This window comes from Crotalus tigris, unplaced genomic scaffold (assembly GCF_016545835.1).
Source record: "Crotalus tigris isolate CLP2741 ecotype Arizona unplaced genomic scaffold, ASM1654583v1 scf7180000017744.3724543626:3957646, whole genome shotgun sequence".
Lineage (NCBI taxonomy): Eukaryota > Metazoa > Chordata > Lepidosauria > Squamata > Viperidae > Crotalus > Crotalus tigris.
In genome coordinates, this window is record NW_024096611.1 from 856 (window position 1) to 289,213 (window position 288,358).

General features: G+C 36.9%; 4 protein-coding genes, 1 long non-coding RNA gene and 1 other non-coding gene across 12 annotated transcripts; 1 reads left to right on the forward strand and 5 right to left on the reverse strand.

Moving 5' to 3' along the window:
• Window positions 1–5,683: 5,683 nt before the first annotated feature.
• LOC120306674 (lymphatic vessel endothelial hyaluronic acid receptor 1-like) lies at window positions 5,684–15,334 on the reverse strand. The gene is made up of 4 exons (XM_039340291.1): window positions 14,917–15,334; window positions 11,709–11,877; window positions 10,507–10,646; window positions 5,684–6,367 (listed from the first exon to the last, which is right to left on the reverse strand). Exons 1-4 carry the CDS (start codon window positions 14,999–15,001, stop codon window positions 5,820–5,822), a joined length of 942 nt encoding a protein of 313 aa, XP_039196225.1. The 5' UTR covers window positions 15,002–15,334; the 3' UTR covers window positions 5,684–5,819.
• A 2,250-nt stretch (window positions 15,335–17,584) lies between these two features.
• On the reverse strand, window positions 17,585–97,494 carry IRAG1 (inositol 1,4,5-triphosphate receptor associated 1). 7 transcript variants are annotated; one of them, XM_039340298.1, is made up of 21 exons: window positions 97,362–97,494; window positions 87,512–87,665; window positions 54,638–54,738; window positions 54,120–54,245; window positions 50,214–50,284; window positions 49,372–49,545; window positions 48,352–48,429; window positions 47,365–47,411; window positions 44,623–45,219; window positions 41,039–41,117; window positions 40,236–40,356; window positions 39,478–39,508; window positions 36,667–36,807; window positions 35,172–35,303; window positions 34,176–34,317; window positions 33,489–33,538; window positions 32,395–32,493; window positions 31,985–32,049; window positions 27,381–27,500; window positions 23,826–23,951; window positions 17,585–21,451 (listed from the first exon to the last, which is right to left on the reverse strand). In XM_039340298.1, exons 4-21 carry the CDS (start codon window positions 54,200–54,202, stop codon window positions 21,211–21,213), a joined length of 2,397 nt encoding a protein of 798 aa, XP_039196232.1. In that variant the 5' UTR covers window positions 54,203–54,245; window positions 54,638–54,738; window positions 87,512–87,665; window positions 97,362–97,494; the 3' UTR covers window positions 17,585–21,210. The 7 variants fall into 7 exon arrangements, with proteins under 7 accessions (XP_039196232.1, XP_039196228.1, XP_039196229.1 ...); XM_039340294.1 differs by lacking the exon at window positions 54,120–54,245 and adding an exon at window positions 64,593–64,785; XM_039340295.1 differs by lacking the exon at window positions 54,120–54,245 and adding an exon at window positions 64,593–64,785 and having other exon boundaries at window positions 97,430–97,474.
• Window positions 97,495–118,783: 21,289 nt separating this feature from the next.
• CTR9 (CTR9 homolog, Paf1/RNA polymerase II complex component) lies at window positions 118,784–148,367 on the forward strand. The gene is made up of 25 exons (XM_039340301.1): window positions 118,784–118,951; window positions 120,433–120,531; window positions 121,222–121,461; window positions 122,519–122,636; window positions 123,375–123,464; window positions 124,807–124,955; window positions 126,360–126,467; window positions 127,144–127,251; window positions 127,351–127,587; window positions 128,011–128,100; window positions 128,189–128,317; window positions 128,472–128,655; window positions 130,420–130,508; window positions 130,928–131,113; window positions 132,664–132,751; window positions 132,842–132,990; window positions 134,138–134,254; window positions 134,946–135,091; window positions 137,804–137,875; window positions 138,814–138,949; window positions 139,386–139,529; window positions 142,838–142,992; window positions 143,719–143,815; window positions 145,238–145,350; window positions 147,129–148,367. Exons 1-25 carry the CDS (start codon window positions 118,907–118,909, stop codon window positions 147,580–147,582), a joined length of 3,543 nt encoding a protein of 1,180 aa, XP_039196235.1. The 5' UTR covers window positions 118,784–118,906; the 3' UTR covers window positions 147,583–148,367.
• A 6,134-nt stretch (window positions 148,368–154,501) lies between these two features.
• EIF4G2 (eukaryotic translation initiation factor 4 gamma 2) lies at window positions 154,502–172,873 on the reverse strand. Its single transcript, XM_039340289.1, has 22 exons — window positions 172,845–172,873; window positions 171,397–171,504; window positions 170,828–170,893; window positions 169,391–169,516; window positions 167,975–168,077; window positions 167,173–167,304; window positions 167,014–167,080; window positions 166,778–166,929; window positions 166,112–166,222; window positions 165,823–165,906; window positions 165,645–165,743; window positions 165,405–165,546; window positions 165,130–165,290; window positions 161,029–161,139; window positions 160,129–160,254; window positions 159,456–159,560; window positions 159,136–159,351; window positions 158,780–159,038; window positions 158,377–158,581; window positions 157,977–158,188; window positions 157,560–157,681; window positions 154,502–157,277 (listed from the first exon to the last, which is right to left on the reverse strand). The coding sequence occupies exons 1-22, from the start codon at window positions 172,871–172,873 to the stop codon at window positions 157,212–157,214; spliced, it is 2,802 nt and encodes a 933-aa protein (XP_039196223.1). The 3' UTR covers window positions 154,502–157,211.
• LOC120306728 lies at window positions 160,767–160,990 on the reverse strand. Its single transcript, XR_005556380.1, has one exon. It is a non-coding gene; the product is annotated as a small nucleolar RNA SNORD97 (small nucleolar RNA).
• An 895-nt stretch (window positions 172,874–173,768) lies between the features above and the next one.
• Window positions 173,769–202,395, reverse strand: LOC120306675. Its single transcript, XR_005556369.1, has 3 exons — window positions 202,319–202,395; window positions 176,146–176,236; window positions 173,769–173,850 (listed from the first exon to the last, which is right to left on the reverse strand). It is a non-coding gene; the product is annotated as an uncharacterized LOC120306675 (long non-coding RNA).
• Between the last annotated feature and the right edge of the window lie 85,963 nt (window positions 202,396–288,358).

Sequence of the window (288,358 nt, forward strand, 5' to 3'; positions counted from 1 at the left end):
TGATCTGTACCTGTTTCAGTGGTAACATCCCTGGCACTAAGAGGGAGCTCGGGCAAGGCTTGGATTGATAGAATGTTGACAGCTGGCGCGGGGTCAGCTTCTACTACTGGCAGAGGCAACCTACTGAGGCCATCAGCAGGGCCCATTTCTTTCCCAGGCTGGTGGAGTAATGAAAAATCATATGCAGACAAAAAAATAGACCACCTAAGCATCAGGAAATGATGTGGGGGAGTCGGCTTAACGTTGTGGTAAACAGTCCCAGCAGCGGCTTATGGTCCTTGAAGACCGTGAATGCCTGCCATATAGAAAAGTCATGGAATTTTTTAATTCCAGCAACAACAGCCAGAGCCTCCCTGTCTATCTGAGCGTAGTTGCGCTCAGCAGAAGACAATGTTCTGGAGTAATATGCAACAGGAACCTGAGTTCCATCAGACCTGAGGTGAATCAGGACAGCTCCAACCCCGTAAGGGGACGCATCACAAGCGATGCACACAGGAAGGGACTCGTTGAAATGTGCAAGTACACTGTTAGAAGTGAGCAAAGCCTTGACTTTGTTAAAACAACCCTCATGCGTTTGTGACCACTGCCACACTGCTTGCTTGTCTAGTAGCCTGTGAAGAGGCTCAGCTACACTAGCTTTTTGTGGAAGAATTGTAGAAATTCAGGAGGCCCAGGAAGGCCTGAAGTTCGGCCTTGGACTTTGGCCTAGGTGCTTCTAAAATAGCAGTCAGTTTGGATTCAGCAGGGTGAATCCCAGCAGCATCAATTTTGAACCCCAGAAATTCAGTAGAAGGCACCCCAATCATGCATTTGTCTTTTTTTGAGCTTGAGGCCTGATTTCCTGAATCTTAACAGAACAGCCCTTAGCCGTTCAGCTAGAATGTGTGTGGAGTCTCCTGCAATCAAAACATCATCAAAGTAGGGGCAAACCCCTGGTATACCTCGTAGTGTGTTTTCCATTACGCTTTGGAAGATCCCAGGAACGACATTCACTCCAAACTGTAGCCTTTTTACTTTAAAGGCCCCTCTGTGGGTCACAATAGTCTGAGCTATAGCAGCATCATCATCAACAGGCAGCTGTTGATATGCTGGAGCTAGGTCAAGCTTTGCAAAAACACGCCCCCCTTGAGGGAGGCCAGGATATGACTGACCACAGGAACAGGATAGGCATGTTGCTGCAATGCCTTATTAAGAGTGCATTTGTAATCAGCACAAATGCGAATGTCCCCATTTGCCTTTAGAGGTGTGACAATGGGGGTCTCCCAAGGACTGGAATCAACAGGTTCTAGAATTCCCTGTTGGATCAGTTTGTCTAACTCAGTGTCAATTTTACTCTTTAAAGCAAAAGGGACCCTTCTTGCTTTAATTCTAATGGGAGTGACAGTGGGGGTCTAGCTTTAATGACACAGGGGGTCCTTTGAATGTGCCCAGCTGGGGCTGAAAAAATCTGCAAAATTCTTTGCAGACTTTCCTGTTGGTCGATGTTGTAAAACGGGTGAGCCTGTGACGTGTATCCCAGGGCCTCAAAACCAATCGAGTCCTAATGAGGACTCGTTCGTTCCACACCATAGTACCTATTAGTCTAGTGGACCTTCAAAACTCTTGTATTGCACGTTAAGGGTGGCCTCCCCCTTAACACACACTCTTGAATTTTGAAAATCTGTTAACACAATGTCAGAAGGTCTTAACTTGGCCTGAGTTCCACTACCGGAACAAATCTTCCTAAATGTATGCAATGAGATGATTGAAAGGGCAGACCCTGTGTCCAGTTCCATAGACAATGGAACCCCTTGTAGCTTCACCTTGAGTGACAGCTTTTTCTTAAAGGGCTTGTGTGTGCCTGTCCTAAGGATGCTTCTTCGCGAAGCGCAAAACCCTACCCTATTCTGGCTGGGGAATCTGGTACCTTTCAGGCGCAGTTCTTCCTGAGGTTGTACCTTTCGTCGGCCCAGACACACAGCTGCAATGTGACCTTGTTTGCCGCATGCCCGGCAGGTAGCGGAGCGTAACTTGCAGTCGGTTCTCCTGTGGCGACCACCACAGCCGATGCACTTGAGCGGAGCTGAAGAGCTTCCCTTCTGTTTTTCTTCCTTCGTGGGGTGGAGACGGTCGACTTCCTTGTCCGGATCCTCCTCGGAGTTTCTTTGGACGTCTTCCTGGTGCACGGATGCAACCTCTGGACTGTTTCTGATCGGCCGCATGTTCTTGACAGCGCCGCCTGCTGCTTCTTCTGCGGTGACTTCCCTTAAGGCCTCTTGGTAGGACAACTCTTCTTTAGCGAAAAGTCTCTGTTGTAGATCTCGATGCCTTAACCCGCACACGAATCGGTCCCTCAGTCGTTCTTCGAGGTCTTTGAACTCGCAGTGCTTGGCGGCCTTCTGTAATGCGGTGATGAATTCTTTGGCCGACTCACCGGGCCGTTGATCCCTCTGCTCGAAGGTGTGGCGCCATGCGATGATGGACATCTTGGGGTGGAAGTGCTCCTTCAGTAGCTTCTTCAGATCTGCGTAGCTGACAGACTCTACTGGAACAGGTGCTGCAAGATTTTCTGCGATGTCGAAGGCGTCTTGACCGCAAACGCAAAGCAGGGTGGCAGCCTTCAAGCTCTCTTCCCTCACTTGGTTTGCCTTGAAGTAGTTCTCCACCCTGGCTACGTAGGACTCCCACCGCTCTGGATGTGAGACGTCGAACTCCGAAAGCCTTCCAATTTTTGCCATCTTCAGGAGACGGGTCTATCAGCCAGCCTACCCCCGAATGTGCACTGGATTGGCAGGTAGCTGCCGAGTCGACACCGTTCCGCCGCTCAGGACTCACTTGGGTAAGCTTACACTTCTTCCTTTCCAGGCAGTGTAAGGCAATCCCACCTTCGTCGCCAGTGTTGAGTCCTTGGCGAAAAGCAGACACGAGAAGCAGTTGGAGTTCTCAGTTTTCTTTATTCTGCGTTCAGCTTACAAGTAGATGGCTTTATGGCTTCCCAAACGCTCGCAGCCTCTTATATAGGCAACTCCCGGGTAATTGTGTTACTTTTCCCGCGCCAGCACCCGCGCATGCTCATGGCGCTGGCGACAGCCTGTCTGGTCCCGGGCAGCTTTGCACCTGCCCGGGACTGCCTGCAAACGCCCGAGCCGTTTGCAAGGCTCGGGACATAACACTTTCCAAGATACTTTTGAGGTTTTTCAGGTATACAAAGTCACTGAGTGTTAGTCACTCATTTCCATTTTCTGAATGTTTTCAAAGCATTCTTAGAAATGAAACTGGTACAGGAGGCTGACTAAGGAGTCACTTAACATATAACAACTGCTAATTTAATATTAATAGTAAGTAGTTGGAGTGACAGAAGTGACAATAACATGGCCCAAATCTTAGGGAAAACATAAATTTTCTCTTGGATTTCACCTTTTTTATGTAGGCCCTAGCTGAATTACAAAGAGTTTTCTAGTTGAGAGGATGAAAAAAGCCAATTAATAATACTTTCTTGTACTGCTTTGGTATATTTAAAGCTCTTAATGTACATTGTCTACTAATAATTCTTGCCAAATATATATCTTGTAAGTCAGGTAGCTAGAAAGTATGGAAGAGAAATGCTGAAGCTGAGGGAAAACAGCAACCTAATATATCCAGATTTAAGATTTGGATGAGAAACTCTTCAGCCACTGTGTTAGAGCAACTCTTAATTGCCTTATTTGGATTGTAGAATTGGTGGCTTGACACATGTCAAAAGGAAAAGACTACATAGGTTGAGAGCTTTTGCCAATGATTTGGTTGTGACATTATCTCAACCGATAGATTCGGTAAGGGATTTGGTGGAAATCATAACCCAGTATGGGAAAGTTTCTGGTTTTAAGGTAAATAATAATAAGACTAAAATACTTTCGAAAAATATGTCTATGAAGGAAAAAGATATGTTAGCTAAATTAACAGGTTTTGAAATAATGAAAAAGGTTAAATATTTGGGAGTTTACATCACAGCTTCTAATGTTAAGTTGTACAAAAATAATTATGAGACATTATGGGTAAAAGTGCAAAAGGATTTGAATGATTGGAAAAAATTACAGTTATCTTTGTTGGGGAGAATTTCAGTGGTTAAAATGAATGTTCTTCCAAAGTTTCTTTTTTTGTTTCAAATGATACCTATCTTGAAAAAAGATGCCAACTTGGAGGAATGGCAGAAGGGTATTAACAAGTCTATTTGGGCAGGGAAAAAACCAAGAGTTAAGTTTAAGATTATACAAGATACACGGGAAAGAGGAGGACTTAAGGCGCCTAATTTAAAATTGTATTAGGATGCGGTGGCTTTAACGCTGATTAGTGATTGGCTTAAATTAACAAATAAAGATATACTTTTTCTTGAGGGATGGGATTTATTATACGGATGGCATGCATATTTAATTTATAATAAAAAAGTAGATCAGGTTTTTAAATCTCATATTTTAAGGAACGCTTTATTACGTGTCTGGAAGAAGTATTATTATAGGTTAAATTATAAAATACCAATTTGGGGGATTCCCGGACACGTGATAAAGGGGGTATCTAGAGGAGTGAATTTGGATAGGATTTCTTATAAGGAATTACTTAGTTTGGTAGGGGAGGATTGGCAATTAAAATCTTTAGCTGAGTTGAAGCAAGAAAATATTGTACACTCTTGGTTTCAATATAATCAATTGTTAGTTAGGTGGAGTTTAGATCAAAAGGTTGGTATTATTTTAGAGGATGCGAATTTGGTAAAACAGATTAAAAATCAAACTCGAGCCCACATAAAGAGAATTTATAATGTCTTAATAGAATTGGATTCTGAAACGGAGTTAGTTAAAGATTATATGGTAAAATGGGCACAAAATTTTCAAGAGCCGATTCTATTGGACACATTGGGAGACAATTTGGGTTAGAAATGTAAAATTTACTCAAGCTCAAAATTTGAGAGAAAACTTTTATAAAATGTTTTATAGGTGGCATTTGGATCCCCAAAAGTTGTCTTGTATGTATCCCAACTTGGAGCCCAAATGTTGGAAATGTGGTAGTTTGGATGCAACTTACTTTCATATTTGGTGGACTTGTAGAAATAAAAAAGCTTTTTGGATTAAAATTTGGTGGAACATTCAAAATATTTTTAAAAGAAAGATAAAGTTTACTCCTCAACTATTTTTGTTGGGTAATATTGTAGATTTTGATGTTAAGGAAACTAATTTGATGTTGAATTTAATAACAGCAGCAAGGCTATTGGTAGGGCAATATTGGAAGAAGGATTGTTTGCCTACTATAGAAGAATGGACGCTTAAAGTGTCAAATTTAGCAGAAATGGCTAAGATTTCTGCTTATTTGAAGGATCATTCACAAGAAAGATACATTTCGGTTTGGAGAAGATGGATAGATTATACTCAGAATAAATATAGGACTAAAAAGTTCCATTTATTTTATGAATAAATTTTAGAATATTATTATTATTATTATTAATAATAATAGTTTAGTATAGTGGAATTTTTATTATATTGTATTGTTTAGGAATTAGGATTTTAATTTGTTTATATGATTAAGTTTATTTGCAAATTGTTTATTCTGTGTTAAAGGGCGTTAAAGCGCATTATATTTGTTTATCTACATAGTTGGTTAATGTTAGCTAGATTATGATTATTATATTTTTTACCCTGTATTCAGCTCTGGGAAGTGGGGGAGGGGGGAGGGGGGAAAGGGGAGTGGGTTTGGGCTATATTTTGTAATTTTTGTAAAACTTTTTAATAAAAAAAAAAGGAAAAGACTATATTTCTGGTTATAATGGTTTGATTCATCTTGCCACCCCAAAAGGACATCTTTTAAGTTCCTCTCTAAGCCAGCAAAAATTTTAAACCTGAGGTTTTCCTTTGTCTTCTGTTTAACACAGAGATGCCCAACCTTTTGGGTACCAGGGACCGGTTATGTGGAGAGAGGTTTTTCCACAGACCAAAGGGTGTCTGGTTTTGTATGTTGAGTGCATCCCGTGGATGGGGCTTTGCTTGTTTGTGCGGACCGGTTGATGGCATGCTGTGGCCCGGTCTACGGAAGGGGGTTGGGGACCCCTGCTCTAACATAAAACCATGACATTCACAGCACTGAGTATGTCTATTACCTCCAAATGGGACACCCTCATTTTTAAAGGCAGTTCGTTTTTCAGTGAAAAGCCGATTTTCCTTCTCGGGAGTTGGTTCGGATGGTAAAGTTTCTGTTACACATATGATGCGATACTTTGGGGACTTTGGAGTTTTTAGTAACGGAGTTGTGTCAAACCCTCTGGTGGTATCCTGAAATGAGGCTGTTACGGTGGATTTCATCTCAGTGGAACTGTCTGGTAATGCAACTGTGCTTTGTTCCGGGATGCATGAATTAATCCACGTATCTGAAAAGAGGACGAGAAAACAATGAAATGAGATTTGTTGATGCTATTGTATGCAATATTTTTTATAAAAAACAGAATGCAGGTGACATCTTACTAAGCGTTATTCTACATAGCTAAAAGGAAGTACTGTAGAGTAATAGAGCAGTCCTATTAGATTACTCAGAGAGATCTGATGTTGAAGTATCTGTCAGATCTAACTCTTTGCTAGGTTTATCCCAGTAAGATGAAGTTCTGGAAGAAGCTGCTGTCATAATTCTTCCTCCCTGTTCCACTAATTGTTTCTAAGTGGGAGAGGATTCATTTAGATTTGTATAAAGTAATCTCATTTAGTTTCTGCATTTGGGTATGATGGATATGCAGATGTTTGAATTCAGTGGGCCTGTCTGACAAAATGACATTTAGTGGCGAGAAAAATAAGGTTTACACTTAGGCAAGAAAAATCAAATGCATGGTTATAGAATAGGCTCAATAGTAGTAACTGCGAGAGGATTCTTGAAGTCCTAGTGGAATATGAACCAGCAGTATGCTGCCAACAAAGTGCTAGGCTGCATTAGTATAGAATCAAGATCATATGAAGTTTTAAATACCACTTTATAATGCCTTGGTAAGACCTTTATAATGCCTTGGTAAGAATATTGAATCCAGTTTTGGTCTCCATAATAATAAAAAAATATTGAGACTCTAGAAAGAGTGCAGAGAAGAACAACAAAGAAGATTAGGGGATTGGATGCTAAAACAGATGCTAGAATTGAGTATGTCTAGTTTAATGAAAAGAAGGACTAGAGGTGACATGATAGTGTTCCAATATCTAAGGGGTTGCCAGAGAGTTGTCACTCTATTCTCCAAAGCACCTGAAGACAAGAAGAAATGAATGCAACCTAGTGAAGGAAAAAAGCAAACTAAAACTAAGGAGAAATTTCCTCACAGTTAAAATAATTAATCAGTGGAATGACTTGCCTCCAGAAATTGTTTTTAAGAAGAGACTGGGCAAGCATTTGTCTGAAATGGTAGAGGGTTTCCTGCTTAAGCAGGGGGTTGGACTAGAAGACTTCAAGGTCCCTTCCAACTCTATTATTCTGTTATTCACTTAAATTTGCAATTTTTACTGTTGGGCATTTTTGATATTGGAAAGAATCAAATGTCAGACTGTAATTGAGTCACTGAGGGAAGAATGCTATGGTGCCATGGATAACGTCCTGGCCACTATAAGATTGTGTTCTAAATCTCTCTGTATATAATATCTCTCCCTCCCTCCCTCTCTCTCTCTCTGTCTCATCAGTGTTTCACTTTGTTGCTTTTCCAATACAAAATTCAGTAGGTCGATGTTGACAAGATTAGAAAACTGAGGGGGCTATCAGAAAAAATAGAGGCAGCAGCAAGTCCAAGAAAATAAAGATGATGGTCGCAATTATATGTTTGAAGCCCCCACCTCACCAGTGCACAATAAAAGAAAGAGGATTTTAATCACATGGTTTAGCCACTATATTGATTATTTTTTACTCTCTGGTTATTGGTTAAAAATAACACAGTAAACTAGTGACTCTGCTTCCTTCCTCAGAGGGGTAAATAAAAACTAAGTGTGCTTTCTCAAGACCATAGAAAGCTAAATGGCTTTGTGTGGCATATTTATCTTGATACCTTGTTTCCTTTCTTAAAATATGCAATTAACCAGACTAGTAGGAAATTGAAGTTGGAGACCAGAGTGATTTTCTATAGAAATAAGAGAAGAAAGTATATGTCCCAGTTTCTACCGTGAGTTCTTGATGACAAATATACTGTATGTACAGGAGAGTAGAATCATGCACATTAATTGCATCTGAACAATTAACAGTGCATTTAGTTTGATCCTCTGGCCAGAAAAAACAATGATTTTAAAAGTCACCAATAGCATTGGTAGAAAAATCTCGATTTAAATGATCTTGTGGTAAGGTGTATCCCAACGTATTATGTATAAAGGACTACTGAGATTAAATAATTAGAGACTAGTGATTATTGATCAACTAGTGAGACCAAAAAAGAATTAGATTGATTAAATAATTTAAAGATCAAATTTCAATTTTTTATATTGCTTGAAAACTATTATAATACCCAAATGACTATACTATCTTAATATTTGTAGTGATGGAAGGAAATGACCCTTGCACTGATCTTGATGTCAGACTCTGACAGGAAATCTGATGACACATTTTAATGAACTGAATAGGATGTAAATGAAAGCTGTATTGTGATATTGCTATGAGTCTTTGTTGAAAAGCCAAAAGGATCATTGGGTTCTGCATTATACTATAAACATGCCTGTTACCATGATCAGCCATGGCAAAAAATATAGTTGTTTATTTGCTTGTTATTAAAGCAGACTCCTTTAAAAGAATTATGTGTCTTTAAAACAGAGCTTGTAGTTTAAAAATTAGTATTAGGATCATGTCTAGATTGCCCTTTTGAAATAGATAGACCAAAACATTCAGTACCCTAATATTGAATCATTTTCTTCACATATTTCCCTATAAGAGTTCTTAGGAGAACTGTGTTCAATAAGGCTGGGCATATGTCCTATGAATTAAATTATGGCCTATCTTGCAATTTTCTAGTGGCATATCTTCCATGTTTCAAGCAAGTGTCATCCAGTAAAACTCTTTATGGTTTTTCTCTTTATTTGGAGTCAAACAGAGTTTTTTTTAAACACTTCCTGAGATCTCAGAAAGTACATTACCACCCTAGATTGTCCAAGTGACCAAATTCTAATTCTAGAGAGGTACTGAAAGCCCCATAATCATTTCTGATTAAAAGATGTACTTCTCCATCAATTGATGCCATTGAGATAAATATGGGTAGAATTCCAGATGACAACATAGGAATTCCAGGTTCCTTGCAAATATAAATCAGATTACAATATTCTTTATTCTGGTCCATTTGATTATTTTAGAGGGCAAAATGTTGTGCAGTTTTCTTTTTTTTTTAAATGTTCTTTCATGAGATTTATTTATTTCTCTGATTTAAAAGCCACCAATTCTACTCAAAGTGACAAATATTTGGAAAAAAATATTAAATTAAGACTACTACTGTAGTGAAACCAGTGCTTTTTTTGTCATAGAACACACCGGAAGGGAGTTCCGGCACCTTTTTTCAACTGATTTTCCAAGTTTTAAAAGTAACTTTTGAAAATTTGATGTTTGGTCCACATGGACTTGAATCGCCCTGTCGAGCATAGCAGATCGGCGGAAAAATCACTGAAACGGTGCATCTGGGCTGCTTGTGTGTCGATTCCGATGCATGCATACTTCGTCCATGCTGGTTGTGATGCTGCTGCTCGGCTTGTGGCACTGCTCAGCTTGTGATTGGTCGTGTGGTCGCGCACTGAGTGTTTACTGTGGGTGGCGACCGTTATGTTTCATTGCACAACTGACATGTGTGGGTGTGTGTACAGTGATTAACTATGTGCTAAAGGTAAATAATTTCTTTATTTTAAAAAATAAATTTTTAGTGTAAAATTTACTATGAACATTTGCTTTAAATACAATAAATATATATATTAAAAGATTAACAAGGTGTGAACTCCAGCACTTTTTTTCTTACAAAAAAAGCACTGAGTGAAGCTAATGATTAGCAAGCACTATGATAGAGATGCTATGTGTCTTTATAGATTTTGTATCTCTGAGAGAGTATGGCCAAGTGCAAATCCCCAAAAAGTGCATTCTCTAAGTTGGGAGCAAAGCAGGTGAAGGAACTGTCCTAAGAAGAGAAGTCAACTTCAGAAGAATTTCTTGCAAATATTAATGATGATCCATCCCTAACCTTAATACAATATAACTTTTTGAATTAGAGAACAATATATTTTGGGCACACCTAAAGCAATTTAAATTTCATAATGCTCTTTCATGCTACAAACTTTGACTAAGGGAAAAACAAGTAAACTTGTCAACTGTGGCTTAGCTGACTTGTTAATAGTTTAACTTACAATTTCTGAGTTTCTCAAGCTCTCCAGGACGCTGTTGTGCAGTGAATTGGTTTATATTGGAATCCAAGAAGTTGGCCACAATCTTCTAGCAGTATGGAAATCTTCACAAATATTATTACTTTAATTCTTTCATGAGGGATTTTGGTGAAAAATATTATTACAATCCATATCTCATCCCACTTACCTGAAGAATTATAACAATAAACACGAGCTTTCCTGTCTAGTTTCATTCTCCAGCTGGAAATCCCAGTTTTATTCTGACCGCATTTTTCATTTGGAGTTACACGAGAAATTACAGCATAGCCTTCTGCTACCCAGCCAAAACTAGAGTGAAAAGCATTAATTTCTATTAGCTATATGACCTTAGCAACAATGAAGTGTCACTATTCAAAGTTTATATATACAGTACTATACAGAACAGTGTTTCTTGGCCTTGGCAACTTGAATATGTGTGGACTTCAATTCCCAGAATTTCCCAGCCAGCATTCTTCCCCAATATTATTCTTCAGTTTTATGATTCCACCTTCCTTGTTCAGTTCTGAAGCTAATAGCATCATATATGAGCTTACTTTCTCAGCCTACTATTTTTTTACTCAGAGGGAAATGATTATTTTCAGGGTTAAAGTTTGAAGTCCACAGTAAGTGGTCTCCTCCCATAAACCTTTGGCTGTGGTTTTCAGAGTCTCTCCAAAAGTTATAGGTTTTAATGTTTCAAAAGGGGAAAGCTATGAAATACATGGTAAATCATAATTAGTGCTATTAATTTTAATTAAAATAAAGTCAATAGATATTTGTTTTTGTCTTGACAATTCATTTTCATTTGGGGGAGTTTGCACAGGTCACTTTTCTCAAGTGCCATGTGTAATCCACAGCCTGAATCATTTGTGCAAAAAGTAAAAAAGATTTAAAAATGTCCAGGTTAGGTGCAGTGAAAAGCAACCCTCAGTGACACAGGATGATTCATCCTTTGGAAAACTGAGGAGAATTTCGAGAAGTTTGTGATATTCACAAACAATTTCTGTTTCAAATTTCAAGGTGGCAAAAGTTGCACATTATTAGATATACATTTAAGTGCACCTCAAGTGCTTATCTGAAGCCACACTCCTTCATATTTATACACAAATAATATACATGATGGTTTTCAGTCTATCCATATGAATCTGGGAGAAAAAAGGAAATAAATTTATTTTGGGAATAAATAACCAACTTTTTCTGTTATAAAGAATAAGAGGGGCTAATTAATTTTTAATTGTTTGCATGCTTCCAATCTTAATTTATTTCTGAGTAATAATAATAACTTTATTTAAAAAATGGCATGAAAAAAGGTAATCCGTATGCACGTTAGCATAAAACAGTAAAAGTAAAGGTTGGAAAGATTTTCTGTACCTGCAAGTTTCAAAGCCATGCTTCCAAGCAGCTTCAATCTTGGATTTTTGTGCTAGTGTTAATCCCAGCTGCCTACAAACTGTTTTTGCTTCAGCAAAATTAAAATTGGTTCCATTCTTGGCTGCAACAAGCGCTACACCTGCAATTCTGCAGTTGGTCATGTAAATATCTGCAAATAAGCAGAAATATATCAAAGTGATTACTTATGGATATTTAATATTTACATGTTTATTTGCATTTCAAAATATGTACCTTTACTCAGTACTAATTCACTAATATTCAAAGGAGTGATAGAGATCCCCTGCTATTACAGATGGTGGTGCTGCATACATCCAAGATATTTTAGCTATAGGTTTTTACTTATAGGATCCAATTGGTATAATGCTTAGAATAGCATTATAAATTCAACTGGTGGAGAGATTGTGGTCCAATACATTCCATTGGTATCCAGTTGGGGGAGATGGATTTGAACGTCAGACAAGGACAGGGAAGAACTGCTTTCAAACATCAGATTAATTTCCTAGAGACCTTGGTGTGGCATTTCTCTCTCTACCAAAACTGCCAAACACTATGGGATCTGGGAAGTGGGGTTGAGCAAACACAATTTGGTGTGGGCCAAACCATGTATCCAGCCTTGAAAAATCCTGGACAATGCCCCTTTTGGGGATTTACAAAGTAAGCTGGTGAAACTTTTGAAGACCCCCTTTGATTACCAAAGATTGATGAAAGATCAAATCTGCAACAACATTGGAATGATTTAAAGGTTAAGACCATTTAAGAACAAAAAGAAGAAATATAAAGTGGGACTATTTGATCAGGGATAAAGTGTTTGATATCTTGGGAAGTTGTAATTTCTAACATCTAATGGACTTTTTGCTGAACCAGGACTGAAAAAGATAAAAAATTATGGATTACATATAAATAACAGTTAAGCTATGGGAAGAGGGTTTTTTTATTTGTAATTTTAAAAGAGGGTGAAAAGTTACTATATTAGCTTATGCTTGGTACTGTATGACAAAGGTTGAACGCCACATATCTTTATTATTGCTTTGTTTCTTTTTTCCTTTTTTGTTTTCCCTACACCTTTTGAACTTGTCTTTAACTTTTCTTTTTCCTTCTAGTTTATTTTATTTTAGTCTTTACTAAAAATGTCAATAACATTATTTTTTTTTAAAAAAAAGATTTGGAGTGGGTAATGAAAGGTCCAGACAGTCTGATGCATGAGAAACAAGGATAGTAAATTATTATTATTATTATTATTATTATTATTATTATTATTATTATTATTTGGGAGGGACCTTGGAGGTCATCTAGTCCAACCCCCTGCTCAGGCAGGAAACCCTATACCATTTCAGACAAATGGCTGTCCAGTCTCTTCTTAAAAACTTCCAGTGTTGGAGCATTCACAACTTCTGGAGGCAAGTCGTTCCACTGATTAATTGTTCTAACTGTCAGGAAATTTCTCCTTAGTTCTAGGTTGCTTCTCTCTTTATTAGTTTCCATCTGTTGCTTCTTGTTCTGCCTTCAGGTGTTTTGGAGAATAGCTTGACTCCCTCTTCTTTGTGGCAACCCCTGAGATATTGGAACACTGCTATCATGTCACCCCTAGTCCTTCTCTTCATTAAACTAGACATAGGGAAGAGGGTGCCAGAAAGAGAGAAAATTGGGTTTCCAAAGAAAGAGAATTAGGGGTTCTGTTTGTTTTGAACTCACATACACATTTCCCCCAACAAATCATCCTTAAAGAAATGCAACCTTCAGGGAAGAAAGCCCTTGACCAGTTTTGTCGTACAGCTTAGTCTAGTCCAGGGGTGGGCAACCTTGGCTCTTTTATGACTCGTGGACTTCAACTCCCAGAATCCCTGAGTCAGCCATGCTGAGGGGAAAGGGAGAGGTTTCCAAGCTGAGCCATGCTGGCTCAGGAATTCTGGGAGTTGAAGTCCACGAGTCATAAAAGAGAACAAGGTTGCCTACCCCTGGTCTAGTCTATGCATTCTAACTTCAGTAGGCTTAGCACTACTCTTAATTTCCTTCTATCCTTTCCAAATGAATCCTTCCTTTCCTCCAGTAATACTCAGTAATTTCTACAGCAAGTCTGTTGTCACTATCTCATAATGTCTTTCCAATATGATCAGTCAACAATGGCATCTCCACTGCTGACTGCCTGTTATAATAAAAATATAATTTTTCCAGTGAAGTTTTTATGACTAAATTGAATTTGTTGACAGCATGAAAATAATAATGAATTTAGACTTTCTAATACTTGCATATTTTAACACAAAGACATCCACAACAGTGGTGATACCTGAAAACTAAAACCATCCCTCAAAATACTATCACTAAATATATCCCAGAAGAATAGATCAAAAGGTTTGATGATTGAGACAAATTCTGAATGTAGGAAGAAGCAGACTTTTAGTATAAGAAACATTCTTTTTAAAAGTAAGTTGCTAATAGTTTTTATACAAAAGCAAAAAAGGTCCTTACTGTTCTCATCCTTAATGTTCTGTATATATATTTTCTCATCTCGCTATAAGATGAAACTACAGCATATTACCTAGCAGAACACGCATTCTGAATATCCAAGGTACTTGTTTTTGTAATATCAAATGTAATTATTTTTCATTTGGGAACTGTTTCTCTTTTCATTTGACATCTTATCCATGCCTCCTATCCCATCCATGCCTCCTAATTTGCTGCAGTCCTTCAACCACATGACAAAATTAGCTCTAGGCCATGAAAATTCCATCCTTATCTTAAACTGACATATTTTTGTTAGAAAGGAGACACTGAACCAACCAGTAAAGTATATTTGAATGAGCAAAAATAAATTCAATAAATAAAACTCATTCTGCACATTGCAACTAACTTTGCTAGTTTGCACAGCATCTTCTTCCTAATTGGTTTGCCAATTTGAGAAACAAAACTGGCTAGTGTTCTTCGTAATCTGAACAAATTGAGGCTCGATCATTTGCTACAACTATGCTAGAACCTTGGCCATTAAACTTTTCTTAGACTTTAAGGTGCCATAAACTTTTTTAAAATGTTTCTTGCTCTAAAATAAATTTTAAAAAGACCAATACTGTTGTTCCTGGAAATAACTGTGCTCCCTTCCCTACCTTACAATATTGCAATTTTTGTTCAAAAGATACCCTTCCTTGGTGCAATACAGAATATACTGAAAAACTAGCAGTTTATGGAAACTTACTTTTCAGAAGAATTACATCTTGTGTTATGAAGTTTGCCACACAGATTGAGAAGAAAAAAGAGACAGTTCTACCATGGAATGCCATTGTTGGTAACACCAAAGGGTTGAGAGATTCAGATTGTTGCTTTTCCTCTGATGTTGGGAATGCAGTGTGATGCTATATTACTCCTTGAACACGTCCAATATGTTCTTTTCTCATGAGTTGCTAAATAGCTTCTTCTTCTTTACTTCCTCTTTTATCACTTTGGTGTCAAGGATGCCAAACAGCCACTGACTATTTTACAAGCAAAGCTGAACTTATTGCTCTGCTCAAAAGCCATTCACTGACTAAGGTCACTATCTGAAAACACATGACAGCTCCCTCCCCTTCCCAACCTGTCATGGGCAGTCTGGAAAATACAATGAGTGCTGACTCAGAAAATATACATCTGAGGAAGAGAGATAACATAGTGTAATAGTCTTGTTCTTATAAACAGTGGGAAGATTTCCCAGTGTACCTCAGGTGGTTATCCTGTAATAGTTCCTGTTTAGTCACTTGCTGTTTGCTCATCCTTCATCCAACTCATGCAGCCGTTTACAAGAAAAAAGATATAACATGGGTTGGCTACTTGTGATGGAAGAATCTATCTATGCATTGAATCAGGATGTCTAAACTATTTTCAGAATGGATGTTGGATTAAAGCTGGAATGAATTTAATGACTTCAAGGAATATCTATTCCCATATTCTTGGACCTTAAGATGCCCCAGCAAAATGAGGCAAGAGGATTCCTACTCCAAAAAAGGTCTTTCCAAGTGTGGAAGGAAGGTTTGCCTAATATCCACATTATCCAGCTACTAGGACAGCGGTTCTCAAACTGTTTGATCCAATTAACCTGTTTTTTAGTTTTGAATGTCATTAAATGTACCATCAAACCAGACTGTTGTTTCACACAAGCATTTCAGTAGCATCAATCCAAAACTCAATCTTTGATTTACAAATAAAACGGTTCCCTTTACCCCCAGGATAAGCCCAAATTAACCTCTTAGTCTTAGAGGTAACTACTCCCAGTTTTAAGAACCACTAGCCTGAGGCCTACATGAAGATGTACATGGCGTTCTCTTGGCAAGAATATGGAAGTGATTTTTTATTGCCTGATGCTGGATGTCCTTTTGATTTTCTAGCTTGGCATACAGCTAGTCTTCCAACTTACTATTAACCAAGAAGAACCCTACTTACCTTTTCCTTGATCAGCCAAGGTCAACTAGGTGCACTGTCTACTGAGATGGAAAACATAAATAAGAAACTTTAAAACAGGTGGGAAAATTATAGTTGTGTACTGTAGATGATACTTGCTACAGTTTCCAACAATCAGACCCTACAAAGCCAATGAGGAAGATTACTAGCAGCAGTATGGGTGGGGAAATGTCAGGGTACTCTAAACCAATATCATCTGTCCTAGTGAGCACCAGATATGCATGCTACATTTCTTGCTCTTTCCCACCATAGAAATTGGTCTTCAGATTTAACAAAAAAATAGGCTTGTCAATTGTGCAAATGCAGAAAAGGGAAAATATATGCTTAGGAAACTACAATGACTCAATTCATTGAGTCATTCGTTCATTCATTCATTCAATCGATCAATCAATTAATCAATCAATTTATCAATTTCTATAGCTACCCATCTCTGTCAATGACTTACAATTAAATTAAAAATACTAAAAACATTTTAAAACAATAAAAACTCTAAAAACCTCCAGATTAAATATACATACTTGGCCGGTTGTACTTATAGGACATAAGACAGATCTTTCTTGGTGGCTCCTCCCAGACTTAAGAAGTTATCAAAGAAGAGGTCATCAATTTCTTGTGAAGCCCAAAATCTTCTTTATTTAGGGTGAGCTTTTAATTTCCCCGAGTCCCATCTGTTTTAATGTCCTATTTGTTATCAATAGAATTTTATATTTTAGATATATTTTAGTTAATTAACATTTTTGTTATTTTTTTGGTAGATTAAAAAATCCATTTTATATGTCTATGGCCAGACAATCTATTCTCCACACTACACCACTTAACCACATTGTAAAATTTGGGAGTCCTATAAACTTTGATTTGACACCATGTAGCTTAAGACTAGGGAAATGATGGTTCCAGGTGTTGTTTAACCACAAATCCCAACTTCTCTCACCATTGTAGTTGAGGCTACTGGGAGTTGAAATTAAGCAACATTTAAGCACAGATTTTCCATCTTTCATGTAGCCAAATATGTTAAATGAAAGTAATTTTGAATATAGTAGGGATCAAAAGTGGTGTTTGCTCAGTTTTCTGACCTCTGTTCCAAAATTGCCTTAAGTACTGTGCATCCTGTGGGCGGAGGCACCACTTGCTTTGCCTCAGACAACAAAATGTTCTCAGGCAGGCCTGTATAGAAATTATACAAAATGCCTTTAAAGTACAAAGGAAGTGTAAAAATGAATAATCATCATTTTTTGCTTCCTTATTGGTTTACGGGCAAGACTCCTATCTATGAAGACAGAACAGTTGTGAACTTCAGTGTTTATTCTGTGCTATAAAGCAACATCTGGCAGAATAAAAATCTTAGTATGTTCATACTAAAATGTGTTCTCTAGAGGAATTGCTGTTATATGCACAAACACAAAATGTATAAATCACATGAGTAACACAAAAGATTCTGAAACAATGTTTTTATTTTCAAAACTCAAGTATGTGATGCTATACAGTACAATACTAGCACACCTGTGCAAAATCTTACAAGATTTAAACAAAAATTAGTGATTCTTGAATTCCTCCTACTTTAAATACCAGTGCTGTGCACAAGAAACAAATGTGTCTTATTAAAGCCAAATAAATAAATATTGCACTTCAGGAAAAAAAACAAAATCAACCAACCAGACCCTTTAATAGCACTTATTTGGTGCAAATGGAATAAGATGATCTAGTCAATTAAGTGTATAAATCCTGTACATTTGAAAATATAAAAATGTCTATGTTCTGATGTTGTAATGAAACAAAGGCCCTGGTTTTTAAAAATTATTTTTCACAAAAGAGAGTCATTGATTTGTTTCTCAACCTGCCAATAACCCCCAATGAACTAATTTTATGCATTATAATTATAGGCGGCTTCAAATCCTATTAATGAAAAAGTAATGGTCTGGAGACAGCTGAAGAAAAACTGTTTATCTCAGTACTTTGCTTTGTAAAGACAGTCATTCACCTTTCATATAATAGTCTACTCTCAAGGATGGATCAGTTGTTCTAACATTGAGTTTTTTATTTGTCCATTAATTCTTAATCTGAGTAAACATGCTTAACCTTTTGTGTGTAAAGCATTTCATGACCTTTTTTCTTACACTAGAATGAAAACTGTATTGTGGGTATGTCTTATTAATGAAGTTACTTAATTCAAAAGACAGCAGTTTGTTTGATTCCTTAGCCTCTTTCACTCACTCTTCCAGGTTGACAGCAAATAATACACATTCTCACCAGCCTTACTGAACATGCTTAATACTATTATTTTATTTACCTATGGCCATCTAGAGATTGATCCATGCTAAAATTTTACACCAAGTTGTGTTGAACATCAGTGGTAGCACTTCATTTATTGACCTCTAGGTATTCAAAACACTTAACATAAAACGTGCAAATTATGTTTGGGAGAAGCTTCTACTTCAAACAATTTCATACCTATTTCCTGCTTATTATATTGAAAGACAGCTTACCAGTAATCTAGAGCAAAATTTCACCCTGGGCTCTGCCTTTTAGTACTTCTCAAGGTGAAGAACAGAGTGGCAGATTTTGTTTTTACCATGCTTTACTTTATGAGATACTTCAGCCTGAATGCTGCAGGAATACTCTGACAACATTATGAGTGACAGGACCAAACATTTTATGCTCAATCGTTTGTTTGTTTGTTTTTTAAATTTGGGAAACGTGAAGATCCAAATAAGTACTTTTAAGCCTTAAAGAGGTTTGTCATACCCATGTAGCAGCTATAGGGACAAAACAAAGCCCTCCCCCCCCTCAAATGCTGTTAGAACTTGTCTGTTTTTTCATTCTGGATTGGTGGCACTTTCTAGGGCATTCTGGGAACTGCAAGCTGCTTACTAGCCTTGGAACACAAGCCACTCAGGCTGAGGTAAGACAGAACCTGGTCACCCACATACACACTTCAGGGAAACTTTCATATCCTGAATATTTTTGTCAAATAGCCCCCTTTAAACACCAAATAATGCAAGTAAATTTTGGAGAAGGGTTAAGGCAGTGTGATCTCAGCATGCATCATGCTTTTGCCAAGAAATAATTTTACAAATTAGTAAAAAAATATTTGCAGGGGCTGTTTGCATTACAGTGGCTGAAATGAACCAGACAGGAATGCTTGAACTGCACCATTCTTTCTTTCTGATCTTAAGCATTTCTATTTGGAAGCAAGTCCTGTTACTCAGTTGACTTATTTATGCGAGCTTATGCTTGCAGTTTGATTGTTCCTAACTTTGAATTGTGTCAGGAAATCTATTTATACTGCAGGAACAAAAATCCTCTCTTTTGATTCCAAGGAGCATCTCCTGCCAACCTACCAAAAAGCTGTCTTTTGTTCCAGACATTTAGATTTAATTGTATATGTTAATGTTCACTACAGCAGAGATCCCCAACCTTTTGGACACCAGGGACCAGCGCTGTGGAGAAAGGTTTTTCCGCGGACCGCAGGGAGTGTGGTTTTGCATACTGCCTGCATCCTGCGGATGGAAATTTCCTTGTTTGTGCGTCCTCGTTGCTGGCATGCTGCGAACCAGTGCTGGTCCACAGAATATGAAAAAGTGTTGCTGTTGAGGTGTTAACAGCATTTTCACACATGACTTTTTAAAAAATGACAAACAAACCTCAGCCTGATGTGTATATAAGGATAACCCATGAGGGTTAATTGATAATACTTAGCCAATGTCAAATCAAATCATGACTTATTTTTTTGTGGGAAAAAGACCTTCTAGTTCACCAGAATAAAGTGAACAGAGATTAGGCAAATGTTCACATTCTTCCTGAAAACACTATCTGTTAAACTATCTTTACTTTGGATTTAACATATTAGCTGCTATTGTTCTAAAAAAGCAAAAATAAGGGGGGGAAACCTTAAGTATTTTATTCAATTGATTAGTACTTCATAAGAATGCCCCCATTTGTCATTTAAAACCACACATCCTTGCCTTGCCCACCCTCACACTTCATGTGAAATACAATTCTGTACTTATGAGGCAATGGTTCTGCAAACTGTAATACATATAACACATTGACTGAATTTACACACTAAGCAAAATTTGGTTTGTTTTCATCTTAGCATATTTTTGGGCAGAGCTGTGCAAATCCAACTGACTATGGTTTATTCCAGTGGTTCTCAACCTGTGGTCTGCAGACCTCTGGAGAGCCATGATGTTATCACAGGGGATCTGAGAAGGCTTGAAGAAATGTTATGATTTAAATCTTGAGTTAAGTCTTGGAGGTCCATGGCCATGGTCTGAGGCCATAAAAGATATTTTTAAAGGGAGTCCATGTTGAAGAACAGGTTGTGAACCACTGGTTTTTCAATAAAATACAATAAAATAAACATGGTTTAGTATGATCTGTGAACCTAACTATTACTATAATACTATTATATCTTACTGGAACATGGTAGAACTTTATGGATGTAGTTCTTGTAAAGTTTCACCTTAAAAAAAGGTAATTAACAAAAAAATGTCCCTACTATTTTTGTGGTGAGGGTAGCAAGAAACTTGTCTCATAAGTATAGAATCTGCTTATAACAAAACATTTCGGTGTTTTGCAGTTTTACCATTAGCTCATCCCTATGATTGTGAAATCAAATGCAGACCTCTAAGATGTTCGTAAACAGCAGCCAAACTGAAATTTATAGGAAGAATTAATGCTAGCAGTTATGTAACAGGAAATCCGTTGTGACATTTTGTAGGACTGGACTTTACATTCCACTGATGAACTTCTCTATCCCAGTTTTTGATCGGCTGCTATCTTTGTCTTTCCCATACAATCCTTCTAATATTCAGACATATCAATCAAATAACAATTACCGTAACAGAGAAAACGAGATTTATTGGCTGGGGTGGCTGGTTAATTAAAAACCACAATGCATTCACAAAACTGATGACATAAAAGAAACGAAGCAGTGGTTTGTTGATTACATATAACCATCACAGGAGTGGCAGTGCTTTGCATTGTTCATCTCAAGTTTCGAAAAGGGTTATTCCTGATGTCTCTTCAATGGTTTTTTTTCCCCTCAGGTGTGATTTTGTTACTGGTCATGTTGCAGTCCTGAATTTCCCCAAGAATACCGATGGGCAGCAGAACAGGCAGGTTTCACTTGCGCTCCATCTGATCCCTCCGTATAGGAGAAGAAGTAATTGTATAAACTGGAGGTCCCCAACACTACAGCAAAAACTGTAATAATGGCTGCTACAATCCAGAGCACATTCCCATGTTTATGCAGTTTGGGATACAGTATCTGTACATAATGGATAACAACTTCAAGTTTGCTGTAAAATGGGGGGGGGGAAGGAATAAATAAAAACAATAAAATGAGTTTTTTGGAAGCATTCCAAATCATAGGTTTCTACTACCTACAATGCTACCATCTCCTTTAAGGCTCCGACTTAATACTTGATTTATTGAGTCTTGTGCTGAATCTAACAGCTAGGGTGGCCCACATTATGGCAGAAGTTATTCTTCTTTATCTATTTGGATTCTCTTGTTTGCTCAAATCTAAGGATTTATATAATATAAAAGTCTCTCTTTAAATTTTATATTAAAGGCATTAGAAAGAGGAAAAAAGCAATATAAACAGCAAGTAGAGCATCAGTGCTACAGTCAAAAGTTGTTATTACATTCTCAAAGCAACCCAAGTTCTCAATGGCTGTAGTCACTTTATAATTTTTTTAAAAAAAACAGAGTAACAGAATGTTAGAAAGGTCTTTGGGGATTTTCTCGTCCAACCCCCTGCTCAAGCAGGATACCCAAATCCAACATTCATTTTATTTTATTCAGCTAATTTATATAACTACCCATCTCACAAAGACACGTATAAAAATCAACAGCCAACTAACACAATATCACAAATATTACAGGTATCTACAACCATCCGATTCCCAAGGCTTGGGAGAACAATTTTCAGAAAGTCACTGAAATGGGAGCAAAAAGTATCACTGAGGGGATATTATTCCAAAGAGCAGGCACTGCCACCAAGAAGGCATAATTCCTGTACCTCACAAGATGACGTATTTTGAACCTGAAATTTGCCTAATCTGCCTGACTTCACCAATTGGATGGAAAAGTTGGAGACAAGCTGTCCATCAAGAAACTAAGCCCTATGGCAACCAGTGTAGGGCACTCTCACACTGACTGAATCCAAACACGGAGAAAGAAGAACCACCACAAAATGATGTCTCCCACTTCTGGTGCAAAAGGACACCAAGATTAATTGTTGTGGAAGCCACTGAGAGATCAAGGAGCATTCGGATGAATGTACCACCCTCATCCTGACTCCACCACAGGCTATCGTAAAGTGTGACCAATATTGTCCCCATACTAAACCCTGACCTAAAACTTGACAAAGTAGATAATCTATTTCTTCCAGGGTCCTCTGGAACTGAAGCCTGACCATCCCCTCCATCACAGAAAAGGGAGGTTGGAGATTTGATGGAAATTAATCTGGATGGTTGGGTCCAGCAATGGCCTCTTAAGGAGAGGGTACTTGACAGCCTTTCGAGGCTGAGGAAACCATCCCCCAACTCTGAGTGGATCTGGATAACTTCAGTTGCCAGAAAGTGAGAATATTCCTCATAGTAGTTCTGTAGATGGTTCTGTGACTTATCCCTCCCCAGCAGAGAGTGGGTCACTTTCAGTAGGCCTACTGATTGATGCAATAAGTGTAGACTAATAATTTTGCTTTGTTGCATGTTGTCACCATGATGTAAGCCTTAACATGAGTTCTTGCTTATGTTTGGTTGGTTCTGATTTTTGCCTTTCCCAAATGTCAGTCTACGCTTTCCTTATTGTGCTTCAACTCCTGGAGCACCTCAGAAAAACAAGACACACCCTAGGTTAAAACTAGAAGAGAACCACCCTATGTTCTATAAAATAATCCAATATTTTCATTAAATTTGGTTTTTCTTCACAATTATACTGGCTCAAATGTACAATAAGAAAATTAGAAGTACAATTCTGGTTTACTCACTATTGCATTCACATATAATTTTCAAGGTCTTTTAATTCTAAATTAATTTGTAATGAAAAGGCAAGATTACAAAAGCCAGAATGACCTGTTCCCCTTGCTTTTCACCTACATAACATAAATAAAATAAGTCAGGTTCAAAGGCATTACATCTCAAATATGGAATAGCCTTTTTATCTATGGCTTTATAACATTTTTTCTCTGATTTATACTGAACAAATGGAATGTCAATCTAAAATCATATAAAAGAATTATGACAACACAGGGACTAAGTTCATAAACATACTCCCCTTCTCCCAATAATTATATAACTGAAAGTTTTCTCAGAATTTTAAAATTATTTCGCCCAGAATCATGCATTTCTCCTTCAACCAAATCTTTTTCTAAGCACCTTGGGATTAAAAAACAACGGATGAATGATCTGCAAAAGGGATTAGCCTGTACGGAATTATTTCTGTACAAGATTCTGCAACTTTTATACCAATTCTCCGGTTTTATAAATGAATAAGGGGTTGGCATATTTTGTTTTAACGTTGTATTTTAAAAGAGAGATGATTGAAAACAAACTTCTTTGATCGTGATCCTGATCTATTCAATTGTTGGCCATTCCACACAGAAACAGCCATTTAATCAGAAAAAACAATAGTCTCCTTTACATTATGAATAAACAATGTTCTTACCTCTGTGGCTTGCTAATCTTATCATTTTCAACGGGCAAAAAATCCTTGAGTTTTTCATGAATTTTCTCTTCATTGTCTTCTTTCAGCTCTTCACTTTCCTTGTTTTTCTTTAGGCCTTCTTGATAGCTGTAAAAGTATAGATTCATGGTAAGATTAGAGCTGAAATCAATGGTTGACTGATTGGGGAGGGGCAGTTCAGATCATTCCTAAAAGGAGACAGTTTGGAAATGTTCAGAGTCAAGGAAACATTTTGATGAACATTTTAGACCTCTAATTTTATAAAAATTATATAGCAATAGCTAGTATATTACTAGTGAGATGAATTTGAACACAGCTTGGGAAACCACAATTCAGTTCAGCTCTATTCTTTTGTGCTACCAAATCCATTGGCAAACTCAGAATTGTATTTACAGTACTTAAAGAAAAAAGAAGATTAGGGAGGAGTAGAACCAATTTCTCAATTATATTATGTGTCACTTCTCTTTTAGGACCGCCAGTCCATAAATTGCATTCATGATGACTTCCAGAACATTGAAATTCTTGGTCTATGGAAGTCTAGAGAACCATTTCCCCTGCCATATTTATTAATTGACCCATGGGGTCACGAAGAGTTGGACTTAGCCACTGAACAATAACAACAAATTTATTCATTCCTGATGTAGGGATTCATGGATCAGAATAAGGAACTGTACACATTCAGGACAAAACCAGCAGTAAGGCTTCAGTTCATTTTTATCATGTCTGTAGCCAGAATATTGTTGAAGTTTTCTAAAGTCTAATCTGATTTCAGGTCTGGGGTTGAAAAGTTTTAAAATATATTGCCCCTGCCTAAATTTGATTTTTTTCTCAATTATCTGAATAATATATAGCAAGGGCCCCAACCCCCCCCCCCCCGGTCCATGACATGCCTGAAACCGGTTCGTGCAAACAAGCAAAGCCCCACCCACAGGATGCAAGCAGTACATGAAACCACATCGCCTCCGGTCTGCAGAAAAACTCTCTCCATGGAATCGGTCGGTGGTGCTCAAAAGGTTGGGGACCTCTGATACATAGCACTAGCATTAAAAAGTATGCTCTGAAATTTGTTTCCTGAATACATGAAACTAGACACCCCTCAAAGCCATCTGCCCCACATCATCATTTGGTTTGCAGCCACATTAAATATGGAACCCAGACTCTTGGTCTTAGTTAAGATCCTCCACTGAAAAACCCACTTGAAAGTACATGCAGAGTTAAATGAATCTCTAGCGCAGAGCATACATGCCTATAAAGATATTAGACAGGGATGTATTCTAATGGTTTTTAATCTCTATGTCAATGATCTTCCAGGATTCCAGTATATCAGTGTATCAGACACTCATATCCCAAAGATTTATTTATTAATATTCTTCTATTATGTTGACTTCTGGCTGATAGCAATACTTACTACATTTTTAATTATACATACACATCAATAAACTCAAATCTAAAGTGATGGTATTTAGCAAAAAAAAAAGTCTGAAAAATAATTGGCAGTTGGATGGCGAGAGTATTAAATAAGTGAATTCTTTCACTTATTTAGGAATGATTTTTACCAACACAGGATTGTGGGCAAATAATTTCAAAAGAAATTTGATGAGGGCAGAGACAAGCACCCAAATAATTGTATATATTACTTAATTACAATTACCTAGATAACTTGACATAGAACTGTGGGATTTTACAAAGGCTACCTCCTGTGAGTAAGCTCAGATCTGTTTCTTAAGAAGCATATTAGGAACTCATAAGAACACGTCAGCTTCCATGGTCAGAGCAGAAGTAGGTCTCCACTCTATACACAGCCACTCATCAATAAAACTATTAGCAGAGGATCCATTCAAAGGACCCTGATAGGTTACCCAAATATGTTTAGCTGAACAAATAACTGTGGCTTCCTATGTAAATGAATTTACCAATTTTATTTTAAAACATAGGGTAGGTTTTTGCACTCAATATTTATTCTCAACTGATTACAGCAAAGAAAATTTTGAAACAGACAACCTTAGATATCAGTGCCCAAATAGTGTTGTTGTTGGCAAATAATAATAATAATAATAATAATAATAATAATAATAATAATAATAATAATAATAAATAAAATGATAAAATTAAACTGCTCTGGGACTTCAGAATTCAAACAGACAAGCACCTGCAACATAACACCCCAGACTTAACAATTGTCGATAAGAAAGACAAAAAAGTCTGGATAGTGGACGTGGCAGTGCCTGGAGATAGCAGAATAGAAGAGAACGAACTGGAGAAGATAACAAAATACAAAGACCTACAAATAGAAATAGAAAGACTGTGGCAAAAGCAAGCAAGGGTAGTCCCAATAGTCATAGGCTCCTTGGGCGCAATCCCAAAACAACTGGAGCACCACTTGAACACCATTGGCATTGACAAATTTGCTATTAGTCAATTGCAAAAGGCGGCCTTATTAGGAACTGCTTCCATCCTGCGACGATACCTGTAATACCATCAAACATCCACATTGCCTATCCCAGGTCCTGGGTAAGGACTCAATAGGTAGACAAAATGCCAAATCCAGTCTGAACATCTGGCTGACTGTGCGATGATCGATAATAATAATAATAATTTAAAAAAATCTTTAAATTGGTTGGCTAAGAACAAAACCATTTTCCAAACAAAAAAATACTTATCAATGAGTTTGACACAATTCCTCAGAAAGATCTATTCTAGAACAAGATCTGAGTTGCTGGATTACATGGCCAAATATGAGTTCTTCCATCGTTTGCCAACTTGAGAAGACATGTACATGCAGTGTTGCAGCCATTGAAGATATTGCTCATGTTTTATTTGATTGTCAATTGTATGCTCCATTTAGGCTTACATATTTAAAATTTCTATTTGACAAACCAGCCCACTAAGACCTGAATTGCAGATTGTCCTATTTCCTCCTAGGCATAACATATACTGTACACTAACAGAAATGTTAAATTTATAGACAAGACAATTCAGCCAATAACCCATTATATTAAACAGATTGGGAATTATATACAGGTCATGTATTTATCTGAGCACTGATTTTTTTTGTACTTAGCATAAATGTATTTTATTTTCCCCATTTTACCTTGGAAATAGCCCTGGTATTTTACTTTTATTTTCTTTAATATGTTCATAAGACTAATCAATCAATAAATTATCTAATAATCATTTGGTTTGCCTTGGTAAATACGAAATAACAACAGAGGATAAACCAAATGAAACAGAGATGTACTCAATTATTTATGCATCATGAGAAATGGGCATATAAGAAAGCAAAAGCATAAACTTTGATTCCCATGCAATAATGGCTAAATGAAAGGAAAGTTTTTGAAACCATGCTTACTAGGCCCTCTCATTTGTTCAGTCTTCCATGGGATGCATAATAAATTATATTGGCAATTGACAATGGAGGTGTTTCTGCAAAACCTTATTTTGTACAATGTAATGAAATCCATTTACATTTGCAGCAGGCAGTTAACAAAAAGGGTCCAAAATGCGCAGTCCTACTTCAGAAAGCACTCAAGTTCTCACCCTTTGTTATAAGCTTCCTCTTCTATTTTGGCTTTGGCCTCTGGGCTGATCTCTTTCGAGTCACTTTCTGTTGAGGCTGAAGGAGGATGTTCACAATCCGGGTCACTGTTTTGTTTTCCACTAAAAGATTTAAAAGGAAAGTGATGCATCATTATTTAGGTTGCATATTAAGAGCATGAGGTATCTCTCTCCTTTTCCTTCCTTCCTTCCTCCTTCCTTCCTTCTTCCTTCCTTCCTTCCTTCCTTCCTTCTTACTTACTTACTTATAGTTACTTGCTGCCATTCAGCTGTGATAAAGGTTAGGAAAGGCCAGTTTCTTAAGTTATTCCCATAACATTACAAACACACCACCTAAACCAATCAAAATTGGAGAAAATGATGTATTTTACAGTTTTGATTAGAGACAGCACGATTCGGCAAATGTAACATGCTTTGTACTCTTCAAGCAAAATTAGAGAAGATGCCCCCATATAGATCAGGACTGCAACTGGGTAGGTGGGGAGAATTCAGTTTAACCCATTTCTGCAAATTGTCCAAATTGTCCTAAAATGATGTATAATGTATGCTTTTCTCCCAGGACAAGTAACTCATGCAGTTCTTATTTAAAAATATGTTTTTTTAAAAAGCCCACAGGAATACAATCTAGCTGTTTCTCATCTTGTCTGATTTATTTACCGAATAAATGAACCGAATATCTCATACCACAGCTTCATGGGCCCCCTATCTCCTGGAAGCATCTATGAGAAAGCAAAAATTCACGGAAAACACTACAAAAGTCATACTGCCTTTCCTGGGAAAGTCTGCTGTTTACATTTAGGAGTTTAAACATTATTTAGGCAACAATTTCCTTCTTTAATCCTCTCTCAGTTCCTCCTCCTCCTCCTCCATCAGATGCCAACCAGGTGAGAAGGTGCATATTTTATATTACTCATCTCACCTGGCCTGTGGTATTTTGTATCAACATACAAAAATAGCTGAACCCCCTTCATACAGTATACAGTAAATTGGGGTGTGTTTCATTTGAGGCATGTCAAATAATAACTAACACTATTGACATGCCTCACACGAAACACACCCCAAATTACTGTATACCAAGCTGATTGTTGCTTGAAGAAAAGGGAAAGGAAGACTGGGTTTCTTTAGGATATTCTGCCACCATAAAGCAAACAGAGAATTTTAAAATGTCTTGCTGTTATCCTCTGTCTCTTTCACTGCCTGAAGACAGTTGAGTCACACCATTGCTGGAATGCATACAGTATGATACGAGGACTGCGGATTGCAAAAGATGGCCACTGAGACCCATTCATTTTTCCCCCGGCCCCCAGCACGTCATCCATTTTTGGAATAAACCACTCTTGATATGCCAAATAAAGCCTGATTGCCCATTCCTGTTCTATTGCAGGGAAGAGTGGTGAATTGCCAGGACTGTTAGAATAGAGACTTTTTAACAGAATACAAGTTGTAAATCAGTCTATTAAACTTCAAATCACACAGAGGTCTGACAAATAGTCCTAGTATCTGTACAAAGACATTTGAAGCTACAGTATTTTATACCCAATTGACTCAAACCTGACTTCTTATTGTTTCCTTAAAGATAAAGATAAAGGTTTCCCCTCCAACTCTAGAGGGTGGTGCTTATCTCCATTTCTTAACTAAGGGAGCCAGCACTGTGCAAAGACATTCCATGGTCATGAGCATATAACTCAGTGTATGACTATACGCCGAGGCACACAGAACTCTGTTACCTTCCCACGATAGTGGCACCTATTTATCTACTTTCATTTGCATGCTTTTGAACTGCTAGGTGGGCAGGAGCTGGGGCAAGACTGGGAGCTCACCCTGTTGCCCAGTTTGGGTCTCAGAGTCTTTAACTACTGAGCCATCATGCCCCCTTATTGTTTCCTTAAAATTCTCAAATTTGCCCTTTCTAATCATCTTTCTTTGATAGATAGTTGCTTGTAGTTTGTTCAGATTTAAATCACTTCTTGCCGTCCTTATTTTTGGACCTATTTATGATCTTAGAAGCTCCCACTAAGAACATGAAGTTTTGCCTTAATTTGCACATTCTTCGTTAGTTCCACTATAATTTGTGAACGGTAGAGTTTCTTCACACAAGGCCCAGTATACAAGCATTTACAGTTCATTAATGGGCCACTCCATTAACATGAAGGAATTTCTTAGGAGTCTTTGGTAAGCAGCTACACAAAGAATCATCCCCATAGAACATTATTGACTATACCAATGATGGCGAACCTTTTACAGACCAAGTGCCCAAACCGCAACCCAAAACTCATTTATTTGTCACAAAGTGCCAGGGCCGCATCAGCATTGGTGTGCCCTTGGGGGGGGCAGGGAGGCACCTCTAAGTGCTGCCTCTGGCACGCAAAACCCGGGAACGGAAAAATGGGCCATGCTGCAAGGTGCAAAAATGGCCACCACCATGTCGCAGAGTGCAGATACAAGGTGCTGCACCACGTGAGAACGGGGCATGGCTAGTACGTACCACGCAGGCACTAGCCCCGCCCCATTTGCAGCATGTGCATGTTTGCGGCCCCCTGCACACATGCACACATGTAAAATGCTTCCACCTCCCTTTTCTTCCAGTCCACCAATCAACAATGGTTGGTGACCTCTGCTCTACCACCTCTATTCGAACTTGCTAGTCGACCACTTCGCCACCTTTGTGCTGGGTGGGGCTCCTGCTCCAGGTGGCAGTGGCGACCTAATGGACTTGCTGCTGGTGGCGGAGGCATGCGTGCCAACAGAAAAGGCTCTGAGTGCCGCCTCTGGCATGCATGCCATAGGTTCGCTACCACTGGACTATACTATTGCTTTGTTTGCTGAAAACAATTACTACTCATAAGTAACTCATAGGCTTTGCCAAGGCCCAATTGTTTTTTCTTATTTAGTGATACAATTTATAGGTTCCCCAAATATGGGTGGCTTATATATAAAAGTAGGGAAAAAAATAAAAACAAGAAATTATAAGTGACCCAAGGGAAAATGTATAAACACTTACACACAGACACACACCATCAGTGCTTGTAGTTCATTTATTTATTTGGGGGAAAATGTTTTTTTTTCCCCAGTTTCCAGTATTTCTTTTCTCTCTAACTGAAACTTGTCTTTAAAAAGAAACCCCATAACTTGTCATGGAGGTAAAGAATTATAATAGACACAAAGCACATAAATAGGATCCTTTTAAGCATTGTACTTATATTGTATATTGTACTAGTTTACAAATCATTAGTCATTATTCCAAAACGTCAGCAGAATACTCTTTTCAAATGTGCTGTATTTCCTGAAGATGACAAATTCTTTGTCCAGGGAAAATAGCTGCCAGTATAATACAGACTTTCTAGGAAATGCATTCATGCACTGTTCCAAAACACAGAACATCCTGTATTTCTAACAGTATTCTTTTGACAAAACATGACACTCTTGGCATGGCTATGTTTTGGAAATGAAGGAAATAAAAATATTTAAGCATCGTTGTTCAGGAATACATTAAACTACTGTATCATTCATAATATCTTGAAATGATTACAAATGAGACTTAATGTTATACTATATCGCTGACACTATCAGTGATGTAATTTTTTTTTATTTAAAGGTCCCACCTTTAAGTAAGTGCTCATAGTCCATCTAGCAAATATCTAATCACATACTAAGATGAAAAGATGCTTAGCCTCAAGGATATTATTTTTTATGTCAGATTTGCCCCTATGTGTATTTTTGCACAGAAGATAGTCAGTTTGTGTAATACAGAGTCTAGTTAACACCAGAAAATGAGCAGCCAATATAGACTGCTTTGTAAAACTATGGTTAACACAATTGATGGGAAAGATGAGATATGGCAATTGAATCTAGATAGGATTTAATTAATTAGTCTGTATTTCTACTACTGTTGCTAGTTAATAGGGGATCTAAATGATGACTACCTGTGGATGTGATCTATTAAATTCTAACAATCAATTAAAAGCTGGATCTGGAGATTTTTAAACTTTGATTTCTGCTCTGAGCAAAATATGACGTGATTGAATAATGAGCCATTTTAATTCTATGTGTGGGACACAGCAAGTAAGAAACGGATACAATCAATGCTGACTTGAGCTAGGCACAGAATACCGTGAGACCGTGGGTCTCATCACAGCTTAAAGCTATAATCTTATATAAATTTATTGAATGGTTAATTTCCAGTGAACTCAATTTCTCTCTAAAACACAAGGTTTTGATGCATATGACATTACTTTAATCATTTTAAAGGATGCAGTCTTATATACCCCGTTTTTGGGGGGCAGAGTTGGTCTTACTGAAACAGGTATGTAAGCCCAGTGCACTAGAATCCTAGTGCAAAAACAAATACTCCACCAAAAAGATAATTATATTTGTTCTTCAAAATGTATATTTAAGAACAGTAATACAGTTGACCCTTTGCTGTATTACTATTTACTATATTACAGTATGTATTACTGTATTACTATATATATTACCGAGTTGTATTATATTGCCTTGCTTTTTTTAAAAAAAAGAAGAAGATATTTAATGCCAGCTAAAATTGTTTACTGTATCACTCTTAATGAAATAAATATTTATGTACTCACTTCTCTATAACTGCAGGTAAGACTGGAGTTGATGTCAAATTGCTTCTTCCATTTGATGATTCAGGCTGTAAATAAGGATATTCATTCAATGCCATTCAAATTCCAAGAGCATAAATTGCATTTAGTATATGAGAATACCCTAATCACATTAAAAATATAATCTGTATGTTTTCCAAATAATTAATTTATCCAGTGGACAATGATTTCACTATGATCTGGAAGATCGATGAATGTTTCAAGATACTGTTTCACTTCCAACTGCATACTAATGGCTTATTTGGAGTGTAAATGTAATCATTAATTTCTATGTATATGAACCTGAATGTGCCAGATTTAGAATATATGGCATTTTAATTAATTGAAATTAAAGTTTTATTCTTTATATACAATTTTCCAAGTTTAAATTTTACCAAGGAAGATGACACCAAAAGTATGGGTGACTGGCTAGGTGACTGCCCTGGGAGCTCAAACTTTGAAACAACAGCAACACTGACTCTCCTTCGTGGCATCTAAACAAAAAAGCATGTTATATTTCAATTTAGACATTTGTGATAGTTTCAAGAGAAATACAACTAACAGATCAGAGCAAAACATGAGATTTCAGGATACAGTTGCTATACAATTCTATAAAATTCACAAAGTAATTTTACTGTAACTTTCAAGCAATGGTAATAGTTTCTGTGGCTCCATAACACTTCTAGAAAAGAATCTCACAGAGTGTAAAGGTGCAGGATAATTGTATACATGTTTATTTAGAAGCAAACTTAACTGTCTCTAGTGGAGCTGATTCCCTATTTCATGCCTCAGTTCTGCTGTCTCCGATAGCTAAGTTCTTAATGTAGTGGCTTCCTAAGGGCCAAATTATATATTATGTTAAATTTAAGTTTTCTTCGAAACACTTCACTATCACTATTTCTGTTTTTCAATCATAGTCCCACCTCACACTGTTGCAATAGTACAAGTCTCATGTAGCCACCCAACACAGAAAAAAAAAAAAAAAAACAAACCAGCAAGCCAAACCAAAAATCCAAGCAGCCTGGTGCTTTGCACGTGGCTCATCCCCTGCCTAAGACACAGGGGAAAGTGCTAGTGTATTAGCAGTTTTACTTCAATCACTTGTGGGCTAGTGGGGGGGGGAGGATAAAATTATTACGCCTTCAGGCTAATATTCCAAAACTGGGAGGAAAGATAAGACAACAATTCTCTCAAAGGGGGAAACTGTTTTGCCACATTTTGCAGATCTTCTGCATTTTCAGATAAAAATCAGTTTCATGGAACTTTCCTTCTGCATTGCAGCTAAGCTGGAAAAAAGATCATAAACTGGCTTGGGTGTGTTGTAAACCCTTGGGATGAAATATCCTATCTAGGACACCATGAATAATAGCCTTCTCTTAAGTAGTTGCCTGATTCATCTCATTGGACAAGGAGATTTACAGAAGAACATACTATAGTTAACAATTTTTAATAGTGTATTAAACAGTTTATTAAAATTTGAAAAAAATACCTTTCCAATAGAAAGAGACATGGATCTTGATGTACGAGGCACACCGTCATCTGTTGCAAAGTATGAAAACAAAATCAAATGAAAAAAACGATAGTAGAAAACACAAATAAAGATTATTTTGTATTGATATTCATATCAAGCAACATTAAACATTATTATAAACTATGATAAAATATTGTTATAATGATCAATATGTATCATCATTTTGGCTGAACATGTTACAATCTCACAGTATTTTTTAAAATCAATTTTTTTAAAAAAAGTACAGTATTATTTAAGTGGAATTATTTGATTCCAGGTGACTTCATAGCCATGGCCACAATTTGATAACAGCTTTGCCACTGTCTACTTTCCAGGATGTTTTTCACTTCTCATTTTAGCTCTGAGCTCTGGAATTCTTTAGTAAAACATGTACTAACCAAGCCTGTTTGTTCTTAGTTTTTATGCCTTGGGCTGCCTCCTGCTAAGACTAAATCAAGATACACAATTTTATTTAATAAATAAATATTCAATTTATCAGGTATTTTATATAGACAAGATGTCCTTAAAGGTTTAGGGCAATTTTAAGCTTTCTTAAAATTATAGTAAGAGTTTTGGGACACCCTGTATTATATGTAACTGTGTGGAAGAGCAAATAAAGGTTTTACAGCAATGTAAATGTGTCTTTAAAATTTCAGGATGCTTTACCTGGTGAACCATAGCTTCTGCTAGAATTTTGATTAGCAAGTTTCTTATACTCCATGAGCTCAGCATGATCCTTTTCATATGTTCTTTTCAAATTCTCTACATACTGCATCATAACTTCTGTGGCCTTTGACATTCGTTTCTCCTTGAAGAAATAAATAAGAACAATGCACATAAAGCTCTATTTTTGATATCAAGGAAGCAGCAGTATATAACAGTTTTTAGCTATATGATTTTACTCAAAAGTAGACCCTGCCAATTGCAGAAAAGTCTTCAGTTTGGTTCATATTGTTATGGAAATGCCATTGTATAGAATGTCATTTTTCTTTTTTTTGTTATTAATATTCAAATGAATGTTCTCAGTATCTAAATTCTGTCTTTCAATCTATGACCCATTAAGGGCAGAAGCTATCATACTATTCAAGGTGGTTGCCTGGATGCAATCTGATCCAAAGAACTCCTAAAGTACTGGATATTCTGAGATCCTCCATTCCGAAGAGAAGATCCTCAGGATCAACAGTTGTTTATGATAACCAAGCCACAATTTTGTTAATCTTGTTATTATGTACATTTTTCTTCCAATCTATTGATTAATTTATCTTATCTCAACAATTTATTCTGTGTGAACTGATAGGACCTTCAGTAAATGGAATGCCTTCAGTCTGAACTTGCTATAAGCAATAAAGTTATTTTGGATTATAAGAAATCGTTAAATCTGTCTTCTCACAAAGCCAGAATGGTGTTTGAATGTTTGAATGGGATGAAAATTTTTTTTGCTTGGAACCATAGAGGTTGCTGATGGTATTGTGGGTGGGTGGGAAGAGAGACTACCAGTGTAGTTGGACCAAAAATCCAGCTTAGTGGGTTCAGACTTTTGGATATTGTTTTAAGACCTTGCCTGTTATCTTGGTTTCAGCCTCTTTTTCAGCTAGAGTTCAGTCATAGATTGATCAATAATCAATTCAGACTGAGAATATATAGTTCATCCTCAATTTTTACCTGACGAACAGCGCCAACCATTTCAGCCCGACTGGACAGTCTTGAAGCCAAACGATGAAGCACAGCAATGTCTTCCAATAATTTCTGGTACATATCTCTGTGTTCAGAGTGATGCCACAAGGAAGCTGAAGACTGAAACAGAGTATTCCATAATATATTAACTATATTATAAATTAAAAATATTATTAATTATTATTTGAATCTCAAAAGTCAAAGTGCAATAAAGCTATAGAATGATAATTTGCAATAAACATAATAAAATAAAAGTTTTCATCTGTTTCTAAAAATCTAAAAACTTGAAAATACAATATAGATATGAAAGGAATTTATTTTATTCTAAACATACTGTTGACAGTCAATGTCTAAATAATTACTTGGCCAAGAGCAGGCGTTCATCATCCATTTGTCCTCCTCTCACTCAGAAAAACATAAAGCATAATAATGATCTTCTAACTATCACCTACTTGTACACTTGTTCCATCAATCCACCAAGAAAATATAAAACACCTGAACAATATACTGTATTTTTAGTGTAATGTTAGAAAACATGTAAACTTGAAGAGATAGATTCATGAAAATTCATGATTGGAATTTAAAATGTTCTTATATTTCACCAAAAGAAAAGTCAGAAAATATGAAGCCTGGCTGACTCCAGTCATGCTTTGCTGAATTAATTATTTAGCAATACTTTTCCTTATTAGTAGTTGTTATTAACTCCAAATATTTGAATTCTTAGGCTCTTTTTTACACCTAAAAAATGAACATAGTTGAAGTTTGGATCTAAAATTTTGTAAATAGCTTTACCCTGTCAAATGGGAACTTTTAATCAGAAACCATGGCAACTTTTAATATGTAAGTCAATTAGTATTACTACCAGTACAAACATCTTTCTTAAAAATGGATACTACTTCAAAATGATGGTAGTTGGATTTCAAAAAATCATGATCCAGAGCAATGGATGGATGGATGCATACATGGATGAAAGCATGGATGGATAGATGGATGGATGCATGGATGGACAGATGGATAGTTGGGGGGGGTGGATGGACAGATGGATGAATAGACAGACAAACATATAGATAGACAGAAAATAAGCTGTCCATTCTGCCCATGTACCTTTTTTCACTGAAGGCCATTTCTGATCTTACACAAATTCTAAGTTCATGATGGAAGTAAAGGTGTTCAGAATTTTAAATATTCAAGTTTCCTATTGTTCTGAATTTGAAATGGGCTGTCCTGATTATTCCCAAACTGTTTGGATTTTGGAGTTTGAGTCCATCATGGAAGCCCCTTGCATGACAATCACTCAATTAGACCACTCTCTTACAACTCACAGTTTTGTAACTGTGGGAAATCATAGAAGAAGAAATTCTATGTACCCTGCCTTGAGCTTCTATATAAAAAATGACAAGACAGAAATCTAACAAGTAACCTATTGAAAATTTAAAGATACATAACAGACCACAATAAAGGTACCCAGCATGTTTTGTCTTACCGTAACTGCTCCCCTGAAGTTGTCTAATTCCTTCTCTGTATTTTCTTCAGCAAGATTTCTCTCCCTTTCAGCTTGATTAATTCTTGATTCCAATGTATAGCTATCATTTCTGAATGCCAGTGAAAGTTGTATAAATACATTCTGTTGCAGGGAAATAAAAATCAATTGAATCCTTTCATCAATCCTAAAGAAGATGAATGTAGGGATTAATTTCTACCAACAAACTCTTACATATTGGCTTTTTAGGGAATCATATTCTCTACTCTAAAAAAAATTATACCTGCCTAATTAGAAATGGGCTTAAGGTACCTACAACAACAACATGCACATCACACTTGCTTTATATCATGTAGGGTGGTATTATAAAGAAGCTGCTGGTGGCAAGCTGAAATATATGAAATGTTATTAATCTGCAAACTCAATGCCTTTTCAAGAGAGCACCAATATAATTTCTGTAGCTATCTTCCATTTTTTACACGCTATATATAATGGACAGATAAAAAATAATGTAAAGAAGGCAGCACTATTCTGACAATAAAATGAACCTTTTAAAATACTCAATAGCTTTTAAGCATTGAATTTTTATATAGACTAGACTAGACTAGACTAGACTAGACTAGACTAGACTAGAATTCTTTATTGACCAATGTGATTGGACACACAAGAATTTGTCTCCGATTAACAAGCTCACAGTGGACATATAAACAGCAAGTAATGGGTCATAGGTCATAACCATAGTTACAATCATTAACCATAAGTTACAAACAGCAATTGATAAATCATAAGAAACTAATAGGAGAAGATAGTAGGAAAGATGAGAAGATGAGAAAAGATGAGAAATGAGACAGTTCTGTAGGAATGAAGTGTTCAACAGAGTGAGGGCACAGGGAAAAAAAATCTTTATGTCTGGTTGTTTTGGCATCCTGAGGGGAGAAGTTGAAACCATTTATGTCCAGGATGTGAGGGGTCTGTAGATATTTTTCTCAGTCTTCTTTCTGACCCATGCAATATACAGGTCCTCAATGGAAAGCAGGCTGGTTGCAATTGTTTTTTCTGTAGTCTTAACTATCCATTGAAGTCTGTACCTGTCCTGTTTGGTTGCTGTGCCAAACCAGACAGTTATTGAGGTACAAATGACAGACTCAATAATTCCTATAATCTATAATAATCTATACCTATAATAATATATTAGGAAGAACATAATTTGTCCAAAACATTTGGTTTTCAAAAACTAGGCTTAAGGTGAACATTTTTCTCATTTGGAAATAAATCATTCCAAGCCTATAGTCAGTCTGCTTGGTTCTAACAGTCTTTCTGAGTTATATCTTCCATAAAATTCTCATGCTTCAGCTGTAGTACTAAGTGGTGATTTTTAGAATTTTGAACCAGAAGTTCCTAAACTACGGTTAGTTTTTGGCTTTAAGTCAAAATCAGTTCTGCTTATAAAACAGTGTTTACTAACTGAAAATTGGCATGCTGTTGGCTACTTTTTCTATAACATTCTGCCAAATCAAGAGCCTCTATAACGAAATGAAAATGAATGGTCTTTCTGAACCAGCAACATTTTTAGCTAAGTAGCTAAATAAATATAAATAGAATTTGTGTGACAACACTAATATTTGGATAAAGTTTCTCTATGTGCAATCAACAATTTAATCATGTGATACAGCCTATAACCGAACATCTTCCAACTGTGTTGAAATTACAACTTTCAGAATTCAGGAGCTCCAATCTCAACACAGCTGGAAATTCCAGATTGGGAAAACAGATTAGATAAAGCCTCTTCCAATTGAGTTAAACTCTTGATAGTTTCATGGACAAGCCTGTGTAGTTCCCTTAATTACATTATGAAGTGATTGGCTATTTTCGTATTCTGGCATGTTTTTCTCCCTGGTTCTCAAGTCTAATTTGTATTAAGATTTCTTAATGGTCTTCCATTCAAATATTAAAACTTATTTGCTGAAGCTGAAGTCAATTTTTAATTGCCAATTCTTTCTTTACAGAAATGAATAGAAAATCTGAGTAAGAAATTGTCCTGAGAGAGATATTCTTTAAAAGGCTTTTTTAAAACAACAACAACAACAACCACCATTTGTTTGAAATGGTATAGGGTTTCTTGCCTGAGGAGGGGGTTGGACTAGAAGACCTTCAAGGTCCCTTCCAACTGTGTTATTCTATTATTTTCTATTCTAACCCCCCCCCCCGCTTTGTGCTTTTTGCTATAATAATTCTTAGGGGCCAGTCTCTTGTGGACTATAGTTTTAAAAGCTTCTTGTAAAAGGAAAGATGAACAAACTTCAGTACTTTGTTCAAGTAGACTCTGCACCACTTCATAACTAGGAATTTTTACATTGTGGCCATCAGATAGAGTGAGTGTTTCTAAGTTAATGCTAGATATAGAAACAGATAGTTAAAATAACTTTGTGTTGGCTTTTCTTAGCAAAAGTATACAAAGCTTTGATTCTATCATGGTTTCTTGATTTTTGTTTCTTGAAAATCTTAACCACAGATCTATAAGTTTAATTTATATTCCATAACTCAGTGCTGGCAGCTAAATAGAATTCTTCTGTTACCTTTTGACCTAATCTGGTATGTTCGCATATATTATTATAAGGCACATTTTATATTCTATTTATTGTAAATGAAATTTTGAGAACATTCTTCAGATATATTTTTATCAAGTCTTTAACTGAAAAACATAGCATTCCCTGAAAGCAAGTAAAGCTTCTCAACAAAACATCAATCAGCATCCGCATTATTTGATACACAAAACTTGATTGCTTTTGTGTTGTTTAGATTAAAAACGCTTACCTCAACCTCTCTTTCAGTAAGTGGTGGAGAACTGCAATAAGAACAGGAATAACTTATATGTTACATTTAAAAGCCATTTACAGTATTCTGCATATTTAATCAGCATCTAAGGCCTTTTTCTTAATTGGCTAATAATCAGCTAACTGTATATATACTGTAATTAGAGAATGAAAAAATGTACTATGACATATCTTACTCAAACTCAAGCCCATTTTAATTCATATTTTATGATTTGTAAATTTCATTATTACATTGCAAGATACAGAACCTTGGTTCCTTAAAAAGTAAAGATTTTTCCACACAGAACCAGCATCATTATTGTAGCGGTAAGTTGAGCATTTCAAGAAGGTTATAGAATGTGAATCGTGCATCTCTAGAGTTGAGTGACAAGCATACTAAAATATAAAAAATAAACCATATTATTTGTAATAATTGACTGTATGTCATTGATATTACAGGATTGTGAAATGACAAAGCTCAAGGTGACATATAATATTTTATTTTGGAATAACCCTGGAAAATCTGAGAGTGATAATTGGCTCAGGGTCTCTCACAGTCGACTGGGAAATAAACCCTGTCCCCATAGTCTTAGTTCGGTAAAACTGTATTACTTTACATTCCTTTTGTTACGTTATGGCAATATAGACAAAGGTGGAATTCAGAGAATCTCCACCCCTTCCCAACTCACTTTAATGAGGTTAAGTATGTCTTTCATTACATATGTTCAGACGTAAAATACCACTCACAGATGGATTTACCTTCCTGGAAATGGTGTTTGTACATGAAGTTTTCGTAAAAGAGTGTCAGGAATGTTGGGCATAACATCACATCTATTCTTTGACTCCTCTTCTTCCACTGAGAAAGCGATTGGTGAAGACCCTAAAGAAAAAAAAGTTTCATTGCTAAAACAGAAACAACTAAACAACTGAAGAATGTTAAGTATCACACTCTGATGGTTCAAATGTTTTGGGAAGTTGGGTGGGGGGGAAAGGGCATTCTGCTCTAAGCAACCAATTTCAGAATAAATTTAATCCAAAAATATTCAATTTCTGGATTACTGATTAAACTCAAATACTCCAAAGGGATGATCAAAGAATATTCCATTGTACAAAAATTAAGCAGACATTTATTTTTCAGCAAATGCATAATAAATCCTTATATTCTGCTTGATAGGTTGTCCGGTAATAGTTTTAATCTCAAATACAAATCATAAGATACAAATATTATTGTAATCAACTGAATATAACTATATTTAAGACCATGGGTCCACTGTTGAGTCATTTGCCAATTTTCTACATGGCACATGTACAATATACACTTGTATAGTTTCCATAATAATGTACTATTCCCCTTTCATTCCAGTAGTAGTGAACTTTCAGTTCTCCAACTGTTATCCACTCATGTCCTACACTCATTCAGAAAGAGATTACACATTAAGTCATCCTTACTAAAGATTTTTAGCAAAAGGCTCAGCTTTAAAAAAGTGTTGTGGCTACGAAAGTCATGTCTCCTCCCATTTAATCAAATATATATGCATATATGCAATTTAGTTGTATTTCACCTCTTTCCTGTTCAGCAGCTTCACTAAGATCAGGAAGTTTAAGTCCAGCTAAATTTTGATTTCTCATCAATATATGTTCCTGGTGAAGGGAAAAAAACTTGAATTATTTCTTAATATTTTATTTTAAAAATAACTTTTCAATAACAAAGTCTACTAAATAGAGTGTTATAAATACATAAAAAGCTGACAGTAATCTAGGAATTGCTTGATTTAGTAACAAGAATATTGAGTCTAAATTCTATCCTTCACTATATAACATTCCCAACATGATTCACAACTATAAAAATGATACCAATAAAGGAGAATATTTGTAGCTCAGGGTTGAAACCAGGGGTCCTTGGTGCTCTCTGAGCTTGCTTGTTTTCTTGCAGATGTTTCATTACCCAAACTAGGTCATATTATTAGTCATGATGTTACCTAGTTTGGGTAATGAAACATCTGCAAGAAAACAACCAACTTCAGAGAGCACCAAGAACCCCTTATAAAAATGATACTTGCAAAATATTAAAAGGATAAAATATTGTTAAAACAAGACTGGTGGGAATAACTAAAGAGTTAGGAAAAGAAGAAGGTGCTAGGACAGCCAATTTCATTATATGACACTATCAAGTAGTCTCTAATTGTCAACAGTCTACAAAAAAAAGTCTGTTTTCATCTCAATTCATAAATAGGACAGAACTTTTAAAAATTCAGACAGATTCTGAATTGTACCCACAAATGAGAAACAGTAAAACAAAATATTCTAAATCTATCTACTAAAAAGCACACTAGACCTTTCTTAAAGTAGCTCTAGTAGTAAAAACTTAAAATTATCAACATCGCTTCTTTTGCTGTTTTAGTTACTATATTTATTTGGTTGCCAACAACATGCAGTATTATCTGAGCAGCTTATTTATAGTAAATGATTTGTTAACGTACAATAAAATAGTAAAATGCAATTTAAATTCATGTCTCTCAGGATAACAAGTTTAAAAAAACAAAAAAAATCACTAATCCCCCAAATACCCTCAGTAATAGTCTGATGCCCTGAGGATTTTTTCTTAAAATTAACTAATGAAGCTGAAGTTCACACAAGTTTTCTAATGGTGCATGTGGTATTACAAGTAGGGTTTCCCCCCTAATATAACAGCAGGTTGTAGATATTTGTTACATGGGGAGGCAGGCAGGAAATTCCATTTAGCTTTTCCTCCTAGCATTTATACTATAATAATGAAAAATTTGCCACATGGCTGTTATTAGCTAGACAGAAAGGGGACTAGAAAGAAATGTTCTTTTAAGATCATGGCCAAAAAGGCTGCAAATTCAGTTAAATCAATCTCCCATGTGTACAATTAAACTTTTAAACCTAATATTATTTCTGCTGATGCACTGAACTGCAATATTGCAGAGGCATTTTCTTGTCATATGTATTTCATTTTGGGTCAATAAAGCTCTTAATGTTTCCATTAAGTTATAAAAGCTGAAACATTCCTAAAACCATACTAGCACTATAGTAAGTGATTTGGTGGTGTATATTTTACATTACACATTACATTTACATTATAAGCTATGCTTAAAATACCCATTCGTTTGTTCTGTGCTCCTATCCTTCTGAAACTGATTTAAAATAATATTAAATATTATTTAAACATTTAAAGATTAAAGGATAAGTGATTGTTAATAATATATTGTCATCTAAGACTTAAGAGTATATTTACTGACATAAGAGGGGATACCGTTGACTTCCTCAAATTGTACTGGTTTTGAGCTACCAATTTTTGCACTGTTACCTAGTGCAGGGTTGTTGATTTTGCCTGTTTGTTGCTCCATTTTAGACAGACTATTTCTGCTGTACAAAAGTGGTTCCCTTGAAATCAGTTTAGTGAAAAACAAGATATAAAAGCAAAGGAAGCACATTTATAGCAGAAACTCTTCAAGGAACATTGCAGATTTGTATGCAGAAGGAAAGAGAGATGGGGGTGGGGTTTTTTGGCTGTGAAGAAATAAAATGGTTTATTTCATGCACAAATATTACCTTCTAAAATGACAGGACAGTTTGTCAGCTTCTTCCTGCCTACCGTATATGTCTTGCATAACTATGTCCAAAGCTAAAATGCTTTTACCATCATTTATGTTCATTTTTCCTAATGGAAGCTAGGGACGTTTTCTAAATTTAATAATATTTTTTTAAAGGAATTGATTCTTCATATGAGAAATGAAACTGAATCTCCACCTTATGAGCCCGAAGTTAGAAGGTTGGCCCCTATCGTCTAGCCACCTCCAACTATCCTTCCTTGATCCCAGTGGTTATGTGAGGAAGGAAAACAGCCCATTCTTCCAGGCAGAAGTAAAAAGGAAATGACTGCTTCCAGCCTTCACCGATGAGCAAGCTGCTTCTCTCTGAATATGAAGGAAAAGACCCTGCCTTTTGCTCAGGCAGAAAATAGCAAAGAGACATTGCTTCCTGTCTTTATCTGCACTAAAGAAAGTGTTAACATCTGCTATACTGCTTCTAGCCCATCTTTATTTCCGAGAAACAGAATAATTATGAATGTCTAAACATGTTGCAGATATTAAGACTATAAAAACAGCCTCCCAGATCAGACCAAATCCTTATCTAGCCCAGCTTTCTGTTCTTGCAGCAACCAATCAAAAAGCCTGCAGGAAGCCACTGTCAGGATAAGGCTTGGAGCATCCTTCCACTTAGGTTCCCCAGAAATAAGAGTCATACTGCCAGTGATACTGGAGGTAATAAATATAACCATTGTGACTAACAGCTGTTAAGGCACAGGAAAATAAGCTGCTCCCACAGGAAACGTAACGTCTTAGATATTTCATTTCAGTTGACATTTTGCTATAATTTTGGGAACGCAAATATTAAAATATTTTTTTGAAAAGTAAAAAAGTAACTGCATGAAAGGACAAGGTGGTAATCATAACCCAAAATTGCACAAATACAATTGAACAGACTTTGGGAGAGGCTACAAAAATGATGTGGACTTACAGCCACAATCTTCAGAGTCTTAGCCCTACACAAATAAAATCAAGGGATGTCATTCTGGCTACCAGCATGGCTGGCTTCAAAAAACACTGGATCAATTCATGGAAATCATAGGGATAAATGGCTATTAGAACTGATGGCAATGTGGCTGCCTATGAAAGTAATATGTGGGGAAAATATTAGGCTTCCTTGTGCAGTTAGCTGACAACTGTGAGAACAGATTGCTGGACCATGTGGTTCAGGGGTGTGATCCAGCAGGCACTGATTACATTCTATGTTATAACTAAACATAATAGGTAGAAGGGGTGTCTATTACATCAAGGTAGAGGCGTTTATTTTGTGCAACTCATTTGAATGAATTCCCAGAGGTCTGGCTGGGTTTGTTTGTTCCCTCCCTACAGACTACTAATTTTATCCATCTTCCACTGTACATTTCAAATAATAAACTGTACATTTCTGGTATAATAAACTATGGAAGAGAAATATATTTTTGCAGGTTTAAAATATAATTTACTACATTATAATCCCATTCTATTACATAAGACTGAAACAAATACTGAATAGTTTGCCCAGAACTTCCTCCTATCAACTTATCAAAACTCACTTCTCTGAGCTTCGTCAGTTTCTGCATTCGAATTGGCTGAACTTGTATCTGAAGGTCTTTGAATGGTGGAAGCTTAGTTGCTATATTATCAGCTGCTATATTACCAGCGCAGTTATTAATATCTTCAGATGGTCTGAAAGGTACTTTTTCTACATTACATGGTTCAGGCTGATCCCATGACATAGCTCGTAGTAGAGGAGAGCGATTACTAGATGCATTAAATTCAGTTTTACTAGAAACTATGGAATCCTTCAGTAGTGGCACTGAGCCCTTTAACTTCGTGCCCAGTGCAATCATTCCTGGTCCAGGTAAATGACCTTTCAAAGGAAAGTCATTTCCTTTCATTTTTTTAGGGAATTCTTTCCCTAATTCAGTTTCGCAGAAGTTCTTGCTGCTACTTAGAGATATTTTGCCAGTGTTGGAATCTGAAGTGCAGAATTGAGGCAGATTATCCATATGTTTATATGGATCAAAGTTCTCCTTTTGTTCAGACACCTCCTTTGGACTTTCCAAACCAGTTGCGTGAGGAACCAATCTTCCCTGAGAAGCTTTTCTCTGATCATCCTCCTTTTGATTAGGTACTCCTTTTGTGGGATTCTGAAATTAAACAAGCATACTTAAAATCATTCAATAATCAGTTTAGAAGTTTTATTTTGTAAACTCCTGGTTTGTTTTTTTTTTTTTTTGAAGGGACCAACAATATTTCAGTGGTAGAAACAATCTCTGTTATATTTTTTACTTCAGAAAAAAAAACTTGTTTTTGATGTCAGAAATCTAGAAAACAAATGTTTCTCTCAAGAAGCATTTATATGGAACCAGAACACAGCACCGCTATCTATCCAGTTTCTTTCTAGATATGGTACTATACTGAATCTCCATAGAGATTTACCAAGATGTTTTGATCTTATATGTATGTTGACGACAGCAAGACTATTGTAGGCCCAAAAATGGAAGGACATTTCGATTCCCACTATGGATGAATGGCTACAGAAGATGATGGAGTTGGCAGAGATGGCTAAACTGACCGTTTTGATTAAAGAAAAGAAAATAAGTACTTTTGTTTCTACTTGGATTTTGTCCTTGAGATGGAAAAAAAATGAAGCTTTGATTTGGAATTTTACTGATTAGATTGATTTGTTTTTATAGAAATGGCTAATTTATACTATTATGGAAAAGTAAAAAATCAAGGTTCGATGTTAATGCTTTATTCTATTGCCTTTTCTTTTCTTTTTCCCTTCTCCCCCTCACTTATCTTTCCCTTTTCCATCCCTACTGTGTCCTACTATTTGCTTTTGTATTTTTGTATTTTATTTTATGATCTAATAAAATGTTACAAATTGCAGGGGGAAAAAGACTTACCAAGATTATTTTTGAAATACAAAATTTCATAAATAAATAATATGAATGGACTGCTTCTATGCAGAGAACCTGGATCCACCCCATGTAAGGCTTTATAGGTTAAAACTAGCACTTTGAATTGCATCCAGAAACACCTGGGCAACTCGTAGAGTACAGTACCTTCAGTTTAAATGTTCTACGATTAGAGATCTTAATAGAATAATAGAGTTGGAAGGAACCTTGAAGATCTTCTAGTCCAACCCCTGCTCATGCAGGAATCCTTATACCATTTCAGACAACTGGTTGTCCAATCTCTTTTTAAATCTCTTCAGTGTTGGAGCACTCACAACTTCTGGAATCAAGCAGTTCCACTGATTAATTGCTCTATCAGGAAATTTCTCTTTAGTTCTAGGCTGGTTCTGTCCTTGATTAGTTTCCATCCATTGCTTCTTGTCCTGCCTTCAGATGCTTTGGAGAATAGATTGACCTCAAATATTGGAACACTGCTATCAGGTCACTCTTAGTCCTTCTTTACATTAAACTAGACATACCCAATTCCTGCAACTATTCTTCATATGTTTTAGCCTCCAGTTGCCTAATCATTTTTGTTGCTCTTCTCTGCACTCTTTCTAGAGTCTCAACATATTTTTTATATCACGGCGACCAAAACTGGATGCAATATTCCAAGTGTGGACTTACCAAGGCATCATAAAGTGGTATTGATTCTATCCCTCTATTAATGCAGCCTAGGACTGCGTTGGCTTTTTTGGCAGCTGCTGCACCCTGCTGACTCATATTTAAGTGATTGTCCACTAGGACTCCAAGATTCCTCTCACAGTTACTACTATTGAGTCAGGTCCTACTTATTCTATACCTGTGCTTTTGATTTTTCTTGCTTAAGGGTAGAAGCTTACTTTTCTCATCATGGGATTTCATTTTGTAAGATAGGGCCTTCCTTCACCAATTTGTGGGTTGCTACAATATGAACTAAGTTGCTCATATGCAACTTCAAGTAATGGCTGGGTTACTGACTGAAGCATCAATTACCATTGTCAGCCCCCCTGCTCCAGGAGGATAAATTTATATACTGCAAACCAGACATTTCACTTAACAATACAAACTGGATAAAGAGACAGTTAAAAGCATCAGATCCTTTCAATAGAAAAAAAAGTTTAACTTTTCACTCATCCATCAAGGGTTCCTTCCAAGTGACCTTTCATAGTGTTTTTGACTCTGTTCTCTCACATTGGACTCTGACAACATGCCCAGATTTGGTGAAGCAATCTCTCAGTGCAGCATAGCTAAGCTAGTTACTTGCCCATATCATTTCCATTTCTCAAAATAACATTTAATTTATCTTGACAGATTATGTTAAATGAATAATGACTATTAAAGCATATTTACCTGCAATGGAAATACTGACTCAGGAACTGATGTGCATATATCAGAATCTGCAATATGAAAAATATGCAGTAAAAGTATTCAGTTTGTTTCCAACATACGATACATCAAAGAGAGGTATGGCAATCTGAAGAAAATCACTGCATACCTTAGGACTTCTCTTATGAGCCAATCCATTTCAGCACATATAACCTGCTGAGAATGTGCTACTCTGGATCTCGTTGTATAAGAAGCCTTTCTCTGAAGTCATGAACTATCCTCCCAAAGGAGAGTTATTAATTTCCCTGTCATTTTTACCTAATTCATATTGTCTCTGAAAATTAAAATCAGCTGCTATATGACTTGTTTCAGACCTGCCTGCATTACTTGTTATTTTGTTTGTTGAGAGGATGGATGCTTATTTTATTATAAAATTGCAAATATATTCAGTGCATGCTAAGAACAGCTAATTATAAAATATTTTGAAAGAATCACTTTCACTACCACAAGAATGGATTCACTACCATCAGATTGAAACAACTACTGACATTAACTTGGTATCACATGCCTTCCCCAATCTAGTGCCAGGATAGTTGCCGGTTCTAAGAACATTTGACAACTGGAAGGCACCAGTTTGGTAAAAAAAAAGAGTTTTAAAAGTAATTAAAATAGACAGATTTGTATATGTATCACCTAATTATGAACAGATGATAGATCCAATTGAACCTTCAGGATCAAAACCAACATGCCAGTAAGTACTAGCTTGAAGAGAATAGCATTAAGTCGTCTATTCAGTTGTGCTTCTTCAGTTGGTGATCTGATTGGCCATGATAGGAAACAGAATGATTCTTATTTTAACCCACTGTTGCAAAATAATTCCTATTAAATTTCTGAGGGAGACTTCTATGTAAATATATTTATAACATCTCTTAACAGTCAACTTTCTAGAACACAAGACTAACTAACATAAAAGCATCATTCTATATTAGAGTGTTGCACCACTGATTTTACCTGTTGGATCTGGAAGTGTCAACGAGTTGCTCCGAGATGAAGCAGGTGAAACACTTGGGCTTAGTGATGGGGATAAAGCTGCATTAAATAAAGATGTCACTTGTGAGGCATTTGATAAATTTTCTATAATGGTAAAGTTAAACTCAAAGCATGTATTAAAATAATACTATAATATCAGTGTTATAGACAACAAAACAGAGAAGGGGTAAAAGAGCTTAGTTCAACATAGTACAGTGGTACCTCGGTACTCATCATTAATTGGTTCTGGGATGTGCGATGAGTACCAAAAATGATGAGTACCAAACAAATTTTTCCCATACGGTATAATGTACTGAGTCACAAGGCAGCTGACACTGACAAGTTCTAGCTTGTGTGTTGAGTACTAAGCAAACAATGAGTACTAGGACAACCTTTTTGTGTCAAAATGTGTTGAGTAGCAAATCTGATGAGTTTCAAAGCAGTTGAGTACCAAGGTACCATTATACTTCCTAAACATCCTTCTGTATGGGATAGAACAGTCAGTAAGGATCACCCCAAAATGGCATTTTATAAAATCACTGAACTTTTCTCAGACCCATTATGATAATAGAGTTTAGGATATAGGGAGATCCAGGTTCTAGTCTATCTCCAGCTATGGGAAGTCATTGAGTGATTTTGACCTAATTACTACCTCTTAGCTCAATCTACCTCACAATAGGGTTGTGTAATAGATCTGAACACAGAAATCCCAGAACAAAACAGTTTTAAGTTTTATTTCTGTCAAACTGTGGCCAGTCTGGGATGATTGGGTAGAACCTCTATGGTAAACTACCTGGAATTGGGGAAGCTGGACAATTCAAGTAAATAAATAAACTGCTGGAATGCAGAGCATTTGTATCAGTGTTGAAGTAAAACACATTCTCATTTTAGTGGACTCCTTTACACACGATTCTTGGAATAAAAGATCATAGTTGTTGTATGTCAGCTAACCATGAGTTCCATTTGCACAGAGTCTCAAAGATGGTATTTTGGAATACATACCTGTGGGTGATTCTGAAAGGCTGCTTCTTGATTTTCTTCCTCTACGTGTGAGGAACCTCTCACTCACCTTCTTTGCTTCTTCTAATAGTTCAAAGTTCTTCTTTTTATCTTCATCAGATATTTGTATATCTGGCAGTTGGTCATGAAGGAGATCAATTACATGACCTTCATTATCTAAGTAGGAAAGTACTGAATTAACTTAATGCATGCATAACACAACTGCACATTTGAACTGTTTCTTCTTGACTGCTGTAATGAGTGTATTATATACAAACTATTGGTAAATGTCTACTACAACTGACCAGCTAAATGAGGGCAATTTGCTCTCTATTCTGTAAAGTATTTTTACTATCTGTAAATATATCTATTATAATTGAGTCTGTAGATATCCTCATATTAGTGTTGGTTTTGTGTGAGGCAATGTTGGTTACAATAGCACATAAAACTGTCAGAGGTTAAGGTGATATTTGGCATCTACAAGGTTAGGCAGTGATATATTTCTTTGTTCTTTGATATTTACAGGTCTTGAATCTTCTGTTATAGACAACATTCAGGATTACATCAATGCATTCTGTGTTTGTAAGGATGTCTTATGAAGCCCTGATATATTGCCTTCTATTTTCTCCACTGTCTTACACGTTCTCTAACTATACCATATACAAAGTAAGATTAAAAAAAACCTTTTATACTGCATACAATATAAGGAGCCATAAAATATTTTTACAACAGATTCAATCTTATAGAAGCAAATGAACTAATACCAGTACTTGAAATTCTGCCAATTTGTGTGTATAAGTAATTTGAAAGAAAAAATAAGGCAGGCAACAGTATATGGTTCTTACCTACAGAAGTCAAAGAGTTTGCTGATTTTCTAGCATTTCTGTTAGAATGTCGCAGATGAGGGCTAACAGGCCTAGGGGAAAAGACCCAGCAATATTGAAAACTGTTAAAATTAATATATGTGTGCAGGTATGTACATCTATGTGTATATGCATCTAAGGGCATGAGAATGTTTCTATGAATCTATTCATCTTTATTTTGTACTGTGAAAAAAATACTGATTTTTCTGTATTTATAATTAAAATAGTAAATTGTGATGTATAAATGCAGGCTAAAATTGAGATGCCACTCAAACGCTGATGCTATGAATTCACTCATTCCTTTATATCACTGAGCTACTGGGAATTAAGTCTTTATATCTAGAATAGAATAGAATAGAATAGAATAGAATAGAATAGAATAGAATAGAATAGAATAGAATAGAATAGAATCATTATTGGCCAAGTGTGATTGGATACACAAAGAATTTGTGTCCAGTGCATAAGTGTACGTAAATCATAATCATAAAATACATTCATCATAAACTCTAAGATACAATGCTTAGTGATAGTTATAGATACTAAATAAGCAATCAACATAAATCATACTAGGATACTAAGTAAAACAATTAATATAAATTGTAAGATACAAGCAACAAAGTTACAGTCATAAGAAGATAAGAAAATTGGTAATGGGAAAGATGAGAAGGATAATAGTAATACAGTTCTACTAGATAGTTTGACAGTGTTGTGGGAATTAGTTGTTTAGCATAGTGATGGCATGGGGGGGGGAACATGTCCTTGTGTCTAATTATTTTGGCGTGCAATGCCCTATAGTATCATCTTGAGGAAAGAAGTTGAAAAAGTTTATGTCCAGGGTGTGAGGGGTTGCAACCCTCTTTCTGGCTTATGCAGTATACAGGCCCTCAACAGAAGGCAGGCTGGTAGCTTTTTTTTTTTTTTTTTTGCAGTTCTAATTATCCATTGAAGTCTGTGTCTGTCTTGTTTGGTTGCAGTACCAAACCAGACAGTTATAGAAGTGCAAATGACAGACTCAATAATTCTTTTGTAGAACTGTTTCGGCAGTTCTTTGGACAGTCTGAATTTTCTGAGTTTGTGCAGGAAGAACATTCTTTGTTGTGCTTTTCCGATGACATTTTTGATGTTAGGTATCCATTTTAGGTCTTGAGATATTATTGAATCTAGAAACTTGAAGCTCTCTACTGTTGATACTATGTTGTCTAGTATTGTAAGAGGTGGTAGAATAGGAAGGCTTCTCCTAAAATCTACTATCATTTCTGCAGTTTTGAGTGTGTTCAGTTCAAGATTGTTCCGGCTGCACCACAAGGCTAGTTGTTCAACTTCCCATCTGTATGCGGATTTGTCATTGTCTCGAATGAGGCCAATCACATATCACATTTTTAAATCTTACTTTTATTACTTTCATAAGTAACTTAAGACAGTGAATATACATAATACTCCTTCCTCTTCCTATTGAGTTGAACTTTGCCACATGTGCAACCCAGGAAAATGGTTTTTGAAATATGTTTCCAAGTTGTTAAACCTATCTGAATTCAACAGGATTCCGAATTATTACAAAATATCATAATGGTTCTTATGGAAGCAAACTGAAATGATCCAAACAATAATAAAGAATATGTTCCATGTTCAGTGTATGTAGGAATAGGTTTGGGGTTATAACAGAGGAGTCTAGAAAAATAAGCAATTCAATTAAAATGTCCTGTCTCCATTAAAAGTAAGATTAATAATGTACTTTTTTAAAAAACAACAAAGTGAACAATAAGTGGAACAAAAATTGAAAATTGTAGCATACTGGGTATCAGCAACTATTAGTTTGAAAACTGGCTGACAGTCCTATTTTCTGGTTCCTCTACCCATGGACGCAAAAATAGATAAAGCAAGCAGTAAAAAGATTTTAAAAATGGAACATGGAAAAGCAGTAGGGAAGGGGAAGAAGTAGAGAGGAAGATAGGGGATGGGATGATGGGCAAGGAACCAGATAGTGAGCAGATTAGAAGAGAAGGAAGGTAACTGTTCCACTGTGGAAAGTACAATTCTCCAAAGGTGCTGATGTTTATCTTTATTCAAAAGATGAGGCTATACTTCCTTTGAACAAACCTTAAAGAATTTAACTGACTTTGGAGAGAATCCATTTATCCTCAATTTAAGTCAATGAGTTCTGAAATTATGTTATTCTTGAAAAAAATAAAATGCATATTTTGCTTCATACAGCCTTCATTTGTATGAAAGATATTTTCTTTATATTTAGCATAACAAATCTGGCTTGAGTCATGCAGGTTTCATTACAAATAAATAAACTGCACCTGTATCCATATAAAATTGACTCTTCCAATAACACAGTCACCTTATAGGGGAGATGGGTGGCATAAAACTTTAATAAATAAATAAAATAAACATTTTCTAGAATTAAGGAACTTAGAAAATGGTATAGAAGTTAGTCTCTCTCTACATATGTGTGTGTGTGTGTGTGTGTGTGTGTGTTTTCAAACTACTGTAAAATGTAAGAGATGACATCAGACACCCAAATTTTCATCCAGTGTCTTTAAAACATAAAGCATCGTACAATAAATGAAAACAACTATGTAGTATTAAAATCTCAATACAGTTAGTCCTTATTACCAACTGCTCATTCAGGAATTATTCAAAGTTACAACAGTACTTTAAAATAAAAGGGTCCTCGAAATTGGGGCCCTTTCAGCACCCCCACAGTCACAATTTGCCTTTTACAACCTTTACATAAAGCTTCCAAGAAGCAAAGTGAAAGGGGAAGTCAGCAGAAAGTTGCAAGTCGCGATCACATGATGTCGTGCTTAATGATTATAGGTGATTTACTTAATGACCACAACCGGAACTGATGTCATAAGTCAATGAAATCATGTTTCATTTAATGTACTGCTTAGTGGTAGAGTTGCTAGTCCCAATTCACTCAGGAAATAAGGACTACCTATATACCGCCAGCAATGACATTCATTGTTCCAATTTTGTAGCTGAGGGATCTCTGAGGGACTATACAGTGAGGGGAGGGTGCTGGGGCCTACAAAGTGCGTCACTTTGTAGGCTCCAGAAAACATGCCTTCTCTGTTGCAGTGCCCACCTTTTGGAATGATAATGTCCCATAGATTTGTATAGCTCCCACCTTAATGGCATTCAGAAAATCATTCAAAATCAAATTGTTCTTTCAGGACTTGAGATAAGGTAGTTGCAAAATCCCATGGCAATTGGGTTTTATTGGTCTTTTGTCAATTGTGATTTTTTTCTAAATGGTGTTTTACTTTTTTAATTGTAAGCCACCCAGAGTCATTAAGAACTCAGACAGCCTGAAAATTGAATTAAATCAATCAAGCAAGCAAGCTATCTTTTGGTTCCAATTAGACATTACAGAGGATAGGTGAACCCGTCTCACCTTTAATTTTCTTAAATGGAAAGCTTAAATGTAATAGGGATGCATTTATGTGTATTTGTGGGAATACTTAAATTTACTCCACAGCCTTCAGAGGCAAGAAAACAAGTGGGCAATGTAAGTATAGGTGTCCTCCTGGTCAGAAAAATATGGATGTCTCCATAGATATGAAAACAGCTAATTGATTAAATTACGGCTCTCTTAAACTTTATCATCTTTTAAGAATACTCTTGGTCCCCCAGCACAAGTCCCTTGACTACAGAAGCCATCTCTCCAGAGATAGTCAAGAACTAGCACTCCCTTTTAACAATTCACTTCCAAGCTTTTGGAATACAAGTAGCCCTTAATTAATGACCATTCATTCAGTGACCATTCAAAGTTATGATGGTGCTGAATGAGACTTGTAGTCTTCTAAGCAAACAGAAGTGATTCCTTGAGATACATTTAAGAATTTACTGCAAAATATGGTTTTGCAGGCAAGAGTCTACCTCATTAGTTGCAGCCATTGCAGCATTCCCGCAGTCATGTGATTGTAGTGTGGATGCTTGGCAATCAACTCGCAATTATACATCCTTCAGTCATGATTGCCATTTGTGTCCTTCCTTAATGGCTTTCTGCAAGCAAAGTCAATGAGAAAGCTGGCAGGAGGTGGCAAATGATGATCACATAATGTTATGCCTAACATCTGTGTGGGATTTGTGTAACAACTACAGATCAGATTGCTGCAACTGTCATTATAAATTGGTGTGATCGTGTGATTTTGTGCTTTACTCCTGTATAGCTTAGCAACAGAATTCCTGGTCCCAATTATCATCATTAACTAAGGACTACTTAGTTAGCCATTTTTTTTCTTTACACATAAGTATAGATTAAAACATTTTTGTCAAACAAAAGCTGTCTTTTTTATGTGAGTCTGTACATTTATTTATTTAGATTTATATACCTGCCAATATCATCAAAAGTGACAATCATCATGGAAATAAAATGGCATGCATGCATTAATTACCTGAGTGCTACATTTGTGTCTCTTTCTGTAACAGGGCTAACGGCATACTCTGGAAGAATTATTGAAGGTATGTTGCATGTAGCTGTTTCAGCAGAGGACTCCTGAACAAGAGAAGCTTATTTCATTCAAACAGAATAAAATATCTCATTATTCTTACATGAAAACTTAAACTTTACTTCCCTCAAGTTCTGCATAAGTACACTATTTAGAACAGGTAAATTGCCCTGAAGCTAAGATAGTTCCCTCCAAAAGAAAAGATGTGGTAAAATTCATTTGCCTTCATTATCATATTCCAGCAAAAATATGAAATGACTCTTCTATCTTAAAATTACATTTTTTTGAGAGCTTCCGGTGGTGAGCGACGGTGATGGCGGCTACCTTGTAGCCGTCCTCCTGAGACGGTGTCAGATCTGCGGAGCACAGCGTACATCAGCTGGCCCGCGGTTCGAAATCCCCTTCCCGGGTGAAGGGAAGGGGTAGAGACTGCATGAATAGAGGTAGAACCTCTTAACCTTCCCTGGATTTTTTTTTTAGGGGGGTAGAAAGAGTGTTCCTCGGAGTTCGTGCCTTCTCCGCCTCTCAGCTGTCTTTGTTTCTTCGGAAACAAAGTGAAACGCCGCTACCATCTCCGCACTTAAAGTTTTCTGGTGAGTGACTTTTAAAGCGGACAGAACTGTTTAAAGGATTTTTTTTAGAGTTAGAGATTTATTTCTTTTTTAATTTCTTTCTTAGCTTATGCTGATTCTTTTTTTGTGATTTTTTTTTTCGATCGGAAAGTGAGAGTGAAAGTAAAATGGCGTTTTGAAAATGTTGCTTTTTTTTTATCTCCGGAAAGAAAAGACAGACTGATTGAAATGTATACCTAGCATTGCTTTTCTTCTTTTTTAAGTTTCTTTTTCCTTTTTCTTTTTTCTTTTAAAGGGCTTTGGAAGTTTGTATTTTTATTGTATTTTTTTGGTTTTTTTTATTTGTAAAGATTTAAGCATTTTTTTTAAGAAGAAAGAAAGAGAGATTAACTCTAAAATGGCTTCAAAGAGACAACCAGCTTCTATAGTTTCTAAGGTGATTTCTTCTCCTGTTATTGCAACTGTTCAACAACAACTTAAAGTAACACCACCGGTGCAGCAACCCAAGGCTACATCTCCACCTTCTCCTCCCCCATCAGGCTCGTCTGCACAAGATATTAAAGATATAATGGGAAATGCTGTGTCTCAATTTAGGGAGGAAGTGAAGCAACTTCTGGAACAGAGCAAGTCTGAAAGTAAGGAGGAAATGAAGAAAGAAATGAAGCAGCTTTTTGAACAGAATAATACTATTTTAAGGCAAGATATAGTCACAGCTTTATCTGGATTGGCTTCTGTGGTCGTGAAGCTGGACTCCAGAGTGGAAGAAGTTGCTGAAAAAGTAGATTTTCTTGAGTATAAATTTCAAGATATGGAAAAAAGGTGGAAACTTCACAAGATGATATTCTTATGTTTCAGTATAGACAGATGGAATATGCCCTGAGAATTAGGGGTCTTAAAGAAGATATGAATCAAGATTTGATGGAGATGGTAATCAATGACTTAGCTGCTGTTTTGAATATAGATAAAGATGAATTACGTGGAGAAGTGGAAAAAATCTACAGAGTTAATTCTTGGATTGTGAAACAGAAGAATTTGCCAAGAGATGTGGTGATTTATTTTGCTAAGAAGACTCTGGGTAATCAGATCTTACAAGCATTTTATAATAAGAGATTCCAGATTGCTGCCCAAGATATCATTATTTTAAAGGAAATCCCATCCAAAATTTTAAGAAGTAGAAAAGATTTTGCTTTTTTAGCAAATGAACTTAAAACAAGATTGATGCCATTTAGATGGGAGATCCCGATGGGTATTGTTTTGAGCCATGTGGGAACACGTTATAGACTTAACACGGTTGCTAAAGCTAAAGAATTTTACAATACGGTCCTGGGAGCAGGCTCATCTTCATCCATGACTGAGAGAGTTTTGAGTGATAAAGAGATGGAACAGCAGTCTGAAAGAGGTTTGATGGCTGCTGGGCAGGTGGAATGGATGCGTCAAGCAGAAGTTAAGGAACAGAGAATGACTCGTGCAGCACATAAACGTAAGGAAAAGGAACAACAGAAGAAAGAAGCTAAAGAATCTTCTCATCAGATTGTTTCAATGCCAGTGGGAGGAGCAAGACCCAAAAGCTCTGCAATACATTCTTCAGTAGCAGACCTAGAGGGAATCTTCTCCAGGCTCCTGGTTGAGGGAGATGGCAAAGTTCCTGACCTGGAATGTTAACGGTTTAAATTTTCTTCAGAAGAGAAAGAAAATATTTCAGTATTTAAAGCAACATAATAATGACATTATTTGTCTGCAGGAAACTCATATCTTACTTAAAGATCAAAAATATTTAGCTAATGCTCGCTTGGGATCTCATTTTGTATCTCCTGCCCCGGGAAAAAAGGGGGTGTGGTAATTTATGTCAAGCAAAATCTACCAGCTTGTCTGGTAGAATCAGATCCTCAAGGAAGATATGTTATGATTGAACTTGGCTTATATGGTAAAAAAAATACTTATAGTGGGACTGTATGCACCAAACCAGCAACAGGAACAATTTTATAGATTGCTACATTAGAAAATAACTTTGTTGGATTATAGGTCTGTGATACTAATGGGAGACTGGAATGGTGTTTTAGATACACAAAAGGATAAAAAAGGTTTTTCTACCTTTTTCAAACAGGCTAAATTACCTAAAGCTTTTTTTGATTTGAAAGAAGATTGGGAATTGAGAGACTATTGGCGTGAACGTAATCAAGAGGAAAGAGACTTCACCTTTTTCTCAGATAGACACCAATCTTTCTCAAGGATTGATTTTTTTTTTTTGGATCACAACAGATTTATATAACAGGGTGAAAAATGTAAAAAATTTTCTTAGGTCATTGACAGATCATAGTCCAGTTTGGATGGAACTGATTGCTGAGAAAGAGGAGAGGAGATCCTGGAGGTTGAATGAGAATTTATTTAAACAAGAAAAAAATGTTCAGAAATTAAAGGAATGCTTAAGGGACTATTTTGTTTTAAATATGTATAAGGGAACATCAATGTCAATGGTATGGGATGCAAGTAAAGCCTTTATGCGTGGGATCTTGATAAAAATGAATAATTTTTATAGACAAAAGCAGATTCAGAAACGTAAAGAATTGGAAGATGAGATTAAATTAAAAGAGAAGCTTTTAATCTCAAATCCTTTAGATGAAAAGGTGAAAGGAGCTATAAAATTGTTAAAAACACAATTCAATATGTTGATGGCTGATCAAGCTGCAACTAATTTAATGTTTATGAAACAAAACACATTTTGTAATGCTAACAAGCCAGGGAGATGGTTGGCTTATCAGTTAAGAAAGAAACAGAGACATAGACTTATAGATAAAATAAACTATAATGGTAAACTGGTTTATCAGAAAGAGTTGATTAAGAAATCTTTTTTAGAATATTATCAGAAATTATATAAGAGTACTAATGTACAAACTACAGATATAAATAATTATTTAAGTAAAGTTAATCTTCCTAAATTAACAGAAGATCAGAAAAAAGAGATTAATGGTTTAATTACTAAAGAGGAAATTGTGACAGCTATCAAGCAGTTAAAATTAGGTAAAGCGCTGGGTACGGATGGTCTGACATCTATTTATTACAAAACTTTAGTAGAAGAGATGACCCAACCTCTACGTGAGCTTTTTAATAATATACTACAAGGTTTAGAGATTCCTCCATCATGGCGCAATGCTTTTATATCTCTGATTCCAAAAGAGGATCAAGATCTTACTTTGCCTAAGAATTACAGGCCTATATCTCTTTTAAATGTGGATTACAAAATTTTTGCAAAAATTTTAGCTAATAGGCTTATGGGGGTCTTGCAACAGCTTATACATAAGGACCAATCGGGTTTTATAACTGGAAGGTATATGAAAAATAATGTTAGACAAATTATTAACTTATTAGAATATTTAGATAAAAACAACCAAGTCTCTGCAGGGCTGATATTTTTGGATGCTGAAAAAGCCTTTGACCAATTGAACTGGCAGTTTATGTTAAGTTTAATTAAGGAGATGAATTTTGGTCAAAATATATTACAAGCTTTATCTAATATATATCAAAAACAGACTGCTCAACTTATTGTTAATGGGGGTTTGTCAGAGGTTTTCACAATAGAAAAAGGTACAAGACAGGGTTGTCCATTATCTCCGTTATTGTTTGTTTTAACATTGGAAATTTTGTTGATTAAAATTCGGGAATCGCAAGAAATAAAAGGAATAGAAATTAACAAAAAAGAATATAAGTTAAGAGCTTTTGCAGATGACTTGGTTGTTACTTTGTCTCAACCTACTTACTCGGTAGTAAAATTATTACAATTGATTCATCAATATGGGTGTGTTTTGGGTTTTAAAATTAATAATAATAAGACTAAAATATTACCTAAAAATATGACTAATTGTGACAAACAGACCTTGGTTAAATTAACAGATTTTGAAGTTGTTGATAAGGTAAAATATTTGGGGGTTATATTATCTGTTTCTAATGTAAAATTGTATAAAAATAACTATGAAAAGTTGTGGATTGGGGTACAGAAGGATTTAAAGAACTGGGATAACTTATAGTTATCTCTCATGGGTAGAATTGCAGTTATTAAAATGAATGTTCTACCTAAATTTCTTTTTTTGTTTCAAATGTTACCTATTTTAAAGAATGAACTTAATTTAAATGAATGGCAGAAAGGTATCAACAAATTTATTTGGGCAGGGAAAAAACCAAGGGTAAAACTTAAAATTATGCAAGATTTCCGTGAGAGAGGTGGACTCAAGGTATCAAACTTGAAATTATATTATGATGCTGTGGTTTTAACACTGATTAGTGATTGGGTGAACTTAACAAATATAGAAATACTCCACTTGGAGGGTTGGGATTTACTTTTTGGATGGCATGCCTATTTAATTTTTAATAAAAAAGTGGATCGGGTTTTTAAATCCCATATTATAAGGACTTCTTTGCTTAGGGTATGGAGGAAATATTATAAAAGTGATTTTAAAATACCATTATGGGCTATACCTTGGCATGCGATAGAGGGGATAAAGAGAGGAGTTAAGATGGATATGGTTTCTTATATACAACTACTTAGATGGGATGGACAAAATTGGCAGCTAAAATCTTTGGAAGATCTAATAAGATTGTATGATTAAATGGGCACAAAATATTGGTGAACCAATCCCATTGGATACTTGGGAACTTATATGGGTGAGGAATGTTAAATTCACACAAGCGCAGAATTTAAGAGAGAATTTTTATAAAATGTTTTATAGATGGCACCTTGACCCACAAAAATTGTCTATTATGTACCCTGATCTACAGCCTAAATGTTGGAGATGTGGTTGTTTGGATGCTACCTATTATCATATTTGGTGGTCGTGTAAAAATATAAAAGCTTTTTGGATTAAGATATGGTGGAATATTCAAAGAATCCTTAGAAGGAGGGTAAAATTTACTCCGCAATTATTTTTATTAGGTATTGTTACGGATTGTGATGCCAAGGAAGTTATATTGATGTTAAATTTGATCACAGCTGCAAGGCTGTTAGTAGGACAATATTGGAAGAAGGAATCTTTGCCTACCTTACAAGAGTGGTTTTATAAAGTTTCTTATTTGGCGGAAATGGCAAAGATTTCGGCTTTCTTAAAGGAGCAATCTCAAGAGAAATTTTTTGTTGTATGGGAAAAATGGATAAATTTTATACAATATAATTTGGATATGGAAAAATATCATTTAGCTTTTTTATAAATTGTATAAAAAATTTTTTTGGATATTTTACAGATTGTTTTTTTCTTTTCTTTTTCCGTCCTTTGCTTTCTTCCTTCTTTTTTTTATCTTTTTTATTCTTTTTTCTTTTTCTTTCTCACTCGCTTTCCTCTCTTTTTCTTTCTTTTTTTAAGTATTTTTCTTTTTAAAATTTGTTTAGGTTTTTTAAAATTATAGATAAGCCTGTATTCAGCTCTGGGAAGCTCGGGGAGGGGGGAGGGGGGGCTTGGGAGGGATGGGTGAGGGTTGGTTGTTTATTTGTAAAACTTTTAAAAAACTTTTCAATAAAAAAAAATTACATTTTTTGAGGAAAAAAATGCTTTCCCTTTCCTTAACATATGTAAAGCACTACATATCACAGGGGAATTATCTAATTCTTGATTTGTAAGTGTGTACAGTTTTACAAGTTCTTTCAACCTGTTCTGAAACTAACCGAAGACTTGTTGACACATTGGACAAGTAAAATGAATCATACAATTATTTCCATTAATAACAAGGCAAATTAAGCTGTAACAAGACCAAATAAAAAAATTGGTGGAATCTACAAATTTCAGCCTACAATTACCATCCTAATGGTAAAGGCTTGAACAAAGAAATGTTATGTTCAATGTTAGTATATCAAGCACATAGCTTGTATAACAGTAAAAACAGAATAGAATGAGATGTGATGGGCATATACAAATACAGGACAGTAAAAAATTGAACATATGTAAATAAACTTGCATATTTGTTTTTGCTCTGTCTTACGCTTGTCAATTGTATATCTTAACGAGAATGCAGACTATCCTCTCTGAATTTTTATGTGATTACTCTTATTAACAACAACCTTTGGGGAACAAGAACTTGATCACGATTACTGTCTTTAGTGAAACATCTTAGTTATAAATCAATTCTAAATATTTATACAGCCTTGGAAAAGCAGCCTATTTTTAAAACATTCTCCCTGACGGATGTTTACTGAACAAACAGAAGACAGATCTTGTGATACCTAGAAATATATTTATACACTTACTGTAAAATATTACTTTGTAGGCCAGAGTCTATGTCATTAGATTTGTAAGACAACTTATTCTCTAGGTGTATTAATCACATATCCGAATTCAGCCACAGTTTTGTTCCATACAGTATAAATCTTGTGAACTGTCAAGCTTCCTCCTTCCATTATATATTCAAGATGGACAGTGTTTAATATTCATATGTTATGTATATGTAGGGGTCTAGGTCTATACATATGTTGTACATAGTATATATATGTTGTATATAGTATATTTAGGTATGTGTCATATATGTGTTCACTTGGAGAGCGGGCAACTAAATTTGATATGTCGTTGTGCCCACAGTAAAAAATGACAATAAAGGTTATCTTATCTTACCTTACCTTACCTTATATCTTATCTTATTTTGAGAGTTAAGAGAAAATACTGGATGATATTTTGATAGATGATGCACGTTATTTAAAAGCTTAGAATGTAGAAATGACTATACTTCTACGTTTCTCAAAGTTGCTCCATTTCATGTGTCTGTCATGTGTCGTATGTCTTCCTTTGAAGCTAATATCTCAAAGCAGAAGCCTACATTTATGAAATTATGACTTAACTTATTATTTTGAGCTATTGTTTTCTTCTAACTGTATAATGTAGGGGTTGAAAGGATACCTTGACTGTGAACCCTTCCCCACGAGGCGGGGTTACTCATATTTGTGTATCGCAAGAGACATGGTACTCAGAATGAATACATCATGGAAGAATTTTCCAGAGGTTTTTGATGTAAGAGTTTCTAGAGATCTTTCTCATTTTCAAAGTATGTGCAACAATTTCACCACGTGTACTTTAGTGTTACAGGATCCAAAGTAGCCAAAATATCATTTAATAATTTATCTGGGATTAATGGAACTCAAGAGATGGTTTCTTCCCAAAATTTAGAAGACTGACAAGCCGAGCTTCCACTTATAACACCACCAGGCAATCATTCTGGAGGTTTTTTTTTTTATTGCACTTTAAATATACCTAACATTATGAGAAACAGAAGAGTCATAGATGTAACAGAATAAATGCAATTCAGAAGCAGTTAGGGACTAGAAGTTGGACAATTTTTCACAATTGTTTTCGGCACATAACCACATGGAAGAAAAGGCATGAAAATCTCTTTTTGACGTATGCTGTATGCTTTCCATCTGACTGCTTACTAAATTCACATATAACTGACTTGTTTATCTTCAACCAGGAAACTAGCTGTTAGCACAAAGGTGTAATTGTGTCAGAAAGCATGACAAATCACTTAAGGGTTCAACTTTTTCCTATGAAACTAAAGGAAAAGTAGCGGATGTTTTCATCCAGATGTAGAATACCATGTCCTAGGTTTGGAAGACAATGATAAAAGCAAAACTGAATGTGCCAGATATGCATTGGTCTTAAAAGTTTTCAACACATCTCAGAGAACATAATGATAATTTTTAAAAGGTCAGTTAACTAAGTAAATCCTGAAATCACAGATATTTAGTCTTGTAAGTCATTGAATTCATCATTGTACATTAACGAAAGTTTCTTGTTTTAAACATTCCACATACATCACTTAGTTTGTGTACTTTATATTCCCAAAAATATTTTTCAGGGGAAATTAGAAGGCAATGATAGTGTACATCAATACATTATCAAACACACACACACACACACACACACACACACACACACACACATGATTTTGACAGGACAATGCAGCGTACTATACTTGTTAATATTTTAAAAAATCACAGACTGGTAGGAAGAAAGGAACAGTGATAGTTAAAAAGGAAATCTGTATGTTGTATTTCAATTTTGGAGGTAACTACTTCTGGTTGTCCAGTTTCTCCTTTAATACATCTCGTGAAGAGGAGCCTATTATTTCTCTGGATAACTGGTTCCATTATCAAACCGATCTTAGCAATAGGAAGTTTTATGTAGCACTCGAATGTTAGAATTCTTTTCATACATTGAACCTGCAGGCTGTCAGTTTAGATAAATGTGAGGGTGAAAAATTATAGTACAAACTACAGCTAGTCCTCAACCATTCATTTAGTGACCATTCAAAATTACAACAGCACTGGAAAAAGTGACTTAAAACTGTCTTTCACATTTACAACCATTGCAGCATCCCCATGGTCACGTGATCAAAATTCAAACACTTGGCAACTGGCATGTATGTGTGACTGTTGCAGTGTCCCAGAGTTATGGGATCGCCTTTTGCAAACTTTTGACAAGCAAAGTCAATGGAGAAGCCAAATTCACATGTATTATTAATTTAACAACTGCTGTGAAAACACACTTAACAATTGTGTTGCTTAGCAATGTACATTTTAGGCACAATTGTAGTCATAAATCGAAAACTACTTGTAATCCATCTGTACAACAGAAATCTCTCAATGTAGGTATTTCCCAATCCCCAAGTATAATTATTGCAAAATATTCGAATTCTATCCAGTACTGCTAGAAAAGTGACAGAAGCTTCAAATATAATGTAAACAGTGGAAGACATCATTGCTAAACCCCATGCCTAGCAATATTTAAGCATATTAAAGATAGTGGGACTTAGCCCAGATCAATTACAATTCTTTTTTTTTCCCCAAAAAAATTGATACAATATGGTATTAGCATAAGGTGCACTGTTGTGAAATTTGAGTATAACTACATTCAACAATGCAATTATACATTCAATAATACATCAGGCTGTAGTGAAAAATGCTTCACCTAGAGACAAACTAGAAAAAAATATTTTTAAAAGTTATCAAAACAAATTGTGGTGAAGCATAGGTGTTTCTATGTCTCTTCTTTCTCTATCATCAAACTTATGTTAATTGATTATTCTTTTATTAAGTTTATGTTATGTTAATTTGAAGTTTATGCCAATATTTTATCTGCCCACCCAGCAAAATCATGATGTGGACATAAAGAATAATATCACTGAGACCTGAATTAGAAAAACAGCAGCCGTAAACATCTTAGCATGGTTCAGGTATATGACATCCACATATATATTCATGCCCCCCTGTAAAAGGATTAATACCTCTTATAAAAGGATTAATATCTCTTGTAAAAGAATTAATACCTCTTGTAAAAGATTCATGAATAAAGATAACTTACTTTGACCAGAGAGGGCAAATTTGAATGCTGTGTCTCAGTTGGCTGTCTGACATCTTCAGGTAGGTTTGGCATGATGGGGAGGTGGAGGACACGTTGAAATGCAATGCAGATTAAAGAGACCAAGCACTGATGGGAAAGTCTGTTTCAAGTTAACCTCTGAAGATATGTACTGTGGGTATTTATGATCCCAGGGCTAGAGTAAGTGCCAAAAATAAAATAAAATCCATTTAAAGTCCAGACTGTTAACACTGGGATCAGTTTATAATAACAAGCAGCAATAAGGTTTAATGTAACAACTTATGCTTCTCCCTGAGTTTTATTAAGTATGGCTTTCAAGATCTAATGTAACATAATAGCATCATTAAGAGAAATTTGCTCAACATTCCATGAATAATTGCACGAAAGGGTTTACTGGCGAGTTCGAGAATGCACTCTCTTTTCCAACTACAGTAAACTAGAACGATCCCTTACTTGTTCATAAAACCTTAGGAAGAATTTTGGCTATTGTATTGCAATCGTATCAACGGCATAACTTCATAAATGATATAAACTCAGTGTTGGTATCATCTCTTGTACACAAAAAACTTCATATAAATATATTTCAGCAGTGAAATATATTCTAAATGAGTACTTGTTCCATTTCCCTAAATATATTATCTTTTTCTGGTTGGAACTACTACTTGGTTGGAACTACTACTTTCAATTTAGAGGGAAATCAAGCTTCCTTGGCAGTTACTGGCAGATTCTGACCAGTCATTAATAATGTCATTGGCCAGAGAAGTCCATTATGCAAGAGTGATGGTCTGTTTTCCTTGGGAATTTGCAAAACTTCTTAGCCCTTTTTTGACTCTTGAATGGGTTGAGAGTTGCTCCAAGTTTGATATCCTTTAAACTAAATTCCAATTCATAATTAAGAGAGGACTCTTGCTTCCTTTCATCATAAGGATAGCTTTCAGTATTCTAACACAAGAAAAGATCTTAGGATCTTTTGCCTATAACAGTGACTTCCTCTGGAAATTTGTATGAATGTAATCTTTTCAAACGGAAAGAACTGACCATAGAAGCAGAAAACATTTAACACCATATATCATCAAATCCATTTATGTGATTTATTTCCTTACTACATGCAAGTCAAGTCAATGTTTATTACAGCCAAAGACCAGAGCAAGTTAAAAACACTCAAGGAATATCCTGTTAAAATTCAAGAATAAAATAATAAATAACAAATAAAATCTATATTAAAATCACAATTTGGCATCTAATCTGTCAGTTGCACACAAACAAAACACAGCATGGCCTAACTATAATGTAATATCAATCCTTAAACTGTGAGGCCCATAGTCATTTGATACTAAAATGCAAGAGAGAGATAATCCAAAAGGATTTGCTGCATTAATTGTGTAAAATAGCTATGATGGATTAATTACCTGGTTCTACATGCATGATTATTATTCATCTAAAGCTTTGTTTACTTTCAATGAGAAATGAATGATTATTTTTTAATCACATGGGCTGATTATATTGGCTGATGGATTAAATGTTTTTTTAAATGTACTTCTATTTAATATTGCTCAATCTTTTTATTTAATGTAACAAAAATCAGTCTGGATTAATGATAAAATGATAAAATGATTTTTTATTGAAATGATAAAAAAATAAGAGAAAGAAAGGAAAAAGGAGAGGGGGGGGGAGAGAGAATAATAAAAAAGGAAAGTAATAACATCCCACACGGATGTAAAGAACTATATGTTTTAGGATTGTACTGATTACAACTTCAAAAATGCTTCAGAAGTACTTTGTATCTTGCATGTGTGGGAGTGCAGCACTTCTCAGCTAATCTTTAGTCTGATTTTCAAGTTGTCTTTTTTTAAGAGTTACATGACTGTAAGAGTCACATGCTTTCTTCCACACAAACAGAGAGTAGTTATGCTCTTGTAAGCCTGCAGCATTTCTTCTGAAGCATTTTTGAAGCATTGATCTTACAGACTATACTAGGTGGTATGTTTATTTTTGGCTGATTCCAATCTTTTAAGAGGCAACAGAGATGCTTAGGCCTTGGATAGGAGACCATATAAATCCCAGGGCTGCAGACTGAGTAGGATGCTGAAGGACAGCAATGGAAATATTTTCCATGTTGATGCCAAAGAGTCAAGAGTCTTTATTATTCCAAAATGCATATGCCAATTGAGGAGGTGGCATAGAAAGTTGAATAATGGTCTTTAACAGCCTAAAAATCACTACTGAAAATTTCACTACCTACATTGTATAATTGGCCAAACTGAAATCCTTCTCCTATTCTTATCATGCCCCCATGCTGCAATTCAGTTCTAGAAATGGTGACCCTGCCTACCCCAGAATTACCAATGAATGCATTAGCTTTTTACTTCTTTTGCCTTTCCTTAATTAAAACATGTATCATTGTGAGGAACAGCCTACCGGCTATATTCAACAGTTGGGGCCAAAAGAAATTATGCTGCAGAAATTCAGAGGCAAGCCACTGAATAAGCCAATAGTGACAGCAAACAGGAATCTGGCAAGAGAATTGAAAGAGGCAGGAGAGAGAGAGAAAGAACCAAGCAGGGAAATGTCTGCTAACTATTTGCTGCTGAAAACTTAACTGCTAGTGCCAATTTCCTGAGTTTTATTGCTTGGTTGTTGTGTCTGATTTGAGCTTTGCCCTTCCTGATTTAGCTGAAGCAACTCAAGGGGCATATTAGGAATCTAACTTTCAGAGAGAGGAACTCAAAAGATACTTTTTCATTTCCTCCTTCTCCCTCCAACCAATTCATCAAGAAGTGCAACTTTTGAGAATTCAAGATCAGATTATCAGTTTGGGGATTTGAATAGGACAGGGGTGTCAAACTCAATTTCACTGAGGGCCACATCAGCATTGCAGTTGCCCTTGGGAGGCTGGGTGGGTGTGGCCAGAGTGGGTGCAGCCTACTAGGTGGGCATGGATGGAGTGGGTGTGGCCTACTGGGTGGGCATGGCCAGTTCTACATCATTCGCATCAAGGGTGCCTGTGGGGGCCTGGGCAGGAATGGGACAGATCTGAGGGTCTCTGGCAGAAGGAGGTGAGACCGTAGCAAGTGCCAAGGCATGGTCCACCGGGGCAAGTGTCAAGATGGCCACCACAAAATTGTACATTGGCTTCCGTCTGGCCTGGGGACTGTTCCCTCACTGTTTCCAGGATTGCTTCGCGGGCCATGTGAAACCACATCCGGCCCCCGGGCCTTGGGTTTGACATGTCTGGAGTAGGACAATAGGTGAGGGAATCTCCAAGCAAGCATAAACAAGTGAAGAAAGCACTATTATGATCTCCATGGTGAGGATGCAATGTTTGTCTTCTTGCCTGAAGGGGACCAAAATGATACTTTCTGTTATTGATGTTGGAGACAGGGGAAAGGGGGAATGGAGAAATGAAGAAGTACTAGACAATAGGAAAAAATCTCTTTAGCAAAAGCAAATGTTTGGAAGCATATGGCCCAAAGAAGTAAGAAGATCAGAAGGATACTGAGCTGTCAGTGGAGCTGCCAGACTGGCATCAGGCTCTACTAGAGGATAATCCACAGTCAGTTGAATAAACCTTGCTCTAGATCACTATGGAAGACAGTATTAACTGCCATGGATTAAAAAAAAAAATCCAGGAGCTATCTCGAGAAAGAATAGGTATATCTTGGTGGTAGGTGATTCCTGCTGAGAGGAAGTGAAGTAGATCAGTGTAATCCCATGACAATAATGTGGCTGCCTGTAACAAGAGCATGGTGGAGATTTTATCAAGACAATTCATATTGCCTAACAAGTATTCCTTTTGATACACAGGGAGACAAATGATATAATCACAAGAGATCTTGAAAGAATCTAGAATATAAGAGGTAATTGTTCCATTTTATTCTCCCTGGCCAGACTTTATTTGGAACAATGTGTCTAGTTACGGGCACTATAGTTCAAAAAAGAACAGTGACATATTGGAGTACATTCAAAGGAAGGCCACCAAGATAGTGAGGGTTCAAAAATAAAGCCTCATTAAGGATGATTAGAATAACTGAGTATATTTTAACTACAGAAATGTAGTTAAACTAAATATAGTTCTGTAGTTTTAACTATGGAAATGAAATATAATAGCGGTCTTCAGATATCTGTAAAAGTAGGTTGGAATAGATGACGCTCAATATTCTTTCCAACTCCAGGATTCTAAGAAATACCATTTTTATTATTTTAAAATGTTTTACTGTTTTAATGAGGTATGTTATTTTGAATTCTAAGCCGCTCAGAGTCATTGATTGAGATAGGTGACTATACAAATTGAATAAATAAATAAACATCTGACTGACTGGGTGACCAATCCTAATGATAAGACCAAATCTTAAGAACAAATGCATACCAACCCAGAATTGAGAAGACAGCAAATGCTGCCTCTGCAAATAAATTGAAGAAACAGTGGACCACCACCTAGTTAGCTGCTGCAAGAAGATTGCACAGACCGATTACAAACAATAGCACGACAAAGTAGCAACAATACTGCACTGGAATATCTACAAGAAATATCATTTACCTGCAAGCAAGAACTAGTGTGACCACAAAGTAGACTAAGGAATAGAAAAAGAAGAAGCTAAAGTGCTCTGGGACTTTAGAATTCAAATAGACAAGCACCTGCCTCATAACAGCCAGACTTAACAGCTGTCAATATGAAAGACAAAAAAAATCTTGATAGTGGACGTGGCAGTACCTGGAAATGGCAGAAGAGAAAGAATTGTAAAAAAATCATAAAATATAAAGATCTGCAAATATAAGCAAATGACTGACAAAAGAAAGCAAAGATAGTACCAATAGTAATTGGTACCTTGGGTACAAACACAAAACATCTGGAGCACCACTGGCATTGAAAAAAATCACCATCAGTCAATTGCAAAAGGCAGCTTTATTTGGAACAGCTTATATCCTACCAGTTTACCTTTACCAAAAAAAAATAACATCTGCCTATCCCAGGTCCTTGGGAAGGACTTGACAGGCAGATAAAAATGCCAAATCCAATCTAAACATCTGACCATGTTCAGCGACCAAGGAAATCAACCATGTTCACCTGAAGTTTCCCCACTCCTTATGTAGCATAAATGATCCGGAACACAGGAGACACAAACTTTGCTTTCTGAAGTGTACCAGCCAAACCCAAATTAGGAGCCTAGGGTCATACAGTATATGCAAAACTGAAAAGTGAATCATTTATTCTCAAATAACCTACACTTTGCTCTTAAAGAGAGATAAAGTATAAAGTTTTGATATGCATAAAACGAAGAGAAATACTATGGGGCAAGGACTGGCTTCTAGTCCAGATGACACTCGGATGGGGTCTTCGACAACTCACCACAGCCAACTCGCCACAGTCAACTCATCATGAGACAATTCACCTTGGCCAATTCGTCACAGGCCAACTCGCCACAGGACAAGAATTACATTAATATCGAAAAAATAGTGGAACAGAATCATTAAAGAAAGGAGGGACAAAATGCCAATGGAGGAATAAAATGAAGTGTGAATCACAAAAATTAAAATAAGTTTAAATAAGTTTAAAATAATGTTTTAAACAATTAAATTGAATTGTTGAATTGTCCTGGAGTGAGTTGTCCTATGGTGAGTTGGCCATGGCAAGTTGTCCTGCAGTGATCTAGCCATGGTGAATTGGCTATGGTGAGTTGACCATGATGAATTGACGAGTTGGCTGCAGTGAGTTGTCCCATTCCATTCAGATGGCAGAAGGCAGAGATGAATTCTAGATTCAGGAGTTTCAATGATACACTGGATTAAAGCTTTTAATATATTTGACACAACAAGGCAACGCAGGGCAAAAAAAATATTGTCTACTAATGTTTTCAACAAAATAAGAAAATAGAGCACAGAGGAATGAACTGAATCACATTCAGTTCTAGATTACATTCCTTCTAGATCAGCGGTCCCCAACCTGTGGGCTGCAGCCCACTACCGGGCTGCAGCTGCTTGGCCACCGGGCCACATGAAGGGATGGCCAGTGCACGGGTACATGCACGCATGCACTCACCCCCCCATACTCATGCTAGCAGTGAGCATCCTGCCGGTGCTACCGCTGCCCCACACCCATGCATCCCGCCGGTGCTAGCGCCACCCCGGCACGTCCTATCAGCGCTACCACCGCCCCCGAACATCCCACCGGTGCTAGTGCCGCCCCGTGCATCCCACCAGTGCTAGTGTCACCCCGCCCCTAAGCGTCCTGCCGGTGCTAGCGTCGCCTCACTCCTGAGCAGGGCAGTACATGAAACCACACCCCCTCTGGTCTGCAGAAAAAACGCTCTCCATGGAACCGGTCCCTAGTGCTCAAAAGATTGGGGACCTCTGTTCTAGATAACATACAATATATAATGGAAGTTCGTCATTTGGCAATGTCTAAATGTTTAGGAAAGCCAGGTACACAAACTGTAATGCTCAATGGAATAGACTTTTTAAATTCAGATACTTTTCCACTGCTATTAGTTCTCTTTAAAACAAGTTTATGATATAGGTTCCACATTGAATAGATAATTGGTGCTTTTAAAAAGATTATTTTAATATAGACTAGAAATTAGATTCTTTCTCCCATAGTAGATTCTCATTCTGGGATTTCATTGTTAGAATGAAATTTAGAAATTACAGTAAATCTGTATGCATATACAAGGAACTTGCAAGTTGTTCCACTTACATCAATGTATCATTAATATCTGTTCTCCAAGCTACAAATATTCTCTTTTTTATTCTCCAAGATATCTTTTCAATGGTGTCTGAATCACCATTTCTATTCTAAAAACTCTCTAGGATTCCTGACATACGAATTATTTATGCTATGAAATACTGAATTAAATAAAATTCCATGTAAATATTTATTTTCAGTATTTATTTCTGAAATTAAAACATTAATGGAATAAATACTTATTAATTGTGACTGTTTTATAATTTGGTTCTAGCATCCTTTATACCCAAATTCCAGTTTCTATGGCATCCGTTTGCCTATTGGGATTTAAGATATTTTTAGTTGTCTTCCTGGAAAAAAAAACAGTTTCAGGAAACTTTTAAAATATAATAATTAAAAACATTCGTTCCTGGGAGACATGCATTGTAATTTTATGCTTGGGAAATTTCTCTCATTGGCAGTGCCATTAAGTTGACTCTTTAAATATAAATGTTTACAAAAACACACTAAATGTAGACTGAACAAAAAGTAATAATTTAAACATAAGCAGAATTACAGAAAAGAAAGAAGTATGTTTGTGGTACAGTGGTATCTGATAAAAGTCATGTGAGGATAAAGTGGATGGCTTTGTGTTTCTCGGTGAAAAGGCAGAATATAAATTAAATAGGTAACAGCCTTGAATTAAGATTAAGTTCCTCATCTCATGTTGCAAATCTTGTAGAAATGGACAAAAGTGAAGCGAGAATTAAAGAGCTGGTTATAGTTTCATGAAATTGTGTAATAAGCTCACAGGGAGAGTTAATAGAAATTTCTCAGGTGATTTCAGGAGAAAGAGAAGGGAATGACCAGAGAGGTAGTGATATGAGGGGAATGCAATGAGCCCTTGTTCCGAAGAAACGCTTGGGCTCCTAATGCGGCTGAGGGTAATTGAGATGATCAGCTGGGCAGCGGTGCTGAAATAACCGGCAGCCTGCCATTTGCAAATCCCCCCTTTCTGGTAATGTCTGCTGTGGCCGAGGGACCTTAAAATGATCCCTCCAGGCCTGTCGACATGCGTCGCCGCTTGCGGATCCCCCCTGACGATTGGCAAGGCTTACCCTCGTCTCCGGAGTCCCGGGAAGTCAGCGAGGCTTGTCTCCGTGAAACGGATCTTCCGACGAACAGCTGACTGTGAGGGAGATCGTCTGGGCGGCAGTTTAAATTTCAGAGGCCCCCGACGAAGAGCTGGCTGGTGGGGATCGTGAAAACGGCTGTTTAAAGCTGTTTAATTCACAAAGTGAAAGTTCTCTGAAATGAGCTGAAAGGGAAGGGCACGCAGAAAGGTGCCGAGCCTGTCAGCCCAGCCGGGCAGCCAGGCTTGAGGAGGAGTGATCTCCAGATAATGGGAAAAAAAGGTTAAATATATAAAATAATCAATAATGAAATAATTAGTCTAAATCAAAGTGAATGAGAAATTACTGCAGTCTTCTGCTCCAGGAGCGAAGAAAAAATGCGTCTTTAGAGCAAAGAGACTAAGTCTAAAACTGGGGTGCAATTGGCACAGCGGGGGCGGTACTAAGATTCAGACTTAGTCTAATTGGAGCAGATAGATTAAGACAACCCATCCGTGGGTTCTCCATCCAATCATGCTGGAGAAGGGAATGACCACAGAGGCAGTGATATGAGGGGAATTGGAGAGTGGAAGAAATGTCACAAGAGCAAAGATGACAGCTGTGGCATTGCAATGAAACCCCTCCTCTTTCCATATACATCACACATTTGTACAAAGAGAGTGTAGATTGCATATGGTGTGAGAACCACCGTCTTGCTTTTTTTGACCACATCTCCATGAATGCTGCTACTGCTGCAGCAGCAGATAAGCTGTGTTTTGCAAGACTGTATGCTCAGGTTAGAGCACTGTTTCTCACTCTTGGCAACTTGAAAATGTCTGCAAGCTGGCTGAGGAATCCTGGGAGTTGAAGTCCATATATCTTTAAGCTGCCAAAACTGAGAAACACTGGATTAGAGGAATGAAAACATCTCTTAAATATCTTCTGACTGTATGGATTAGGTTCTAAGAGCTGCTTATTGTCTACTGTGGCATTAACTGTTTTCAAGCTGATTTACAAGAGGTCTGTAAAACAGTAGGTTTCATGGAATAAGCCAGTGAACAGGGGAAAGCTAACCGGAGTTTTACAGAGGAGATTATGGGAGAGTCTTTAACTTTTTTTTTTTTTTTAAAGAACTCTTCTTAGTTAAAATGAAGATTTGGCCAGAAGAAATAGAAGGTTCTCTATTAGTGGTAGAAGCAAAGTGAAACTGAATCAACAGGAATCTGCAAGTGTGACCTGCAAGGCTTGTGGAATGTTTGTCTTTAGGTTGCTTCCTAAAAGTAACCTAAAATATATTTTTCAGCAATGCATGCTTATAGCAGTCAAAATGATGGTGATGATGATGATGAGGGTGATGATACAAGATTAGCAAACCAGATGAATCAGATTTGGAAACACCAGAAGGTGAAAAATGGCTAACTGGAAGAACGTTTTTGATGCAGAAAAGGGAAATAAACCTGAAAATTACAGGCTAATCACTTGCCTGCCAACAACATATAACATACAAATTGCTTACAAGCATTATTGCAAACCGAATTTATGGATACCTAGAAAACAAGGATTTATTACCTGTAGAACAGAAAGTGTGCTACAAAAATTGATGATAAATTGATGATAAACAGGTTTTGAAGAATTTAAAGAAAAGACAAACTAATTTGTTCATGACCTGGATTGATTATAAGAAAGCATTTGATTCTCTTCCACACAGCTGGATTGAAAAATGCTTAGACACTTTTGGAATTAGCAGCAACATCCAGAAATTCCTGAAGACTTCCAACTAAATTGATGGCCTGTGGAGAAGAGAATAGAGCTGGAGGGGACCTTGGAGGTCTTCTAGTCCAGCCCCCTGATCAAGCAGGAGAACCTATATCATTTCAGACAAGTGACTGTCTAGTCTCTTCTTAAAAACCTCCAGTGATGACTGGAGGCAAGCTGTTCCATTGGTTAATTGTCCTCACTGTTAGGAATGTTCTCCTTAATTCCAGGTTGCTTATCTCTTTGGTTATTTTCCAACCACTGTTTCTTGTCCTGCCCTCTGGTGCTTTGGAGAATAGTTTGATGCCTTCTTCTTTGTGGCAGTCCCACATGGAGAGAAGTAAGCAGTGGGGTACCACAAGGTTCCATCTTGGGCTTAGTACTCTTCAATATCTTCATCAATGACTTAGATGAGGGAATTGAAGGGGAACTCATCAGATTTGCAGATGATACCAAACTGGCAACACCCCAGAAGACAAACTCAGATCCACTGAGTTTGCTCTATATGGATGATGTAAAACTGTTTGGAAAAACAATAACTGAATTGAGCTCACTGCTGAAAAGCACCAAGGAGTTTAGCAGAGACATTGAGATGCAATTTGGCATTGACAATTGTGCAACAATTGCTGTTAAGGCAGGAAAAATAGTTGAAGATGATGAATTCTAAGTTGATAATGAAGAATTGATACAAGTAGTAACACCAGAAGAAGGGTACAAGTACTTAGGAGTTTTGGAAGCCTCTGACCTGTTGCACAACCAATTCAAGGAAGCTACTTCAACAAAATAAATAAAGCGAATCTGGAAAATCTTGAGATCAAAGCTAAGTGGAGGAAATATCATAAAGGCAATTAACACCTGTGTAGTGCCTATAATATGATATTCAGCTGGAATAGTTGATTGGATTCAGCTAAAACTTGATAACTTGGATTAAAAACCAAGAAAACTAATGACAATGCACCATTCTCTGCACCCAGAAAGTGATATTGATTGATTGTACTTGCCTAGATCTCAGGGTGGCAGAGGATTCTTACAGGTGAAAGAAACTGTGGAAGAGAAAAAACACAGCTTAAATGACTACATAAACAAAGCAAAAGAGTTTCTGCTGAAGGAGGTGAACAAGGGAAACCTCTTGAAAACAACAAGATTGAAAGCAGAATATCAAAAGGAAATAATTGAGCATTGAGTTTCTAACTGGAAAAAGAAGCCTATGAACAGTCAATACCTGAAAGACATTGAAGGAAAGGTAGATACAAAGCTAGCATGGAGATGGTTGAGATCAGGGGTGCTGAAGAAAGAAAAAAACCCACCTTACTCGGAACTGCCTTAATAGCTCTTAAGTTCTTGGTTAGGACTTGTACTATTAAGTTTTACCAATCCCAGACTATGAATCGAATTGAAGATTAAATCAATAATAATAATAATCCCCCAGTGAGGCACTATCTTGATGTGATTGTGGGGCTTGTGTACTCTGAGGAAGATGAGAGCTATGCCAGAGATTCAACCATACTGGATAGATCTCATCAGAGGAGTCAGACAGAGTGTCTCTCCCATAAAAAATATGGTGAGACATAAATTTCAGAAAGACATAGTGGCTCGGATGTCACCCAGGTTAACAAAGTCCATGCTAGATGTTGGAGTTTCTGGATATCTGGTGAAAAGTGGGCTACAAGACTCTGGACTATTGGCTGAGCAACCAGGGCCAGCGGTTGCACACTTACTGGAAGAAAACTGCCAGTAGTTCAACAATATACTACAAGGAGGTGAAATTGAAGAGTGGCTAACAACTGGAAAAACCTACCTGATAATGAAAGATCCAGCAAAAGAGGCAGTACCAGGCAACTACAATTACCTGCTTACCAACAACTTTCAGGTTGCTAACTAATGTGGTAGCTGATGCAGTCCAACAGCATCTAGTTGAAAACAATCTCTTTTCACCTGAGCAGAAAGGAAACTGCCCCAATAGCAGAAGAACTAAAGATCAACTCCTAATTGACAAAATAATCTTGGAAAAATGCAAAAGAAGGAAGACCAACCTGAATGTAACATGGATTGATTACAAAAAGGCATCTGACTCTCTGCCACATGACTGGATAATCTAGTGCCTAGAAATAACAGGAGTCAGTAGAAATATCAGAAAGTTTGTGCAAAGATTGATGGCACAATAGAAGACACAGTTGCAAGTCAATGGTGAGAGGCTGGGAGAGGTTAATATCAAGAGAAGAATATTTCAAGAACATTCACTATCACCACTATTATTTGTCATTGCAGGAATGTGACAGAGCAATGTTCAAGATTTAACAAGTCCATTGACAATTATCCCTTCCTGCTAATAACACTGCATAGAAAAGCATCAGCAATTCACCACAGATTTTTAAAAGCAGATTCTGACTGACTATTAGAAAAAGTTTCTTAACAATAAAGAACAACAGAACATTCCTCAATGGAACCAAATTCTTCATTGGATATGTTCACATTGCAGCTAGATATTCATCTATTTAGGATGCTTTAATTTGAATTCCTGCACTAAGCAGGGAATGGAACTTAGTGCTATAAATGGTCCCTTTAATCTTTATGATTCATTGGATTGGAGTACAAGGCGCATCAAGACCTCATTAACTGGATAATACAACTATTGTACAAAGTACTTGCCAGAAATTAAAAAATCAAATTCCTCAAACTGAATTCGGAGCAATATTTTAGCTATACAGCCATTTGGTTGACACTCATCATGAGGGCTAATTCTCACACATCAGAGAAAATCAACCTGATATTAAAACTGTTACTAAAACAAGACCCAGAAAGAAACTGCACCTCTGTCCAAAAAGAAAGAGCTGTCTAGACTATTCTGTAGCTATCTGGGAGGAAGAGGCACAAAAATTTGAACAATGATTTTACTATATGTAGGAACCGCATTTGCCACACACCAGTCATTGGAATTATTTTGCAATGGATAATTAGCTTTTCTATAACAAATCTCATTAGAAATGTACATCTCTTATTAATTCCAGTCCAATCTATCAGAAGAATCCTAGTATCTGTACTAAACAAACTCATACCCTTCACAATAGCCTGCACCAAGAAAATACTACAAGATGTCAGATAGTAAAATACCCAACTTGGAATAATAAAAGGAGGCTTTAAACGCTTGGCAGAATAATTTTAACTAACTCTTTAAACTTGTGCCAAATGGACAAAAGCATGGATGTGGCTGAAATCATTTGGGAAGAACATGCTGTAATTGGGCAAAAGGGCACCCAACAAGAACAATCTCTTCCTTAAAGCCACTCTGAGAGGATAGACTTAAGGTCCAGTTAAGAACACTGACTGAACTGAGTTCCACTTACACTTTATAGAACAAAACAGACATTTTATAGCTAGCTCCAAATGTAATGAAAAACCAATGAAAAGCAAAAAGAAGGACTAATGTGCTCCTATTTTGTTCAGATAGAATTCTTGTTGCTATGTTCTGCAATAGCTTATTGATGATATCTAGCATTCTATATGGAGTCCATATGGAAGTTATGAAGCCAGGTTATCTGTACCTCAGGGGCCCAGTGGCAAAGATGAATCTAGGTGCACCCCCATTACCTGGTTCTTCTGGGGAAAAGGTAACCACAGAGTTTATTTCCATTGATCTGAACTAAGAAATTACCCATTAACAAAACTTCAATCTTGTTTGAATGGTACTTCTGTTGGTTAGCTTTTATCCACTTATTAGCATAGCAGTGTACTAGACTAACAACTCACAAAGATGCTTTTCCAAAAGGCAACTGGACTTTGTTGGCTTTTTCCTTGAAAACATTTCGCTTCCCATCCAAGAAACTTCTTCAGTTCTCTTCTTAATTTTCAAGGAAAAAGCCAACAAAATCCAGTTGCCTTTGGGACAGCCATGACCTGGATGATTGAGAATCTCCATAGACATCTAGCAAGTTATAATTATAGCAGATTTCAAAGAGAAGGAGAAATAAAATAGTGGCCATCAACATATCATGATGTTGCACACTAAAAACCCAAATGGTGCCAATACGTAGTTTCGATAAATGTTAAATTGCATTAAGGATGAAGATGAAACCCTGTGGAATCTGTAGGGAAGATCGCCTAGCACCACATATTACATCAGTGTGAGGTAGATCCATCCCAACCTAGCTTAGAGTCAGTGTGTTATGGGGTTTAAGATGTTAGATGTACACTGGAAAGTCACAAGTTCTATTTCATTCTTTCATTCATGGAAGTTCACTGGGTAACACTCTCTCTCTCTCTCTCTCTCTCTCTCTCTCTCTCTCTCTCTCTCTCTCTCTCTCAGCTCAAATTATTTTTGTTACATGAAGTTTATTACTGTAGTAAAGAAAAGAGAAGATGGAAGATATTCATGATGGATATAAATCTAACAAGTAAAACTCAAGGGCTACTTAAAAGATAAATAATTGGTGATGTTGAAAATTGCTCTAAATAGATGAGGCAGGACAATGCAAATATTATTCTACAAGGTAATTAAGACTATTTCAGTAGAAAACTAGACCTAGTCCCTAATGGAAATACAGCCAAAAATGTGGTCTCTTTTGAAAATAAATAGCTTTCTATGGTTGCTTTCACCCTTTAAAATTAAGAATAATTTTCGATGGCATCTAAAGGACTCCTTCTCTACTAAATAAATATGAAATCATATTGAATATTACATAATAACTGTTTGTAAATTCCAACATTGCTATTTTAAAATGTGAGAAAAAAGTAAAGCTGGAGAAAGTAAATGTAATTTGCTAAATATTACTCATCAAGAATTTTAAGAAAAAAGTACATAGATTTAAAATAAAATTCAAAAGCTGACACAGAGGTAGACTATGCTAATTTGCATAACTGTAATGAGCTAGCATTGCACTGGGGTAAAACCTAAGAAAACCCTGCTATTAGTTCATAAAATCCAAGGAATAAAACATTCAGTCTTTAGAGCAGAATGGCTTGTATAATTAAGAATTTTATAAAATATATAAAATTGGTGCAGAACCATGAATATTGTAGATTAATTCAAAATTTAAAAACCCACAGCTCACTATATTCTGTAGTTCCAATCCTATCCAATAGAATATAAATAGGTTTTGTTTAGATGATTCATGTTTTGGAATTTTACTGCTTAAAATAGAGAGGCAGAATATTAATCTTTACCCTAAAGCTCAAATCTCAGAGTTGGATGCAAAGAACTTTCTTGAATCGCTGAACAGTTTAGAGAATATAATATCCAGGAAGTGATGTTCTAGGAGTTCTATTCCATAAAAGGAAAAAGTATTTAGAGACGCTTGGCTTTCAAATCCGTTGTGTCCTTGCAGCTCATTTAACCACACTAGGAAAGTTGAATACAAATAATCAGTAAACTTACCCACTGACTCATGCCTAAATATCTTGGCAGATGAAGGTGATTTACTCCATTTTCATGGCTAATTTGAGTGCTGACCTTAAAGAATCCACTTTACCATGGCAAATAAAAAGAGGAAAATATAAGAATGCAAAGAATTTTAAAATGATTGCAAAGATATATTGACAGCTTAATACTGTCTTTGGGCATGGCATATAAATCTCATTGTTTTATCTAATTACCTTCGTACTGTGGTATAACCAGTTTTACATATAAACTCTAAATTGTCAAGGATGTATTGCCTGATCTATTCTTAATCTATTTGGAGGGGACAAAGAAGTCCTGTGCCTTTTATTTTTTAGGTTGGTTCCCTTAATAAGGATTGTGACAGTCATGATTTGGCTAAAAAACTGGAAAAATGGCACTGGAAAGTAGGGCTTATGGATTTTGTTGAATGTTTCCTTCATACTTGCTCTGATGCAAGCACTCTAGTAAAATAGAAAGCAGAAGTAATTGTGTTTTGTACACAAAAGAAAATGCAGGTGCATTGCTGGTTCAGAGTTTGGAAAGAATTCTAGAAGCCCCGTTGGATATGCTTCCTCTACTTCATTGTTAAACAGATATTGAGGGGAAAATGAAGATTCACAAAAAACCTGATGACAAATTACATTAAGTTCAATTGGTACTTTTCTTGCTGATCGATAATTGTAAGCTGCTCAAGTAATGAACAGTTTGCTAAAACAATTTATGCATTTGGATAAATACAACTGCAGCAAAGCTGAATTGCATTTCAGCTTTCATGATATAAGGCTTGCTATCTTTAAAATATCATAAAGAAATATTAATCTTTTGAGCAGAACTCTCTAGGTGAAACTATTGCAAGGCCAGAATTATTTTCAAAAGATTATCTTCTAAAACAGATTGCATTCAAATTATCATGCTAAACATGTTTTGTGGTTTACTGGGCAATTTATTTACTTTAGCTATTTTTTAAAAAAGGATAAATCCTACTGCACCAATGTGACCTGATCAGAGATTTGAAAAAACAAATGATCCAAATCCAAAATTTGATCATGTGCTTCTATAGCTGCAATATGCAGTAAATCTAAAAATCTAAAATTATTACCTTAGATAAACTTTAGTTTATTCATTGACAGTTTGCAAAATATGGCAAGTCACAAACCAAATTATGTGTAAAATTCAGCCACAATGCCCAATATTCTGAAATATTGTGTTACAATTTCACGACAAGTTCGTACAACTACTGGAAGCATAGAATATAATCCAGAAATATGGAGATGCAGAATCTACTAATCCTTGAGCAATCTAAGCTCCTTGGAGTAGAGCTTTAGTACTATTATTCTAAAAGTATTGCACAATTTTCCTCACTTTTCTTCCTTGAGGGATTTATTTTCTGGAAGGAAAGCCATCAATTGAAGTAGAATAAGAAGACTACAGATTGAAGACAATAAAAATCTAGCTCCCCTGTTCCTCACTTTACATTATTTTGTATGATTTCTCATTCAAAGTATCATCTATCAGAACCTGTCCTAGATTACTTTAAATTACCCTAAATTTTAAGTTCTAGCTCCACCAGCACTCCTAGCTTTAGAGCTATTTCTCTTACAATGGAAATTATTAACAAGAAGCCGTCTCAAATCCAGTAATGCTACTGGGATTAAGATAGGAGAAATTATGTTGTGAGAATCATATTCAAGCTTTATAGGCTTTAGCTTCCCTTGTTATTTTGTGTATTTTTACAAAATCTTTAGAAAGAATAGTCTCAATTTCATTATTACATATAACAGAGTTTACTGGACAACCTATATTAATAAATTAATCATAGCAATTAATCAAGCAGACAACGTTTCTTCTATAAAGATTTCCACCCAATCTTGAGATTATTACAAATTTATAATAAACTTTATAACAGAGATACCAGTTAAACTATTACTATGTGCGCAAAATACTTGGTTAAAAATCCAGGTTCTTATGCTGATATTTCTATAAGGCACAATAAGGCATGGATCTATCAAGAATCAGACTATTTTTCTTTTAATAAAAATGTGGAATTGTAAATGTGAAATAATTATAATTGTTGATTTGTTAATGGGACATGAAATAGTTAAAATAATATACTATGAAAATAAGGATTCAGATTGTCAAATCAAATGTTTTCTTGTTTGTCCACATTGTTAGGAGTTGAACTTGATTTGAAGGAAACTTTATTTTAAACTCCTAATAACAGTCATTTTTCTTTCTTTTCACCAAACTGTTTCCAAACTATTTGAACACGGAATGGCTTAGTGAGCAAGATTATATATAATAATTAGAAAGGCTTAAGGCTAAGTACAGTTAGGGGAATAATGAAATTAAGAAAATATCAATATGGAGATGATCAGACTAATAATAGATTAACTGTAAATTAACATTCTGCAACATAAAGTTTCTTCCTTCCACTTCTCATTTAAAAACCACTATATCAACCTCAAAGGCTACTGGCAACAATAGGGCTGATATCCGTTATATATTCCCATGATCTCTTCCCTAAATTCCAAGATATTAGGCTCCTCAAACACAGTGCATTACAAGGTTCAAGAACTGTCTACGGCAAGATGCCTATAGTTATTAAAACAAAAGGGCAAGAATACAAATATCTATATTCATATTGGTTTTCTAATAAATGCATACATTATTATTGCTTTTTTTATTTATTCAACATTCTGTCTTGTGAGCAATCAAGCGGTTTACAAAGGGTGTGTGTGTGTTTGTGCATGTCTGTTTTAAAGCAGAATAAAACAAGTTCAAAATAACAATGAAAACACTAAAGTCCTCTAACCCAGGGGTAGGTAACCTTGGCTCTTTTATGACTCGTGGACTTCAACTCCCAGAATTCCTGTTGCCTATCCCTACACTAGCCATTAAGAGCTTGGCAAAGAGATACATTTTTATATATTTTCTGAACATTGAGAAAGGAGGTCAGTTCTGTTTTTCAGGAAGTCCATTTGCTAGGGAACAATGCTGGAGAAAACCCTCTCTTGCACCCCTAAAATACAAACCTCTGATAGAAAGGAGGGGCTGGCTTTAGGGTGGGGGCCAATGTTCAGAGGATGTCAATGCTGTCCTCCTTCTGAACTATTCTAAACATGTAAATCTTTGCATCGATGGGACTGGTGCCATCAGTAAGTGTGGCTTACTTAGGGATACCATATAAAGGAAGTCCTCGATTTACGACAGCAACTGAGCCTAAAATTTATGTTGCCAAGCAAGGCATTTATTAAGCGAATTTTGCTCCATTTTATGACCTTTCTTACCACAGTTGTTAAGCGAATCACTGCAGTGGTTAAGTTAGTAACATGGTTGTTAAGCGAATTTGGCTTCCCCATTGACTTTGCCTGTCAGAAGGTTGCAAAAGGTGATCATATGACATTGCTACCATCATAAATACAAGCCAGTTGCCAAGCGGGCGTATTTTGATCACGTGACAACGTGGGGATGCTGCAATAGTGGTAAGCATGAAAAAATAGTCATAAATCACTTGTTTTCAGTACCACTGTAACTTCCAATAGTCACTAAATGAACTGTTTTACGTCAAGGATTACTTGTACCTTAAGCCTGCATTGTAGCTCAAAAATATATAAATAAAAAGTCCTAGAGTTACAGTTGCCCTAGCAAATTGTGTACAAATATCAGCTGCCAATTTAATTTGATTAGTTACAATTAGGGTTAATTGTCTGTGTCATTTCAGGATTCAATTTCAAAGCAGACTCCCTGCCTGGGTTCATTTCTTCACCTGCTTCGTGACTGCTGTGCCTCGGCTACCCCAGTTTGCCTCTCATTTATCTCAATCCAGGAAGAAACCTTGAAATGCTGCCATAACTCTGAGTTTTAGTTAATACATATTATAGGATCAGATCAAATCAAATCACATTTTCATTACTATCACAGAGCAGCATATTGCAAACTGCTAAATAAACATAAAGCACCTCTGGCCAAATACCTGAAGTGCACATTTCTCTATTTTTAAGGGAGCGGTAATGCTAGAAACGTGTTTACTACAATTTTACATGGGGGAAAGAGGCTATTTGGTATTATACCAAATGTGTTCCAAATGGACACAACAAAACCATCCTTGCCCTTTTTCAGTTTCGTCTAGCAATGTCATTTTAGCTCCTTTATTTCAGCTTATTAACCTCAATTATGATTTTATTCTTTGGTTCAGTAAACAGTCATTTGAAATATATAATATATTTGGGTACCCCTAAGTCTACTGAATTTATTACACTTACCTAATCATTCAACTACTTATATTTATCTTTATTTTACAAATTCCCTGAACAGTTTTCAGAAATCTTTAGGATATTCATAATCCTGCAATTAATGTAACCATTCTAATATTGCATTACAATACTATAATTCAAAATTATATTAGCTTCACAATGCAGTTCTGCCTACTCACTTTACCAAAACCAAAAAACAACAGAGAACATCATGTACCTCTAAATGGACATCAAGCCATCTAATACTCTATCAGTCCCACAGAATATTCTCATTAGACCTGCTATTTGTTGTTTGGAGAAGGCTGCTTATATTCTAGGTGTTGTGTCCTGAGCCTGAAAAAGCAGGCTTGGGACATTGCATTGGTCCCGGGCATTCCAAAAGCTGCCCGGGACCAGACAGAGCAGTGCCGGCCTTGTGTGCATGCGCAAGGTGCAAAAACGCTCTGTTCCTATTGGTTGACACTGTCCTGGTTTCTGGCCATATAAAAAGGTCTGCGTGCCTTTTGCTTTTGCTTGGTTGTTGTAGAAGGAGAATAAAGTGTTTGTCCAGCATCGGCATGTGTCTTCATCATTCACACGCGAATGAAGTACACAACACTAGGTATATTCACAATTGCTGCTTCTGTCACAGAGTCAGCTGTAAATTAAATTCAGAATTTTTAATATATTTATGGAAGTTTTGCCAATGTTTCTGATTCTGTACTGTATCAACAGCAAAATGAATTAACTTGGGAGTACCGAAATAGTTAGATATGTCTGAAGGAGCTCTGAGGTCAATTCAGTTCTGGATGAGTATCCCAATGAATAATTCTTCTGTTTAATCTGTTCTTCATGTTGTCTTTATCACTACCCTTAGCTCTTAAATTTTTTTGCACATTCTTTTAAAACAATGTCATGAGAACCACGCTGTGATCTTGAGCAAAGTTGAGAACCCCCCTCCCCCCAAAATATTATTGAAATTTCAAGAGATCACCAAATTCCACAAGATTACAGCATTCTTATTGAGATCTCACTGGATTTGTCCTTTTCATGAGACTGTGGTAAATTTTATTATTACATGGTTGTTTTAAATTGAAAACTGGAATCCTAGGGCTTGAAAATTCAGAACTTTTCTTTATTTGCTCTGATGAGTACACTATATTTATTGTTGTTTAATAATTTCTTGAGTGACAATTCCTACTTAAGCTCTTTGATTTAAACTTCAAGTCCTGAACTGTATAATTAAACTTACCAGTGTATCACTTGCTTTTTTTAAAAGACAAAAACTCCAGTAGTTGAGCAATGTTTTTCTAGGTATGTTTATAATTTAATTTTTTTTGTTAGGATGGCTGGGTGCAAGCAAGAACTGGATGATTTTTAAAATAAAGATTTTAAAAATATTTTCCCAAGTATGTTGTGCTAAGTATATTAAGAAAACATCAGAAAATCTGGATTCAACATCCATTTACAATCATTCATCAATTTTATATTTTGACAGATTTACTAGAATTGCAATGAAAAATCCAAGATTGTGTACACTTTTCATAAAAAAAGTAAAGCTATTTCTAAAATCAAACTGCTTGAAAATATTCTGTTTCCATTCTCTTATTTATGGTCTCTCTAATCTGTCATACATTTAAAAAAAATCACCATATTTTTTCACTGTTTTTTTAATATACCGGTACTGGATATCTTTCTTAAATAAAGGCTGTGGGACAATATGCAGATCTTCTCAAGTGAGTCTCAGTTGGATCTTCACCATGTCAAAATTTCCAGGGGTGATACTATGCAACCCAAACAAATGGCAAAAAAAACATATCCAAATTATATAGGCAAGAACTCTGGCTTCATCTTGCTTCCCTGGTTCTCTTTGCTTAGTGGTTGACATCAGAGTGCAGGAAAACCTTGCTATCACTTCAGCATGGGGCGGCTTTGCAAATCCCAGTTTCCTATCATTTGTTTCCTTGCTTCAGAAACAAATGACGTGGGGCAACACTGAGGGGGAGGAAATTGCCTGGATGCTGATGGTTGTGTTCTCTTTTAATTAGCTGAGAGGGAGTGCTGATTAGCTTGTGGGAGTGCTGAGCGTAGTTAAGATGACATTGTGGGTGCAGGGTATGAGATTCTTTTTTCCGGCTTTTGGGTGAAGATAATAACTAGGAGCAAATGCCCTGATCAAACACTGTGTTATCTCCTCACTCTAAAACAGACAGACACAAAGTTCCTATAGAATGTTGGTGCTGTCTTCAGAAGGCAGCACAATACTCTTTTTCAATAGCATCCTTTTTACTGGAGCATTTAGTTTATAGAAGGTGGACATATTTGTTCTTAATTTGATTTCTACTATTATTTTACTATTTCTCAGTTGAAATGAACCCTAGTGATTTAAACAGGAAAAAGTAAGTGAGTGCATTTGAGGACACTGTTAGGGAGTTGGTTAAATCTGTTCCCTGCCCTTAGTGACCTATAAGAATAATTCAGAAAGTTGAAAGGTTTACTATTCATTTGGCAATGGAACAGAAAGCTGCCTAATGTTTTTTTTCTGTACTGTTCTCTAAACTTTACTGAAAAGGTTTAGAAAAAGTCTTCCCTCAACTGGTGCTCTATGTGTTAGGTCTACCACCTCCAGAGATCCCAGCAATAATAACCAACATGAATTTTAGAAGTTTTATAACTGGAAGGCATTAAGATGTTAAGTCTGACCAGCTCTACAAATTTCTTGTACTGACATTCTAAAATTTTGATCACTTGTAAAATTTCATTTCTCTATATCCTGTTGTTAATTGTTCAGTCAGGAACAGGTCTACATTTAAAGCTGATAAAGAAAAATGAATATAAACTAAACAAGAAAGATTTTCTGAACAAGAATCCATTGGAATAAGATGGCTATAATAAATAAAAAGTAAACAAGATGTGGAAAGTATAAAGGTTTTGAATTTAGAAAAACAAATGGAAGTGTATGTCCTTATGTCTAATTGTATGAGCCTTTTCAGGTAGACCAGACAAGAAACACCAGATGAGCTAATTCTACTTTACTACAAGTCTGAAATTACAAATCTCCCACCATCTCTTTTTGTAGCCTAACAAATTAGGAAGGTTCCTTTCTGAGCTTCATCTCTGCCCATTATGCACCCTCTTCTATTTAACTGTTCCCTAGGTAGCATCTCTCCCCCTCCCCCGCCCAAAGTTATTCCCATATACCATCACAAATTGACAATACCAATATTCAAACAGCTTTTAACTGTACGTTTGCATTGCTAATTAAATTAGAAAAGAGCACAGGTGTAAAAACCTTCCTTAGAAAAGGTAAGCTCCACTGATTTTTTTAAAAAAAGCATGACCAATTTACTATGGCAATAGAATCTAAATATACATATTTTTATCTAACAGTCAACATTTGGTTGCATAATTAGTTACCATAGGAACTTTGTTAGGGTTACATTCAATGTTCCAAATTCACAACATACTTTCAGAGGAAACAGAAAGATAGGAAAATATGATGCCTCTTTACATTTGTCATACTAGCTTACTTTGTTTTTCAAAAGTTCACCGGCTTACTTGGCCACATCAACTGCTCATTTCATCCTTGCTTCTTTTCCTTTCCATTTCTTTTAAAGCATTAATCATTGAGAAATTCTAGTAAGTTTAATAACTCTTTTAAATTAAACAACTTTTAAGGGCATTAACAGCACCATCTAATAAAGTGTTTATTGAAAAAGTACAAATTTTACAAAACATTTTATAAATGCAAAAAAATAGGTTCACTTTACCTTGTATTGTTTTGCCCATACTCAGTTTTAGAGGCATGTCTTTTGTCGTTTAAGAGATTTTCTTTGAATTCCCATCTTTGACCCAAGGAGAGCCGATTAGGAAACGTCCAACAACATCTTTTCTGAGTGGAAATGTATTCTAAATTCAGTGCATCTATGATGAACACATAATATCTGAAGATCAGAAACCAGGAGGCAACACTGTGTATTATGTAATTTGCAAATGCTTTTGCTGTAAAGCTTAAAGTTGCACTCACAAAAAAATTCCATTACAGCTTATTTTAAAAGTACATGTTAAATCCAATGTAATGCAACCTGACATATTGGATAAACAGCAAGCTGAAGCTTATTTAGAGAGGGAGAGAGAAGGAAGATTATTTTAGGGAATAACAAATTCTGAAAATAAGTTTAGACCTTATTTTAAAAGTTGGCAAAATTAGCTGGTACTTTTGATCTATGGATGGAAGGAGTTCCAACTGTGGTCATAAGTCCAGGACCACCAGTAAAAAATAAGCGTCAGGGAACAAATTATACCCGTTAATAATATATATTCTTCTAGCTATTATGCCATTTTTAACTTAATATAAATTATGTACTTTTCTAACTGATTAAAACTGCAGGTGAGCCAGACAAATTATCTTGCCAGCTAACCCAAAGTTACCTGACTATTAATCAATTCAGAGCTTTGATTGGGTAAATAGCTCATTGGTGAAGCATTCCCTTCTCCAAACTAGTTACCCACTCAATTGATTTACCTGGATATTCTTTAGTACAGCATCATTATTATCACATCTATTCCCAGTACTATCTATTAGTCTTCATAGAACTATCTAATTTCTCTTAATCCTTCAATTAGCTATAATTCAAGTATCAAGATTCTTTTATACAATATTATTCTGAATACAGATTAAAAAATAGATGTCTCCATTCTCTACTTGCTTTACCATCACCGACCATACAGTTCTCAATAGATTCTTCTTGAGATACTGTATTCCTCAACAGAAACAAGGTACTTATCCTTGTGATAAGGGCAGGATATGTTAATAAAGCCATTTAATTATGTAACTCCAGATCTGAATGACTGAAATTATTCCCTACATTAGAAATAGTTCTTTTTCTCTCTCTCTTTTTTTTTTTAGAATACCATGCTTAAATCTTCTGTTTACATGTGAAATCTCAAGAAAAAATGGCTCCCAATTCAATCTCCATTTATAGCACTTTTATATGTGAGGGTGTACATTAAAGTTCACCACACTAGAAATCAGTCACCACTATCATCCAAAGACAGGTGCTGAATTTACAGTCAAAAGGATTGGACACCAGAACAGAATACAACAAGCACTGGTCAAAATAGACATCTGACGAGGGTATTCGTTATATCTTGCCTTTCTTTTCAAGGCGTACCAAAGTTCAACAATTTGTATCACAACAATTGTTTGAAGGATAAAAAGAAGAGATCTGAGCCCATCATATGATCTGGTATCACAGGGAATCTTTTATCTACATACAGATAATCTTTGACTTACAACCATGCATTTAGTGACTGTTTGAAGTTACAACAGTGCTGGAAAAGTGGCATGATAGTTTTTCACACTTACAACCAATTCAACATCCCCATGGTCATGTGATCAAAATTTGGCAATTGGTTCATATTTACGATGATTGCAGTTTCCCAAGGTCATGTGATCACCTTCTGCCACCTTCTGCCAAGCAAAATCAACAAGAAAGCCAGATTCACTTAACAACTGTGTTACTAATTTAACAACTGCAGTGATGCACTTAACAACTGTTCAAAAAAGGTCATAAAATGGGCAAAACTCACTTAACAACTGCCTCTCTTAGCAACAGAAATTTTGGGATCAATTATGGCAGTAAGTCAAAGACTACTTGTACAAGAGAGAAAGTGTGCATACACAAATACAAAAACAATATACGTAATTGAGAAAGGGAAAGACTATTATTTTGAATTACAGCTTTACAATAGGATTAATTAATCCTTTTATTTTGCAAAAAAATTGGTATATAAACAAAAAGCACCAAGGAAAGAAAATTAATTAAAAGTCACATTTACATTTATAGAAATAATTTTTCACTTGGATATTAATTTAAATACTAACATTAATTCCAGAAAAGAAAATGCATTTTACAGTGCAATTAAATGATGAGTAAACACAATAAACATGACAAAGTCTCAGACACTGTAAAATTGACATTCAGTTCAGTCTTCCCAAATATGTTCAGTTCAATCCCAAAATCAGCATAGCTATTGCTGAGAATTCTGGTTGCTGAAGTCCACACAGTAGAGACACCAAGACTCAGGAAAGATTGAAATCATCACAGATATTTTTGGTACAAAGCCATTGTGCTAAGATATAGTTTATGAAGTTTTAATAAAAAATGGAAAACAAAGAAACCAAGAATTTATAAAAAGCCAGGTACGGGTACAGGTACTCAACCATGAACAGCAGGCAAAGTATGAAGGCTTAATAATAATGATGATGATGATAAAGGGACCTTGGAGGTCATCTAGTCCAACCCCCTGCTCAGGCAGGAAACACTATACCATTTTGGACAAATAGCTGTCCAATTTCTTCTTAAAAACTTCCAGAGCTGCACTTTTCTCAGGCCTAACTAGCCGCAGGAAGAAACACTGTGATTTCAAAAGATAGGCAAAAGGAGACACAGGGACAGGCCAAAGGAGACATAGAGTGGTGTTTTGGAAGAGCGTTCCAATAGACCAGTGGTGGGATTCAGCCAGTTCGCACCACTTCAGCAGAACTGGTAGCTAATGTTTTGTTGTCCAGGCCCAGAATGGACCCCCGGAAGCGGCATCCACACAGAGAACTGGTTGTTCACATATTTGAATCCCATCACTGCAATAGACTTGTGACATTGTTAATACAATAGAATTAGTAGAGTAATTTATTTGGCCAAGAGTGATTAGACACACAAGGAATTTGTCTCTGGTGCAGAAGCTCTCAGTGTACATGCAAAGCAACAGAGTAATAATAATCAGGATACCAATAAAAGGGGGTAGTAGAGAACATGAGAAGGATATTGCTCATTTTAAAAAATGTGCCAGAAAGAACCCCATCTTTCATTGTTACTAAAAAAATTCTTAGGTTCAGTTCTAAGTACTAGATAAAGAACAGCTGAAAATGAACACAATGAACTACATTTTGAAACTTGGAAAATCAAATTACTACTGAGGCTGCAGTAACATATTTAGGAAACACAACATATAAAAATATAGGGACATAGAAAGACTTAAATGCTCCAACTCCTAATTATGTCAGTGAGTTTCCCCTCTCTTCTATGAATCTCACTTGTATTTAAGAGCAATAGCAATAACTGGTTAGAAATTCTGATACTAAAAACAAAGAATCAAATTCAGGATGGAGAACTGTTCATAATATTCCAACAAGGCACTTTTTAGGAAAAAAGACATAAACTCTATGACTATTGATTTATGATGGAGCAAAGCAATGCCATATCTTACATTTTTTAAAATATTTTTTACTTGAAAATTATGACTTTGCCAAAACATACATTAATTTAAGCGGAAAGAAGCACACACAAAACCTGAAATGATAATTTGAGAGATCTGGCCATATAAGAATATGCAATTTGGCTAGCTGCCCATGGGTTCGGACACTCGAGAATACCATTGGGATTATAATGAAAATGCTAAAATAGTTATCCCACATTGCTTATTTATTTTTAGTACCATTAATTCTAGTTCACCCAAAGGTACTTTAATCACAGGCTTGTTTACAAAAAGTTTGGACAGTTTGCATGACAAATTGCTTGATTCATTTTGTACCAACACAAAAGATTCACAAAGTATTCTAGTCACGATTTTTCTCTCTATTTGCTCTAAAAAAACCTCCTAACTTTCCATGTATATTGGAAGAAAGAAACTGCATTCTGTTCCTTCCCTTTAGTTTTTATAAAAAGTTAAGCATGTGTTTGACAGATAAGAAAAGTTCCTAATGGGGAAAGAACCCCAAAGTACATAAAGAAAATAGAAAAATATATTTTCTTGTGCACTGGATCCTAGTACAGGTAGTCTTTGACTTATGGCTACAATTGAGCCCAAAATTTATGTTGCTAAGTGAGACATTCGTCAAGTGAGTTTTGCCCCATTTTACAGCCTTTCTTGACATAGTTGTTAAGTGAATGACTACAATTGTTAAGTTAGTAACCCAGTTATTAACTGAATCTGACTTCCCCATTGACTTTGCTTGCCAGAAGGTTGCAAAGGGTAATTACGTGACCTTGGGTAGCTGCAATCGTCATAAATATGAGTCAGTTGCCAAGCCTCTGAATTTTGATTATGTGACCATAGAAATGCTGCAAAAGTCATAAGTGTAAAAAATGGTCATAGGTCACTTTTTCAGTACCATTGAACGGTCACTAAACAGCCTGTACTTTGAAGAAAATGAAAGCATAGGCAATAAAGCCATTTAGCAACTCATCTTTCAAATTTCTCATATTTCAGTTTTACTATTTAAAGAAAGCTCCAACATTTAGCTATTGGGCCTAACTGCACTCTTAAATCAACCATGATTCAGCAATTATTTTGGGGGGGGGGGAACCTATGTGGGAACGAGATGCCACAGAAGCACAGTGCTCCACAAAAAATGCCTCCCTGCCTCACCATCACATGAATCTATCTAACAGTTAAATATTCCTCAAGCACACAAAGTTTGGTCAGTTTCTATTTCAGCTGGACAACATATTGCTTCACAGAAAAAGCCATGATTAATATGACACTGCAATGACAGCCTTATCCCAAACACCAGTGGTTATCAGCACCATGTACAGCTTGTTGTGCTTAGTCCATTTTTCACCATTCCAGAAAGCTCTTCCGATTTGATGGGGTAGCTTTTATATGTGTGGAAAATCTAATGAAGCCTGACTAAATGATGCTCTTTCTAAGGTGCCAAGTACCTTCATAAAAAGATGCCCTTGAGTTAAACTTGACTTTGGGTAGCTCCCCAGACACAACTGTATAATTTTCTTGGCAATAACATGGATGACTTGCCAATGACTTCTTCCATGATGGCTTTTACTCTAGGCTATAGCTTGGGTGTTCCTGGAGATCTCCCGAGCAAATATGAGCCAAGCCTGATCTTAACCAAGCAGAGACAAAATTCACTGGGTGTTTTCACCTGCAGTTATCTTGATTTATTTTCATATAGCTGGAGACCTAATCATAGGTACCTTACAAAACCTATATTCCTTGTTGTTCAGGGCATTGGAGATGGTTTCTTGCTCTAGAAAAATAAGAATATTTTCTTGGCAGACTGAAGGCAAGTGAATACAAATAAACCCAGACAGGTATTCAGGGACAAAATACTATGTATTTGGCCCAATGCATTTCAAATATGTAATAATTTGCTCTTCAAATGATATTTGTATATTACTGAGGGCACTCTTCCTCAATCTACTGAATGCACAAGTAGCAAACAATGGAGCAAGAACATGTGAGAGCAGTTTTCATTCCCAAACTACCTTTTGGAAACCTCCAGGGGAATTAATGTACAAGAAAGGTTAGCAACTCTCTCTTCCAGCAAACTATCACAAAGAGACAGAAAGGAAGATGCTTGGCTTATGCTACCGGAGCCCCCTACTTTGAAATCTATGGTTACTTATACTGCTAGGTAACTACACAAATCTGTCACCAGTTCCAATTTTGTCATAGGCTTAATATAAATAATTAATATAAATACTTAAGATGCAAATTGTATAACCATTTATGATTGTGGTCTTAGTCTATTTTATGTTCTTGTTGTCTTGAAAATATCTGGATATCATATATTTTCGCTATTTCTTTACTTGGAACTGGAAGACTCCAATACATATTCCACTCCTAGACATGATTAATAATAATTAAGACCTAATAAGGTAAATGTGTTTTACACATATTCACATTTTGAACCTAAATGGAATCTATGATATTTCAGGCAACATGTTTTGGAGAATACAGTCCTAATATGCTGGATGGGGCTAGTCTCCTTGAAGTAATCAGAGGGATGGCAGTGAACTGTTGTCAATTCTCACATCAGTTAAAGAATGTAATTGCCATAGTAACGGTGGAGGCATTTAAACAGAGCAACAGACTTTTTATAGCATCTTTTTGCTTGTTAAACTGGCATGTGCTTTTATATTCAGAGCAGATAAAAGATGGCTTTTAAGGCAAACATGAATGGAAGAAATTAAAAAAAGGCCTTCATTTTGCCATAGATAGGGTATATGATTTGCGAACTTTTGGGAGCATTAAGATGTATTAAAATAAAAAATGTATTAAAATATGTATTAAAATAAAAAAATGACTAGTATTCAGTTCCAAAGTGAATCTGCTCTCAAATTCAGATCTCCCAATCTCTTTTTGAGAAAACATTATGTATTTTTATAGTGTCCTTACTAAGTCATGTCTGCAATGGAGGCCTATAGGAATAGTGAAAGAAGTGTACTTTGCATTTGTTGAGACGTGTTTATACGATTGTTGCTTCATAGTTTACAGAGCTGAGCATTGGTTCTGAGTTAGCAACAGATGATAAAAGAAAATCTTAGCTCTTATTCAGCTTACAAGGTTTATCAAGACCTATGTAGAAAAAATCTTTTAAAAGCTTCCACAGAAATAAACACGATGGGATCCCATTTGTTCAGTTCAAAATGGAAATGAATTAGGATGTAGAGTCAGGTATGAACAGGAATGTTCCTAAGGGAATAGTTTCTGATTTAAATATACCTGACATTTTAATGAGCTGTTCAAAGTTTAATCGGCAATATGGGTTTCATGCAATTGAAGTGCTTCCCATGGTTGATTTTTGAGTCAATTTATTGTATATGAATTAAAGCGCTCAATAGGGATGTGCAAATGCTATTATTTTTATTCTATACTGTAGCATTGCAGCATATAATGTATTACAGATTTATGAAGAAATACGTTGTTATTGTTATTGTCAAAGGAATTTACAAGGCACATATAACAAGACTCAAATTATCATATTTTGGATGCATTATGTAATAATCTAGATCTCTGGAGAAGGTTCTAGTGCTGGGAAAAATGGAAGAAAAGAAAAGACAACCCACAGCAAGATGGCTGGGCTCAGTTATAGTGGTGATGGGTGCACCCTTGGAAGACCTAAAGGACTAAGATTGTCACAAAGAATATCTGTGTGACTGCTAAGAGTTGACACCAAAAATAACAACACATAATCAGTAGGAATTTTCAGTGTGAAAACAGTGAAGATAGAAGAAACAATGTTAACATTATATACAATTGTTATTCCTGCAGTAATAGGCTTTATTATAGCATATCTCATGTTTCTGCAATTTTTGCTTTACTGTGTCTTCTACTGTGCTTTACTGTGAAAATACTATGCTATTTTTTATTATATACTTATTTGAAAGCTTTCTCTCACAACAAAGTACATGATCAAGATGATTAAATAGTTATGAATTCTTTAAAACATGTTATTTATCAATTTGATCCAAATTTTAGTTTCTTCTCACCATACAAGGTAATGGTGTGAGCTGATAGTATCAATAATTTGTAGCCCATAAATCGGTTTATTTCATTTCTTTCTTTTAAGCACAGACTTTCCTGAAATTTCAGTTAGGGCTTTGTTTTGTTTTGAAAGTTCTGTGTGTAATAGTTTCCTGGACAGAACAAGACAGTGTTGTTCTGTCAACAATCTGGACGATTTCACTTCATTCCCCCCCCCTCAAAAAAAGTTTTTTTTGAGAGATTAGTATGAAACAAAGTCCTTGGAAGATGTAAAAACAGGTGATCTTTTGCATCCCAGCTTCTCTCTTTCTTTTTATTTTATTGCCTGCATGTGGCTCATCCTACCATTGTGTCATGGATCAGATCTCATTCATTGTAATTCCATTGTAAATCCATTGTAATTGTAAATGGCTACTAAAAATTTTATATTGGGAGGAAGATTTGAGCAAAAGCATAAGCACTTTTTAAATGGTCACATCTTTGAAAAGAATCCTTTTAAAATAAGGATGGACTGGAAAACTCCCCATTCATATTGTTAATATAGCTCTCTCTCTCTCTCTCTCTCTCTCTCTCTCTCTCTCTCTCTCTCTCTCTCTCTCTCTCTCTCTTTCTCTCTCTAGATATATAGATATAGAAAGATAAAAAGCATTAAGGTACCTTTCTAAAGTCTTGTTAAAACTCACAAATTAATATAGTGTTCCTACATAAAAATAAGTGCAATTTGAAAGTTTTCTTATTCATCATTCTAGAACATCGCATCTCAACTGCTACACTTAAATATAAGCATTAAAAGCTATATAGTGTAGTTGATTATAGTATTTGCTATAAATGCTAAGAACATCATCTGTTTTCCTGAATAATTTAAAACTTGTTTCAAATTATATATCATCCAGCCCTTAAGACATGAAAGCAAAATGATACCCTGGTGGTCTTCAAGGAATAATATACAATGAAGGCAACCAAGTTCTTTTAAAAAAATCTTTACAGTCCTAATCATATTGTACTCCGAATTCTATCTCACTCATTCACCTATATAACAGCAGAGGATGTTGAAATGTGAGCATTAAAGTGTGAAATTTCCTGCTTTCATTTTTTTGGTTTTAAAAATGGTGTCAAACATATCAAAAGTATTCATGAACAGTATGGCCCTGAATCTCAAAGACCAGATGCAGAGTACTGGATATTCTTTATGAAAGCTATTTTCTGATCTTTAGAAATTACATCTAACTCAAACTCTTGAATATACAAGAATAAACAAAGAAAGGAAAGAAAGGAAAGGAAAACAAATATAGCATGCACTCCAACAGAGCAGTGAATTAAAGGAAAAATGTACATAAGAAATTAAGAACATCAGAAAGCCCAGGTATGGGACTGTAACATGTTCTTAAAGGAGATCAGTCAGAAAGAACAGAAATAATGTACTTCCATTGGAAATAGCACATTGCTGTTCAACCTATTTGCTGTAAAATGCTGTAATGCCATACAAAATACATAATTTTTCTTATCAAGCTATAGTTATTGAAAAGCGCTAGATTATCAACCATATTACAAACATGCAATAAATATTTCCACAAGTTAGAATTCTTGACAAATTTTAATAAAAAATTACAATGAAATATTTTTAAACCAGCTCAGGTTTGTTTGCATAAATATATTATCCACATAATCTTTCAGTTCATGGCAGCCAACAAACTTGAACAGAGGGATCAGAATACCTACCATGTATACTTTAAAACAGTTGTTTATAAACAAATGTTAATTACCTGCAAACCAATTACAATCCAACCTTACAGTAAGATTTTTTTAAAGTTCATTTACATTTAGAAATCCTTAAAGAAATCTCCAGAGTTTGTTTATAAGTTTTTTTAAAACAAAAACCAAAAACAAATAGGGACCACCATTCCAAAGTCACAGTTTTGGGGACATCTTCTGAAAAGACAAGCTCCAAAGTCAATCAGATACTCCATCAAAGCAGACAATCTGACTATATACTCTATTTAGTGGGCATGTAGCATAGAAGCCCATACAATTGTACATTAGTGCTATAATACTTATTTTACACTCATTTATAAATGGATAGTGGTTTATCATCTCAGATTTTGAACAAAGAAGAGCTGTGCTTAACAATTAAGCTAAAAGCACAATTTACTGATACAATTAATTGGTTCAAACATCAGCTGACATTTCACAAGCATGGTTTTATATGTACTTTCAAAATAGCACAAGATAAGGAAGTGAGCTAACTACTTTACCAAGATACTCCTGCTTAGGAAACTGAAATCCAAGACAATCAATAAGACTTCACCAAAGCATAACAATGTAGTACTGTACCTTTAAGGTAGAAAAAGGTTCCTTGGCTGAAGAAAGTGGTTTACTCTTGGTTCGCAGTGACCACTTACCTAAAACTGAGCTATTCCTAGTTTTCCCCATTCAGCAAAGCTTCTCTCTCTCTCTCTCTCTTTTTCTCACTCTCTCTCCTATTCACTCTGGGAGCTTTTACCATTTAAGGTCAATGTGTAACATCTGGCTCCCTCAACAAAGCTAAAGCACTTGCTGGACTTAGCCAAGCTTCTAACATTAAAAACGCATTTTAAGAAACTATTCAGAAAGCTAAGTGAATGGTTTCCTCTATTTTAGCAAAAATGCTGGGGAAAAAAGAAGCAGATCCCTATTAGCATTCTCTTACAGTTTATAACACAAGGGCATTACTCATTTCTGAATAACTAAATTTAAAATGGGCACATAGGAAACAGATGAAATCTCAAGATTGTGTTAACTCTTAACGCAGGTGTACGTATTAGCAAAAGCATTTTTCTGGGATCTTCTTTTCACACTACTTGTGAACAAAGCTTTCAGCAATGTATTAAGTACACCTACACATTTAGGAAAACCTCTGACCCAGTTCCAGATTAAGAGTGTATTCTCCTTACAATAAGGGAACAATCTACTTGCTGCTACACATCTTGACTGCAGTTAGGCTTGCATTTGCGGAAAAATGGAAGAGCAAAGAAATCCCCACAGAGGAAGAGTTACAATATAAGATATTAGCATGTGCGGAAATGGACAGGCTCACAATAGTATTGAAAGACAAATGTGGATCAGTTTATTTCGAAACCTGGGATAAATTTTACCGCTGGAGGGATTCGAGGAGGACGGTTGGGATTAAAGACTAGTGTTAAGATAGAAATATATGTTATTTTAGAATAAGTACTGTATATAAAACTTAGATGTATATCTAGAAATGAAGAATCGATTGTAAAATGTGGAATGATTTGATAAAATGTATATACTGGATGAATGTCACATTATATCCAATGTTTTTTAATTGTATTATAAATAAAATTTTGGGGAAAAAAAGACTTTATTCTCCTATAAAAAATATAAACTAAAAATTCATATCCAAGAGGATGCAGTTTATATCTATTTGCATCTTACATGATAAGAGGAGGGAGAAACAGTAGTTTATACCATGAACCTCACCTAGCACAAATCAAATTTTAAAATCTGGACTCTCGAAATTACTTGTAGCCATAAATTTCTAGTTTTTATGGCCTTAGACAGAATGGTGAAATCTTCCATTATTTATCATATCACAGAATCAAAAATGGAATTAGTATATCAGTCTTGTTAATATGACTGTTTTTTTTTACTTTTAAGCAAATTGGATAAATACCAAATTGATCTATTTAATGAAAAAATAAAAAGAACATTATGACATTTATGCTGGGACTATACTGTCTGGAGATGCATATCTCCCCACTATTCACGCTACCTAATTTGCCTACATGGTCTTTTTTTCATGACTGTCTATGGAGATTTTCAGTCTTCCAGGTTATGATTGTCCCAAAAGACAACTGGACTTCATTTTTCCTTGAAAACGTTTCACTTCTCATCCAAGAAGCTTCTTCAGTTTCTTTCATGACCTATTCTGCAGACATTAGTTAAAACACTTAACCTATTTTTTCCCTCCCCCTTTTTTTCTGGTGAACTTAACCATTATATCATTAAAAGGTTCTGGGGAATGTGAAAAATTTTGCACTATTTTGTAAACAATCTGTTGATTTGATAAAGATAGTGCCTTAATACAAATTCTGGATTCCTGGAATCCTAGAGCAAGAATCAGTTTGCTATAACGGTTAAGGCATCAGGCTGGAAACCTGTGAGTTCTAGTCTTGTCTGAGGTAAAAATTCAGCTGGGTGACCCTGGAGCAGTCATCCCCTCTCAGCCTTAGAAAGCAGGTAATGTTAAACAATTTCCAAAAAGCTTTGGAAAACTGCAGTAACTGGTTCAGGAACCAACACAGGACTGTAGGATAGACTTGGAAGGTGAAAAAGCATTCTGGAGGTAGGCATTGGCAAACCATATCTGTATTGTTGCAATATCATAATGTCCATAGAGTGTTTGTGATATGTGGTGGTCAAAAAAAGCAAGGTCAGATACAGTATTACAATACAAGATCCGCTGCATCCAACAAAAAACCTGGAACTTGCATTGCAATGACCCATCTATCATTTTGCCTGTTTTGATGCCCCCTGCAGACACCACACAGTTGCCAAGAAAACTGAGTGATCATGACTATGAAATCACCAGGAATCAAAATGAACTAGAGAGAAACTTCTGAGATGAATATTGTTGCCTTTGCTTTCTACATCATTAATATTAATACACTTGCTAATTGTTTCTTTTTAATTCAAGTTTCTTAGAGAGTTTTATTCAATAGACAAAGTGATAATAAGAATGATAGCATGAGTGTAATTGGCTTCTCCCTCTCCATAAAATATTAATCACACGGGATAAGATACTTAGTCACCACAGTCCTAACATGGATGCTCTTTGACCATTTTCTGGAAGATGTTGAAGACTGAGCATTTGCACTGTGATGCCTCTTTGTTTTGTATCTGTCTGACCAACATAGTCACAATTAACAAGAAGCTTCTGAATAATAGCAGGGGGGATATTAGCATCTTGCTTACACTTTATATAAACATAAAACTTAAATGCAGTGATGCATCAAGAAGTATGAGTGATAATTAAATATGAGAAGGGTTAAGAATGTGTTGGATTACTGCTGAGTGAATGACAAAAGTGATTGATTTGTATGATTTAGCCATACTGTATAATAAAATCATTAGGATCAAATTGCAAAATAAACACATAAAGGAGGAATGAATGAATTAAGAGGAAAGTGAAAATCAAGGCTGTGGTTACATGGTTTTTATGAGATCCTAAACAAGAGAGAGGAATAAAGAACAAAAAACAATGTATGAAGTGGTACATGCATGTGATGGAAGCTTGAGCACGATGCAAACTTTTGGAGAAATATAATGAAGAGTATTGGTTTAGATTAGTCTTAGCATTGTTTTCTTTTCTTTTTCTAATACCATGCCATTAATTTCACTACCATACTATTTCTTACTTCATTTCAGTGCTAGCATAATGCTGCTTATGCGAAAAGGACTATTTGGTGGATATGTATGCAAAGCTAATATATCAAGACTACTGAGGCAGAGGATGGCAGTCCACTACTAAAAGCAATTCTTCATCATATCTGGTATAGAGAGCTGAAATTGAGAGATTGATGTCAGCTACTCCCCAACTGATATATTAGGATTGCACAAATACTGTGTCCATTTGGGTGAAAAGAGTACAGCAGAGCATAAAGCAAACACTGCTTTTTTGATGTGCAAAAGATTCTGGGTAATCTCGTCTATCTATACTATGGATACAAGATGAAAGAAAGGCCTTTCTTGGGACTCATACAAATTTGTCCCAATAAAAGTAAACATTTGGGAATGGTAGTTCACTGTAAACCAGAAATCCTCAAAGAGTGACAAATTGAAGATAGTGCTTCAAACTCAATATTGGCAAAAAAAAAAAAAAAAAGCAAAAACCCCATAGGCTTATTGTCTGCTATAAATGGAGATAGGCTGCCAGTGGTGTATTGCATTTCAAAAGGAAATCAGGGCACTGGCCAATCCAGCAGCCTTGAATGCAATCACTAGGACTAATATTTCAGGAATTATTTACAGAGTGAGAAAACATATCTCCTTGAAAACTTAGAAGAAATAAACCAACTACCTCAGGGAGAAAAATTTACTACAAAGGAGAAGAATCAAATCTGACACATTTTCAGAGAATTCAAAACATGGAAAGATGCCTAGAACAACAAATCCTTAAAAAGTTATGGCACTATAAAATACATACAGTAGTGGACAGAAAGAATGTAAGGTCATTTTAAGATATTACATTGCAAAACATTGATATTAAAATACCTGAATCATGTGCTTAATTCTATTCAACTCTGTTAAAAGTTCTTTCTACTCAATCTTATATTAATGTTACTATTTCAATTTAAAATATTTCACACATATTACATCAACAATTAGCCCGTCTTCCTTAATATTTAACTGGTCCCAACTTTATGTTAAAAATTGCTATATTGCAGCAGTCCTTGACTCACAATTGAGACTAGAATTTCCATTGCTAAGCAAAGTGGTTATTAAGTGACTCATGCCCAATTTTATGATGTTTTTGCCACTGTGGTTGTTAAATGAATCATGTATTCGTTAAGCAAATCTGACTTCCCCTATTGACTTTGCTTGTTGGAAGCTGGTTGAGAAGGTTGCAAATGGGGATCATATAACCCTGGGACATTGCAACCATTGTAAACACATACTGAAGCTCCTGAATATTGGTTTTGTGACCAAGAGATGCTGTGATGGTTGTAAGTGCAAGGACTGGCTGTAAGTCACTTTTTTCCAGTTCCATTTCAATTTCAAGCAATCACTAAACTAATGGTTGTATGTTCAGGACTATTTGTAATGCAATTTGTAATTTAAGACTGCCAACAGAGTAATTCCTCTGCCTTTTTATTGCCATATCTTCCACTCAAGCCAATTCTGTATATTACTGTGGTAATTTCAAGCTATTCTTAACAATGAAGACTGTTTTGATTTTGTTCTTTTCTAGGGTGTTCATTTAGCTCTCCATCTAAGCCACTTATACAACTATTGCAGAGTACAAGGCTTAGCTATGAAGCTCATTCAATTCAATTCACTTCAATTTGTTGCCATACTATCGACAAACACTCTGAGGATGATTTCAAGCTGTTCAGTTGTCTTTCATTCTGGCTTTGCCACCTGTACTAGCTTCCCCTGTTCAAATATTGTTAACATTATAGAATTTGTTGAACAGGAAAAATTCAGTCGAAAATCTTCCATACGTGCCTAGAAAGTACATTCACTAAAGTGAGCTCTGCAGTGAAATCCTATTTTAAAAGCACAAGCATAAACAAATCTGGTTCTCAATCTGCCCTGAGAAATTCTAATTTTACACAGAGTTTCTTGAAAATGTTATTCTTAGTATAACTCATGGAGGCCAAGACCACTCTTCACCGTTCATTAGCAAGAACATTTATTCCCAGGGAAAAGTCATGCCAGTTGAATTACAAATGTCACTTCAAAGCTAGAACGCCAGTTAAATAAAGCTAAAACCAGCTAACTTTAAAAAAAAAAAAACTTGATATGAGGAATCTTGGATGATTTTACTATTCATTGATAAAGTGTGGACAATCAGTTATCAGATGATCAGGCTACTAATTTTGTAGTTACGTTTTAGATGAAAAAGATTATATACCTTATACTGAGATTGCATTTTGGTTTTAAAATAAGCCAGAGGCAGTCTTTGTCAGTGCTAAAAAGATGGGGGTGGGAGTTGGCGAAGTGGGATAAAAATTTCAATAGGTCTCAAAGTTACATACATTCTCTGAAGTTACCTAATTCGGAACTATACTAATAAACTCTAGATATGAACTACAGCAGGGGTAGGCAACCTTGGCTCTTTTATGACTCATGGACTTCAACTCCCAGAATTCCTAAGCCAGCCTGAACTACAGGATACTAACAGAGTTTTCTAGGTGCAGTATACAGGTTCAAACACTGCAGACTAGGTAGTAATAATTGAATTAACTTGCAGGGCTATTATTAGGATTACTTTCATACTCAGGCTCTTTTTTACCTCCAACAATCTGACTCTATTTTTGCTAAATTCTCAGTACCGCACACCACAATCCCTTTCTGATATTCTTTGTTTGGTTTTGTTGATCACTTATAAATTAATCTACTGTATAGAAATTATAGCTAAATAGCTTACTTTTAAATATACTAAAATAAGGTTATGTGATAGCAGAACCAGATGCAAGATGGGGAATAGACCTAAAAATTTGATGTGATTGAATCGAGATTATTTTTCCCTTCCTTTCCTTTTTATCTGTCAAATGATTCTGTGAAACACCCTGGGAATTCTAGGTGATCTGACCAGTTTCATATATAAATAAACTACAAGTTTGTTTTTCTTAGAGTATGGCAACCTGTATTTTGAATTCTCATGATATCTTATTCTACGCAGTTCTTAAGGATGACTAGACAAAACTCATCCCTACCTTGCATAAATTTGCTACTAAAGTTTTGTTTTTATGTCTGATTATTGCTTATTCACATTTTGTTAATCACCAATTCTGGTGATTTCTGATTTGACCTCCCAAATTGGCCTTTGATCCAGGCATCTCCTGGATCTTGGTTTCTGGCTTTTTCTCTGTCTCCTGGTTCAACTCCTAACACCAGCGGCCTGAATGATTGTATATTTAATTATTTCTAATCATCATCATCACAAAAAGTTTGTTGGTTCCCCACAAGAGTGATTTCTATTGCTCTGTCTATTGTCAATATCTCTAGGGCAGTGGTTCTTAACCTGTGGGTCGGGACCCCATTTGGGGTCGAATGACCATTTCACGGGGGTCACCAAACAACGCAGTCTGCCATTTTTTCCCCTTTTCCTTAGCTGTGCTACTCCCTTTTATTCTATTGGCTTTTGAAAGCCAATAGAATAGACTCTCTTGAATAGAGTCTAATTCTATTGGCTTTCAAAAGCCAATAGAAATTGTCCAGGCTGTCTCTGCTCTGCTGAGCCCACCAAAAGTCCCATTCTGCAAACGGTGCAGCAAAGGCGAGCTGTCTGGAAGTTTCCACCCCTCCCTGCTGAGCAACTACTAAAAATGTAAGTAAAAGAGGGCCAGGGGTGGGAGGTGGGAGGCCGGCGGGCACAGGGAGGGTTGCTGGCGCGCGTGGGGCCCGGCAGGTGCCTTACCTCCCTTGGACTGTGCCAGGTGGTGGCCCAGCCGGTGGTCAGCCTGCGCCATCTCTGCCGCTTGCCAGCTACGCCTTGGCCGGTGCAGAGGGTGGCACCACGCATGTGTGGCGCTCCCGGGCAGGGAAAGTCCTCAACTTACGACCGGTTGGGTAGTCCTCGACTTACGACCGGTTGGGGTCGCGGCATTAAAAAGGTTGAGAACCACTGCTCTAGGGGGAAAAGTAGCATTGCACAATTCCTGGGAACTGTAGTATTACAAATGAAATCTATGCCTTTCCAGTAAAAATTTCTGCAAACCGCTGAAGATTCTTATTGATAATAACACTTGTATAATCAGCCACTTTATAAAATGTGTATCCAAACATTTCCCATTACAGCAAGTATTAGAGTATAAGCTTCTGGGAGATCATCATCCCTGAGAGGAGTGTAGCCCCAACCTTTATGGTTTTTGCAAAACCCTCAAAATATGTTATTTTTTCCATCAGGTCTGGGGATCCCCTGGCAGAAAAGAGCCTGCACATGTGTGGTGCACTGCCCAGAATCACCTTGTATGAGATGGGCAGCCAATATAAATTTGAAAATTAAATAAATAAACAAATAACACAGCTATTATCTTTAAGTAGTTTATTATTGGATACTGCCAACTCTGTAGTGTCATCCTCCTTGCTAACCTTATTTGCCTTTAAGGCTGTGCTATGGATTTCATAAAATGCTGTTAATTTTTTTTTTAAAAAAAATCCTTACATGCATTACTGTCAACATCAAGAAATCATTTCAGATATATTACAAATCATTATATAAGAATAATTTGGTAGCCAAGATGTAATTTTTTAAACAATTCTGATTCCCCTAGAAATGCAGATAATCCCACTGTAGAAAAATTTAGACTGCCTTACAGCAAAATTAATATAAATACATTCTAATATATAATGCCATCAGATTATTTTAGCCTTACTTTCTTACCTTATTGAATATTTTGGTTTTCACAGGCAATAGGACTTCTTTTTTTAAAGAATATCTGTCATCTGCTCATATCAAGGTAATTCAAAAACGTAAGAGAAAAATTATTAAAACAATAAATGCAAGAAACCAAATGACATAATAGAAATAGTGCCAGTATCATCTTTACAACAATACTGATTTGGCATTTGTCTTCTTCAAACAATAGCCTGGCAACCAAAGCCCTTCAGAAGAATTCCAACAATCCAGTCTGATTATACCTAGCAACAGTTTCACTCATCTTCCTACTCAGATAATCGAAACTGATTATAAAAGTACTGGGTTACAACTCAGTAAAATTTAGAGGGCCAGAGATTTCTTGTTCGTGCAGTGGAAATCGATTATTCTATATTACTACATTATGGAATCATGTCATATTCATTTCTACAGGTTGTCTTCAACTTATGATCATTTGTTCAGCAACCATTCGAAGTTACGATGGCGCTGAACGAAGGGACTTATAACTTGTGCCCAAAGTTAAGGCTGTTGCAAGAGCCCTGCAAGTGTCACATTATCAAAATTTGGGCACTTGGCAGCCTGAACCCAAAAACCTAATACAGAAATACATTAAAAAAGAGAAAAATATATACACACACAGGGTGCAGGAAAAGAAAAGAAAGATCCAAAGCAAAACAATATATAAAAATTCTCTTCTCACCCTTATGGGTTTTATGTATCTTCCTCAACCTCAGATTTTCTACCAGAGGCCTGGGAATTTCAGGGTTCTGGGCAGAGAACTTCAATGTTGTTCCTGGGACCTATTGGAGCCACTCTCCCACCTTAAGAGTCACAGCCCCGAGTGCTTCTACCACCAAGGCTGGACCACTTCAGCCTTTACTTTCCATATTCTCTCTAGTTCCTCCTTTAGGCCCTGGTATTTCTTCAGCTTCTCATATTCCTTCTTCCCGATGTTGCTGTCACTTGGCACCCCTACATCTATTACCACTGCTGTCTTCTGATCCTTGCCTATTAGCACGATGTCTGGTTGATTGGCTGGTTTGTGTTTGTCTGCTGGACCTAGAAGTCACATAGGAACACACACACACCCAGGATCCACAGGCCACATTTTGAGAACCACTGCTCTATAACTTTCTATGGGATCTCCCATCTGGACTTCATAGAATCTAGTCCATACACTGTACAGTCATTCTTATATACAATGCCATAGCGGTACTTGGTTGTGCTATTTGATTTATACAGTCCTCGAGTCATCTTACACCTTGCCACTATGTGTTGGACTGTCTTTGAGGCCGCTGCATAGTCTGCACCTTGGGTCCTGTTCTAGTATGGTAGATCCCTGTTTCTATGGTTCTGGTGCTTAGTGCCTGCTCTTGTGCTGCTATGACAGTACCTTAGTGCTCTCTTTTAATCCAGCCTTTCCAGCCATTGATAAGATTTTCCAATGTCTGCCACCTCAGCTGTCAGTTGTATATCCCATGCACGGTCTTGATGTGGCACTTCCTCTGTTTGCTGCTGTTTCAGACATTCTCTCAGCAGCTCATACAGTATTTGGGTACCGCTTACTCAGAGTTTCATCCAGGATAGTAGCTTTGAAATACCCCAGAGTTTGCCCACTTCTTTCCAGCTGGTATACAGTCTCTGGCTGTTGGACTTGGGGTGGGAATCTCCATACATGGTGAGGAGCTTCCAGGTCTTCACATCAATAACTTCCATGTCCTTCTTTGGCCAGCTCACTAAAGTAGCAGGATATCTAATGACTGACAGAGCATATACTATAAGTTGATGGCATGGACCTTCTTCCCATTGAGCTGGATCTTCAGGATCTATTTTATCCTTTAATGATATTTGGATTTTGCTCTCTTCCTTGCCTCATTGTGGTTCTCTTGTGATTGTGGGATACCAAGATACTTGCAAATGATCTGATGCCTGCTATGTGACCCCCAGGGAGTTCCACCCCATCAGTGTTAACTATTTTTCCTCTCTCCATTACCATGCGGCCACATTTTTCCAGTCCCAATGACATCGTAAAATCCTCAATGTCAGGCAGATCAAAAATTCAATGCCTTGTTCACTCATAGTATACAACTTTATGACACCCATGAAGAGGAGCGAGTGTGAGTATGTAAGTATTCATGTGTGTAGGAGAGAGAAAAAGTGTGTGTGTGTGTGTGTGTGTGTGTGTGTGTGTGTGTATGTAACAAGAGGAAAAACAAACCAAACTAAACCAAAGCATGCACATGCATACACATGTACACACACAAATAAAAAAGTCTTGGAATGCAGCTTGGCAAGGGCAACTATAGCTGTAGCAAAATCCAACCATCATCATAACAACAACAACAATAATAATAATAATAATGTTGGAAGGGACCTTGGAGGTCATCTAGTCCAACCTCCTGCTCAGGCAGGAAACCCTATACCATTTCAGAGAAATGGCTGTCCAGTGTTGGAGCATTCACAGCTTCTGGAGGCAGATTGTTCCACTGGTTAATTGTTTTAACATTAAAACAAGCTAAAGCTAATATGGAAAGACAGATATTGCCATATTAAATCTTTTCTTGGAAAAACATTTTCAAATACCTGTCCTGTGTTTTTGTCATGATCTTCAGGTAGTGAACACCCTTAAGCCACTGAAAACCAATGGAATAGATTATTTTCATATTAACAAGATTTTTGATTCTACTATAATCACACTTTATACTTATCTATACTCATTGACAACCAGTTTGGTGTAGTGGATAAGGTTCTGATTTAGAAACCAGCAGACTGTGAATTCTAGTCCAGGCTGAGGCATGAAACCCGGCTGGGTGACTTTGGGCCAGCCACTCTCTCTCTCAGCCTAACTTTGCCTCACAGGGTGGTTGCTGTGGAGGAAACAGGAGGAAGGAGGAGTATTATATCGGTTTGCCACCTTGAATTATTTATTAAAAACACAATAAATGTGGGAGAAAAGGGTAATAAATAAATAATTGAATTGTTTTAATGTTTCAGTTCTGGAGACTAAACAAATACGTACAGTTTTAATCATGAATATTAGAATACAGGGAAATGTAAACATAAAAAGAAAAGCTCAGATAAAAAATGGAGAAAAAAAAGACTCATCCCTATCGATATGCTTATTAACTATGTACAGTCAATTATATATATATATATATATATATATATATATATATATATATATATATTAAAAATTACATTAAAAATTGAAGAATAGCGATTCCTGGGTACACACATTTCAGTAAAAAAGGAAGCGATCACCAGGAAATAAAACACCAAGGTTTTAATAAATAAAATCAAGCTTTCGATGGCTATATATATATATATAGAATAGAGCTGGAAGGGACCTTGGAGGTCTTCTAGTCCAGCCCCCCCCTGCTCAAGCAGGAGAACCAATACCATCTCAGACAAGTGACTGTCTAGTCTCTTCTTAAAAAACTCCAGGGAAGGAGCGATCTCTAGGGGTAAGCTGTTCCATTGGTTGATTGTTTTCACTGTCAGGAAGTTTCTCCTTAATTCCAGGTTGCTTCTCTCTTTGGTTAGCTTCCAACCATTGTTTCTTGTCCTTCCCTCTGGTGCTTTGGTGAATAATGTGATCCCCTCTTCTTTGGGGCAGCCCCTCAAATACTGCAATACTGCTATCATGTCTCCCCTATTTCTCCTTTTCTTTAGACTAGCCAAATCCAAGTCCTGCAGCCGTTCTTCATATGTTTTAGTCTCCAGGCCTTTGATCATCTTAGTTGCTCTTCTCTGAATTTTTTTCAAACTCTCAACATCTTTTTTGTGGTATGGTGACCTAAACTGGCTGCAGTATTCCAGGTGTGGTCTTATAAAGGTGTGGTTTTATAAAGCGGTACTAATACTTTGCATGATCTTAATTCTATGCCAGTAAACATGAAGTTGGTTTTTTCTCAATAAATATAGAATAAGCTACATTTCATATGCCTTGTTTCCCTACAGGGCTATTATTGTAAGATCATCCTGCCTTACTCACTGGGGAGAGGTCTGGACATTGTCACCTTACATGCACAATCTTCCCATGCTTGGATTCAAGTGGAGAAAATAGGAAGTGCTCTGTTTTCTGCAGCATCACTGGCTTTTTTTTTCTTTTTTAGTTCAGAAACATAAAGGGACTGATTATTAATTAAACTTTCAGACACTGTGGGTGTAACTTGTAAAACCAGAGCATTCCCAAATAATCCTGGATATAAAAGCCAGAAAGGAAGAGGAGAACGCCTGCTCTCTCTGTACTAACATACCTAGCATTTTTGATCACTGTCTATGCAAGCTGAGTTGGTAGAGAGATTTTCATCTTCATCTGAAGGCTCTATCTCTATAGTTGTTTTTTCAATGAGAAGGGGAAGATAGTTGGACAATACTTTTCCCATGAAAAAGTGAAATCTATCTAGCAGGCAAGAAAACATGAGAGACCTGTCCCACGCTCCCAGAATCTGGCATCACTCTGAAAAGGATTAAGATTTAAATAGGTCACCGACAACCTAAGCCTCCTCTTCTAACCTTAGAAACATCCCATCCTAGCATCAACCTCCAACTTCATAGATGACCCCCTCAATCCTTCAGTTGTTGCTATTGCTGTGTCATAAAACAGCCACAAGCCCTTTAAGAATTACCAACAGCATCTCTCAAGGGTGAAACCATTGGAATACCATATTTTGCTAATCTTTAAAAGACCTCAGTTGACTGCACAGCCAGCTCTCTATAAGCCTAATTGCTACTTGCTGCAATTCACTGGAAAGTGAATTCACTTGTTTTGTCCAATATTATCTAACTAGAGTTTCACCAGTGCCAACCTTAGTAGCCTGGAGCTTAATTCGGAACTGTTTGGTTTAAATTAAGAAGGAAGAGATGGGAGTCCCAGTTTAATGCTTGAATGCGTAGATGCTACAGGTGTGTGTGGGGAGGTGTTCGGGGCAGCAGCTACAGAGTTCAGGCAGATGCACAGCTGCCATGGGAGAGAAGAGCCACAGGTAGACACTATGAAGAGTGGATAGATGGGTGAAAAAGCAGCAGGAAAAGAAGTTACTTCTGATTTCCTGCCAACTTTGAAGCAATAATCTGAAAAAAATAATTGCATGACATTGTGTCTTTTCTTTTGAAATAGGATTTAATATTGTCTTAAAACAGAAACTATCCTTTTACCTTTAGAAAACTGAAGTGTTTTCATAAACTCTTGAATATTTCTTTATTTCCAATTGTCTCACGGAAGTATTTCATAATTACATGAGCCGATTCTTTCAAATTTTATAGCAGCAACCAGATTTTCCTTTTATAGCTCAGATTTATTTTTATATTTAATTAATATAACAGTTCTGTCTCATGCCAGATTCTTAACAATTTCTGATATGACTTAATGTCTTTCCCCCTTTTTATTAACAGTTTTCTCAGATGTATCAGATGTTTCCAGATTTGGTCTTTTTCTTAGGATGAATTAACATTTGCATTGTTTACAAAGCTGTTTTGCTTAAATAAGATTCAAGATGGTATTTGGGAACACCCACGTTGCCCTCTCAAGCAGCAAGGATAACAATTTACCATATAGTTGGAGAAAGTTTTCATCTTTTCTTCAAGTGAATTTTGTTCCCATGTGTTTTATTGTTTCATCCACTTGTTCTGCCCTCCTGGTGTTCAATATTAAGGCTAAAAAAAATGAAGTGATATCAAGATTAGTGTTAATGATTTTACTTCATGTGCATTTATTACAAGTGTTGAATGAGCTTCACATTGTTTCTCACATTGTTAAAGCATTTTGTGGTAAAGTCAAATGTCCTAATAATATGGACAATTCCTTACATGTAAAATTGCAACTAAAAACACTACCTTGTTTCATTAACATATTGTTCTATGGTATGCAGCCATTAATATCAGAACAAATTAGCTCAAGAGACTAGCTTTAAGAAGTGGCCTTTCAAATTAAAAGTGTACTCTCATTCAGGCACATTTTTTTTTGTATTTTAAAAATAGATACTTTTTTTAATGAATTATGCTCAATGCTAGGCAAAGATGCAACTCAAAAACACTACCCATAATACAGATAACACAAACCTTGGACAGATGAAAAATATATTGATTAAATGTTCCCGGATGGAAGGGTTTATCTTTGCGCTATTGTTTTTGTTCTTTCCCCTTCCTATTTTACTTAATCATTGAAAGATGAAAAATTTACTTTAAAAAAAAAAGTAAATATTCTAAAAATATGCTACGTAACCTTTAAATTGTTTTAAAAGGAATATTTTTTCTTATAAATAGCTGCCCTTAATTCAAAACTCAGAGAAACAGGAGTGGTTTAAATACTATTTTGGCTCAATCTGAAATATAACAGTTGCTCTTTAAAAATCTCTGGCGTCTACTCAAGTTTATTTAAGTTCAGCCTGCACATTTATTTCTAGTCTGGTATATAAACAGTTCATTTTCAATCAATCTGTTTAAGTTTCCTGATGTTTCTGGTCATGTGCAGAGTGCTTTTCCCCAAAGCTGGATGGGTGATAGATGAATCCATAGCAATCAATAGGTTAATACATACGATAGATGAATCAACAGCGATCTGGAATTATTAGTCCAAATAGAAATTACCAACTCCAAATTAAAGGAGCAGATAGTCATTCAACCATTACCTTTCTGATTATTGCTATCTGATTAGTGTTACTTCAAAACACTCTGACTGGCAGTAGTTTTTCCTCCCCAAAATTTAATTGAAACTTCCTTTCCAGTAACTTTAACCATTATTTTTTGGTTTGTCATCTGGGATAACAAAAAATAAGTCTGAACCTACTTCTCTGCACCATCTTTTTAAATGTTTAAAATAACTGCCATTATATCCCACTCCAAACATATCTACCTTTTTTTCTATCATTCATTCATGATTTTAAAACCTACTTTTTCTGTAGGCTCAGGCTGATTTTGCCACCTACAACCTTGTAATTATCAGCCTGGACATTGTATAGAACCAAAAATACAAAGTACCCATGCAATACAACAAAGCAATTTAATTGTGATCATCAAAAGTTAAACTTAGAAATTCCAGTTGGTGTTTCTAAACAACCAGCTAGATTATCTGGTTGTCTTCTACTAGATACTTGTGGATATCAGAAGTTAAGCAAAAAAATGGAGATAATACCATAAGAGTAAGTTTGACGTAGTGATTAAGGCACCAGGGTAGAAAGCGAGAGATCATGAGTTCAAGTCCCACCTTAGGCATAAAAGCCTTCTCAATGACTTTGAACCAATCTCTCTCTCTCTCTCTCTCTCTCTCTCTCTCCCTCCCTCCCTCCCTCCCTCCCTCCCTCCCTCTCTCAGCCCAACCCACCTCACAGGGTTGTTATTGTGCGGAAAATAGGATGAGGAAGGTGTGTTGGATATGTTTGCTGCCTTGAGTTACTTGTAAAAATAATAAAGGTAGGATGCAAATAAATAAATATAGTAAACAAAATAAAGCTGTTTTCTATACTATACATTTTGCTTCAGGTAGATATAAATCATGACTTCTTAAACAAGCATTAGATCATTGGAAATGAATGGCTTATGCATTCAAATAAATGATAGAATAATCATCATAATAAACCTTATTTCCTTTGCTTATCCACACCATAAACATAATTAAGCTATGGATTATGAGTCTCGGTGACTGGATTCGTGATCATGCTAATCCCAAAACACCCAACACAATAATTTAATTATGACTTGGCACAATACTTAAACATTGACAATAAGGTTCTCCATGTCAAAGTTGCTGTTTCCAGTCATTTATATAAAATTGCTTATATCTACAACATAAAACATAAAACAAAGCATGCCAAGATAATTTTGTCAAATGCTGTGAAATTTCCAAAAATATTTCTAATCTCTGTAAAACTTTTTTCCAGATCTTGATGAATGGCCATTAGTTGAACAGTATCTGTAATACAAATGCAAGCAAGTGTTCTGTAAAAGAAAATGTTATAAAAATATAGAATAACAGAATATCAGAGTTGGAAGGGAACTTGGAGGTCTTCTATCTAGTCCAATCCCCTGCTCAAGCAGGAGACCTTATACTATTTCAGACAAATGGTTGTCCATTTTCTTCTTAAAAACCTCCAGTGTTGGAGCACCCACAACTTCTGGAAACAAGTCATTCCGTTGATTAACTGTTCTGTCAGGAAATTTTTCCTTAGTTCTAGGTTGATTCTCTCCCTGATTAGTTTCCATCCATTGCTTCTTGTCTTGCCTTCTGCTGCTTTGTAGAGAAAAAAAACCCTGTACTATGTAAAAAAAAAAAATACTTTGGAGAAAAAATACTGTAGTTCTTTTCAGGTTTATTTGTATTGATTTATGTGGCCACACATCTCACAAATGTGACTCTGGGCAATTGACAAAGATTAAAAAATATAAACATTTACAATATAAAAACACATTCCACAACCAGCTGCAACACAAAGGGACTACCAAAGACATCATACACCAATAGTGTGGGCTCTATTATTCTTCCAACCTCCATGCTTGGGAAAACAACAAATCTTCAGTCTCCTAAAAAGTGAGCAGAGTTAGGCCAATTTAATCTTAGGCACTATGGTATGTTCCAGAGAACAGGTGCAGCCCAATGATTAACCATGTCTTTGAATGGAATCGTGAAGCCGGGACTTCTTTGTTGATTTTGTACCCTCTGGAATATCATCCCTCCAGAGCACGGGTGTCAAACTCGCCACGTCACGTGACGTGTTGTGACATATGGCGACTTTTTTCGCATTGCCGGAGCTGGGGTAGGCGCGGCCTCCGCATGATGCAACCGGCCCATGGGCCAGCAGTTTGACACCCCTGCTCCAGAGGCTTGTCTGGCCCCAACTCTGCTCTCTTTCAGAAAAGCAATAAAAACCTGCCTTTTCAAACAAGTCAGAGGAGAAAAGGATTTGTGATCTTGATCTTGTGGATGATGTATAATTGATATTTGTGCCTACTTTTCTTCCTAATTCACTGCAAGTAGTTTTATATTGCATGTTTTAAGTTTAATTTTATATCAGTAGTGGTTTTTGATTTGATTGCCTATAAATCTATATAAAGCTCTTTCCCTTTATATGCAGCTGACTCCATAATAGGATTCTACGGTTAGTGTTAATTGCATTCATAGGTTATTAGACTAAATATTACTTTTCTGCTAAATTTAATCTATTTTGGGTTAAAGCTTAAATGGCCAGACAAAGGACACTTAAAAAATAAACTGTTTTTTATTTTGACAGTATAACTGCTGCCCTCTTCTGACACAACTTGCATGATTTGTTTTTTGCACAAATACAGTTTTAAACTGTATTTCAATTATTTTGCCATATCTCAATGACATGCACTTATACCTTATTATTCCAGCCCAACCTCAAGGTAAAAGTCTTAAATGAAACATGAAATATTTCCGTTTAGGTCTATTTAGGCAGAGTTTTAAAAGGACAGAGCGGAGAAAGGAGATGAATGTTAAATGCTTAATATTCCCCACATTATGAAATGCCAAGAAAGATATTTGGTATTGCTAAAATTGCTCTACAGTTGGCTCTAAAGGTATGCTTACTATTTCTTCCATAAGCACTTGAAATAAGTTCCTTTTCTGAGATTTTATTTTGTCTATTTCTTTAAAGTTATTCTTGAAAAATTCCCACATAGACCGAAATAACAAAGCTTCAAATATAGAAGCATATTTTTTCCTCAGGAACCTTTATATTCTAACTGAAGAGACAAATTAATTCTAATTACCAAAAGGAAATATTAACGTATTTAAAGTACAATGTGTATAATTATGTATGTAGATGCATATACTGTATATATAGTGTTCACCATAAGCAGATTTACTATAATTTCCCAGAAAATGATAGATATTATATAATAGTCCAAAATAATGTCCAATTCTAATTTAAATATAACATCAACTGTTAACAAGCATCTTTCATTATGAGAGTGAATCTTCAACTTATATATGTCACCAGATTGTTCTTACGTTTTGCTCTTGTTGTGTCAGCTTTGATGGTGTCCAGCCACCATGTTCTTTGGTGGCCTGGTTTCCTTCTAAAGCAGTTACATTAGGATTTGGTCTATGTACCACTACAGATCAATTTTCTGAAAATCCGTTAATGTTGTTACTTGTTCATTCATCAACTGTGGAAGTGGCATTCCCTAAAGCAAAGATGGCAAAAAATATACATAATTTATCTTTAAGAATTATCTGTTTTTCACCAAACAATTAGGATTATTAGAAATTGTGTGCCTAAAGACAATGCCTACCAGCTCACTCCTTGAAAAAAGGATTGAAGGTACAATGCTATCCAAGCCAAGAGATGTATAATCTGTTAACCACAGAAAGAAAATTCAAAATGCAATAGTCTTTAATTCCTTTTTGTGTAACTTTATAGGATTTAGAATTTACAATAGCTGTTCGTGAAAAGAGAAGCTATGAAGGTGGGAAATGGAAAACAGTCAGCTTGTAGATACTTTTGAGAAAACAAGGAAGAATAGGTTTGTTTCTAACCTTGATTTAAGAAAACATAGTTGAGAGTGCTTAAATATGTTGAAAGTTGAGAGTGCTTAAATATGTTACCAAGTTGAGAGTGCTTAAATATGTTACCAAGCCTGTATTTGTAAAATGACTCTCCATGGTTCTTAACCCAATCGCCAAGCTTTCCTCTATGACCAAAACAAGGCCACCAAGAGAAAAAAAAAATTGACTTGCAGGAATTATGTGTGAATGTAGGAGATATTAAACAGTTTTCTCTCTGCTTATCCATCAGCCCTTCCACAATCTTGGAATCTTGAAAACATGTAATCACATAATACAGCATTATCCTGAGATTTTATAGTTTTTTTATTACCTATTCCAGTTCACACATTTGTAGGACACTGATCACATGCTCTCTATAGAAAGTAGACTTCCTGGATGCTTATATAATTAACATAGCATAGCTCAAAGACTCCATTGTAAGGCTGATAATAAATATTCAGTGATGTATTAATTTCTATTTTACTTTTCTTCTAAGTTAAAGTTTTACTTTTAACCTAAAAGTCTTAATGTCTAAATATATTCAAATACTTGCTTACCTAAAATATAATTCTGAATTTCTTTGTAGAACTAAGGTTATGGAATCTCAGTGGCTACTACTGTATACAGATGATTCCCAATGGAAAACTTTAAATATTTCCAGTTTCTTTGGTTGGTCTGTTTACTGTTAGCTTGTTTGGCAGTTCCTTGAATGGGATTTTTTTTTTAATTTTTTGATTGTTTGTCTGATGTTAATCTTGGAGTTAATCTATACTTGCTGGTGTAGAGGTGTTTTGGTCCTTTTGTCCTTTGAATCTTCACATCTGATTAATTCACTTAATTATTTAATTACTCATTTTTTTGAACATGGGAAAACCACTTTAATCACATTGTATTATTCACTAGGGCTACTTACTAACTAGAATGAAAAAAATCCAAATAGCCACTAGATCAGGGGTCTTCAAATTTGGCCCTTTTATGACTTGAGGACTTCAACTCCCAGAATTCCTCAGCCAGGCACACCTCAGGCATGCCTGGCTGAGGAATTCTGGGAGTTGAAGTCCACAAGACATAAAAAGGCCAAGTTGAAGACCTCTGCACTAGATGCTTGCAAAGCATTAAGATTTTTTTATATATTTGTGCAGCTCACATATTCTATTATCTACAAGTCTTTTTGCAGCAGCTAATTAGACAACAATCCAATTTTCCAACATATGAATTGAAATGAACTGAATACTTTATTTGGCCGAGTGTGGCTAGATACGCAAGGAATTTGTCTCCTGTATAAAAGCACTTAATGTATACGCAAAGCAACAGAATAATAATACTAGTAAAATGGGAAGCAAAGATGATAATCAGGAGGATAAATAATAATTTAATACTACCAATTAATAATAATAAATACTACAGCCACACAACATGGATTAATAATTTCAAGATACAAATAGGGATATGATATACTACATAATTCCTATTTTTAATCAGAGATTAGTTTTTGAGCAACTACCACTCTTTTCAAGTATTAGCGAGGGCCCCAAGGTGCTTTTTCACAAGGCAACTGGACTTTTTTTCTCTTTGAAAAAATCCTTCCATTCCTCACCATCCAGTCAGAGCTGAAAAAGCTTCTTGGATGAGAAGCAAAACATCTTCAAAGAGAAAAAAGAAAGTCCAGTTGCCTCATGAAAAAGCACCTTTGGGACATCCATGACCTGGATGACTGAGAATCTCCATAGATATTACGGTACTGAGGGCTTTAATCTTGCAACTGCAATAAGCAATCCTATACAGCTTTGGAAGCAATATGTGAAGCACATTGATCAGAAGGATTTTTATGATCAACTGCTCCACCAACAAAGTCTGCTATTTTAATTCCCAACAAATGCAGAATTTACAAAGAATAAAAAGTGTTGTTTGATTCATTCAATGTTTTTTGAACCGTTGTGTAGATTTTTCTTATAAACAACTTTGTGGAAGAGCGCACCATCTATACACATGAACATATTGTTATTTACACTAAGATGATTAGTCCAAAGTTTACAAGTTATTCTAAAACACAGCTTTTGTTTTTAAATTAATTTTAGGGTCCCTTTTGTGAGAAGTAAGTCTTCATCCTGGTTCATCCAAGCCGGGAATAAATAGGCAACATGGAGACTGTTTTGGGAAGAAGGTTACAGTTTATTGAAGAAGCAGAAAGATGGTCCTTGCAGGAAGGAGCAAAGGAGAGGAAAAAGAGAGAGAGAGCACATGGGCAGGTTTTTTTATACCCTCTCTAGCCTTGTTTGGAATAGTTTCTTGTTCCTGTGGCATGAACCTTGAGGCTGTTTCTGAGTGTTTGTTTAGGCCTTGATATCTGTGGTTTAATCCTATTATCATATCCTGCTTCCCAGGTGATGGGGCTAATGACTCCTAGAGTTTGGGTGGGGTATGCAGATCTTCTCTTTTGTCTTCTTGATTGCTCTGGCTTCAATTCTCTGATGGTTTTACATCTGCATTTGTGTGAGGCTAAAGTCTTGCTTGGGGCAGAGAGATAGATTTGGGGCCAGGTTTGGTTTTAAAAAGTCCTTTTGAGGAAAAATATATTTTTCTGCTCTTTTTAATATTTCTTTCTCTGGGCTAACTTCCCTCACTTTCATTTACTCAATCAGCAAATTACAAGACACAGTACTGTGGGGAAAATAATACCTTCATAAGGGGATTAGCAATGTCTAATTTCTAGTAATTACGTTTTTTTTATTCTTTTTTTTAGTTATTCTCAAAGCTTCGTCGTATTCTCAGCTAGCGCTGTAGAGATTGAGCTATACCGACTCTTCCTTTTAAAACAGCTAATTAAACATATTCAGGCGAAATACTCCATCTCTCTCTCTCTCTCTTTGACGAGGGGGGTGTAAATATTTACAGATAAACCCCACCTCTTCTGCATAATATGCGAATCGTTTTCTAAAAGGTTGCTACTACTGAGAAGGAGAAGAGCCATTCCCTCAAGGACCCCGCTCGTCGACCGCTGCCCAGCGAAGCCGGAGGAGATCGAAGAGGTAAAAGAACCTGCCCATCGCTTCTTCCCCTTCCTCCCCCTGCGCGTCGCCCTCTTTCGCGTCGCCTTCCGCGCATGCTTCCGAGGTTAAGGCTCGACAGCGCCTGCGCGGAGGGCGACGGCGGTGGGGGCTGTTGGTCAGACGGCAGCTCGGGCGGGAGGCTGGCGGCGTGAGGTGTTAAGGGGCTGAAGCGATTTCCCCCGTAGCTGGAGCGGCGGCACCGCCATTCGCCACCATGTCTCGGGGCTCGATTGAGATCCCCCTCCGGGATACCGACGAGGTGAGTTGGTGCGGGGCGTCCCTTGGCTCGCTGTCGGTGGGGTCCGTGTTTGTCTTACGTCGCTTTGGGGAAAGGCAGGGTAATTGGAGATTCCACCCGCTTCCCTTGGAGGAGCTTGAAGCAGTTCTCAGTGGGCTGCTGGAGAGGGGATGCCAAGTAAATCTGCTACCACTAATATTTTGTATGTGTGCTTCCATATGGATGCACAGAGCCTGTTTGATCTCGTGGTTAAAAGTCCTGAACTAGGAGTCGGGAGACTTGAGTTCTACTGTTTTAGGCGTCACTTTGAGCCTCTTAACCCAGAGATAAAAGCAATGGTCAGCCACTTCCAAAAATATTGTCTAGAAAACTGTATAGATTTGGCCATACAGTGACCAGAAGCCGAGGCAAAACAAACAAACGAACAAAGTGTATACATATTGCCAGCAATACTTTGCAATTGCTTCTTTTAATAGCTGATAAAGTTTTTTGGGGGGGGGGAATGGAGGCATAAATATTTTTATAAGGCACTAAGCCATATGGATCTTGAGTCTGCTTTTATTAGTGTTAACTTTCTTTGGGTACACAAAGGTCACTGCTGTTACTGTCATTTATCCTAGCTCAGGGGTAGGCAACCTTGGCTCTTTTATGACTCGTGGACTTCAACTCCCAAAATTCCTGAGCTGGCTCAGGAATTCTGGGAGTTGAAGTCCACGAATCATAAAAGAGCCAAGGTTGCCTACCCCTATCCTAGCTATATGTGCAGGTGTGCATATTTGGAGAGATTACAAGATTATTTAGGAACTGTCCTGCCTCTAGTAGTACCTAACCAATATTGTTGCGAGCTCAGCAAAGTTACACCTGTTCATTTCTTGAACAGGAAACTTGCAGACAAGACTGAGATGTTAAAAAAAAAAACGAATAAGACTACCAGATCTAGCTATAAAAATCTAGATGATCACTACATGGTAGCAAAAAGTAGGCTTTTAGTGTCTCTTCATTGCCATTGTCTTACTGATCACCTGGCTTTTTGCAGGCTACATATAATAGCCTTGTTAATAGAATTGTTCAAACCCAATTTCGTATTGTAGAAAAACTACCACGATCTTACCAGGAGTTCCACTGAATTTGGTCACACTTTTAGTTTAGAATTACTGTTATTGTGCAGATGTACTTTAACGTATATTTCTACTTGGTGTCCATAGAAGGAATTATTTCTGCATTGGAAAGTACTCAAATTCTGTGAATGAGCCCTTATGTAGGATGAATGCATGGAAGTCTTACTTTTCTGTGTGCTTTGGAGTAGAAAAGTTGTTCTGAATGAGATGCTACTGATCTGTAGAACTCCAGAAATCTAATTTTAGTCAAGGAGGGAGCTTAACATATTTTTAGGAAATATATGTAGTGGAAATTACTTTTTAAAAATTGCTTTGTGATCTTATTATATGTGCCCTAATAACTAATAAAATATTGAATTTTGAATTTTGTCATTTGATTTTTAGGTCATTGAGCTTGACTTCGATCAGTTACCGGAGGGGGATGAAGTTATAAGCATTTTGAAACAGGAACATACTCAGCTGCACATATGGATTGCCCTAGCGGTCAGTTGTTTATCAGTTTGCTCTATTATATTTATACTGTAAGCTCATTCACATTGCAAAGAATTGATTTTTTTGAATTCATTGATAACTTTTTTGACTTAAGGTAATGTAGAAACGAATAGGTATGTATTACTGTTCTTTCATCAAAGTAATCATTTGTGAAAGATTTGAATGGAATATCTGTATTCTTTATTTTAGTAGCAACATTTTTGCAGTGAAGGCCTGCACTTTTTTAAAAAAATGAATGAGGTGAGGTGTTTGGTCTATTTTGCAGTGGAAATTCAAGAAATAAACTAGATATATTAAGCAGTAAACTTAGTGTATTTACAGTATTCCTTATTTTACCTCCACCTCTCATATGAACAATTGTGCCACTACAACTGGTGCTTTTCCTGTTGAAATTAGCGGCATGATTCGAGGAGGCTCTTGCACTCACAGAAATCGAATTGGGTCTGTATGCATCCCATGGATTGTCCACTCCTGTAAGCGTGAGAGATTATTCAGATATACACATACATACATACAATGGTTTCCATCAACAGTGAAAAGGATGACATGTTACAAATATAGCCCAGAATTCCGATTTCTTGTCATAATTTATATGTATTTGCTTAACTTTATGTGCCGTGCATATTTTATGGATGCAGTTTAAATAGTGGATTGCTAAATGTATTTTCATTTACTTTTTAGCTGGAATATTACAAACAAGGCAAAACGGAAGACTTTGTGAAACTATTAGAGGCTGCTCGCATAGATGGAAACCTGGATTATAGGGACCATGAAAAAGATCAGATGACTTGCTTAGATACTTTAGCAGCCTACTATGTACAGCAGGCTCGGAAAGAAAAGAACAAAGATAACAAGAAAGAGCTTATTACCCAAGCTACACTGTTGTACACTATGGCTGATAAAATTATCATGTATGATCAGGTAAGGTCAGTCAACTAATTACGAAGATACTGGTATGTTTGTCTTAGGATATAGCACACTGAAATAATCTCTCTTGAAGATGAGAGTTTTTCTACTATGTTTCAATTTTCTTTACAAAGATTATTAATGCAGGATATGATTACATTCAAATAACAAGCTAGGTCACATTGTTCGGTTTATTGTGGTGTCCAAAACTGGAGCTTTCACAGGCTTGATAAAATTTAGATAGAGATGGAAGGCCATTTTCATGCTGGGAATGAAAGAAGGAGCCTAGAAATAACAATTTTCTATTTAGTGACAAGAACTTCTTGCTGAAGTGAAGGCACCTAGTTCTGGCAATCTCGTTTCCCACTGTTATGCAAAAAGTTCAATGTCTCTCCATTGGACCATGGGTCAATACATAGAATTAGCGAGTTCCAACTTCAATTGTACCTTCAGCTGTGGAAGTCTCTGGGTGATTTTGAGCCAATTACTTTCTCTCAGTCTATTAATGTTATAGGGTTGTGTCAACAAAATATTGAAGGAGAGAGCCAACATTAACTTGTGGAGGAAACCTAGGGTATAAATCAAAGATGAACAAAAATAAGTCAGAGATGTATATTCATACACTATATTGGAGAAATAGTAATAGAGCAAATGGATAACATTTATTCTCTGAGTTCCTCAAACATTTTTTCAGTAACAAAAAAAGGTATGAGTGATGTAAAAATACAAAGCATCAGAAAAAAAAATTAGATCAAGAATTTATTGCCATTACAAACAAGAGCTTTTAAAATCTCTACTAGCTGAAAAAATTACGTTTAGCATGCTGCTGAAAAAGTAGAAGAGGCTCTGGGTATTATATAAAGGATTTTTGCCTGTTGGACACTGTATTGTCTATCATTTGCTATAGAAAAGAAGTGGATGTAAAAGGAGGAGGATAAGGAAACATTTGAAGCAATTTGGTAACACTTCAAAATAATGAATGTAGGGGCAAAGTGATTTTGAAACTCCATCAGCATGGTTTGTAGTCATTTCTCCTAGAAATAAAAAATAAGATAATTTCCTGCTTTTGTAGAATCACTTATTAGGAAGAGCCTGTTTCTGCCTTCTGGAGGGTGATAAGATGGATCAAGCAGATGCACAGTTTCATTTTGTACTCAATCAGTCTCCCAATAATATTCCAGCCCTTCTTGGTGAGTCAGTTGTATTTTGTCTTCTGAGAAATAAATGCAGTTTAACAATGTTGAGCCCAGCAGTCCTAAGAGATTGTGATCTGTGGGATATACAAGGGAAATCTGTTTCATCTTGGCATATGGCTTTTCCTGCTGCAGAATCCTGAAGTCCAAAATAAGTCCTCTTTTTTTTGTTAGAAATTATAGTTTATTACTCATTTTGGACCTTGAAAGTAAAGTAGTAAATAAAAGACCCAGGTACCCAGGTAATGACTTATCTAGCTTAGATTTTTAATTGAAATGGGTGGTTTTCCTACAATTAAAAAATAAAAAAGCAACACTACCTCCCTCTCCAGTACTTAGAGCTTGGCATCACCACATGCAGAATGGGGTCACGACATGCTGCAAACTCTGATTCAGCCTTCTTGTTGAAAGAAATTGTGAGACTCAGAGACTCGTTTAAGATGGTAAAAGTAGGGGAGAGTTCAACAACCAGTTACGGTTTTTTTCTGGCCTTGTGCTATTAATAAATCTAGCGATTTTGAAATGCATCTGCTGCACAACTAATACAAGCAGGATGTTGCCAGTTGGATTAGAGGGAAATGGGGACATGCTTGTCAGTTGTGTTTTTTACACCAACTTTTCAGGGAATGACTGTATTATTCTTTTAATATACTTGCTGCTAGTAAATTGTGAACTCCTGATGTCTATCACAAACTTTAGAGATATTTATCACCTTTTATTGCATCTTTCTAATAGGTAAAGCATGCATTTCGTTCAACAAGAAGGATTACCGGGGTGCTCTTGCCTATTATAAAAAAGCCCTGCGAACTAATCCTGGCTGCCCAGGTAAGAAGCAAAGCATGCACAGTAAAAAGGTAATGGTTAAGGCAGGGGTCTTCAAACTTGGCCCTTTTATGACTTGTGGACTTCAACTCCAGGCACGCTGGCTGAAGAATTCTGGGAGTTGAAGTCCACAAGTCATAAAAGGGCCAAGTTTGAAGACCCCTGGGTTAAGGTTTCACTTGCTCAGTTAGTTGTGTCTTACTCTTAGGGGGCAGTGCTCATCTCCATTTCCTAGCCAAGGGACCCAGTGTTGTCCAAAGACACTTCTGTGGTCCTGTGGCTGTTAGACTGAATACAGAGGTACACAGAATGGTGTTACCTTCCTACCAAAGTGGTACCTATTTATCTACTTGCATTTGCATGCTTTTGAACTGCAACTCTTATTGAAAACTCAGCATTTTATATAACAGTGATTTGGGATTGAGACAGTGACTGCCCCAAGGTCATTCAGCTGGTGTCCTTGACTTAAGAAAAGAATAGAATCTGTGTTTCTCTGCTTCCTGCCCAGCAACCACTACGTATTGGCTACTTGGGGAATTTTTATCTTTTTTAGAAAATATTTCTGAATCTGCAGCCTTCCTAAAATAGCAGCTTTTGGTGAATCCAACAGAGATTATTACCAGAACCGGGAGCTGCTCTGTGGTTCAGATTTTAGTCATCACTCATGAAAATTACAGAGCTGAAATTAAAAAAAAAATGTGGATTTTTGTTAGGGCTATACAGTGCTTTAAATTTGATCTACCCAAAATGCCTCTGAATGTATGGGGGTATAAATGTCTTCAACAGCTTAAAGCACATGTGCCCTTTCCTAAATTCATGCACTATCCAGAGGAAGATAATTGTGGGTATTTTAGACCTGTGTTTTTGAAACGTGTGTTGGAAACTGAACCAGAAGTACCGCACCACTAATCTTTACAGTTTAAATGAGGATTTTGGAGTAGCTCATCTAATTAAGAGTTTTGTATTCTCTGGAGTTCACTTGATAGGACTTCACATGCATAAATGCTATTTATGCAAATGAACATAAGAACTCTTGAGGAAATATGCCTACTATTGTGTGCAAAGTACTTCAGAGTCATAAGTAAGTCAATCTTTAAGAAGGGAATATAAATGACAATGCCAGCACAATGTAATGATCGAGTTGTTGGGCTGACTTTGGGAAGACTCAGTTTCAAACCCTCCCCCCAACCCATCAAAGCCCATTGAGTGACTTTGGACCTTTTGTTCTTTCATCCCTACCTATCTCACAGAGATGAGGGACTGCTACGTAGGTCACCATGTTTCATGAAAGAAATATAATTCATATAAATAAACATTGGAAGTGTGTAATGTTTTTATCTCCTAGCTGAGGTTCGACTGGGCATGGGCCATTGCTTTGTAAAGCTGAGTAAGCTAGAGAAAGCTCGCCTGGCATTCAGCAGGGCGCTGGAACTCAATTCCAAATGCGTGGGGGCTTTAGTTGGATTGGCTGTTCTGGAACTAAATAACAAAGAGGTGAGTAAGTTCAATGTAAAATGGTAGTATCCCAAGACCCTGTGATGCTATAGTCCAGTGGTTCTCAATCTGTGGGTCGGGACCCCATTTGGGGTCGAACGACCATTTCACGGGGGTCACCAAACAACGCAGTCCGCCATTTTTTTCCCCTTTTCCTTAGCTGTGCTACTCCCTTTTATTCTATTGGCTTTTGAAAGCCAATAGAATAGACTCTCTTGAATAGAGTCTAATTCTATTGGCTTTCAAAAGCCAATAGGAATTGTCCAGGCTGTCTCTGCCCTGCTGAGCCTGCCAAAAGTCCCATTCTGCAAACGGTGCTGCTGCACCAGATGAGTAGTCCTCGACTTACGGCCGGTTTGGGGGTTGCAGCATTAAAAAGGTTGAGAACCACTGCTATAGTCAGTTTTTTGGGTGGCAACCATAGACATTTCACAATTTGAAATAAAAATCTGATTCTTTCTTTCCTTAACAAATGTTTAGCTCCTTTAATTTTGAAAAAAAAAACACAATTACTGAATAAGTCATTTAAAATAGAAGTAATGGAACCAGAAAAGGCCTGATGGTTTTATACAGATTGCTAGTATATGTTTAAACATCTGCATATTTGTGATGTTGCAGCAGTTTATCTTAGACTGGCTTTTCTATCAGCATCACAGGAACACAGAGGAATGAATGTAGTCACACAGATTTTGTTCCATAGGCTTGAAATAGAGTACCAACTAAAGTTAAGTCTGTTAACCTATAAATTTTGATGGTTATAAAATAATCAGGTCAGGCTTGCTAACATTTACTAATAAAAGCACAGCTCAAGCTCAGAAAATGGCTCCCAAGTTCATGTTAGCTTGTTTATTTTTAAAACAATACCAGCAAAAGCCATTACCTAGCAACATGGTTTAATATGACAAAGATTACCGTATATTCCGGCGTATAAGACGACTCGGCGTATAAGACGACCCCCGACTTCAGCGCCGATTTTAATGCTTGCAAAAGTCGTCTTATACGCCGGAAAATACGGTAATTGCATTGCACTTAATCCTGGACTTGTGCACTCCTCTGTCCACTATCACAGCCGTAAAAAATCAACTTTTTCCATTTAAATCACATACTGCTGTTCTTGGCTCTGAAGGCATATTTCTCATATGGCAGAGTTTTCTTATTTTTTTTAGCTGTTATTCTTCTAATTGATATACCATTATCAGTCTAACCTCATTCATCTTCATAGCATATTTGTGAAACAAGCTGTTTTTTCTGCTGGGAATGGCACCCATCCACATGGGCGGTCAAGCTTGTAGCCAGGATTCTGAAACCAATTTTAAAAATCACAGACCTTGAATTTTTAAAGACAATGGCTAGGAAGTTAACATGCATTTCAATATGAATAACAACTATCAATATTCCTTTCAGGCGGATTCCATCAAAAATGGTGTCCAGTTACTCTCTAGAGCTTACACAATTGATCCTAGTAACCCTATGGTATTAAATCACTTGGCAAATCACTTCTTCTTTAAAAAGGTAAGACAACAAGGGTGTGTTTTGAGTTATGCTGCTAGCTGAATTTTTTCCGGCTGTTTCATAACATCAAACTAATTGGCAATATAAAGTAAGTCTCATGGTAAAGATTCTGATTTTTTCAAATAAGAATAGATAAGAATAATTATGTTTCAGTGTTGCATTTTAACTTTTATAAAGTAAGCCATTCAGAATTGCCTAAAGTCAATCTTATTTTTCATTATTCCAGTTGTGGAATGGAATTGCAGAGAAAGAGGGAGGGGAGGGAGGAGAGAAAGAGAGAGGAGACTTTAAGGGTTAGGGATGTAAAGGCAGCATTATCTTCAGCAAATTATAAATTAATGCACTTGTAACAAATGGGCAATCTAAGATTTTTAAGAGTTTGAATTTCAGTCTATACCGTAAACCATGAGTGTCCAACCTTTTGGCTTGCCTGGGCCACATTGAGTGAAGAGGAGTTTTTCTTAAGACTACATATAAAATATATAATTAATGTATATATCAAACTTCCTTTATATTTTATATTTTTATTATATCTTGTGTGGCATTACTAACTGTCCAGGGCCACATGTGACCCATGGGCTGTGAGTTGGACACATCTGTGTTACACTACTGTACTATATTATACTGTACAATACGATAAGAACATTATTATGATAGTCTTATTTTCTTTATACAGGATTATGGTAAGGTCCAACATTTGGCACTTCATGCTTTTCACAATACAGAAGTAGAAGCAATGCAGGCAGAGAGTTGCTACCAGCTGGCCAGATCTTTTCACGTTCAGGTATATTATGCCTTACCTACCTTTCTTTCTGCTTTGCAATCTTATTTTCCTAAGAGTTTTCCAAGTTTTAATGCCTTTTCTTCCTTATCCTTTTATTAGGAAGATTATGATCAAGCTTTCCAATATTACTACCAAGCCACACAGTTTGCCTCTTCATCTTTTGTACTGCCATTTTTTGGGCTGGGTCAAATGTACATTTACCGAGGAGACAAAGAAAATGCCTCACAATGCTTTGAAAAAGTTTTGAAAGCCTACCCTAACAATTATGAGACCATGAAAATCCTTGGATCTCTCTATGCTGCTTCAGAAGATCAAGACAAACGAGATATTGCAAAGGTACAGTAAGCCTCAAGAGATAAGAGTAAAATTATAATCCATCACTCTTTTGCTTTAGGGTGAAACCATCAAGCGCAGTGACAGTTATTTTTGAGAAATGCATGTACAATTGATATTTAATTAGTATTGCCTGTAGACTTGGTACATATTAGGAGGGATTTTCCTGTCATGGTTAAATTCGGGGGTATTTGGAATTTGTTTTTAAAAAGGAAACATTTGCTTAGAAGCCGCAAATGCTACATTACTTGCAAAAGTGATTATAGAATGCTAGATTTTAGAGACGGCATACAATTCTTAACGTAGGACTATTCATTTAACAACTGTTCAAAATTACAACAGCCTCAGAAGAGTATTTACTATGTGGCACTTTTCAGGGAAATTTTAAATCAATTATATAAAGTAACGAGTTGCCTTTTTTTATAGGGTCATTTAAAAAAGGTGACAGAACAGTATCCAGATGATGTGGAAGCTTGGATTGAGCTAGCCCAAATCCTTGAGCAGACAGATATACAGGTATATAAAAGGTGGGTTAAAGTACACTTGTTTCATGCTGAACAATTACACATTGCACTAAATCCGTCCACTGTCTCTAAATGTATAGGGTGCGCTTTCAGCCTATGGCACGGCAACACGAATACTTCAGGAAAAAGTACAAGCTGATGTTCCCCCAGAAATTTTAAATAATGTGGGCGCTCTCCACTTCAGACTTGGAAACTTGGGAGAAGCAAAGGTATGAATCTCAACTTTCCAACCACTATTACTGTTTGTATGCAATATGTTTATAACTTGGCTGTGTGTGTAAATATGTGTGTGCCTATGTGTATGTATAATGTATGTACACATGTGTATAAATGCACACATTTTTTTCTTATACTTGCATTTAGAAATATTTTTTGGCATCTCTGGATAGAGCTAAAGCAGAAGCTGAACACGATGAACATTACTACAATGCAATTTCAGTGACAACATCATACAACTTAGCCAGATTATATGAAGCAATGTGTGAATTTCATGAAGCAGAGAAACTCTACAAAAACATCCTAAGGGAACATCCAAATTATGTTGATTGTAAGAAACCTTGTTGCAATCTTTAAATTGAAAATAGCTGCATGTGTTTATCTTCAAACTGTTATAAACTATATTATCTCACGGATCTGTGCATTGAGTTATCCAAAATAATTTATCCACTAGTTTTCCTTTAGTTCCTATATCATAGGGTAGGGTAGGATCCCACTGCCTTGAAGCAAATAGTGGGATGTTACAAAGCCACTGCTTGACCGAACAGCCTTGGATAATTTCTGGCCAATCTCATGTGTCTCTTTTAAGAAAGGTTGTAGAGAAGGTGGTTGGGGTGTAGTGCCAGAGGTTCCTGGAATAAGCATTTTCAGGCTGGCTTTTGTTCTGAGTATAGTGCTAAGATGGCAGTGAGTGCACTTTTGAATGACCTCTGGAATGGGAATGGTACAGCTGTGATGGCCCTGCATGATCTGTGCATTTCAATACCACCAATCACAGTGCCCTTTTATAATGGCTCCAAGAGGTAGAGAATGAGGGGTGTGGTGGTTCTCCTTTCTCCATGGTCAGTTCCAATCAGTGTTAATAAGAGGTAAAGTATCAAGCCAAAAATTCCTGCTTGCAGGAGCTTTATAGTCTCACTATTTATCAGCTACGTGAAACCGTTGGATAAGCTTACTCAGTGGCATAGTATCTTGTATCATCAATATGTTGATAATATCCAACAGCTCGGACAATATTGGAAGAAGGAATCTTTGCCTACACTGCAGGAATGGTTTTTTAAAGTGTCTAATTTGGCGGAAATGGCAAAGATTTCGGCTTTTTTAAAGCAACAAACGCAAGAGAAATTTCTTGCTGTTTGGGATAAATGGATAAAATTTATACAGTTTAAAATGGATATTAAAAAATATTATATAGCTTTTTCTTAATTTTTATTCTTATATATATATATATATATATATTTTAAAATATAATTTTTCTAATTGTTTTTTTAATTAAGCCTATATTCTGCTCTGGGAAGCTCGGGGGGGGAAGGGTGGGTGCTTGGGGGAGGTTGGGGAAGGGAGGGTTTCTTGTGTAATGTTTAGTTTTTTCTTTGTATATGTTTTTTGTCTTTGTATGGTTTTGTTTTTTTCCTTTTTTGTAAAATTTATAAAACTTTTAATAAAAAAAAAAAATATCCAACAGCTCAACATTTGGCTGACCACATGATGCTGAAAAGTTCTGCTGTAGGGCCTGGAGGCTTTAGGATCTGGATGGAAAGGAACTGGCTTAGACTTGATGCTAGCAAGATTTTTAAAAAATAGATTAATAAAATTTAGAAAGTCAGGAAAATGATCACATATGCTGCCATAGCCAGTAAAACACTGCCATTATAAGCCAAAGTCCCACAATTTCCCCCTCTTTAAATCCAAATATGCAAAGCATGTGCAGTTGTTTTAAAAGATAAATCTAATAGAAAACTGCAAAGATCGCATTGTTGTTTGATATCTTTATAGTCTCACTTATGTGAGCTTCTGAAGCTTCCTGTGTTTGACTTGAGTAGCATTAGGAAGACTTGCTGCTATAACAGATGGGCGTTCTATTGTTCCTTTTAATTTGACATCTAAGTGACTAGCATCATTGTGTGATCCTTTCTAACCTCTAATATAGCTGATGGATGGCACTATAATTAATCTGTTCTTATTTTGTCCCAATGTAGTGCAGTAGTAATATCGCAAAAGTCTTGATAGAGCAAATATGCATCATTCAGAGCGCTTATTGAACAAGGTAGTGAGTTCTGGAAATGATAATTAAAATTTGTCCCTCTTTATTTAGGCTATCTGCGCTTAGGAGCTATGGCTAGAGATAAAGGAAACTTTTATGAAGCTTCTGACTGGTTTAAAGAAGCACTTCAAATCAATCAGGTTAGTAAGAATTTGCCATCATCTAGAAAGCAATTTTATAGCTGAGGCCATGCATTCTAAAGGTTTTCTATGGCCAGTTAACAAATCATTGTTAACTATTTTTTTAAACAAAGATCATATAACCTAATAAAAATACATTACTTCATTGCTGGCTTTGAAATGTATTTTTGTATGAGTACTGGTAGTTGGGAATGTCTCTCAGAATACTATCAGCATCTATTGTGGAATTTTCTCTCCTTAAACTTTCCCAAAGTTTGAATTTTAGCTTTTTCAAAGTTTGAATTTTAGCAAAGTTCGCTAAAATTCTTAAAGCTTTTATGGGGTGCCCCTTGGAGTTAGGAGAGGTGGATCTTTTTGAACTATTACTATTTCTTATTATATGTTAAGTTGAGTTTTAGTATATTGGAATATTATTTCAGGACCATCCTGATGCTTGGTCCCTGATTGGCAACCTTCACCTGGCCAAGCAAGAATGGGGTCCAGGACAGAAGAAATTTGAACGAATATTGAAACAACCATCAACACAGAATGACACTTACTCTATGTTGGCCTTGGGCAATGTCTGGTTGCAGACTCTACACCAACCCACCAGAGACCGAGAGAAGGTAAACACTCTGCATGTTTACATTGTCTTTTTTGCAGCACTGCATTTTGTCTAATCCTGATTTTCAAATCTACAAACTTCTGGAAGAATGGATTTCCTTCCTCCAGCCTTCCTAAATAGGAGAGAGGAAGTCTCCATGCTAAAATGGAATTTTTCTTACATAATATACAATTACAGGTTGATCTTATCAATCACCCCTTACTCTTTATGTAGTATGAATTTTTATGGTACTCTTGAACAACAATAGGGAGTTAAGACTTTTAATGAAACTGGCCTAAAATGGAAATCTTAAAAGAAATGAGAGCATAGAGCAGTGGTTCTCAACCTTTTTAATGCCGCAACCCCTAACTGGTCTTAAGTCGAGGACTACCCAACCGGTTGTAAGTCGAGGACTATCCAACCGGTCGTAAGTCGAGGACTTTCCCTGCCCGGGAGCGCCACGCATGCGTGGTGCCGCTTCCTGCGCCAGCCAAGGTGTAGCTGGCAAGCGGCAGAGACGGAGCAGGCCAACCACTGGCTGGGCCACCAGCTGGGCCAGCCCAAGGGAGGTAAGGCACCCGCCGGGCCCCACGCGCGCCGGCAACCCTCCCTGCGCCCGCCGGCCTCCCACCCCTGGCCCTCTTTTACTTACATTTTTAGTAGTTGCTCAGCAGGGAGAGGTGGAAACTTCCAGACAGCTCGCCTTCGCTGCAGACAACTTGCAGCACCGTTTGCAGAATGGAACTTTTGGCGGGCTCAGCAGGGCAGAGACAGCCTGGACAATTCCTATTGGCTTTTGAAAGCCAATAGAATTAACTGTATTCAAAAGAGTCTATTCTATTGGCTTTCAAAAGCCAATAGAATAAAAGGGAGTAGCATAGCTAAGGAAAAGGGGAAAAAATGGCAGACTGCATTGTTTGGCGACCCCCGTGAAATGGTCGTTCGATCCCAAATGGGGTCGCGACCCACAGGTTGAGAACCGCTGGCATAGAGAGTTCTTCTCCCTCTTTTACATTAGCTTTATATTGATTGTGGGATCCATGAATTTGTTTTAATATATTTTAACATTTCTTAAGGGTACAGAAAAGTTATTAAAACATTTTAATAAATATTGTGAATACATCTAGTCCTCAACTTATAACTAGCACAGGGACCAGAATTTCCATTGCTGAGCAAGGCAGTTAAAGCGAGTGAGTTCTGCATGATTTTACCACCTTTTCTGCCATAGTTGTTAAGCAAATCGGTGGGGTTGTTAAGTGAGTCACACGGTCATTGAGCAAGTCCGACTTCCCCTATTGACTTACCTTGTCAGAAGCCGGCTGGGAAGGTCACAAATGATGATCACATGACCCTGGGATGCTGCAATTTGTTGTAAATACATGCTAATTGGCCAGGCGGCCAAATTTTGATCACGTGGCTGTGGGGATGCTGCGACAGTCGTTAAGGGCAGGGACCACTTGTAAATCATTCTCTTCAATGCCGCTGTAGCTTGGAAAGGTCACTAAACAAATGGTTATAAGTTGAGGACTACCTGAGTTCATTTTCTTGAGAGTTCACATCTCCCTTTTGTAGGAGAAACGTCACCAAGATCGTGCCCTTGCCATCTACAAACAGGTCCTCCGGAATGACCCCAAGAATTTGTATGCTGCTAATGGCATAGGTAGTAAGATTTCTTGTCTCAAGTTTTCTTTCTGCGTTGGCATTTTGCAATGACTTTGCACAGATCGGGAAATTGGATTTTCCTTTTTAGGAGCTGTGCTGGCACACAAAGGATATTTCCGTGAGGCCCGTGACGTTTTTGCCCAAGTGAGAGAGGCAACCGCAGATATCAGTGATGTGTGGCTTAATCTTGCACACATTTATGTGGAGCAGAAGCAGTACATCAGTGCTGTGCAGATGGTAATCCTTAACAAATACCTTGACTTAGGACATGTTTCTTGTAAACTCTGAAGTAAGAATTTCAAGCTGAGTCTTTTCTGGAAGGAGGATTTTTACAGCTTTGTTGGCATGATCATGTAATGTTGGGCTAAGTTGGATCATTCCATGAATGTTTTCAGTACCTTTTGCTTTTCTTTAAAAAAAAAAAATTACATTTGAATTGTGCTGGGTAATGGATATATTCACAGGACTGAATCAGTGGTGCTGGTTTTCTCTTTATAGGCAATCCTAGCATGGGATCTTTTCACCAGTGGTTATTGCATATATTAAATAGCCTAGGTTCCCATTGTAATAAAGAATTGGAGAAGGATTGCTATAATTGAGATACATAATTGGCAGACTGAGTGGTCTGCTAATCAATAGTTAATGCCCAGAAGAAAGCCATAACTATTAAATAGCCAGATCTTATTTTTAAGATTGCACGCTGAAAGAGAGAATTAAAAAGGACAAAGCTTCCCCATGGATCTGAAAATGGATGAAAAATAAACCATGAGGTTACAGATAACATGCTGGCAAACTTTTGATATGCCATACGTGATAGAGTTTGTATAATCATGTATCATAGAAATTTATATACTGTACTTTCCGGCGTATAAGACGACTTTCGCAAGTGTTAAAATCGGCACCCAAGTCGGGGGTCGTCTTACACGCCGAGTTGTCTTATACGCCAGAAATTACAGTAGTTTCCGGCGTATAAGACGATTTTCTAGGCATGCGACTCGGCGCCAAAGATGGGGGTCTTATATGCTGGGTCACCTTATACGCCAGAATATACGGTACATGTGTTGGGCTTCCAAGCTGACTGCATGGAAAAGGAAACTCATGTTTTCTTTCCAGCCATCTTAGTGGAATGTATTGCTAAGACATTGGATTTTTTGTGCTGCCGTGTTGGCTATAAAGAGGGAGCTTTGCTCTCTTCTGCAACCTATGTAGAAATGCAGCCTGTTGTAGAAGGTTCTTGGAAGTTACTAGGAGACCTTTGCAAACTCATTTACAAAGCTGTGTTCACCGTTGCCTTCGGACTGCGATGGAATTTTGTCTGAAACACTGTAAAAGTTGGCAATTTAAACAGTAATTCTTTAAATGTTTATTCTTTTCCCCACCATAGTATGAAAATTGTCTCAGAAAATTCTATAAACACCAGAACACAGAAGTACTGCTGTATTTGGCCCGCGCTCTCTTCAAATGTGGTAAATTACAAGAATGCAAACAAACATTGCTAAAGGTAGGAAACGTTTCTAATATTTACCAAAATGATTTATCAATAATAATTGTTCTTATTGATGAAGGTTATATATCCTAGGATCATATACAGTCACAGTTATTACAATAGCATAAAATACAATAAAACAGCCCATGTTGGAAAAAAGTAAGCTAAGTAGAATAAAACTTCTATAGTAAGAAAAAAATAATTAGTCCCAAATATCACCCTGACGCAATATAGAGCAAGGGTTCCAAAACTATGAGGTGTGCCTCCCTGAGGGAGGTGCAGAGACCAGGGAGGTGTGAAGAACCTTTTAGTTGCTTTTTAAAAATAAATCTACCTTTTTCAAACTTTCATTGTATTGTTTCAACTGTTCGTTTATGTTCATTTTGTATTTGGATATTTTTAGGGAAGGCGTGTACATTAAGATAGGGCTAAAGGGAGGTGTGATGGCAAAAAGTTTAGGAACCCCTGCTATATAGAGAATCATCATCACAAATCAAAATCACAAATTATAGGTACTGTAGAAGATAAAAAGGCATAAAATGCCGCTGATGAATAAGCATACTTCATAGGCTCTCGAGGCTCCTCTGACTTGTGGAAGGCCATTACTGAGAGAGCCAGACTGGCTTCGTAGGTATGTTGTAACAACAGCTTCTGCTTTCTGGTTGGTTCACATTGGTTTAATTTTAAATTAAATTTGAATTCTCAGGCAAGACATGTAGCACCCAGCGATACAGTCCTTATGTTCAATGTTGCTCTTGTGCTGCAAAGGCTAGCTACTTCTGTCCTGAAAGATGAAAAAAGTAACCTGAAGGAAGTACTAAATGCCGTGAAAGAACTGGAGCTAGCTCACAGGTAAAGAGATACAATCTTTATTAAAACGGGATGCCGCCGTGCCTCAGGATGTGAAAACGGGTTGCCACTGTGGCGCAGGATGTGAAAACAACACCGCGCCTCGGGGCGTGGAAACGATGCTGCCGCGCCTCAGGGCGCGAAAACAGGAGGCCACCGCAACGCAGGATGTGAAAAGGTGCTGCGCCACGCAAGAATGGGGCAGGGATAGTGTGTATCATGTGGGCGCTAGTTGCAGCCCATTTGAATTGCGCATGTGCTCGCGGCCCGGTGCGCGCGCATGTAAAATGCTTCCCGCTCCCTTTCCCTCCGGTCCGCCAACCGAGAAAAGTTGGTGACCTCTGATCTAGAGGCAAGATTAAAGCTGTTAAGTTTATTACAGAATAATAATATATTTCATAAGCTTTGTCTCATAGCTTTTAGACTTTGTTTCTGGGAATGGATGTGTAAAATCCTTAGCATTACCCCACCTAGAAAGCTAATGGGCTAAATAAATCCTACAGGAATGGAAAGGGAAGGTAGCTACCCATGCTGCTTGAGTTACTTTGTTCTACAAGCAATCAATCGGAACCACTTACAATCTATTCTTATTCTTATATGCTTGAGTCAATCCTTGACTGATGACCATCATTGGAACTGGAATTTCTATTGTTAGGCCAGTGTGGTTGTAAATTGAATCATCGCACGATTGGACCCAGTTTTATTGTCATTTTCACCCTGGTCATTAAGATGATCAGCATTGTAATTAAGTGGATCGTGTGGTTATTAAACGAATCCATCTTCCCGAATTGACTTTGCTTGTCAGAAGCAAAAGAAGTTTCCATCTTATGATTGCGTAATCATAAGATGCTGTAACTGTCGTAAATGCGAGCCAGTTGCCAAGCATCCAAATTGTGATCATGTGACTGGAAGACAGGTGTCAAACTTGCCGCATCACGTGATGTTTCACGACGTATCGTGACTTTTTTTTTTGCATTGCCAGCGCTGGGGTGGGTGCAGCCTCTGTATGATGCAACCGGCCCATGGACCGCCAGTTTGACACCCCTGGGTTAGCATATAAGAATAAGAATAGATTGTAAGTCACTTTTTCGAAGACTGTTGTAACTTCAAACTGTTGTTAAATGAACAATTGTTAAACAAATTGTTAAACTGTTGTTAAACGAACAGTTGTAAGTTGAGGACTAACTCTATTGCTGTGGTCCTCAAAAGCTAGTTGGTGGATAGAAATAAAGGTTCAGGGACATATGAGTAGTACATGTGAAAATTTTCAGCAGAGTCTAAAAATCCAGAAAGTCAGAAGATGAGAGCTTCAGAATTGGATGCTCTATCCCAGTGATGGCGAACCTTTTAGAGATTGAGTGCCCAAACTGCAACGCAAAACCCACTTATTTATCGCCGGGTGCCAGGTGGGCGTGGTCCACTGGGTGGGCAAGGCTGTGGTGGTCATGGCAGACTGGGTGGGTGTGGCCAAGGTGGGCATGGTCACCTCGATGTTGCTCGTAGGGAGGGATGCCTGTGGAGGCCGGGCAGGGTTGGGGGAGATCCAGGGGGTCTCTGGCAGATGGGGCAGTGGGCAGGTGGCTCGTCCTGCAGGGTGAGGCGAGGCAGGGTGGGGGTGCCCTTGTCGCAGGACAAGGTGAGGCAGGGGCCGAGGCGGCTGCTGCCTGACATCAGCAGCCCCCTCACACAGAGACCAGCAAGTGCATGGGGGCCGACAATGTCCGTCAGCAGCCATAGCCTGCCGGCCCCTCGACCAGCGCACTCTGGGGCTCTGCAGCCCACCGTCAGCAGTTCAGAGAAGCTGCCTCTGAGCTGGATGGCCAGCCGACAGCAGAGGAGGCGATGCAGTGGGTCATGCCCAGGAAAAGGAGACCATGTGAGGCCAGGAGGGATGGGATGGGGGGAGGGAAACCAGCCATGCTGGGATGCATCTGGCCACATGGGACCTTGGCAAGTTAGCAGGTGGCTGGTTGAAGAGGGGCAGTTGCCATCTCGGGGGCATGGCACATGTGTCCACAGAGAGGGCTCTGAGTGCTGCCTCTGGGATGCGTGCCATAGGTTCGCCACCACTGCTGTAGCCTGCAAGCATTACTACCTGTTGTAATATACAAAATGGGGCCAGGGGAGAGGGGGAATATTCAAGCAGAAGCAGAATGTGACCCTTTCAAAAGGGTGTTTTTTAAACTGGACACCTATTCTTAAAATTAAATCTATTTTACTTAATGTATTGAGGCAGGCTATTATTTTCTCAGTTTTATATAATACATTGCCTTATATTTTGGGATGTTCACCTCTGTCAGATAACTTTCTTTTATCTCAGGAGTTTCTTTTGTACGAGATATCCCTAGAATAATCCATTCAGCAAGTTCTGAGACAGATTCTTCTGTCTTGAGCCATCTGCAAGATGATTCAGTTGCACTTTCAAATGATGCAATTCAAACTCATTGGAGAAGTAGAAATTGTTTTGTTGATTTTTATGAGAGGCTATTGGCAATTAAAATACGTTGAGAGTACTTTCTATTCTAGGAACTGAAAGAGCAGTTTAATGGGGAGATAAAGATGGAGAGTGGGATGTGACATTAAAAAGCAATATCTTAATTTTGACATCTCTAGTTTATGACAAAATATGTACCATTTTTAACAAAAATACACCTGGGAAAAAAGATTATTTTGGAAAAATTTTAAGATATTTCTACTTTTCTGTTTCTCATTTAGATACTTCAGTTACTTGAGTAAAGTGGGAGATAAAATGAGATTTGATTTGGCACTTGCTGCAACCGAAGCCAGGTAAAAAAATGTAACCAGTACTTACAAGAATCAGTTCTTTATGAAATAAGGTATTTGACCTGCAGGTTTCAGTTTAGTACAAACATTTAAGGTTAATTATGCACATCTGTAGCTTAAGCCCACAAAGAAAAGGAGATTCAATTTAATAGGAGATAATGTTGACCATATGTGGCAGGTATTAATGCCTACTCTTGGGGAAGTGGTATTTTCTGTGTATTATAATGGTTTTTGTATTTTTTATTATTAGTTCTAGCAGAATTTTCCAAATATTGTCATATACATACCCCTTTTGAAATAATTGTACAGTGTATCCTAGATTTTCTGTAAGCTATATTTCTCTGAGGATTCTCTTTAATGAAGAAAAGCTGCTTTTGTCTTCTGGATTGAAAGACTTAAAAGACTTACCGGTAGCTTTTTTACTGCCTAATTAAGTAGGTGTCAGACAAAAAGTAGTTTGAAACAAGCGTTGGCAGGCAGGTTGTCCATGAAAGCTAAAACTGATGCTTAGTTTTATTGGAATAAAAGCATGTCAGAAATTCTAAATTCTAAATATAAAAGGTTCATATGATAAAGCTCAATACACAAAGCAATGAAAATCAGATATTTGTTATGTATTGGGGCTCAAAGCAATGTAACTCAATTAGTTGGATAAATAATTGATCTTTTCTAGGGCAGAGCAATTTGAGGTGCCAGGCTACTGCTTTAAAAAGTGATTTGATTGTTAGAAATAAAAATCCTCTAGGAAATTTAGCAGTAAATTCCCAGCTGCATTGATCTGGTTTTCTTTACAACAGACACGTTTACTACAGTCTGGTTGCTAACTACTAGCATTCACGAGTCCGTTGTTCTTGAAAGGTTTTGATTTGGCCAGTGGCATGTAATGTGTTTTTCCATCGTTATTTCTACTTTTGTCTGCAAATTTAACCCCAACCTTGTAGGCAGTGTTCGGATCTGCTGAGCCAAGCTCAATATCACGTAGCTCGGGCTCGCAAGCAGGATGAAGAAGAACGGGAGCTGCGAGCAAAACAAGAGCAAGAAAAAGAACTGCTGCGTCAGAAGTTACTCAAAGAACAGGTACTTTATTTCTTATACCGCTAAAACAGAGCTGGGATCACTTTGTCTGCTGAGCTATGGGTTATGATGCTACAACAAAGTGCATTGTAGATGTACGTACGATGAACAAATGTAAAATGTAAATGGGTAAAACAAATTTGGAAGGTGGTTTACTTTTAGGCTGCAAATGAGGAAGAATGAAGGGAATGAAAGTTGAGATGCCTCATCCAGTCTGTAACCTAGAAACATCTTGCTTATTTCCACTTGTATATTAACAGTATTGCTACATGCACTGAGTTCTCTTCATATTACTGTTTCAGAGCACACTATTTAAAGGCAGACACCGTTTCGTTGTGGTCTTCGATACTTCGCTTTTTCAAAAAAATAACCAAAATATTGGAATGGTGCTTCACATAAAACTACAATATAACTGGTTTCCTTGTTGACACTTTTCCAGGAAGAAAAACGTCTCAGGGAAATAGAAGAACAGAAGAAACTTTTGGAACAAAGAGCGCAATATGTGGAGAAGACCAAGAATATTCTCATGTTCACAGGAGAGGTTGAAGGCTCAAAAGAGAAAAAGCGTAGTGGAGCTGGCCGGGTAAATAAAAATAAAAGTTTTGTGAATTGTTGTTAAATGGCCATGTATTGCTAAAACTCTCTTGTCTGTTTGTAATATTAATTGAGTGAAATGGTTCATTACAGGGCAGCAGTTTTTCAATTACGGTACCTCAACAGGGCAAACTTAAAGAATGCATTCAATCTGGGACTCATTGCTCCTGTGTAATGGAAATTTCAAAGATCTGCACACCAGTTTTATTCACTAAGTTGTGGCTGCTGAAATATCACCACAGTTAGCCATGGTCACATGATTGTGATTTCCAACTAGTTTTCCCTGAAACCTGTAGGTTGTGTGTACAAAGGAAGATGGGAAGGGCATATTCCCATGTCTTTCCTGTCTCCCTCTGGTCTCTACACCCAATTGGCTGGTGGCAGGGCCTGACTGCTGACTGGAAATTGGCTGCTTTGGAACCAAAGGCAAAAACTGAAATTTCTTTTAAGAGTGGTGAGTAGCGAGGGAAGGACAAAGGAGTAATTCAGATCCTGTCCTGTCCTGTTCGTGTTGGAGGCACAGTTTAAGGCACTTCTGGCTTGAAAGGATTAGCCAGTGGCATCACCATTGCCCGGGTGACACCCATGGGGGCTTTCATGTCCTCATCAAGGAGCTAGAGCAAGTAATGGGTGCTCACCCCCACTGCGCAGCAGGTCTCGAACGTAGACTTGCTAACTTCCAAACCCAGCATCCTTATGTGAGCCACCATGCTCCAAGAGTAATTTGGATGCCTGCTGCCAAGTAGGGCTGACTATGAGGCTGCTGATGGTCGATGGGTAAGCTCTTTTCCTCCTCAAGGGAGGCTTTGGGGACACACCAGGAAAGGGAGTAGAGGTGCAGGTTTCCTTGTCCATAGTTCCCTTTTTCCCCTTTGCTCTTAGCAGAGTGGCAGGCAGTTCCACAGGTCAGCCAAGATGATGTGGGCTTCACCTGGGCTCTGCTGAGGGTTATGAGGGAAGAGAAAACAGTGCCAGCCTGTATTTTGTATTGAAAGAAAAATCAGCCAATGGATCATGAGTAGCTTATAAAGCTATAGATAGCAAATGCTGAATTTAGTTAAGACTGAAAATGTATTAACATAAGAGACATTTCGACCAGTTTTGTACTGATTTTGATACATGCCGGTAGACATTTCTTTTAAGCCTTATTTTGTTAAATATAAAAAGAGGCAGTTTTTTTAAAAAAAACAAAAAATAGAAAGTAACAATCTTGTCTGTTTTGGCTCTTTGGTACTTCTACACCTCTGTTTAATGCCCTACAAAGTTGTTGTTTGTCATTGATTACCTCATTTTTATTTCCATTGCATCATTTGAAAGGTCTTCTTCAAGTATTCTGTCATTCAGCAAACTTTTCATTGTTCTCTATTAACTTTTATGGTTGGTTTGTCGTCATGGTATTAGCAAATTCTGTTTCTACTCACTTAAAAATTAGATTTTCTCTTTCTCTGTAATATTGTTATTGCTTGCCTGTATAAATTATTCAACTTTTTCTTTTGTTTTACAAATTTCCCCCCTCTTGGCCTTTTCTCTGCTTTAGAATTCTTTTATCCTGCAGTTATTTGTAGTATCCAGCTGAGTCCTCCTTTAGTCCCTCTTACCCATTTTAATGATAATCTAATCAATTTTGTGAGAAATCTGTTATCAGTTGCAAACATACTCCCCTCATTTTCACCCTTAGGCCCTTGAACATTAGAAAACCCTGGCTGAGATCAGTTTTGTGGTTTATGTGGTGAGATAATTAAACCCTTTTTAAAAAGCCTTTTCTATGAAGTAAAGTTGTCTAATAGAGTCCATGTCTGAATCCTCCCTTAACTTTTCATAATTATGTTAGAAGATCTTTACCAAAGGGTGAAGCTCTAATCAGATGGCTGATCCAATTAGAAAACCCAACAAACACAAAGTGTTACAGAGAGCTATGAGAAGACGGACTTGTGATATAGCTGATTGATGGTTGAAGTCTTCTGATTTCTTACCCTAAAATCAAATCTTTTTATACTCAGAATTTTCAGACTGCCAGCATCTCTTCTTCTGAGTCATCCAACATTTCTGGGTCTTGACTGATCCTAAATCTTTAGCCTATGTCTTATGCTAATTATCTCCTTCATGTGTCCCTCTGACAATAATCAGACACATTATTGTCAAATCTGGACTCCTCTTAAGGCCTTTCTCTTTGATTTATTAGTTTGGTCAACTACCTCTCCAAGCATCTATTGAAGACATGTGAAACTTGCGACATCACGATGTATCGGGACTGTTTTGCCATTGCCAGCCATGGGATGGGTGCGGCTTCCACATGATGCATCTGGCCCGCGGGCCGGCAGTTTGACACCCCTGATCTATTGCATCCAAATAATACAATGTGTCTTTTCTGCTCCCTCAAAATGATACATCATGTTCCTTGCCTCCTTGAAAAACATGTTTAGAAAGCCTAACTCCTTAATTCCATCTGTGTGAATGTTTACCAGTTCTTTTCCATGCAGATCAATTCACACCATTTCCTTTGCTATTAAAATGGTAATCAGAACGATCATTAACATCAGATCTCTGAGAGAATAGGAGAAAGTAGGCTGAAGTCTAGCAGTATTAATTTACACTTTTATAATACATTCTCAAAACACACTTCATTTTAATTTTGTATTAGTATAATTTAGTGTTGTATGATCTTATTATTTGATCTCCCGTATTCATAGTCTCTACATGTTTAGATTCTCACATATTTTCTGATAGCTCTCTGTATGAAATTATTAGCATCTTCGTCTAATTATCCTATGCTTTATTCCATTTGATTACCACATAATTTACCTGATTTCTTGTATTCTATGCCTTTTGGCTTTTTTTTTTTTTTGAGAATCTCTTAAAATAGGTCTTTACAACATTTCTAATAAAAGCAGCAACTTTTTTAAAGTCTAGATTCCACAGTTCTCTATATTTAATTTTAGCATGCTAGTATTTCATGTCTTTCCATCACTTTTATTTTTGAGGTGCTCTTACTTACTTAACTGGTGGATGTTAGTTTTAGTTAGCAAAAGTAGTCTTAGAAGATTAGAGACCAATTGGATTATTCTACTATTCTTTTTTTTTAGTTTGTGATTTATGTTAATCTGTGTTTGCGTAATGTGTATCCTAAGAGTAGCAATTCTGAAAGTAAGGATAAAAATTCCATTAGTTAAGTGTGAGATTTTCTAATTATGTATCCTTTTAAACTAGAGTGTAAGTCACTTCCAAAATGGTTGGTTAAGGAGAGGATTTTCATCTAAAAATAACGATGTACACTGTGGCTTATGATTTTTGTGACAGCGTTCCAGAAAAACTGGAGAATTTGATGAGTTTGTCAATGATGACAGCGACGAAGACCTTCCAATATCCAGAAAGAAAAAGAGGAGGAAGGGCAGTGGCAGTGAACAAGATGGCGAAGAAGAGGACGGAGAGAAGAAAAAGAAGAAGCGACGAAGGTGAAATCCTTTGGAGGGAAATGAGAGGGTGTACATACTGGATTTGATAAACACATAGGGAAGTTTGATTCCTTTTTTCCATTACTGCTCTAACCTGCTTGCCGCCTGATTCCGTCCACTGCTTAACACTCAGAAAAGAGCAGCTTTTGATAACGGGGAACCAAAGAAGTCTTGATGTATACTCATAGAAATATTCAGAGCCTAACCATGGCATCTGAACTGCAGTTACTGGCATTATTATGAACTAATGTTTACAAGTATCCTTGTTTTTGCTATTGTAGATGTGTAAATACAAGCTTTTTAATTGTTGTTTTATGTTTTAAAAAAAATCATTTGAAATCATTTCAAGAATTAGATCTGTAGTGAGCTTTTTTTAAAAACATGAGACCAATGATGATTGGTCTCATTACGTTTCTCTATATTGGGTAGGCAACCTTGGCTCTTTTATGACTCGTGGACTTCAACTCCCAGAATTCCTGAGCCAGCGTGGCTGGCTCAGGAATTCTGGGAGTTGAAGTCCACGAGTCATAAAAGAGTCAAGGTTGCCTACCCCTGCTCTATATTGTTAAGTACTTGTAATGTAAAGTTCCTGGAACTATTAATGAAAGTGTTTATGTAAGAAAAAGCAAAGAATCTATAGGGTTTTTTTTTTTCTTTTTAGAGATCTGACCAGGCCACACTGTTTACAGAACTTTGTTGATTGTTTGGGTGTGTGTTTTTTTCAAGACCTCAAAGAGCAGATGGTGATACTGATGATGATGAAAATGAGACCGGACCCAGACAGAAGAAGCGTCGCCCAGCCAAAACTGAGAAGAGAAGAATGGTGCGATTTATAACTATTTCATTAAGTGCTAATTTGGGTCTAATTGAAAATCTTTAGTTTAAGATTGCCTGGCTGAATCTCCTATAACAGGGGTCCCCAACCCCTGGTCCATGGACCGGTACCGGGCCACGGTATGCCACGAAGCGGTTCGCACAAACAAGCAAAGCCCCATCCCCGGGATGCAGGCAGCACATAAAACCACGCTCCCTCCAGTCCGCGGAAAAACCTCTCTCGATGGAACTGTTTTGGGGACCTCTGTCCTAGAAAGCACTGGAAGTACTCATCCTTGCCTGCACATAGCATTGTGTTACTTATTTCTATTTGAACTAAACTGAAGACTCTGAAGCATCTTAGCGTGGACCTTAGCTACAGGTTCCCCACCTTTTCTGGGCTAATGAACATATGTGTAGCGTTGAGAACCTGTTATAAAGGGGCTGATTCACAAAATGGCTTCAGTGGGAGATGCAGTGCAGTTCTAAAACCCTGATTTACTAAAATGAGGTCTGCAACCCCCTTGAGCCTCTTTGTTTCTTTGCTTACCTTTATCAGATAGGTAGACACAGTTCTCTCAGAGCATTTGCATCCCCGATCATTTGTAGTTTCCAACCAAGGTTCAGGAAATTCTTCTTCCTTGTCTAGATCAAATTTAAACTGACAGAATGAAGCCATCTTTTTGGCTTTGTCGTTGGCCAAAAATAAGTCATTATCAGTACATGCTTCTGGGAGTAGCCAGCGTACCAGCAGATGGGCCAGGCTCTGTGTCTCACATAGCGTGTTGTTACCCGCTGAGAGCCTCCACTTGAGCTTTTACATTAAGACACTCCAATTCTCAACCTATTCAGGGTCCTTCAAGTAGTATAAGGGAGGGCAGATCCTTCAGCCATATCTTCCTTTAATGTTATTCCCTTGTTCGATGGTCTCCTTCCTCCATCTTTTAATTAATTAAAATTAATTTAGTTAATTTAATTTAAATTAATTTAGAAATGAAGCTATGGAAGATTGGAGTTTATTTCTTCCAGAATTAACAGCTTTTGGTTCTTGTTCTGTTTTTTTAATTTAAAACATTTTTAGTACAAAATGTCAAGGAGGTGGTAGTGAGATATTTATGTGTATTCTGGCACCTCCAGGCTCACAGCATATAATAACCTCCTTTGTTATGACAGAGTTTTTTGAAAGTTTAACAGCGTTTCTCCATAGTTTTTTAGTTCAGTCTTTAGCCATTGGAAATAGCCTATGGGGTCGGCTGTAATTTAATAAGACAGGGATAGAAAGAAATGTGTAGCCACCTTATAGCTAAATTGTATTACTTTTCTACCATAAGCATCGGTAATAGGAATATTTAATAGTGTGTTTTTTTAAAAAATAAAAGAGCTGAAAGTCAATTTTCTTTACAAGTTCTATCACTTTTTTTCCTAATTCTAGTCCAAGCCAGAACGCTTGCCTCTTTCAATGAAGGGAAAAATCAAATCTAAAGCCATCATTTCATCAAGCGATGACTCATCTGATGAAGATAAACTCAAAATTGCTGATGATGGGTATGTATTTCCCCCCCCTTCTGAAGTAATAGTGATGGATTTATTCTGATAAAAATGAAGTTACAGGTATTTTCTTCTCCATTTCAAAACTGTGAAAAATAATAGAGTGAATATGCCCTAATCCCTGCTAAGTAACTTTTAATTGAAGAGTAATAGAACTAAATTACGAAACACTAAGAAACCTTTTAAAAATCCAGGTAAACCAAGTGACTCTTCATTATGTTTCCTCTAGATATAGTGTTTTATATTTCTTAAGAGAAACACAAAATCTTTTAGTGTTTTCTCTGGCTTCATGGATACAGGTGGTCCTGGATTAACAACTGCCCTGTTTAGTGACCATTCAAACTTATGCTGAAAACCAGGCTTATAACCAGTCCTCAGTATCCTCCACAGTCATGTGATCACAATTCAGACATTCGTCAACTGGCAATCATTTATAATGGTTGTAGTGTCCCATAGTCATGTTAGTTAGTTAGTTAGTTAGTTAGTCAGTCAGTCAGTTAGTTAGTTAGTTAAATAACTCAAGATAGCAAACAATCCAACACACCTTCCTCCTATTTTCCTCACAATAACATCCTGTGAGATGGGTTGGACTGAGTGAGTGTGATTGGCCCAAAATCACCCAGCTGGCTTTCATGGTTAAGGCGGGAATTGAACTCATGATCTCCTACTTTCTAGTTTAGTGCCTTAACCACTAGACCAGTGTTTCCCAAACTTGACAATTTTAAGGCATGTGGACTTCAACTCCCAGAATTCCACAGCCAGCAACGCTGTGGAATTCTGGGAGTTGAAGTCCTCATGCCTTAAAATTGTCAAGTTTGGGAAACACTGCACTAGACCAATCTGCAACCTTCCAACAGCTTTGCTTCCAACAGGCAAAGTTAATGGAGAAGCTGGAAGGAAGCTGCAAGTCATGGCGATGTGCTGTTGCACTTAATGATTGCAGGAAATTCGCTTAATGGCTGCAGCAGAATGGATGTCATAAGTTGGGCATGGTCACATGATATTTCACTTAACGTTCCTGTCACTTAATGATGTTGGCAATCCCAATTGTGATTTTTAAGTGAGGATTACCTGTAATGGGTTGGTAACATTTTAATTCTTCTTTGTTGTGAACTCCCAATTTAGACCTAAAGAAATATTAGGCTAAGGAAGGAAATTTAAGATCACTCCATGAGATACAGCTTTCTTTTGGCCTTCATTCTCAATGTAATTAATCCTGATTCTGTGCAAGGGATAATTCTGTATCTATGTGGAAAACTCACCAAAAGCACTAATGATGTGCAAAATGTTTTGATTCAAGTAATTTGAAGTAAGAAATACCATGCTTCAAATAGGAAGCAGCTGATTTGCACTCCAAAAATAGTCATTTAGAACATTTGGGAAGTATTTTGAGGTTAAACTCTGTCTCAAGATCAGAAATGGTCTTTCCTATTTGAGATGGCTTTATTCAAAATATTTCAGCAACGTCTAAAGTGCTATTATGCATAATTATATTTCCTGAAAATGTATAAATGTGGTTAATCGGTATTTTCTTTCTTGGCTACAAAATTATATGAAAAGGTGTAAGCTGACATCTCAAAAACTATAAAACAGCTTAAGGACAACCTCAGCGCACCATATATAAACAAGAACAAATTCTCACAAATGATGTTTCATTTAACTTTCTTGGGGTAATGCTGGACAAAATGAATATAACTCTCAGGAACTCATAGTATTTCTTATACAGCTTCATGTTCTGCTTCAGATATTTTATTTTCTCTTCTTTGCTTGAACAGCAATGCCAGGAACAGCAACACTGACTCAGATGATGCCGAGCAGCGGCGTAGCAAAAATGTTGTGTCTGACAGTGATTTGGACAACAGTAACAAGTCTGGCAGTGAGGGAGGCAGTCCCAGGCGATCCAGCACCCGCCCTTCAGATGAAGACTCGGACAGCGATGGGTCAGTGAGAAAGAGAAGACAGTCTGATTCGGAGCAGTCGGATAATGAGTCTGTGCCATCAGCAAGAAGTCAGTCTGTTGGTTCTGAGAACGAATCTCGCCCAGCTTCCCGCAGTGCTGATTCTGACAGAGATTCAGAGAGAGTCTCCGACAATGAGGGCTCGGCTAATGAATCCGAACCAGAGGTTTCCAACAACGAGGCTTCCAACAATGAGGCTTCCAACAATGAGGCTTCCAACAATGAGGCTTCCGAACGAGGCTCATATCGTGGATCTGATGATAGTGATTAAATGTCAGCTACAGTCCATTTTTTTATAAACTCCTTTGTAAATACATGTCCCTCTGAGCCTAATGAGAAGGATAGACCAACCCTCATTTATATCTCATAGCTGTGCTTTAGGAACAAAGTCGTGAAACTTTTCCTATGACATTTTTCTACTGAAATACCCATTCATTAGAGCCTAGTGTTCCTTCAGCGTACATGAGCTACTCAAGTACCCTATTTGGCAATAAGTAAGCTGCACACTTAACGTTCTGTAGGGCGCCCAGAGTCACCTTCTCAGGGAGATGGGCGGCATATAAATTTAATAAATAGGGCGTTTAAAAGTTTATTTTGTTGAACTGTACATATGATCTAAAGATGAACCAAATAGTCAAAATGGTAACATTGCATCCAGTTATGCTCGCTTGAAACCCTCTGATTTGGGTGGAAGACTGTAGCTCGTCCTGCCTTGCCTGGTCTTGCTAGATGTTCCGGTACTTTCCAAAGTGATGTGAAGAATGGGTCTACAAACTGTCATTCTGACTAGCAAGCTCTTTTTGTTATGTATATACCTCTTGTAGTAAAATTCTAAATTTTAAAACAGTTTTTTTTATTTGAAAATTGCTACAGGTGCATAAATAAATTATAGCTTTGTAATGTGGCCAAATTGCAATGTTGAACAAGAGCCCTTCTAGAATAAAATGATCTGCTTGTGGCATGTAATAGTGGTTATCATCTGTTCAGAGTGGTCCATTTTATTATGACTTTTGACAATTCTGTTTTCTGAAATAAATCCTTTTGCATTCAGTATTAGCATATTGGTAGAAGATTGTTTTCTGGTATTATATTCTGAAAAGTTGAATTTGGGCATCTGCGAGATTTAATTTCAAATTATAGATTACTTAAATTACCTTTAAAATATTCCTCAAATGCCTATTTCCAATCCATATCTTTATGTCAGAGGTGCAAAGACTGTATATGGGCAGATATTACTCAACTACAACTCCCATCATTTCCTATTAGGAACTATTGAATTGAATTGAACTTTATTTGGCCAAGTGTGATTTGACACACAAGGAATTTGTCTCTGGTGCAAAAGCACTCAGTGTACATGCAAAGCAACAGAATAATAATCATAGTAATAATACCAATAAAAGGGGGAAGTGAAGATAATAAGGATAAGTAATAATACTAGAACCACACTACATGGGTAAATATACATAGAAATTAGACGTCTGTGGAAATTCTCAGTCATCCAGGTCTTGGTTGTCCCAAAGATGCTATTTTTCAAGAAAAACAAATGTCTACTTCAGCTGACTCAGGAATTCTGGTAGTTGAAGTCCATGAATCATAAAAGAGGCGAGGTTGCCTAGCCCTGCTATAGGGCATTGCATGCCAAAACAACTATACACAAAAATAGTTTTTCCCCTTGTGCCATCACTCTGCTAAATACCTGATTCTTATCCAAAGGTGCTTACCCAAGGTTGCCTACCCCTGCCCTATAGGAGCATTCCAAGGGGAGGAGTTGAAACTGTTTATATCCAGGATGTGAAGGTCTGCAGCTATCTTCTCAGCCCTTCTGACCTGCACAATATACAGGTCTTCTCCTATTCTGCTAGGACTGCTGAAAGCTGTAATTCAATATAAGTAGTCCTCAAATTATCATAATTTGGCCTGCCTACTATAGTTGTATGTCTTGACAGTCATAAATTGGTCACCACGTGACTGACCTGATCTTACAACCTATTTTGCAGTGGTCATTAAGCAAATGAATAGTTTGCTATGGGCTGGTTTTGCTCATAGCCATGAGGAGCTGTCGAAGCTTCAAATACACATCAAAAGTAACCCTCTAGAACTGTTACTAAGCAACCGATTGTAAATCAAGGATTACCATTTAGAAGGTTGCAATTATTTCTGTTCAAACTCCAGTTGCCAAGAACAATATTTAACAAACAGCAAAGCGACATAAAGTCTGTTGTCTGGCTATTTTAGTAGGCTGTATGTTTTGATTTGTAATTTGGGAACATGGTAGAAATGATAACAAGACCATTGATATTGCTATCTTACATGAAGAAAAAAAAACTGGCATGTAGCATTCTTGTATTTTTACTCTTGAATAATTTTAAGGAGCTCTAAAGTCTTAAAAGAAGTAACTTTCATTTGTTGTTATCCAGCAATAGTAAACCAGAAATATGGGAATGATTTGATCAAATGAACTAAGAGATAAAGAAACAGGTAAACACTATATAAAAATAAACATAATAGTATTACTGTACTTCATTCACATTTTCCTTAAAGAGCAATAATGTGGTGACTCTATCTGATACGATATATTCTGGCTGTGAATTTTGCCTTTGATATTTATAAGTATGTTGTAAGATTAAAAAGTCATGATTGGCCATGCTAACTATGGCTGTTAGGAATTGTGGTTCAGCAAAAACTGTTGAGTTGGAAATTTCTCATTTTGCTTAGGAAGTGCTGCCAAGGGCTACATTAATCAACTTTCTTCACCTCTTGCCAGAGATACTGGACTTCAGCTTCCTTAGTTCCTGTCCAACCATTAATTAACCAGAATTAAAGAAATGGAAGTTAAGATTATTACAACTATTGGCGATTAGTTCTTGAACAGAACAGGAACTTCCATGAAGCAGCAATATTTTCGGCTGCAAAGTAGATGAGAATACATGACACAATTTAACTATTAAAATGAATAGCTATATAAATTAATGGTGCTGTCCATATGCATTTCCTGTCCATAATGCAATTCATTCTCAAATGAAATTCAGTTATTCTAGACTCGGTTCCATTGAAATTGGCAGATTAAGACAGGTTGTTCATGAGATGTGTGGGAAGCATGTTTCTGAGGACAGTGGACAAATGAACATTTTGTTGACTCTTAAGAAAAATGGTTGTGGCTCTTATTGTGGCCCTATATATGATTAGGGAACCTTGGTAGCGCAGTCGTTAGAATGCAGTATTGCAGGCTAACTGTGCTGACTCACCGACTCAAGATTGACCCAGCCTTCCATCCTTCCAAGGTCGGTAAAATGAGGACCCGGATTATTGGGGAGCAATATGCTGACTCTGTAAACCACTTAGAGAGGGCTGTAAAGCAGTATATAAGTCTAAGTGCTATTGCTATATGATAGGATCAGCAAGTTAAGTGTATATTATGGGACATGCTGATATGTGCAGAATGAAGAGAAAGCCGCTATCCAGGGCAGAAAGCAGTCATTGCATTAACATTACTAAAGTTATTTAAGACAGATAGAAGGACACAAGAGACCAATAATCTATTATTGTTGCATAGTTAAACTGTCATTTTTTTTTCTCATAAATTCATTTGGTGTATTTTGAAAGAGCATGAATCCTCTGCTGGATAGAAGATTGATTTAAATTGAGACAAACCTTTTCAGGAATGTGCAGTTAGTTCTTTCACCAATATGTTCATTAGAAGTTTATTTGCTGTTTCCTCTGACAAAGTATTTCTTCTGACATGTGTATGTATTTATTTATTAATCATGGAAGGTGACTCTGGGTGGCATACAGCAATCCAATGAAACATTATATATAAAACAATATATAACAATCACTAAAAAAGCATTAAAACTACAAAAGCAAAACAGGAAAAGAAAATAATAGATAGTAAGATATTAATAATAGTGGAGTCACCTCATGAGGGTATCTTTCCTCCTGAATTGTCAGGCCTGCTGCCATTGGCAAGTCTTAAGGCACTTCTCAAAACTTGGGAGTAATGAGACTGACCTCATCTCTGAGGTGAGAAGAAACCACAATGAGGGTGCCACAACAAAAAAGCCCCACAGCTTAAGACCCACCAAATGTAGTTCTCTAGATAATGGAACTCATAATTAATATTAAGATTAAAACCTTTATTGTCATTTTTTACTGTGAGCACACTGGCACCAGTCAAAAATGAAATTCTGTTGCCTGCTCTCAAAAGAAAGTATATATCTACCATATACATACATAACATACATATACACATGCTCTATAGATAGATAGATAGATAGATAGATAGATAGATAGATAGATAGATAGATAGATAGATAGATAGATAGAGATAGATAGATATAGATAGAAATATATAGATATGTAGATGATATAGATTTATAGATGATATATAGATATAACCACTGTCCATTTTGAATACATAGAGGAAAGAGGAAACTTGAGTTCACAAGGTTGATACAATATGGAACAAAATTGTGACTGGATATAGATGTTCTGCTTTGAAGACCATGAAGCCTCCTCCCAGAAGGTAACAAGAAAAACAAGTCATGAAGAGGATGTGTAGCATCCCAGACAATACTGCGTACCCTGCTCAAGCATCGCTTATATGCTATGTCCTGGATAGAAGGAAGTGAACTACCAATAATCTTTTCTGCCATCCTCACCACTCTCTACACCGCTTTCCTATCACAAGCAATAATGTTTCCAAACTAGCCAGTAATGCAATCTGACAGGATGCTCTCAATCATTCCTCTCTATAGAAAGTGGTAAGGACACAGGAAGGAAGGAAAGTGTACATTTCTCATGCAACACAGAAAATGCAGGCACTGCTGTAATGTACCCATAGTTCTGCTTTTATTATTTCTAAGAACTTATACATAGCATTAGTTATCACCTTGACTAGTCAGTCCTTCTAGAACTTGAATCATGCAACTACACTTCTTGTGCTACTTTGTGCAATACATAATTACTTGTATCACTCTAGGTGTGTATAAACCATTTTGTATATCCTTTTCCTGCCTGCTTTGAGAGCACTAGATGTCAATAAGAATGGTGTAATTCCAAAAGTCTGCTCTAAAACAATGTTCTTCGGGGCTATGTCCTGGCTATTTCTGCTTTTTGCAGGCAACAAGGTTAGAACTGATTTCAGTTGCTCACTGCCAGCATCTCTATCCCCTTGAAACAATGGAGTTAGCTTGGTGTTGATCAACCCATTTCACCCCACACAACTTTTTGGGGCATTTTGTTAGTGAGGAAACTATTCTTGAACTTGTGTCCAGTGCAATTTTAAAAGAGTGTAGTGATTGTGTTCAGAAATAATCCAACTGACAGGTGGGGGAGGATCTGTGTGAAACAGGATAATTGAGATTCATCCAACTTCATCTCGTGTCCCCCATAGAGCCTACAACACATCTGTTGGGCAATTCTTCTAAGGTTTGGTCCAATTGACCCCATATTTTACTCTGTTGAGGAGTGATTACTGGTAGCTTTCTCTCTGGCAGGGATGTTTGGCATGAGTGAAACAAAGCTGGGGCTATCCACTAACCGGTTTCCTTGATTGGTCTAGAACAGCAGTTCCCGACCTATCTAGAACAGCGGTTCCCGACCTATCTAGAACAGCGGTTCCCGACCTATTCTATACTCCGCACCCCTAGAATGCTTCTGATATATTCTTGCACCCCATACAAAAGTTTGAAATAACAGCAACAAATTATGCATATACACTATAATTTTGAAAACCCACGTTTTCGCACTCCCTGGAATATTGTCTTGTATCCCCGGTTGGGAACCCCTGGTCTAGAATAAGGATGAATAATACAATTCACTGGCCTTGTTCCTGTGGCAAAATGTGCCATTGAGGGCAGCACAACTGATACTTATTCAGTTCCAAGACTGGTGCATAGCACTCCAACTTGGCAGTGAAAGAGTCCTTAGACTTTTGATGGTTTGCTAATACTTGACACTGCAAATACATAAAATACAGTAAAAATCTCAGAATCCTGTGTCTCTTTACTGAGTTGGGTGTTTTCAGTGTAATTTTATGTTGCGCATTAGTGCTGGAAGTTGTCTAGAAGATATAGAAAGACAGTATGCTTTAATCTACCATTATAAGATACCTGAAAGATGGATATGAATTGTGATTCAAAATACTGGAGGGAAATTAGATAAAAGTTTGTTCTAACGTTCTTCTGATTTCAAACAGGGAACATAATTCAGTTACTTGAAACTCCATCGTGTAGTATATATTTCTTCTAAATATATCGATATAATCCTATTGATTATCCTTTTACAGATTGCAAGTGACTCTGCTTATCTTTTAGATTGTCCTTGTTTTTTCTTTCCATTTCTATTCCTTCTTGTGATACTTGATAATGGCATCCCAGTTTTGCTCTTCAACAATCCACGGATTTTGTGAATCTCAGATGTGCTTTGGGATATACCTTACTGAGCTAATTTCAATGGGCTAAAAAAGTGGCTCAAAGTCCAATCTATAATAAAGGCTAGATTAGCAATTAGTACGGCCAGATTTGACAACCTGACTCAAGTAGTGATTACCATTTTCAGTTGAAACATCTTAATTATAATTAAAGTCCCTGACATAATCAGGTTCAGAAAGGATTTACTTTCAAAAGTATTATTCCTACTTCTAAGTTACCATTCACATTGCAAATTGGCCATACTAAACTTGTGTACAAGTGTACATCAATCAAATGGTGCATAGAAGAGCAGTATCAAATAACTTCTCCCTGGATCAAAACTTGCTAGGCCTAGAAATGCAATGTGTTCTGGCTAAAGGTACTCAGGATGGGGACAGCAAGAAAACAAAAAGGGAGTGTGGGGGATAGGTAAGTAGGCTGGTTAGTTGGTGGGAAAGCAAGTAGGCTGGTTGGATGGTGACAGGAGTCACTGGTTATAAATGTGATGGAATCAGGGATGGATGGATGGCCCAGTGACATATTCTGGGCTTTAATTCAGAAGTGGCAGCAGGGAGATCAGGTAGTCTGGCTGACACATAGGCAACACGGAAGGTGAGCTGCATCAATCCTCCCCTATTTCCACTGAAGATTCCTCTGCGTTTTTCTCAGGTGAAAGCCAGAACCAAATTGCTGGGTCATAATCTTCACTAAATAATCCTGCCCCAAATCCAAGCATGCATGTTTTGTGCATGGAATCAAACCCATTTTCCAGTTTGTACATACCCTTATTCTAGTTTATTCAATATCCACATGGGTACAATTCTTATTCTCAAACCTACAGTTAAAAAAAACCCTGTCAGGTCTCTGAGATCTGACTGAATTACTTGTATCACTGATACAACTGTTTATTTCATAGCCCAAAATTACAAGAATATGAACGACAAAGATGGCAAAATCATGACAAAAACACACTATCTTTCATGTAAAAAAATCATAACTAATGCCTTATATTATCACGTAATGTACAGGTTATTCTGCCTTTTTAAAAGGTTTCTACAGATATTAGACCAGGGGTGTTAAATTGCCGGCCCTTGGGCTGGTTGAATCATGTGCTGAATGAACCATGGCTAAGTATATAAACTAAACCATAATAACCAACTATTGAACATTTAAGGTAGTAACTTAATGCCTGCAAAAAAGGGAAAAAACAGCGTATACCTACACCAATTCCTTTTGATTAGTAACAAAATTTAAAGATGAGTTTTAACTGCCAACCAACTCATATAGGTTATAGATATAGTTATTATTTCCTCCAGAACATTTTGATGATAGCAACACTGAATCCAAGGGCAGTAAAGGCTAAAATTGCCATTAACTCTAACTCTCCCTTCCACCTTGATACCCATGAGCCTGGAATTTACATACTGCAAGTGCAAGACTGTTGGACATAAATAGGTGATTGAAAAATACTGCTTTAATAAAAAGCCATTTGGAATATTGTGGGTGTTTTGGACTCTGGAAAATCCTGTTGATATCTATCCTGGTTTTTGTTTTTTTGAAGGGAGGATAGATCTAATCAAGCATTCAATAGTTGGCAAAGTGGTTTATGACAGGCAGCATAGGGAAGTAATCAGTGGTGGGATTCAGCTAGTTTGCACCACTTTGGCAGAACCGGTAGCTAATTTTTTGTTGCCCAAGCCCAGAACGGACTTCTGGAAGTGGCATCCACAGAGAACCGGTTGTTCGCATATTTGAATCCCACCACTGGAAGTAATTATATTCAATAAAATATACTGGGATTATACAGCATTTGTCCATAGACAGTCAAATGGAGACTGACAATAGCTAAGAATACATTTAAATCAACCAAGGCTAATACTTAAAGACAATTTTAAATACATAATTTATGTAGTTTTATTTTGGCACTAACTGTTGATTCCAGTGATGGCAAATTCTGGACCTATGAGGCAAGATTCCTAAATTTTAGGAAGATTATATAACTTTACTTTGTCCCCCCCCCCACTCCATAGCACCCCTTTCTTTTGTAATTTTTCTGAGCAGCGTAACCAATGCTCTCTATTAATCTTTCAAATGTTGAAACATATGTAAAGAGAACACAATACTTTTAAGGTAACATAAATGCAAACAAGACAATATGGCATTGAATTTTAACTATTTAGATCTGAAAATAGCAAGCTATTTAGGATTTCAACCTAATTCTTCAGATGCCATGTTTACATTTTGGAAAGAGTGCAATGTTAATATTGCTGTCTGAGGCTTACAATTCATAAAATCATGATTGAAGAATTGTAATGCCGAATGTGCAGCCTTTTTTCCAGATGTATTGAACTTGAATGACCAGAATTTCTGGGAATATTTAAAAAATACATTTTTAGGACAATAGGAAACCACTAATCTTACCAATTTACCTTTTTGACACTTGGCTCTTTCAGTTGTCTTCCCTGGTGTAGAAGACGGCACAAAGAACTCAAAAAATATCAAGCATTTTCACAAGAGTTCTTAGTATTACACGGACCTCAAACAGTATCATGATTCTGACATATGAATCAATGACAAACGTTTGTAATTTACAACTGGGAAATAATGAAACAGGGCTGCCCTCTCCAGAAATTTTACCATACAGGATATATCTAATTAAATGGGACTGAGGGAAAGTCACATATTTCCTGCTTCAGAATCTATTTTCCAAAAATATATAAAAAGTAGCCATTTCAACAAACATTCAAGTATCACAATGTTTATTGATAGATACAAGTATATAAAATCAGGGCATGAACATGTCTTGATAAATTAAGTAGACTTAATTCCAATACTATAATAGGGACCAATTCAGTTTCTCACCATTTTATTTCATACCCACAAAGACCACTTCCAAGGGCATCTATCCACCTCTTCAAACTGATCATTTTTGTGCAAGTAAACCATGTTTCTTTTTAAAAGACTTGTGCACTTGCCCAGGCTCAAGGATATTAAAATCTAGCACATAAAGCCCATTACTAGAGGTAGAAATACAGGCAATATACTATTACGGCAACCACCATCAATTACAGTTAAGGATTCTCTGTAACAACCAAATGGATAATCAAATATTGCAACAACTCAAGTATTACACTGAGCAAAGTGCATTTCTACAGTATTCAGTGTTGCTATTCAGATTTCTAACGAACAGCCTATGGTAACTGGCATCAAAGAAGATCCTTACACAGACTGTTTCTGAACTTATGATGTAATTATTGCATGCTGCTAATACACTGTTATCTAAACATTAAAGATATTCTAAAATATTTTTATGGTAGACTATGATTAAGACATACTACAAAAACCCTTATGCAGAAACAAGTCCTACTGACCCGCTACTGCTTTAAATATTGTGAAAACATTACAGCGGAATGAGTTTTCGCAGTGGTTAGGTCAAATGCAGTTACATCATAGCAACAGTATGTTTGCACAATTTAAGGCTTTGGCTGGTTTAATCAGCATCTTCTTCAGATTCTTCTTCCTCTGCTGTTTCCAGCCAGGTCAACCACTGGTTTACCTACAATTAAACCCAAATACTATTATTAGAATGAGAGAAAAAAAGAAAAAATGTAATTCAAATGTATCTGGGGATTAATTACATATTAAACCACTACATACTAATTTATTAAGATTATAAAAATTACTGTAAACATGAGGCATATTCTCATGGCTCTAATTTTAAACTTTATAGAAATCTGATTTTTACAGTAATATTCTGTTTTCCCTAATGAGTCTACAAGTACAATGCGGTAATTATTTTGCTAAAACCTATGGTTAAAAATACAGTGAGATAATTCACCTGGAACAAAGCTTTGCCTTTCCCTGGAAACTCTTGAGTAATATCTTCTTTCCATGCCAGAAAAGCTTCTTCTTCAATGATTTCCATATCATAGAAATGCACAAAGAAGCGCAGTAACATGCCTGTAAGAAAGAAAATATTTTGCTTTTTTCACTCAGATGATCTTTTAAAGCACCAAGATTTTACAGTAGCCATTTCTTTAGCATCAGTGGCACTAAAATTTACTATTCAGTCATTTCACTTAGTTGCATAAAAAGTGGTTAAACAAACCTGACACCAACTTATATAAGCATCTCTCTAGCTGTATTTAAAGTATCACTCTTTGGCTATATAGGAACATTTGGCTAGAATTCCCTCTCATCTGATGTCATAACAAATGCACATGAAACAGGGAGAGGTAAAAGATTTTATTCTTACCTTTTGGAAAATTGTTGTTGTAGCAGTGCACTTGGAGTGCATACAGGGCACTCACTTGTAGATCAACATGGTCATGAAGGAATTTCTGCATAACTGGCTTAAAGGAAAGAAGCAGCTGTTTTTCTTGCTCCAACTGTTCTTTAGAAGGAGCAGATGAAGAATCTGGTTCATCATTAGGTGGATTTACTTCACTAGAAATATACTGCAAGAAACTAAAAGAATTGGAAGGAATTATTTAACATACTTATCTATGTAAAGCAACAGAAGAGCAAAGATTCTTCTTTGCTTAGCATATATAAAAAACAGGAAATAACCCCAACATTGCTATAATCATTTTATATTATAGTATAGTTAGCTCATGTGTGACATGCAACAAACTGATTTCTGTTGCATTTCTCACCTGGTCATCAAAATATTAACAAATCCCTTATCTACATGTAGTTTTGGTGAAATGTTGTCTTTAATCCATTTATAGCTTGCTTGAGGGGATGGGTCCAACTTAATTTGCTTTAGTAGCTCCTTTTCCAGTTTCAGAAGTGGAAACAAGAAGCTAAGTCCTTTCCCTTCCAATATCTCCAGCATACGATCCTTATTCTGGTCAATCTCTGTAACATATAGATAAAAAACTGTCCCAAATATTCTTTGAGCTTGTCAACTTAATTTACTACATATCCACGCTTTAGCTCACATTTTAAAAACTCTGTAATATTTAACCATATTTTCTAACTAGATGTTTATTATAGTTACCCATCTACTTCCCAACTCCCTCCACGTACTGTACACGTAGTATACTCATGCCTTACCTGGAAGCATCTTTTGCATGTTCACTTTGCTCTGTTGGAAAAGCTCGGTTAGCCATTCTCGATCCTGCAACTTGGCTAACTGCTGAAGGCAAAGTAGGAAGAGGGGAAAATGGGTGCCACTTTCCAATGGTTGTGCTAGTTCAGAGATGCTCACGAGTTCTGAAATTATGGCCCGAGCTGCAAACTGTGCTAGATAGGATTTTACCAGAGGGATGTCCACCTCTAGTTTAGGGCACTGGTCCAATACATTTAGGAATGCCTGAAAAAAGTTTACTAGCATTAATTACATTCTCCCATGTCTGGTTCTAACAACAAACAATACAAACATCAATGTATGCTTAGAATACATGCATTACCTGCATGAAGTTGTCACTAGTAGCTATCCCTTCCTGTTTAAGTAAATTGATCAATGCACTTGCTTTTTCTTTATCTTCATCTGATCGATCTAGTGACTGAAGTATTATTTTGCTCAGCATCTCAGAAAGAAAATGTTTTGGTGCCCTCATTTCTCTCACACTGTTGACAGCATCATTGGCATTTCCATTGTTCAAATATTCAGTCACAACAGTTTCCTAAAAAAAAAAAAAAAAAAAAAGAGGAAAAGTTTTTTGTTTTGTTTTCCTTAATTCTTTAGTTATCACATGCTACAATTTGAGAGGAGACTAAATGAACTTACTGTTAACTTGAGCAGCTCTTCCTTAGAAGGTGGTGGCTTTTTACTTGTCTTTGCAGGCTTCTCCTGAATAAGTGGCGGATTTGTTTTGAGACCAAGTTGAGGTGGCTTAAAAAACAAAACACGAGAATTTAGGTGTATTTATTCACAGTACTGCATGAATCTTAAAATATCTGCTAGCTTAAAACTGCAATATTAAGCATCTTTTTAACCAAGCCTTAATTAGTAGAGCTCCACGGCACTTTGGCAAACTGACAATAATCGTATTTGGAATAGCCTCACAAAGGCTTTCACTTTCATGATCACCCTTAAGCATATATATTTTGAAAAGACACTTTTACTTAATTGTCCCAATCAAATCTCACTGTTTACCTGGATTTACTCCCAAACAAGCAAATATTGTGGAATTCCAGGATCTTGCTAAGCATTTGTTCTTCTGAACTCTTAAATAGAAGAAAATGACTTACTGGAGACATGTGCTGCTATGCTCTGAAGTGCCTCTGTAGGACACAATATTCTCAGATATGCAGCCACCACAATAGAAATTAGGGTATAGGTTTAATTGTTCCCTCCCCGTTATTTTAATACTTTAAAAATGGATATGCTTTCTAGCATGCAATCTGTATAATGAACATAATCAAGAAAACTTTGATTAAGCCATTAGAGAAACATTTACCTGTCCCAGAGGTGGTGTCTGAGTACGTTGTGGCTGTGCACTGGGAGGAATCATAGTTATCTGGGGCTGAAGCTTTGGCACTTGGTTTTTGTTTACTACAAAACACTGAGCAGGTCTGAGACTAATCTGTGAAAAGAAGCTGGCTATTAGAAATCTGGAGTATGGTTCTATTATGGTAGCAGTGAAAACTACACGTAGCAGAGTTGCCCGTTATTTACAAGCACTGCTAAGTTATAGCAGCAATGTTTTTGAGGAAACAATTTGTTGCAAGTAATAATAATAATGATAAGGTTGGAAGGGACCTTGTAGGTCATCTAGTCCATCCCCCTGCTCAGGCAGGAAACCCTATACCATTTCAGACAAATGGCTGTCCAGTTTCTTCTTAAAAACTTCCAGTGTTGGAGCATTCACCGCTTCTGGAGGCAGGTTGTTCCACTGGTTAACTGTTCTAACTGTCAGGAAGTTTCTCCTTAGTTCTAGGTTGCTTCTCCCTTTGGTTAGTTTCCACCAGTTGCTTCTTGTCCTGCCTTCAGGCACCTTGGAAAATAGCTTGACTCCCTCTTCTTTGTGGCTTAATGGCTTTTTATATCTCCATCTAGCAACTGAAATTACTTCAACAGCTCTTGTTTATGATTAAGACGCCCTCATATCTCATAATCTTGCTCATAGGACACTGGAAACTCCAAGAAGGATGGGGGGCAGAGAGGAAGAGAAGTGAAACTCCAAGAGGGTGGAGGGAAGAAAAAGCAAGAACGTAAAAAGATAGATAACCTGGAGAGAAAAAAGTGAACAGAAGGAAGATAGAAGAGGAGTTCCAGTGTTGATCCTCGTAATAACGCGTCTTGTTATAATCATTGGGCATCTTTTAAAAACTGTATCTATTCTTTTTCAAGGGCATACCTCATCTGCATTAAGCTGTCCCTTCTTAGAAAACCGTGGAGGCATATCCTTAGACTGTCCTTGTTGAGACAGAAGTCCCTGATTTTGATTATGGTATAGTTGGCTTTGTCCCTGTTTTCAAGACAATGAAAGGAAAATAAAGACTATAAGAGCGTATACCTTTGCTTGTTATCATAAAAATATTTTTTCATATATTCTATGTGTACTGCATGTTTACTTTGTTAAGACTTCTATGATGATGAAAATACTATTGCTACCTTACCTTTCCATCAGGAGTTCTAATTTCCAATTTACCTGTGAGGTAGATTGGATTTAAAAAACTGGCCCCAAGTTGTCCCCCGATCTTCATTCGCTAAGAGTGAATCTAGGTCACTAGTTATAAGCTAGCATTTTAAACATCTGAACTGTTATAGACTGGTTATTTTATAACAAGCTGAGTTTGGGTTTATCTAATCAAAAGGCAAAGTATTAATTCTCAGTTTATGACACAATCCCAACAATTACATCAGTGCTTTTCAAACCTGAATAAATTATTCCAAAGTGGGTAAAAGTAATTTTTCTTTTCTCACAAACCCATTACCCACCATAACAGGGACATTTAAATTGACTTAAAGATTGTCACATGTACTAAAATATATTTTAAATTCTCCCCATTTGTCTTAAGACAAAAATTGATGAAATCACCAACAATTGTTGAAATGACAAAGATAATTTAATATTGTTTTTGCAATACAGGTAGTCCTCAACTTATGACTATTCTTGCAGTGACCGTTCAAAGTTATGACAGTACTGAAGGAAGGGACTTGGGAGCGGTCCTTTTAAGTTTGATAAAGTCTTTCTTATAAACGATTTGGAGTCATGAAGGAAAATGTTTGGGAACCACTATATTATAGAAGTGTTCATAAAGAAGATGCATCAAGTATAATATTTGGGAGCTACTAATTATGCTTTGGATTTCACATAGATAATGGAAAATAATGGAAATATATTTCCTTTATCTACTCTAAATTTGGGAAACTGAAGAAAATAGTCTAAACAGAAGTGTAGCAAGTGAAGTTGCCTGTGGAAAAAGGCAGAAAAAACCCCTGATCAATTCCACTTCTTTATTCCTGGGTGCTGACGCTGAGGAGACATTTTTTTTAAAAAAACACAAGAATATGGAGACAAAGAGAACTACTTTTGTTACTTACAAGGGGAGTGCTATGTTTTGTTTTTACCTTCTGGAAGATGGCAAGCGTTATATATGCAGCAGATGCAGACATAATGCCTTTTTGGAGAAGCAGCTAGAGGTAGTTAGAGACAAACTGCTGTTGTGAAAAATGTATTGGACAACAAAAAATGCTTGAGGAGGAACAATAGTGGCAAGTCCCAAGAAGAAAAAAGCCAACCAGCCAGAGGGGATCGGAGAGATGAAAGAATGACACAAAAGAACCAAACTTGTAAAAATGAGCTTCGTTTCCTTGGAGCTTCAGAATAGATTCTAAAGACTCTACGCCAGTGGTTCTTAACCTGGGCGATATTGCCCCCCAGGGGGCGATTTCATTTTTCAGGGGGGTGATGGAACGAAAAAGGGTGACGCGGGGGTGAAGGAACGAAAAGGGGGTGATGGAGCGAGAAGTTTTGGGGACACTTGAGACTTTTCCGTACAGTGAATTGTTGTATATCTGTCGTACAAAAACATCAGATCGCTCGCTATTAGTGGATTGAATTGTGTTTTCAAATGTTCCTCCAGCTAGCTTCAGTACAGAATGCCGTACATATGTGAATATGCATTAGCTTCGTTTTCGAATTTTTTTCTGCTCTGTAAAACATTTTGTGTGTCTCTTTGTATTGTACTTTTTTAGCGTGCACTCCAGTTCGGTATTATATTTTCTTTTTGTCTTTTTAATCCTTTTTACAGTGTGCGTGATTATATATACTTTCCTCGACTATATATACTTTCCTCGAATCTTAATTTAGTTTCAGAGTTTTCGAAATTCTTAGTTCCTGCATTGCGGTTTGTTCTTGTGCCCTTTTTGTATTTCTTTTTGAGTCTTAAATTTCACTTGTAATTCAATCATTAAATGTTACTATTTTTCTTTTCGGGCATTTCACTTTCTTGCAATTGAATTTTGTTTTCAGTGGTCATTACATTTAAGTGTCTTGAACAAATAAGATAATGAAATACATGTATCACGAAGTTTGGGAATAAAGTGATGGGTAGCATCAAATTTTTTCACACAGTTGAGATAAAGACTGGAAATAAATTATTTGCATCGATATGTCCTGCTGATAATTTTAAAGAAAACAAAAAAAAGTGTTTGCATAAATTGAAGAATTATTTCCTATGAGAGGTTATGCTGAGGGAGGGGGCGATGACAACTTCCTCATTGGCTCAAGGGGGCGATTCGTTGAAAAAGGTTAAGAACCACTGCTCTACGCTGATGTTGTTTCTGGACTTCTGGATGAACTGCAGCTGCCACAGGGGCCAAAGATGGCTACACAAGTTCTGTAAAGGGGACAATTCCTGTCTCTGCCTTGAAGCAACAGCAAAAGGAGATGCTTATTTGAGACTTCCTACTGAGGCACCAAAGCAGCAATCAGCAATGAGCTAGCAGTCTTATCAAGAGAAAGGTGCTGCCTTTCACAGGTTCACATTTGGGATGTAACAGAAAACATCCCAGGACTCTTTAAGCTGACTAAATAGTCCTTTTTAGTGATTCTGGCGGGAATGGTAGTGTTGAAAACATTGCAAGATTATAAAGGACTGTGCTGTTAGTTTTTTTTTTTTTAAACCAAAACCCTCCTTCCGTGTTGAAGGCTATGAACCCCGAAGCAAAACAAACTTAAGTTTACAAGGGAAGTTAAAAGTAACTTAAAAGTTAGTTTTTTTCAGTTGTATCAGAGCAAGAAAGCCATAAAGGACAACTTAGTGTGTCCAGGAACACACTGATTACATTCAAGAGCCTTGAAAAAACTTGGCTATCAAGAATGGTTATAACTGCCGAAGGAATATTAGGGCAAGTGTGGGAAGATGACCCATATGACCTATAAGCTTGTTGCTGATATTGGGCAAACTCCAGAAATGACTGTTAATCATTTAGAAGAGTATATAGTTGGCAAAAATGACTGTTAATCATTTAGAAAAGAATATATTGCATGTCTTTATGAAAGAACAAATCATGCCAAAGCAATCTGATCTCTTCTATTGTTTACTACAGAGATATAGTAAACATAATTCCAAACTATTTAATCAAGTTTCTTACTAGATCCTTGAAAAGATGACAAAATGTAGGCTGTCTGTGTTACTGTTACAAGGATACAAGCTTAGCTAAACATACACAAACAGGCTCTGTATTGTTCAACACTGATGGCTTATAAAATGAGCTAAAAACAAAAGATTATCAAGTTTTTGGTAATAACAAGATAAATACTTAAGAGGACAGTATCAGGATTCAAGAGGACCTGACAAGCTAGAACAATGAACAGAAACTAACAAGATGAGTTTCAAACATAAACCGTGTTTGCACCATATACGTGAATAAACTGGTAAACTGCAAAAAGATTATGAGCTAATAGCATAATGCAGCTACAAGAAAAACACTTTTAATTTGCATTAGTGATAGTACAGCTTAAAGATCAAGGGAATTATTTCATTCTACTCTATTAGTTAGACCACAACTAAATTCCAGCATCTTTTCTTGACACTATTAATATCCTTCCAAAAATACAAACTTGAATAGTTTAGAAGGAGAATAACTGAGATGGTTAAGAGCCGGAAGAAAAAGCTTATATGGAATAGTTGGATGTGCTGAGTATCTTTAATCTGGAAAACACTAGGAAGAGACATGTCTTCAGGGTTTTGAAAGCTGGTCTGTGTGAATACAACAGAATTTAGTGATGTTCCAAAACACAGGACAAGGAAGAGTGATTATTGTTATTATTAGTAGAGTGTTGATTGAGAATCCCAGATGTGGGGGCGGTGGGAGGGGAAGGGATACATTTTTTACTGCTTCTATTTCATTGTTGTTGATGCAAGTCATTCAGAATTATGCAATGAATGATGACCATGTACATTTCCTATATTTAAAAAGCAGAATTTCTCTTCTATCAGTCACTTACTGGACTTTTCAAGAAGGATTTGCCTAGCTCTCCAAAGTGGGATTGAACAGGAGCCATGAGGTGTCCCCCATGGCCATTGAAAAGTTGATTTGACCGATGTCGCCCCATGGTAGGTGAAAATCTGTCTTGAATAACTCCCGGACCAGTACCAATTCCACTACCTGAATTCATAAAACAAACAAAAGTCAAGAAGATTATAACTCAGGATATCTTTATCAATGTATTTAAAAAAAGTTAAAAAACACAGTGTCATTTCTTCACTGAATAGTAATTACCAGGCATTTGTCCAAACATATCAGCAAGCCCACCAAGTGGATCCCTGTCAAGTTTCATCCTGGGTGACATAAACGATCCCTCCAGAAAGAAGTCACTTCTCATTCCTTGAGACAAAGGAGGAGGAATAAAAACTCCCAGATCCTTAAAAAGAAAGTCAGTTGGAAATCGAATTAAAAGCACATCTCTTAGCACACTTTATTCAGCCACACAGCTAAACCCGTATCTTGTGAAATACTTACTTTCACAGCATCTTGACGGATTTGATTGATAGTCTTTGGTCCATTGTCAAGAAAAGCTTTACGAGGAATCCAATTGTGTTCTCTCAACTCCACAGTATCCTTCAAGGATTAAACAGAAGAATATTAGCTTCAAGGAGTATGCTAGATTTGTCAAGGTGAGCAATTTTATTACTCTTACCTGCAGCAGGAAACGAATCCTTGCCGGCAATTCCTTACACATCATCAAGGAGCGCATACGGGCAAAGTACTGATCCATTAAGGACTGTTAAGAAATTCATTAAATTTGGCATTAAATTTGGCAAATTATCAAAAAGAATAAACATATTATTATGTACGAGTCATTTTATTTGCTAATTAAAAACTGTTAAAAACTACAATATTTTATCTACAATAGTCTATCCCAGGAAGATGAATATTAATAGCATAAATACAGAAATATATATTTATGCAATTTTACTGGTGCTTACCTTGGCTTTTGCATGGTCTAGTCTAGGTCCTACTGTCCTCATTATCTGACAGAGGCACTCCAAATCCTCCCCCATATCCTTGAGTTGGACTCTCTTCTTCTTTTCCAAAAGCTGGGTAATTTGAAACAATACAATTAAAAAAATATTTTTACTGCCATTTTACAACTTACTTTTATAAGCCGCATATCAATAACATGAGTGTTCAAGAATATTTAATCATACATCCAAGTTGCAAAACAAATGCTGCTCTCACCTAAGATGCCATGTCCAAACAAGCTACACAATTCCATTTCAACCTAGTGTTTTATGCAAATTCAACATTAGATTCCATCTATAAGAATTTCGTAAGAAATCCAACCACATGAAAATACAAATAAAGTAAGGGTAAGGACCCTTTAGTTGTGGTCAGAGCTTTACATTGGTAATAACATGACCCAGAATTTTCTATAACTTATCCAGAGTTCTCAAGCAGTTCTAACAGGTTTTCCTTAAGGTGCTAGCCAATGTGTAAAAAAATAAAAACTTTTATTTTAGGAAATTTATTACTAACAGTGTTTACCCACCATGTAGTCACCAGTAGGTACTACTTAATTTTTTTCAAAGTACATTACTAGCTATCTCACCAATGATGTTTACATAGTAAAGATTAAAAAAAACACCACTTACTGTTTTGATGCACTTATGAAGGATAGATTCATGAATAAGATCAAGTTTGCCAAGTTCTCCAATGAATTTGATGTTTCCCAGCATCTTGATCTTAGCAATAGCTCTCTGTTCCTCCTCCTCTGGGAGGAGGGGGCCATCTTGCTTATCATAGACTAAAAATAGAGGTAAGTTTTAGACACTGTTTTATGACCAAAAAAGACAAGCAAATCAAGGAATACAATATTTTGAAAACTTACTATCAACATTTCTGGTTCTGTTTTCAAATTCATCTTGAAGTTTAGAAATTAAGAGGCGTCTGAATGTCTAGGATTTAGAATGCAAACATTTAATGTCTTATCTTGTTAAAATACCAATTCTCATAATAAACCTTAATCCAAAAGAAAATTATACTCAACTGTGCTTTGCTTCTGTCCTGAATGACTCTCTGTGGATGGGCCATCAAAGTTGGGTGCATCTTCTGCCAGTCGCAGACATAGTTGAGCATATAGCGAGCTATACTTTGGCTCTTCAAGGGCTTTGTCTACGATCTGAGAGCAGAGACTTTATAAATTATATGGAAATTGTCTAATATTTAAAAGCTGCACTTTTAAATGATCCCAGGTAATCCTATCTAGTTTTATTGGGAGTTTCAGAAATTCACAATGACAACTATGCAGTACAAAAAACTATAGTGTAGTTAAGATTCCCTACCTTGCTCTTCCTCTAAACAATTAAGTAATGGGACAATTTCACTAATCTACCAGGTATCAATGTCCAATAAACAAAAGGTAATGTATTTTAATGGACACAATAGTGGAAAGTAAGCTGCATCTCCATGCTTGATTTCTACTCCTGCAGTCTGATTGATGGTTATCTGAACAATCATGACACCTGAAACACACCAGCTCAGAGTTTTCCCTCAGGCCATATCAGCCATATTATTTGCTGAGAGACAGTAATCCCTTGCACTTAGTTTCTACCTTTACTAATAAGATAGGAAAAAGCTCAACTGATTTATGTAACCTTATAAACATACATAGGAAACAGTGCCACTAGATAGTGGATCATTTGAAAATAATTCGTTCTCTAAGCTGATCTGTTCTGTAACATAATTCCTATAATAGCCATGTTCACAGTACACTAAACAACCTGCAAGATACCTGCGGTACATTATATGTTTTATTAAAACAGTATTTTTTTCTGTTCATGTTATCTTACCAGCAGTATGATCCCCTTTAGGATGAGCTTAGACTCTACACCCACATTGAGGAGCTCAAGGCATAGTTTGTCAAACTTTTCAGGAGTAAGCTTATTTAGTATGCTAAAGGAAAGAAAACAAATCTTCTTAGTCAAGATTTGACTTGTTTACTGTTTAACTTATAAAACCTTTTGCTAGTGTTAATCTTAAACTGCACACGGTTTTAATTTTAATCTGTTGGAAATTCTTATACCAAATTGGTAATTGTATAACTGGTTACTCAAAATCAATCTATATTATAGATCAGATACTTTGAAAGCCCTGATTGTAAGTACTAGTTTCGCAATAAATAAAGCAACACATTAGATACAGGCTAAGTGAGACCCAAAAAACAGGAAAGCTAAGAAACAAGGATACTGAAATAAAAATGTTAAACTAAAGGAAAACAATGGAACCTGAGATGAGAAGTGGAGAACTCAAGGGGGATGGAGGAGATAAAGCAAGGTATTAAGATAGGAAATGTCCAATATGAGCAGCCTTCTAATAAAACCAAGACATTAAGAGCTGAATTACAGGTACTACAAAGGGGGGAAAATGGATGGAGAACAAGAGATAAGAGTGACTGAATAGTGTGAGATAAAACAGGTAATGCCATAACAATCAGGACTCTGAATAAACAATGGGTGTGAAATACAAAGTGAAAAGCAAGAGAATGCAGGACAAAGTAAAAATGAAAAGCCTTGACCCTAGATTCAAAGCAGTCAGGAAACACACAAGCAAATGTTATTGAATGTGGACATTGGTGTCAAGAGTCCAGTGGATCTATCAGAACAAACAGTGATGAATTCTGAGAACTATAATTCAACTTTTAGTGAAATAGTAATTCCTTCCTCTTGGCCTAGATATGCTAATTCAACATAAAAACAATCCGCCAAAGGAACAGAACACAGCAGAAGTTTTTTTTTTTTTTTGCTTCTGCCTGGAATAACTAGTTTAAGAACTGCCATTAAGCGTTTTTAAGATCACACAAACAACTCAATGTAGGCTGAACTAGTTACTAGTTTAATGGACCAGATCTAAGCCAAAAATCACCTCCTCCTCACATTATTTATTAACCCTTTCATTTTATCTCCATGTTTTTAGATAGACAGGGCGATTGGCTCAAAGTCACCACTATGTTTCCGTGGCTAAGAGGATTTGAACCGGTGTCCTTCATATCCTACCCACCTTGTCTCTATACTCTTCAGGCTCCTTAGAGTCTACATTCAGAGAACTGAAAAACACCTTTAGAAAACTGTGGCTTTGCAACAAGGAAAATCTCAATTGGAAATAAATGGCTGGGAAAACAACTATGCACTCTGTGTCTTAGATGTGAATCGATCAGTCAGTTATTGGATTATAAAATTCCACTGACAAATTGTTTCATCAAAACTTACCCTCTTACTTTCCTGAAGATTGCATCATGTCGTTCTTTGTCATTTGCGGAGTCGTCATCTCGTCTAGTGCTTCGTGAAGGAATCCATTTCTGAGCGTTTTGCCCTGGGGTTTTCCCCAGGAACTCGCTTTTAGAAATAGAACATTAATTCATTAAAACCTATAGCATATTCCCATATAATCTGGAAATACTCAGTTTTAAACTTGTTTTCAAATCGGAACACTCAAGAAACCCTGAAATTTCAGTACTATAACCTGAATTATTTTATAGCCATTATTTAATCCCTTTTGAACTCATTTTTGGAGCTTTGAACATTTGAAAAATTCTCTTACAGCAGTTATTATAGCTGAAAATTCTCATCAGAAGACCCAAACCATGTCAAACATAACAAAATAAAAAATAGTTAAGGAATTAAAGGAACTAAAACACTGCAAGCTTCGAGCATTCCATTTATGGAATGACCATTTCATGTATTAAGGTGTTCTTGCATTTCGTCCTAAATTTGAAACAAAATGGACTAGTTAAATTCTTATTTTGAGTATTCAAATATTCCACAATTTGCATTTCTAGTCCTCTAAAATTAATTATGGGGAATTTGGGTCCAGAGATTCCATCTCTGCTTTCACTGGTTGGGTCAAGTCACAGAGGTTGGGGAAGATAGTTAATTACATGTTCAAAGATTTATGGATTTCAACTTTGTGGAAAACAGAAGTAGACTTGCAGAATTGATATTAACTAATCCACATTAAGAGCTGAATTACAGGCACCACTGCCTGTATAAGCAATCTTCTACCCCATGGCTCAAACTAAAAAAAAAAATCACGTGATGGTAAGTTCTTTAGAATAGGTGACATCCTATAATCTATCTCAAATGCTGATTTGCTAGAATGGCTGGTCTTCCTCAAGGCTAACCTGCTTCTGCTTAATTTTCTTGATCTGTCCGAATTTTCTTTTCTCACTCTATAGTCAACCAGCAGTTGTCTCAACATTCAGAGTCATCTGACTCGCTAGATAGGATGCTCTGGCTCTCAGATCATGTATGTCTGCATCAGAAATTACATTAGACAAATGACTGCTGCATTCCTGGAGTTTAAGATGGTAAGTAAGATTCAGAATGGATTACAGCCACTTATACTTGCAGTCCTGAGACAGAAACAAGGAAGCTTTTTGAATTGCAAATGTTCCCTATTGTGGAATACTCAAAATACTTTGGATTTCATTCTATTGGGATATTCTACATGCTTTCATGCATGTCCCATTAGAGATAAACAAGTATCAGACAAAAACCTAAATATACTAAGACATGAAGTAGTTAACAGAACACTGATTGGTTTCATACAGACTTTCAGTTTACATTTACTTACAATGGAATTTAATTTTACAAATTAAAGAATCCATACAATAGCCAATATAGCAGTGCAATTAGCATGCAATGTACCTGTTGCCGGCAGTCTTGGGATAGTGCTGAAGCGCACCCCTACCTCCTCCTCCGCCTGAAGAAGCACTATAAATAAAGAATAACTGCTAAAGAATTTTTGTTTTGTATGCAGGAAACCAAAATTGTGTAGTTTAACCAGAACTATTTTATAAACAACTTAATGATTTGTGAACAGAAGCTTCCTTGGATAAAAAAAACATTTTTCCCCTTCTGCACATGTTAGTATTTTCTTGTAACCTGATCATTTGTCTGAATCAACTAATATCCTTTATATGAAGCTAAAGTCAGTACTTTAGTAAACGAAGTACTTATCCTATTCTTAAATTCTCAATGAAGGACACAACAAATATACAGAATATACTTATTTGTTGCCTTTTAATATATGGTCTATAAAACTTAGAAAGTGTGTTAGTGGAATTCATGTGGTAAGCCATATATTTAATTTCATTGGTTGTGACTAACTGCAAAAGCAAACAAACAAACCAACTTAAAAGGCTAAGAAATTTTTCTTTATAGACAAAAATACTTTTGTGTTTCTATCTGTTTCATTGTCAAAAAGCTTTACTTACCTGAAACGAGAAGCACCCCCTTCTGCAATCGCACTCTCCACTTTGGCGGCTTGGCAATGAAGAATCTTCAAAAGAATAATAAATTGACAGGACAGGGAAAAACAAAACCTAAAAGGCAAGAGTTCACAATGTAAGTTTTTGTTTAAGATTCGAATAATAGCACTCCCCCAGATTTAAACAAAAATAGTTTCCCAAAGATTTTGGTATTCAGAGTCTAAATAATTATCATTTCCTAGAATCTTCTACAGTTTGCCATCCAGAATTTCTGAGAAATTTACTTGGCATTGCAGCCTAAGTTTTTTCCTCATCTGCATCTCCTGAATCAACCCTGCCTCCTGCTGATTCCACAAACATACATCCATGAAAGTCTTACATATTATATACATTTTAAATATTTCACAACAAATGCTGTGTATAAGCAAAATCTAAACCATCTACTATCCATATTAAAGAACCCACAGTATAATATTTTACTGCCCAACATGACATGTGCTTATAAATCTGATAAATATTGGTAACCTGACAAATTCCACCCAACATTGGTAATTTTCAATACCCGAATATATGTCAGGATTCCTGACAGGGAAGAAAGCGGAAGCAACACACAAACACACTTTTCCAGGAAGGATCCTATTGTGTCCAACTTAAATTGCAGCTCTATCTACTTAACGACTTCAAGTAAACCAAAACACAAGACTTCCAATCCCAGGGCCGCCACATCTGCAATCTCCACTGTTTTTATTCTTCCCGCCACTTAACTAGCCTTAAAAATACGCCTGTAAAGCGGGGAAGATGGCGTGGCGCAGCCCAACTAAAGACCCAGAAAACCCCTCCGTTTAATCCCGCAGATCTTCGAACAAGCTGTAGCCTGTTTCAAGCATCCTCCCCAGGTCATCCTCGACCCCTTCCTACCCCGCGCTGGGCACCGCCCGACTCCAGACTCAGGCGCAACCCCGGCGCTAGGCCCGACCTTTGTTCTCGGTTTACTGCCCCATCTGCAGTTGCCGGCTATTCAGCAACAGAAACGGAGATGGGGCATAGTTTCAACTTTTCCGGAGCGAGGGAGAGCGGTGGAACCGAAACTGAAAGAACTATCCCACTAAGAGACTAAATACACTTCTTTCTTCCCCATGGAATAATAGTAACCATGGGCGAAAAATAGTATATTCTCTATTCGTGGAGCAACGCGAGGGCTCAAAGGCAGCATAAGAATCGGACTACCCTGGCACCGGACTTGATTGTGCCAGTCACAATCTTCAATAAAAATCGGCCGCCTCTTTCTCCCCTCAGATACCGGTTGGGAGAAGACCGGTGCCGGCCGCCATTTTGTTGCTCGGCGAACGTGCAGGACCGAGAACAAGATGGCGGTGGTTTTAGGTAGCCGCCATTTTGCATACCAGCAGCCGATTTTTCCTTAGCCGCCTTCGCTCGCCCCCCGCCTCAAATACTCCCCAAGCCCAAGTAGTACCAGCCCCATCGCTTTTCCCCCGATTATCATCTTAGCCAACGACGGTTAATTCCTCACCTTCCCTACAGCCTCGTCAGCGTCCCCAGGACCGGCGGCGAGGGCTGGGAAGAGGCGAGAGAAGGGAGGGGGAGAGGGAGCCGGGGATCGGGGCTGGGAGAGGGAAGGGGGAGAGAACGAACGGCAGGACGGATCCCTGAATCACCACAGAAGCCACCAAGCACTTCTCTCCGTCACCTCCATAGAAATCAGACCAACTCTCCACCGCTTCTAAGGCGCACTGAGACAGTCCCACTAACTTTATTACACAGCGTGCAGCTAAGCCCTCCTCAACAAACCGGCTTCCAATCGCCGGCTGAGACTTTGTCGGAATAGCCAATCACAACGAATAAAGGAGGTGGGTCCAGGGGAAAGGAGGGGGAGGAAGAGAGGTTGGTTGACGGGAAGCAGCGCCGCAGTGCAGCATCGGATTCACAAAGACTAGCACTCCTTTCTCCTGCGTAGAAAACCAACTCGAGTGATAGATTGCGCAAATGGCGTACCGGGTTAATTGGGACAGGCTGTACGCCGCTTTTTTCCCAGCGCCGTATTGCCTCCAGTGACAGAAGCTGGAAGGCAGTTCTCTTTGAATTTCTTTGGGTCGCTTTCAATAGCGTGTTCTTTTCGCAATGGCACACAGATGGGCCTCATATAGGTCCCGGCGAAACCATTTGGTGGGCTTTTGTCCTGATAAAAATGGTATGCTTAGAAGACGTGAGGTTAGAAAGCAGCAGAGGGCGTGTAGACGAAGCTCTAGTTTAGAAGAGGTACCCGAAAAAAATCACGACACTGATTCCAAGAAGGGATGAACAGAGCTGGGCATTGTTAAGGAAGTGCCGTGATTGTGCTCTTTCTGATATGAAAACTTACCGAGCACGTTTCCTTTCCTCCCCTCAGTTCCTCGTCCGCTCCAAATCGATTTTTATCGGGCTGGAAAACGATGTTCTAATCTAGAAAAACGGCTCAAGGTTTTTTTACCTCTTGGCTCTGACCGCAAGTGAACTGAATAATGCATGATCTTTTAAAATAATTTCAGCAAGACTCAGCACCTCTATCTGGGCTCACAATCAAAGTGCTGAAAATCCTACAAGGCATAATGTTGCTTGCTACATACCCATCTTTTACATGATGTAAGCATTTGCCCCGAAAACACATCCCACAATGGTTTTTTGAACACATTTTGAACGCTTAAACCAAAGTATCTGGTTTACTGTATCAAATGAGTACATAGTTCATGATTTCTTGACTGAAAAATAATAATTTTACTTAAAGACTTTTTATTTTAAAGAATGGTGGTATGATAATCCAGCTCATACCACTAACAGCAGTTTCACAATCATTCATTCCAAACCATACTTGTGCAATAGTTAATGACTTCCCACCTCCCATGACTCCAGAAGACACAAATTTAACAAATAAATCTTAGTTATGAAATTAAATATGTGCTTGTCACAATCCAATATAAATTTTGGAAAACAATACATAATGTTATGCTGTATATTACTATGATCAGGCAAGATATGAAGATAACCTTTCATGGTTAATGCCTCCTGTCTAATAATCATATCTTACTATGTAGGATCTGAAGAAGAAAAAGGGGAACTAGTAAAGGAGATACAACTGAAAAGACAGTAGTTAGCTAGTAGTAAAAATGTGGAAGGAGTCTCACTGTATATAGTTTACTTCTAGAGCAGGGGACACCAATATCCGGGCTGTGGCCCACTACTTGGCCATGGTCTATTTGGAACCGGGCTATATGAGCGGTGGCCTAGTGCATACATGCATGCTTGTGCAGCTCAATTTGCACAAGTTGAATTGTGTGTGTGTGCACATGTGTTGGCCCACCACTCACGCAGTCCGGTTTTCCCCCAAGCTGGGCTGCCAAGCCAAGCCACGAAGTTTGGGGACCCATGTTCTAAAGAATCTAAACATCCTTCATTGGATGTTTTCCTATTTCCATGCACTCAAAATTATCATGGCCTTCCAATTCTATTTCTTTACAATAAAATATAGATTATGTCTAAAATATCCTATCACTTAAGGAATATGGACATACTGAGTACAATATTTCAAATTCTGTTATCTACTACCTTCATATTTCTTTAGAGAAAAGACATTCCTCCCAGAGGCCGTATGCATTTTATACAACGATACTGTACACACATATAGAGAGGATACAGTTTATTGTGTCATGACCTGAACCATCATCTAATTCTTTAGTCTGAATTTCAGGATATGTACTAAACTGAGATACCGTTTTGTTAAATTGTGGCTCACTTGAAATAGTTTTACATATGACTCAGCACTGATAAGTGACTACCCACACATTTTCTTTTACACAATCTAACTTTATTTGCTTGCTTTACCAGATTCAACCTCATTTCATATAAATATACTGTACATAAGTGAAACACTTATCTTAAAATAATAAAAAACTATAACCTAGCCACATTTTGACTCCAGCCAAGGCTTTAGATGTGACACAAATACTAACTTGTGGCACTGACTCTTTGGCCCAATTAAAAAATGGAGGATTTGAAGTGCTGACAACTATCAGTAGACTGATAAAGCTGTACTCAGACAATCAAAACTGCCAATGTTCATTAGCAAGGTTCTCCAGAGTGGTCAATACTGACTCCCAAAGATCAGTGGAACTATCTAAGACAGTGGTTCTTAACCTTTTTAATGCCGCGACCCCCAACTGGTCGTAAGTCAAGGACTACTCAACCAGTTGTAAGTCGAGGACTACTCAACTGGTGCAGCACCGTTTGCAGAATGTGACTTTTGGCGGGCTCAGCAGGGCAGAGACAGCCTGGACAATTCTATTGGCTTTTGAAAGCCAAGAATTAGACTCTCTATTCAAGAGAGTCTATTCTATTGGCTTCAAAAGCCAATAGAATAAAGGGAGTAGCACAGCTAAGGAAAAGGGGGAAAAATGGCGGACTGCATTGTTTGGCGACCCCCGTGAAATGGTCATTCGACCCCAAATGGGGTCCCGACCCACAGGTTGAGAACCATTGATCTAAGAAGTCAGCGTTGTTGTTATTACTATTCATAGTATTATTAGTTAAAATAACATTTATTAAATTATTTTCATATAATAAATTTTGGGAATCAGTGGGCAATCTAAAATTTCAAGAAGGGGTTGATGAGCTGAAGAGTTTGAGGACCCCTATTCTATCATATGTATTTGAGTGGCATTCCAATTGTGAAATGTAAAATGAATTTTTTTGTGGCATACTTACCAAAATGCTGATCCTTGAATGAAGTAGTTTATGAGACACTGAGGGAAACTGTTTTTCACTTCTCTGTTATTACAGGGAGCAGTTCTATTCCCTATTGAGTAAAATACAAAAATCAAAATTTAAAATAAGTATCTTTAAGTAAAACAATGGTTCAGATAATGGCAATAAATGTCTAGCACTATTGGTTTTACTTTATCTTTGTCAAAAATGTATGTCTGCTTCAACATATTTGCAAATCTACATTTTAAAGGCCAAGTTCCATGTTAATTTTATGTAAGTGTTATCTTGAAACTAATATCTGTACAAGTTTAACTCTAAAACATTTTAAATTTCTGAATGGTGGTCACCATGTTAGAGAAAGAACGTTAAAGCTCCAAAACAGGAGATAATAATGGTTTATCATTGCATACACTATATACAAATGTAAAAATTGTGCTGTAATTATTACAAAATCTAAATACAGTTCTGTGAGACATTAAAAATATTCCAAACATTGTTAGAAAAAAGGAAAGGAACAGAAGCACAATAGGGCTGTCATATAGCCTCTCAGTTTATAAATGGTATCAATATCAGGGGGTTTTGTATGGAACTCCTTCTTGAAACACACTGAATTCCAGCATGACTTCATAGTACTATTAATGCTATAATCCCACATACTTATTTGGGAGGAAGTACCATTGCCCTCAGGGAGGCTTCCTATTGAATAAATAACAAGCTCAGGCTTGCACTGAGCACTACATATGAGGCTTAAGATAATAAAGATAAGATTTTAAAAACCCATTTATGAAAAGGATAGTGTTGAGCGGTATTATGCAAGATAAGACCTTATGAGACAAATCTGTTCATCTATTCCAGTGTTTCTCAACATTTGTGTGACGGCGACCCCGTCACACGGATGCGCCGTGCATGCGTGCCGCGTGCATGCGCAGCGCTGCCCCATGCGCGCTGCGCATGCACGGTGCCACCCCGAGGGGGGAAAATGGCGGATCGCGTTGTTTGGCGACCCCGTAAAATGGTCGTTCGACCCCGAATGGGGTCGCGACCCATAGGTTGAGAACCGCTGATCTATTCTATAAACCAACCACTATTGATCTTTGAACTAGAAATAGATATACTAGGTAAAGGTGAGCTGAGAGAAAACAAAGCAGCACAAGCAATATACAGCAGAAACGGGTCATTCTTTTGGTATGGCACCCCTAATATTATGCTGAGGTTTGCAAATAGAACTCTGAGTAAAATGATCACTGCACTGAAGCAGACCTGTAACATGGTGGGCTTGGTGGGCCTGCAGCTATATATTATTTTATAAATAACTACTGAAATTTTCTTCAAAAAATTAAGTACAGCTAGTCCTCATTTAGCAACTATTCAATTACAGTGATGAAAAAGTAACTTTGTAACCTATCCTCACATTTATGACTTTAGCAGGCTTGTAAAGCAAAGGAAAGCTGAAAGTTGTGATTTCACTTAGCAACTACTGTACTTAAGTTGCTGGTTCCAATTGTGGTCACTAAACAAGGGCTATGTGGGTATGATCTCTTCCTCTCCTTCTTGTTTTTTCTCTTTTCTTCTCTGGTGGCTCACCTAAACTTTTAGTTTACCACAAAGTCAGACCCAAGCCAATACTTGATGGAGTATTAGTAGCCCAAGATATTGTGGTAACCCAATGTATTGTATTACTGTTTCTTGCATAAGACTCATCTAAATTTGTTCTGAATAGGATATAAGTGAATCAGAAAAAGAGAAGATAATCTACAAAGAGGCTAGTTTGAGACTAAGGATAGACAACTAGGAAGGGAGCTCATGTCTACACTTGATAAACTGTGTTTCTCTCTCTCTTTCTCTCTCTCTGGGTGTGTTTCTTTTTAAAGATCCAGTGAAAGACAGGGCATTGGGTTTCTTGAGATATTAGCCATGGAATTCAGTATTACGAAACATTGGCACTCTTCAGTGACTCCTCCAAAGGAAACTGAACTCAGATAAATCCTACAGTACATTTATGAAACTTTGCATAGTTTTGAGAACAATAGGCTTGATCTTTGGTTGGTGTTCCCTTTATTGCAGGGGTCCCCAACCCCCAGTCTGCAGACCGGCACCGGTCTGTGGCATGCCAGAAACCGGCCTGCGCAAATGAACAAAGCCCCATCTGCGCACATGTGGGATGCAGGCATCTCATGAAACCACGCCCCCCCTTCCAGTCTGCAGAAAAACGTCTCTCCATACTTTCTGCTTGGTCCATTGGTCATCACTTCCTGTAGGGTTGAATAACACTGTCCTCCAACTTCTAGACCATTGCTGATGTTTCTCACAGTGCACACCACTGCTCACCAGGCTTGACACAATTGTTGTTTTCTGATTCAATCTATCATAAGCCCTTCAGAATTGAAGGTCTCCCCAGTTTATGTTCTATTTCAGTAGCAGCCCCAACTCCAATTGACCACGGTGCCTGGCAGATTCCCTCCTTTACAGCAGCTGATTGCTGCCCTGGATAGCAACAAAGTCCTGGTCTGCTAGGTGGATATGTCATGTTGTCCGCTGGTTGGAAATTGCTGGATTTTTAAAGATAGCCTTGCCGTGGATCCAACTTGTTTTTCTACCTCTTGCCCGTAGTACTGCAATTTCCCTTCCTTTATTTCACTGAATCACAAGTAGAAACATTGCAACTTTGTTTCTATGTAGCTAAATGAGCAGCTTTACTTTGCTACAAAGTTTCCATGGACCAATAGAGCAAAGTAAAAACAGAGGAACTGTTCTGTTCCTTATAGCTTTTGATTATTGTAGCACTAGAGTCCCAGTAGTGCAGTGCAGAATATAAGTAGAAATATTAACCATCTGCAGAGGTATTAAAGAAAATACTGTAATATGGACTTTGGATGGGATGAAGAGATCCACCCATGTAAATCTGGGAAATCAAAAGTAAGGCATGGGGATTAGTGTGTGTGTGTGTGTGTGTGTGTGTACAATCCCTAAATTAAAAGGACAGGATCTGCTAGACTGCTACACAAAGGAGCTAGTCAGTGAGGTTCATCTTCTCTGCATGGTGGGAGGTCAAGAAGAAAGAGGTCTTGCATTGGCCTTACTCCAGACTGAGCACCAGCCCAGTTTCACAGCCAGCCAGCCCACTGCTATCTAGACTGGAATTTCTAAAATTGGCTTACAGTAAGAAAAAGCAGAGAGCTTTATGGGAGACAAGAAGCTTCGGATACCATGCAGATTGCAGTCCTAAGGTGAAGTTTGAGGCTCTCTCTGAGGAAGATGGATGGTTTAGAAATAGGAAATATAAACAAACATATACATAAATACAAACTTTAGTTAAAAGCTACACTTTTGCAATCTAATTAGCATATTTATTGATCAATTTCAAAAAAGTAACCAGTTTGCTTGGACTTTACCCCAAATATGCTGAAGAACAATCCACTTGAAAGAATGGGAAGTATGTACCCAGTGTCAGTGTAAGCTTTATCTATTTTATATACAAGACAGAAGGTAACATGAGTAATAATGTATGTGCAAGATCCAACACGTCAGGCCCAAATAGTTACATTAACTTAATGGAATGACTCAGCAGGTTATTTAAAACCATTTATATATTTGTCTTTTCAAATATACCGTTTACGAACATTTTTAAAGATTTGAGAAGCAGACCATTACCTCTTATCTTAATAGAATTTAGATACTTCTCAACTATTCTGTACGCACACACCCATCCCCTCCGGACAATTAAGAAAATAGCTAAGCAAAGAGGTCTGGAGAGAGGAAAACCCATATAATATGGTGGTAAATGGAAATGACCTTGGTAGAGGGAAGAAAAAACAGCAGACTAAGCAGCAGTCAGATAAGAGGCAGCTGAGCCTGCAGAAGGAATGGAGACATGGTAAATATCTCAAAAGTGATCCTTCCCAATTTTTTGGCTGTAAAGTAAAGAAACTTACTTTCAGACTTGCAAGAGTCTGTTAATATAAACTTATAATGAATCTAGTGCTCCTAAGCATGATTGTCTGGACTACCTTATAAGGGTCACATATTCCCAGATTGCATTTAGCTGTTTTTTTGTTTATTAAACAGAAATCACCTTGGCTTTCTAGAAACCTTATAGGAGATAAAAGAGAAGTCAACATTTGATACATTCTTAAAAGAGAGACTTATTCTTGCTTTTCAGTATTTTTAGCCAGTGATTAAATATTTAGAGGGATAATTAATATATTTACCAGTAAGATAATCCTTTTTTCATTTTTTCTAGAAATCAAGACTTTTTTTTTCATCTTCCCTATTGAGAAATGAGTTCTGTCTCACAATAGCAATATAGAAATCCAGGATTTTAATGTATTGGATAAAAATAAAGTTTTGAAGGGTTATGAATGGAATCTTTATTTCTAAAACATATTTTTAAATATCAAGCATGCAGATAGCGTCTTTCATTATTAAACTCTATTAGTTACAAAAACTTTTATAAAGCAATGTACAGTGGTGTTGTTATGCAAGCTTTGTAGGTGAGGGGTAAGGGAAGAGAAAGTAAAATGATTTATGGAAACCCTGCAAAGAAATCCAGTGGTTCTCCAATCTTTAGAGAAATGTAATGGGGCAGAAGTAAAGTTGAATTCCTTAAGTGGAATTTATTTTGGCCATATGTGATTGTCAGTCCCTTTTCAAACAATGAAAAATTATGTTCCACTTTCTTTGTTATTACTGAAATTATTTTAAACATATATGTGACAAGTAAACCTTCTGGACTTTCAATTTCGGTCCCTCAATCTCCAGATACACTGCTATTCTCTACATAGTATATAACACTGATTCTCTTAGATTCCTCAGGAAGGGGTGAAAAACCTTCTGTCTGCAGTTCTAGTAGTGGATGACAATTATCAAGATATTAACCCATAGTCAACTGGTCCATAATTTAATAAATTGACACAGGTTTGGAGATCCAGTGAACTCTGAATCAGTTACACTGGTCGGATTCATGCAAAAAAAAAAAAAAGGTTAAAATGTAGTAGTCTACTTTATGACTAAGTGTGATGTAAGAATAAGATCATTGTAGGCTATTCTGAACTACATGGACAAAAAGTAAAACTCTTTATACAGTATCTTATGTTCTCATTCAGGATCATAGGTCACTTTCTCCCTTGCCCCACCAGTCACATGCAGTTAACAATGTAATGAAAAGGTTATTGTTATTAAGCCATTATTAAATTATTTCACTGTTTCTAAAATGGAATGTGACAGTAAGCAACTAAACAAAATGCACAAAAATTGGTAATTATGCTATAGCAGCATGTGCATGCTATGCAAAATATTATAACATCATTATACGCCTCCCAAAAAAATTGGAATAAATTTCTAGCTAGAATTATGAATTTATATGGTCCCATGGAAGGAACCTTGATGTTTTAATCTAATAGTCTGGTATACGTATCAACCAAAAATCTAGCAGATTATGCTACTCTTAATTAATAAATAATTAATCGTTATTTGTATGTTAGACATACATTTTTCTGCTAAATTTCTTCCTATCTTGGTGATAGATGCAAGAACTTTGCAGCGTTAATCATTTCTTTTTGCTCTTAACAGTCACAACTTTCTTTGGAATACTATTTCCACTTGCCTAAATCTTCTGTGGTGCTCTCTGCTACACTTTTGTGAATTAAATTAACTCTATTGAATGATCTTTTAGAAACTGCCATTTCCAAACATTTAAAAGCTATAGTAAATCATTTGCATTTAAATAGCCAGTCTAGGGAGTTTTAGTTCTACGGTGACTGGATTGATGATCCTTACTATGGGAAAAGGCCCCAAGAATTTTGGTCCCAATTTCTTGCTGGGCAATTTGAGGTGTAAATATTTGGTTGACAAATAAACCTTTTCCCCAATTTGGAATGTTCTTTGGGGAGCCCTCTTTCTATCAGCCTGCTTTTTATAGGTTTCAAAAGTTTTTTTTAAAGCAGTTTTTGTTTTTCTCCAAACTTCTTTCCACTCCCTCACCCATTGGTCAAGTGTCCGGGAAGCAGAGGGCACCTGAGGGTATTCAGATATTGGGTTGAACTCTTTTCCTGTGGCCACTCTGAAAGGCATGTAGCTGGTGCTGCTGTGCACAGAATTATTGTACACCACCTCTGCAAAAGGGAGGAGGTCAGTCCAGTTCGTCTGCTAGTAAGAAACGTAGCATCTAAGATATTGCTCCACCATTTCGTTAGCGGATTCTGCAGCCCCATTGGTGGCTGGATGAAAAGCAGATGATAATCATTGAGATGATCTAATTAATTTAAGAAAACTCTTCCAAAAACTTCACGTGAACTGCATCCCCCTGTCTGAAATTATTCACTTAGGAGCACCATGCAGCCGGTAGATATGTTTCAGGAACAATTTGGTCAGTCCTTGGGCAGATGGGAGTCCTTTGCAGGCAATAAAATGAGCCTGCTTCGAAAACAAGTCTATCACAGTCCAGATGACAGTATTTCCTCTATTTTCAGGTAGGTCTACTATAAAGTCCATAGCTATTTCTTCCCATGGTTGAGAAGGGTCTGCCATGGGTTGCAGTAACCCAGGGGGTTTCCCTGGAATTCTTTTCATTGTGGCATATACAATACAACTTTTTACATAGTTTTCCACATCCTTTTTCAGCCCCAGCCACCAAAATTGGCAGCAGGTGAGGTGTAAGGTTTTCAAATATCCAAAGTGTCCAGCCTGTTTTACATCATGGCTGTTGTATTTGAGAGCATTAAGACGGAGGGCTTCTGGCAAATATAGTTTCCTCCCTTTGTAAGCCAAGCCATCTCTGCACGTTAGGAAGGGTTGATTATCTTTGAACCATTGATCAGTGAGGAGCTCTCATTTTATTTTCTTTACCCCAGGGTCATCAGGATTGGGGATCCTGCGAGGCATGAGTTGAGTGGCAGTTTGTGGATTGGGGATAATTGCCTCGTTAATCTCTTCCAGTTCGCTTTTGTATTGGTATAGCCAGGATAGTGCATCAGCTAGGAAGTTTTTTCCTCCTGGTATGTATTTTAGAGTGAAGTTGAAGTGGTTAAAGTACTGTGCCCATCACACTTGCTTTGGGGACAATTTACGGGGAGTTTTCAGTGCTTTTTGATTTTTGTGATCTGTCCAGACTTCAAATGGCACCTTGCTTCCTTCTAGATAGTGTCACCAGTTTAATATTGCCCACCTAATCGCGAAGGCCTCTTTCCCCCAGATTGCCCATCTCTGCTCGCTTTCAGTAAATTTCTTAGAGGTGTAGGTGCAGGGTTGCAGGACCCCACTTTTGTTCTTTTGTAGTAAGACAGCTCCAACTGCCACATCGCTGTCATTGGCTTGAATCACAAAGGGCTCCCCTGGGCAGGGGTGCTTTAGGACCGGTTCAGCAGCAAATAGTCTCTTTAAATTCTCAAAAGCTGTTTGACAGCCCATCACCCATGCTAGTGGTTGGCCCGGTCATGGCTTTCCTCCTCCTTTGCCTGTTTTGAGTAGTTCTGTAAGGGGTAGGGCAATCTCGGCAAAAGAGGGGATGAATTGACGATAAAAGTTGGCAAAACCCAGAAAGCTCTGGAGCTGTTTGCGAGTCTTTGGGGACTGCCATTCGATTATAGCTTTCACCTTGGCTGGATCCATTTCAATATCCTCATTGGAAATTCTGTAGCCAAAATAATCTAATCGGTCTGGTGAAATTCACATTTTGACAATTTGGCATAAAGCTTGGCATTCAATAGTTTCTTTAACACTTCTCTCATCAGCTTTATGTGATCAGTCATATTCGTGCTGTATATCAGGATATCATCAAGATACACCAAAACCTCTTTGTACAAATGATCATGTAGGACCTCATTAATCAACTGCATAAATACGGCTGGGGTTCTCTGTAGTCCAAATGGCATGACTTTGAACTGATAGATCCCCATAGGACAGTTGAAGGCAGTTTTCCACTCATCTCCCTCTTTTATTCTCATCCGGTAATATGCCTCTCTCAGATCTAATTTAGTGAAGACACTCCCCTTAGCCAGATGGGTTAATAAGTCCTTTAGGAAGGGGAGGGGATATTTATTTTCCACACTCACAGCATTGAGACCCTTATAGTCTACGCAGAGATGAAGAGATCCATCTTTTTTCTCTTCGAACAACATAGGGCTCCCACGGTAGATTTGGCCCATTCAATGAACCCCCTCGCTAGGTTTTTATTCACATATCGCTGCATCTCCTTCATTTTGAGGGGGGACATAGCATACATTCTCGGTCGTGGGAGTTTGGCTCCTGGCACCAGTTCGATGGAGCAGTCATTGAGTCTGTGAGGGGGTAGGGCATCACATTCTTTTTCACTCAATGCCTCCGCCAGGTCCCGGTATTCATTGGGGATGAGTGGTTCGCCTGGCGGCGGTGAGGCAACCATGTCTGCTCACTCATTGGGTAGCCTAATTGTCCTGCAACATCGGTTGAATCAGCGGGAGGTTTAGGCCCTATAGGTAGTCTCACAGTTCTCATTCCTTTCTCTTACCAGATAAATGGCTTCCATTTGTCCAACCAGGCTAGCCCTAGGATCACAGTCTCAGTCATTTTTGGAGCCACTAGGAAGCGAATAAACTCCCAGTGCGCACCTATTTCTAGGCGTAAGGGCTCAGTTACTTGTGTGACAAGAGTGCCTCCCATTAGGGAGCCATCGGCTTGCTCAAACTTCACAGGTTTGGAAAGCTGTTTTGCCTGTATGCCCATTTTCATGGCAAACGGCAGACTAATAATGCAATGGGTGCATCCAGAATCAATTAGCACGTCTAAGTCCACTTGTGCCCAGACTTAGGGATTATAAGTTTGGCAGCCAGTGAAAAAGGCGGGATTTGCTGACTCACCATCGGGTCATTCTCTCCTTCATCGTCGCTGTCAAAGGAGGGTAGAGCAGGGGTGGGTCCACCCGGAGTCCTGGCATTGTCCTGTGTTGGGGGTGTAATCTGGGCAACAGGTTCTTACGTGATCCGGATTTTTTTCTTGTTAGCTGCTGAGCAGATTTCTTTCTTGTTGCTGGTTCTGGTCTGCTCTGCAGTTGGGGGTAGGGGACTAGACAGGTTGCCGCTCTATGCCCCTCTTGTCCACACCGAAAACACTTATTTGATGGGTCTGCAGGTGGCCTGGGTCTCTCTGCCATCGCAGTACTTGGAGGTTTTCGTGGGGGTGATTGCTGTCTGGGTTGCTCTGGCAGCTGCTGGATTCAGGTGGGGGAGGCTTTTTATAGTGGGGGAGCTAAATGTCTAGCTTCACTGCTGCCTGGTACCACTCTTGTAGCTGATCAGGTACTGTCTGAATGATGCAGCCTGAGAGAGGTGATTGTCTAATCCTTCTATGAAATGATGGATCAGGGATTGCTCAGGCCACCCTTCTGTTTGACCTGCTATCTTGCGGAACTCTCGTATGTACTCCAGGGCAGGCCTGCTGGCTTGTTTTATTTAGTGGATCTGTTCTGCTGCTTTGAGGCCTATGGATAGGTCCTCAAATCTTTCTCTCAGTCCTAGGAGGAAAAGGTGGGGATCTCCCAGTTCGGGGGCTTGCTCACTATATAGATTGTTCAGCCATTCAGGCGCTTCTCCCTCTAGGTTGGATGCAATGACATTGACCATGGCACCTGATTCTGGGTAGAGATAGGCCCAGCGATTCAAGTGAGAATGCACTTGGTTGAAAAAAAAAATCAGCTTCTCTGGGTCCCCATCGAAGGTTGCTCTGAAGGGTGGTGCAATTACAGGCTGTTGCTGCTGGCCCCATCCTGGCTGCAGATTTATGCCCAGGGGTTGCATATTCAGGGGCTGTGGCCAATCTCTCTGCTGTGGTCGGTCTCCCACCAGCTGCTGATCTCCTGGTTTCTGCATCACTCCAAGCTGTTGCAAGGCCTCTATTAGTTGTGGCAAGCTCAGAAATCGCTGACCATCCATCTGCTGGGGAACCCCATCTACCCATTGCTGCAGATGCCTCAGACTGGAATTCCCTCTCTCTTCAGGGTTGGGGTCCCTGGCAGGGGAAGACAGGATCTGACAGGCTTTCTGCTGGGCCATGGGAGGGGTATAGGCTCCTCTCTCCAGGAATTGATTTCTGCTTTTCACCTCTGGGTTTTGAAATCTTTCCAACGACTCACCCAAAACTTTGTTATCTCTGCATTCTGCTTTTGAAGTTTTTGTTCTCAGCTGGGAGATCTGCCAGAATTCTTTCTCCCCTGGCTGGCTGGCTGCCGCCCCACTCCCTGGGGAAACTGCTGAAAAATTTGTGGATTCTGGTTTCATGATGTCATGATTCCGACTAATGAAATACTTCAAAGAACTTCCAGGCATGTTTATCCTAAAGTCTTTATTAACAGTGTAACAAATTGATGGCACATCATGGATGTTTATGCCAGAATCTGAATTTCTCTTGCTTGTGTCTAACTTTTCTTTCTTAACCCCTCCCTTATTTTGCAGTCATAAGTCACATCTTCCAATTAGCCCGGAGGGCAAAGATTCACTTCCGTTCCTTTTTCCCGGGCTTTCCTTATGAATCTCCTCCCTCACTTTGTCATCTGAATTAACTCTAAAAATACCAGACAGTTCTGTATATCTTGTCAAAGCAATAATATCCTATGTTAACAGCATTGACAATAAGTAGATAAGATAAGAGATTGATATTCCTCATGTTTCTTAACACACTGGTCAAAATAATGGTAGCATTAAGGTATAAAATTTCATATAGGCATAGAGAAGACAGCAAAATGTTGGTTTGTTTGCTTTTCTTAACATAGCCGGATAATCTCTGCAATGTGACAATAGGTTTGCCTCATTGCAATTAGTATTGTTTGGTTTTGTGGATTGTTGAGAATGAATAAAATAGCAAAAAAGGTGTAGTAATAGAAAATGGAAATAACACTTGACAAGTAGTACTATCACCATCAACAATAGATGTCCTAAAACTGAAGTGGCAGGAAAAACACTCAAATCTAGGGCTTCTTAAACTGTATATGCATCACAGGATGGATGGGTCAAAATCTGGAGAAATTGTATTGTTAGTCACAAGTATTTGGGTTACAATTTCAAAGTCATCAAAAGGCTTAAAAGTCTGTTCAATTAATGCTTTGAATTCACACAGTGAATGGATTATATATATTGGCTACATTCGGATAGAGTCCTAAACTAGGATGGTTTAATCTATATAATTTTTTAATAAATCATAGGCGTCTCACACAAAATGTATCACCCTAAGCAGTAAATAACTTACTGCTTAGTACTGAACTGACTGAAAAATATTGATGCATATGTTTCCTGGGTGTGATCTGGTACTAATCTGGATCCTATGTAACATAGACAAATATTCAAATATATGTATTGGAGAAACAGAAAATTTTACATATGTATATATTCAAACTGAATGCTAGTTAAAGAGGTAGTCTATAAAGAATCAACATAATGTGAAACTGTAGACCAGGGGTGTCAAACTGCTGGCCCGCGGGCCGGATGCATCATAGCGAAACCGCGCCCATCCCATTGCCGGCAATGGCAAAAAAATCATGATAAGCGATATGTCACGTACGTTGCAAGTTTAATACCCCTGCTGTAGAGACTATACAGCAGATTTGAATGGTAGTACTTGATACAAAACACCTATATACTATGGTTTGAGGACTAGGCTTTGATTATTTTCTATTCCTAATATGACAATAATAGAAAGACTACAATCAAAGAAGATACAAACTAAAAACTTAACAATTCAGTGATGATTCTTTTTGAGGAACTGTACTTAAATCCTCTTCAAAATAACCAATTTTCTGTGCAAAAGGATTATATTTTTTTTTTCTTAACAGCAGTGGCTTCCTAGGCTGAATATACTTCCCTGTTTTTGACATATTTGAAACTCCCCTGCATGTTACTGTGATTCTTTCTCCTCAGAAAATGTAGCCTGCTTGTTTGACTACTTCCCACTGTCTGTTCACTTTGAAATAACAGGTTTAACAAGGCTGTTTATACATCCTTTGAGCTTTACTTTACAAGCATTAATTAATTCCCTGCAGTTTTTTTTTTTTTTTTTTTTGCAGGCTTATCAACTCTCAGACTGGCTTCTTGTATCTTTCCACTTCCTCGTCTCTCTCTCTCTATCAGCAGCAATTGAGAGTTAAAAATACGCATTGGGAATTAAATATTTCTGAAAGAAATGAACTGGAGGAAAAAAAGCAAGTGATTTTGTTCATAACAAGAGTGTTTTTTCCCCCCTGATAATTTGAATCTTCTTATTGAGTTTCTGACTGAAAATAATTTTCTTATACTTGTTTAAAAATTGAACTCTATTAAACTCCTTAAGGAATAATGAATACTTCTATAAAAGAAGCCTCATCCAGACTGCTGCTCATCCAGAAGCCTCATCCAGACATAAAACTTAAATATTTGTCATAATCACATTTTTATGTGAGGGCTAGATATTTTCCTCCAGAAGAGGGAAACACAACAGCTTACAAATATTGATAAGCAATGACTCCCATCATAGACCTGACTAGCTGTAATTGCTGGGAATTATAGTTCAACAGCTGCAGTGGGACAATCTTTCCCCCTTCTATTTGGAAACATTATTTTATGAATATAGTTTGCTCTGTTATGAGTCATATCACTCTAATGGTCTAAAACTGTGTATACCAAGTTTGCAATTGGAAGTACAGTAATGTTTGAATATACTTCTGAATAAAGGCTGCAGCTCCCTCAGAGTCAAGGAATGGAGTGATCCTATTCTGTTAGAGCCATCTGAATAGAATCAGGACCAAGCTATGCCAGAACTAAGGCAACGCTCTTTAAGTGGGGAATGGCCGAGAGGCCGCAATGTGACTGGGGTGCTGAGGAACAAACTATAACACATATGTCTCCTCAGGAAATTCCAAGGTAGCTGGGATGATCTCATCACAGTCACACCTGAAACTGTTAGATGGTTAGTTTCCTTAGATACTGAATTATAACATACATCCCATTGCAGTTCTATGATTCTATAGTACGATGATTTTATTATAGTTTCATCTTAATTTAATATTTTATCTCCTATATCGTATTGTTCACATATCATATATAGCTATGGTGGTACAGTGGTTAAAATGCAGTATGTCAGGCTACTTCTCCTAACTGCTGGCTGTCTGCAGTTTGGCAGTTTGATTCTCACTGGCTCAAGGTTGACTCAACCTTCCGGGGTCAGTAAAATGAGAACACAGATTGTTGGGGGCAATAGGCTGACTTTGTAAAACTGCTTAGAGAGGGCTGTAAGGCATTGTTAAGTGGTATATCAGTCTAAATGCTATCTATCTATCTATCTATCTATCTATCTATCTATCTATCTATCTATCTATCTATCTATCTATCCTTTATTTAAATTAAATTTGTATATTAATGATTGTATGACCTCTGTAGATGCCAAATGCTAAATAAATAACCCTATTCTGTTATTACAATGCCATTGGCTTTTAGAATAAGATACTTTCTCTGAGCAATGCCCCAGATTAAATAGTCACCTGCAGTATCTTTATCAATAACAACTATGAAGCAGCAAGACCAATGTTATCTGGATTTACACTGAGGAAATGTCTGGAGGTGAATGGTTGCACATGAGACATTTGTAGCACCAATACTGTATTTTCGACAGCTACCACATCTTGGCTGCAAAAATTCAGTCACTAGATGGCAGCAAAGAATGATTGTCTTAATCTATTGATTGTATTAATCTATTGTCTGGAACTGTATACCCATGCTAACTTCACTTAGGAGTAATGCAACTGGTGTAGGAAGTCAATGCAGTGTTAATTCCTATTCTTTGACTTCTAGCAAATAACCCTAGTGGAGTGGAATAGGAAAAATAGAGAATAAAATGGCTCCCACAACATTATGACATAAGAACACATGGCACTTATATTTCATATACATGAACTGAAGTGACAAAACATGAGAGTAAATCATACAGCATATTTCTATGCTACTATATAATGTATCTTATAATTCCATGTTGAAAACTGTTTCCAAACTATTTTGGGGGTGGGAGAATAGGGAATTAACTTCAAATCTTCATGCATCCTTAAATACACAAAGAGCCTTTTAGACCACTAAGTCCAAGTTTCTACTCATTGCAAGAATCAAAATTAAAACATCTCACCTAGGAAGTATATTATTACATGCCATCTCATTGATGTTGAGATTTATCATTTCTTTTTTTTTTGAATAATTTTCGTTAGAAGAAGATTTTTGCAAGGATTTTAAAAAAACCATATAACTATAGAGGAAAAAATATATAAAAAGAAGAAAAGATTATAGAAAGGTAAAAGAATCCTTTTAATATATCCCAAAATCAATGGTTGATTTTTACCCCTTTTCAGCAAAAAGTCTATAAAGGCTTTCCAGTCTTTTGTAAAAGTGGCTATAGTTCCCTCCTTAATCAAATATAGTTCCTTTTTTCTGAACAGTTGTCTTACTGTTTGTAATGTTTTCCACCAATGTTAGAATTTCATTTTGGATTTTCCGGAAGAATATATAGCTTTCAAGACCAAAGTGTGCTTTTTTTAGTGCTTTCTAGTCTGTCTTTACTCCTGGTAACTATTCCTGGACAGGTCCCTGCAATTTTCTTAGGAAGGTTTTTCAGAACTGGCTTGCCTTCTTCTTCCTCAGGCTGAGAGTTAGTGATTGGCCCATGGTCATCCAGCTGGTTTTGCACTTAAAACAGGATGTTCACCTCAACCATAGTTTTGTGGTGCCACTTTTTATTTCCAGAGCTCCCAACTGGCATAAGACAACCAAGAAAGAACTTGAGCAAGCTGTTTAACATTCTAGTCTACAATATTATCTGTTTTTAATTCTTTTATTTGCTAATTCACTATTTTGTTTTAATATAATGATTTATATTGTTTGCCCTCATGACATGAAATAAAGGTATGAGTAAATATAATGTAATATAAATAATTGAAATAAACAGTTTTCCAGCTGTGCTTAATGGATGCAGGAAACAAATACTACATACATACATGTACACACAAGCAACATAAATTAGAAATATACTGAATTCTAATTAAATTAGAAATATACTGAAATATACTGGATTCTTTGTTTGGCCCAATATAACATCTTCCCTGCTATTTTCTATTTTGGATTATTCCACAATGTCAATTTCTCATATAATTTGGGATCAAAATATAAATGCTTACCTATTAATAAATATCTTTCTGGCAGCTTTCAAGGCTGGAAATGACGATGCCTGTTTAATATACCTGGACTGTAAAATCTGCTTAGATTTCACACATTCTTTAGATAGATCCAAGAGAGGAATAGTTATAGAGGATCTCATTCTGAAAGAATATAGGTGTTAGAATAAAACCCCAATAATATAGATGAAGATTTGCTAGGTTAAAACTGGTATCATTTCCAGGTCTATGTATCTTGATTTACCTAAATCTGACTGAGGTTGAGTTCTTCCGCTATGTTTATATTTACACAGTATATATTTTCTTTCCTTCCATCAAAAGAGAATGAATAGAAAGTATCTAATTTATCTCTTCTGCTATCCTGGCAGACAGAGGAAATAAAAAAAGTCATTCCAAAACCTTTCCTGTAAATTAAGAGACTTTCCAGACTGGCAGATTGTGGCATAAAAACTTGAAGGCAGTTTTTTACCAATTTTTAGAGCTTTAGGAAAATTTGGATGTTATTGATGAGGAGATAAAACATGCTAGGGATTTATCTACAATTTGCTATTTCCTTCCAATACTCTGGATTTAGAGCCTAATGTACCTACAGGTCTTTTTTATATAGTTGTAAGAATAAAATTTTACTTAATTGTGTTCCGCTTCTGGTGACAAAGTGTACACTAGGATTAGGGTATCTGCAGTGGAGGACTGGTTCTATTTAACAGCATTAAAAGGGGGATCCAAGTGGGCAATCTCAATTCTGTCTTGTTATAATGTGCAACTTGCACAAGTAATGCAGTTTTTTGGCAGCACTACCAAATTGATTTATCATTTAATAACAATAGCATTTGGACCTGTATACCACTTCATAGTACTATACAACACTCATTAAGCACTTAACAGAGTCAGCATATTGCCCCCAACAACCTGAATTCTTATTTTACCGATTTGGAAGGATGGAAGACCGAGTCAACCTTTAGCCCATCAGGATCAAACTCCTGGCTGTGGACAAAGTTAGCTTGTAATACTGCATTCTAACCACTGCTCCACCACAGCTCTTCCTTTATTAGAGTAGTTCCCAACCTTTTTTATAGCCCACACCCCTAGAATGCTTCTGATATATTCTTGCACCCCTTACAAAAGTTCAAAATAACGGCAATGAATTATGCATATACAGCATTGGCCAAAATTGTGGAAAACTTCTGGGAAAAGTGTACAATAGAAATGCCATCTTTGGTTAAGTTTCCACCAATTTTTCTTCTAATTTCTTTATAACTGTAGCCTTGTTCACTTAATAATTCTATTTTATATCGCTTTCTGGGCAACCATTACTTTAATTTTATTACGTTTTACTAAATGAAAGAACACAAAAAACCCCAACCAACTTGATAGTGATCACATAACACACTGACAAATGTCCTCCTCTCAGCTTCAATACATGACATCAATAACTGAATCCTACTGTGATCTGATTGGCTCATTGCCAAAACAAGATGAAACCTGATTGGCTTTCTAAACAGTCATGCTCATTGGCTACAAACAGATGATGGAAAGCTATCTGATATCAACCTAAGCAAGTTGAGCTTCCTTTTTCTGGTTATTTGGCTATATCTTTTCATAGAACACGGTACAGATAATTGAACAAACTTTGTTGCATTATATTCTTGATTAAATTATCTTTCCATTGATATATAATTTTATGGTACTACTTCCCCAGAAAAGTGGTGTTATTAGCCATCAAATCTCAAAAATATACTTTTCCCAAAAGGTTTCCACAATTTTGGCCACTATGTAACTATAATTTTGAAAACCCAAGTTTTTGCACCCCCTGGAATATCGTCTTGCACCCCCAGGGGGTGCAAGTACCCCTGGTTGGGAACTCCTGCTTTATCATTTAATGTGTGTTTTCTGTCTTCCTATTCTAATCTAAAACTTAGTTATAATTTATATAGTCTTGTTTTTTAACATTATTGTAAGATTAACAGTACATATATGGTCATGTCTATATCCAAAAGCAAGTTTCATGAGTTGAACATAATATGCAACAAATACGAGACTTTCAGTCTTAAAACTGCAGCCCAAGAATACTACTAGGTGCGATGGTTCAAAAGACTTAAAGGCAGTCAGTAGGGACATTTATTTACACTGTATTGTGCAACTATTTTGTTTTACCTTCTATTTTAAGAACAAAATAAAGAGGAGGTAAGGACAAAACTTGATGACATCTTATTGACCTTCTAGTATTCAGTGAAGGAAGTAGAATGATTGTACAATAGAAAGAATATCTGGAAACACTCTAATCTCAAAGTAGGAGTTTACTTCAGAACCCTAAGCATTAGTTTATAATTTATAAAAAGTTTGATAGCTCTAAGCCCAGTGTTTTAAAGACACAATTTACTTGTTTTCTAATACAGAGAGATGTAATGTTGGAAATGTTGTAGAAGGCTTTCAATTTTCCTTTTTTATTATCATACACAATCCTGCCACTTGATGTCATTCTAACCTAAGCTAATGTTTAAAGTGCTTTGACAAATCTGAGGAGCCTATGCTGTATTTTCCTGCTTGATTATTTTTTTTACAGCCCCGTTTATCTGCAAAAGAGTTTTGTGTCATTTCATGAAATTGTTTGTATCACTTAAGCCATAAGAAAGCTACTTATTAATTAGACAAGTTTGCATTTCAGCAATTTCAACAATGCTGACTATCTGAATTCAAATATAAAATATGCAGACTTTTTTTGCCTATTGATAGTTCACTTACAGAATATAAATACACACTAACACTCATAGTTAATATTTGGGGTGTTCAAAGAGGAAAACAGTGCTTTTTCCCCCCTTCCCCTTCTTAAACTCTTATTTACTAGCTATAGAAATTAGAAATATAAAAATTCCTATCTGAACTGAACACTCATTAAATGTTAAGAGAAAACAAGAAGAGAAAAAAAAACCTTAGTTTTCTGGTGACAATAAAAAGCTAAATAAATGAATAAGGAACTTCATTACAAATGAAAGTCTGAATGCCTCTAGGACTAGGTAACCAAATCCTACCACTGCCAATCAAATGACAATATCATCATCATCATAGCGAAAATGTGGAAGACAAGGCGGAAATGTGGGGTGATAGAAAGTAGAAATCATTGCCATCTCAACTCCTGTAAATTTTCATAAATGAGAAATATAATGGCATGATAAAAGCCCTTCTCAGATGTGCACACCTTATTTTTCAGATGACAGATGTCTTTTAGAAAAATCTTCTTACGTGAGAGGGGTGGACTTAAGGTACCAAATTTGAAATTATATTATGATGCGGTGGTTTTAACACTAATCAGTGATTGGGTAAATTTGACAAATTCTGAGATACTTTATCTAGAGGGATGGGATTTACTTTATGGGTGGCATGCCTATTTAACATTCAATAAAAAAATGGACTGGGCTTTTAAATCTCATATCTTAAGAATTTCTTTACTTAGGATTTGGAGAAAATATTATAAAAGTGATTTCAAAGTACCATTATGGGCTATACCTTGGCATGCGATAGAAGCAATAAAAAGAGGGGTTAAAATGGATATGGTGTCTTACAGACAGTTACTTAAATGGGATGGACAAAACTGGCAATTAAAATCACGGGAAGAGTTAGCACAAGAAAACTTTATTTATTCTTGGTTCCAATATAGGCAATTACTAGACAGATGGAAGATGGATTGTAAGGTGGGTTTTCTTAGAGAAGATGAAAATCTTATTAAGCAAGTGAAGGATTCAAGACAAACCCACATTAAGAGAATTTATGCGGTTTTAGTTGAATTGGATTCAGAAACGGAACTAATTAAAGACTGTATGATTAGATGGGCGCAGAATTTTGGTGAGCCAGTCTCATTCGACACCTGGGAAAATATTTGGGTGAGAAATGTCAAATTTACACAAGCACAGAACTTAAGGGAGAATTTTTATAAAATGTTTTATAGATGGCACCTTGATCCACAAAAAATGTCTTATATGTACCCTGACGTGCAACCCAAATGTTGGAGATGTGGTTATAAGGAGGCTTCCTATTATCATATTTGGTGGTCATGCAGAGAGATAAAAGCATTTTGGATCAAAATATGGTGGAATATCCAGAGAATTTTTAGAAGGAGGGTAAAATTTACTCCGCAATTATTTTTGTTAGGTATTGTTACAGATTGTGATACAAAGGAGGTTGTATTGATGTTAAATTTGATTACAGCCGCCAGGCTGTTAGTAGGACAATATTGGAAGAAGGAATCTTTGCCTACATTGCAGGAATGGTTTCTTAAAGTAGCTCATTTGGCGGAAATGGCAAAGATTTCGGCTTTCTTAAAGCAACAAACGCAAGAGAAGTTTTTTGCTGTTTGGGATAAATGGATAAAATTTATACAATTTAGATTGGGTATACAAAAATATTATATAGTTTTTTCATAAGTTTTATTTTCATATATATTATAATCTTTTTATATATATAAATATAAAGTTCTTAATTTAATTTTTATTTTTATTTCTTAAGCCTATATTCTGCTCTGGGAAGCTCAGGGGGGGGGAAGGGAGGGGTTTTTTTTTTTTTTTGGGAGGGGTGGGGGATGGGGTTTTTTTTTTATATATGTATTGTTTAGTTTTATTTTTTTGTATATGTTGTCTCTTATTTTGTATTCTTTTTTCTTTTTTGTAAAATTTATAAAACTTTTAATAAAAAAAAAAAAGAAAAAAAGAAAAATCTTCTTAGATAATTATATAAATGCTGTGGCTAAATTATATTCCATTCAGGAAGAAAACAACTCTAATTTAGTACATCTGCAAATTTTGTTTTGACATGAAAATTAAGCCAGTTTGAAAAAAACAAATATGGATAAATGAGATAAAATTATCCCGAAATTCTTGAGTGACAGATTTCCATCCTCCTCAAAAAGAGTGAATAAAAATAGAAAGCATTCTATATGCCAAGCAGTATAAATACTTAATGGCTAGTTATTTCTTTCTTTTTTCTTTTTATATATACATAGATTAAGGAATGGATTTGTGTTGAGCACAGATATAAATAGCTATTTGTTATATTAAACACTTTTTTTTTGCCATGTAGAGAAATCAGTAAGCAATCTCCAATTCATCCAATTGCTGAGGAATGCTGGTTAATTATAGCAGCAGAGGGCAACAAAAACCAAGTGCTAGATAGCCGGATATATTTAGCAAATTCTACATCATAATTTCACTGAGGAGTTGCTTATAAACATTTATAAGAATTAAGCTTTTTCTGTGTACCGGTCCTTTTAATCATTACAAAGTGTTAATCCCTCATTTTTATCAGCATTGTATGTGTGCATATATGCAACTGTCTGCAGGAAAGCAATTTGAACAGATCATGGGATGCAGCTGATCTTGTATGGGTTAAGAAGCAAAGCGGGGCTGGTTTTGTTAGTATGTGATGAGAGAAATAGCAAGGAATACAATATTGTAAGCTAGGCTGGGAAGGTGAAAAGAGTCACTCTAAAGATGAGAATAGCTTCACAATGAAACACAGAACAAGCCTGTGAGGTGAAGTGGGCTGAAAGAGAGTGACTGACCGGAAGTCATATACTAATTGTTTTGATGTTTTATTTATTTTATTACTTATTTATTTATATCCCACCTTTATTATTTTTACAAATAATTGAAGGCATCAGACACATTTTCCTCCTCCTATTTTCCCAACAACAACCCTGTGAGGTGGATTGGGTTGAGACAGAGAGCCTGGCCTGAAATCATCCAGCTGGCTATAGAAGTGTTTATATTTTACATTGTTATGTCATCACTCCCCCAAAATAGCACAAAGTTGCATTTTTTTAAAAAAAATGATGACAATGTTTAATATCAAATAGAGAGGTGAACAGCAGCACTCATGGTTTCCCATTTTTGATGCTAATCTTATGTAGTGCCTGTAGCATTTATTATCTAGTGGAGAAATAGCAAATATTATTTGGCTAGTGAATATATCTGACAGAAAATTTAAATTCTAGACCAATAATAATTGCATTTTGACAAATGTTAGCTGCCTGTTTTCCGGCTAAAAACAATAAAAAACAAACCTGATATGTGCTATATAAGAGTTAATAGTAATACAGACACATACAAACATATAAGTTTTTCTGCTTCCAGACTGGAGATACAAATGTAGTTTGTAAAATGATGCTGAGGAAACTTCACCCCACCTGTCTCTTTAACAAGATTCCATAGCTGTGAAAATATTTATTTCCTTTTTTTGAAGCTGGAAAGAGTGAAAAGGAAGCTGCATATCTGTGATGGACCCAAAAGAGAAAGTAAATTGAGAGAGATGAGCTACCATGTTAGTTTTTAGGTACAAGTTCGCCCTAATTATTTTTAAAAATTCTTCTAGGATGCTAGGAGTGATGTTTGCATCTTCATCCCAGTTGTGTTAGAAGCCTTTCTAAAATAACTTGAAACCTGAACACATATCCCTGGGCTATTATAGAAGGTCCAAACTATCAATTTAGTTTTCATTGAGACAAATAGATTGAAGTTGACAGCAAAAACTATATGCTATGCAAATGTCATCTTTCAGACTACAATTGTGCCTTGAAGCATGCTCAGTCAAATTATGCCATGGCCTATTGATAAGAATGGTGCCAGAAACCTTCTGTAATGGATATATTTTACTCAATATTATTGAAAGCAGAAAGGGACAGGAATGTGTTTTTGTATTCAGCTTACTCAATAGAGGGCTTGCTATAATTCACAAGTAGTAGCAAGAACACTAGAATTTTACTTTTCAATCAATCTGTCAGAGGAAAGCAATCAACAAAACCAATATAACATTGCTGTATATGATGTAGTTATTACAATGTACTGTTACTGGATTTAATCTGACTGAACCGGTCTAGCATAGACAGGATTTGGCTCAACCTGAGTAGAATATATTAGCTAAGGGGTTTTGCACTTACCTTATGTAAACATTCTGATGGGTTTTATATCCCAGAAACTGCATGACATTAATTTGGTTGTGAATAGCCAGCTTGCATTCACAATGTCTTTAGACCAGACATTTATCTAGTCTAAATGAGAAACAGTTTATGTGCTCAATAATTATCCTGTCTCTAGCATGACTTTTAGCTCATAGACTTGGGAGATTTAGTCTATCCACCCCTCCTTGACAGGTTTTCTGTTTAATCTTTCTTTTTTTAAAAAAGGGGGATGGAATTATAGGGAACAGAATCCTGGAATAACAGAGCAAGAAGATATTGTACCTGAGCTAAGAAAATAAATAGAGGGTATCACTTTCCCAATAGCTCTGATGAACAGTTAGGATTACTCCAAGAATTTGGGAAGGCCCGAAGAAAAGAAGCAGACAATTTTGTGCTGGAATTCAGGTTATCTCTGAGGATTTTGTTTGTTTGTGTGGGTGTCTTCTAGCCAGTGTTGATTCCTGGTGACTATCTGGACTAGTTCTTGTGGTTTTTTTTGCAAAAATTTTTGGAAGTTACTTCCTTACTAGGACTGAGAGAGAGTGACTGGCCCAGAGTCACCCACCGGCTTTGTGCCTAAGGCAGGATGAAATCTGTCTCCTGGTTTCTAGTCTGATGCCTTAACCAACACACCAGACTTGCTCTCTGTTTCTAAAGAATAGCTAAGCGTTTTAATCAGAAGTGGCATTAAATTGTATCTTTTTTGTCTATGTGAGATAGTTAGGCCTTTTAGTTTCTTGCTATTTTTTCCCTCTGCACATTCAGTGCAATTTTGGTTAGTTTTCCAGGAGATTTATTTTTCTCTTTAATAACTTCTTGTAAGTTGAAATCTAATTTGGAAACAGACATCTCATTCATTAATCATAGACTTCAGCACCATTCTGTGGGCTGCTGAGAACATTGATTTTTTTTTCTAAATTGAGTTTCATAGACAGGCAATCCTCAATTTACAACCAGTGTCTTGGTAACCCTTCAAAGTTATTATCCCCTCCAAGTTATGACCCAAGTTTGAAGTTCTGATGTTAGCCTCCCCATGACCATGTGACTGCATTTTGGGTGCTCAGCAAATGGCCCACATTTATGGCCATTTACAGCACCCCACAGTCAGGTGACCATGATTCTGGACAGTTTTGCTGGAAACCAGTGTTTACTTTTGGTTTCTGGCAAAAACTGGGCCACAGTGAACAATGGATTTGCTTAACAGCTACATTTGCTTAATGACTGTTGTGTTTGCTTAATGATCACTGCACGAGAAATGTTGTAAAATCAGGTCTGGTCACATAGTGACCCATTTTTAAGGTGACCAACCATCCTCCTTTAGGGAGGACAGTCCTCCTTTTGTAAGTTCTCTCCTCCCTCAAAAAGTGTCCTCCTTCATGTCCTCCTTTTTGATAATTGAAGACTAATCTGCAGGGCTTTTTTTCCCCCTCATAGAATGCTCAAAATGGCACTCCGGCACCTTTTTTTGATGGTTTCTTTTTTCAACTTTTGCATGAGCTGTGCTACTCCTGCTATTGGCTTTCAAAAGCCAATAGGAATTGCTGCTGAGTGCGCCAAAACACCCGGCTGGCAAACTTTGCACATGCAAGTTGTCTGTATTATTGTTGCAATGAATAAAATGTTTCTTTTATTTACGATATTTTTTTCTTCAATTTATTTGTGTCCTCCTTTTCATTGTAAAAAAGTTGGTCATCTTACCATTTTGCGATTGTTTTGACTTACAACCATAATTGGCAAACTCATTTACGGTTGTAACTTGAGAACTACCTGTATGTTACCTTTGAGATTTAGTCAGAGTTGGGGAGGTGCTTCTTTGAAGATAATTGGTAGCAGTAGCTATACCTGAGGCAGGAAAGTGGGGCCAGGGTCTATAAGCAAGGGAAAGTTTGAAACTTCCAGACTTTTATAATCTGCGGGTCAAGTGATTACAGGTCACTTACTGGGCTCAGATGCTAATGAAATCCTTATGAGCCAATGAAACAACTTTCCAAATTGTATTACTAATAAATTGAAAGAATTGAATAGCAGCCAAGAGAGTACCGTAAGTTAGCTAATCATGAGTAGACTATCACAGACATACCAGCAGAATACATGACAGAAAAAGAAACAGAAATAGGAAGAATAAATGATGGGGAAAAATGACTTGAAATCATTGTCATTATGAGCAGACCAGTGGCAAATGGTGTGTTTAGGAACAAAGTCCCATCAAAATCCCTTCTATACCAGATGGCAGGTGTAGAAGTTAAGTATGATGGAGCAATGCAGAAATTGCTATCTGGAAAAAGGGAGCTGAAAGCCTTTTTAAGTCCAGAAATACAAAATAAGCAGTATCATTAATATTGTGTAAAAACAACAGTTATTCTGTGAATAAGAATAAAATGAAATGGAGAATAGGGAGTACAACTTAGTTTGAGAAAAGAAATTTGATAGAAGGGATGATGGTTGGATTGCCTTATCATTCCCTCATCTGTCCATCACATTTTATTTTTTTTAGAACAAGTATTAGATAATTTCTTTTAATTACTGTCTCCAATCACCCTATTAAAATTATTTCTGGCAGTTATAAAGTGATACAAAGAATTTCCTTTTTAGCATAGTTTTTAGTCCTGGATTTTGAAAATTAATTCTCTCTGGATTTTGTTTGGAGCAAAAAAAATTTTTATACTGCACATATGGCCATTCATTTTTAATAATATATTAAATGAAATATATTTTAAATTTAATATATATTAAAATTCACAAGTAAAAATAAACATGAAAATATATTAAAAAGTTCAAAAAAATAAATAAAAACTAAGGCCAAAGAATAGAAAAAAAGATAATGAAAGAAATTGCTTCTGATCTTTACAGCATTCACAAACTTAGTATTCCCTCTTCCCTTTTTAAAATTACATTGCATAGTTCCTTTCTATTCCATATTCCAGTGATCCCATCCTTTTTGGCACTAGGGACCGGTTTCATGGAAGACAATTTTTCCATAGACCCCAGGGGGGAGGAAAGAAGGAGATGATTTCACGTGCTACCTAGATCCTGGCCATGAGCAGATGAAGCTTCATTCACTTGCACGACCTGGTTCCTAACACGCCATAGTACTGGCCCATAGCCTGGGGATTTGGAACCCTGCCAGATTCAACCTTTTTAAATCAGCAAATTCAGAAACGGCACTTTATTTTTTTTTCTGTTTTCAGAAAAAAAGTTTATAAAGGGTTTCTAGTCTTTTATACAATACTTGTTGTTTTATCCCTGATCAAACAGCTCAATTTTTGCAATTTCTGCAAATTTACCACCTTCGCAATCCAATATTCCCTTGAGGATATTTCAGTATTTTTCCATTGTTATGCATATCATAGTCTTGCTTACAAATAGCCATTCCTAATTGCAATTGGGTACATGAAAAAAAAAAAATTAGCCCAGAGTTCGTATTTGAGGCATAAACAATAAAGTTAAAATTATCCTACTTTGCACACATTATGTTAGGGCTTAGCTCTTTGGAAAAGGTTTTAGGACTGGGAAAGGTAGAACAAAAGACAAGAACACGACAATCAGCTTCAAGGTGATGGGGCAGAATAAAGAATGCTTCTTTGTTTATATTTCCCTGATGTAGTTTCATAGAATATTTTATGCTCACCAGATTTACAAATTGCAGAAAACATCAACATATCTCTTAATGCTATTTTGATGCTTTCTAATACAGTGTGTTTTTTTGTCAAATGCTTGAAAATATAATATTTGGTCATGCCAAGGTGATATATTATCTTAATTAACACCAATACTCTTTGATAAGTGATGGATTAAGTGATACTCTTCTGTATCTTCTAAAACACAATATACATTTAAAAAATTAAATAGTTCCCAAGGTGTCTCCTCACGGTTAGCTCAAGTGCAAGTCAGTTGGTTGAAGCATCTTTGATGGAAAAAGTCTTCATCTGACAGAAAACATCTGTTTTCTTTATTCCATTGTCTAATTTTCATTATCAACCTAAGTAGATCTTTAGAAAACTTTATATAACACACATTTGAATATCATGATGAAAGCTAATAAACTTTCATCCAGATTAAAGGGCATCAGGCCCTCTTACCGTGGGTTATTTTTTTACTGTTGTTGGTCTTCTCAGCCAGCCACACTGAATTATCCCCAGGAACTGTGCTATCTTTCTCCTTTAGCCTAACCTAATCCTGCTTAACTCAGTAATGAGGTATTTTTTTTATCACAGCCAATTCCGTGATGTCATGAATTATGAAGTCACTATCTCCAGATTGTTCAGTAGATGTTTAAAGAGAAGTTAGTTCAAATTATTGTAAGCTTCATTAGTCTGAAGAACAAAAAAATCATATGTATTTGGAAAAATTAAATGTCCAGGGACTTGGGAATAAGGAACTCAAGCGGAAGGTCTTGGATTTAATAAGAATGTGTCTTTATCAATCAGTTTAATGATTAGAAGTGTGATGATTCTTTGTTTATTGTTAAATTTTCAGGAATAACATTTAGTATGTGAACATGGTGATCCAGACTCCTTCATAATTATATATAGATGACTCACATCTAGCCCTGATCCTTGGTAGAATTAAGAACAGATAAAATCATACTTAAAAGAGGGCTGTTGAATAAGACCCAGAAAGATCCAGTCCTTTTCATCCTCACAAAAATATAGCCCCCGATGTTAAATGGGAGGGGAATTCCCTAATTAATGTTTAAGATAGCTTTCCCCAATATTTGTATCTTCCACTTATCTGAGTTTGTTCTAAATCAGCAATGATAAAGCAGGTAATTCTAGGAGTCTGCACATTTGGTAAGATTCCAGTATACAGCTTAAAATAGTACTGAATACAATAATATCTAGTGATAAAAAATAACCCTAAAATATTTTTACAAGTTAAATAACAACAACAATTAAAAATCATGTTCCATGCTCTGACTTTTCCATTTGTTTTTCACATCTAGACTATCAGCATAATAAATTTCCCCCCAAAGATTCATAATAAGTTGGTGGGTTAAATTGGTGGGTGGGTTTCTATTTTGTCAAATAAAGAGCAAGTTTCTGAAAAGGTGTCTGTTTTCTATTAACTTTGAATAACTTTTTAATGTATTTGCTTGAATGTATTTGAAATCAGTATATGATGATCCTTTGAAGGCCAATCTTAATGATGAGATCTGTCTCTATCTTCCCATTTGTTATTACAATTTACAAATTAAAAAAATATCCCCCCTCCTGATTGCACATTGCCAGAATAGAATCATTTAAAAAAAATAGATATGGTTTGTTGATTCATCAAAAATAATTAAAGGCACTAATCAAAGTTGGAGTTTAATATTGTAAACTGCAGTTTCTGAGATTATTTCAAATGTGTTTAGTCAAAAATGTGGGATTACTGAGCCAATCCACTACGTGAGAAGTCAAATACCATTATATGCCTTTCCCTGACTGAACAAATGAAGCAGGATTAATTCATAATGTCATCTATGGGTTATTTTATTATTACCTTAATTTCAACTGACAATGTCTTAAGCAGTTGGTTCTCCCTACTCTAGTTTTAATGTTTTCATAGAGAATGCCAAATATTTTCCTAAAGAGATTTCAGAGTTTCCATATTCCCCTTTAAACCATTATCTGGTATTGATCATGAAAGCTATTTTATATGAATCAGAAATTCATAATTCAAACTCTGGTTTGAATTATGGTTGTTGCTAACATCGCCCCTATGTTCATTTCAGATAGATGGAACACAAATGGCACTTTAGGATTAGCAGATTTCCACATTCAAAGGAATAAGGTTCTAAATAATGGTACCCCCCAAAATTGCTTTCCCTTATTAATCTGTGTATGGTAGATACTTTCTCCTTTTGTGTCTCCTCAAGTTTTTATTTTGCAGCACTGATATCTGATGAAATAAAGCTCAGGGTGATTTCTTGCGAAACTGCAATCCTGCCAGCATCCTCTGACCCTGGATGAACCTTTGACAACAAGTTTATTTCCCCATCCTCTGAGAAGCTAGGACAGTTGCACACACCCTTCCTGGCCACCTAACTTTTCAGTTGACTATGATGAAAGTGGATGGAGAGAATTTTAGCACTCATGCAGTCTTATTCTCTGTCCTGTGCATCTATTAACTTCTACATTATATTTAATGGGTCAGAAATATATTCTTTGCTGCTAATACGCACCTTGCATTTCTGAATCCCATACAGAGAAACAGCTGCTTGAAAATAATAAATGATGAACAATCCATATTGTTTCAGGTAGTCTACAAAAGACGTATCATGATGTAAATAGCAGAGAAGCTTGTTCAGAAACACTGGGCATCTATTTACCTACCTGCCCTGCTTGCATAAAAAGCCAGGATTATGGGTTCTCAATAAATAAAAAGGCCATACAGAAATAAGCTTTAAATTGTCTTCTTTCAGTCAATTGCTTCAAACTGCTTTTCTGTATTCCCAAATCCAGGATCAACAGTGAGCCAGTTATGGGTAAACATTGCTACCACCACAAACTTGAGTAAAATATCTAAGCATACCGTAGGTGTTTTTTCCAGGCTAACAATTTAAAAAAAAGGCCTTAGACTTTCTGTTTGAAGGTTCGGCCATCAGATCGAAAATATATTTAGTGAAGTCACACACTCCATCCTATATGCAAATTGTCTAACTTTATGGAAAGCAACAGTGTCACCCTTAAGATGATTTATGAAAGAGGTGTTGGCAAAAGATTGTTTTTCTTTGATTTCTACTGTCAATAGGTTTTTCAACATTTCCCCTCTAGGTGCTTTTTCTCCTCCTGTTCATCTTAAGGGAAGATAGTAGGGAAAATGGAACCTACAGTTGCTAAGCAACCAGACCCGCTCCTTTCCAACATACTAGGAGGAAGGTGCCAGAAGGAAGATGATGCAGAGAGAGTTTGGGGTGCATCTTCCATTTTTTGTGTACCTTAAATGTTTACAGATGGATCTGAAAGCAATATTTTTTCCTAGCAAATCTGAAAAGAAACAGAGCAATGTTCACCAGTGAATTACCTATTTAAGTTTTGCTGTTATATTGTTAAATTACATTTAAGATGAGTCTTTTTTTTTTTAAAAAAAATTCTTTACAAAGGCTAATAGAGTCAGTTTTGAAGATGGGTTAGTGAAAATTTTTGGTAATGAAAGATTTATTCAATAATTCATAATAGACTAAAACTGACTTCTGAATTCTTTCTATTAATTCAATTGAAGTTTTTAATTTGTTTCAAATATCGATTGGCTGAGAGTTGAAACAGAAGTAGATTTTTTTTCTTTTTGGCAGTTGTCTGCCTCAGAGCTATTACAGTCAGAGAACCATCAGAACAATAGCATTTGAAAAGTTGATTTTAGAGGATTAAGCTTCCCGTCCCCCAGTATTGGAAAAAGTCCATTATGTGATAGATTTAAAGTGGAAAGGAGATAATAGATATATCCCAATTGTGAGGTACAGCTTCACACAGAACCTGACAAATTGGATTTTTTGAAAAATCAATCCATCTCCTCCAGTTAAAATAAAGTAAAATCCTGCAAATTTGTAGGACAAATTTTCCTTTATTAATAGGATGTTTCAAAGACATATCAAACATTGGAGTTTAAAAAAAACATCCTAAGCTTTGCTTAACTATAAATTTCTTTGTTGCTCATATGCACCAGGCTATTTTGAACCAGACTAGCTGGCTCTTTATGGCTTATCTACATATTCTGTGTTTAAAATATATACTTTTCTCCAGCTCTGCTGATTAGTTGATTTTTTTGTTTCTTTGAAGCAATTTTGTTACTTAAAATCAAATTATTAATTTTGCATGACTATGAATTTAACATGATTTTTAGTATGTAATCCTAGCTTGGAAATGTGTCATAGTTTCTTTCAGGTATTTTTCTTTTATCTTGACATGTATGCTCAAAACCTTGACATTTGAAATGAGGCTCTATGCACTTTGGAGAGAAGCAGGGCGTAAAGAGTAAGAATCCAATGCATTGTCTTTTCTGCTTAAAATGCAACTTACATTTAGTTTAATAGCTATGCTTGTGCAGCATGATGAACTGGGACTTGAGTAGGATTAACAAGTCAACTAAACATCTAAATCCAATTACTGTAGCTATGGAGTTAGAGAGGACCAATTTAACAGAAACAACTCTTCCAGTTAAATCTGTTATTCAAATATTCACAGCTCAGTCAATGCTGGCACATTTGCCCAGCTGTACCAACTATTGGTGATAGCCAATTCCCAGATCGAAGTAGCTATTTCCAAAACAAACAATAGGTGCAGTCTACCCAAGTTACTCCTTCATAAAAAAAGGCTATGTGCCCTTCCTTTTACACAGCACAGGAAAAAAAAAAAGCAGAACTTTCCTGCCCTAATTTTCATATATATAGGCTTCTCCTGTGCAGGAGAGGACTCATTGGCTTTCTTTTGTAACTTTCTCTTAATAAATTGTACCAGTCATGTTTTTGGGCTTAACTGTTTTCAATCCAGGCTGCATTTTGTTCACTGCTGCTGGCATTCAGTGACATTGGCAGCTACTGAACATATCTCTAAGGCAGAAAAACATCACTGACAGATTGTTTGCAGATATTTTTCCTGCAATGATTTCAAAGAAGGAAAAAAAGCTCTGGATGCAGCAGCCTCTTGTACCTAAATTCTTAAAACTTTGATGCTTGCTTTCACATGTTCACTTCCTTCTATGCAAGACATGGCACATAAGTGCTGCTTGACCAGGGCCTGTAATATTGGCAGGGAGTTTACACATTCTCTCCATGATTGGTTTTCTTTGTTACCTTCTGGAAGGAGGCTTTGTGGTATCTGAAGCAGAACAACTAGATTCTGTAATAGCTTTGTACCATATAGTATCAACCTTGTAAATTCTCAAGACTCTTTTTTCTACTATGCATTTTAAATGGACTGTGATCTGTCTGTCTGTCTGTCTGTCTGTCTGTCTATCTATCTATCTATCTATCTATCTATCTATCTATCTATCTATCTATCTATCTATCTGTGTTAGTGTCATTTTTGTATAATTTGGCATTTTGGGGCTGCTGCTGCTGTTATTGTAATTATTATTATTATAGTCTTGGGATAGCGATATTGTTTGGTGGGTGGTGGTTCCCCCCTTATTTCAAGAGCGGTGCATTGGAATTTCATTTTACTGTGTGCCATTGTGTATACAGGAAAATGACAAATAAAGTTATTCAATTCAATTCAATTCAATGTGCTTTTTGGGAGCACTGCATAAATACATAGAGTCAAGAATTTGGGAGAGAATTTTAATGTCTATTGCTTTCTTTTTCATGTTCTACCAGTCAGGATTGTGTTACTTTTAAAAGCTTGTGTTACTTTTATATGATTATAATAAAATGCAAATAATTATTTATTTTTTGAATTTATATAACTGCTTATCTCACCAACATAAGTTTGGATGGCGTACAATAAAACTATAATAATTGCACAGACTGCTTACAAACAATAGCACAACAAAATAGCAACAATGATGTCTTGGGATATCTGTAAAAAATAACGTTTGCCTACAAGCTAGTACTTGTGGGACCACAAAACAAAGTAATAGAAAATGAAGAAACTAAGTGCTCTGAGATTTCAAACATCTACCACATTATGTCCCAGACTTAACAACTGTTGATAAGAAAAACAAAAAAGTCTGACTAATAATCCTGGAGGCAACAGAATAGAAGAGAAAGAACTGGAGAAAGCTCCAAAGCCTTACAAAACCTTGCAAATAGAAGTAAAACAATTGTGGCAAAGATAGTGCCAATATGATAAGTCCCTTGGGTGCAATCCCAAAATATCTCAAGCACTACTTGAACATCATCAGCACTGACAAAAATAATCACCAGTCAATTGTAAAAGGCAACATTATTTGAAACAGCTTACATCCTGCACTTTACCTTTAGTATAATTAAAAGTTAGTCAGCTTACTTTTAGTACTATTCAACAACAATATCTGCCTATCCCAGGTCCTTGGAAAAGACTCCATAGGTAGATAAAATGCCAAATCCAGTCTAAACATTAGACTGACATTAGATTGACGAATAATAATACAGCACTGATAAAATTCATGTTTGGTTAGTTTTCTGTAGGCCTGAGGATGGCGAGAGAATATTTTAACTAAGGCATAGTATTGAAACTCAGAAGATGGCAGACTCTTTCACTGAAGGAATATAAAGTAGAATTTAATCAGCCATCTCTCCTGGCCTCTGCATTGGCTCTTAAGCTTAATATCACACACTGAACTATTGTCCAAGACCTCTTCAAATAGTACTATGCTATGATTTCTTCTTCCACTACTTATTTACTTTCTGCAGATTTATAATTTAAGTATTTTTATGCTGTTGATGTTTAATTCCAGTTTTTTTTGATCCTACTTTTATATTTTGTTATATAACATTAGCTTATAAATATAATGTCTGGGAATTTTGCCCAACCCTTCCTTTTATTTAAAAAATAATTCTTCATTTATCTACTGGTTTACAAGCATACCAAGGCATTTCTCCTCTTTTCAGCAACATATATCTTGGCTTGCATATTGTAAATGGTGATAATACTTGTGCCTCAAGACTGTGTCATTTGTTATAATTATGAGCACATTTATAAATCCTTTCAACAAATAGACATCTGAGCATGTTCTATTCCCCAAAGCTACAGATTCATACATTTTGTCTTGACTCATGAGGCAGATTTAAATTTTAGTCATTGCTACCCATTCACTCTTACTCATCTATCATTTGTGAAGAATGTCACGGAAAGAAAAACTTAATCAAGCCTAGCAGATGTTTGCAAAAAATAAAATCTAAAAAATAAAACAGTCTATTGCTATTTCTGATTTCTGAGAAAGTCCAAATATAAAATTAAAAACTTTCCCTTTTTTCAATTCCTTTTTATTGGAATTGTCCATTTGGGTCATATTTATACTGCATGTCAGAGGGAAAAAGGTGGCAATCATTTGGACATCACCACAAATAGTTCCCAAAGTAGCTGAAACAGTAACTCCGCTATTGCTCAGATTACTTATTTATTTAATTTCTTAGGCTGCTCACTTGCTAGCAAAATAAACCCCTCCTCACATATTCATAAAAACACAATGTTGGGTATAAATAAACTCCAAATACATATTATTAGATGGGTCCACACAGCAGCAGGCCAGAACTGGTAGCTAATTTTTTGTTGCCCGGGCCCAGAATGGACCTCTGGAAGTGGCATCCACACAGAGAACTAGTTCACATATCTGAATCTCACCACTGACTACAGGGCCACAGCCCGTTTGAAACTGGGCCGTGCAAGTGATGAGCAGGTGCATGCTCGCGCATGAAGCTCCCCTTGTGTGAGTGGCAGCTACTTGTTCCCCTAAAGAGCGGGTAGTTGAAGTTACAATACTAAGGATCCTGGTCATTTCTTTGGTCCAACACATTCAAAGATAACTGGGCAGACACCTCTTCAGACATCTCCTCTGTACTTATAACAAGGCCAGCATCCAATCGTGAATTAATCCAAGTGATTTTGTCTAACAGATGCCTTACCTCTGAGCTCCCCCTACCAAAGAGGGCTCATGTCACCCTAAACAGAGCCACAGTGTAGCTATGTGTGGTGGCACAGTGATTAGAATGTAATATTTCAGGCTAATTCTGCTAACTGCCGACTGCCAGCAGTTTGGCAGTTCGAGTCCCACTGGCTCAAGGTTGACTCAGCCTTCCATCCTTCGGAAGTCAGTAAAATGGAGACCCAGATTGTTGGGTTCAATATGCTGACTCTGTAAACTGCTTAGAGAGGGCTGTAAAGCATTATGGAGCGGTATATAAGTCTAAGTGCTATTACCATTGCTATGTATGGATGAAATAAGGGTGGAGAAATACTGGAATTTCACTGCCCTTGCTGCCTCAAAGTAGATTTTAATAGTGGCTCTAACTCATGTTCAGTTGAGTTCATCCTTTGTCAAGTGTCAGGAGCACTCTTTTTTTTTTATCTCATGTCATTTCCCTCAATTTTTCCATAAGCTATGGAGAATGACGGGATCCACAAAAGGGTAGAGGTTGTATAGATATGATCCAATCCAAAGCCTTGGCAGTTCTCTTTTTCCAAGTAGCCACCAGGGTTTCAAGTGGACTATGCAGATATCATTTCTTCCCAAAAATCATTGGATTTTCTTTTGGTTATAATCAGCTGAGGCAGATTATATTTTAATCCTTTTTCTTGTACAAAATCATTTTGTTCATTTTGAGTTCTAGCAGTATTCTTTTATGTATTTAACAATTAATTTTTTATAGTTACAAATGATTCTACCACATATTGATGTCTTGGGGTTGTAACTAGTATTTGGAATTCAGTGATTAATTTTTAACAATTGATCTGATATTTGACTAATAATATGCTGGAAGGCAGGTATAATTTGGTGGAGCTATTGCATATTTGAAAAGTAGTTATACAGCATCTATGAAAGGTTAATGAATATGTAAAATGTTAATGAATCTGCTATTTCATTGTAAAAGGGGTAAAAACAGTGCATTCAGAACAAGATGTAATAAACCCCCATAGTAATGGATTTGTAGGAGCTGTGTTAATCTATGGCATCAAAAATTAAGGAGTATAGTATCACCTTTACAAATACAATGAAGTGGCATTCTATGTAGGTGATGTAGAGAGTGCAAGAGCCCCATATATCTACTTCGCCACCCATTTATATTATCCACACTATCACAGGCCCCAACAATTTCACATACATCCTGTTTGTCTAATGTGAATATGTCATCTCCCAATGGTGCCCTTCTGGACTCTATATAAGACAGTCAGGCCAGAGTTTTCATAAAAGAATGAATGAAAAAAGTTTCAATCAGGACTCAAAACAAGGATAAGGCAATATCAGAACCTCCTAGGATACTGATTTCAAAATAGCCATCTTAAAAAAAAAATTGTCAGCACAATTGAAGGACAGATCACTACATACATCAAAAGGTTTCAAGCTACTTCTGAAGGTCTCAGTAAACACAGTGGGGTTTTAACACATTATAATTGTTAATAAATACACTTCTGTCTCACATCTAACATCTAATTTGCATAACCATTTTGTCTTCCCCTTCTTTACTGACCATTACTTGATCCCAATTTAAATCCTCACATCAGTTTAGTTATTTTATAGCATCTTGATAAAGTGAGCTGCAGCTCACAAAGGCTTATATTCCTTTTAATAAAATGTGTTAACCTGAAAAGGTGCTACTGGACCCTTCCTAAGTAATGGATGTGAAATGACCAATTGTAAAAATAAGCTTAAATTCTAATTGGAGATTCGGCTACTTGCTTTTAGTGTTTTCTTTCATTCTAGTTTGTTCATATAAGTCAGTGTTTCCCAAACTTGACAATTTTAAGGCATGAGGACTTCAACTCCCAGAATTCCACAGCCAGCAACGCCAGCTGGGAGTTGAAGTCCACATGCCTTAAAATTGTCAAGTTTGGGAAACACTGATATAAATGAAGAAACATCAAAGAGTGACTATTCAAGAGAAAAGCCACTGGATGTCACCCTTTGCTTGCACCTGATTTATCCTGAGTTTCCAGCATTGGGGAGAGAGAGAGAGAGAGAGAGAGAGAGAGAGAGAGAGAGAGAGAGAGAGGGAGAGAGAGAGAGAGAGAGAGAGATATTTTATTTGTTTGAAAGTAAGACAACCTGGAAAGAGAGAGATTTAAAGTTCTTACATCTTATATTTTGTGTGCATGTAAGTATATGCAACATCTGAATAAATGTTTTAGGCCTAAGGTTCCCAACCCCCAAGCCACAGACCGATGCCAGTCTGTGGCTTGTTAGGAACCGAGCTGCACAGCTGGAGATGAATGGTGGGCAAGCGAGTGAAACTTCATCTGTATTTTGCAACCACTACCCAGCGCTAGCATCATCACCTCAGCTCCAGTTCAGATCATCAGGCATTAGATTCTCATAGGAGCATGAACCCTACCGTAAACTGACCATGCGAGGGATATAAATTGTACGCTCCTCTCTCCCCTCCCTCGAGTCTGTGGAAAAATTGTCTTCCATGGAACTGGTCCCTATGCCAAAAAGATTGTGGACCACTGTCTTAGGCAACTTGAACTTAGGTGGTTTCTTAGAGAAAAGCAGGAGTTTATATATGCCGTATGACTAAAAGTATTTCTATAGGTCAATCGTCTGATTATGTTGAGGGCAACTAGCATGTTAAGCATGTTAACACCTGTAAAAGTCAGATCCATAAGTGTCATCCCTTCCCAACTCTTATGTTATGAGTCACACCAAATTGTATCCATCTCTGATGGAAAAAATGTCTGCCAGGATAGTGAATTCTGTCTCCCCTGCATCCAGGTATGTCTCCCTCCCTGTCCATTAGGGAGAGGATCATTTGAGCATGCATGGGATTCACAGAACAAAAGAGCAAGGAAACCTCTCTTGAAATCTGTTGATATATACACAGTATGCAGTCACATTTATATATAATCAATCTATTAACTATTACAAAATGTACTATACAGTATTTAATTATTATTTCATTAGCAACCTAGAATGCTGACTTATAAGATAGAGGCAAATCTACTTTATAGCAGAATGCAGAAGAAGAGTTTCGGAAAATTAAAAATAATTATAGCACCTATAAACAAATCACTCATTCAAACTAAGAGCAGTAATTATCAAATATTTGCATAATTCATATAAAACGCCACACCATAATCATCATCAAGTATTGAAAAAGGTAGAATGCCTGAACAGTTTATCTTGGTTTAATTTTGGCAGATGTACAGTTGATTGGAAAAGATGACAGTTTGGGTAACTGGAACTATATATATGAACACAGTATAGGGTACACTAGTCTTTCCCTCAAAACATGGCTAATTATGATTACAACTCACTGGGGAAACAGGATTTTTAAAAAAAAATAAATGAAAGAATTTAAAGATTTATGTCCAAATTATCTTGATTTAGTATTATTACTGGGCCTAGACAAGTTATATAGATCTGCCTGATCATTCAGGTTATTCATTATTTCATTTAGCCTGTTCAGAATAGCTTGTCTCTTCAGGAGATAAAATACAAAACATGCTGCTTCTTTGTCTATTAATCTTAACAGTAAGAACTAATTTGTTTGGAAACTCTATATTTTGTAAGAACACCCTTTGTTTACTTTTATGCATTCTGGGCCATATTAGCATAAATTCCTGTTTACCAGGAATGAAAAATAAGGGTTCCTGAATCTCTTTGAGCCCATTTGAGGGGATAGGTTGAGATTTTCAGACTTTTTAAAAAAGTATATTTTAGGATTGGGAAAGTTTAAAGAGGGATATGCACTCTACATTTTGCAGTGAATTAAGAGATTTCAATGAGATATTTCAAACTTTAAAGTTATCCACCTAGCTTCCCAACCTAATGACTGGTGATTTCATTTGAAAATTGATGAGGAAGAATTAGATGTGGTGTGTACTTCTTTCCCCTAGGTCAGTGGTTCTCAACCTTTTTAATGCCGAGACCCCCAACTGATCGTAAGTCGAGGACTACTCAATTGGTGCAGCACCGTTTGCAGAATGGGACTTTTGGCGGGCTCAGCAGGACAGAGACAGCCTGGACAATTCCTATTGGCTTTTGAAAGCCAATAGAATTAGACTCTATCCAAGAGAGTCTATTCTATTGGCTTTCAAAAGCCAATAGAATAAAAGGGAGTAGCTCAGCTAAGGAAAAGGGGAAAAAAATGGCGGACTGCGTTGTTTGGCGACCCCCGTGAAATGGTCGTTTGACCCCAAATGGGGTCCGGACCCACAGGTTGAGAACCACTGCCCTAGGTGCAGGATGTACAGAACTTCACATTCCCAAGTAATGGTTCAATATATAATACAGAATTAAGCAAGCATTTATTTTAGCCACTAAAGGGTTTTATTTGGCCTGTCCTTGGTAGGCCACCTATGTAGAGGAGGATGATATACAGTATCTTACTATATACAGTAAGATAGTTTAAACCAGTGTTTTTTTTCTAAAAAAAAAAAAAGGTGCTGGAACTCACACACGTCACACAACCCGCCTTGCCTACCCTATAAGGTTCCATCCCAAAAAGGTGGCGGAACTCCGTTCTGGGCGTTCTATGAGAAAAAAAGCTCTGGTTTAAACCCTCCATGGGATGCAACTTGGATGCAGACCTAATTGGAAAGACTATGTATATTTGCTGGCTGGGAAAGGATCTACCTGCTGTCAGCTTTTTGGGGTGTCCTGATTAGCAGGAGGGCATTTGTTTTTTGTCTCCTTTCTTATTCCTTTCTTCAATATTCTTTAATTGCTGTGCTCTGTTATTTTCTTACGCCATCTTGGAATAAAGCCTTAACTATTCATATTGGTATGGTCATTGCTTCCAAATCTAAAAAAAATATAACTCAACTCTGCTGGGCTGGGGTAAAGCAAGACAAACAACCCCCTGCCTATAATGAAAACAAAACAAAACCCATCAACCCTACCTATTGGGCTGACTTTCCTCTTCAACTTTCTTTTCCATCTATTCACACAGAAACAAACAATGTGACTTTAGAGGTTTTTTTTTCTTCTCTTGCTTATCAGTTGAGGGAACTATTTATTATTGTACAAGAAGAAGGAATCTCACTATCTAACCAAGAAAAGGTTGCAGCTTATTCAGGTGTGTATGTACCTGAGACAGAAAGATTTTGCTATGACCATGGCCTTCATAAAAACAATAACATTCTAAAATAATAAGTATATAATAAAAAATAAAGTACAATAAAATAAAATAAAAGCTAAGATTAAAGATAGCTGTATCCAGTTTAGAATGTGACCCTGATTGTGCTATATTAACCTTGTATAGGCCTTGAGTTTTCATAAGTCATGTGTTATGATCTGTAGAACAGCAGAAATTAACAGGAAGAGTTCCAATTGATTGAGGAGGCAAAAGCAGAAATTTTGAGCATCTCACCCACTGAATATACTGGCTGAACCAGTCTTTTATAAAGACTTTGTTTTTTGTGCTTACTTGTACAGAAAGGAAAAATGTGTATTCAGGTAGGATGAGAATGATAGATTTCTTAATTTTCTTACTTGAAATAATCGGAGAACTTTTGGGATAACTCAGGGATAAGGATCTAGTTCTAGTAACAAGGCAGAAGATCTTGAAAGATCACGAAGTTGAAGACTATTATTTCTTAATGGAATGACACTGGCTAGCAGTATCAAATAAAAACATTTAGAAAATTGCAATTTTAAGATAATTAGGATGCATTCTGGCACTTCCAAACGAGGATACCATGCCAGTTTGAAAACATTTCTGGACCTCAATGATCCCATGATATCAACAGTGTTTAGAAGTTGAGCCATGTATTTGAAACTTATGGAAGCTAATATTTTATGTTGCAACACTTTAAAATAACAAACCAACTCAACTCAAGGCTAATATTAGAGAAATTCTACTTCTAGGCTGTGGTGTATGTTTTGGTGTGTGTGTATTTGGAGGGGGGGGGTAGACAAGCAAGCAGATGGCCCCCAACCAAATTAATGAGAAAATGAATAAAAAGCTTATTAAGTTCCCTCCTTTATCTGGACTGCAGCAATAAACAACCTTGGGTGAATTGTTGTGAAAAGCACCTGGCTATAAAAATGCCAGCTCTTTTGAATTTGTAGCTCTCCATAGCTTTTAAATTAACATACAAGGAATGGTCCATTTGTAGCTGATTAGGTCCCTTATATTAATTGTTCAGGTTTTATATTTTTGGCAAATGGCCAGACAAATGTGGACGTATATCAGGAGGGCAGAGTATTAGCGATTTATTTTCTTTAAATGGAGAGCCTGAGCAGATGTTGGTAGTGTAGTAAACAGGTTAGTGCAGGGGTAGGCAACCTTGGCTCTTTTATAACTCGTGGACTTCAGCTCCCAGAATTCCTGAACCAGCATGGCTCAGCTTGGAAACTTCTCCCTTTTCCCTCAGCATGGCTGGTTCAGGAATTCTGGAAGTTGAAGTCCACGAGTCATAAAAGAGCCAAGTTTGCCTATCCCTGGTTAGTACATTGATCATACTTTCTTTTTATACTCGAATGTGGTTCAACACTGATTTAACCTCAGTTTCTGAGACAGGCAGAACTTAAGATGACCAGGAGACATTGTTGAACTGGTTTTGAGGAACTGCAGAATGAAAACTGTGGGAAGTCCCCTCTTCCATCCATCCCCATATTTTCATCCTATTCTGCTGTTTCTGCTAAATTTTAACGTAGACGAGCCCATTTGGTGGGCACAGGCTGGTGGACATAGACCAAGGTGATCTGAGGGGAACATTTTATAAGCTTTCTCATCATTCTGAAATAAATCAGAATTTCACCAGATGCAAGCCTGACATAATTTCTTAAAAGTAAGAGTATATACATGAAAACTTGGAGTTTATTATTATACTATGCATTCAATTTGTATCTATGTACTTAAAACTTGTTTCTTTAATGCATATTTTAATTAACTATTGTAACAGAATTTCTTACAGATTTGAATGCATTGAGGGATGTTTCAAATAGTATCTGTATAGCAAAACAAAAAAAAGTGAGTCACTCTGACTTTTTTTGTATTATCTAACCAAATTTAATTTCTTTCATGCTATTCCAGTTTTAAAGAATTGATATAAACTAGAAGCTAGTCTAATTGGAATTGGATGGATGTGACTTGGAAAGGATGTGGATTTTAATTAGGCTACAGAGCTATTTAAAAGAAAATGAAAATTCCTCTTAAATTTCAGAGTTTGATTTAAACTCTATAAACATTGAAATTTGTTAAAATGAAATAAATAATTCAAAAGAAAAATATACAAAATGACTTCCAACCTTAATCATAACATTTTTTCATTCCCTATAAGATTAATATCTCTTTATCCCATGTCCCTTCCTTTATCTATAAGCAAATCCATAAAACTTTAACTTTTCAATCCTGGTGAGCAAAAAGCCCATAAAGAGTTGTCAAAACATTGTAAAAGTCTTCTACGTTGCTGGCAACAAAATTGCACCAATGTCTCCACAAAATCATTAGGATCCAGCTGGATTTGAAGGAGATCCAATTTTCTTCGATTTGTCTAGTATCAATTTTGAATTTAAAGGATTATTCTTGATGTCTGGTTCTTGCTTCCAGAATTCCTAAATATAAACATAAGAAATATTCATTCCAAACCTTTCCTAACACTACATGTGTATCATAATTGTTCCAATTATTCTTAATATTTAGTGAATTTCTTGACTATATCAATATTTCTAAAAAGAGAACAAAACTATAGATATAATATTTCTGCTTCAATTATTGACATAAAATGGTTGGATCTGAGGTTTCAAAAAGTTAATTTTTTTATTCAATGACTATGAAATGACATACCGTATTTTCCGGCGTATAAGGCGACCTGGCGTATAAGACGACCCCTGACTTCGATGCGGAGTTGCATGCTTAGAAAGTCATCTTATACGCCAGAAACTACCGTAATTTCCGGCGTATAAGACAACTCAGCGTATAAGATGACCCCCAACTTTGGCACCGATTTCAATGCTTTAGAAAGTCGTCTTATACGCCAGAAAGTATGGTACTCCACAAATTTTAATCATTGACTGGTCTTAGAACTTTCTTGCCTGAGAAATGGCAATAATTTGTCAGAGAGAGCGAAAGTGAGAGAGAACGAGAGATAGAGATATTTTCTTTGTTTGAAAGTAAGACAACCTGTATATTTCTAATGATAAAACAATAATTTTTTGAGCGGTAGTGTAGGCAGATTTAAGAAAGGATATTTCTTTTACACAAAGATCTAGAAATTAGAAAAAAAGAAAGCTTGGTAGATATTAAACCTCTCAAAAAGGATATTATATTATAAAACATTTAGAAACTGATAACATTTGTGAAATATTTATTCACTTTATAACAGTACCCCATTCTTTAAGCAGAATGTAAGAGGAACAGAACACACTGAATTTCTTTTGCTCTCTTTATGCAGTCACTAAAAAAGAATGCCAGGGCAAGAACAGAAATGAAGCTAAGCCATTTATGTCATAGTTATCACTGTTCACAAAAAGACAGAAAGAATAGGAAAGGATGGCTTTCACAAGCTACCAGCTGTGATATTATTACTCGTATTACCTGATCAGCTGGCAATGAGACTCATAGTGAGTCCTTATTGGATCTGCAACCTATAAGGATGAATTTAATGGTCACTTTCACTTTGATAATATCTGGAAGACTTCTCTAATCTTATCAGGTGATGCAGTACACTGCAGGCCTGTATCAAATATTTACGGGTAATCTTTAATAGATTATAACAATACTATATTTCTTAAAGACCTTCTGCTGCATTGAAAGGGTAGGAAAAATTTAGGAAAAATATACTTTTTAAAGTGACATGAATGTTGTTATTTGGTGCGCTATTTAACCAGTGGGACCTAGCTTGATAAGTGTGTTTCAGGAGTCTGAATTCTAGTCCTGCTTAAGGCACAAAGCCAACAGGATGAGCTTGAGCCAGTCATTGTCTCTCAAGCTTAAGAAAATGGTAATGGCAAACCATTTCCCAAAAGAAAACTGCATGGACTTATTCATGAAATTGCCAGGAGTCAAGATTGACTTGAAGGAACAAAAATAACAACAATAACAACAAACTCCATCAAAGAATCCATCCACAGAAATCTAAGATAAGGATTAGATAAGCTGTTTTTATTTATATTTGCCCAGCTGAATAAGTTTATGCTTTTTGCATTCTTCCAGGAATAATATATTCTATTTGTACATATCTTGACGAATATAAAAAGTATCTTCATGATGGCATGACTCTTCTCCTTTTGTTAAATTAAAATTAAAATTCTGCTTCAAGCATTAGATGTATTAATCTTTCACTTAGGCTAGTTGAAAAGTTGGAGAGATGGCAATCATTTTGATTTATAGTTAATGATAATCAAAGTATTACAGAATAATCCTTGAAGATGGAAATCTAATCTTTACAGGAATCTTTGGTTTTGGTTTGCTGAGTTACATAGAAATATTAGAAGATATAAACTGGATAGGAACACATACCTTGCAGGGCTGATCCAGTTTGATGCCTAATGCAATGTTCAAATGGGAAACAATCATCCCATCCCAAGAAAAGTGCAGAGTATCCTAACCATCTAGGGCATTTTTTTGTACCACTTATAAAACTGCCCAAATGCATCTTCTCCTTTCTGGTGTTAAATACTGTTGAAGGAAAAATCTTCATCAGAGTCCAGTCCAAGCTGGGAATAATCAAAATGGAGACTGCTTTAGAAAGAAGGTTGTAGTTTATTGAAAAGGAGAGCCAGACAGAAAGATGGTCTGGAAAAACAGACCACATGTAGCAGGGTGTGGTGGGTTTTTATACCTTCTGGAGGTCTTGAGGTTGTTTCCTGTTCCTGTTTGAGGCTTTGTATTTCCTGTGCCATGTACTTTGACCTGACTCTGAGTGTGCCCTTTTGGTATTGGTGGGTTAATCTCCTGTCCTTAGAATTTGGGATTTGCATTTCTAAAAGCTGGCCTCTGCCTAGGGGCTGGGGCTGATTTCTGTCCTTTTTAAAGATCTTCTCCATTATTTCTTTGGGGAAATATATTCTGCCTTTTTAATATTCCTCAAAATATTTCTTTCTCTGGATTCTTCCACCAATAAAAAAGTGAAATAATCTGACCATTGACTGCAGCTCCTGACATTCACTCTCATAAATGCTTCACTCTGCTTCAAGGCTGGTTTTGCATCCTAGTACCTCTTTACACTAGAGTTATTCCTGTTCCCAAAGTTGATGTGGAAATAAACTCTAGTGTAGGTTTCTAATCTATCATCTGAATTTGGACTTCTAGAATTGCTGAGCAACACTTAACTATTGCTATAATGCAGCCGTTGCCACACTGCTAGAATAATATAGAATAGATTCATAGTCATTCAGAGTCCGAAAACATCAACTACGATAGTAATGCAGAAATCAACAGTTCCCAGGCTAGAGAGAACAGTTATGTAAATGCAGTTCACTTGTCTCCCAGAACTACAAAGAAAAAAACATGGGGCTTAAACTGTGAAGCACAGACCATCATGTAAGCCAGCAGCTGGGGAGAGGAGGCAAAAGGGACCAAAATGAAAACTGCATTGCAGTGTTGTGACACAAGCCCTGCTCCTTTTTCTAAATGCATTGCAATGCCTCAGGTATGTCCTAAAGAGGGAGAGTTTGCAGTATAATGCTGTTTTTGTAATTCAGATGAAAGAAGGAGAGCCTATAGGTGCTACTGATAAAAGTGTTTATTTTTTGCATTATAGAGGACAAATCATTCTAATTTGGCTGAGCTGTGGCTGAAAATCTTCTGTCAAGTCAAGCCAAGTGCTTAATATGGGGTTAAGTGTCTGAAGACCTAAGCTTTACTGCCAAGCCCTAACATTTCACATGCATTTTGACTTATATAAGTACAGTAAAGTGGCTGTTTCCAGTGTTTTTAGGGTGGTTTTCTTTCCCAGTATCTAACTTTATTGTTAGACTAAGGTTATTATTTGTAACCAGTGACGTTTTGTTCTGAAGGTACCCCTAAACTTAGTGGTAATAGGAGTAATTTGTCTTAGAATATCCTCCTATTTTAATGCAATTTTAATTCTGTCAAACAAACCAGAAACTGTACACTTATTTGTTTATATAGAGCTTTTTATTTGTTTGTGTGAAAGGTCACTCGAGTTTGTTGATGAAAACCAATTAAATTCATCTATCCATCCATCCATCCATCCATCCACCCACTTTCTATATAGATACTCATTAGAAAAAAAAAACCCAATTGTTTTATTTTAATTCATTTTATGAGTCTTATGAGAAATCTGTTCTACCATATGTGATGCACTAGATTACGGAAGACTTAGCAGCCATTTGCTGTTTTTATCACTATGTTATGGGAATGGCATTTTATTTTAATGAAACCTCCTTGGCTGGTGTTCTTTGCATTCAAATTCATGTGTTTGCCATATTTATAGGCTAAAAAGAAACCAGCATGGCTGCATAAAGAACTCTCTAATCAATTGAAAGATAAAAAAGACAAGTTTAGAAAGTGGAAAAAGGGGCACATAACTAAGTCAGAATATCAGCAAATAACCCAAGCCTGCAAAGACCAAGTGAGGAAAGCTAAGGCTCAAAATGAACTAAGGCTTACAACCAAAGTCAAAAATAACAAAAAAAGCTTCTTTCAACATGTAAAAAACAAGAAAAAAGTGAAGTAAACGATTGGTCCATTAGTGGGTGAAAGTGGCAAGAAGGTGACAAGCAACAGGGAGAAAGCAGAACTATTTAACTCCTTTTTCGCATTTGTCTTTACACAAAGGGAAAAAACAGACCAACATATCAAAAATAGTGCCATAAAAAACAAAATAGAAATACAAGTTAAGATAGGCAAGAAAATGGTAAGTGAGTACCTGTCCAGCCTAGACAAGTTCAAATCATCAGGACCAGATGGATTACACCCCAAGGTTCTTAAGGAACTGACAGATGTGATCTCAGAATCACTGAACTATATTTTTCAAAGATCCTGGAGCACTGGGGAACTACCAGAGGACTGGAAAAGAGCTGATGTAGTTCCCATCTTCAAACAAGGAAAAAAAAAGGACCCAGGAAATTTCAGACCTATCAGCCTGACCTCAATACCTGGGAAGATTCTGGAAAAGATAATCAAATAACGAATCAGCAAACACCTACAGGCAAACAAAGCCATTACTAAAAGCCAACACAGGTTTGTCAAAAACAGATCATGCCAGACAAATCTTATTGCATTCTTTGACCAAGTGACAAAATTAGTGGACCAGAGGAATGCTGTGGATATAATTTACTTGGACTTCAGTAAGGCATTTGACGAAGTAGGCTACAACCTACTACTTGATAAGATAGAAAAATGCGGGTTAGACAGCATCACCACCAGATGGATCCGTAGCTGGCTGACCGGCCATACTCAACATGTGGTCCTCAATGAAACTGCATCTACATGGAGGGAAGTGTGTAGTGGGGTGCCCCAGGGCTCTGTTCTGGGCCCAGTCTCTTCAACATCTTCATCAACGATATGGATGAGGGGTTATTTATTTATTTTATTTATGAGACTTATATACCGCTTTAAGTGCAAGCACTCTCTAAGCGGTGTACACCAGTAAGCAATGTATATATATATTTACATTGCCCCCAACAATCTGGGTCCTCATTTTACCTACCCCGGAAGGATGGAAGGCTGAGTCAACCTTGAGCCGGTGAGATTTGAACCGCTGACCTGCTGAACACAGTCAGCTAAAGTGGCCTGCAGTACTGCACTCTAACTGCTGCGCCACCTCGGCTTATGTTATGTTGCAGGTGCTTGTCTGTTTGAATTCTGAAGTCCCAGAGCAGTTTAATTTTGTCATTTTCGATGACTTTCTCTATTTTATGATCCCACCAGTTTTTGCTTATAGGCAAATGATATTTTTACAGATCTTCCAATGCATCATTGTTGCTACTTTGTCATGCTGCTGCTTGTAGTCAGTCTGTGCAATCTTCTTGCAACAGCTTACCAGGTGGTCCACTGTTTCTTCAGCTTCTTTGCATAGGCAGCACTTACTGTCTGTTGCTGTCTTCTCAATTTTGACTTTATATGCATTTGTCCTTAAGGCTTGGTCTTGTGCAGCCAGAATTAGTCCCTCGGTCTCTTTCTTCAATTTTCCTGCTCTTAGCCATTGCCAGGTCTTGTTATTATCTGCTTTCCCAGCTATTTTTTTAATGTATTGGCCATGTAGTGCTTTGTCTTCCCATGCCTCTATTCTGTTCTTCATTTGGTCTTTCTTGTAGGCCAGTTTGGTCTCTCCAGTAGTCAGTAAGCCTTCCTGATATACTAATTTCAGTGCATCTTCATCATTGTTCTTCAGATATTCTTCCAAAGCCATTTTTTCTTCTTCAACCATCTGATGTACTTGTAGCATTCCACGCCCACCTATTTGCCTTGGTAGATAAAGTCTGTCAATGTCACTGCGTGGATGAAGGGCATGATTCATTGTCATTATTTTTCTGGTCTGCCTATCCATTGCTTTTAGTTCTGCTTGAGTCCAGTCCACTATTCCAGCTGTGTACCTAATGACTGGGATTGCCCAGGTGTTGATTGCCTTTATGGTATTTCCTCCATTGAGTTTGGACTTTAAGATCTTCTTCACTCTCTTGATGTATTCACCTCTAATCTTTTTCTTGACTTCAGTGTGCTTGATGTTGTCAGCTTGAAGGATACCCAAGTATTTGTAGTAATCTTCCTCATCCAGACTCTTAATGTTATTTTCGTGGGGCATCTTGATTCCTTCAGTTTTCACTACTTTTCCTTGTTTGATAGTAAGTGTGGCACATTTGTCCAAGCCAAACTCCATAACAATATCTTGGCTATATATACGGACAGTGTTGAGCAGCGATTCTATTTCAGATGATGTTTTTCCATACAGCTTCAGATCATCCATGTAAAGGAGATGGGATAGTCTGCAGATGTTTTTGATGTTTGATAGCCATGTCCTGAGTTATTCAGTATTGTTGACAGAGGAAACAGTGCAATAACAAATAGTAATGGTGATAATGAATCTCCTTGAAATATTCCTCTCTTGATATTAACCTCTCCCAGTCTCTCACCATTGATCTGCAACTGTGTCTTCCATTGTGCCATTGATCTTTGCACAAATTTTCTGATGTTTCTACTGACTCCTGTTATTTCTAGGCACTTGATTATCCAGTCATGTCGCAGAGAGTCAAATGCCTTTTTGTAGTCAATCCATGTCACATTCAGGTTGGTCTTCCTTTTCTTGCAGTTTTCCAAGATCATTTTGTCTATTAGGAGTTGATCTTTTGTTCCTCTGCTATTGGGGCGGTTTCCTTTCTGCTCAGGTGGAAAGAGATTGTTTTTAACTAGATGCTGTTGTACTGCATCAGCTACCACACCAGTTAGTAATTTGAAAGTTGTTGGTAAGCAGGTAATTGGCCTGTAGTTGCCTGGTGTTGCCCCTTTTGCTGGATTTTTCATTATTAGGTAGGTTTTCCCAGTTGTTAGCCACTTTTCAATTTCTCCTCCTTGTAGTATATTGTTGAACTGCTTGGCAATGAGTGGGTGTATAACAGTTAGATGTTTCAACCAAAACCCATGCAGTTCATCTTCACCTGGTGCTGACCAATTTTTGATTTTCTTTGCTCTTTTTTCTACCATTTTTGTTGTTATTACTAGTTCTTTCATTTCAGCTTCTGTTCTATTTGCATCCACCTTTTTAACCAAGCCGCATCCTTGTTGTATTTCTTTGGGTTATCCCATATCTGCTTCCAGAACTGCACTGTTTCTTCCTTGTCAGGTACTGACTGATTCCTTGCAGTTTCTCCATTGATGGATTGGTAGAAACGTTTCTGATTGGATTGAAATTGGAGGTTCTGCCTATAGTTTGCAATTCGAGCTTCATATCTACTGATTTTCCTGGCTATAGCTGTTATTTGTTGCTTTATTATTTCCAGTGTTTCGATCTTTGCACAAATTTTCTGATGTATTATTATTATTATTATTATTATTATTATTATTATTATTACTACTACTACTACTACTACTACTACTACTACTACTACTACTACTACTACTACCCACCCTTGGTAATATTCTCTGGCGTTGAATCTGAGTTATCTGCTAGTCTTGGAAGATAATGCCTGCTTGGATAAACAACATTTGTGATGTTTAGGGTTGCTTTTATTTCTTAACTGACTATTTATTTATTTATTACACTTATATAATTATTGCCTCTTCTTAAGAAAGTAGGAATAGTTTTGACTGTATTAGAGAGAACAACTTTTACCTCTCGTTTAGACCAGATTTTAAAGATAGCTCTTTATTGTTAATGCTAAAACTAGCTTAACTTTTAAAATGCATGTTAATTGCAAAACCAACAGAGATTTGGATCCAGAAATAACGTGAACTAAACTCCATCATGGGGTGTCTCTGCTGGAGGAAACAGAAAATTCTCTTGATTTGTGCTTTCCAAGTTATCTTTGTACAACAAAAGTTACTTTGGAGACTTGGAGAAGCTCAAAGATTTAACCAAGTAGTGCTGAGGAAAAAGGGAATTGCTGAGGAGTTATTTCTTCTGCAGGGAAGGAGTTGCTACTGGTTCTGAATCTCTTTTAGGAATGAAGGGAGTCCTTAAATTGGTAAAAGAACAGATCTGAATCAAACTATGGGAATCAGGTAGCTCCTTAAGGACCAAAAGGTATCTGATGGCCCTACCCGTGTTGAACAACTTGCACAATCCAGTAGATGTTAATTTGTTACAGTGATTTCATGGCTGCACATTTGTGTACATCTGTCTCTGTAGGTATGGATTTATGTTGCAATTTTTCAAGATACCTTTGAGTATGAGTCTTGGCCTCAGGTTCTGGAGGAATTTGGAGAAGCAAGGCTGAGGCTGTGATTACCTAACCACTTCTGGTTTATCAGGCTTACCCTTAACAGAGTTAACCACATGGAGGAATAAGTATCACTCTGAATGAAGAGGGATCCTCCTGCCATAATTGAAATTGCATTGCAGTGAGACCATTCTTTAAAAGATCAGTGCTTCTCTAGATTTGATAGTGTTTCCTTGATATTACAAAAAAGCGTTATTAGTGGCATATGTAGAACTTCTAAAGCCTGTTCTAATTTGCATCCAGGATTCCCTGAGTGCTTTTGCACCATTTTGAATAATAAAAATCTAGAGACTTTTCTCAACCCTTCAGGCTTTCCTCAAGATCCCAAAGACATGACTTCTCCCCAAGCATTGGGTCAGACCATGGAACAGACCCATACAGGATGTAAGACCCTTGAATACATATGATTTAGTTGGTTTCAGCTGCTTCTGTTTTTATTCATTTTCTTTTATTCATTCTGTCTTTTTTTAATATTCTGAAGATATTTTGTTTTATTTTTCATCCCTTGTTGTTTTGTCTCTTCAAACAGTAGGTCACCCAGATTTGCTATTATGGAACTAGATGGCCACATAAATAAACTAAACCAAGTGACCAACCAGCCAACCAACCAGTCTTCCTCTTTGCTGACTAACTAGGAGAAAGGAAGAACCGTGAGCGCGTGCATGCACACATACACACACACACCATTAAGCATTTGTCAGCCTCACTGCTAGCGTTTGACTCCATAGTCATTACTGTAACTGCAGGTTGATGCCTTGGTTCATTGATGCCATCAGGACCTGCCTCCTCTAATGCTCAAAACTCATTAATCTATCAGAAAGCTGATATCACTGGTGACTTATGCCTTGATGCACCTCTTACTACAGGTAGAATTGAATGAATGAATGTATGTGTGTGTTTATTGTATCTGTCTATATATAAAAATGGTCATGTTGGAGTCTGAAAATGATTTCCTATATTTGCACAACATCCTGGAGAGTTGAAATAAAACTGCCACAGCAAACTATTGAACATTGAACTACTGTGCAAACATCCAATTTAATCAGTTCCACTGGGATTTCATGGTCATTGCTACATCAGTCTCTATTGGTGAACCTGCTGAGCATTTTATGGGCAAATCAGCATGATCCTCTCTCTCTTTTTAAATGTAGCTTTCATTCCTGCTCCTAAGGGCAGCCATTCTTGTTCTTTAGACAGATACAGTGCATTTGTATTCGAAGTGAAATTTTGAGCAGAACAAAGTTAGCCCAGCAGCTGTTCCAAATAACTTTAGTCTCCTTGCTTGCAGCAGTAAGAGGTAGACTCCCATCTGAACATTGCACATATTGGAAATGATTTATTTATTAAATTTAGGGACCATCTCACTCTCAGAGCGATTCTGGGTGATATACAGTTAAAAAAATATCAAATACTATATTTCGATAAAAGGCAGGTAAAATAAGAATAGAATAAATTCGAAATTAAAAGGTGGGGTGAAGGTCTTTAAAGTGCTGATCAACCCCCAGGTTGCATGTTCCTCTGTGAGCCCCATGTAAATCAGTAAATAGATTAATTTTATTACATTGTTATTCCACTTTTATTACTTTTATAAATAACTCAAGGCAGCAAACATATTGCTTCCTCCTCCTATTTTTCCCACCACCACAACTCTGTGAGGAGGGTTGGGCTGAGAGAGAGTGACTGGCTCAAAGTCTCCCAGTCATCTTTCATGCCTAAGGCAGAACTAAAACTCACAGTTTCCTAGTTTCTAGTCTGGTGCTTAACCATTGAACTAAATAGGCTTACGTAGCCAGTTTGATTACCTACCATGCACACATATTGCAGCTGAAAGATACTTTCAAGAGACTGTATTATGCTTATTTGAGGTCTTTTGTTATTGTGTTTGGGAATAGTTTGGCAGCTTATCCAAATGGGAATCCTGTACTGTGGCTTTTGTGAGCAGTTATTCTAGATGTTGTATTCGCAAGTTAGTGATCCTATGTTATATAAATTTGGACATTATTTTTTAAAAATACTTTTAAAAATTCCATATAAGATATATCAAATATGATTATACCTTACAAATGTAGTTGTGCCACTATTGCAATGTTTTATAACGTGGCTGTTTGTGAAATGGTCTAGAAAATTAATTTCAGCCACAGTAAGGTTGCCAGATTTTTTAACAAGACACAAATCCTTCATAATCTACATTAACTTGTCAGGGTCAGTTAAAATAAATTTTAGCATATGTGCTGGCAACTAGAAAAATCCTCCCTCTCCTCCAGTGCCTTGCAGTGCCTTCTGTGTCTGCATCACTCTTCTGAGAAAATGCCACATATTCACCATAGGCCAGTAGAGTTTAGAGTAGGCAAAGTCATTCATAGGCTAACATAATTTTGCTAGCCAATGGGTAGATCACGCTGAGAGATTTATGTTCATCAGCAGAACTTTACTGTGAATTACTTTAGGATGTGAGTGGCAGGAGCACATGTGCACATAGCTCCATTTGTGCAAGTGGTGCACATGTGCACTCTCCACTCACACAAATGGAGCTTTGCCCATGAGCAGAGGGTGCTTGTACTTGCGCACAAAGCTCCACTTGTGCGAATAGAGGGCACTCACATGTCAATGCATTGTCTGCCACTAGTGCAAGTGGAGCTTCATGCATACACGTTTGCCCATTTCTCCTGTGGCCTGGTTTGGGGGACCCCAGTTCTAGATACATCTTTTTTTACCATTTTTCTGTGAATCTTCTGTTTTGAATACATATTTTTAACGTATCCCTTTGCAGGAATCTGTTTGCCACATTAATCTGAAGAGGTGAAGAGCAGAGTGCTCCAAACCTGGTTTTGAATTGGTTCTCCAATTTTCTAAAACCAGCATTGCTTCATGTTCATTTTCAAATCCAATTCAAGCTGTTGTTTCTAAGATTTAGATGTGTTCATGAGTTGGAATCAGATTACTTAAAAGATCCGCTCTTGCACTGTTTCTGAAATGAGTCATGTTGGGGGATCTGTTTTCTCACCAAATGAGAACCAGCGATACATCTTTTCAATATTGGCACCCAAACTAAGTTAATGTCCTTCTGAGAGGCTTGTCTAAGTTGTAGGATATTTTTGCTTGTTAGGTAAAGGCAGGGGTTTTGGGGTTTTTTTGGGGAAAGCTTTAAAAATAATTTAAAATCTGTTAAAAATTAAAGATATCAATTTAAGCATCTCTTGCATTACACATGTCCTGTTGTTTTGATTTGATTCCTTTTGTTTGGTTTTATGCTGTATTTTATGTTTTGGAGTTATGGTTTTGATTTATATTTTAATATTTTATCATTGCATGCTGCCTACAAATTCTTGTTACTGGGAAGAAAAGAAATGCTGGAAATAAATAAATACCATTTAGGGACACAGATGTTATATGTCTTTCAGCAGACGTTCATTTGTCAGTTTCAACGATGGGCTATAGCTCAATTCTGAAGTGCATGTTTTGCATTTAAAATATTTCTGATTTATTTTGTGTGAAAAAACATCAAAACAATTGAGAGCTATTCACTTTAAATTTGGAAAATTATTTTCAGTTATCATAGATAATATTTGACCAGTCTACTGAACCAGCTTTCCTTCCTTCCTTCCTTCCTTCCTTCCTTCCTTCCTTCCTTCCTTCCTTCCTTCCTTCCTTCCTTCCTTCCTTCCTCCCTCCCTCCCTCCCTCCCTCCCTCCCTCCCTTCCTTTTCCATACCTTTTTGTAGATATAAGCAATCAGGCCTGCATAAAAGTTAAAACAGAATGTAACATTACATTTATAAATATAAATATCTTATTAAGTAAAATTAATATAAAGCATAAAACAGTAATTGTTATGTCCCGAGCCTTGCAAACGGGCTCGGGGCATTTGCAGGCAGTCCCGGGCAGGTGCAAGCTGCCAGGGACCAGACAGGCTGTCGCCAGCGCCTGTGCGCATGCGCGGGTGCTGGCACGGGAAAAGTAACACATTGACCCGGGAATTGCCTATATAAGAGGCTGGGAGCTTTTGGGCGTTGCTGAAGCCTTCACCTGTAAGCTGAACACAGAATAAAAGAGAACCTGAGAACTACAACTGCTTCTCGTGTCTGCTTTTCGCCAAGGACTCAACACTGGCGACGAGGATGGGATGCCTTACATCGCCTGGAAAGGAAGAGGTGTAAGCTTACCCAAGTGAGTCCTGAGCGGCGGAACGGCGTTGACTCGGCAGCTACCCGCCAATCCAGTGCGCATTCGGGGGTAGGCTGGCTGATAGACCCGTCTCCTGAAAATGGCAAAGGTTGGAAGGCTTTTGGAGTTCAACGTCTCACATCCAGAGCGGTGGGAGTCCTACGTAGCCAGGGTGGAAAACTACCTCAAGGTGAACCAAGTGAGGGAAGATAGCTTGAAGGCTGCCACCCTGCTTTGTGTCTGCGGCCAAGACACCTTCGAAATCGCAGAGAACCTTGCAGCACCTGTCCCATTAGAGTCTGTCAGCTACGCAGATCTAAAGAAGCTATTGAAGGAGCACTTCCAGCCCAAGATGTCCGTCATCGCATGGCGCCACACCTTCGAGCAGAGGGATCAATGATCCGGAGAGTCGGCCAAAGAATATATCACCGCATTGAGGAAGGCCGCCAAGCACTGCGAGTTCAAGGACCTCGAAGAACGACTGAGGGACCGATTCGTGTGCAGCTTAAGGCATCGAGATCTACAACAGAGGCTTTTCGCCAAAGAAGACTTGTCCTTCCAAGATGCCTTAAGAGAGGTCACCGCAGAAGAAGCAGCAGGCAGCGCCGTCAAAAACATGCGGCCGATCAGGAACAGTCCAGATGTTGCATCCGTGCACCAAGAGGACGTCCAAGGGAACTCCGAGGAGGATCCGGATGAGGAAGTCGACCGTCTCCACCCCACGAAGGAAGGGAATCAGAAAGGAAGCTCCGCAGCTCCCCTCAAGTGCATCGGCTGTGAAGGTCGCCACAGAAGAACCGACTGCAAGTTCTGCTCCGCTATCTGCTGGGCGTGCGGGAAACAAGGACATATTGCAGCTGTGTATCTGGGCCGACGAAAGGTACAATCTCAGGAAGAACTGCGCCTGAAAGGTACCAGGGTCCCGAGCCAGAATAGGGTAGGTTTTTGCGCTTTGCGAAGAAGCATCTTCAGGACAGGCACACACAAGCCCATCAAGAAAAAGCTGTCACTCAAGGTGAAGCTACAAGGGGTTCCATTAACTATGGAACTAGACACGGGGTCTGCCCTTTCAATCATATCCTTACATACATTTAGGAAGATTTGTTCCGGCAGTGGAACTCAGGCTAAATTAAGGCCTTCAGACATTGTGTTAACAGACTTTCAAAATTCGAGAGTGTGTGTTAAGGGGGAGGCCACCCTTAACGTACAGTATAAGAATTTTGAAGGTCCACTAGACCTATTAGTAGTAGGGGGTGAACGAACGAGTCTCATAGGACTCGATTGGTTTGAAGCCTTGGGGATACACGTCACGGGGCTCAACAGCTTACAAACACTCGACCTACAGGAAGTCTGCAAAGAATTTGCAGATGTCTTCAGCCCCCAGCTGGGCACATTCAAGGGACCCCCTGTGTCCTTAAAACTAGACCCCACTGTCACTCCCATTAGAATTAAAGCAAGAAGGGTCCCTTTTGCTTTAAAGAGTAAAATTGACACTGAGTTAGACAAACTGATCCAACAGGGAATTCTAGAACCTGTTGATTCCAGCCCTTGGGAGACCCCCATTGTCATGCCTCTAAAGGCAAATGGGGACATTCGCATTTGTGCTGACTACAAATGCACTCTTAATAAGGCATTGCAGCAACATGCCTATCCTGTTCTTGTGGTCAGTCATATTCTGGCCTCCCTCAAGGGGGGCGCGTTTTTGCAAAGCTTGACCTAGCTCAAGCATATCAACAGCTGCCTGTTGATGATGATGCTGCTATAGCTCAGACTATTGTGACCCACAGGGGAGACTTTAAGGTAAAAAGGCTACAGTTTGGAGTGAATGTCGCTCCTGGGATTTTCCAAAGTGTAATGGAAAACACACTACGGAGCATACCGGGGGTTTGCCCCTACTTTGATGATGTCTTAATTGCAGGAGACTCCACACACATTCTAGCTGAAAGGCTAAGGGCTGTTCTGTTAAGGTTCAGGAAAACAGGCCTCAAGCTCAAAAAAGACAAATGCAAAATTGGGGTGCCTTCTACTGAATTTCTGGGATTCAAAATTGATGCTGCTGGGATTCACCCTGCTGAATCCAAACTAACTGCCATTTTAGAAGCACCTAGGCCAAAGTCTAAGGCCGAACTTCAGGCCTTTCTGGCCTCCTGAATTTCTACAATTCCTTTCTTCCACATAAAGCTAGTGTAGCTGAGCCTCTTCACAGGCTATTAGACAAACAAGCAGTGTGGCAATGGTCACAAACACATGAGGCTAGTTTCAATGAGGTCAAGGCCTTACTCACTTCTAACAGTGTACTTGCACACTTCAATGAGTCCCTTCCTGTGTGCATCGCTTGTGATGCTTCCCCTTACGGGGTAGGAGCCGTCCTGAGCCACCTCAGGTCTGATGGAACTCAGGTTCCTGTTGCATATTACTCCAGAACACTGTCTTCTGCTGAGCGCAACTACGCTCAGATAGACAGGGAGGCTCTGGCTGTTGTTGCTGGAATTAAAAAATTCCACGATTTCTTGTATGGCAGGCATTTCACAGTCTTCACTGACCATAAGCCTCTGCTGGGACTGTTTACCACACGTAAACAAACTCCCCAAATCATTTCCCCTAGAATGCTTAGGTGGTCTATTTTTCTGTCTGCATATGATTTTTCCTTACTCCACAAGCCGGGGAAAGAAATGGGCCATGCGGATGGCCTCAGTAGATTGCCCCTGCCAGTAGTAGAAGCTGACCCTGCGCCAGCTGTCAACATTCTATCCATCCAAGCCTTGCCCGAGTCCCCTCTGAATGCCAGGGAAGTTGCCGCTGAAACAGGCACAGATCACACACTTTCACGTGTCCTTTCTTGGGTTTTGTCTGGATGGCCTGAGCACTGCCCTAGTCCTGAGTTTCAGAGTTTGTGGTCCAAAAGGAATGAGTTGTCCACTTCTCAGGGTTGTCTGCTTTGGGGAAACAGAGTTCTCATTCCCACCTCAATGAGGACTAGGATCTTAGAGTCCCTCCACGAGGGTCATCCTGGCATTGTTCGCATGAAGGCCCTTACGCGCAGCCACTTGTGGTGGCCTGGTTTAGATAAGGACATTGAGGCTAAGGTGCATGCATGCCACCTGTGCCAGCGCTCTCGCCCAGAGATGCCCCAAGCTCCTGTGCATAGATGGGAGGATACACAGTCCCCATGGTCTAGGGTGCATATTGACTACGCTGGGCCCTTCCAGGGCCAGTTCTTCTTGGTCCTCGTTGACAGTCATTCAAAATGGCTTGAGGTTGTACCTGTCTCATCCACCACCACTGCAAAGACTATTCAGATACTGAGGGGGATTTTTGCTGCACACGGGCTCCCAGATGTCATCGTGTCTGACAACGGCCCTCAATTTACTTCCTCCGAATTCCAAGCTTTCTTACAGGCTAACATGATTCGTCATGCCACGTCTGCACCCTTCCACCCGTCCACCAACGGTATGGCTGAACGCATGGTCCGCATCACAAAGGACGCCTTGAAAAGACTCACCTATGGGGACTGGCATCATAGGTTGGCTGACTTTCTCCTTTCTTACCGCACCACACTGTCCACTTCTACAGGGAGAAGCCCAGCTGAACTTTGCTGGGGGCGCAAACTTACTACGAAGCTTGACCGGTTGCATCCGGACAGACTGCATTCATCTACCTCACATCCTAGGGCACCTAGACAACTACTTGTGGGTGCCCCGGTTTGGACTCGCAATTACGGGCCTGGTCATACATGGGTCCCCGCTTCTATTTCCAGGGTCACAGGTCCTCTCTCCTACGAGGTAGCCCTGGACAACGGTCGTGTCCTGCGTCGGCACATCGACCAACTCCGCCCTAGGCGGGATCTTTCAGATGAGACTCCTGGGTCTTTTCCAGGGGGGGAGGGGGACCCTTTAGAGCAAAGGGAGGGGCACGAGCTGCTGCCCACCTCCAACGATGGAGCCACAAACGGCCCATTCCAGGATTCCGCGAGTGCCCCAAACAGGAATTCTAAGAGCCTATCCAACTACCAGGCATTCACGCCTACTCCAGCCAGGGAGTCACCCCGGGGGTACAATCACTATTCACCTGCACAGCACAGTACTCCAGTCAGGGAGGATACCCGGGAGCATCCCAATAAATCATACCCCGCAAGAGAGCTGGCACATAATCCCCAGAGTTGGCCTGACCTTACCCCAAGTCCTACAGGGGGTCAAACATACAGGGAGATGGTCGAGGAACCAAGTCCCGACCGCAACACCTCTAGCCCAAATCAGGGAGTAACTGAGTTTTGGGAAGGTACAGAAACCCACACGAGCCCGGACACAGCACGGGGTTTAGGGAATGGACAGCCTCCTGACAGGTCTTGGACGGACCTAGGAGGTTCTACAGAGACGCCCAGCAGTGGCTATCACTTCAAGGGGCCCGAGGGCCTACAGCTAGGCAGGTCAACCAGGTCACAAAGTGACAGAAGCTCTGGCCTGACGAGCCCGGTGGGCGAGCAAGCAGGCCAGGCATTGGGCACAGTCCTTGGAAGGCACCAAGGCATGATAAGGAGAACAGGCTCACGTCTCCCCTCAGTCAGGGAACACCTGTCAGAAACCCAGAGCTGAGAAGGTCACAGAGAGCAAGGAAATCTCCTAAATACTTAGAGGATTACATAACATTGCTGGCCAAACAAAAGCCAGTAAACAGTAGGAGCACTGGGGAGTAGAACACTGCATCAAGAAATAATTGTATGTTGACTTCCGGTGGATCTGCGTTGGGCGATGGCGGCTACTTTGTAGCCGTCCTCCTGGGTAAGTGTAATGAACCGCTATGAACAGCAGACATCAGCTGTTCAGCGGTTCAAAATCCCCCTCCCGGGCAAAGGGGGGGGGCAGAGGGTAGTCTGAATAGTGGTAGAGCCTCTTATGTACCCCCAATTTTTCTTTTTTGGGGGTGACAGAGTGCTCCCACGGAGTTCAGACTGTCTCCGCTTCCCAGCTGCTTTTGTCCTTGGGACAAAACAAGCCCTCGCAACCACCTCCGCGTTTAAAGTGATTTAGTGGTTTTTTTTTAAGAAGCGGACAGAGTTGTTTAGAGGATTTATTTTTTTGCTTTCCTTGACTTTACATGTATTTTAAATTTAAAGGTTTATTCTTTTGTTATAGTCTTTCTTTTTATTTTTTGCTTTTTGCTGAAAGGGAAAGTAAAATGGCGATCGGCAGACTTTCTAGTGTTTTTTTTTCGGGAAGCTAGAATGGCGATCGGCTTTTTTACCTTCTCTTTTTTTTCTTTCTTCTTTTTAAGGACTGGATGGATTTTAGAGTATTATTAATTTTTGTTGTTTAATTTTCTAAACATTATTGTTTTGGTTTGATTTTTTGTTTTGCTTTTTGTATTTTTAAAAGGCAGGCATTTTGTTCCCCCCCCCTTCTTTTTTTCATTTTAACGATTGGAGTGTATATTCTAATTTCTTTTATTGATTTATTTTTCGCCTTTTTCGATTTTATTTTAAATCCAAAGGTTTATTGTTTTGTTTACAGTCTTTTTTTTCTACTATTTGCTTTTTTGTTGAAAGAGAAAGTAAATGGCGATCGGGAGACCTTCTAGCGTTTTTCTCTTTTTTTTTTTGGGGAAGCTAGAGTGGCGATCGGTTTTTTTTTACTTTCTCCTTTTTTTTTTCTTTTTAATGAATTGGATGGATTTTAGAAGTATTATTATTGTTTTGGTTTGATTTGTTGCTTTGTCTCTTGTATTTTTAAAGGGCAGGCATTCTGGTTTTGGTCTGATTTTTTGTCTTGCTTTTTGTATTTTTAAAAGGCAGGCATTTTGGTTTTTCTTCCCTTTTTTTTTCTCACTTTAACGATTGGAGTGTATATTTTAACTTTTTGTTTTGGTTTGATTTGTGGTTTTGTCTCTTGTATTTTTAAAGGGCAGGCATTCTGGTTTTTTCCCTCCTCTTTTCCTTCTTTTTTTTCATTTTAATGATTGGAGTGTATATTTTAATTTTTTTTTATTTTTTTTTTTTCTTCTTTTCTAACTCCCTTTTTTATTTTTTTATTTTTCTCATTATTTTAAAGATTTTCCTTTGAGGGAGTTATGATTTTCTTTTGAAGGAATTTTTGTAATTTTTAAGAAGGAGTAAAGTTTTTTTTTTAAGATGGCTCCAAAGCGTCCACTGAATTTCACAGTTCCTAAATCTTCTGTGGCCCAGCCAACAACTGTGAAGGATATGCAACAAATGATGGAAAATTTTACAATTCAAATTAGGGCAGAAATGAAAAAGATTTTGGAAGAAAATAATAAGATTTTGAGGCAAGACATAGTTTTGGCTCTAAAAGGAGTTGCTTCTGTTCTTGAAAAGTTGAATTCCCATGTGGAAGAAGTAGCTGAAAAAGTGGAATTAATGGAGGGGAAAATTGAAAGTATGGAAAAAGAAATGGAAAACGAGATTCTTATGCTTCAATATGGTCAAATGGAATACGCCTTAAGAATTAGGGGCTTGGAAGAGTCCTTGCAAGAAGATCTGAAAGAGATGGTTGCAAAGGACTTTGCTGTAATTTTGAATAAAGAAAAAGAAGGAATACTTAGTGAAATTGAAAAACTATTTAGAGTTAACTCTGCGGTGGCAGTACAAAAGAATTTGCCAAGAGATGTGGTAATTTACTTTGGGAAGAAATCTTTACGCAATGAAATTATACAAGCTTTTTATAAGAAGAGATTTCAAATTGCTTCACAAGATGTTATAATTTTAAAGGAGATCCCATCTAAAATTTTAAGAAGAAGAAAGGAGTTTGCCTTTTTAGCAAATGAACTTAAAATGAGACGAATTTCGTTTAGATGGGATGTTCCGATTGGAATGGTGGTGAATTACCTGGGAATATGTTACAGACTTAATACTGTTTCTCAAGCAAAAGATTTTTATACTTCAGTATTGGGGGTATGTTCATCTCCATCTATTAAGTTCAAGACTTTGGAAGAAATGGATGTAGAATTACAGTTTGAAGACTCTAAAATTGGGCAACCCCTGTTTAAGAGATCTCAACATGTTCAGATTGAGGAGCAGGAGACAACTTGTGTAGCACAAAACTGTAAAGAAAAGCAGCAACTGAAGAAGAGTAATGAAATTTCATACCTAGTGATTGCTGAATCTGTGGGAGAAGTAAGACCCATAAATCCTTTGGAGCAATCTTCAAGGATGGAAGGGTCATCTGAGATGGAAAAGGGGAAAGTCCAGCCTGAGGGGCGTCAACAGGTTGAGAGGAAGGGGCAGAGGAAAATCTGTGTAACGTATAATTGTAAAGAAAAAGACCAACAGAATAAGGAGATTAAGGAATCCCCACATGTACTGGCTTCTGAGTCGTTGGGAGACTCAGAAAATTTGGAGCAGCTTTTGAGGACAGATCCTAAAGCATTTGTTTTAAGCTTTATAACGAAAATGGACAATCGAGGCTGACAATAATAATATCAGTATGATAATGAATGGAGAATGAAAATGGACAATTGAGATTGATAAGGACTGGGTTTTTGTGGTTGCAACTTGTTACTGATGAAGATTTGAATATCTATTGTGTTTATGGTGGATGGAATTTCCTATAGTGTTTTTTGAGGGTGGAATTTGCTATAAACTGTCTACTTTGGATGGAATCTGATAAGATTTAAATGAGTATAAAGGTGTCTTGTTTTTTTTCCTTTTTTAAGTTTAAGTAATGTATAAATTTGTGTTTTGGGGGAGTTTATGAAAATGATAATAATATTTTTGATATTAGAAGGATTGGAGTATATTACAATGTGTTTAGTGTTTTGGGCGGGATTTTTAATGTTTAAAGTTTTAAGTAATGTTTAGATTTGTGTTTTTGATTGACTATAATTTGTTTGTTCTAATGTTTCAAGTTTTGATTGTTTAAATTTGTGTTTTGGAGGGACTATAACTCGTTTAACTAAATCTATTTAGATTTGCTTATGATTTATGCTGACTTTATATTGTAGTTATAGATGTTTAAAGAAAGCAGTGCTTAAAATTGTGTCTTGGAAGAAACTTATGTAGAAGGATGGATAATATTATAAGTAAGATTAGAAGATTTTTAGAGTATATTATAATGTGTTTATTATTATTTTCTAGAAATAATTCATTTAATTTAAGGTTCTTAGGATTGTTTAGGATTTATAGGTGTCTTAAGTTTTATATGTGTTTTAAGTTCTTTTTCTTTTTTTTCTTTTGAAACATTTTGGATAAGCCTGTAATCAACTCTGGGAGGTTCAGGGGAGGGTTAGGGAGGTTTGGGGAGTTGGGGGAGGGTATGGGTAGGTGGGCGGGTTTGGGGAGGGGATTTATTTTGTAAAATGTTAAAAATTCTCAATAAAAAAAAAAAAAAAAAAGAAATAATTGTATGTTGGTAGTAGTCTTAGCCCGGGGGAAAGGGGTGTTATGTCCCGAGCCTTGCAAACGGGCTCGGGGCATTTGCAGGCAGTCCCGGGCAGGTGCAAGCTGCCCGGGACCAGACAGGCTGTCGCCAGCGCCTGTGCGCATGCGCGGGTGCTGGCTCGGGAAAAGTAACACATTGACCCGGGAATTGCCTATATAAGAGGCTGGGAGCTTTTGGGCGTTGCTGAAGCCTTCACCTGTAAGCTGAACACAGAATAAAAGAGAACCTGAGAACTACAACTGCTTCTCGTGTCTGCTTTTCGCCAAGGACTCAACAGTAATAAAATCAGAACAGTAATAAAATCAAAACAGATATTTTTGTTATTTTCCAACTTGCTGGGAGAATGGGAAACAAACACATATCCACTAGTCTAGGAGCCATGCAAGAGAAGGCTTTCTCCTGATTCTTATAGACAAGCCTCTGGCAGTAGGAATATCTTTAAAACAGCTTCTCCTGCTGATGTCAGAAATGGGGCAGATGCACAGGGGAGAAGTAGAAAGAGTTGAATTATGTGATCAAGCATGAAATGGACAACCTATGACTTTCATATGAGAAAGGCAGGTGAACTGATTAGGGATAATTGGCAGATCACTCAAACGGAAATTACTTTCAAGCTTGGCATTTCACAGGAACATGTGGGTCACATTATTGATGTTCTTCAATATTGGAAGCCTTGGTCACGATGGATTCTTCACAGCAAAGATGATAGCATCAAGCAGAGTTCCAACATACACGAAGGAAATGTTGGAGAAACACATCATTCTTAAGCTTCATACCTCACATGCTAACCAAGAGACAATGGTGAAGTTGGATTTCATTATTTTATCCTATCCTCCATATACTCCAAATTTGGCATTATATGTCATCTACTTTTTTCTACAACTGAAGAAGTGCCTTCATGAACATCCGTGTGATTAAGAAGCAGAAGTAGGAAGGACAGTTAGGATCTGGTTGAAGAGACAAAATATGAAGTTCTTTCATGATGGCTTTAAGAAACATGTCCATTGCTGGTGTAAGTGTGTACCAAAGGGTGGTGGAGATATGGAGAAGTATGTATAGGCCACAAGAGCTTATTTCAAGAATTATTTTCCTGCTCTATTTATTAAAATATTTCTATTTACACTACTAAATCTATAATTATGAAGTAGAGGCATTACTTTTCATTTAACCTGTCCATAGGTTTTGTATCTTACACTTTCCAGTTTCTAGTATCTGAATAAAAATTGCTTATCTGGAACTGTGTTCTTACATTTGTTGTTTGAATATCTTTTCCAGAATCTTCCCAGGTATTGAGGTCAGGCTGATAGGTCTGTAATTTCCTGGATCCATTTTTTCCCCTTTTTTGAAGATGGGAACTACATCAGCTCTTTTCCAGTCCTCTGGTAGTTCCCCAGTGCTCCAGGATCTTTGAGAAATTTAGTTCAGTGGTTCTGAGATCACATCTGCCAGTTCCATGAGAACCTTGGGGTGTAATCCATCTGGTCCTGGTGATTTGAAACAATAGAAAGCTATCGAATATAACAAGAGTGACACACCCCTTGATGACTGAAGGATATATTTACCTCCCTTTAACACTTGAAGTGGACCTTGGAGAACCCCTGGGAAAAATTGCCATCAAATCATAATTCTCAAAATAACAGGCACATTATTAAAGGCATACAGAGGAAGATGGTGGCTATATTTAAATAATCTTAATCTTAATGACATTATTAAATGCATAATAATAACTATAAATCAGTTCAATCTTGATGACATATAATTAAATATAATCAAATGACATCAAATTGGGCTGGTTTCCTAACTCTACCTCTTTTTTAAAATGTAGCTTCTGGTCTGATCCCCTCCGCCCAAAAAACCACAGTGGCTTTTATTTCCCCAAACCTGTGCACTTCTGATGTAGAAAATGGGTATGTGAACAAAATAACAAGAATTTTAGTGCTAACTGAAGGAAATCAGATTCAATTTTTTTTTCTGATGATGGAGAGAAGCCCCATGGTTTTATCATGGCATAGAATCACAATCAAAGTAAGAGTTGGAAAGATTCTAGTCCAGTCTCCTAATGCGGAAATTCACTATTAAGGCATTCCCAACTGATGGCATCCAGCCTCTATTTAAACACATCCAGTGCCGGAGAGTCCAGCCAATTCCCAAGGTGATCTGATAACTTTTGAACAGCTTATACTATGGGGGGGGGGAGTCTTGTTTTCCAACTGAAATCTGCTTCATTGTAATTTAAACCCACTGTTTTTTGGGCCCACTTCAAGAATACTTGTAAAGAGTTCTGCCCCATATCAAAATCCTTGGAATACTTGAAGAGTGCTATTATGTCCCTCCAGAAGCTTCTTTTTACCAGCCTAAATCTACCTTATAACTCCAACCATTCCTCATAAATGTTTCTTTTCAGGTTATTTATTATCCTGGCAAATCCTCTTCTGGACTTGCTTTCCTTTGCCAATATTCTTTAATGAACTCATGGCATGGCATGGCATAGTATAGTATATATTAAAAAAGAGGAACTGATGTAGTTGCAAAAGCATTTACTTTTTTTCATAGTATCTGATATCTCTTCTTTTCCCATTATGTTCAACCATTGAAATTCCCTTCCTTCCAAACTTCTATTTCAGTTCCTGATACCAAAATCCATATTTAATAATATCTCAAAATCTGCAGGTACAATAAACAAGAACAATGGATAGTAAATTATGCATTTAATAATAAGAGAATGAAAGAGAAAAGGCACACACAGGTCTATGCTCCTTGATTATATTTCACTGCTATAGCTGTGGCCAAGATATCCAGTGGCTTTACAATTTCTTGATTCATTATGAGTACAAAGAATCCTATTTTTCCCCATTCTCAAGGTAGAGTTTCAATCAACTACCAGCTGGGTCTTATAATAGTTCAGCCGAGTGGAAAGAAGACCAAATTACTCTATGGGGTCAATCCCTCTTATTCAGTGTCAATCATAGGGTCAGCTCTACTCTAATGCTAAGAGAATGTGAGCAAGTTTTTGTCCCCCCCTTGAATTGTAACAGTGGTAACAAATATAAAATAAACAAATAGAAATAATAACCCCCCTCATCTTAAACGTTAAGGAGATTCACACTGCATCCCAAATAATGATGCTTTAGAAATCGCTCTACTCTTCAAAATGTTTATGTTGGATTGGGGCTACTATATGACTAATTATATAAAGATAATAAGGAATGGGAAAGGGGTACTGTATACCTAGCTTTCCTAAACCCTGTTTTATGGAGGGGTGAATTTTTAAAAATACCATCTGCTTTATTTATGATAGTTGGGCAATCTTTCAGTCTGTTGATGTGTGCCTATGCACACTGTACAGGAAGGCCTTGACTTGCTACCATTTGTTTAACAATTGTTTCAAGTTACAATGACACTGAAAAAAATGACTGATAGTGGTCCTTGCACTTCAGACTGGTGAAATGTTCCTGGGATCACATGAACAAAATTTGACCACTTGGCAGGTATCTATGGTGGTTGCAGTGTCCCAGGGTCACATGATTGCCATTTACGCCCTTCCCAGGGGATTTCTAACAAGCAAAGTCAATAGGAATGCTGGATTCGCTTAACAAGTATGTGATTCTTTTAACAACTGATTTGCTTAATCACCACAGCAAAAGATCATAAAATTGGGCATAATTCACTTAATGATTGCATTGCTCGGAACTGGAAGTTCTGGTACCACTTGTGATCATAAGCTGAGCAGTGCCTTTATGTGTAAATAATGTTTGCGGTATCTTGTATTAACTGGCAGTTTTCTAAATATTGTCCATTCTTCCCTTAGTTTAAGGTCCTATTAACATAAATTGACCCAAACTTCTTTTAAAATGCGAATCATCCTGTTTTCCTCTTTGATAGATAAATCTTTTTTTAAAAAATGTATCTATCACTGTTTATATAGTATTTTCACTTAGTATATCTTTGCTTTAGATTATTTTGATGAGGAGAGCCAGCCACTTTTAATTTTAGATTTGCCCAGTGGTGGGATTCATATACGTGAACAACCAATTCTCTGTGTGGATGCTACTTCCGGAAGTCCATTCTGGGTCTGGGCAACAAAAAATTAGCTACCAGTTCTGCTGTGTGAACCGACTGAATCCCACCACTGGATTTGCTCATTTGTGATGTCTCTTAGGATTGGGACATTAAAATCAACAATCAAACAATTCCTGGCAGCATTATTTTCATTTGCTACCTTGTTGGAAGTTTCAAGCTTCTTGTCATGGTTCCGATAGATGAAACCCATCACAAGAACTTTGAGGCAAAATTCTTCCTTAAAGAACATTTAGTCAGAAAACAAAGTATCGGCACTACATAGTTGAACCCAAAAACTAAATTCCCTTCCCCCTGATGCAAGTAACAAAGTATAATCCCCACTCCCAATAAACTGTCATAAAACATATCCCCCAATTAGCTTCAGGTGTTGGTTTTCTCCTCAGCTCCTTAGCCCGCCAAAACATTATTAGCTTGTCCTTGAGTTCCCAAAGCAGTGTTATTATTATGACTTACTGAGCTTACATCCCAACACCCCCCCCCCACTGCACCTGAATTCTAAAAGTAAAGAAAAGCATGTTAAAGGAGAAGAGAAAATGGCTGCATTTTCATCAATTGTCACAGCAGGAACATCCAATGTTAGCAGCATTGACACTTCTACATATATTAAATCTTGTGTGTGCTAAAGAGAAGTGAGCAAAATGTCCAAAGATAAGCAATGACCATTGTTAGGAAGAAGTAGATGTTTATGTCCAACTTCCTTCCAAAATATATTCTGCATTTTTGTTCATTAGCTGTTTAAAGGGGATTACAATTTAAGTCTGTATTTAAAAAGCTAATAAATAAATACATTCCTCCTTGTACTAAAAATAAGAAATCATATAGTTTAAAACCTGTTAAGCATGATGAAAGGGAAGGAGGAGTTGTAATTACAAATACATTCAGTACCTATCACATCCATATCCCTAAAAACTATTGACTGATTTTTGGCTTTGGACAACACTATGCATGTGCATATGCATTGATGTACAGAATACAGAATAATAGAGTTGGATGGGTCTTTGGAGGTCTTCACCATTTCAGACAAATGGTTGTCCAATCTCCTCTTAAAAACTTCCAGTGTTGATGCAATTCACAACTACTGGAAGCAAGTTGTTCCACTGATTAATTGTTCTAACTGTCAGGAAGTTTCTCCTTAGTTCTAGGTTGCTTCTCTCCTTGATTAGTTTCCATCCATTGCTTCTGGTCCTGCCTTCAGGCGCTTTGGAGAATAGCTTGACTCCCTCTTCTTTGTGGCAACCTCTAAGATAGTGGAACACTGTCTGGTCTGAAAAGCAGGGGGATGTCAACCTGATGGTCTTCACACAGATTTCATAAACCATGTGCTAATCCTACATTCTGGCAGAATGTCTTAAATTTACAAAACAACTTGCCCAGCTTGTCCAGTTTGTCCACCTTTTCACACTTGGTTGGGCATTTACAGCCTGATGTGACAAGGGATTTAGAATTTCCCCCTGGTAGTGTTTGATTAATGGTTATACTCCTTTACTGCTACATTCTGACTAGCAAATGCAAAAGTGACAAACATGACAGTCCATCAGGAATATATATGGGCATGTGTATATGTGTATATGTGTGTATGTGCTGGAGGGCAGCAAGTTGTAACATCTAATTTAAGCATCTAAGGGGTGGAACTTTTATTGCTATGTCATGACACACATTTTGCCATTTTGATGAAACCTCTGGTTATAGGGTTTGTGTTAGATTTAAGATGGCCATATATCCATAGAATTATATTAGCTATTCGAATCATATGATGGAACATTTCCTTCTAAGCCCAAACAGTTTTCCATTTGTTACAGTAATAAAAGCTGGATATATTTTGAAATTACTCTACTGCCCATATTCCTTGTGATTGTAATATCTATTGTGGCTAATAGTGGATAACTAATAAGGGCTAATTCTAAATTTGTTTAGCTATAAATCTGAAACCTTTATTTTTATGACAAGAAGTACTTCCACAAATTCCTTCTAGAAAAATGAGACAAATCAATCTTATTAACTAATATCCAATATTGGTCCAAGAAAAAAGCTAAAATATCCAATTTGTTTGTTTGTTGCCTTTACAAATGTATTCATTCTCCAGTCCAATACAGTTGGCCACACTTTTTTTTGTTTTCTTCTTTCATTGTTAGCATAACAAACATATATGTTATTAGTGAGCTAGCTACTCTAGCTTTTTCTGTGTGTCTTTTAGTGTTTTTGTACCTAGAAACATAATATTTATATATTTATTATTCTAGTATTTAGTACAGTTTCCTCTTTACACAGTATTCTAAATGAAAGAATCTTCATGCAATTTAAGGATCTGCTAGTCCTGGAACTCTCATAAGCGGAGCATGATGATAATGGTTATCCACTTGTATCTGTTCCTAGTAACATAGAAAATTCAATGAATACAACTTCTGAAGGTGTCATGGTTAGTCAGTGGTTTTCCTTCTGTATAATCAAGATGAATATTGAAAATTGAATGTAAAAAAAAATACCAGAGGAATTGGAGTGAACAACTTTCATTGGCTTAAGAGCTACAGCACATTAGGTTAAAACCCCGACCCCACCCTATTCCTAACCCTATAAAAACTAATAAAATCTATATAAAATATTAATAACTGAGAAGCAGAAGATCCTTAACATTGATTTGTTCCTGAAAATATTTTTAATACAAAAATAAATGCTCACCTCATCATAATGAAGAAAGTTATATCTGGCAAACTGCAGGTCAAAAAAAATCTAACAGAGATGTCAAGAGTGTGATCACAGGAGTTGTACTCTATGTAATTTATAAAATGAGTCTCATTATAATGTACCATCCCTTCAGGATATTCCACAGATACTGGATGATAGAGACTCCAAGACTGATCGTGTTGAATCAGACGCTGTATGTAAGGACCCACCTCAGCTAACCACCCAAGAAAGCAGAACTCTTGAAACAGGCATTGTCTCAAAAGGATATTTTTATTAAGGGTTAGTGACAGTAGGGAAGTCAAGGTGAGATCTGGAGAAAATCCTGCTGGAACGGTATAATTAAACCAGCAATATTCCTCCTCCCACTAAAATCATAATGTCCATTTGAAATCCAGCCAATCCACAGATTGCAAAATGAGCAGGTAACTGGTACAGTTGCCCGAGCATCTCAAGGTCTTCTTCAGCTTTCATTTCTCTGTAGCCATCTCCCTGATAAGGGAGACACATTCCTTTCTCAAGTGGATAGAGGTGGAAGAAGGAAAGCAGAAAGCGAAAGTTATCCCAAGCAAAAGCAAATATCCCCCCTCCCCCCAGCAAAATGACAGGCCCGAAAGCAAAGTACAAGAGACAACAAGAATTTGGGGACCTGACACTCTATCTGACCTTTTGCTTCAGATGAGTGTTGAGCATAAACTGTATTGTATCCCTATTGAATTTTTGGATTTAAATTTATTTGTGTTGCAAACACTTTGAATAAGAGAACTAAAGCTTGGTTTAGGCATTCAGAAAGGATTGCACTTTCCACTTAATTCTCTGCATGTACCTGCATATAAAAGAAAATTGTTAGACGTCAACATCGAGAACGTTAGAGAGAGACTCCAGCTCAACTCCCACATATATTACTTTTCTAGTTGTAGAGAGTTTATCATTCTTTATCTGAAGGTTAAAATGGTATAGCCAAAACAGACTTCATAACCCCAACATTTCCTTAACCATGAGTCATTGTGCTGTATTTTTGGAGATGAACTGTGTCTTCCTTTTCTTCTTCCTTTTTTTTTCTCTCCTTCCTTCTTCTCTAGAAAAAAAAAATTGGGCTACTCTAGCAGCCCAATCCAATGAAAACTGCTAATTAAGCAAGTTTTGATGAATTCAGGAGGTTTGTTTTTAAATGAGTTGAAAACTGCAAGGTAAATCGTTTCAGCAAACCTATTGGAATGAAATCACAGGAAAGAATTCTTTCCTCTGCATTCAAAATGTAATATAATTGAAAGACCCATAATGAAATTTGTAGAAAAACCTGAAATATATTCTGAGAAATCTTTTGGGGATATACAATATATGCTTGTTATCTGATTTGGAATAATGTGGTTGTCTTAATTTTTGGGCTGAACTTTATTGCTTAGCAGTGGCTATTTCTGAAAAAGGCAAGAGAACTGAAAAATGTAATATTAATTTGGTCATCTGGGAATCTGGCATGTCAGATATTTTGGGCAAAGTTTCATTATTGTATGTGTTCACTGTAAAATGCAGAATTTGGAAATGATGTATTGGGATGAAAGTTTTATATGCAGAGGAACAGCATGAAAAAAGATGAAACGTAACCCTGAACAAGAATATGTTTGGCACTTAACAACATTTCGTCTTTTCTGCAGTTAGTTTGAAATTGGGCACAATGAATTTATCCTTCAAATAGGAGGGCAATATAACCTGGTTCATATTGTGCACTCTATGAGAGGCTGCCAGCGTCATTTAAAAATCCAATATGAAACTGCATTCAGGCTGTTCAGAGAGCATTTCAGCAGGGAGTCATAGAAACCAAATGAAATCAGTTAGAACCATTGGAGAATAGACATGCGTGATGAAAATTGATTTATTATAAAGCATGCCACGAAACAAAAAAATCTGGTCAATATTTCTGGCAATAATATGCTTTTAGATTTTTTTGGTAAATTCATTATAAAACACATGATATGATTTAGGTTTGATCTGAAGGTCAATATGACATTAATCAAAAACTTAATTTTAATAAAAATATGCTTAGCTTTAATTTAGTAAGACTTACTCCCATTCTTCTACCTTTTCATTTTCTAATAGTTATGTCATGTCAACAATAGACAAAGACTGAGGGGAACAGCAGATAATAATAATAATAATAATAATAATAATAATAATAATAATAATAATAATAGTAGTAGTAGTAGTAAAGTTGGAAGGGACCTTGGAGGTCATCTAGTCCAACCCCCTGCTCGGGCAGGAAACCCTACACCATTTCGGACAAGTAGGGAATAAAGGAACAGGCCAACAGGCAAATACTTTGTTTTGCTCAAGGTCTCAGACAGTTAACAAATAAGTGACATATTTAGGTGAATAGTTGGCTATGTAATTTCTGTACTTCATGCCACTGTGTATTGTTTTTAAATGCCCAATTTATTGCTATTTCTCTCAAGTACCATGCAATTTATGCACTAGTGCAATCAGGACTTTTCAGGATCCCCTTAATTTAATTAAAAGATTCACACTTGTAGATCTTGTCCATTTTATTACTTCAAATTGGTTGGGGGGTAGATAGTTTTTATGTCATCCTTAAATAACTTCTCTTAATTGCTACATTGTCAATCCCAGTTGCTTAGAATGGAGCTTAAGTGTGCAACATCTCTCATTATTTTTCTTTCTATATTTTGGAGCAAAAAGGACAATCTTCACTAAGCTGGACAACAGTTCCAATAAGTCGCCCACCTCTGAACACTCCTGAAAAGCAACTCTTTATCTGAGGGTCAGGCAAAAAATAATTGAGCCCAGGAGAGGCTGCTTCCCTTCATTTATAATGCTATAATGCCCTGAACCAGTTATACAAAGAAGATCTATTTAGCATTTCATAAGCTCTTTAGTGCAAACTTTAAAAATCTCTCCTTGAGTAGTTTTAAAATTAACTGTTCTCTTATGAATCACATATGCACAAACAAAAGAGCGGACTTGTGTATAAAAGCAGAGCATACAGTACTGGCATTTTTGAAATGTTATCATTCAAGGAACACTTATTAACTCTCCTCCGTCTCTTCTCTGCTAATGCAAAATGTTATTCCATGCCTGTGGTATATGGCTCTATCTATTAATCCGTTTATCTCTGTCTCTAGGCATGATCAGTTATTCAGACCCTGGAATTTTAATTAGTTAAGGACAAAAAAACCCCAACACTTTCTTGGCAGAGCAAACTTATTGAAATGCAACACTGCTATTCAAGTCAGATTTCAGAAAGCTTCACAATATAATATACATAAAACATGAGATTAAAAAGAAATGGTTATATTGGTTTAAGTGTGTGATGGAGGTGGGGGAGGGGGAGGTGTGGGAGAGGTCGTGACACATTGAAATAATTAGTTTTTGGGAATATCACTTCCTGTTTTTCATTTTTTTAAAAAAAGCTATCACAGTCTGATATCATAACCTGTTTGATAGGATATGAGTTTGCCTCATAGCAGAAATATCTGGGATACTATTTCTTGCCATGATTAGATAAATGACCTGAGCAATGACTATTCCCTTGCCTTGTTAGCTGCAATCCGAAGAAACTGTCAGCTTAGCTTTAGATTTGTGTTTAATATTTGATATTAAAAGAAAAATGATTGTGTACTCAAGGCTTAAATTTCTTTAATATGTTTAATACAAGAACTGCCTGGTATGGAATATTTTTCATTTTAAGATAGAAAGGATATGATTTAGGCTTAGATATCTCCTCTGAAAGCCTTGGGTTTAAAATGTAATGCTTTTGTAATAAATATTTGACTGCATTTGGGGAGCTTCAGTCTCTATTGTCCACATGCACAGATTAAAGTCAAATAAAAGAACTTAGATAACCCCCCTATCTAAGGTAGATAACTGGAAGCTGTTTGGCAAGCTTTGTGAGGTAGGGAATTTATTTTCGTTAATGTGTCTAAATAAAGGGATCAGCAGTTACTTAAAATTTTGATGGCCATTTCAGGGAAAAGCCTTCTCCAAGTGGCTTGCATAGAATGGGTAAAACTTCACTCCAAGAAAAAAAAAAAAGCTGAAGCCTGTCAGTACTGCTGATAAGGGGTTATAACATTAGGTAAGTCATTGGGTAGCAAGAAATGTCTATGAGATTCCCATGTGGCAGTAGAAATCTTTCCTATAGTGGCTCATCACCCACAATGTCTCACAAGAAGCAGAATGAGACCATTGCTTTCTGAGGATGTTATTGGGAAAAAAAATCATGGATCCTGAAAATCATAACTGGATTGTTTTCCCAAAGTTCTCCCATTGACTTTGGAAGTACACAGGCTTAACCTGTTCCCACTGATTTTAATGACGTTTTAACCACCACACCTTTCTTTCTTTTTTCTTTTTTCTTTGGAGAAGTTGGATTGCTATGCTCCAATTTAAAATGACACACTTGACATCCAAGCACAATGAGCATAAAAAAGCTAATGAACAATTAAAAACAAATAGGTAAACAATAAGACAAAACATTATAAGACTCTGTATCTTAAATTAATTACCCCAATGCTTATTTAAAAACAAGCACTGGGGTAACAAATATAGATTAATTTGAAGACTGTTTCAGAGTTGATATTACAAAAAAAAGACCTATCTCTAGTGTCCCCTAAGTGAGGGAGCAGGAAACAATTTCCCTGACTCTTCCCTGTTTGCCCCTATTTCTGTAAATTAATTAAGTTCTTTAAACTCAAATTTTAAGTTTTAAAATTCAATGTATTTTAAACTGCTTAAAATGTACATTATATTTCTATGTAAACATTTTCTGGTTGGGTTAGCTATGTAATGAAGGCACCATTGCCATTGAAATCTGGCAGCTAAAATATGAATTGAAGTTGTTCAGACTAGGTATCCATAGAAGGTGAGCAGCTTGTGTGAGTGCCAAATGTTGCTACTCATTTCCTATAAAGTAGATGACAACTTTTCTTTTTGAAATGAGAAAGTCAAAGGAAAGTATAAAGATTAGTGTCACTGTTCCATGACTTTCCTGATGAGCATCCAAAATATGTGTAACTTTCATCCCATCTGAAAATGTGGACACTTCACTGAATCCTCTGCTATTTTTGGGAAAAAAAATCCAAATGGAAAATTCAGAATATAAAATAAATTGCAAGTATAGTATTAAAGAGACCTATCAATGAAGCTAAACAATCTAGAATAGAAATATTTTATAGTATAGTATCATAAAAAATCCATAAAAACAAGTGTGGACAAAATAACCTATAAAAATGGTTTAGGTTCAGATGGACTAAATTAGGCATGTCAAACTTGCGACATCACGTGATGTCGTGCGATGTATCGGAGCTTTTTTGCCATTGCCGGCAAAGGGGTAGGCGTGGCTCTGGTATGATGAAATCGGCAGTTTGACACCCCTGGACTAAATAGATCAGATAGTATTAAATGACCCATAGTTTATGTTTGGGCTGATATAATAAGATAAGGGAAAATTACAATCCATTTTAGCTTAATGTGCAAACACAAGTGTTGCCTTGTTTTGAACAGAAGCTGAATCCATAAAAGTACATATTGACTCAGTTCCTTGAGTCTATCCAGAAGAAAGTTCAAGATAACCTCCCTAGTTCTAGAAGAGTATATTTGTTTGCAATAGTGGCAAATATCTGTAGCTCGGGTGTAGGATGAGAGTGAAGGTTTATTCTCCAAGCTTGTGGGTTGGTTTCTGAACGTTTCATTACCAGACTAGGTGACATCTTCAGCAGAATTCAGGGTAAGTCAGTGTCAGTGTTCTGTTTATAAGGGCTTCAGGTGTGGGTGTGTCAAGTGAGGGTCTCTGGTGGGTCTTGTGATGAGGAAGATACCTCAGGTCAGAGTCAGAGAACTCTACAAGCAATAGACATATTGACCTACAACCAGCCTACAAACCCCTCAGAATCCAAATCAACTGCACAGCCAACCATACACCACACCAACCCTCAACCAACCCACGCAAGACCCCTCTCCCACCAGCAGTTCACCTCCTAATGACCCTGACCTGAGGTATTTTCCCCATCACAAGACTTACCACAGACCCTCACTTGACACACCCACACCTGAAGCCCTTATAAACAGTATCTTTGTTGTTCAGTGCAGTTTATAATCCCAGTCAATATTGAATTGGGGCATGTAAATGAATAACAACAATCCAGTGCAAACAGAAAGACAAAGGAAAAGAGCATCTCGTATTCTAGAAGGGAGTTTAAAATTTCTGTTATACCTGTTTAGGTCTTCAAACAGAAGGGATGCTCCAGCATCTCTGGATTGCCTGTATCAAGTGAAGAATGGATTGGTAGTTCACAATATCTCTTCCAATTCTACATCTTTGTCAGCTTGTTAGACCCCTCCTCTCCTGCCTCCTGATTATTATTGTTTTCTTCAAAATCTCCCTCCTTTTCTTTCTCTGTCTTGCCCATCTCCCCCCCATCATTCTTACCTGCCTATAACTTTGGCTGAATAAAACCTAGTATCTATAACCTCCTAATTTACATCTGTAGTAAATGCACCCGAACAATGAAATATATTGCAGATCTTTTCTGAGCTGCTCAAAAGGCCAGTGGAAAGAGCATCTTTAAATGAAGGCAAATCTATTGGGAGGGCTAAATGTGTGGCATGATTTTGTGTCCTAGATTAAACCAAATTTATTGCAGATAAAAGATGACTTTGAGATGGGACTAAATGACTCAGTGAGTCACTTATCCGCTTAGAGAAGCTTTGTGCCAAGGTCATTTGAAAGTAAGGCTGAAAAGAGAATGAATTTGAGCAACTATTAGACACTAATGGCCTTTGACTGGTGAGTCTAAAATGAATTTCTGGCTCTGATCTATCTCTTAATGAACTACTTGCAACCTGGCATCTTGGCCTACAAATCTCATATAAGAAATGAACCTGTGTGCAGCTCTTAGAAAAGTAATAATAATAAAAATGTTACTATCCCAAAGAGGAATTGGCAGCATTCATTTAATGAAAGCCCTGACATATCAATTGAAGAAGAATCCTTAGTTTTTAAGCAGCTGCTAGAACAACACAATCTATTTTAACCCATTTGTGTAGTTCAGCAATAAAGAAGACTTTTCTGAAAGATTTGTCAATGCTCTGTATGTACTGGAGAGTTGATTCATTTGGAACAAATAATACTGTATGCATTTATGCTGATAATTTTTGTTCATATTTAGATCCTGCATTTTGCCATGGAATGACAAACAATATACAATACAGGTAGTCCTTGACTTACAGCAGTTCATTTAGTGGCCATTCAAAGTTACAACGGCACTGGAAAAAGTAACTTATGACCATTTTTCACTTATGCTGGTTGCAGCACCCCATGGTCATGTGAACAAAATTCAAATGCTTGGCAACTGGTTCATATTTATGATAACTATGATTTATGATTGCAGTATCATGGGGTCATGTGATCACCTTTTGCAACCTTCTGACAAGGCAAGTCAATGAGGAAGCCAGATTCACTTAACAATCATGTTACCAACTTCACAAATGCAATGACCCACTTAACAACTGTGGCAAGAAAAGTCGTAAAATGGGACAAACTCGCTCAACAAATGTTTCACTTAGCAACATAAATTTTGGGCTCAATTGTAGTCATAACTCAATGACTACCTGTAGATCCTGTTCAAATCAGACATAAATATTCTTAGTTTTAGCAGAGGAGATTCTGTAAGGGTGCTCTCTGAGCTTGATTATTGTCTTGCAGACATTTCACTATCAAACTAAGTAACACCATCATTAAGGACCTTACCAGTCAATCCTGAGCTGCATATTGAAAGTTAATAAGCAGAAATAAAATTAATAAGAAATTTTGAAAGAGAAACAGAGAAGCAGATGCAGAAGATAAGTGCTGTGGAAACTTGAGTATAATCAGATTGGAATATATGCATTTCCACCTATTTATAGGAATTGAGCCAATCTCCATCCTCCTGATTTCTTTCTTTTTCCTTCCTAGGTTTTCCCTATGTTGTGTATCTTTGCAATTGTCAGCCTAAGAGCAGGCTATCCTGCAGAACCATTTAAGCTGGCAAGCAATGGACATACACATTCTAGTGGTATATACAAGGGGATGGTCAGTCACAAAAATCAAGATGATGGTTGTGCTGTGTATCAAAATTCTATCCCTTTTTATGTACAAAAAGGTAGGGCTTAGATTGCACTGCTATGACTCCCTCTTGACTTTTTTGACACCCTCACCCAGAAGACACCATTGTATTCATCCATAAAAGATGTTGTTTCTTAATGATGCTTTAATCTTATCAAATGAAATGCAACTTTACTACTAATGCTCCTTCATCATGAAAATAATCAGAACCTTTGGTCTTCTCTACCAAAAATGAGATACAATGAACATCTTTATTTAAAAGTTGAATGTGCCCAAAGTTGTACCCTTTTTAATGATTAGAAATATTAATATTTCACCTTTAACTTAATTTGTACTATAAAAATAAGCGGATAGAATAAAAAGCAAGGAAAACAGTTTGAGAAACAAACAAGCAGCATCACAACGCTGAAGGTAAGAGGCCATTAAAAACACACTTTCCATTTCGTTTTCTGCTTAAAAATTCTATCGAAGCCAGATAAAATTCATAATCTGATGTAGGAAATAGAATGCCTCCCAAGAACCTAAAGAACTCCCCAAGAATCTTGCCAAATTTACCTCAGAGGGTAAAGGATAAAGAGAACTTTCTCAGGCAGTGAACTTCCTAAGGCAGTGTTTCTCAACCTCAGCAACTTTAACTTGTGTGGATTTCAACTCTACAACTCTGCTTTAGTTTTAAGATATGTGGACTTGAACATCTTAAAATTGTTGAGGTTGAAAAACATATATTTTTCAAAGATCCTGAACACAGGGGAACTACCAGAGGACTGGAAAAGAGCTGATGTAGTTCCCATCCTCAAAAAAGGAAAAAAAATGGATCCAGGAAATTACAGACCTATCAGCCTGACCTCAATACCTGGGAAGATCCTGGAAAAGATAATCAAACAACGAATCAACGAACACCTAGAGGCAAACAAAGTCATTACTAAAAGCCAACATGGGTTTGTCAAAAATAGATCATGCCAGACAAATCTTATTGCATTCTTTGACCAAGTGACAAAATTAGTGGATCAGAGGAATGCTGTGGACATAATTTACTTGGACTTCAGTAAGGCATTTGATAAAGTAGATCACAACCTACTACTTGACAAGATAGAAAAATGTGGGGTAGACAGAACCACCACCAGATGGATCCGTAGCTGGCTGACCGGCCGTACTCAGCGAGTGCTCATCAATGGAACTGCATCTATATGGAGGAAAGTGTGTAGTGGGGTGCCCCAGGGCTCTGTTCTGGGCCCAGTACTCTTCAACATCTTCATCAACAATTTGGATGAAGGGATAGATGGGGAACTCATCAAATTTGCAGATGACACCAAGCTGGCAGGAATAGCCAACACTCCAGAAGACAGGCTTCAGATACAGAAGGATCTGGACAGACTTGAACACTGGGCACTAACTAACAAAATGAAATTCAATGGTGAAAAAAGCAAGGTTCTACATTTAGGCAAGAAAAACCAAATGCACAAGTACAGCATAGGTGGCACCATGCTCAATAGTAGTAACTGTGAGAGGGACCTCGGAGTCCTAGTAGACAATCACTTAAATATGAGCCAGCAGTGTGCTGCAGCTGCCAAAAAGGCCAACACAGTGCTAGGCTGCATTAACAGAGGGATAGAATCAAGATCACGTGAAGTATTAATACCACTCTTCAATGCCTTGGTAAGGCCACACTTGGAATACTGCATCCAGTTTTGGTCACCACGATGTAAAAAAGATGTTGAGACTCTAGAAAGAGTACAGAGAAGAGCAACAAAGATGATTAGGGGACTGGAGGCTAAAACATATAAGGAACGGTTGCGAGAATTGGGTATGTCTAGTTTAACGAAGAGAAGGACAAGGGGGGACATGATAGCAGTATTCCAATATCTCAGGGGCTGCCATAAAGAAGAGGGAATTAAGCTATTTTCCAAAGCACCTGAAGGCAGGACAAGAAGCAACGGGTGGAAACTAATCAAGGAGAGAAGCAACCTAGAACTAAGGAGAAACTTCCTGACAGTGAGAACAATTAATCAGTGGAACAGCTTGCCTCCAGAAGCAGTAAATGCTCCAACACTGGAAGTTTTTAAGAAGAGACTGGACAGCCATTTGTCCGAAATGGTTTAGGGTTTCCTGCCCGAGCAGGGGGTTGGACTAGATGACCTCCAAGGTCCCTTCCAACTTTACTAATATTACTATTACTATATTAAGAATGGCAGAAGCACAGAATTTGTTGGTTCAGCCTTGAAAGCTCCTCTGGACCAGTTTATTTAAAGCAGAGGAAGTAATGTTTTTTTTGTTTTGTTTAGGACTTGATTTCCTCAAGAGTATTTCCTTCAGGGCTAGGGGACACTCAAACAAGCATCAAGTGGTGTTAGGGACAACTTTGCACTGGAAAAATCTCTTAGGCCACTAACTATTCTTCTTTTTGCTAGATAACAGATAAATTAATACTATCAAGTGGGAAGAGGGCATGGAGAAAGCAGCTCTAAAGTTAGAAATATCATATACATAATAAAGTATTCTTGAGACTGATGCTTGCATGAATGGCAATAAAGGTAAGCTTTACTAAGGAAATAATATGATGGTAGAAAAGCCTGGGTTAATTAGGTTTATGTATATCTAAGAGCCTTCAGTATGCTCTCCATTATAAGGAAAGACAGATGAGAATCTGAACTATACAGATCAGGGTCAGAAGAGAAAGAGAACTGAAGTGAAAGAGGAAGAAAATGATGAAAACTTGAGATTATAATTCTAAATGATGGAAGAATGTTAAGCAGAGAAATGTAAAATACGTATTTTAAATAAGAAAAGAGATAAAAGTACAGAGATCTGCCATTTATCTCTGTATGTACAGTCAACAGGTTTGTAGGCATCTAAAACCATTGCTTAGGAAGTTGAATTCCATTACTTCTATATTTGATTCCTTTATTTCCCAAGAAGAAAGCAGGAGGGAAGGAAGAGATAGATCATATTTGAGGTGTAAAAAAATCTTCTGCACAGAGCTATGAAATTAGACAAGGAGTCACTTGAAATCAGCCAAAGGGTCATATGCAGAGGGCCAGGGATCACCTACTCCTAGTCTGGAAGAATTGTACTTGCATTTCCAAATCAAAGTTTGTGAGAAAGCAGAACTATTTAACTTGTTTTTTGCATCTGTCTTTACACAAAGGGAAAAAAACAGACCAACCTATCAAGAATAGTGCCATAGAAAACAAAATAGAAATACAAGTTAAGATAGGCAAGAAAATGGTAAGTGAACACCTGTCCAGCCTAGATGAGTTCAAATCACCAGGACCAGATGGATTACACCCCAAGATTCTTAAGGAACTGGCAGATGTGATCTCAGAACCACTGAACTATATTTTTCAAAGATCCTGGAGCACTGGGGAACTACCAGAGGACTGGAAAAGAGCTGATGTAGTTCCCATCTTCAAAAAAAGGGGGGAAAAAGGACCCAGACCTATCAGCTTGACCTCAATATCTGGGAAGATTCTGGAAAAGATAATCAAACAACGAATCAGCGAACACCTACAGGCAAACAAAGTCACTAAAAGCCAACACGGGTTTGTCAAAAACAGATCACGCCAGACAAATCTTATTGCATTCTTTGATCAAATGACAAAATTAGTGGATCAGAGGAATGCTGTGGATATAATTTACTTGGACTTCAGTAAGGCATTTGACGAAGTAGGCTACAACCTACTACTTGATAAGATAGAAAAATGCGGGTTAGACAGCATCACCACCAGATGGATTCGTAGCTGGCTGACTGGCCATACTCAGCGTGTGATCCTCAATGGAACCGCATCTACATGGAGGGAAGTGTGTAGTGGGGTGCCCCAGGGCTCTGTTCTGGGCCCACTGCTCTTCAACATCTTCATCAACGATTTGGACGAGGGGATAGAAGGGGAACTCATCAAATTTGCAGACGACACCAAGCTGGCAGGAATAGCCAACACTCCAGAAGGCAGGCTTAGAATACAGGAGGATCTGGACAGACCTGAACACTGGGCGCTATCTACAAAATGAAATTCAATGATGAAAAAAGCAAGGTTCTACATTTAGGCAAGAAAAACCAAATGTACAGTTATAATATAGGGGGTACTTTGCTCAATAGTAGTAACTGTGAGAGGGATCTCGGAGTCCTAGTGGACAATCACTTAAATAAGCCAGCAGTGTGCTGCAGCTGCCAAAAAAGCCAACACAGTGCTAGGCTGCATTAACAGGGATAGAATCAAGATCACGTGAAGTATTAATACCACTTTACAATGCCTTGGTAAGGCCACACTTGGAATACTGCATCCAGTTTTGGTCACCACAATGTAAAAAAGATGTTGAGACTCTAGAAAGAGTACAGAGAAGAGCAACAAAGATGATTAGGGGACTGGAGGCTAAAAAATCCATAAAAACAGATAAAACATAAAACCACACAAATAGCCCAGAATAAAATGACCTTATGAGCAATGTTTATCAAATAAAGCAAAATAGAGCCTCCCCAAATACAATAATACATTACGCTGTGTTGTGAAGTATAGGTTTCTGTAATAATACCGGTAAGTATCAGGTCTAATTAAGAGGAAACTTCCTAAAAAGTTGGTTCAGCATTTATCTAAAGCAGAATATTTAATATTGTAAGTTGTGCAGAGTTACCCTGTGGTAAGATGGATGGCCAATGGATTTTAAAATAAACAAATAATAAATAAATAAATAAATGGTAGGTAGCTATTATATTATAAATATCCTCCTAGAAAATGGAATACTTAATGATGACAAAAGGGCTTTGAAAATAGCATGGATAAGTCTAGCATTTCTTTCTCTAAAAGCATACTGTATCCATTTTCAGGATCAATTTATAGTGAGATTTCAGAAGAGTGTCATTTACAGAAAACAAGAGGGCCTGAAGCACAGAGACCAATCATTCTTGGTTTCTTGGTAGAGCTGAAGTCTTGTAAATAGCATTGACAAAGTAATGAAATTTTTCTCCACCACAATATACGGTGGTTCCGTGTTCTGAAATTTAATAAATGTTTTGATTAAAATCAGATCAGTTGTCTCAATTCTAGTTGCTCTAGGTTATTGTCACTCTATTTTTCTTGCCTGTCACCTTGGTTATTTTGTCTTAAAATGAGAGATGTTAGTTTTGAGCTGACAACACAGATTATTTTGTATTTGTCACTGATTAATAATTCTGCCTATAATTCAGAGAATGTAACCCTAAATAAAAGAATGCAAGGCAATTATGCAGCTTGAAAGATCTTAATATTTTAAACATGCTTGCGTAACCAGCGTAGCCCTATAATATTTTGCACTGTGGTTGTCAAACTAATGGAAATGAAAACAGTAAGGATGTTCATATTCAGCAAGGCTTGTTGAAGGCTTGATCTTGCTGCCTACTAGTTTAAAACACACCATCCATTGCTTAATTCAGGAAGATAAGGTGAAGATGGGATTTAGGAACATCAAACAATTTATGCCTGATCCATGAGGTTTTCAGATGCATTCACCTGATCAATCCATTCTTATTTATTAAAAGGCTTTATATAGGTACAGTAGATTCACATAAACTATGTATAGAAACTACACTAGTTAGACGTTGTGAACTGGTTCAGTGATATATGCAGCAAATCATAATGACGTCCTACTCACATTATGTTCTTGTGCCTCAGTGTCTGATGCAATGTTTAAGAATGGCATAAAAATATATGTGCCACTATTTCTCTCCTTGCTTTCTCAGAGACTGGCCCAATATTAATAGTGGCATGATCTGCCAAATGCTGAGACTCATAAGCCTCAGGAAGACTCATCAGAATATATGCAATTCATCCAATATTCTTTGTTTTTAAGAATCAAGGAGGTGAAATAATGGGAAGGAAAGGCCAGCTCAAGTTGTAGCTCCTATCATTTTTCCAAGGATGCTTTGAACCTGTGATAGTATCTTGCAACATTCTAGAATGAAGTTGACAGAATCTCAGTCCCTACTTTGCCTAGTAATTCATCCCTTGCTCCAGTAGCATCTGTCTATTGCTGTACATCTACTATTGCCACTGTCTTTTATGGGGAATTTTTAGCCAACCTTCCTTCAAAGTGATAGGCTTCCCCAGGGAGATAAATTACAGAAAGCAATTCTACTTTTTTCCTCTTGTATATTCATGCATATCTGACTAATACTCGATCAGGAATTCTGTGAATGGATTCCGTTGAATCAAGGACACATGAGACTGCAAAGAAAGAAATGAACCGTATTTCTGCAATGATTGTTTTTATTTTTTTTTTAAAAAAAACCTCTGCACATTGCTTTAGAACAAGAAGACTTCAGAAACTGAGATTTAACCCATCACCACAACAGCTATGATTAAACCCAAATTGAAGAATTAAAATGTAAACGTAGGTCTGAAAAGGCAGCAAATGATGTTATTTTGCTAGTTCATTAATTCTTTGGTTCAGAAAATGCTTAACAAGATGCAAGAATCAATAGTGAGTGGATGACAAAGCAGCTACAAGGCAAATATGGGAAAACAAAAAGAATGAACTGTGTTATAAAGCTAAGCCTAAGTGTTTATCCTTCATTGAATAATATCGTTCTCCAGAATGGGAACAAACTAGATAGTTGGAAGGGTATGGTGATTGGACTCAGAGTGCTAAGATCATTATTATTCAGTTAGAAGTCTTAAGTGCTTTTCCATTTAAGTGGCAAAGAGAAGAATGGAAATCTTAAATGGGTTTTGAAGTGATATAGCAAGCAATAAATGTCAATTAGTGCTAATGGCAGAAACTGCAAAAAAGCACTTTCTTTTCTTATCTTGCGTACAAAGTAAAAACTAATGATGTGTGCACCAGAAGGTATACAAATAAATACAGAATAGCAGCATAAGCTTTTAAAAATATATGCATTCAAAATCTAGCTTCCAATATGGATGTTACTACACTCTTGTTGAGAGAAAAATCTTCATCAGGGTCCAGTCCAAGCCAGGAATAAACAAAATGGAGACTGCTTTAGAAAGAAGATTGCAGTTTTTTTAAAGAGGAGAACCAGATGGCTCTGGGAAAAACTGACCACATGTAGTAGGGAGTGAGTTTTTATACATTCTTGGGCTTTTGTTTGGAGTTGTTCCTGTGGCATGAACTTTGACCTGAGTCTGAGTGTGCTTTTCTGGTATTCTGATGATGGTGGGTTAATCCTTTTATGTCCCAAAGGTCATATCCTGCTTCCCTGGGGCTGATGGCTGATGAGTGTTGGATTTTTTGGTGTGAGGGATTGTTGATTCTAGGGATCTTTATCTTTCTAATCCCAGCTTCCTGGCTCCAATCTTTCTGACATGGTTATCACATCTGCATTTCTGCAGACCTGGTTTCTGTTTGGGCAGAGAGACTTGGGGTGGTGGTGGTTTCTGTCTTTAAGATCCTTTGGGGAAATATAATATTCTGCCTTTTAATATTCCGAAAAATATTTATTTCTCTGGGGGAGGGCTGACTTCCCACATGCTTAACTACCAAAAATGTGGCAGTCATTAGATTTGGATATATCTTTTGCGCATGGGCAATATGCAATACATGTAATTACAGATCTGGTGGATTGTTTTTTATGGCTACAGTTTAAAGTGCCTTCACTAAAGATCAGAGCCTGCTTAAAATTTACAGTTTAGTATTTCTGTTTTGTTTTGCTGGAAGTGCTTATGTGTAAGATTCAAGGTCCTCCGTAAAAATCAAAGTGGGTTTATTTTGCAAATGTATGATATTCAAAGCAGTATTGAATCAGCAGAATAGAAATGGTTTCTTCTTGGTTTTTTTAAAATGCTTTTGAGTTATTGTTGACTCCTGGTGACTGCCTGGACAATAAATGAATGAATTTAGCATGGTCATTAAGCAGCACAGAGCCTGGGTTAGTCTTTGTAGGGTTTTTTTTGACAATGTTTTCTGGAAGTGTCGCCATTTCTTCCTTCGTAGGGCTGAGAGAGAGGGACTGGGCCAAAACCACTCAGCTGACTTCGGTATCATGGTTTTTAGCTTTAACCACTGCAATACACTTCTCTCTATATAAAATACATCTAAACACTGACTTCATTTTCCAACTAAGGCAATTGAAGTCCTCACCTGAAGAACATATTTCCTTATTGGTTAGAATATAATGCATCACTTATGTCTACAGTATTCCATGCTATCATGAAAGTTCCATATAAATCTCTGACTCATGAATATTTGTATTCACATTTTAGTTGATACATCATTGTGAAAGGATTTCTACAGAATACAATTTGTTCCAGTGAATTCTTAAAGTGAAGTAATCTAAGTTGTAGCAGGAAAAAGCTGCAGTAAAATATTGTCTTCTTCTGTTTTGAGTAAAAAAGCGTAAACATTCATATAAGATAGGAATATAAAATGACTGCAGGGGAAAGGAGTTAAGACAGATGTTCCCTAAAATGCTTTAATACAAAGATATCATGCATTGAATTTATCTTTTTAAAAAAATTCTCAATGATAATTTCTTTACAGTGAAAATCATTTAAAAATTGGATTCATATCTCAACAGTCTGAAGTACTTTTTGCTTTTAATATCCCTCATTTCTAGGGCATTACAAAGTTTTAGGTATTATCAGCCAGCATTCTAAAGAAAACACATTCCAAAGCCTTAGAGTCATTTTATGTTGGATTCAAAACTAAATGGTAATATCATGATTCCTTAGTTCTTGTCACACATAACTCAGAAGCAACAAACAGTAGCATAATAATAATATTCATGGGCATCATAGAAAGATTCTAAAACTGGTTTTGTGTTTGCAGTACCATATGATTTCACATGTGATAATAATATCTTTGCATTAATAGCCTTTGAAATAGGTTCATTATTATGCTTTTAAATATATATTAGGGAAGATTCTTTTCTTTAAGAAAACTTTCTTAATCTATGAAATACTAAATGAAAATGAAAGAAAACAAAAGGACAACAAGTTGTCATAATCCTATGACCACTTTCAAAAACAATAAATAAAAAGAACTAGGACTTTTTTTAAAAAATAAACCATACGGATGAACTATGTTTATTCTATATATCTCAATGTCCTCACATTTCTATGGGGAACCTGCATTTCGTACAAAACAAGGTAACTAGTTATTAGGGTTGAGAGCTTCGTACAAAACAAGGTAACTAGTTATTAGGGTTGAGAGTATACCAGCAGTCACAACTATTTTCCAGTCACTATTCTGATTGAAAATATGCTTCTAAGTCTAATTCAGAGTTATGTTTGTGACCTAAAGGCTGTGTGGCTAGGCTCTACAGTTAAGGAGCATATCTTCCAGGTGGGGGTCTGCCTGGTCTGTGTGAGTGTTGAGGGTCTTACCTTCCAAAAGTGAAGTGTATAAAGATGCGAAGGCAGACCATTCACTTTAGAACAGGGGTTCTCAACCTTGGCAACTTTAAGACTTGTGGACTTCAACTCCCAGAATTCCTCAGCCAGCAAAGCTGGCTGAGGAATTCTGGGAGTTGAAGTCAACAAGTCTTAAAGTTGCCAAGGTTAAGAACCCCTGCTTTAGAATGATCTGACCCTAACGGAGAAACTGGCACTTCCAATTTATCTTTCCACAAAACAATGTTATTTGAGCATTTGAGAGCTTCAGTATATGATGGCTTTCCTGCTAGGGCAGCCATGTATAATAGCTACTTATATCATTTGAGGGTTTTGTAAGGTCCCAATCCCTTACTTAAACTTGAAATACTATATCAATCTAATCAGATAACCCAAGCGAAGATTTCTTGATCAAGCAGCACTTTATTTGATCAAATTAAGCAGCTGGGTGGCCAACAATCTGGAACACTGGCAGAATTACATCCAGAAGTGCCAGACATTAGAAAATTGGTAGCATTGCTTTACAAACTTTGTTAGCCAATGAAAATCAGACAACAGAGCCATTACATCATAAGAAAGACACCAATCATTCCTGTACACTCCCTTATTCCCTCCTTCAGTGTATCACATCCATGTACATGTTTCCCACATTGGCATGAAATTTCTCTGGTGCAAAAGCTGATTACAAAAGGCAAGAAAGCAACAGTTAGACTAAAGAATTTCCCTTTGTTCCAGAACCCTTTAGTTTTATAGTAAAATGCCAGGAATCTTATTGAACTAGTGGCATAAAAATACTTGTAAATCAGTGGTTCCCAATCTTTTCTATATCCCGCACCCCTAGAATGCTTCTGGTATATTCTTGCATCCCTTACAAAAGTAATACCTGGTTATGTATATACATTATAATTTTGAAACCTAAACCCAAGTTTTTGCACCCCCTGGAATATGTCTTGCACCCCCAGTTGGGACCCCCTGTTAGGAATTAATGACTACAGTACTGTGAAATCTTACTTGTAAGTAATTGTCACTGAACTCAGAGGAGATCTCCTGCAATTTTATTTTTGAGCTCTATAATAGCAGAATAACAGGGATGGAAGGGATCTTGAATGTCTTGTAGTCCAATCCTCTGCTTTGTTTTCTGGAGGTCATCGGGCTTTTTCTATTGATAATTCATAGGCTGCTGTTATTTCAGGTGTAGAAGATGGTACTCCTGACTTTTATTTTGACTCTTCCCTACGGAAGGGATGAATCAAATATATATAAAAAAATCCATCTCATTGTTTATATAATATTCCAATATGTGCTAATTTAAGTGTCTTGCTAAAACAGTCAGCTTCCTGTTCTGGTTTTCTGCCAGCTACTGCATGTATACAGATAATTAGTGAGAGATGCATTGTTGTTGTTAATTGCGAAGTCGTGTCCGACCCGTCGCGACCCCATGGACAATGTTCCTCCAGGTCTTCCTGTCCTCTACCATCTTCTGGAGTCCATTTAAATTCACACCTACTGCTTCAGTGACTCCATCCAGCCATCTCATTCTCTGTCGTCCCCTTCTTCTATTGCCCTCAATCTTTCCCAGCATTAGGCTCTTCTCCAGTGAATCCTTCCTTCTCATTAGGTGGCCAAAGTAATTGAGTTTCAACTTCAGGATCTGGCCTTCTAAAGAGCAGTCGGGGTTGATCTCTTCTAGGACCGACCGGTTTGAACGCCTTGCAGTCCAAGGGACTCGCAGGAGTCTTCTCCAGCACCACAGTTCAAAGGCCTCAATTCTTTTGCGCTCAGCCTTTCTTATGGTCCAACTTTCACAGCCATACATTGAAACTGGGAAAACCATGGCCTGGACTATACGCACTTTTGTTGGCAGGGTGATGTCTCTGCTTTTTAGTATGCTGTCTAGATTTGCCATAGCTTTCCTCCCCAGGAGCAAGCGTCTTTTAATTTCTTGGCTGCAGTCCCCATCTGAGGTGATCTTGGAGCCCAGAAAAATAAAATCTGTCACTACCTCCATTTCTTCCCATCTATTTGCCAGGAATTGAGAGGGCTGGATGCCATGATTTTGGTTTTCTTAATGTTGAGTTTCAAGCCAACTTTTGCACTCTCCTTCTTCACCCGCATCAAGAGGCTCTTTAGTTCCTCTTCACTTTCTGCCATTAGAGTGGTATCATCTGCATATCGTAGCATTATATGGAGAGATGCATATAAACCATTTATTAGCAATTCTGATTAATGTTGCTGAATCACGTGCTGATCTCAGGAAGGCAGTTATCTTCAGAAGCACCATAGCTGACAAAAGTGACTACATCAAACAGAACATCAACTGCAAATCCTGTAATGTGTTTTAAATTATTGAATACAAACTCAGAGCATCAATTTCAGTATGTAGGTTAACAGCAGCTGAACTAGAGAGAGATTTTAGTAACTATTAATCTCTCCAACTAGCAAGTATCTTTAGTTTTAACATTGTGATTTGTTAATATTGCAACTGATATGTTAGTTGAACCAGCAATGCTAAAAAAAAAAAAAAACAAGAAGAGGAAATAAAATGAAAAAAAAATAGTTTAATGCATAAAATTGACATCCTAAAATTAAATACCCTGAATTTAGAGGATAATATCTAATATTATTTGTTTACAGTAAATCTCACACTTTGGAATATTCCATCTTTGATCTATAACAATTACATTGGAAAAATCATTTATATACTCACAACTAAACAGCCAAAAATGTGGAAGGTGACGTAATTTTACATATCTATTTCATTTTGTAACACACACACACACACACACACACACACACACTGCACAGATCAATGACAATTTGCCGTGGCCAACTTGCTGCAGTCAACTTGCTGCAGATCAAGAGTTACACTAATATCAAAGAAGTAATGGAATAGAATCATTGAAGAAAGGATGCCAAAGGAGGAACAAAATGAAATGCGAATGGCAAAAATTAAAATATTTTAAAATTAATTTTAAATAATATGATAGAATTCTTAAATTGTCCCTCAGCAAATTGTCCCACAGCAAACTGGCCATAGCAAGTTGTCCTGCAGTGAGTTGGCCATAGTGAGTCGGCCATAGTGAGTTGGCCCCAGCGAATTGCCTGTGGCAAGTTGTTCCATTCTGTATTGCATATATATACTGTTGCAGAACAAACAGGGACATGAATGTAGAGACTGGCTGTAACTTCTTAAAGCAGTCATCCATTTCTTGGATAGTATTGCACTTGTTGAAGTATATAATGTTAGTCTTACAATTTTTTTATTACGCATTGGCAGATTTATCCAGTGGTGGGATTCAAATATATGAACAACTGGTTCTCTGTGTGGATGCTGCTTCCAGAAGTCCATTATGGGCCTAGGCAACAAAAAATTAGCTACCGGTTCTGCTGAACTGTGCCAACTGGCTGAATCCCACCACTAGATTTATCTCATTCATCACATTAATTTGTTGAAATAATTCCTAGATAACAAAATAACAGAATAATAGAGTTGGAAGGGACCTTGGAGGTCTTCTAAACCAATCCCCTGCTCAGACAGGAGACCCTATACCATTTCAGACAAATGGTTGTCCAATCTCTTCTTAAAAACTTCCAGGGTTGGAGCATCCACAACTTCTGGAGGCAAGTTGTTCCACTGATTAATTGTTCTAACTGTCAGGAAATTTCTCCTTAGTTCTAGGCTGCTTCTCTCCTTGATTAGTTTCCACCCACTGCTTCTTGTCTTGCCTTTGGAGAATAGGTTGACCTCCCCCTTTGTGGCAACCCTTGAGAAATTGGAACACAGCTATCATGTCACCCCTAGTCCTTCTTTTCATTAAACTAGACATACCCAATTCCAGCAACTGTTCTTCATATGTTTTAGTCTCAGAGTCTCAACATCTCTTTTATATCATGGTGACCAAAACTAGATGCAATATTCCAAGTGTGGCTTATTAGATAATTTATCAGCAAATCTTATGCATATTTTCTTTGGAATATCTGGAAATCGATGTTTCTTTCTAGATCTCTATTTCTAGGTATCAATACTATTTTGAATCCTTGCTGACTAGGGTATTTAGGATTGAGTTTCTTTTCTCCTCAACTCTGCATTAATGTGAATGATACATTTTATTCATAAAAGCACAAAGAAAATGCTAAAGGATGCTTTTAGTGTGATGGAAAGCGTGTGAAATTACATGATGCATAGTGTATTTGTATTATCTCAAATCTGTGAATTATTCTTGCCTCTAGTCCTTAAAATGTGCACGGGTTATAAACACCTATCATGCAGGGAGTGGATGAGATGCCTTCTCAAAACTATGGTATAAACAAGATGAGCATGGAGAGAGAGTATTGAATTTCATTTTAATAGCTGAGGAGGCAAACAAGCCAGTAAGCTCTGCTTCTATTTATGCTATCACTTCTCTCTTTCGCTATTACATGAAACTTTGCACATAGCCATGTTTGGTTATCATTTTACACAACTTTTACAACTTTCTTTCAATCAGAAGAAACTTTCATCAAAACATCAGATACTTCTAAAGAGCTGAATTGGAGATACAGGATTGTGACATTGCCCTAGGGCACATAATGACAACTATCGGTCCCTAATCTTAAAAAAAAAGAAAGAAAGAAAAATTGAGAGAAAAAAAAGCAAAAGCTAATTTAGAGCCAATTTGGTTAAGTCACCAGGCTAGAAGCCAAGAAACTGAGTTCTAATCCTGCCTTAGGAATGAAAGTCAGCTGGGTGATTTTGGGCTAGTCACTCTGTCTCAGCTCAATTCAACTCACAGGATTGTTGTGGTGGGGAACTAGGAAAGATATTAGACATGTTTGCCACCTTCAGTTATTTATACAAATAATAAAGGTGGGATGAAAAAAAATCTAAAAAAATATTTGTTTTATAACAAGTTCAGATAGATGGAACTCAAAAATATAAGAAGCTTATAAGAGGCTTGTATCACACTTTTTATTAACAGTGATGAATGAAGTATGTAATTGCGAGTTTGAAAGAAAAAATGAAACTGAATGCATATTCCAGCCAACAAAGATTTCACACATATTCATTTTTATAATTTATAATGTAGTTCTGAGTACATTATACATGTCAGTTAGATTTACTTTTCAGGAAATGTACATGAGATTCAGCCCAATTTACACTGTCTAATTTAGGCACTTCTTTGTTTAAATCTTCTATGTGAAAATACAGGTATTATATGAGCTATTGAGCTATACATCCTCATATTCCTGTAGATATCCATATCCTAAACCAGAATCTTATATATATAAAAACGGACTCCCGGATCAACATTTTATATTCTGATGATGTCGGCAGTGTGGCCAATTAAAGCTCAGTACTTTTGTAGATTAAACAACTTTGTTTATGATTTTATCTTGGTGATCCATTTGCCTCAGGTTTTATGTCATTATCCATTTTATTGTTTGTCTTTATTTTTTCCTCATTTCTTCCAAAAGGTAGCTAGTACTACTTTCTTTAAAAACCACTCCTGGTTTATAATTTTAATTAGTGAATTATATTGTGTTATCCAAGCAATTTCAGTTTAAAACCTAAAAGGGTCTCTTGAATTTTATTTAGAAAAATTAAAACAGAGTCATAGCTGTTAGAAAAAAACTAATGAATACAGATTAATAAAGAAAAGAAAATGAAAACAAAAGGAAAACCACTGAAAGTCCATCATAAATGTGCCATTGGTGAAGAGCCAGATGCTATCCCATATCCTTTTTAAATATTAACATTAGGAGATATTTCTTTTTCAAAGGGTTTATCACATTGATAAGCACTGGATAACCTGTACCCATTGTGTTATCATTTCAGAGATGTTTTCTTAACTAAATAGAGAAACTGAATGGTCGTGGATGGGCAAAAAGCAGTGAGAAAAGGAGCAACCTCTGAATTCTTGCTGATTGCCCAATTAACTTTCCTTGTAGGAAGTTGTCAGAAAGCTTTAGAAATGATGATCACATGACCCTGTCTGACTGCAGTATTGTAGTAGTGATGCAGAAATGAAGTGGCCACAATTTTGCCAAATTTCAATCCCAAAAGGATCATGGGTCCCAGATTTTGGATATATTCTGTAAGATAGCCCATTTAAGGCATGTTGATTCAAAAAATGTTGCTCCATGATGCACCATTTCAACCAACTGAAGGTTACAAACAGTAAATTAAACACAAGAGTTTTAATAGTATATAAATTCCTAGAAAGATGTTTAAGTTGTTAGTGGTTAGTTTTATTCAGTGCTTTTTTTCTAAAAAAAAAAAAAAAGGTGCCGGAACTCACACACATCATACAACCCGCCTTGCCTACCCTACAAGGCTCCATCCAAAAAAGGTGCCGGAACTCTGTTCTGGGCATTCTATGAGAAAAAAAAGCCCTGGTTTTATTTCAGATTAATATTAGTGTAGCTAGGTGGCTAAAAATCCTCATGAATCTGTCAGATAGAATAAATGCAGTTAAAATGAATGTTATCCCAAAATTGATAATAGCTCTTAAAGGGATTGTTATATTAGTGATTTCCAGGGAAGAAATGGTGAACTGAAGACTAAAAGCAGAGCCAGTGATGCTGGCAAAATAAAGATCCAGTGAATAGATCAGATCATAATTTGAAAATATTAAAGATCAAGATAATTAAAAGTAAAAGGAAGGAATACAACATTGGTTTATTTGATCAAGGCTAAAATAGATACAGATAGCCCTCAACTTACAATCATTCATTTAGTGACATATAGAAGTTACAAAGGCACTGAAAAACAAAATTTATGACCATTTCCCACACTTATGACTATTGCAATATCTTGTGGTCACGTGATCAAAATTCGGGCACTTGACAACTGGCATGTATTTATTATGATGGTAATATCCCGGAGTCACCTTTTGAAACCTTCTGACAAGCAAAGTCAATGGAGAAGCCAGATTCACTTAACAACCATGTTAATAACTGCAGTGATTCACTTAACTGTGGCAAGAAAGGTTGTAAAATTGGGCAAAAGTCACTTAACAACTATCTTGCTTAGTAACAGAAATGTTGTGATCGTAAGTCAAGGACCACCTGCATGCTATTATCTCTGGCAACCTTTAATCAACTTTTGCTGACCAGGACTGAACATTTGTTTATAGAGAAGAAATGAGATAATGGAAGAAGAAATAATCTATTGTAATTTAAGGTAAGTTACTGTATTTTCCGGCATATAAGACGACTTTCTAAACCCTGAAAATCTTCTCAAAAGTCCAGGGTCGTCTTATATGCCGGGTAGCTGTTCTCTGAATTTAAAACCAATCTGCCCCCTAGTGGCCAGCCCTATTTTTTTTACAGAAATAAGCACTAACACAGTGTTTCTCAACCTTGACAATTTTAAGGCATGTGGACTTCAACTCCCAGAATTCCACAGCCAGCAGGACAAAGCATTCAAAAATCCCATTTTTTCTACATCGCCCATCACTTTATTCTTTTTCAGGAAAAGCAATTAAATAGTAGAAAACAGTAAGCTATATAAATTAAGGACATTACATCTACAAAAAAAAAAGAAACATTTGATTTACTTCTTATACCTATAGCAGCAGTCATGAATATATGGAAATTTTTTTTGATTCAGCAAATCAATTGATTAAGAAAGATACTGGTCAAAGTGTGAAAATTAAGAAAATAGATGATGGGATCTACCAGAGAGAATATTTAAAAAAGAAACATTTGTTTGAATATGGTTAAAGAAACAGAAAAGATTCTGAATACATATGTCATTCTAAGAGAGATGAATTCCTTAAATAATACTGTATGCTTTCCCCCCCTTTTATTTTATTTCTTGATATAAATAATATAATACTGCTGAAATAGCCTAGATGAAGTAAATGTTTTAGATAATTAAATGTGTCTGAATTTAGGGAAATTATAATGTATAAAAAAGAAAAAATGTTTTGAATAAGACCTAAAGGATTAGATGACTAGACACATTAAATGGAATATTTAAAGATTAAATATATTTTATCAAAATAATAAGAACTATATTATTTCAAGGTTTGCAAAGAAGACATTTTGGGGAAAAGGGGAAATCAGCTAAATGTACTATGTGGATTATAGATTTTAGAAACCAATTGTTAATGATTTTTCTTTACAAATGTAAACCCAGCAAACATACTGTTTACCAACTATTAAGTGATTTATGTTTTAAAAAATCAATAAAATATATGGGGAAAAAAATACCAGCTGAGTTCAGGAAGCATTAGGGAAGTAGTGGTGGCAACACTTGCTTTCTAGCAGCAAAGGAATGGAGCTCCTATTGTGCTCATCTATAAACAGAAATTCAATATTGTACCGTATTTTCCTGCGTATAAGACGATTTTCTAAACCCTGAAAATCTTCTCAAAAGTTAGGGGTCGTCTTATATGCCCAGTCGTCTTATACGCCGGAATATACGGTACTAAAATCATTTGTACATCTGTGATGATGGTGGAAGTAATCTTTTCTGCACTTTGTATATTTAATTTTTGTTCTTTTATTTTTTAGTTTGCAATAGTTTGTATTCTTAATTGTAACTTTTTAATACAATTATTAAGAAAAAACAAGCTCTCCAAAGACTGCTTCCCAAGCCAATGTTAATTTGCAGCCAGTTTAATTGCCTATCATTGTTGCTTTTTACATATTAATGAACAGATGGTGAGGAAGTTCTTGCTTCAGCCAGTAAACTGAACAAAAGAAAGGAAAAAAGAAAACTAAAAATGCTGCCAAATTAAAGGGATTCTCATTTTATTACCTGCTAAATATTTTAAACTGTATGATTAGACATTGAGAAAGTTTTATGGGGGAAACAGATCCTTCTGGTGTCTTCACTGAATTATAAATTCCATATGGGGATGGAGTTTTAAGTTTTCTGATTTTCAGTTGTATCATTAACCTTAGCAGAAATAAAATGATTTATCTCAATATCGTGATGAATACAATTAGGGAGTGATTTTCTCGTTCCTACATATTTTACCAAGGAGTTGCTTCTTTACTTTAGTTACAAGTGTTTTGCATTAACAGTTGCAAGGCAAACATGGAACACCTTAGGAAGATAATTTGAATTTGATCTCAATTGCCAGGAGAAATTCAGTATATCATAGAAACTCAACCGCCCATGTTATGTGAACCAGGCTACAACACAGTGCATTTGTTTGGACATACTGTGTTAGACAAATATGGTATTTTCTTTTAATAACCCAGGGTTAGCTGATTGTGTGAATCCAGTGACCGTTTATTTCATTGCTGTGTCCCTTCCAATGGGCCTACAATAACCTGCTATCTCATAACATGTTTGAGTCCAAATATGCAATTTCCTCTTACAATGCATTTTAAGATTGGGCTAAATGCATATGTTGTGGCCATACTTTCCAAATCTCTCCCTCTGCCTTTTGCTTAACAAGTGTAGGAGATAACCAGGCTGAACCTGAGGGAGGAGTTAAATGTGTCATCAGTCTCAAGTGCCTTTGTACCCACAAGAGATTTAAGTCCAGCCCATTTTGACCGCCAACTCGCTTTGACTGTTAGTAGTTTGTAGAGAGCTTTAGCATACAATAAAACTATATATTCAGTTGAACTGCCTGGAATCCTGTTTTACTGCACAAGATTGCAAAAAGCTTTCCTCAGCTTGATGCAGTTTTATATTTTAACTTTTCCAAATAATGTGATGGTACCTGCATTTCTTGGCTCATGCTTAATCCATCTTATTTGGGAACAAGTGGAAAAGCATAGTTTCTTGGGTAACTTCACTGAAAGAATAGATCATCTATTCCTATTCTCTCCTTCCTACACATTATTAACTTACAAATCCATAGAGGACCTCTTTTCTGAGTCCATGATTCCATTACATATGACAGAAAAGAAAGAAGAAAAAATTAACGTTTGAAAATAATTCCAAATTAAGAAAGGGACTCCTCTCTTCACTGCTAATACTTGTTTTTCATACCCATTTAGCAAAAACTCTAGTAGCACATGTCAGGGTATAATACTCAATGGCAGAGTTCTATTTCTTTGATGATTTGAAAATTGGTGAGCATTCAAAGTCCATCCCTCTTCTGTTACCAGGAAATGAACTATTCAGGCAGAAAATTAAAAACTCTGTTTCATATAAAAGTCAAATTAAGAGACTCAGCACTTTATTGCAGTAATATTTGTAGGATATTCTAAACACAAGGTTAATCATTGCTACACAAATGTCCACAACTGAGGTTTCACTTTGCTACACAATCATTCTACAAAAATGTCCATACCTGAGGTTTCCCCTTTTAATAGAATAGAATATATACCTCAGATTGAACTGTGGAGTCCTCGGTACTTCCTGAGCTTGGTTGTTTGTTTGCAGACATTTCATTGCCAACAACATTGGAAATGTTTATAAATAATATCTTACCCTGCTGTGTTAGGGGAGATGCAGACCTTATACCTACTAGCACTGATGATGTTACCTAGTCAGATAATGAAAAGTCTGCAAGCAAACAGCCAAGGTTAGAGAGCACCAAAAATGCCGTAGGACAGTCTATTGGAACAGTTTTCCTTTTAGCCAAATCATCAGCTATTTTGATGGTTCTGTAGAATCTGCACCTACAAATCAGACTTGAAGCAATGGTGTGCAAATAATCAACCTATTCTATAATAAAGTTGATGTGTGAGTAATACTGCACTATAGTTGTGTAAGGGCAACCTCATATATTACTGGGAATGGATGGTTATACTGTTAATATATATATATGTATGGTTAGTAATATGGGTAAAAATTCGACTCCTGGGTATATCCATATTATAAAGCAAATAAATAGCGATCACCAGGAGAATAAATGAAAAAAACATTTAATAAAACCAACCTAGCTTTCGTCGGAAGCTTCCGACATCGTGGGTTGGGGCTTTGTTGTGCTTTGTTGTACCCCCAACCAAACAGAACACTCCCCCATCCAATCAGAGCACAGCCAACCCCCCATCCAATCAGAGCACAGCCAAGCCCCTAACCAATCAGAACACACCTCCACCCAATCAGAACACAGCCAAGCTCCCACCCAATCAGTTCATACCCCCACTGGCAGTTAAAAGGAAGAAACAGCTATGATCACACCTTGCTCCTAGAAGCACGAAGCCGAAAATACCAGCCTGAAGATGACGAATGGGACTTCGTCGAAACGTCGCCAAGACACTTCCAATTTTACATGGGAGAAAACCGGAATAACCAAAGACCTACATACAAACACCCGCGAAAGCCTCAGAAAACATATATATATGCTCTTTTTTCTTATGTTAATGCAATTTGTCGAATGCTGCTTCATGCACACAAAGAGATACATGCAAAGAAACATACAAATATAGATTTGGGGTAGGTGAGCAGCACATGTCTCATTATGGACTGATCATAATTCCCACATATCTACATTTGATATAACTTGGCACTGTAGTTCAAAAAGGAAACAACTTTTTCTGTCTGAAAAATGCCATCTCTTCAATAATATGATTTGATCTTGTAAGTCAGACCTGGCCTAAAGCAACTTCGGGTGATTAGTTCTGAGTGGTCAGGATGTTTACCTGCAGGATTTTAGGCTATAAGTCTGCACAGCATGATGTTAGAGTAGGAGTCATTGAATTTAATTTCATTCACTTCTGAATAAACCAGCACGGGATTCCACAATCAATCTTATTTTTGTGCTTGTCAGCTATATTCTGTATAAGAATTATTTCTAAACGTGAATATTTGGCTGAAATGCATGTTTCTGTGCTGTCAGTGGAAATGAAAATGGAAATGTCTAGTTTTCTCCATGGTTATGGTGTATGTCATCAATCAAGCAGATATAATTTCTCATGGATAGTTTTTTTTATAAACCAATCACTCACAGATATCTAGGAACAAATGGAATGATGTACATACGAAGTGCTATGTTGGTCTCTTAGATGGGTTTAGCTTTCATCGTCAAATAGGAATTCCTTTGGCATGAGCATTCTGCTCTAGCTTTGATGACAAATTGTATTTTCTAATATATTTGTTCTTTGCAATTACTCCTAATCTGAATAACTGAAATTCATATTAGGTGGTCACCTTAATGATAATAGAATATAGAACAACAGAGTTGGAAGGGAACTTGGAGGTCTTCTAGTCCAGCCTTCTGCTGAAGCAGGAGACTCTATACTATTCCGGACAAATGGCTGTCCAATCTCTTCTTGAAAACCCCCAGGGATGGAGCACCCACAGTTTCTGGAGGCAAGCTGTTCCACTGATTATTGTTCTCACTGTCAGGAAATTTCTCCTTAGTTCTACATTGGATCTCTCTTTGATAAGTCTCCATCCGTCAGATCATCCATAATAATCACCAACAGCAGGAAAGGTGCTAAAGGAAACGACATATAGTACTATGGCATGTCATTTAATGGATTGAAAATTAATTTTTGCAATTTTTTTCAGTGAGGGGTTCTAAAATATGTGATTTTACACTAAAAATTCAAATTTGCTATTATTTTTGCAACTTTTTAAATCCACATCTGATCATATACCCCACAAAAGTCTTTTGTAACCCAAATACCATTAATGTTATCTTTTCAAAATTACACCTTGTGCTACAAAAATTAGTTTTTTTCTGAGTTACAAAAATGTTTAAGCAAGTTTCCTCAAGTATTGTTTTGATCTATTCTTCGACGTCACAATACCAGCACAATAGCACTGAAAAAGAGAAACAAGAAATTCAAGAAGAAACCAGCATACTGCGCAAAGATCTCTCTGACAAACTGAAAGACAAAAAGGACAAATACAAAAAATGGAAAGAGGGCACATAACTAAGGCTGATTATCAGCAGATGGGTAGAGCATGCAAAGATGAAGTCAGGAAAGCAAAGGCTCAGAACGAACAAAGACTTGCAACAGAAATCAAGGATAATAAAAAAAGTTACTTACAACATATTAACAACAAGAAAAATGTCAAGGAAACTCTAGGACCACTAAAGAGAGAAGATTGCAAGGAAATAACAGGCAACAGGGAGAAAGCAGAGCTGCTTAACTCATACTTTGCATCAGTCTTCACACAAAAAGAAACTATAGCCCAACATACCAAAAAACACCACTGCAAAAGACTACTAGAAACAAAAAATAAAATAGAAAATGGTAAGAGAACACCTATCCAACCTTGATGAATATAAATTCATCTGGGATTAGCATCAGAGGGCAGGACAAGAAACAATGGTTGGAAACTGCTCTAGTCAGTTTGCATGTCAAAGATGGCTCATATACACCTTCAGACCAGTCAATCAGCTCCAGCAGAGTGGATGCACTGGTGTTGTTTAAAGGCATTTTTCTTGCACATACAGAAAAATCTCCCAGCATGTCATCATCTGCACCCTTCAAGTCAATGATCTTTTGCACACCAGCTCTCCTCTCTTGAATGTCATCTGAACACAAAAGTGTCTGGATTATTGTTTTACTGAAAGCGTACCGTGCTGAGCACTGAATGGTTGGCAAAACAGCATCTACTACAGTCTTTTGCAGTCTGACTTGCCGCAGCTGGAACAACACATGACGCAGGCCTTCAATCCAGAAATGTTTTACTTTGATGTTGAACCAGCAAGGGTAGTACACACCAATGATGTATTCCACTATCATTCTTAAGTTTTGGAGAGTTTTGCCTTCAAAGCCATGTTTGAAATCCATATTCAACAAAGCCTATTTGCAGTTGTCAACCAGTGTGAATGGCTTACGGGGCCAATTTCCAGAAGAGTCAGTTCTGTGGGAAGTTTTCCTGTTCTTATTGCCTATGTGATCCTATATCCATACGCTTGATCAGTAGAGAGATCCTTTACAAAAGTGTCACTCAGCGAAATGAGAGACTCACCAATTGAAACTCTGATGAATGAAGGATCAATGTCAAGTTCTATTGCAGTGTCTAGCATGTTGCCAATTTTACCTGCCCATTTGTTGTTAGACAAAGTCTTCCCATCCAATTTTGTGATTAAGTGTCATAGGGGTAACTCATTCGTGTGGGTTGCACACACCAACCAGATCAACTTCCGGCCAAGCTTGACCTCTACCCGGTGCATGGCACCACCTTCACAGCCACTATTAACATTTGTAGAATTTCCTCCAATGGCATTCAAGCTTTTGTCAATGCCTTTCTTCTTCGTGAAATACACCAGATTATCTGCAATCACTTGAGCAGGTTTCCTGTTTTTGAGCCTTTCTCTAGAGTGAAATGATAAAGATATCTTCCACCTGGCTCACTGCACACAGAATAATGTTCTTTTTTGGTGGTACTGGAGAATTGCTGGTTATGATATTTATGTAACTATTTACCTAGCACATCTAAATTATATTAAAGTAAAGTAACCAAAATATCTTTACAATCCCCAAAGCGTGTCACAACTTTTGAGCGCCCCTAATGTTCAGAAATTGAAAGTTGAAAATTTTTGACATGCCCTAATATAGCACCTCCTTTTCTTTGAATGGATTTCATCAGACTAACCTTTATCTTACCCATATTAAGATAAAGCTATCATTAATACCCATATTAATGATAGCTTTGGAGGATCTGAAGATTAATATTTGAACTGCATCTTAATGGAAACACATAAATAGGGCCAACTTCCTTCTAATATTCTTAATGTCTAGAAACCAGTATTGTATGAATTGTGATATACTGCAGCTGATGAAATATTCTAAAATATGATATTCTGTTTTCACAATGCAGTCTCAGCATCTATATCATCAAAATAACATTATGTCACCAGGAGGTAGGTTAACAGAGTGTGCTGTTTTTTCAATTTTCCTTTAAAGAACAAGAATAGTATTTGCATGATTCAAATGACCATTTGCTAAAATAAGCTTACAGAATTCAGATATGTACTATTGTTTTTCAATGTATTGGTCCTAGGAATTTATGAGTATCCTACTATTCAGGCAAAGGGAAAAAGCACTACAGTACTTCCAGTTTGCTCCCCACATCTCCATTTTGTTCTTCTTCCCTTTTATGTTGGCCAAAGCTGGTAGGTAAAGATAGTTAGATTTTGCTGTCAGTGTCTTACTGCCGATTTGTTAATGGATTTTACATAAAAGCCCTAGGTTAAAAAAACTTCATCAAGTATTTTAATTTCCAGCCATGAGAAATTATTGGAAATAAAGTTACTTCATTCTGGAACTCTGTTCCTGGGAATATTTGCTATTGTTAAACTATGTGGAAAAGAATTTTTATTTTTTTCAATCCCCTGTGCTAGTCTGCTGTTAAATTGTATTGTCATTAAATTTGTAGCTATTGGATTGCTTATAGATTTCTCCAGCTTTTCTTTGTCTCCTTATAATCTTATTTTAAATCAAGAAGTGTGATAACAAACAAAAGCTCTGAGATGAGCAAAGTTATTCTTTTTTAGGTAAAGTTATTACTCTACATGTCTTTTCCTGTCATTATTCTTTGTTCATTTTCTTATTGAAGTTCTTTATAAGCAACAGCTCCTGGCTGGACTCAGAACAACACAATGCATAAACTATAAGAGAAAGATGGGAATTTGATTGTGGTTGCTGTTTTAGCTGATAGCTCCATATTTCTAATTAGGTAACAGTCTTCTCTTAGATGATCTGTATTGTACTGTAAATAGACAGAAGTGTTCCTTCAGTTTCTTCCTAACTGAATGCTTCCCTTTATCTCTGCTTATTTAATAGTCTGTGATATTGGAGAATTCTAAAGTTCCAAAATAAGACTAAATTGCATCAATTATGGCAGCAGTGAGGTCATTATAGTTGCATATTTTTTGTAAATAGCAGTAAATAGTTCTTATTTTATTAGCCTGTATATAGTGACTTGGTATTTTTTTTTTTTTGCAGTCTTCATTACCTTCAAATATATCTCACTCTAAAACATAATGAGACCATCAATAAATACTTTGGTTCTATTGCTTTGACCTTTTGTGTCATCTTAATGATCAATTTTCCATGAGTGAAGATGATGATGATGAACAAATGACATTGTTAAGCAAAAGTACAACCATTTGTTATTATTATTTTTTAGTTGCCTCTAAATTGTCAATTAGACATGACTTTCAAGAAATATTGAATGCTGATGTGCTATTGTAATATCACGAGACAAAATTCTATAATTGGTGATAATATGAGGGGAAAAACTATTTTTTTTAGCTAAACTGAATCCTAGATTTACTGTATTCCTTACTTTGAACAAGAGGAAACTTTAAAAGCCACAAAAGGTCAGAGCTTTTCCAATTTAACTTTTATTGACTTTTTCAAAATGAGTAAATCATTTAATAGAATTAATTTTAGTCATCCTAGGACTTGAATCACACCATTCTCTTTTTCTTCTAATTTGTGCTTTATGAGGAATGATTTTTCATTTGTGACCTCATTAAGGTGTTTCAGTTTAGCATGCTCCACTGACTAATTTTGACTAACCTGTCCTCATTTCTAAAAGGACACAATAAGCAAGACAAAATGGGAGAGTTAGATTTTTATGTTTTATATTTTTTATTATAGAAGCTTTCAACAGAATAAAAACAATACAAATTTTGAATTGAAGAGAAAAAGAAAATGGAAGAGTAATACGAATGTGAAAACAAAGCAAATAGAAAAGGTTGTTTGAAGGACTGTCATTTCCCAGTTGTATCAACCTGACCCATCAGAGTGGGTAGGTAGGGTATGTTACAGATCCCATCTATTAAGGAGGTCCATCTAGTGGAAGCAAGAAGACCCTCTTCATGGTGGCTCTCTCCTTGTGGAACATCATCCCATGGAAATAAGATAGGCTGTTGCCTTGATAATCTTTCAAAAGGCCCTGAAAACATAGTTTTGCCAACAGACTTGGGAACCTCTGGATCATTCAAAGTTCATCAAGTGGATTTTTCAATTGTTGTCACCAACAACAACAACTGGTGAGAGGTTATTCAGTGTTGTATTTGGGATGTTACTTTACTTGGATTGTAAGCCACCCTGAATCACTGTGAATGAATTGGGCGGCTATATATATATTCTTAATAAATAAAAAGTAACAAATAAATGTCTTGGACTGCAAGAACATATTATTTAATACACAGATGAAGTAAATACTGCTCACTTGGGTAAGCTTTCACTTCATGAACTGAAAACTTCATACTTTTAGACATATAGTGAGAAAACTCCAATACTTGGAAAAATCAAAGGCAATCAGTAAAGAGGGCAATTAAAGACAATGTGGCTAGATACTATCTCTGATGACATATGCATGACCTTACAAGTTCCCAAAGGAGTTATTGACAGACAATTCTGGCAAAAGGATGTCCATCGGATGAGAAAAATTCAGAAGCAATTAAATGACTGACCAGAACAACATATTTTATGAAAAACAAATCTTTAATGGTGAAAAAGAATGTTCCATGTCTTCCAGTGGTTCCAACAACTAATACACATGAATTTGAAATAGGTACAGCCTAGACTTAACATGGGATTCTACTGAAGCAATCAGAAAAAAACCTTCTGGTAGATCTCATTCTAAATACTTTTTTTAAAAAAGTAAATCTGCTCTAATAAAGTTATAACTTACCCTGTACACTCTCTGCATCATACTGCCTATGGTATTCACCCCTTTCTTCAAAGGGATTTAGAAAGGATTTAGATGGATTTCTCCTGTTTTAGCATTACATTTCTATGAGGTGAATTAGGCTGACAGATAATGGTTTACCCAAGGCTGTCAATTCAGCTTCTCAGATGAATGGAGAATTCAATACATTTGGAATTTAAAGTACTTAAAGTTCCAGAAGGCAATTCAGCCTTGAATGCTAAAGTCAAAACTCTGAAATAGTTTACATGTTTCTTGCTCTATAGCAATAAAATTCTAAATCACTTTTATATTTTAAAAATTGGCTTACTTTGAGAAATTGCAATGACTTTCAAGTCAAATCTACAATATAGTACTAAGAAGTAAGGATTTTTTTAAAAAAATATAAAAGTATGGATTGAATTCTTTATTGCTTTAATTTAATGGCATTTTTACTACAGATATATTTGAATTTTTAATATATGCTCTAGCAGAATAGCTCATGGTAGGTAAGATTAAAGTCAAATAATTACGCATCTGAATATCACATAAAGTTCAGTGAACTCTATTAATTTATGAGGTATGCCACAAGTCTATAATCTATAATTAGTAAAAGCTAATAGCAGTAAAATTGTTTTGATTCTGTACTACTGTCATGCTATCCTACAGTTGGTTAATTTTTCATTTTTAATCAGTGGCTTGCATAAGAAAAAGCACAATAAATCATATGCACACAGAAAGTTTCTACAAGAACAAATGATCAGCATTAGGATTAGTTGTCTATAATTAAGAAATAATTTTCACTTGCACAGAACACTGCATGCTATGTTGATTTTGATTTTTAATGATCCAAGGAACTCAGGTTAGATGCTGTATATTCCCAGGTATGATCAAAATAAGTCACAAACATATTTACTTAAATTAATTTATATTAAGTAATGAATCTCTTTGCCCTACATCAGCTTTTTGAACAGTATTGTCCAACGTTCCCCCCCTTTCTTTTCTCAGGTGCAGCTGTATATTTACTGTGGTGTATACCTCTCTTCCCCAAATAGTGAGATCACAGCATATTTAGACCCAGAACATGTATTATCAATTATTTTCACCAATTTGAAAATGTGATTAAATTATCCTGATTTAAACCATTTGTTCTCATTACTGCCTTTTCAAGCAGGGAAACCTGTCCATTGAGACCATTTACCTGATATAGTGAACACTGATTACCTAAAATTTGCTGAGGTAGAACAGATTTTGTTGATCTTCTGTGCTGATCTGTGCTGATCTTGGACCTAGCTTCAATCTAAACAGAGATACAGGGCTTAGTTTTACATATTTATTAAAGTTCTTTTCTTTTCACTGAATGCGTTAGTGTGTGGAAATGAGATTGCTCCTTCAGGCATGTTGTGACTGATCTCTGTATATTCAGCTGCAGATCTTAAGAAATCTTATGTGCGGTTGGAGTCCCTTGCTTTAGCATAGATTGTATTCATACCTTTACTTCAATGCCGAGAGATCAGAAATGGGGAGATAATATGCACATTTTTTGAAGTTGCAATCTAATAAATACTTACCTGTGATGAAATCTCACGAAAGCCAGTAAATATACAATGCTCAGATTTGTCCTGGAGAGCTGGTACTTGAAAAATAGTTTTCTAGAACTTGGTTGGATATCTCTGAAGTTTTATTTCTGGAGTTTTTTTTTGCTTTTTAGCGAAAGGCTTTAGATGAGCTCAAGGTGTTCACATTTTATATAAAGTTTATTTAATTAATACGAGAACACTGAAATCCTTTAGCATAATTTCATCCTTTGGCTTTTCTCTCTTTGTTCATGTGAGACTTTTTTTAAAAAAAAAAAATCTAGAAACATTATGCTAAATAACATAGGAAAGAAGATGGGTTAACACTTAAGTTGATTGAAGCATTCATTACATGGACATTGTCATAAGTTTAATGGCCCAGGGAAAGAAAACTGGAAAAATGGAAATTTAGCAGACTTTGGACAAAACCATGTTAGAAAAGATCAGGCCAATCAAGGTTCACAGCAGCCAATTAAATATCAGTGAGAAGCCCATGAGTTCAGATAATTTCTGTTGTTCTTTAAGAAACATTTCTTTGATGGGGAGGTCTTTCAGACAGTTGCTCACACCCCAGTCACCTTACAACTTGACTACTGCAATGGATACCACATAGGGCTGCCCTTGAAGACCACAGAGAAGCTTCAAATCATCCAGAATGCAGTGGCATGGGCAGTGATGGGCATGGCATATCCAGTGGTGGGATTCAGCCAGTTCGCACCACTTCTGCAGAACCGGTAGCTAATTTTTTGTTGCCCAGGCCCAGAATGGGCATTCACACAGAGAACTGTTTGTTCACATATTTGAATTCCACCACTGGGCATATCCATGTAATAGCTCTGCTTTGCAAGATTCAGTTTGCTTCTGGCTGTGATTCAAGCTGCTAATTATTATTTATAAAGCACTGCATAGAATACAACCTTGAATATTCCTATAGTTTCCTACCTTGTCGGCCTGGCCAATTTGATGTTGCAGAGTTGGTGCATTCCAGGTTTCTTCAGCAATGTTATCTATTGGGACCCTGGAAATATGCCTTCTCTGTAGCAGGACCTGCCTTCTGGAATGAATTTTTCCCCAAATCTGGCTGATCCCTTATTCTCCTGTTGTTCACAAGAATCATGAAGGTCTGACTCTTCTCCCAGACATTTAGTAAGGAAAGTAAACTCCCCTTGGATTATTTTCTCCTTTCCTGTTCAATTTTGTCATTTTGTTATCTTTATTCATTCGTTTTGTTTCTCATTGTTTCTTTTTAAAAATATTTTCACTTGTGAGTCACACAGAGTCATAGGGAGTCAGGCAGAAATCAAATTTAATAAATAAATAAATAAATAAATAAATAAATAAATAAATAAATAAATAAAAATATCTTGATACTTATCTCTGGGGTAACATATAGCCATCATAATTAAGAATTGCTGATACGCTTACCTTCCCTAAATTTTCTATTTTTAAAATTAGTTATATTAAGTTGTTGGCCATCATAGTATTTTCTTGCAGCAAATTTACTCTCTGATGGAGGATTGATCAACTTTTTATGCACTGCCTGATGAAATATTTATGAATCTTTTTAAAGCAGAAAAATATTTTTTGAACTTTCAACCAGGCTATGAAGCTATATTCATTTTTTATTGGCCAGCAAGGCATGAAGCTTCACCTCTAGGTACTGCTACTTGCCTCAGTTCTTCAGACTATGCTTCAGACTAGGCCACTGCAGCACTGGAGCTGCTAAATATGTCATAATAAAAATTGGAACAAGAAACTCATTCAATTGTTTCTGCTATGTCCTCATCCTACTTTAGCATACAATTAACTTGCTTTGGTCTAATACTCTGGTTTTTCCCTTCCCTTCCCTTCCCTTCCCTTCCCTTCCCTTCCCTTCCCTTCCCTTCCCTTCCCTTCTCTTCTTTTTTTTCTTCTATATATATGTTTATATATAGGACCACAACTGCCCTGTAAGGCACCTTTGTGCCAAAAGTTTTTTTCCAGCAGAGCATCAAGTCATTTCATATGGCAGTGATGGCGAACCTTTTAGAAACCGAGTGCCCAAACTGCAATCCAAAACCCACTTATGCATGGTCAGGTGCCGGTGAGTGTGGTCCATTGGGTGGGTGTGGCCCATTGGGTGGGCGTGGCTGCGGTGGTAACGGCAGACTGGGTGGGACTAAAAAGTTCAATCAATCAATTCCAACTTTGCAAGATCTTTTTTTTTCCCGTGAGAAGTTGAAATTGACTGATTGATTGAACCTTTTTTTTTTGTACATGGTGGCGGAGGCCTAAAGAAAAAAGGTTTTATAAAACCCAGCTGAAGGCCTGGGACTGGGGCGACGGTGCACGTGCCCACAGAGAGGGCTCTGAGTGCCACTTCTGGCACCCGTGCCATAGGTTCGCCACCACTGTCATATGGCAACTGTGTCACATGGTGCATTAAGAGCTGTGGTGGCACAGTGGTTAGAATGCAGTACTGCAGGCTATTTCTGCTGATTGCTGGCTGCTGGAAGTTCGCAATTCAAGTCTCACCAGTTCAAGGTTGACTCAGCCTTCCATCCTTCAGAGGTCAGTTAAACGAGGACCCAGATTGTTGGGGGAAATATGCTGATTCTTTAAACCGCTTAGAGAGGGTGTAAAGCACCGTGAAACAGTATATAAGTGCTATTGCTATTGTTCTCCCTTTTCTTCAATAGCTCCTGGTCAGATGCACAGAGTAGTAAATGGATGGGCTTCTTCCCCCAACCAGGTGCTCTCGGCAGTAGCCAGTGCCACACTGATCCCATCATTTGGTGCCTCAGTGTTTGATGCCTTTGTGCAGCACACTACTTGCATCCCTGCTTGTAGTACTCCTCTGTGTTTATAGCTTCTCCTTCTTTGTTTGGCAATATGCTCCTCAAATCTTTTTTTTTTCTGCTTTCTGCAACTGAGTGCTAGCATTTTTGAGGCACCAGTAAGGAAAATGTGTGTCCTTTTTTCTTCTGATTTCCTAATGAAAAATATCTTGCCTCAAATAGATTCCTTGGCCCTGCTAATTAAGTGTACTGTCTTCTGGAACTATCTGGTACCTTATCTATGGCATATCTTTAGCTGAACTGTTGTTATTGTGACTTGACTAATTACCAAGCTTTGTAAAGATATATGACCTTTTCTGGAAAAGTGTGATTTTCATTTCAACCCTTTTTAGTGCCCTGATTTTTTAAAAAGACTCTTTGTATTTGAAATGAAATGTGATTATATCTGTACTTATTAATTTTAAGTAAAGTATGAAGCTATAGATCATGCAGTTTACATTTAATGCACCCAGTGCTAATTCAGGAGTAAATTAGATAGTGAGCTTTGCTATGAATAAAAGAAGTAAGATTTGCTGTAGACAAATACACACATACAAATGTAGACAAACAACCGTCTATTTAAAAATATGTACTGTACTGATCAAAATAAAGGGAAAAAGGTCTCTCTGAAATTTGCCCTCTGTTTCTAATTTCTGTTCCATGATATGGACGATTTAAAAATGTTGATATTTTGAATTATCTCTTGAATCTTGATGTTTTGAATTAGTTTTTACATGCTCACTTTCTCATTATTAATACTTTTTCTAGATTTTTAAAAATGGCTTTGTCTTTACTTTAGTCTTAGCCACTTGCCTGATTTCTTCCTAAACACAAAGTCACACAAATCCTGCCAGATTCGTCATTATAATCCCAAGCAGAAAATATACATAATAAATATTAGTGGCAGTTGTCTGAGGAAAATACACCAAACTACCTTATTTTCTTTGAAGCAAGTGTTAATAATGTTAATGGTCGTGATTAAGCAAATAATGGTGACTTTAGTAATGATTACTTGGAATGAAAAAAGATAATTTTGTGAGGACTGAAATTTGCAGCTTTTTATGTTGGTGTGATGATAATAATAATAATAAAATAAAGAATCATTAGCAGCAATAATTAGCAGGAGTTTTGTGTAAAAAACAAACAATTGTAATTATTTCTTTGCTGAAGATGATTAAATATTTTAATCACATCAGTGGAGAAGACTGCAAAAACTGTGGACCTTGATACGTTCCAATAGACTGAATGAGGCTGTCTGTCTAAACAAAATGATATATCCCTGATTTGGGGGCAACATAAATAGAATAGAGCTGGAAGGGACCTTGGAGGTCTTCTAGTCCAGCCCCCTGCTCATGCAGGAAAACCTATACCATCTCAGACAAGTGACTGTCCAGTCTCTTCTTAAAAACCTTCAGTGATGGAGTGCCCATGATTTCTGAAGGCAAGCTATTCCACTGGTTAATTGTCCTAACTGTTAGGAACTTTCTCTTTAACTCCAGATTGCTGCTCTACTTGATTAGTTTCCAACCATTGTTTCTTGTCTTCCCCTCTGGTGTTTGGACAATAGTTTGAGCCCCTCTTCTTTGTGGCAGCCCCTCAAATACTGGAATACTGCTATCATGTCACCCGTATTTCTTCTTTTCTTTAGACTAGTCAAACCCAAGCCTTGCAGCCGTTTTTCATATGTTTTAGTTTCCAGGCCTTTGATAATCTTAGTTGCTCTTCTCTGAACTTTTTCCAAGGTCTCAACATCTTTTTTGTAGTATGATGACCAAAATTGGTTGCAGTATTCCTTTATATTATTCATGACATATTTATAGAAGATTAAGTCTGTCTCCAGTTTATAACTCATTTTTTTCCTCTTGAAGTTAGGGGTCAATGTAGTGTTTTGTTTTATTTTTTTTTAGCATCCTTAGATAATCACTTATGCCAATCAGAAATCCTTAAAGATTCAAAGGATACTGCCATGGTGGCACAGTGGTTAGAATGCAGTACTGCAGGCTAACTCACTGTTCACTCCAGGCATTTGATTCTGAATGGTTCAAGGTTGACTAGGCTTTCATCCTTCCATTCGGTAAAATGAGGACCCAGATTGTTGGGGGCAATATGCTGACTCTGTAAACCTTTTAGAGAGGGCTGTAAAGCACTGTGAAGCAGTATGTAAGTCTAAGTTATTACTATACTGGAACAACAACTATATGGCCTTAGTATATAGCTCTCTGCTAATGCTTAAGTCATTGCCTCAACTAATGCATTTTGCTGTACTTCAATGTGAAACACTTTTAATGCTTAGTTATGTAATATCAATTCTATTTTTCATCATAAAAACAAACATATAAGTACAGAAAATTATATCTGTTTCCAAAGGTTCTGTTTATATCCTTAGAATGAGATCCTTTATATTGAAGCATTGTGCACTCATAGCTACAGAGAATACATTTATAATAAGTTAATAAAATTGCATCCCTGCTGCAATTTGCTTCATTTCTTCCTCCAGAGACCTTACTGATGTGTAAAGTTAATAAAAGTTGATAAAGTTTTTAAAAAATAAATGTCAGAGTGTCTAATATTACAGATTTTGATTGGCTCTTCCAAAGGTCTCTTGCTCATGCAAAACATTACATGAGACTGTAAACTGAAGGAAAAGAAAATGACTGGCAGGTCAAAAAGTAAGGAATATAGAAAAGGTCACACTAGTAAAGTTTATTGCAGCTTCCACAAAATAAATTAGATTCTAAAACTTTGATGCTTCAGTTTTGAGGCCAAAGACAAAAATGGGGTAAAAGGAAGAAAAAAGGCTGCCAATATCTTAATTAACAGCAATGAAAAAGATGAGTTGTTCCATAAATATTAATATCTTCATTCTAAATACAGTTAGCAAATCCATGAGTGTTATTTATGTATCATTTCATATTGCGTTACTGTTTTATCATAAGGGTTTTCTTCCACAGTGACCCTCATACACTAAAAAATAAATGGAACAGCAATAGTTCTAATACAGAGATAGGAAGTGATTCATGTAGAAAAAAGGGCTGGGGCTTTGAACACAAGTTACAGCTGTTGCCATCTTGTCTTTTTTGACAGCCCTTTCCTTAGCCACAAGAGAAGGCAACAGTTGTAATTCTATGGTATGCATTAGGAAAGGGCTATTATCAATGATAAAACAGTGGAAATGATAATAATGTTTTTAAACCCTCACTTTGTCCATAAATATAGGTGATGTTCTTAGTTGTTCCGTTTAATTATTTGCTGTTTTGTGATCATGATCATGGGCAGTAAGGGGTAATGATCCCTTTTTACTTCAGTAATGAGCCCAGATCTCTTGGAATATAGGAATTGAAATAATATCTTATGAAGCAGTATGCATTTACTGGCAAGTTTAGGATTAGACCTTTGAAATTATCCTTACATTTATTTACAACTGTTAAAATGTATGTTACAATCTTGATATTTTGTAATATCTTCATGATATTATTTTAAGAACATTTGTTGGGGGGAGGGACTTAAGTCCAAGTTTACACTACATAGAATTGTAATCATTGTTAGGATGTTGTAAGAATGATTTCTAGAAAATCTGATTATTGTTGAATTGCCCTGGTAGAGAAGAAGAACTTGTTGGCTAACACTGTCATTTTGGTCAAATCAATAACTAGAAAAAAAAAAAGGCCTTATCTTTCTGTAAGCAAAAAAGAGTGGCTTTTGATATATACATTTTAGACATTTTTTTTACTGTGTATGTGATAAATTGATTTAATGAGAGGACTTCTTATATTCTTAAAACCTATAGCTCCTATTATCATTGATAAATTGAATAAAACTAGATCTATAAGTATACCAGTATTCATTCTGCATTGTTTGGAACTTTTCTATTGTTTATATAAATATAAACAATAAAAATGTTACTATTAAGTAATATATAGAACTTGTGACATTGTATAGTGTACTGAAATAAGATTTATAATAATTTGTTTATTTTATCTTTGTTGTGTCTGTTGTTTCTGTTCTTCATATAAAAATATTAATAGTCACTTAAACATGAATTCTGTACACATAATTGATCATTTTATCATCCTAGATAA

Bases quoted from the DNA above. Each gene is read 5' to 3' on its own strand.
- LOC120306674 (XM_039340291.1), bottom strand. From the start codon at position 15,001: ATGGCATTCCATGGTAGAACTGTCTCTTTTTTCTTCTCAATCTGTGTG. The intron at 11,878-14,916 runs GTAAGTTTCCAT...GCTTATTTGCAG, and splicing joins AGATGTAATTCTTCTGAAAA to ATATTTACATGACCAACTGC. The intron at 6,368-10,506 runs GTAAGTGGGATG...TCCTCTTTTCAG, and splicing joins TTATTGTTATAATTCTTCAG to ATACGTGGATTAATTCATGC.
- IRAG1 (XM_039340294.1), bottom strand. From the start codon at position 64,664: ATGCCAAACCTACCTGAAGATGTCAGACAGCCAACTGAGACACAGCAT. The intron at 48,430-49,371 runs GTATGTATTCCA...TATTTAATGCAG, and splicing joins CCTTTCAGAATCACCCACAG to CTTTATCCCCATCACTAAGC. The intron at 32,494-33,488 runs GTATTTTTTTCA...TTTTTTGTTTAG, and splicing joins TGTCTCTTTCTATTGGAAAG to ATGCCACGAAGGAGAGTCAG.
- CTR9 (XM_039340301.1), top strand. From the start codon at position 118,907: ATGTCTCGGGGCTCGATTGAGATCCCCCTCCGGGATACCGACGAG. The intron at 127,252-127,350 runs GTATATTATGCC...TCCTTTTATTAG, and splicing joins CCAGATCTTTTCACGTTCAG to GAAGATTATGATCAAGCTTT. The intron at 130,509-130,927 runs GTTAGTAAGAAT...ATATTATTTCAG, and splicing joins AAGCACTTCAAATCAATCAG to GACCATCCTGATGCTTGGTC.
- EIF4G2 (XM_039340289.1), bottom strand. From the start codon at position 172,873: ATGGGGCTGGTACTACTTGGGCTTGGGGA. The intron at 166,223-166,777 runs GTAAGTGGTGTT...CAAATTACCCAG, and splicing joins TTCATAAGTGCATCAAAACA to CTTTTGGAAAAGAAGAAGAG. The intron at 165,907-166,111 runs GTAAGCACCAGT...ATTTCTTAACAG, and splicing joins TAGACCATGCAAAAGCCAAG to TCCTTAATGGATCAGTACTT.